The sequence below is a fragment of the Schistocerca piceifrons genome, chromosome 2 (genome assembly GCF_021461385.2).
Source record: "Schistocerca piceifrons isolate TAMUIC-IGC-003096 chromosome 2, iqSchPice1.1, whole genome shotgun sequence".
NCBI lineage: Eukaryota > Metazoa > Arthropoda > Insecta > Orthoptera > Acrididae > Schistocerca > Schistocerca piceifrons.
In genome coordinates, this window is record NC_060139.1 from 330149223 (window position 1) to 330437580 (window position 288358).

At 41.0% G+C, this 288358-nt stretch overlaps 2 protein-coding genes across 3 annotated transcripts; one reads left to right on the forward strand and one right to left on the reverse strand.

Annotated features, from left to right (window-relative positions):
• Positions 1-19886: 19886 nt before the first annotated feature.
• LOC124776733 lies at positions 19887-106561 on the reverse strand. Its single transcript, XM_047251853.1, has 7 exons — positions 106413-106561; positions 78147-78399; positions 37090-37226; positions 36719-36851; positions 36503-36540; positions 33151-33342; positions 19887-20236 (listed from the first exon to the last, which is right to left on the reverse strand). The coding sequence occupies exons 2-7, from the start codon at positions 78379-78381 to the stop codon at positions 20096-20098; spliced, it is 876 nt and encodes a 291-aa protein (XP_047107809.1). The 5' UTR covers positions 78382-78399; positions 106413-106561; the 3' UTR covers positions 19887-20095.
• A 192-nt stretch (positions 106562-106753) lies between these two features.
• On the forward strand, positions 106754-242375 carry LOC124776547 (targeting protein for Xklp2-like). Of its 2 annotated transcripts, none has more exons than XM_047251577.1 (11): positions 106754-106856; positions 107530-107623; positions 119971-120079; positions 129170-129293; positions 135291-135453; positions 135529-135652; positions 171297-171416; positions 213333-213485; positions 214300-214473; positions 214575-214793; positions 241830-242374. In XM_047251577.1, the coding sequence occupies exons 1-11, from the start codon at positions 106826-106828 to the stop codon at positions 242001-242003; spliced, it is 1485 nt and encodes a 494-aa protein (XP_047107533.1). In that variant the 5' UTR covers positions 106754-106825; the 3' UTR covers positions 242004-242374. The 2 variants fall into 2 exon arrangements, with proteins under 2 accessions (XP_047107533.1, XP_047107534.1); XM_047251578.1 differs by having other exon boundaries at positions 106788-106850; positions 241830-242375.
• The last annotated feature ends 45983 nt before the right edge of the window (positions 242376-288358 follow it).

Consider the following 288358-nt stretch of genomic DNA (forward strand, 5'->3'; position numbering starts at 1 on the left):
AAATACTCCATTTAGTATTAGATATTTTTTTTTTCTTTTGAATGATCTGTCCTACGGGACTACAGTGTAGTTTCCACGCAGACCGACTTGATTCGCATACCGCGTAATTAACATTCAAGGATGTGTACCAAGTACACAGGCTTCAATTGAAGCATTATTACATACAGCGTGTAGGTTACACGAAACGGGTTTGTCTTTGATTGAATTCTGCTCCAGTGTCGTTCTCAGATCACTATTGGCAGTAACATTGCTCCACATAATTGTTTTGTACTAAAAAGTCATTTTTTGTCCAGTAGAGACTTTCTCAGGGTTCCTTAATTCTAACACAATTACACCTATTATATTACTATACTTTGGTTTGAAATGCATCAACATATGTTTCAAAATTTCTATCTTCCATACTAGGATAAGAAGGATCTGTCACATGTGAATAATCACCTAAGTGTAGTACCCAGGGGTTCCTACATTTGATATTAATTCGGTTGCAACATGGCAAAAGTACCTCCTTCGATTTAATCAGACAACTCAACCCTCCTACCTTTATTAACTATGCTTAGTATTCCCGAGGAGAGGTCGATCACTGCGTCCCTCTCAAGGAGAAAATCTACTCCCAGAATGCTGGCCACCTTTAACCCTTTAACAATAAGGAACGAGCTCACTATGGCTTCACCCTCCTTACAAATCTCCACACGCACTTGATGATTAATTAATTGGCTCCAGACGCCCTGTAATTATTAACAGAGAAAGTCGGTGTGCTACGTCCCTTCCCCAGCGCTTTTAACAATTCTGTAGTCATTACACTCACTGAGGCACCTGTGTCGATGATTAAATTCACTGCAACATCATTGATTTTCGCTTCTATTATGGCTTGCACATTTTCGTTGCTATCTTTATTACATTCATGGGGTTCGGTCAGTAGATCTTACTCCATACTGATACCGTCGTTCTATTGTCCGTGACCTCTACTATGTATGCGTTTTGATTTGTAGGCTGCCGCTACTTGCGCAATAGGTGCGTTTTGCAGCAGTGGTCTGTTGTTATTGTACTGGTCATTACTGTTATATCCTAGCCAGTAATGCCACCCGAGCCCGCTGCCAAAAGGTTGGCAGCATCAAAGTCCGGACGCCGTCCGCATAAGCAGCGCCAGCGATACAGGAAATCGCCGCAAGTCTGCGCGCGCCACCGCTGGCTTCTGGCTTCTTAAGCGCTGGAGTCGCGAGCGCTAGGACAGTTCTGTATTCGCCGCTCAGTTGTATACTCGCCACCGAATTGTGTACTTGCTAGTCAGTTGTGTGTTCATCGCAGCAGAGTTGTTGTTTGTCGTCAGCCGACGTTGACCTAGCCGCTCCGACTCGAACTAGACAGATTTCTGTAGACACGGAGTTCACTGTGTTTCTGTATCTTCGTTAATAAAGATAAGTACCGACTTTTATTTAATCAGAGTGTTTGGGTTTTCATCTTTCTGTTCACTGTTCCAGCGGACCGGTCGGCCCGCTATTAAAGGTGTGGCGGTGACTTCGTAAGCCGTTTCTACAGCGAATTGTTTGTCGCTACGAACACCGCCACAAAACTGGCGACGAGGACTTCCGAACTCGTGTGCAGGGCTGGTTCAACTTGTTTCTTGTTATACTAGTTATAGCGATAAACTTTTGGGGGCTGGTTTAATTTGTGTTCACTATGTCTGCCGAATTACAACAGTTGATCTTGTTACAGAGTCAGCAAATACAAAGTCTGGTGGAAGCAATCGCCAAACAAGCGGCTACTCCACCAATACAAAAGGAACAAGCACAGGCAGCACCACCTTTCCGTGCTTTTGATGAATCACGAGAAGAATGACGAGAATATTTCGCGCAGTTGCAGGCGCACATGACAGTCTACAAAATCACAGGTACTGAGTGGCAGCTTTATTTAATTTCCACCGCAGGCGTGGAAGTCTATCGACTACTTTGTAAGTTGTTCCCGGAATCCCAGCCAGAAGCGTTAGACTATGACGTTGTTGTTAACAAGCTTGCTGAGTATTTCGAGTCACGAGTTCATGTGGCAGCAGCCAGATTCAAGTTCTTCAGATTAAAGAAACTGCCACATCAATCTAATAAACAGTGGTTAACAGATTTACGGGGCCTCACCCGTCAGTGCCGATTTAATTGTGTGTGTGGAGCTTCCTACAGTGATGTCATGTTACGAGACGCTATCACTCAAAACATTGCAGATTCTCGTATTCGTGCTGCTATCTTAAAGTTGCCTGACCCGTCATTAGAGACTGTGATGAACATCATTGAATCCCAAGATACTTTTGACTATGCTGAGTGTGAGTTAGATCAGCCATGTATTTCTCAAATTGCCTGTGCTAAGCAAGTTATATCGCGCCCGCGGCCCCACCGGCAGAGTGTAAACACTAGCCGGCCGCGTCATGTTAAACACATTCGTCAGCCGCGTGTGCAAAATGATAAGAGTTAAGTCTTGCCCTAAGTGTGTTCTTGCTCATCCTCGTGAACGTTGCCCGTTGAGAAACCCGGTTTGTCACTTTTGTCAAAGGAAAGGACACATCCAGACTGTTTGTTTGCGTAAACGCAAAAACAATTCTAGTGCTGCCCAGCCCATGGATATTCATGTTCTTCAAAGCCAGCCCGCCCAGAAGGTCGCGTTTAAAGACTCTTCCACGGTTCGTGTGGGTAATAAACTTGTTCGCAATAAGCCACCCACCCAGCCCTCTGCTATGCGACCCAAGCGTAATTCAAACGCTGTAAAAAGTAATGTACAGACTGCAAGTGAAGCGGGAGTTGTTGTTCCACCCGCCCAACCCACGAGTTGTCGTAAGCAGCGAACACGCGCTAAACGCGCTGATTTTGTGTCTTCCGCCTCCACTGCACCGATCCAGAGACAGTGTAATAAACTATTTGTGCAGCTACGCATCCAGGATAAGACCTTCAATTTTCAATTAGACACTGGTGCGTCTGTGACTCTCATAAATAGTGCTACGTATGCGGCTATCGGCCGCCCTAAACCTTCAGCGGCAAAACATTCTTTGGCTACTTATAGTGGAGAACAAATTCCTGTGTTAGGTGTATGTAGCGTGCCAGCCACATTCCGTGGCAATACAAAAACAGTTTCATTCACAGTGCTCCGTGCTACAGACAGTGTAAACATTTTCGGATTAGACTGTTTTGACTTGTTTGGCCTGTCTATCCAAGACAATGTGTTGCAAATTAATTCTGTTGTTGTTCCTCCAGACAGCATAACAGATTTGTGTAAACAATACAGTGACATATTTAAAGACGAACTAGGTTGTGCTGCGAACTTTGCCGCTCATATTACGTTAAAAGATAATGCTCAGCCTCGATTTTGTCGTGCTCGTCCAGTGCCTCACGCCCTCCGGGCACCTGTAGAAGATGAACTTCGTCGTTGGCAAAACAACGGTGTTATTCAACCCGTTTCAGCGAGCCAGTGGGCTTCTCCCTTAGTTATCATAAAGAAACCGTCTGGCAAGTTACGTTTGTGTGCTGATTTTAAGTCGACAGTGAATCCTCAGACTGTCATTGATTCTTTTCCTTTGCCTAGACCGGACGAGCTGATGGATAAGTTAGGGGAAGCTCGTTTCTTTTCCAAAATTGATCTCCGTGAAGCATATTTGCAATTGCCCCTCGACGAGCAATCACAACAGTATTTTGTCATAAACACGTCGTTGGGGTTGTTCCGTTTTCTGCGTTTGCCTTTTGGTTGTGCGTCAGCTCCAGCTGTTTTTCAGCGTTTTTTTGTCACAACTTCTGGCTAATGTGCCATCGTGTTGCAACTATTTAGACGATATTGATGTGTCCGGTCGGACGCCTGCTGAACATTTCCGTAATTTGGAGTGTTTGTTTACAGTGTTGTCTCAGGCAGGCCTACGTTGCAACATCGATAAATGTTCATTTTTCCTTACGGAGATGGAGTATCTGGGACATGTTATTAATGCTCAAGGCATTCATCCCTCCCAGTCACATTTAGCAGCTATTCGTGATCTGCATGAATTGCAAGCAGTTCTTGGCAAATTGACATATTATATTAGGTTTATACCTAATGCATCACAGATTGCTGCACCGTTGCATCGTCTCCGCCGTAAGAATGTTCCGTTTGTGTGGTCAGCTGATTGCCAATCAGCCTTTCAGCAGCTTAAAGAGGCTTTATTGAATGATCGTTGCCTGGTCCATTACGACCCTAACAAGCCTCTGGTGTTAGCTTGTGATGCCTCTTCTTTCGGCCTCGGTGCTGTGTTGTCTCACAGAGTCGGTAACACCGAACGTCCTATTGCGTTCGCATCTAAATTGCTTAACAAAGCTCAGTGTAATTATAGCCAATTGGACAAGGAAGCGTTGGCTATTGTGTTCGGTGTCACAAAATTCCATCACTACCTCTATGGTAGACCATTCTATTTAGTAACAGATCACAAGCCCCTGACGTCACTGTTTCATCCGTCTAAACCAGTTCCTCAGCGGACAGCTCAGAGACTACAACGTTGGGCTCTTTTGTTATCACAATACCAGTATGAGATACTGTATCGCCCTACAGCTCAGCATGCAAACGCTGACGCGCTTTCTAGATTGCCGATTGCTGCGGATGATGTCTTTGATTCCTCTGACGACTCTTGCCATCAGATTGACGCCGATGAGCATCAATCCCTCTGGGATTTTCCGATTGATTATCGTCAGGTGGCACGTGAGACAGCTACGGATCCTCATCTGAGTTTACTATTACGTTTTGTTCAACGTGGTTGGCCGTCCTAGGCAAAGGACATATCGGATCCTGTGGTTCGTCGCTATTATCCGCAACGTCATCTGTTGTCTGTTTCGCACGGAGTTTTGCTGTTACGCACCGAGAATGACCAGCTTCGTGTAGTGGTTCCCCAAGTGCTCCAATCCAAGGTCCTCGACTTGTTGCATCAAGGTCATTGGGGAGTGGTCCGCACCAAGCAGCTTGCCCGCCATCATTGTACATGGATCGGCATTGATAAGCAGATTACGCAGATGTCTACAGATTGTTCGACGTGTGCCGAACACCAAGCTGCTCCGCCTCAACGCTATTTTGAGTGGGCACGCCCTGCCGGTCCCTGGCAGCGAGTACATATTGATTTCGCTGGTCCATATTGGAATTCTCGTTGGCTCATCGTGATTGATGCATTTAGTAATTTTCCGTTTGTTGTGCCCATGCAGTCTACAACGTCTGCACAAACTATACAGGCGTTGACTTCAATTTTTTGTATTGAGGGTCTTCCAGAAGTTTTAGTGTCTGACAATGGTCCACAATTTACCTCTGCTGAATTTGAAAGTTTTTGTTCTGCCAATGGCATTCGCCATGTTCTTACTCCGTCGTTCCACCCTCAATCGAATGGTGCAGCGGAACGTTTTGTACGCACATTCAAGGATCATATGGACCGCCTTCGTGCTATGCACTCTCGTCAGCAGGCCCTCATCACGTTCCTGTCGTCGTACCGGACCACGCCACGCGACGGCCCTTCGCCTGCGGAGCTTCTCCACGGCCGTCGTCATCGCACCCTAACACGGTTGTTGCACCCCACGGATCGACCCGCCGCTTCTGAGCATCGCACGCGTTTTCAGCGCAACGACGCCGTTTTTTTTTCAGAGTTTATCACGGTCGCCGTCGTTGGGAACGTGGTACCGTGATAAGTGTCCAGGGTCGCGGTTTTTATACTGTTCAAGGTGCTACTGGGGTGCACAGGAGGCATCAGAACCAGTTGCGCCGCACTGGCCGCCCGGATTGTGCCGCTCGTTCTTTGTCCACAGATTTGGTCCGCGGCGGGTTCCAGCCGCGCCTTCCGACTTCGCTGCCGCCCCCAGGGCAGCAGCAGCAGCCGTCGCCGCTACCACGCCGACAGCCCGTCCCGTTGATGCCTCCCGCGCAGCTTCATCCGGGAGCGCCCCAGGTGGTCGCTCCGGCGCCTGCGGTCCCTCTTCAGTCGCCACCGCCTTCGGAGCTGATGGATGTCGACCCCTCAGCCGGGCCGCCTTCCCAAGCGGTGGCTGTGCAGCCCGTCCTGCAGCCGCTTTCCTTGGGCACTCCCAAGGAGTCTGACACCGCAGCGCCTTGTCCGGCGCCCACTCAGCAGCCGTTGACGCAGCGTTAGGAGACGCTGCCTCTCTTCGTGGGTCCCGACGCCCCGTCGCGTCCAGTACCAGAAGCTGCGCCCGTGGTCACAGGCGTGCACCCTGACCTCGGTTTTCAGTCGGTGTTTCCCAAGGCCCCGCGCAGCCAATGCTGGGGTGCGGACCGGGGACTGTCACCGACAACAGTCTCCGCCCCGGTCTCTTCTGCTACGCCCGCGGCCAGACCCCTCCCCCGCCGTCGACGCTCGCCACGTCATTATTCAACGACGGTGCGGCGATTTGGGGGGGAGGAGTGTTATATCCTAGCCAGTAATGCCACCCGAGCCCGCTGCCAAAGGATTGGCAGCATCAAAGTCCGGACGCCGTCCGCATAAGCAGCGCCAGCGATACAGGAAATCGTCGCAAGTCTGCGTGCGCCACCGCTGGCTTCTGGCTTCTTAAGCGCTGGAGTCGCGAGCGCTAGGACAGTTCTGTATTCGTCGCTCAGTTGTATACTCGCCACCGAATTGTGTACTTGCTAGTCAGTTGTGTGTTCATCGCAGCAGAGTTGTTGTTTGTCGTCAGCCGACGTTGACCTAGCCGCTCCGACTCGAACTAGACAGATTTCTGTAGACACGGAGTTCACTGTGTTTCTGTATCTTCGTTAATAAAGATAAGTACCGACTTTTATTTAATCAGAGTGTTTGGGTTTTCATCTTTCTGTTCACTGTTCCAGCGGACCGGTCGGCCCGCTATTAAAGGTGTGGCGGTGACTTCGTAAGCCGTTTCTACAGCGAATTGTTTGTCGCTACGAACACCGCCACAAAAATTACCTTCCCATTCTGGGCTTGGTCGCTGATTCTGATTCCAATTGGGATTGCTGTCGCTGTAATTGCTATGCCACTGACCTCGCGCATTTTTCCAGCTGTTGGTCCGGAATCGTATCGGTCATCACATCGAGGCTTTTTATTATGGGATGGCTGCCCATAGCCGTTCTGACCTCTACCATTATTACCATTTTGCGAGTGCTCTTGCGGTTTGTTATCGACCCCACCATTTCCATGGTTGTGGTTTGGTGTACTATTATTCCTGTCAGTTTTACACCCTGATCCATTGTTCCTTGAGTGATCACATGCTGCTTTTGCTTCTTCCTGGATTAAGTCTATTGAATCTAGAATAGACAGGAAATGTCCCATGTCGTTCTGTGGCACGTGTATTAGTTTCTCTTTGATATGAATGGGTAAATGTGATTTTAGGAGTCTTATTATGTCTCTTGGTGAGATAAGCTCATCCCAGTAGCGCGTCTTGTTTATATACTTTTCGAAATACCGTCTCAGATTCCCAAGATGGGCTGAGTACGGTTCGGGATTGTATACTTCTTTTCTTAGCCGCCCTTGTATACAAGGTGACCAGTAATTCGACAAAAACGCCCTTTCGAACTGTTCATACGTCATGCAGCTATCTGCTACTTCCGTAGCCCACAACGCTGCATCACCCTGAATGTGTGACATTACGTACTTAATTTTCTGTGCTTCGTTCCACACACTAGGCAAGATATTTTTAAAGCTTTTTATGAATACTACTGGATGTACGGATATCCATTCAGTAGAAAACGTTTGAAACTGCCTATTTTTGGTCAAACTTTCTTCAACCAATATTTTTGGACTATACCGGTTTGCTCCTGGGACATAGGCTGTGCTCCCAACCAAAGCTACAGGTCTTCACATTATTGCCTGAAGATTCACCATTGTTGCGTCGCGCATAAGTTTGTGCATTGCCAAAAACATTGGCTGTTGGCGACATAGTTTCATGTTCAAGACGTTTGCTGCTCTGTGCTAAACCCTTTTCCAAGTCGGATACCCATTTGGCGATATTCACTTGCCACTGTGGAATATCCTCATTGAGTATTTGCGTCGTTCTGTACTTGACTATTTAGTGTGGTACTGAACGATTCGGAATCTCTATCTGCCATGGCTGCTTGTACCTTAGAATCAATATTTTTGTCGATCTCGCTCTCCTTTGCTTCTAGCCATGAGTTGAATTCGGTTTCAATTTTGGTTGCTTGTTCGTTCAACTTCTGCTCTACGAGCTGTGCGGAATCTATTTATAGCTTTTCTAATCGGTTTGCCATCTCGTCAACAATTTTAGTGTTTGCTACTTGCAGGTTATTCCTGTACAGTCAACCTCTGCACGGCCTTAGGTATCGACTCATAATTCTGTTTCATACAGTCAGTCTCTCTTTTCACAATTTCTAACGATTGCATGAGCTGCTGGTGAAGCTCAGCTTGCTGGCGATCCCGCTCAGTGTGCTGGGCAAGAAACTTTTCCTCTAGCTGGCGATCTCGATCAGCTTGCTGTGCGATTAAGCTCTGAATTTTTTCGTCCTTTTCAACTTCTTGTTGCGCAAATTTTGACTGGTAATCCAGCAAAAATACAAACTTCAAACTGTGCACAACACTAGCGATATGAGATCACTTCACTGGAATTAAGCTTCTACGAACAGGCGAACTACACTGTAGTCTTACCTTTATCTGATTTCAGGGTTCGGCTGCTCCCAGATTATGTAGCTGCTACAGTTTTTCAGTAGTATCAGGATCTTTTCATCTGACTCGCTTGCAGTGGTGCATTTTTTCATGAAATTTGTTATTGCTCGCGTAACAACTAATATATTGATAAATGGATGAGATAAAATATGTTGCTACGAAAAGAGCCCGGAAATGCTTTTTAGGGATGCTGTACTGTGACCTTCTTTGGATCATTAATTTTCAACAAAACAAAATATATTATTATTATTCTGAATCTGGCTTTCTATAAAAGGAACACTGTTTCGTTACTGTAACTCGCTATGAAGTTCAACGTATCTTTCTTACTTTACAGTTATTGGAAAGGTTACTGAAAATTATTTCGTTATCAATACTGATGTTACAGTACACAATGTTTGTTCAACATCAAAATTTTGCAGTGGATGTTTGTTAACATTAAAACACCCATAAGTACTACGACTAACACGAGAACATGAGACTAATATCAGAAAAAAATGTTTTTACTATAATGTTTGCCAGACCAGAACTACGCACAGCAAGATTTCTTTTATGTCATGAAGGTAAATTATCTTTTTGCACTGTTAATAATATAACATCATCCACAGCCCACGTCCACCTGTAAAGCACATAATAAAATCTGCTGCTCTGCCCTGCAATCCCGAAAGCTGAAAGAAATAATTTTAGTTCACTGTTATCTGTCCGCTTCTTTGCAGTATGATTGGGTTCATTTAATGCAGTTTGAATGTGCCGCGGCAGCGGCTTGTTCGTTCGTAGTGCAGTTCTGCACCATGAATAATATTTAAATAGCTGAAAATGTCTTAGAAGGATGGGATAAAATGCCAGCCAAGCTTATTACAAATCTTAAAGCAAGTTTCCAGTAAGTAACTCTATTCAAAACATTTAGACAGATTAAATTATTACACACCTTTACAAATCAATGCCTAATGGCGTCCTTCTCTCAATCTTGACAAAATAATGCCACACAAGCATAAAATACAGCATCACAGGCTCTTTCTACTCACATAAATCCAAAAAGACGACAAAGATTAATGCTCGGCCAGTACTATTTATACTCGATTTGATATATTTACATCTTTATTTGATATTTAACAAGTATAGTCTGTGGTGGTTAAAGAACTTGCCGACACAGATATTATTTTAAAAAAATCGATACATAATTCTATACAAATATAAAACACGACACATAATGGTTTATCTTTATTACATAAAGTTCACACAGTCGTTGTCCATGCAGAAATAAAATTACAATCATCCAGTTCAATTATTTTTTTTTTACCACATATGTGTTTCGCCAGGAGCCGTTACACCGTGTACACCAAATCTGCACATATGGCTAACCATAGCGCATACAATGGAGTGTTCCACACTAACTACCTGAACAGCATTTCTTGTTTCAACAAACGTCTTTCGCTGACATAAGTGGTTACATCTACATGTATACTCCACAAACCACCGTGAGGTACATGGCAGAGGGTACATGCCATTGTACCACTGACCAGGGTTTCTTCCTATTGCATTAACATATGGAGCGCAGGAAGAATTAGTGTTTGAATGCCTCTGTGCATACAGTAATTATTATAATCTTATCTTCACAATCCCTATGTGAGTGATACTTTGGGGGTTGTAATATATCCCTAGAGTAATCATTTAAACCTGGTTCTTGAAACATTGTTAATAAAACTTCCTTGGGATAGTTCATGCGTCTTCAAAGTCTTCCAATTCAGTTCTTTCAGTATCTCTGACACAGATTAAACAAACCTGTGACCATTCATGCTGTCCTCCTCTGTGTATGTTCTATATCCCTGTTAGGCCTATCTGGTATAGGTCCCACACACTTGAGCAATATTTTCAGACTGGTCGCACAAGTGATTTGTAAGCAATCTCGTTTGTGGATCGATTGCACTTCCCCAGTATTCTACAATAAAAGGGTGTATACGTGGACAAGGAAAAAAAATTCCCGGATTTCCAGGTTAAAATTACACTTTCCCTTAAAAATCCTGTGAATGGTTATGGTTTTATACAAGGGTGTACAATTTCCCAGGACCTTTAGAAAACTAAACTCAGGGGAAAAGACACCTTTTGGAAATATCTTTGATGTGCAGCAACATGTACGCTTCGTATTACGACAGCACACATTGGAATTCCACCAAACCCCGCATGTTACTTTCCGAATCATTGAAATAGAGATTTCGATGCGCTTTTGTAAGCTGTTCGTAGCTAATGTCACGTGATCTCGCCAGCCGATGACAGCGGATATTCAGAGCATAGGACACGTGATGTAGTCAGCCAACAGCATCACTGTTAAGTAGCATGAACACACAAACAGGGTAAGTTAATAGTTTAATTCATGGTACATTCTTGCACATAGCTCAACTTACGTAAAAGGATATTTACTTGGAAACTAACGCTTTTCAAACCACCATTCGCAATATTTTCCCGCGACCTGTTAGAAATAGGTTCGTTTCAGCAGTTGCCAGAGCGCGCAGATAATAGGCGACACCGCGCTTGGGTAGCTATCATGACGTAGGAAACCCGTATGTACGAACGTGTAAAACACTGAAAGATTATACATAGTCATAAAAGAAACAAGACATCAGAGGACACTGCAAGAGCATCGGAATTTCGTGAACCATATTAAAATGTGCACATTTAAAGTGCATACTTAAAGGGCACATTCGTATGTCCAGATTCCCAATGAAATAGACCTCGACCTGATATTAAGCTTTTCAGTGTGGTTTTGGGGATGTAAATTTTCTTGGAGAGCACCAGTATTGTATTGTATCATGTTTGGGTCTTTATTATGGCATAAAGCCATACGTGCTGGAAAATTAAAACGTGCACTTGAAATGCAGCGAACGGTTGAAACTAACAAGTAGTGTGGAATTAAACATTTCGTTTCAAATGCATTGACTGCCTCTGTGGAAAAGTTTAACAAAAATAACTTCATTGTTCCGCAAGACGATTAATGCTTGACTATCAGAAAGGTGAAAATAAAATCTGAAACTAATGACATATTCCAGCCTTCCATAATTATGTGAATGTATTTTAATTCACTTGATAGCTCCTGGCTACAGATATCCGTTTTGTTTTCATTTGACGTGAGAGTAAACGAAGGGGAAACAGCAAAATCACTAAATGTAAACACGGGTCACGTGGAGACTACTCACTATAGTTCCGACTGCTCTGCGTATCAGCCCCGGATCTACAACATTTGCAAACTGGGTCAATATTTAAAAAATAGAATTCTCAAAATATGTTCATCTCGTAGCGCACATTTTTCTGAAAAGCCAGAAACATAAAACATATGTACTCGAGGAAATGTAAGACATATTATTTGGTCTTAAGTATGCCGAAGTGGAGTGCCACGCCTCTTCATAAATCATTTTTCTACCGCACGTCCAAACTATATTCAGGAGAGTGGAAATTGAAATGTCCTGTGGTGCCTCTCCTGCTCCCAGTCGGCCTGTTTGACAGCCTGCCCCTCTTTAAAAAAAATCTCACAATTAATATAGAATGGGATTATTTGTAATCGAGAGAACAAGAACTCTTCAGAAAATCTGAACTGTTTATTGCCTAATAGCTAATAATTTACTGTTTTGTGTGACATGAAATTAAATATAGGATATATAAAATCCATACTGACAAGAGATACGCAAGAAATTACACATTTCTTCAAACCTTAGCTCCTAGCATTTTTTCTCTCTAATCTTGCTACAGCTTTACATGGCGGGCTTTTCTTTCTGCGAAAGAATCTATTACCTCATCAAAGTTCGTCAAACGTTTTGCTACATGAAAAATCGAAATGTTATCTAATATTGAAAAAGCTGTTAATACAAATAATACCAAAGACTGGTGTGGTTTCTCGATCTGATTACGTCTATTTTGTCACTGTCTGCTAGATAAAACAAAATAGGCCTTTCTAATATGGCAACAATTTTGTAACACACCAAATAAATTCTTGTCATCACCAATTCTGTAGCTATTTCTGCCGATGTCAATATTTGTTCGCCGATTAACTTCACTAACCCTGTACTACTGATCGTTACTAGTGTAGTGGTCTGGCCAAAAATTTTCTGTCAAAATTTTGTTTCCTTGGATACACCGAGAAGATAATACGTAATCTTTCACACCTGTTATTCCTGTCAGTCGTTTATTTACACTCTGGCAATCCGAATCTATGGAATTCGCAAGTGATTATGGCAACGCTGATCATTCGCAAACCCATCAACCACATAATCGGACAGCGATTGGCATTCATCCATTCAGCTTTACTCCCTCAGCTCGTATAGCCCCATCCCCTTTTGTCTGCGTAAAGTTTATTTCTAGGCGACGAGGATTCCTCTGAGAGAGACATCACGTGCACTACGCATGCATTCAAAAGTCAACTTATGATTCATTCAGAAATCAACTTAAAATGTGTTCAAAAACCAACAGGGAAGCATTCCAAAATGGTATGAATAATCGATAGGCAAACGTGCGCTGGATGCTGTGTGCTTTGTGAAACTAGTTGTTTTCCAAAAGAATATGAATTTGGCGCCCCCTTTTCCCGGTAGCATCTACTCAAACGTGACAACTGCGCATGCCCAAGAGCCCGCGCGGAACTGCTAAAACAAATCGAATGTTAACAGCTGCGACTTCACGCTCATTGGAGGCAATTTGTTGTTACGAAGCACTGCATAGTCCTCCTTAAAGCCTTTGACACATTTTAAATTGGCAGAAGCTTGCATGAGCACTGTGCGTCGTTTATGTATATGGCGTATTTCCTTTGAAATTTAAGTTACTTTCGTTTTTTTCCCCTCTCGTTTATATTTCATTGTTAAGTATTATTCTGCAGTAGCGGGATTCAGTAATATTCGTTGTTAGATTATCAGTTCTTACCAGTCAAAAATTTAACCGAAAACGAAAAATTCCCGGAATTGTAAAAATATCCCGGGTTTTTTTCCGGATGAAAAATTCCCGGGTTTTTCCCGGATCGTATACGCCCCGAATAAATTGAAGTCTACCACTTTACAACCGCAAGTCATGACAGCAATGGAACATGTTATTCCATAGAACTGACAAGTTACATCATTTGAGAAAGTGGTTTCAAGTTTATGTAGATATGCCACATGCATAGCCAACTGAAGCCACTTGTTGATAGTTAGATCCCCCAGAGCCCCAAATTGCTGGACTGATATTGCTACATTCCACTTAATCTAACCTAACCCTGTTCCAAATAGCCCCAGACATTTTCTATGGGATTACGATCATTTGGTTTAGTGGGCAAGTCAAGATGTGATAGATGACTGTTTATCAAACTAGCAATATATAAGAGCAGTCCTGTGAACATAGCTAAGGCCATCTTAGAAGAGAGAAGGTTCCACAGTATGATCATTCATATATAGAACAAAGGGCACCAATTTGTCACCAAAAATGTTGAAATAAAGATCCTTGTTTATGTTCCCAGTACCCTGACTGAACAGGTCCAAGCCTTGGTACAAAAAACACACCCAAAACTCATAGGCTGTCTCCATTCTTGATGCCTCACATTTGAAAAATTGTAAAATCTCAAATCAATGTCCACTGTGAGTTGTTTGGCACACCATAGAAATGCAGCCTTACATGCCACTGTGAGCAATAGCCTCTTGCAATGTTTGCTTGGAAACTGGTTGAGGTTTACCTGTATTCACTGACAGTAGCAATTCCTGTCAAGTTTGAAATCTAAATGTCATTGACACAGCAGAAGGCCTGTCTCCCGTACCTGTCTGTTTAACATTATTTCTTATGCCATATTACACGGTGGCAAGTGGTTTGCCATTCCTTGTAGAGACAGTATACAGATTGTGTTGATAAACCAACAAACTGAGGAACTTCACTCACAGAGGGGTCATTCCACATCAAATCATCCAGAAATTTTAGGAAATGACACTCATCATCACGCAAATCCTTGAAATTTTGGGTACTGGAAGTTTACCTAGATATATTCACATTTCCAAAATGTAAATGTTGCAGGTCAATTACTTTTTCACTTAAAAAGTTTTATAGATTCAGGAATTCAGGCTTCCATAGACCAGCTCTTTTATAATTTAAAAATGCAATAGTTCCTACAGTTTTTGCAGTGGAAGTCTGAATTTTTTTTAGTTAAAGAGGAAGGTTTATATTTTTATAGCCATGCTTCTCTTAGTGAATATCCATCATCTACATGTCAGAAAAAAATTTAAATAATTTCTTTTAAACAAAATTCATGCATGGACATTACAATTTTTTAAAGTAGTGCCCCTCCTAGATACATTTGAAAAATTTACAATATTATTATAAACATTCCATTATGCCACACAAAAAGAATCAGTCAGTAGCTAAATTGCTGAAGTTGGCTGAACTGGATTTCTCTATGAGCAAATCATATCCGAGAACACTGCTTTATTGCCACTACATGTATTGCATCATCCAGTTCCTGTGTTTTGAGTCATGTGTTCACTAAGCAAGGAGTTCTGAGCTCTTGTACAGAGTTTGAACCAGAGTAATTTTTGGTTAAAAATTCAATTGTTGCAGTTTTTAACCATTCAAGCCAAAACAAAAGTAAGTCCCCTAATGTTACAATAATAATGTTAAATATTTTTGTGATGAAACAATGGGATAGAATGATTTTTCATTATTTAATTGCTTTGTTGGTTACTCCAATCATCTTTTAAATTACTTGTGACAAATATTGGTTTTATGACTGAAGCAGTATGGAAAGTACAAGTAGGCAGTGTTTTCCTGTGACAATATCTGCAAGATATATGTGATAATGCCCTGGCTTGTGTGAATGAACTGACCAGTGAAGAACAAGAACTTTTATTATGGTAAAGCAACAGTGATTTGTGTACTGAAAAGGCAAACAGCTTCAAAACCAGACGATTTAGCATAATTCCTGGGGAGAAAATGTGGCCAACCTGTATAAAACTTATTAATAAAAAACAAGCAAGTGATGATTCATCACCACACTGTATAAATGACAGTAATGTGAAGGTGCAGACACCTGAAAAATCTGTGCTCAATACTAGCTTACGAGTATCTCTTACAAATCTGCATTCAAATCTTCGGCATAGTCGGTATGCAGCAAAAGAAAATTGGAATAAGCAGCTGGGGCTCTGGAAACTAAAATTTCATATATTTAGCAAGTTGAGCTGGCTGCTGATGCAACCACTATCCTTGACAGTGATTTCACAGAACTGGAAGAAAAGGCAAAACATCATGACGAACTCATAGACAAAATCAAACAGAAAATTGAATATGCAAATAATCATGAAAAAAATTCGGTTACCCTTGTGCCGCCAACTTGGTCTCGACAAAAAGTCTGTTCCAAATTTCAGAGACGAGCAAGAGCTCTTTTGATGGGAAAGGGTTTATTGATGGCCGGGCAGAAAAGAGGAAAGACACTGCCACATACAGTACAAAAAGTAAATAGTTTTTATTTGGATGACGAAAACACAAGAATAGTGCCTGGGAAAAAGAAAGTGAGCACCAGCAAAAATACCTATAAACAAAAGAGTCTTGTTTTAAGTAATCTAGCTGCACTGTATTCTCTCTATAAAAAAAGTATCCTGAAGACAAAGTAGGATTCTCAAAATTTGTTTCTCTTCGACCAAAACAGTGTGTACTTGCAGGTTCATTAGGAACACATACTATATGTGTGTGCATTTACCACCTAAACATTAAATTGCTTCTAAATTCCATCTCTGTTAAAGAAACATACCAAGATCTAATTAAAATAATAATGTATGATATAAGTAACCGAGCCTGTATGCTTTGTCTGTGTGAAAAATTCCCCACTAGTTCATTTTTCCAAACCCACTTAAAAAAATGAACTACAGGACTATGGTCCTGATGAGATGGTTCAGTACAGTCAATGGGTATCAATTGATAGAAGGACTAAGTGTTCAAATCACTTGTCTATCAGAATTCTGTGACAAACTAATTAAGAAAACTGAGAAACTTACTCCACACATTTATTTCTCAATCACAATCTGATTATCTGAAAATGAAGGAAACATGTGATAAAGGCTCAGTGTTAGTTTCAATGGATTTCAGTGAAAAATTTCAATTTTGTTGTTCAAGATGAAGTACAGGGGTACCATTGGAACAATGGCAGCTGCACTCTTCACACTGTCCATACATATTACAAAAAGGACAAACAGTTGCATGCAAAAAGTATTTGTATTGTTTCTGATGATCTAGAATGTGATGTTGCCTTGGTGTACCAGACTGAAGACTGTACCGAATTTTTTAAAGTGTGAATTTCTAGAAATTCATCTTGCATATGTTGAATATTTCACTGATGGTTATCCTGCACAATATACAAATTGTAAGAATTTCAGAAATAGCTGTTACCATGACCACGACTCAACATTTAAGCGCTGCTGGTCCTTTTATGCTACCAGCCATGGCAAATCTCCCTGTGATGGTAGAGTTTATAAAGATCAAATACTTACAGCTTCACAGGTATTTGAATTCTGTCACAAGAACCTGCAAGGCATTTCAGTTCTTTGTTTCAAAAGATGAAATGATACTAGTCAGACATAATCTTTATCAGTGCTTCACAAGCAGTAAAAAATTATTCTGGAACACTATCTATGCATCACATTGTACCAATATCACCAACCAAGATTGGAGCAAAGAGGCTGAGCTGTGATACAAATTTTAGTGTCGTGCACGATTTCTCAGATGCACTTCCGCCACTAATGCCAGAATGCGCTGTGCAGCCCAACTGCTATGTTGCATGTGCATGTGACTCTTCTTCATATTTGGGAATTGTTGAGAAGGTGAATTGTGAAGGAGATGTTACAGTAAGGTTCATGCATCCTCATGGACCATCCCCGTCATCCTATTGGCCTGATAATGAAGTTTGTTTCTCTCATATTCTGTGTGAAGCTGATATCACCCCAGCAACAGGCCGCACTTATTCTCTGAGCAAAGAGTCCTCAAAGTTGGTGGAAGAAAAGTGGTTCTCATACAATAACATATCATCTAAGCATCAAAATGTTTCATCACATGTGTAGATTGCGCAGCACCAGCATTCTGCGCAATGCTGCCATTATTGGCTCTTGATAGAATGCTTAAATATTATAAACAAAATGCTATGTATTTTTACATTGAGTTAATTTGGTTATGGCAGAGGTAAGAATGTGTTCACATGTCATGTACAAGTTGCCCTGTATTTTATAATGTGTAATTTTGTTTCAGATATTGCAACTTTTGTTCAATTGGATGTTACGTGTACTTCTGTGATTGTCTCTTGGATAGTAATTTTATTTCTCTCCACGACACATGCACACTCTCTCTCTCTCTCTCTCTCTCTCTCTCTCTAGTGAACTTTATACAAAGAATTTTTCAGTTTCCCCGGTCCAAAACAATTTTTCTAATTTAACAATAAAATTAATTTACAACAATTTAATTGGACAATTCTAGCGTTTTCAGAAACTACATGCCTGAAAGGATATTCAGGGGAAAAACTATCAGCATACCACTTTTTGTTAAAAACTGCAGCCAGTTTTCAAATTTTGCAGTTTACTTTGAAGTAACGTACTGCATCAAACATTCAGCAATTGCTACCAACAGAATGTATATAAAGCAATAAAAATTGGCAGAATTTCATGATATTAGATACAAACGTAGTACACAAAATCTCAGTTCACAACTAGGTAATGGGTGTCGTGACTTGGATGCCTTGACACGGAATGACCCGGGGTCGTCCCGGGCTCTCTCTCTCTCTCTCTCTCTCTCTGTCTGTCACACACATGCGCGCGCGCGCGCGCCCACACACACACACACACACACACACACACACACACACACACACACACACACACAAATTCATTGCGCAGTCTTGCATTAGCGACGTGCATTTACACGACTGCCTGGCGCCAGTACTAAACCACCGAGAGCATTGCAAAGCGTCCGTGCTCTTGAGGAGGATAGCAAATAGTTTGTCCAATGGGTTTACACAAAGGTAAATCACTGTTACTCTGCCATATTTCTAATTACTGACCAGGCTCACTGCTTACCTCATGTTTTGGAAGTACCGGAAAAGATTATGTAACAAACATAGAAATTTCAAAATGATGTCCTTACTCTCAATTTGGATTTCAACTAGATCTCTCCACAGAGCATGCCATTTTTCAATTCACCAAATGGATAATTCAAAACTTAAAAGACATTACAGTGCCAGTTGGTGTTTTCCCATGACTTGCCAGAAGGATGTCATTGTGAACTTCATAGTATTCTCCTAAAGAATACCAAATAATATGGTGTACGACATCTTGCTACTAACTTTTCACCGTATCTAGCTAAATACAAATTTAGACAATATAATGTAAATAGCACGCGCGCGCACACACACACACACACACACACACACACACACACACACACAAGAGAGATTTAACTTTTACAAGCTTTCACAGCCAGTGGCTCCTTCTGGCAGAACAGCTGAAGGAAGAGGTGTGAAGGAAAAGGACTGGAGAGGTTTAGGGAAAGGGGTACGTACAGTTTAGAGAAGTCACCCAGAACCCCCTTGTCGGGGGAGACTTACTGGACAGAATGAGGGGGCGGGCGAGTGAGTGAGTCAGTAGGCAGGCAGGGGGCACTATTGGGGTCATTCTTGTGGTTGTTACATAATTTTCTTCAAGATTTGGCTTTTCTTTTCTTTTTCCTTATATATTATTGTAGACAGATGCCTTACCTGATGCAACAACTGTCGTAATCATAAAGAGGAAAGTCATATGCACCATCTGCCTGTGGGTTGTGTAATTGTGTGTTACTATGTTTAAACTGCTTTTGTGTATTATTCTCTCAGGTTGAAATTTGGCACCAGCCCATCACACATAGAAGCCACTGATGTTGGCTGATGCACCAGAGTCAAGTCAATCTGCTGCATGGTTTCAACCCTGGGTTTGCTTAACTTTGTATTTCCCAAGCTAGCATGCTGCCCATTAAGTTATGAAAGCACTCCTATCAGTCATCATATATCTGAGAGGCAGAAACAGTTCTCTTTACCGGTACCAGAAGTATTATAATCAAGTTCAACCCTTGAAGATGTAAATAGAATTTACCTGAAAATTAGTAATTGAGAAAGTTTACTGTAATTCTAAGATCGACTTGGTTCCCATCATAGTGAGAGGTCACTATTATGATCCACGGAACCTGCAACTAATTAAACTAGTAAGGTACAGTTGCCTCTTTTGAACACACAAATTAACACACTTCTAGTCAACAGAAACAAATCTTTTCCTTCCAGGAATATTTTCTAATTTATTTCGATTTAGGTTTGTTGCATTATTATTTGGGTACGAGAGTTAAATTAATGTGCAAAACACGCAGCAAAATGCACTTTATATGCAAGTTAACAAAATATGTGTATCACAAGTAATAATATTAAGCAGTATCCTTTCTGTCACACATTGTCTTATTTCTTAAAACACATTTAATGGCAAATCAAGGTTTAGGAGTTTCTGTATGTCCAATAAGATCTTTTAGATTTTCCCATATCACTTTTAGGTTTTCTTGAGTTTCAGGATCCATTTCCTGGGGCAACTGAGCAGTTCGTAGACCTCTCTGAGGAAGGATGGACATCACCTATGACAAAATTGATTAAATTCAACACTTCACTTCACTGATTTGGAAAATATTCCGTAATTATAAACTGACACAAATTGGAAACTGGTTACAATGACAAACACCAGAGAGATGAAGCCACAAGGGATGAGGCAAAAGGAGGAGGAGGAGGAGGAGGAGGAGGAGGACACCAGAGAGATGAAGCCACAAGGGATGAGGCAAAAGGAGGAGGAGGAGGAGGAGGAGGAGGAGGAAGGGGGGAGGACAATGGGAGAAAAAATATATATTGGGAGAGGGAGCACAGGGAAGATCGATTGGGGGGGGGGTGCAGGGGGGAAGGGGGAGGGAGGCCAGACAAACCGTTGCAGAGGGAGCAGGGGACAGCCAGAGATGAGGTGACACACAACTGGGGTCACAGACACATGAAACTAGCTTTCCAGCTATATTTGACAAGCGTGTGTGGAGGGGCAAGGACAGTCCCTGAAGGAACTGTGTGTTGTCACACAGCTAATTGTCCTTCAGGAAACATCCATTAAATTTTTAACACTGATTTAATCCAGCCTGTTTCTTTGAAAAGCTTTCTGGTGTGTGCTGCAAACACAGCATGTGTATCACAAGTAAATTTTAACAATGCGAGTGAGTGTCAATAGATTTACAAGGAAGTTGTATTATTTACCACACCGAATAAGACATGTTCAAAATGAAATGTAAATTGCCAATTTTGATAAATGTATTATTTGATGTGAACTACACAACTTAACAAAACAAATAGTGAATCTGAAAACAAACCACTCTATCCTTTCTTAAAGAGAAGATACTGTTTGTAAAACTCAGACACATTTGAAGTAAGGTTTAATAGTGATCTATGATACAGAAGAAGAAGAACAACAAATAAGATCATTAAGCCATTAGAAAACCAACTGATGACACTGCTGAGAAAATAAGACGTGAAGCACACTAAGCTCTAACAAGATCCTGTCCACAAAATTGCAACTTATCCTTGTCAGAGATATGTGCTTTGTAGCCCCAACAATTCCTAGTCTTCCTGTACACAAAAGTAATGCCACTGTTTTGTTGCCAAAAGATGTCTAGGTACAGAAAATGTCCAACTTACTTCACGGCACAACATATCTTAAGATTGGCAAAGACCCCACTACATGTGTTCGAAGAAAAGCTACTTTACTTCTGGACTACAGTTCACTACCCAAGGAAATCATCAACATACTAAAGTAGTGCAGCAGCCCTGTGTCTCCAAGATTGACAGCCTCACCAAAGCCCACAAAGTTATACACAATTAAAAAATTGGTTCAGAGGAAGATGGAGGTCATTAACCATGCTTGGGAGTAGAAAATAAAAGCACTGACATTTAGACCAATGGTACATGTGTGTACCTAATTACTGGCCAGCCAAATATTTAGCCTCATTGTTAAGATCTTTTGTAGGTAAATGTTAACTTCAGACCCACAATTTGGCAGGTTTATTAATAGGTAGAAACTTTGAAACCTAACTACTCTGATATACTGTTTAGCTTTGACATTTCTTATTCACTGAGTCATCTATTGTTGACTATCATTGATTAGCAGCAACATCACCTAAGCATGTGCTAACCTCCACTTACTTTTTTTGTTAGATAACCAATATTTTGAAGGGACTGTCCATAACAATATGACAGTCATCTCATCCACTATAATTTATTTATGGAGGATTTTGAAGAAAAAGCTCTCAACTCTCCATTTTGAAAATGAATGTTCTGGAGGTATGCTGATCACACATTCTCAGTTTGGCCCTACATCAAAACAACTGAGTAAGTGCTTTATCATCACAACTTCAGTCAAGAAAATACTGAATTTATAATGGAATGGGAAATGATTTGCTTTCTACAGTTCTCGGATGTATTAGTTCTACATAAGGAAGATGGGTTTTTTGGGCATTGCATTTACCCTAAGCTCATCCATATTGACTTGTGGGGGGATCTAGCTGCTGCCACCAACCTTCACAAACTATTAGTGCACTTAAAACCTGATCGACTGAGACAAGGATTTCCAGCTCGACAAATTGGGGAAACCCTTTATTTCATGTCTGAACTCTAAAAGCAAACAGTGTTTTAAGTCTTCAGTGCCTAACATTCCAAACTATGCCATTCGTACCAGTCAACCGCATACTTGACAAGTGCCGATTTGTTGACACTGAAAATGGGCTCTAAGCACTAAGGGGACTTAATATCTGGGGTCATCAGGGCTCTAGACTTACACCCACTTAAACCTAACCAACCTAAGGACACCACACACATCCATGCCTGAGGCATTGAAACCTGCGACTGTAGCAGCAGTGCGGTTCCGGACTGAAGCGCCTAGAACCACTCGGCCACAGCGGCTGGCCGTTGACACTGCAATTGCTTTGTTTTACTCTTAGATGCATAATGCTTTGTGTATGACTGATATTTGTTACTAAAAGTGTTATCTACAAGACACATTTACTTTACTGCAGTGTGTTAAGTAATTTAAAACTTCTGGAAGTGATTCATCTTGAGAATGGCAACAAAGTTGTTAACCAAAATACTGGAAGAATTAATAATATCCTGGGTGCACACTCATAAGCTGATGGAATGACACATCCAATATTTTTAGGTGAAATGCTGTTTTTGTAAACCAATAAGGGCAAACACAATGGAGAATCTTACAATGTTCCCAATGTGCCTCCAAAAGAAATAATTAATGGGGTGAGTGTTTTGTACTCTTATTGTTATAAACACTTCAACTGTGTTGCTAGTAAAATATTTTCGGGCAACTGTCAGTGAGTGTTTCAGAAATTCAGTGTACCACTTTTTGTATCTTTTCATAGACTCAAGATCTGAATCTTCTATGAAGTTTGGAAGGCAGGAGATGAGGTACTGGCAGAACTGAAGCTGTGAGGACAGGTCATTAGTCATGCTAGGGTAGATCAGTCGGTAGAGCACTTGCTCGCGAAAGGCAAAAGTCCTAAGTTCGAGTCTCAGTCCGGTATACAGTTTTAATCTGCAAGGAAGTTTTATCCGAATTTTATCATTGACGAGTCCACATCAGGTATTTATGATCCATATATGCTGGTAGCCTTGTGACTTAATTCACCATTAGACTTTGAAATGGCTTCATCAGTTCTCAGTACGATACCGTGAAATCTAGATTTTGATTTAGAATCTAGATGCAGAAGAAACTTCTTGTTTGGATATCACCTTCCCATAGTTCTTGGTGAACATGGATGTGAGAAAGAAACTACTATCATGCAGATTTTTCCAATGGTACTTCTGCTCACGCTAGGATCTAGAGCTATTCTTGATGTACAAAGATGTGGATTGAGATTTATTGCAGTAAGAATATCTGCACTTACATGGTGTTGAACATGTCTTCTGTCTTGTTTGTTATGAATGTGGATTAGTTGCACCTGATCACTATGCCAAATCAATGCCTCAAAACTCAAACATGTAACCAACAGTGAACGATCTTGGTATCTTCCCCCATGAACTCACTTTGGTTGTTGTAATTCTGGCAATATTTTCTGAGTATGATTAAATGTCTCTTCATTAGAATATGTCGTTACTGAACACTAACTTAAGGTCATTACAGAAATTCAAGTTACTTTATCTGGTGTCATACGTTCCTAATGGCTTCTGCTGACTGACATGGCACGTTGCCAGGAAGTGTTTCTGTGCGATACCACCAAAATACTGCGTAAGCGCACGCATGCGTGCACACCATCATTTTGTTTAAAATGCATTGTACCTGAGAACTGTCAGTGTAGTAGGTTAGAATTACCTTGCATGTGTTGACACATTTGAGTATGTGTAATCACAAATAACTACGCAGCAGTCTTCAGGTGACGGTAAGAATAGGCACTGATTTTTTGGGCAGAACAAGCCATTATTGTACACTCTTGTGATGGTGATGGGCTCGTACAAAACACACATCAATAATTCAACGTGTTATTCAATCTTGTTCTTATCACTATGTTACAACTTTGAAAAATTCAAGAATTACCTCACAAACAAATTCATCTCAGATCTCTGCATAGTATCATAAATCAAGTAAAATAATCAATTTTTGAAAATATACCGTATTTACCCGAAACTAACCTGCAGCCAAAAAAATTAAACTCTAAATTGAAGAAAAGAGAAAATACCCAAATCTACCTGTACCCAAAAAATTAGCATTAAAATACAAGTTTGGGAACAGTTGCAGGCTGCACTTCAAAATCAAAACAAAGCTGATATGTTCTAACGTGAGATACAAATTAGATAGAATAGATGAAGATACAGTTACAGCAGTTGGTTTCGAGTCTTAAGCTTAGGAGTCTTTCTAACATTTAAAATCACAATTTTTCTGCAAAGTATTTATAGGTGCAGAAGTTTTAAAAAAATCAATACTACAAGTCAGTTGCTGTGCTCCATTTCTGTCACTATTCAGCATAATAATAAAATGTAAACATCATGTGATACGTAAATTTTTGTCTCACTAGTTTATTATGTGAGCAAGATTTAAATGAGGTAACAGCAAACACAGAAGAATGTACAACACAATGTTTATATTCGTATTATTCTTATGGTGACAAGAGTATGTGATTCATGATTCATAGAAACCCCCTCTTGTCACTGGTAGGAAAAACATCCAAAAATGTAGTGTCAGCCATATTTATATACATCTGAGATCCACTCTGCTTTTCATATTAGATTTTTAGTGAAGACTTCAAATATATGTCTAACAACACTTGTGAAATATGAATGAAAATAACTTAGACATTAAAAGTAGAAATATAAAACAAAATTTTATTAGATCTGTAATACAAACTTTATGAAATGTTTAAAATATCTATTAGATAATTATAAATTGTCATCACTCTAGGGATTTCAGATTTTGGGAAGGTCTCATTTAAACTATGGATGGGGTAACTTACGTCCATCTACTGTGCAAGCAAACACAGATGTCTGCTGTTTTTCACCCTCTGATAGGTCCGCCCCGGTAGCTGAGTGGTCAGCGTGACGGACTGTCAATCCAAAGGGCCCGGGTTCGATTCCCGGTTGGGTCGGAAATTTTCTCCGCTCAGGGACTGGGTGTTGTGTTGTCCTAATCATCATCATTTCATCCCCATCGACGCGCAGGTCGCCGAAGTGGCGTCAAATCGAAAGACCTACCCGAACGGTCTACCCGACGGGAGGCCCTAGCCACATGACATTTCCATTTACCCTCTGATATAAGAATATTTCTATCTTTTCCTCTGGCATCAACTGTGTAATCCACCTGATTATGAAGAGCTGAATTTCCAGAAGTCTTTTTCATTATTTTTGGCAGCCCCTCTGAAGTGAAAAACCCCAGTGCTTCATAAAAAAGACCAATCAAGTTGAAGCTAGCCTTAAAAAAATTATTGATTTTTAGCTCTCGCATAATTTCACGTGCCTTAATTTTTAAAATTTCAGTGTTCACAGGCACGCATTTCTGATGCTGCTCCTTAAAATTATTTAAAATTACTTCAAGAGCATGATAATGGCCACATTCTGGCCTACTAAAGGCTTTCATGCAACTGGAACTTCCAAAAAATTTGTCTCTTTGCAATCGCCATAGTCTGATGTTAATCTCGTCAATCCCATATCGCAAACCTGCAGTATGATTAAAATATTTTTCTGCAAAAGAAAAAACCTCATTCTTTAATTCGGCACTACAAAGAAAGTGCTTCATTATGGATGACAAATACCAGCACTTTACACAATTCAACAGAATTATATGAGAAATTAGAATGAGCCATGGCTTTGCAACTAGGGCAAGAATTCTGAAGCATTATGCATTGTTGTTATTGATGTAAAGAAATTTATTTTTGTTGCTATGAATATATGAAAGGCTGCTACATTTGAAGATGAGATACAGAATTTCTATTGTCTTCGCTGGATAATGTTTTAAAATTGCCAGGAAGGGGGGTGGGGGGAGACTCTTCTTCCACCTTTTTTTTCTATGTTTGTTGGAGAAGAAGTTTTGATACAAATATCTATCTTAGTGTCCGCAAAGCATGCCTGTGTAGTTTGTGGTGGAAGTTAGTGCAATTTTTGAGAACTTCTGTTTACTTTGCACTCTATTCTTAGCAACAGGTGGTTTTCTGGATCATGAAAACCAAGGGAAGTGCAACTTACATTCCAGAATCTACTCACCATTCGACGACAGAACAACACACTTACAGAGGTTAAATAAATGTGAAAAGTTTTTGGAGCCAGTGGCTCCTGCTTTTGGCACAAGGCTTGAAGGGGAAGGAAGAGGGATGAAGGAAATTGACCGGCAACATTTAGAAAATGGGGTGGATTGGTAAAGTCGCCCAAAGCACCAGGTCGGGGAAGGCTTACTGGACAGGAACTGAAAACCTAAGAACTTAAAAGGTGGAAGATATGGTAATAAGCAAGACTTATTACTGGCAAAGAAAACATTGTGCAAAAGTTAATAAGAGTGGATTATAATATGGTAGAGAAGAGGTAAGGGGAAATAGATAAAAAAAAGATATAAAAAACTAGGAGGCAATGAAGAAAGGAACAGTTATTATGAAGAAATGCTGAGCGGAGGAAATTAAAGAAACAATTAACACAAATTAAGGCCAAGCAGGTAGAAGGACTTCTTGTACACCAGTAGCCAACTGCGAAGTTCTGAGAAACTTGTGCCTCAGTGAAGAGTCCGGATGGCCCATTTGGTGAAACAGATAGGCACCGAAGTCACGACTCATGTTTTACAGCATGTTCCATAACAGGACGTTACGTGTTGCCAGTATACACCCTCTGTCTACAGCCATTCATCCCAACTGATAACTTGGTGGTATTCACACCAATGTAGAAGGCTGTATAGTGTTTACACAATTGCTGGTACATGACATGCAGTTTCACAGGTGGCTCTCCCTTTAATAATATGCATAGGGCAAGTCTTACAGCAGGGACGCTAACAAGGGTAGGGGCCATAGAGTAGGGAAATTGATGCAGAAAGAAGACAGGGTCTGACCAGAACATTGCAGAGATTGAAGGGGGCAGAGGGTGTCCATGTAAAGCTATTTTGTGTGTGGTGGGCAAAATGTCTGAAGGAATGGACCTCATTTCAGGAAGTCAGAGCTTTCTCAAAATAGCTGATTAATACACTGAAGACTACTCTAATACTGAGTGATCAGAAATGTACTCCTAGGTAGTTTCTTTGAGGAATCTGCAATACTACAATTGGATGCAATGGCCCAGAAAATTTGATTTTGAACTAGGCTGATTGTTAATTATGTTCATTGAACGTTGGATGAGACTGGTGGTTTATTGATGTAAAATCAATTTGCAGGATAGACTGGCATCTGCATTGATATTCAATTGTGTATTTTTCAGTGCTTCCATATTTTTTCCAATCCTCATATCCTCAAGGAGTAAATCTATTTCCAGCAGAACTAGTCTCATGGGTTACCAGTACTGGTCAGAACAGTGTTCTGGGTAGTTGTGAGTGCTAACTAAATTTGATCATGGATGAGCTGTTGGTGCTCATATGGTGAGTGCTTCTGTAACCAAGGTGACAAAAGTATGCGACATCTGAAGAGGCACCATACTGAAGATTTACACCACATACAGGAAAAGTGGAAGAAACAGTGTGAGCTAAGCTGCAATACGGATGAAAGTGTGTGTTGAGTGATCATGAGGAATCCTAATTGAAGATGATTGCGATGAAAAATAAGAGGCTGACAGCTGCAAAAGTCACTGTAGTACTAAATGTTGCACTTGCGAAATGTGTCAGCACCACAACAGGAAGGGTGCTCCGTAAGCAGGGAATTGCATGGCGAGCTACAATTCCAAATACACTAATCAGTGATGCAAATGCCCAGAACAAAAAATTGAGGTGCCGAAAAAAGAACACATTGACTATGGAGCAATGGAAGAAGGTTTTTGTCCGACTGAGTCTTTCACTTCTTTTCCAACTTCTGGCGGAGTTTACATCCAAAGAGTGGAACACAGCAGGGGTTCGATAATTTGGGACCCACTGTATGATTACATGATGATGGCGTCCTCTTGGGTAAAATATTCCGGAGGTAAAATAGTCCCCCATTCGGATCTCCGGGCGGGGACTACTCAAGAGGATGTCGTTATCAGGAGAAAGAAAACTGGCGTTCTACGGATCGGAGCGTGGAATGTCAGATCCCTTAATCGGGCAGGTAGGTTAGAAAATTTAAAAAGGGAAATGGATAGGTTGAAGTTAGATATAGTGGGAATTAGTGAAGTTCGGTGACAGGAGGAACAAGACTTCTGGTCAGGTGACTGCAGGGTTATAAACACAAAATCAAATAGGGGTAATGCAGGAGTAGGTTTAATAATGAATAGGAAAATAGGAATGCGGGTAAGTTACTACAAACAGCATAGTGAACGCATTATTGTGGCCAAGATAGATACGAAGCCCACACCTACTACAGTAGTACAAGTTTATATGCCAACTAGCTCTGCAGATGACGAAGAAATTGAAGAAATGTATGATGAAATAAAAGAAATTATTCAGATTGTGAAGGGAGACGAAAATTTAATAGTCATGGGTGACTGGAATTCGAGTGTAGGAAAAGGGAGAGAAGGAAACATAGTAGGTGAATATGGATTGGGGGACAGAAATGAAAGAGGAAGCCGCCTGGTAGAATTTTGCACAGAGCACAACATAATCATAACTAACACTTGGTTTAAGAATCATGAAAGAAGGTTGTATACATGGAAGAACCCTGGAGATACTAAAAGGTATCAGATAGATTATATAATGGTAAGACAGAGATTTAGGAACCAGGTTTTAAATTGTAAGACATTTCCAGGAGCAGATGTGGACTCTGACCACAATCTATTGGTTATGACCTGTAGATTAAAACTGAAGAAACTGCAAAAAGGTGGGAATTTAAGGAAATGGGACCCGGATAAACTGAAAGAACCAGAGAATGTACAGAGATTCAGGGAGAGCATAAGGGAGCAATTGACAGGAATGGGGGAAAGAAATACAGTAGAAGAAGAATGGGTAGCTTTAAGGGATGAGGTAGTGAAGGCAGCAGAGGATCAAGTAGGTAAAAAGACAAGGGCTAGTAGAAATCCTTGGGTAACAGAAGAAATATTGAATTTAGTTGATGAAAGGAGAAAATATAAAAATGCAGTAAGTGAAACAGGCAAAAAGGAATACAAACGTCTCAAAAATGAGATCGACAGGAAGTGCAAAATGGCTAAGTAGGGATGGCTAGAGGACAAATGTAAGGATGTAGAGGCCTATCTCACTAGGGGTAAGATAGATACCGCCTACAGGAAAATTAAAGAGACCTTTGGAGATAAGAGAACGACTTGTATGAATATCAAGAGCTCAGATGGAAACCCAGTTCTAAGCAAAGAAGGGAAAGCAGAAAGGTGGAAGGAGTATAGAGAGGGTCTATACAAGGGCGATGTACTTGAGGACAATATTATGGAAATGGAAGAGGATATAGATGAAGATGAAATGGGAGATATGATACTACGTGAAGAGTTTGACAGAGCACTGAAAAACCTGAGTCGAAACAAGGCCCCCGGAGTAGACAATATTCCATTGGAACTACTGACGGCCGTGGGAGAGCCAGTCCTGACAAAACTCTACCATCTGGTGAGCAAGATGTATGAAACAGGCGAAATACCCTCAGACTTCAAGAAGAATATAATAATTCCAATCCCAAAGAAAGCAGGTGTTGACAGATGTGAAAATTACCGAACTATCAGCTTAATAAGTCACAGCTGCAAAATACTAACACGAATTCTTTACAGACGAATGGAAAAACTAGTAGAAGCCAACCTCGGGGAAGATCAGTTTGGATTCCGTAGAAACACTGGAACACGTGAGGCAATACTGACCTTACGACTTATCTTAGAAGAAAGATTAAGGAAAGGCAAACCTACGTTTCTAGCATTTGTAGACTTAGAGAAAGCTTTTGACAATGTTGACTGGAATACTCTCTTTCAAATTCTAAAGGTGGCAGGGGTAAAATACAGGGAGCGAAAGGCTATTTACAATTTGTACAGAAACCAGATGGCAGTTATAAGAGTCGAGGGACATGAAAGGGAAGCAGTGGTTGGGAAGGGAGTGAGACAGGGTTGTAGCCTCTCCCCGATGTTGTTCAATCTGTATATTGAGCAAGCAGTAAAGGAAACAAAAGAAAAATTCGGAGTAGGTATTAAAATTCAGGGAGAAGAAATAAAAACTTTGAGGTTCGCCGATGACATTGTGATTCTGTCAGAGACAGCAAGGGACTTGGAAGAGCAGTTGAATGGAATGGACAGTGTCTTGAAAGGAGGATATAAGATGAACATCAACAAAAGCAAAACAAGGATAATGGAATGTAGTCTAATTAAGTCGGGTGATGCTGAGGGAATTAGATTAGGAAATGAGGCACTTAAAGTAGTAAAGGAGTTTTGCTATTTGGGGAGCAAAATAACTGATGATGGTCGAAGTAGAGAGGATATAAAATGTAGGCTGGCAATGGCAAGGAAAGCGTTTCTGAAGAAGAGAAATTTGTTAACATCCAGTATTGATTTAAGTGTCAGGAAGTCATTTCTGAAAGTATTCGTATGGAGTGTAGCCATGTATGGAAGTGAAACATGGACGATAAATAGTTTGGACAAGAAGAGAATAGAAGCTTTCGAAATGTGGTGCTACAGAAGAATGCTGAAGATTAGATGGGTAGATCACATAACTAATGAGGAAGTATTGAATAGGATTGGGGAGAAGAGAAGTTTGTGGCACAACTTGACCAGAAGAAGGGATCGGTTGGTAGGACATGTTCTGAGGCATCAAGGGATCACCAATTTAGTATTGGAGGGCAGCGTGGAGGGTAAAAATCGTAGAGGGAGACCAAGAGATGAATACACTAAGCAGATTCAGAAGGATGTAGGTTGCAGTAGGTACTGGGAGATGAAAAAGCTTGCACAGGATAGAGTAGCATGGAGAGCTGCATCAAACCAGTCTCAGGACTGAAGACCACAACAACAACATTGTGGTATTCCAAGGGCTGCATGGGTACTCTTTAAGGTCACATTACTGTGAAGGATTACCGTATTTACTCGAATCTAAGCCGCACCTGAAAAATGAGACTCGAAATCAAGGGAAAAAATTTTTCCGAATCTAAGCCGCACCTGAAGTTTGAGACTCTAAGCAGAGAGAAAAGTTTTAGGCCACACCTCCAACTCGAAACAAAGTTGGTCCATTGTAATATGAGACACAATTTAGGTCGAATAAATGACGATACAGCTACAGTAGTTTGGTTGTCGTAAGCTTAGCAGTTAAGCTTTACCAGGTAGGCATTGCTATGCGTCAGGCGCACCATCCGTATTTATACGGGTACCCTTCATTTTTCACGTGCTTCGTCTGGTTTGAATTGATTGCTTATTTTTCTTTTATCTGATAAGTGCCGTTCTCTTTGATATAGGTGTTTACGTCACTCTAAGCTGAAAATGCATTACTGTACTGTGTCATGCATTGTTCGTCACATTCTGATAATGAGTGCTTACGGCCTGTCGCCGCTCGTGGCATGGGTTGCTTTTGTGCGCACTACCGCCGCTTACGATTTAAAAAAAAGAAGAGAGAGGAGTCTTCTAATTAGCGAAACAATGGCAAGAGACTGCTATTTGTTGTTACTTACACTGCTGCTTTCTTTGATAATGATCAGCAAGAACCAAATAATAGGCTGCGTATGATGGAAGATGTTCTGAATGAGAGTTTAGCAAAAACTTTTCTCCGTTTGAAAATCTTTGCAGATGCCTCTTTAGTAATTATATTCTGCACAGAAATTGGAGTCATCTTAAGATTTAAAAATCTAGTCAATTCCCGTGCTTCAATTCTGACTGTATCACTATTAGGCATAAGAATAATACAAATATAAACATGACATGATATGTATATTCTTCCGCGTTTGCTGTTGGCACACTCTAGTTTCGTAGTTTATTGGGCAGAAAGGATTTAAATGAGATAGCAGCAAACACGAAAGAATACATGGCAAAATGTTGATATTCGTATTATTCTCAAGGTGAAGAGAATACTGCATGTGATTTACATTGCATCAGGTTCCTATTAGCAACCATCTCTTCTCACAGGTAGGATAAAATTCAGAAAGTAGAGTTGGCCATGTTGACAAACATCCCAAACGGTCTTGCCAGTCGGATTTTCATAGTACATTGAAATGCTGCTACATTCAAAGATGAACAATACGGAATTTGTATTTACTTCGTTCGATAATGTATGAAAATGAAGTGGTCGAAACTTGGGGTGGAGAAAAATGCTCGTCTTCCACCTTTTATTTTTTATTTTTTTACTGACGCAGAGGTTTTGGCGCCAGTATTTATCTTTGTGCCTGCAAAGCGTGCCTGTGTTGCACTACATATATTCGATGGCAGAAGTTAGTTGTGGCGGCACCTACCAACATTTTTCAGAACTTTCGCTTACTTTGCACTCGATTCTAAGCCGCAGGCGGTTTTTTTGGTTACAAAAACTGGAAAAAAGTAAAAAGTGCGGCTTAGATTCGAGTAAATACACACACACACACACACACACACACAAAAGTTGTATTATGAAGATACGTCTTCTTGTTCTCCTTCTCCCTCCATTTTTTTGGAGTCCAAACAGTGTTACAGGTGGTACAACAATACGGCGAAGAACTGTATGTTCCCAAGTGCCCACCCCTGCCCTTAAGAGGTAGGAATAGAAAAATGAGGGAGGGAGGGGGGTGGGGTGGATTTACAAAACAACAATGCTTAACACAGCTCAACAGTGAAGTTAAATACTTAATATGACTCATCAATAACTGTACACCTTTTGATAATAGAAACAAGACTGAGTGGATGAAAGGAGGCAGGGAGATAATGATAAGTAAACAATTTTCGTTCTTTCAAATAAAAACATTTTAGAATTGACATTCAAATATTAATATTTACTTACTGTTCCATTGGCCATTGGTATGTTTAGAGTTGGTTTGTCTTCTCTGGCAGCATTCAACATCACTGGACTTCCCTTCATGGATACAACTATTTCACCCAGTTTTGGACGCCGCAGAATTGTTATTGGAGAATCTGGGCCTACTTTTGGCGTTATAGTCCCAATGCGTGGCGTTGGTAAACCAACAGCTGGAGTCTGAAATACAATTAATGTTCTGTAGACAAGAGGAGAAAAGTACATTTTAGACAGAAGGCTATTATATTCACAATCTATTTAACACAACCAACAAAGGCTTCTTGAAAGAATAACTGGAGAAGGGAGATGAGGGTTCATCCTCCCAGGGTTGACCAGGTCAAAGTTGGAGAATCTGAACTAATTTCCTCCCAAATGCAAGTCCAGTATCTGAACACTGTACCACCTTTGAGAGACAATGTAAACTGGGTAAAAAACAGAATGTGCCCAGTGATATTAAAAGTTGTGAAGATGGGGCTCATAGAAATAGATCGAAAGTGGGACAACAGTCATCACACGTATGAAGAAACTTAAGACTTCACACAAACTCGATGCAAGAAGCGTTCTTCGCATGCACAGCCAGAGCTGATGCAGCACGAGTCACTGCCCATGTCACAAAGTTACCATACATTAGGTCTCAATGGCACTGACAGGTCCGATCACTGCTGACAGCAGACGTAGAAAGCCAGATGGGAGTAAAGCCAATCGGGGTTAGGTTAGCAAACAGTGTAGCCCAGCATTGGGCTCCTCCCCATCCTACGTGACAAGGAGTGCTAACCTTTCCAAACATTAGTGGACCAAACCGCCATACATACTACCCCATTTTAGCTAAGCAGATTGTCACCACTTGCAGACAGCCGCCAGAGGAAGTCTGCAGCAGGCATCGTTCTGAAATGGGTCACTTAGCTGCTGCCAAAAGACACTGTCTTCTCTAAGCTGTGGGACTGCCTGCTGTGCCTAAGTAGAGATGCCACTGGGAGTTGAAGTGGTGCCTTCCAGCTGTAGGGGCCTGCAGGTCCCATACTTGGGGGAGGGGGTGGGGGTGGCAGCTGTGGTTCACATCTTAGCCTGCCTAACGGCCTTGTGAGGGAACATTCTGCTGCTGTCAGCCACTGTCGCTGCTGTATACGGTGGAGTTGACAGCATGACTCCACCCATTTTGGAGAATCCTGCACTAGCCTGTGAGCCTGTGCAAGCACCTTCCTCAGAGGCAGTCACAGGTGCATGCACCTTCCTCAGAGGCAGTCACAGGTGCATGCACCTGAGCCAGAGCCCTAATTCTGAGCTTCCTTGCTGCCACACTGTAACTGCTGCCGGGTGCAGCTCTGCTATGGCCTGCCTGTGCAATGGCATAGGCATAGCTGGATGCACCAGTGAGAAGTTAGTCCTGAATTAAGTACCCTTGATGCACACAGAACCACTTTCTGTGACAGTACAATGCAGTGGGAGAATGAATAAACTAAACACTGTTAACCCTTTCGAATTAATGTAAAACATCAACCTGGTTACTACCCACTGCCTTGTTGCAACCATGCCCAGGAATGAGAGGTTAACACCATCATGTCCTCTAGAAGAACAATGCAGCTGGGTTTGAATGGAAAGGAAATCCTATTCACAGCAGTTCGTTGTGGCCCCAGCTGTAATGAAGCATGGGAGAAATGTTTTGAGTAGAGATTCTACTGCTTATTGTGAACAACAACAACAACAACAACAACAACAACAACCACCTGACATCATACTCACCAATAAAAAGAAGAAATTAACACAACTAATGGAAATATCCATACCCAATACAACAAATATACAAAAGAAAACAGGAGAAAAAATTGAAAATTACACCCAACTGGCTGAGGAAGTCAAGGACATGTGGCATCAGGATAAAGTTGACATTATACCAATTATGCTATCAACTACAGGAGTCATACCACACAATATCCACCAGTACATCAATGCAATACAGCTACTTATATATACAACTACAGAAATCCGTAATTATTGATACATGTTCAATCACCCGAAAGTTCCTAAATGCAATATAACATATACCGTACAGTTAAAAGGAAGTCACGCTTGATCAAGGTCCGCGTCACTTTCCATTTTTGACCAGACATAACGTCTGAGAAAAGAAAGAAAGAAAGAATAATAATAATTATTTTATGAGTTATGTAATCTATAATAAGTTGGCGGTTAAAGACCACAATTTCTGTGTCATTTATATGAATTCATCTAATATGACGTTCCATTAAGGGACAGTTCAGGTGCACTTCCAATTGATACAGCTGTGTTTATCCATAAATACAATTTTATCAAAGGAAAACTCAATCAAGGAAACAAATTACGAGATAGTATTACTAACCAGTACTTGCCTTCATGAGGCAAAATGTTTAGTACTGCCAGCAGACATATTTATATGAAAGTGTTGATGAAATCCTAGCTTCGGAATTATTAGTTCCTTCCTTGGGGAGTAACATACATAAAAACAATTTGCCAATAAATGTCAAACCCACACAATAGCATTAATCAAAATTATTATTGTCACACAACATGAGGTGTGGTCTGAGCAAATAGTGAATCTAGTTAGTCTCAATTACTCAGGAAAATCTTGAGGATGAACAACTCCAACTGAAATCTACAGGAGTTTTCATTGGCTATGAAGCTGGTTACGTCCTCGCAAAATTGAGCTGCTGTTCGTTATTGCACCCACATGGAAAACTTCTTTATTGAGTAATATTTACTTATCAGTAGGTATCTTATTGTGAACATATTTCCTCAAAACAGGAAACAGCCAAATGTCTACCTCAATGGCTACTGTCCACAGGATAATTAAGATTGAGGTCTAAGAAGAGAAATTGACTATAAATCACAATTTGTTGCTTGATGGATGCTTTTGCCAACATAATGAACTTCCGCACAACCAAGGTAATTTCTGTTTTTAAAAATGCTAAAAATACATATCAAACAATGGAAACTCAAGGTAGGAATATTGACAATGTAGGAAGAGATAGATTGCTACTTACCATAAAGAAGACATGTTAAGCTGCAGGCAGGCACAATTAAAATTCAGCCACAGCCTTTATCAGCAAAAGATAAATACACGTCATCCACACACACAACCAATCACAACTCATGCATACACGACCACCACCTACAGGTGTCTCTGACCATTGTTTCTATAACTACAGCTGTATTAATAAACTGTAAATAATCCACATATCTCAATTTTTAGTTAATGATGATCAGTAGTTGCATCTCCTGGACTTTTGTGCATTCCACCGATTAAATCCTGTATTTTCCTATTGTGTATGTGGTGATTTAAAAAACTGAGAACGTTAAAGTGGCTTACCTTAAATTTACTTGTAGATGGAAACGCATTTTCAGTATCTGAAACATACGATGTTTTAAAAAATTAAACATGGAATGAAAACAATAATAAATATTTAGAGAGATACTTATTTGAACATTCTGTTATATGGCATAAAAGATTTATTACACAACATATGAGTGAAATAGATCATGGAATAGAAGCATATATTTACAATAAACATAACTTTCTGCATACCAGCTGTACACTCTTTTTTTACATCACTGATGACCGTTTTGTTCGTTTGTTCAACACTAAGTGCAGTGGAATCATTATTCCCAACCTGCTGAGACACCGACAGTAAGTCATTAGAACAACTTGGTTTTAGCCCCTAGAAAAGAATTAAAAGATTGATCATATGAAAACAAAAAGTTTTTGCAAGAAATGATCAAGTAGGACAACATATTCATGATTGTCACAATTCTTCACATTAGTTGTTATATTCAAATTGTGTTAAAGATAGATACCTGCAGTTTAAGGAACACTCATTTGAATTTCCCAAATAAATTTTCTGTTAACATTTGCCCTTGGCCCCCTGAAAATGCTATTTCAACGTAAATAATATATACCTGTTTCCTGAAAACCTCACCAACAGGAAGATTTCTGATCTCCAGTGGAATCTTCATCTTAATTACATCTATCACACTAATGGCTTTTTGCCGTTTTTGGTCAAAAAACTTCCTTTGCTTATTGAGCATACCTTCACCTGAAAGGAAACAAGGAGCTTGACAGTTTAAAAGAAAATCATCAAAATTGTATAACTTTCAGTTTACACAGAAAGACCAGGGTATTAAGATGGCAAATTGTCAAATTCCTTGGGGTACATGTGGAGGAAGATGATGATGATGAGGAGGAAATCTTCGCTTACACAATGCGAGGAATAAAAAGTAATCTTTTACTTGGGCTGACAAGTATTCTCTAGTGTAACTGACATGGATAAACCACAGCTATTCTGAGTCTGCTGTGAAGTACGAAAATATCTCCTGGGGGAAGGCAAGTAATTTAAACTTAATTTTAAAACACACATGCACACTACTAGAAATGTGTAACAAAAAAGCCTAGGGATTTGTGCTGACAACTACTACTTACAAATATGAAGATTTTAACTACTTTCTGATTTAATTAAAGTGTATATCAAAGAAAATTTGATAGTGCAGTACCAGCAGGAAAATCATAAAGGTTATGGCAGTTTGTCTGAGAATGGGGACTTGCACCAATCTAAATTAAGCAAAAGGTTTATCATGTTAGTAAATGAGTGTTACAGACAGAAAGCGTTATTTAACAAAGCTGCGGAGAAACTAAAAGACAGTCTCAAATGTAACAAGAGGACACGGTAGAATCTGCTGTATTAAACAAAACTATACATGTCTTTGTGGGGACGTAAAGATACAATAAGAAGTTTAAGTATTGGAAGACAGGAAATTGTACAAGCAGTCAAAGGTTTAAGTACTGTGTAGTTAAGAGTTGAATCAGAAATGTGTTCTTTAACTGGGAAGAGTGGGAGAGAATTTTTGCTACAAAGAGCAGGTAAGCAGTTATTAGCCTCACACTTAGACAATGAATGAACATCATTTAGTTCCAATATGAAGGATATAGAGGAATTATGAGCAAAGTTTAAAGTGGCTGTAAATCACACTCTGGAGAAGTGCATGTCAAGAATGTAGGTTAAGGATGGAAACAACCTGTAGTTTAATAGCAAAATTCTGAAAAGTGCTGCGGAAGTGAAGATTGTTGCACTTTTGGGTCAGAAAACAACCTGGCAATGACAGGCAATAGTTGATAGAAGTTTGTGCACCAGTAAAAAGATTTATGTATGAAGCATGTAACGTCCACCTTAGCAAAAGATGTTGCCAAGAACTCAAGAGAAGTCTAGCCCTATGAAAAGTCACAAAGTGGGTCAGAGGCTTCTTTCCAGGCACCAATTGACCAACCTGGTGTGGCAATAGAAGACAGGAAATGGAAAGCTGAAGTTTTGAATTCTGCATTTAAGAAATCATTCATAGAGGAACATCATACAAACATACCATGTTTGACCATTGTGCAGACTCCCATATGGAGGACATAGTAATAAGCATCCCTGGCGTAGAGAAGCAACTGAAAAGAGTTGAAAACAAATAAGTCACCAGTTCTGAATGGAATCTCTATTTGGTGCATTAGCCCCTTACTTAGCTTGCATTTCTGGTGAATTACTCGCCCAGGAAAGCCCTAAGCAACTGCGAAAAAATGCAGATGGCCCTTATAAGTAAGAAGAGTAAAAGAAGAAATCCACACAGTTACAGACTAATTTACTGCAGAATTCTTGAGCATAAAAGTTCAGATAAAGTTCCTTGAGACAAAAAAGCTTCTGTCCACATATCAGCTCATGCGAAACTCAGCTTGCCTTTTCCCCACATGATCTCCAGCGCATTATGGATAAAGGGCAACAGACACGTTCCATATTCATAGACCTCTCAAAAGCCTTCGATATGGTGTCCTGCTGCAGGCTGTTAAAAAAATTAAGAGCCTGTGGGATAGCTTCCCAGGTGTGATTAGCTTGAAGACATATTAGCAGAGGCTAGTATGTTCCCCTTGACAGCAAGTGTTCATCAGAGACAAGGTTATCTTCAGGAGTGCCAACGCGAAGTGTGGTAGGATTGCTGTTTTCTATACATACAAATGATTGAGTGGTGTACAGGAAGGTTCCATCATTAGCAAACTGTAGGAGGATAAAAGCTGACTTGTACAGAATTTCCAGTGTGGCAAATGGCAGGGTACTCCAAATGTAGAAAAATGTAAGTGAATGCAGGTGAGTAGGAAAAACAATCCTGTAATATTCGAATACAGCTTTAGTAATGTGATGCTTGGCACAGTTGTGTTGATTAAATATCTAGGTGTAATGTAAAATGATTTAAAATGGAATGAGCAAGTAAGAGTGGTAGTAGGGAAGACATCTCTTTGTGAGTCTTTTAGATAATGTGGTCCATCTTTTAAGGAGACTGCATATAGAACACTTGTGTGATACATTCTTGAGTACTGCTCAAATGTTGGGATTAAAGGAAGACATCAAAACAATTAGGAGGCAAGCCACTAGATTTTTTACCAGTAGGTTGGATCACCATAAAAGTATTGTGACAATGCTTAACACTTTCAAATGGGAATCCCTCCAAAGAAGACTTGTTCTCGCCGCATTTTAAGCAGACTGCAGAACAATTCTCCTGCTGCCGATGTACATTTTGCATAAGGATCAAAAAGATAAGAGAAATTAGGGCTTCTACGGAGGCATACAGACTGTCATATTTCCCTCTACGGTGGCTTGCAGTATGTGGATGTAGATGTAATGTTCACAAAGGGTCATAATTTTGTCTGGCTTCATGCAACTTGCAAAAGTTGTTTTAATGTGCAGGTGACTGAAGTGCAAACTATGTAATTGAGCCATTTAGTGATGTCATAGTTCCATCAGAACAGCGAAAGAATACTTACTACTGTGCCCTGCAGCTGCATGTTCCGTAACTGCATTAAATTTACACTTGGGAGAGGAGCAGAACGAAAGAAAAAGGAAATGTACTTGGATGATGCCATAGATTTTACAGCGAGACGCTAAAAACATCCAACAAAATCTGTTAGGGGAACTGCAAGTCGAGGATGTAAAATTATATGAAAATTACTTGCAAATAGACGAGAATACTTTCAATATATGCTAAAGAAAGTAGCTCCACATAATATCGAACACAATAGTCACACAAGAAACGCTATATCTGCGAAAGACAGACTTTCCTTTAACTCTGCAATGCCTTGCAACAGGAGAAAGCTATCTAGTTTAAACTACAGTACTAACACCACAGTGCAGATTGATGAAAGTGAAGCTATTTATAAAGCACTGAAGGAGGAATATCTGAAGACATAACTATTTAGTACAGTTATAGCCATTGCAAAATATTTTTACATCTACAAAAGTTGTACATTTTTTTCTTTTATATCCTTAGGGGGTACATCTTAGTCATACTTCACAACTAATGGCCTTAGTAATTTCCTTATAGTTCTCACTTCTTGTTCTATTTTTGTATTCAGGATGCTGCAAGTTATACAGCGCTTTATCTGCCTTGTACATTTCCATAAATTTCGTTATAGATGCGACACACCATTTAAATTCTGATGTCACGTTGATAAATATTAGACACTTGCAGCGTTGCTACTGCACCAAGTGGTTGCAGTTTTTAATGTAGTAGACAGAAGACAAACATTTTCTTTGATCAAATCAAAGGTGCTAGGTGTGATCAAAGAAAATATAACAAGGCCTAACTGTGACAAAATTATTTATTACACTATCAAATTTTATCTCAGAAAGAAACTTTGTCAAAGAAAACTTTATCGTGTACTACCAGCCTAATGAGTTTGATTCTACCTGACTGTATTTTTTCTGGATAATGATTCGAAAATAAGCCTGTTGCATATTACAAGCATTCGTTACAAAGCACAAAATGTTTCACGAGCCTGGAAGTACCAACTCAGTATTGAATCAAATTATGCTCAACTTCAGTCACGTCATTTCTCTTACTCTACCACTTCATTTCAGTGGGCCAAATCTAACGAGTACAACATGGCGAAGCTGCTTGTGCCCATCTTGGACCAAGCTGGTAGCAACACAAGAATAACGAATACCTATCGCATATTATTACTCTTGCTGGAGGTCAAGTCTAATGAGGAAATGTCATGGTACATACAATTCTTGCACATCTCCAAGTTGGCAGACAAGAGTGAAGGTTATGAATTTCATTATTCTGTGTGTGTTTCTCCGCCCCCACCTCCCTCCTCCCCTTTCCCCATGCATCCTTTAACACCATACAGCCACAAAGCTATCAGAGTGAGTGTTACAGTTTAAGGGTGCATCTCACATTGCAAAGAATTTTCTGAAACTTGAGTTGCAGGTCCTTGCACACAGTAAGTGTTAACACAATAATAATGATAATACGGTTTTATTAAATTAGAGAGTTAAATGTGGCTATTTAATTCAACAAATAATATCAGAGGCTAAGACCGTTCTGCGACCGTGTGGGCTGCAGATTCCTCAACTTGCGCCATTTTTTTTTTTTTTTTTTTTTTTTTTTTTTTTTTTTTTTTTTTTTTTTTTTTTTTTTTTTTAGGTTAGATGGCCTCGGGAAGTACAGAAAGGGCAACAGCCTCATAGGGTGTGGGGGCAAAGTCAGGACATGCGGGGACCAAGCAGCAATCGGTATTTTAATTGTAAACTGTCGAAGCTGCGTTGGTGAAGTACCGGAACTTCAAGCGGTGATAGAAAGCATCGAAGCCTGAAATCGTTATAGGTACGGAAAGCTGGCTGAAGCCAGAGATAAATACTGCCGAAATTTTTACAAAGGCACAGAATGGTGTTTAGAAAGGATAGATTGCATGCAACCGGTGGTGGCATGTTTGTCGCTGTTAGTTGTAGTTTATCCTGTAATGAAATAGAAGTGGATAGTTTCTGTGAATTATTATGGGTGGAGGTTATACTCAACAACTGAGCTAGGTTAATAATTGGCTCCTTTTACTGACCCCCCGACTCAGCAGCATTAGTGGCAGAGCAACTGAGAGAAAATCTGGAATACATTTCACATAAATTTCCTCAGCATGTTATAGTCTTAGGTGGTGATTTCAATTTACCAGATAGACTGGGACACTCAGATGTTTAGGACGGGTGGTAGGGACAGAGCATCGAGTGACATTATACTGAGCGCACTATCCGAAAATTACCTCAAGCAATTAAACAGAGAACTGACTCGCGGAGATAACATCTTGGACCTACTGATAACAAACAGACCCAAACTTTTCGACTCTAAGCGCAGAACAGGGAATCAGTGGCCATTGCAGCATCCCTGAATATGGAAGGAAACAGGAATATAAAAACGGAGGAAGGTTTATCTTTTCAGCAAGAGTAATAGGAGGCAGATTTCAGACTACCTAACAGATCAAAACGAAAATTTCTGTTCCGACACTGACAATGTTGAGTGTTTATGGATAAGTTCAAGGCAATTGTAAAATGCGTTTTAGACAGGTACGTGCCAAGTAAAACTGTGAGGGACGGGAAAAACCCACCGTGGTTCAACAACAAAGTTAGGAAACTACTGAGAAAGCAAAGAGAGCTTCAATGCAAGTTTAAACGCAGCCTAAACCTCTCAGACAAACAGAAGCTATACGATGTCAAAGTTAGCGTAAGAAGGGCTATGCATGAAGTGTTCAGTGAATTCGAAAGTAAAATTCTATGTACTGAATTGACAGAAAATCCTAGAAAGTTCTGGTCTTATGTTAAATCAGTAAGTGGATCGAAACAGCATATCCAGACACTGCGGGATGATGATGACATTGAAACAGAGGATGACACTTGTAAAGCTGAAACACTGAACACCTTTTTTCAAAGCTGTTTCAGAGGAAGACTGCACTGCAGTTCCTTCTCTAAATCCTCGCACGAACGAAAAAATGGATGACATCGAAATAAGTGTCCAAGGAATAGAAAAGCAACTGAAATCACTCAACAGAGGAAAGTCCACTGGACCTGACGGGATATCAATTCGATTCTACACAGAGTACGCGAAAGAACTTGCCCCCCTTCTAGCAACCATGTACCGCAAGTCTCTAGAGGAACGGAAGGTTCCAAATGATTGGAAACGGGCACAGGTAGTCCCAGTTCTCAAAAAGGGTTGTCAAGCAAATGCGCAAAACTATAGACCTATATCTCTGACATCGATCTGTTGAAGAATTTTAGAACATGTTTTTTGCCCGCGTATCATGTCATTTTTGGAAACCTAGAATCTACTCTGTAGGAATCAACATGGATTCCGGAAACAGCGATCATGAGAGCCCAACTTGCTTTATTTGTTCATGAGATCCAGAAAATATTAGATACAGGCTCCCAGGTAGGTGCCATTTTCCTTGACTTCTGGTAGGCATTCGATACAGTTCCGCACTGTCACCTGGTAAAGTAAGAGCCTACGGAATATCAGACCAGCTGTGTGGCTGGACTGAAGAGTTTTTAGCAAACAGAACACAGCATGTTGTTCTCAATGGAGAGACGTCTACAGACGTTAAAGTAACCTCTGGTGTGCCACGGGGGAGTGTTATGGGACCATTGCTTTTCACAATATATACAAATGGCCTAGTAGATAGTGCCTGAAGTTCCATGCGGCTCTTCGCAGAGGATGCTGTAGTATACAGAGAAGTTGCAGCATTAGAAAATTGCAGCGAAATGCAGGAAGATCTGCAGCGGATAGGCACTTGGTGCAGAGAGTGACAACTGGGCCTTAACATAGACAAATGTAATGTATTGTGAATATATAGAAAGAAGGATCCTCTATTGTATGATTATATGATAGCGGAACAAACACTGGTAGCAGTTACTTCTGTAAAATGTGTGGGAGTATGAGTATGGAACGATTTGCAGTGGAATGATCATATAAAATTATAATTGTTGGTAAGGCAGGTCACAGGTTGAGATTCACTGGGAGAGTCCTTAGAAAATGTAGTCCATCAACAAAGGAGGTGGCTTACAAAACACTCATTTGACCTATACTTGAGTACTCCTCATCAGTGTAGGATCCGTACCAGGTCAGGTTGACAGAAGAGAGAGAGAAGATCCAAAGAAGATCGGCGCGTTTCGTCACAGGGTTATTTGATAAGTGTGATAGCGTTACAGAGATGTTTAGCAAACTCAAGTGGCAGACTCTGCAAGAGAGGCGCTCTGCATTGCGGTGTAGCTTGCTGTCCAGGTTTTGAGAGGGTGCGTTTCTGGATGAGGTATCGAATATATTGCTTCTCCCTACTTATACCTCCCAAGGCGATCATGAATGTAAAATTAGAGAGAGTCGAGCGCGCAAGGAGGCTTTCTGGCAGGCGTTCTTTCCGCGAACCATACGCGACTGGAACATAAAAGGGAGGTAATGACAGTGGCACGTAAAGTGTCCTCCGCTACACACCATTGGGTGGCTTGCGGAGTATAAATGGAGATGTAGATAAACAGTGTAATGTCTTGGATGAAAGTAATGTATATTTATGCAATGAGTATGGAGATTCAATTTGGTTCTCTCATGTAGGTGTTTCCACAACAGAAGAAATTTACATACATACAAGTATGGGAACACTCAATTATTTATTGCACAAGAACTAAACATTGTACAGATGACATACATATTGCATTTTGAAGAGAACCTCTGAAAGAGATTTTTTTTAACAAACATTCTATATGAGATGAGTGACCTGGCAGATGTCAATACGGTAATCTAATTCTTACCATACCTGTCCCAGCATGGCATCGTCGACTGTGGGAGTCACTTCCCATACTCTCTCCTGGAGCTCTGCTACATCACACAGCGGAGGAGGTACATACACCAGAACTCTGATGTGCCAAGGACATGTTGTAGCACCCGTTCCCATGCTCTGCTAGATGACTGTGTGTTGCCAGTGTACATTACACCCTCTGCCTATGCCCTTTCATCCCAACTGATAACTTCGTTGTAGTCTTGTTGGTGTAAAAGGCTGAACAGTGTTTACTTCAAAGTTGGTATACAACACGTTCTGCACCCATCACCCTACCCCATGACTCCCATCGCTGTGACCATCCCTGCTGTAAGACTTGCCCTATGCAGCCTCCTACAAACGCATATACCAGTCCTATAGCATGCAAATATACCAGGCATTATGTAAACACTGTTAGGTCTTTTACATTGGCATGACTACAACCAAGCTATCAGTCAGGATGAATGGGCATAGGCAGAGGGTGTATACTGGCAACAAACAATATCCTTTTGCAGAATATGCTCTGCCAATCACATGGCCTTAATTTACATTAATTTCTTCGTTCTGAGCACTTCTTCACAGTATCTATTCCTTTCTTTACTCCTGTTTTAGTTTTCTACATCTTTCATTTTCTGACCCATCTATTTTATGCCACCCACCTCTGTCACGTAAAATGCATTTATACTTTTCTTAACCCTGTCTTTCTCATTTAAGTTCTACAGTTTTCACAACTCATCTGGTACAGTCCTCAACAACCAGTCTTTCTTTCCATCCTGTCCAGTGAGTCCCCCCTGATACGGTGTTCTGGGTGAGTTTTCTGAACTCTGCATCTTTTCCTAAACCCCACCAGTCCTTTTCCTTCACTCTCCCTTCTTACACCTTTAACCTTCTGCCAGAAGGGGCCACTAGCTCCAAAATCCTGTAAATTTTAATATCTTTTATATGAGTTTTCTCCTGCCGCCACTTGGTGAGCACATTTTTTATCTATCCAATTACATTATCAAAAACTGATTATTTTCTTTGACATATTAGCCTGTATGGCCATCATTCCTTCTAACGTAATCCTCTAGTAGGTCTTTGTTGTACTCTATCTTGTTCAAACGTTCGCTGTTTTGTAACTGATGTGCTAGTCAGCTTGTTAATTTACCTTTATCATCTATATTAACCAAAATCTTTCCCTTATATCTCTTCTAGTACCAATTTCTGTGCACGTAGACAGATACATTGTTATATATGAATATGCATATTACAATTTGTTTACAGTTCACTACATTGCAAGGCCTTCTCCTGGTCATCTTTCGTTGATTTATTTGCAAATCTGACAGCTATTTTCTTTCCCACCATCCACTTACCTATCTTAAACATAATTCTGTCACATTTGTGTGTCTTTTCACCCAAACTGCTCTAATCTACTTTTACCACCATCTCCTGCATCACTATTTGCCAAACACAGCATATTACATTTCCTCCAATGACGCCCTCTTTCTGTTTGCTCTGTTTTTTAAAATTTTTGTCTCCTTTCACAACTATCCCAATAGATTTTTTTCCTTTTCCAATCTTTTTTTTGTATCATATAACCCACTCGTCACCTCTTGCTAACACTTTTCTGTTCTTACACTTTTTGTAGAAACTATTCTAATTTTTCTGATCTTTTTCCTTGCTTTTCTTCAATTTTTCTATCTTTTCAACACTCTGCTTCTCTCTTTTGTGACATCCACCATCCCCAACAATCTAAACCCTCCTTTCTTGCATTGCTGAAGCCCATGTTTCCTTCCGAAAACATGGTCCCACATTCTGTTCCTTGAATGCTGCTTGTTCCTGGGAGTTACACTAAAGGCCTAACAAATCTCTGTTTGTGTATGTTATCTTACTATACACCATACTCTTTTACAGCAAATTCTTGCATTTATCAATCTAACCTGTGACCTATATGCCTTACCTGCCAATTTCCACACTTCTCCTCCTACGAAACCCTTCAGTTATATGCACTCGTGTTTCCTCTGATATCATTCACCAAGCCAACATCAAACTGCAACAACATATCAGAGTTCACCTTAAAATGCTATCCCATCTCCTAAACTACCTCAACAGTGGTGCTTCCCATTCTCTCCCTCTGCAGCTGCCTGAACAGTCACACCATCGTCCACCACTTCCCTCCCACAAACTGAGCTTGGCCAATTCCCGTAATATCCTCCCTCCCAGATAAATGATAAATCATCATAAGAACATGTCACAACAGTACAGTGTTCTCAACCTTTGCAGCTCTACGGCACGACCCCCTCCTGAATTATCCGTATTACCCAAGGGTCTAACTTGCAGCCCTAGACCCACATTTAATCATGCTGCTTTGGTAAAGGACCTACTTTCCTTCACTCACAATGTCATCTGAAAATATCACCTTGCACACACCAATTTCAAAACCACTCCAACAGCAAACCTAACATTCAGCCCTGCCTTTAACAGTTCCACTACTACCACCTCAAAATCATCCCTCACAAGTCTTCCAAGAATCTCTCATATCCAGTGTTGCTTAGCAACCCTTCAACCCTTCCTCAGGTCACTGGAACATGGTCCTACCCAGTCCTCTGCAGAACTACAGGCTCTTTGTTCCTTAAAAGCTGATGACTGTCATTCACCCAGCAGACAAGATATCTACCACTGCGGTACCTGACCAATGGAACGAAGCTCTATGCCAATTATATGACACCTCTATGTACAGCATCTGTTATCAAGATCTCAGCCTTGTGATTCAAACTCGCCTGTAGTTCCTCCTCAAAACCTCAGGCCTCTCACAAGGACTAACATCTCAACCCATACAAATTCTTACCCAACTCAAACCATGCACCCCGCATTTTACCTTCCTCCCAATATCCACAAACCCAATCATCCTGGACGTCCCACAGTTGCTGGCTTCCAAGCATTCACAAAATGTGGATCTGCCTCATTTCATCAAAACCTGCAACCTATAGTACAAAGACCTCCCTCTTATATCAAAGATACTGACCATTTCCTAGATTGCTAAATAAAATATTTTCAACAGCAGCTAAGCAGCTATCACTCCAGATGTCAACCTGGGGGTTGATTTGCACACTAAAGTGCTTTACTGGGTTTGGTACTATTGGAGGTGGTATGCCTCATCTTTCTCCAACCTTTGAAATGACTTCTACAGTCAGGCACATAGGGAATGACAGTTTAGTGTCGACTCCTAATCAAGGAGTATCTACATTTTTTTAAAAAATCAATCAAACACTCAAACTCTCTCTCTCTCTCTCTCTCTCTCTCTCTCTCTCTCTCTCTCTCTCTCTCTCACACACACACACACACACACACACACACACACACACACATATATACAGGATTTGGGATTTTCCCTGAAGACTCTGAGGTGTGAAGTTTTCTGTACCCTCACTGTCTATAAATAACCTTGTTACTAATTTTATGTTAAAAGGTACATTTTTAAAATAACGTCCATGTGCCTATTTTTGAACATATGATAAGTGGTAGTGCAAATATTTAGCCTTTGAATGGATGACGTTAATGAAGACATTTGTCAACAATTAATTTATGAAGTTTTCTGTAAAAATACCTGCAGAGAGTGTTAATGATATCCCCACACACAAAGCACTGTACATGACCATGTAGTAAATGTTCGTGGCTACACAGTCTAGCTGGAAGTTATCTGCAGAACAAAGATAAATGCAAAGTAATATCTCAAAATTTAAAACCGAACTAATATACACTGTTCAGTCCCATTAACGAGACCACCTGTCAAAAACCTCAATAACAACATTTTGCTGTGCAGATTGTTGCAACATGTGTGGGAAGTGAGTCAATGAGGTTCACGAAGGTACCGATGGGGATGTGAAGCCATGTGAACTCCAGTGCCATGGCCAGCTGTTTTTCAGCTGAAGATGCAGGGCATGAAAAGTCCAATTGAGGTGGGCCCACAGATCGTCAATTGGCTTTAAATCTCAGGACTTTGGAGGTTGGTGGAAGGGGAGTATGGTAACCTTGCACTGATGCTCTTTGAACCATGCACATACACTGCAAACTGTGGGAGACATTGCACTGTCCTGTTGGCAGATGCCATCATGCCAAGGAAAAACTACTGCATGTGGTCGCCAAGGACAAACGCAAAATTGTGTTGATCCATTGTGCCTTCCGAATGATGACATCACTCAGGGAATGCCACGAAAACATTCTCCAGATCCTTATACTATCTTCTCCGGCCTGGACCCTTCTGACAATAGCTGCAGGAAGTTTGGTGTCAAACATGTCACGCTGTACATGCCAACTGTCATCTGTCCAATAGAGCATAAAATGTGATTCAGCTGGAAAGGCCACCTGTTGTTACTGAGTAAACGTCCACCTGCTATATCGGCGTGCTTCCAGCCTTTGTCGTCGATTTACAGCTGTCAGCACGGTTGCATGAACCAGGTGCCTGCTGCAGACGTTCTCTGTACAACTGTTGAGGCGAGACTGTTGGCAGCCCCATGGTTCATATGCGCAGTCAGTTGCGTGTATTCACCCGTACACATCTCTACAGCTGTCTTTCACTCCTGTCTTCTATGGCTCATGGCACCCCAGTGGCCTTGGCAACGGATTTGGAAAGCACCATTTTGTCATTCACAGTATATTTTAACCATGGTGGCATACAAATAGTTTACAAACTTTTCTGAAAGCTCCTACCCTTGTCCCAACAGCTAGGATCATGCCGGTTTGGATGTCAGATAAATCACTCCATTTCCATGTTACTACGAGAGTGAGTCAAATGAAAACCTTAAATATTTTTAAAAAATATTATTTATTGTGTAGAAGTGGTACATATCTATCACTTTTCAACATAATCTCCCCACGCTCAATGCAAGTCCTCCAGCACTTACAAAGTGCATAATTCCTTTATAAAAAAAGTCTTTTGGTAGTTCGCGCAACCACAAATGCACCGCATGGCATACCTTTTCATCAGAATGGAACTTCTTTCCTCCCATTGAGTCTTTGAGTGGTCCAAACATATGGAAATCACTTGGGGAAGGTCTGGTGAGTATGGTGGATGAGGAAGACACTCAAAATGCAGGTCTGTGATTGTTGCAACTGTTGTACGGGCAGTGTGGGGCCTTGCATATTCATGTTGCAAAAGGACACCTGCTGACAGCAATCCACGTCGCTTTGATTTGATTGCAGGCCGCACATGATTTTTTAGGAGATCTGTGTGTGATGCACTGGTAACAGTGGTCCCTTTAGACATGTAGTTCTCCAAAATAAAGTCTTTTCGTCCCAAAAGAGTTAGCATAACCTTCCCTGTTGATGGTTCTCTTCGAAACTTCTTTGGTTTTGGTGATGAGGAATGGTGCCATACCTTGCTCGCTCTTTTTGTTTCCGGTTGGTGGAAGTGAACCCAGGTTTCATCCCCAGTAACGATTCTTGCAAGGAAGCCATCACCTTCTCATTCAAAGCGCCGAAGAAGATCTTCACAAGCACCAACATGTTGTTCTCTCATTTCAGGAGTCAGCTGCCGAGGCACCCACCTTGCACACACTTTGTGAAACTGGAGCACATCATGCACAATGTGATGTGCTGACCCATGACTAATCTGTAAACATGCTGCAATGTAATTCAGTGTCACTCGGTGGTTTTCCTTCACTACGGTTTCCACTGCTGCAATGTTCTGTGGAGTCGCAACTCGTTGTGCCTGACCTGGACAAGGAGCATCTTCCACTGAAGTCACACCATTTGCGAACTTCCTACTCCATTCATAGACTTGCTGCTGTGATAAACATGTATCACCGTACTCAACCTTCATTCGTTGATGAATTTCAATAGGATTCACACCTTCACTACTCAAAAACTGAATAACAGAATGCTGTTCTTCCCTGGTGCAAGTCGCAAGTGGGGCGGCCATCTTTATACTGATACTGCGACGGTATGTGTGCATCTGCAGTATGCTGCCACCTACAGGCCATTCTGCACACTGTTTGTAGCACGCTTACCAACTTACAGGATAACAGTGCGAAATTTTGATTTGTTATTAAAAATTTAATGTTTTCATTTGACTCACCCTCATACAAGGATGCAATGTTTTCTGTGTCCCCCCGACATGCTTTATACACACTTCACTGCTAGTGCTGCCAACTGCAGTCTGAGTGGTTACTGCACTCTGGCAACTGACATACGTAGTGGTCACATTAATGTAACTGGACCGTGTGTTTTAACAATTTTTTTGCCACCCAGAACACACTTTACAATGTGAAAGTCAACTGTACCTGCAGAGCAATATCGTGGTGGCTAATTTTATATACTGCAATTTTTGGGAACTGTACGAAAATTGTCATCTTTTTGATGGAACTAATGTGTTGGTGGATACAAACAACATATTACTCTTACAAGCCAGATTTTACACAAAACCCACCAAAAATGAAGTTTACTTTCAGAACTGTAACAAAGTATGCTAAGTACCATGTTCAGCAGCTAGCCACAGCAATAGCATGTCCGTGGTCAGACACCAGTAGTAACAAGTATATGTATGGTTGAGGTCTCCGCAGTAGAAAATACATACTGTTTTTACAAGCCTAATCAATATTACAAAATGATGTAGTGCTATCAAATGTATAATTCCCTTAGCAATTAATTTTTTCAAATTACATTTGCTCAGCTGAAAACCATTTTCCATATGCCCCCTCTGGAGGAACACCTTAAAAGAACAGGTTTTCAGCAACTTTTACAAATAAATTACATTTGCAATGTGTAACATGCAAAGTTTGCCAATGAATAATTATTCTTTAATTCTTGTCCTACTGTAACATTAAAACCCACCATTATGATATTGAGAGATTTGCTACATTCATCAGCTTCTGAAAACTTTTGTACAGCTCAAAAGTAGATGGACTCTAGTAATTTCCAGACAACTCACTGTCACAGATGAGAAAGAACCAAGCAGCAGTATGACGTAGTGTATGTAGTGCTGGCTTCTAACGTAAAAGATCACCTTACCTGTCTGTAAATTTTAATTAGAATATTCAATTCTAATATCATGAACCAGTGAGAGGAACTTGTTAAGGATGTGCATGTATACTGTGTGATGATCTGGCCACAGGCAGTTCACTCCGTGCTCTTGTATGTGTCAGTCAAGTGTTAAATACAGCTTCACTAAGTTTAAACCAGTGTTCGTTAATCACCTAGCTACCTGATTCTTATTAGCTTCATGTATTGTCTGTCCTTCCTAAAAATTATTTTAATTGTCTTGTTTGCATTAATACCTGCAATTTAATTTCCTCTCTGATGCACTCCTTTGTAATTGAACAATATTTTATTCCATTGGATATCATTTAATTTCTCTAACTCTATTAACCTACCTCCATGTTACTTTATGCAACTGTGTTTTCCCTCCTCTATCTACAGTCATATAGTTTGCAGATGTGATTCTGTAGCAACTACTTTCCTATGTACAGTTCTCTAAAGTGAATGAGACTTAGTTAATGCTAATTTTCCAACAAAATTTTATATGGACACAATTGTTGACTAGTTTTGTTTTTACTTCATTGTTGGCTTACAATTATTTTTAGTGTTGGTGGTCACATATTGTTTTCAGGGAGGGTTTGAATTTTCCGTACATTGTGTTAACGCTTCATTGTTACCATTTACACTGTGATTGTGACAGCCAGTATTTCAGGGAGTGCTTTGACGTCCGCAATGGAGCGTGTTGATGTAAAGTAAGTAATGTTTTGTAAAGAACTTCTTCATTCTGGCATGTGAAACTGTTTGCAGTATATCTAAATATGTTTATAGAGATTTTCATTTGAGAAAAGTTGTTATCCATCGATTCATTTTCTGTTTATCAAGCGATTATCTCAGCAGTGTCCATATGGACACGCTGCTGGGCAGTTGCAGGGTAAAAAATGATTTTGTTTCTTTTTCTCTTTTCACATCGTAACAGAGGTCTGGCAGAATCTTTAGAGCCTGGTTTGACTGTGCAGGATGTTTTAGACATCTTGTTTGAGGATTCAAATGCTCCTCAGGCTGATGGAATTTACATCACACCCCCTAGTCCAGCAGTCCTCATGGATGAGGATTCGGGTGATGAGGATGAAGGAGGAATAGCAGATGATCTCAATCCTAGACAACTCCGGGCTGAAACTGAAATAAGACACACACACACACACACACACACACACACACACAGAAACAGATTTCAGAAATATAGATTATAGGAACAGAAATATGCAAAAAAAAACCTGGGTTCATGGTGCACTAATTTCAAATTTGAAGTCTTTTCCTGATCCATGCTTTGACACGTATGTTGGTAAGTCTGCAGTGAAAATTTTCGAATTATCCTTTGATGACGATCTGATACAATTCCTAGTTGATGAGTCAAACAACTAAGCACTTTTCAAGAACTTTCCAAATCCTAATATAACTTGTGAAGAAATGAGGCATTTTCTAGGGATCCTCATTCTAAGTAGTTGTAATTCTCTCCCTAATAAGAGGTTATACTGGGATTCCAATTAAGACACACGAAACAATTTTGTATGCAATGCCATGAGGAGAAATCGTTTTGAACAAATTCTTAGATTTCTGCACTGTAACGACAATAACAAATTTGATGAAAAGGACTAGATGTGGAAAATTAGACTCTTTATTGAAATAGTAAGAGACAAATGTAATAAGCTGTTTGTTTCTCAGCAACATCTGTCTTACGATGAATCAATGATAACATATTTTGGGAGACAGTCTTGCATGCAATTTATAAGGGGGAAACCAATACGATTTGGATATAAGGCATGGTGTTTATTCACTACTTCTGGATATCTGGTAGATTTTTCCTTTTATCAAGGAAAATCACCCAATCCAAATACAGTATATGAAGCACAGTTTGGTAAGGCTACTGCCCCACTCGTTGAGATGATAGATGATTTTACACTGGCTGTAAAGCTACTGCCATTCCACTTTTTCTTTGACATCCTAATTACAGGTTTTTCTGTTCTGTCGTACCTGAGAGAAAAGCGCTGTTCTGTCGTACCTGAGAGGAAAGTGCTATGGAGCAACAGGCACTATCAGAGAAAACAAAAGTTCCCAAATCGTGCCCAATTTCCTCAAAGAAAGTGCTAGTTAAAAAGGAAAGGGGGTATTTTGAATCCTCACTTTGCAAGTATGATGGTGTTATAGTCACAAAAGGGTGGACAATTCTACCTGTGAAGGAGTTGAACCTGCATCATTTGTAAATAGATATTCCACAATGGAGAAGAAGACAATTCAAGTACAACGTCCTCAAATTATCACAGCTTATAATAAACACATGGGAGGAGTGGATAGGAGGGATGAAAACATTGCCTGTGCAGAATAAACATTCTAAACAAGAAGTGGTACTGGGCTTTACTTTCTTGGCTGATTGACGTATCTGTACATAATACGTGGCAGCTGAAGAAAGGAACGGGAGCTAGGACTACTCAACTTTAATTCAGAAGAGAAATTGTACAAGTTTGCCTAAAAAGATATATGAATCCCGTAAAAGGAGCAAGCAGGCCGTCTATCAGTCCTATGTGTGGATACAATTCACATGTTCCAAGTGATATCAGATATGATGGTATAAAGCACTATATCAAGAAAACTGAGACGAAGAGAAGATATTGAAGTGTACCATGAAAGTCAGTGAAACAAATGATAGTGAATTATTTTGTGTATGGTGTTATAAATTGGTTTGTAAGAATTATTTTGTTCAAATTTTGCCTTCCTTGTATTAAAAATCTGATTAATAAAACAAATCTTCAAATGTATTTCAGTATCACAGAAAATATTTCAAATATGCATCTGAGTGCCCAGTGTGTCCATATGGACAAACTAAGACAGAGAAGAGTCAAATAATAGCTTATATGCACTACTTAGATGCACAAGAAGTAAAAAAAAAAATTGAAAATAAATTTAAATATCCAATTTTGAAAAAAATCGGGCAGTTAAGGGTTAATGAAATATTTGAGGGCACTCTCCACACAACGAGACCATTGGGCCAACCTTGTGCACAGTGAGAAGATGACAGGACGTTGCTGTATTAGGAATCACCACAGGGTGGATACAGGCGGCAACAGACAGAAGACAATGGAAACAGATTGTTGATGCAGCACATTCTCGACAGGGCTTGTGATCACTGAAAATAAGAAGAATCTCACATTTGGTAATGTGTAAGAACTGTTTCCAGATGTGTTCTGCTCCACATTTACATGACAATGGGAGAGTTGGGAAGGCATACATGAATTTTGCAGATTTCCTGTGTAATAAACACACACACACACACACACACACACACACACACACAAAAACAAACAAACAAACAAACAAACAAACTTGCACACACGTGACCACTGAGGCCAGACTGTTGTCTATGGTGCCTGATGGGAGAAGTAATGTGGGAGGTGGGGGTAATGAGGAGGTTGGGGTATGTAGGGATAGCACGGTAGGGGTGAGGAAAGGTGTAGCAGTGCTTATGCGATGATGGTGGGAATGGGGGGGAGGGGGGGCTGCTAGGCGCAGTTGGGTAGCAAAGGATGAGGCCAGGGGGGGGTTGCAGAAACATAGGATATATTGCATGACATGTTACCACTTGCACAGTTCAGAAAAGCTGATGTTTGTAGGAAAGATCGAGATGGCACAGGCTGTGAAGCTGTTATTGAAAAAGAAAGATCGAGATGGCACAGGCTGTGAAGCTGTTACTGAAAAAAAGAACACTGTTGGGCTGCTATTTAATGTTATCTTTCCAAACCTACAGCCTCCTTCCTGGTCATTGTGACCAACTATATCCTCATCCACAATTACTTCACCTATGAAGGCATCATCTACAAACAGTACAGCAATGGGTACTTGCATGTCACCATCCTATGTCAACCTATTCATGGACCATCTAAAGGAAGCCTTCCTAATCACATAGAATCTCAAACCTCTCTTTTGGCAGTTTATCAGTCACTTGTGAACACCATGTATGTTAACACGACTCATATCAATAAAGCTACAGACCAATCAAATCTGTTCTCTCCTATCTGAGTATAAAAAGATGTTTATGTAGTCATATCTGGTTCACAGCTGTAGTCACTGAAAGCCTACTCGCAGCTTTCACCACCATGATATGGGTAAGCTTGTAGCACACACTGCTCTTTACGGTGTCTCTCTTTTTTAGGGTAGTTATACACATCTTTTGTCCAGTTAGAACTCTTGAATGGCTGGTAGGGATCTGTACATTTATCACTTGTTCTATTCTTAACAAATTCTTTTTTCATAGTGAACAGGCTATAACCACTGATAATAAATCATTGTGGGTAGGGGATTTTCCCACATCACAAAGGCTGGCTCACATTTATCAGACAATATGCCAAACTAAACTTTTGTCCTTTACTTGTCTTTAACCCCCCAAGCTGCAACACCTGCTGTGGTTCCATAATCCAACACTGCCACTGCCAAAGAGAGAATGTTTTTTCAGGTAAGCAAAAAACTTATCTGACGGCACAGGGAGGAAGTAACAATTAGAGCAGCAGGTCTAACTGTGACCCTCATTAACATACCACCAATGGGATTCTACTATTTCTTTAAGTATAATGTTTAGTTGATTCTATTTAGCAAATCATTCCGGAGATCAAATACAGGGAACAATACTATCCATCCTTTGCACACGAACTAGTTTTGACTATAAGAATCTAAGAATATGAACAGGATACAGTGGCGGAGACAGGTTGGTAAACTATCCATGCAGTTATTCAATCCGTAAGAGAGCTGGCAAGAAATCGAAGTTTAGGGTAAAGAAATAAAGACTTGGAGGCTAGCGAGTTTTAAAGATTATAATTTTGACAGAGATGGCAAAGGTCTTGTAAAAGAGCGCTCGAGTGAAATAGGCAGTGTCTTGAATATATGTTTTAAGTTGAACATTGACAAAAGTAAAACAAGGACAAAGGCATGTAGTTTAATCAAACATGCAGTGCAGAGTGAATTAGAACTGTTGGTTGGTTTAAAAGAGGGGAAAAGGGACCAAACCACGAGGTCATCGGTCCCTTGTTCCTAATAAAACAATGCCACAAGTGTGAGAATAAAATAGATGAGACACATAACACAAAACGGAAAGAAAGGAAAGACCACAAGAACAAAGGGAAGGCAACGAACACTAAAAGGAACAAAAGAGGACAAGAGAACAACAGCGAGATGCGAGAAACAGCTAGAAGAGAGTAAAACAAAGAAGCAGATTACAGGGTCTGGCCGATCACAAAAATAAAAAGGAAAAGTCAGCCACCCTGCAACACATTAAAACCTCCACCCTAAAAGCAAATGGGTGGAGGACACAAGAGGGACAAAGGACAGGTGCTAAAACTCAGATCGGATGATAAAAGAATTAGACTGTAAATGAGACAAAGCAGCAGAATAATTTTGCTATTAGGGCTCCTTTTTGTGTGTTGTTTTAGGGCGCAAAACATCTAAGGTCATAGCGCCCAGTAAAGAACCAGAGAATGCTGGGACCACGAGGGGAAAAAACCGTTACGAGCCCAATACAAAAGAGAAGAAAAAAACAAATCTAAAACATCACGACGTTACGGAAGAGTAACTAAAAGACGTCAACAAGAAACCGGAGACCCCAGGCAGAAATTAAATCTCTTTTGCCATATTACTGCTTTTTAAAAAACTTCAGCCCGACCCTGAGACGTAAGTGGCTAAAATAGGGGCAGAGGATCAGGAAATGTCTGACTGTTAATGGCTGGCAACAGAAAGGACAGCTGGGTGCAGGGTCGCCACTCAACAAGTGGCGGTGACTAAAACGGCAGTGCCCTATTTGCAACCGAACTAACATTACTTCCTCATGGCGAGACGGACGGGAGGAAGTCGACCAGGCTGTTGGGAGAGGTTTCACTTCTCTGAGTTTGTTCCCCTGAAGGGAGCACCAATGGTCATGCCAAAGTAACGCAATACGCTGATAGAGTAAAGTACAAATATCCTGTGAGGAAACAGAGAAAGAGGCGGGCCGACCAAGATGGACGGAGGCCTTGGCTGCAGCATCAGCAGCGCCACTGCCAGTTAAAACCAACATGGCCAGGAGCCCACATGAACATCACTTGGGCTCCCCCATCTGGGAACAAATGGAGGCAGTCCTGGATCCATCGAACGATTGGGTGGACTGGATCGGGATCATTTAGAAGACTCTGAAGGGCACTGAGGGAGTCAGAGCAGATCACACAGCGAGCGAGCTGGTGCCTACGGATGTAGTGAACAGCCTGATAGAGGGCAAAAAGTCCTGCAGTAAAAATTGTGCACTGGTCGAGAAGCCGGTATTGAAACTTATCAGCCCCGACGACAGAAGCACAGCCAACGCTGTGGGCGGACTTCGAACCATCAGTGTAGAAGAATATGCTTTCGGCAAGTTGTGAGCGAAGCTCGAGAAATTTGCAGCGATAGGTCAGCTCGGAAGTCGAATCCTTTGGCAACGAGCAGAGGTCAAAACGAACACAAACCTGTGTCTGAAGCCAAGATGGTGAAGGGCTCTCCCCCGTTCACAAAGTGGCAGGAAGCGTGAACTGCAGCTGCTCAAGCAGGTGACGAAAGCAGACACCAGGAGGCCGCAGAGTATAAACTTATGACAGTGGTAGTTCACCGGCTTCTGCGTAGAGACTCTCAATAGGACTGGTACAGAAGGCACCAGTGGCAAGAGGGATCCCCAAATGGTGTATTGTATTTAGATGGTGTAAGATAGAAGGTCGTGCAGAGGAGTAGACAATACATCCACAATCCGACTTGGAGCGGACACGAGTTCAAATAGAGGCGGAGGAGGACAGTCTGGTCAGCCCCCGAAGAGGTACCACTCAATACACGAAGGACATTGAGGGACCAGGTGCAGCATGCAGCCAGGTAGGACATGTGGGGAGACCAACTGAGTTTCCTATCTAATGTAAGCCCTAAGAACTTCATTGCATCCACAAACAGGAGAGCTTTTTGGCCCAGTTGCAAGAATGGTGGAAGAAACGCCTTGCACCGCCAGAAGTTGACTCAAACGGATTTGGTAGCAGAAAAGCGGAAACCATTTGTGACATTCCACGAATAGAGAAGGTCCAGACAACGCTGAAGACAGCATTGCAGGAGAGACGTCCGCTGCGAGGTGCAATAAATAGCGAACTCATCCACGAAGAGAGAGCCGGAAATGCCAGCTGGAAGGCAGTCCATAATGGGGTTGATGGCTATGGCGAAGAGGATAACACTCAGTACGGAGTCCTGTGAAAAGGTGTGGGATAAGGAGGAACCCACACGTACCTAGAAAACTCTGTCCATTACAAATTCCCAGATGAAAGTGGGAAGACGACTGCAGAGGCCCCATGTGTGCATAAGACGTAGAATGTCTGTCCGCCAACAGGTATCATCGGCTTTCTCCAAATCAAAGAAAACAGCCAATGTTTGTTGCTTCTGCAGAAAATTATTCATGATTAATATAGACAGGCTGATGAATGATCAACCGCGGAGCAGCACTTTCAGAACCCACACTGAACATTAGTGAGAAGATGGTGTGACTCCAGCCATCACACTAATCGATCATTGACCATGCGTTCCATCACCTTACAAACACTGCTGGTAAGGGAAATTGGACGATAGCTGGAAGGAAGAGATTTATCTTTACCAGGCTTAGGTAGGGGAACAGTAGTAGCTTCACGCCAAAGCGTGGGAAATACACTGTCAGTCCAAATACGGTTGTAGGTATCGAGGAGAAAGCGGTTTCCCACAGGAGGAAGATTCTGCAGCATGAGGACGTGGATTGTATCAGGCCCAGAAGCAGAAGACCTGGATGAGGAGAGAGCACACATGAGCTCCCGCATAGTAAAAGATTGTTGCAGCATTCTCAATTCAAAGAGAGAAAAGCGATTGCACGAGCCGCCTCCGCCTGTTTCCGAGGAAGGCAGGCAGGATGGTAGTGGGTGGAGCTTGAAACCCCTGCAAAGTACCGATCCAAGGCATTGGAAACATTGACAGGATCAATTATGATGTTTCCCGCCACAGTCAGACCAGAAATCGGGGAGTGGGTGATAGTCTCGGAAAGATGGCGCAGGCCACCCCCAAACAAGAGAGGACGGAGTAAATCTGTTGAACGAGCTGATGAAGGAAACCCAGGACGCTTTCTTGCTTTCCTTAATAGTGCGACGGCACTGCGCACATAGTTGCTTGTAGCGGATGCAGTTCATTAACGTAGGATGATGGTTAGAGACACAAAGCGCACATTGTTGGGCACGAATCGCATTGCTGCACTCCACAGTCCACCAAGAGACCGAGACCCGATGGGGAGAAGTAATAGTACGAGGGATAGAGGATTCGGCAGCCGAGAGAATAATGTCCATGAGGTGCTCGACCTGATCATCACAGCTGGGAAACGGTCGGTTGTCAAAGAACGCGGGATACACAAGAAATCTTCCCGGGAATATTCATTTTTGAACTGACAGTACGCTGGCTGCGTTGCAACCATCTTTGCTGGTGAGGGCAAAGAACGGGTAGCAGAATCTACAGCCCAGGAAGCAGGAGACGGAGTGTCAGCTTGAAGGCTGAACTGTAAGCCGCAAGTTTGGGACGGGGAGAGGCTAACACGGTGCAGTAGCTTCCAGACAAAGGGACAGTCGGTTTATGGCTCGCCAACAGTTTCTGGTCAACAGGAAAAGGTACCTTCTCCTTCACCCGTGTCTCCTGAACAGCCCACTCGTCTTGATAGACAGGACAAGAACGAGAAGAAGCAGCATGGTCTCCATGACAATTAACGGCAGCGGGGGCAAGGAAGTGGACAGGCACTTTCGTGTACATCCCTGCTACAAGTGACACATTTGGCAGCATTTTTACATGACGTGCTGGTATGATTGAACTGGTGACATTTATAACACTGCAACAGATTGGGAATATAAGGACGCATAGAGATGACTTCATAGCCTGCCTTTATCTTGGTAGGAAGTGTTAACCGATTGAAATTCAGGAACAATGTGCGAGTGGGCACCAAATCGGCAGGTTCTTTTTTCGTAACCCTATGAACAGCAGTAACGCCCTGATCCGATAGATAATTCAGGGTGTATACGTGGACAAGGAAAAAAATGCCCGGATTTCCCGGTTAAAATACACTTTTTTCGTGTTAAGTGACAGTATACTGTTCCTTGGCACTGTAAAACTCGTCTATTCTTTGAATGTTTATAGTTTAACATACCGACATAGAATTTCCCCACACTTTAGAAAACGAAACTCAGGGGGGGAAAAAAAACATGTTTTGAAAGACCTTTAATGTGCAGCAACATGTACGCTGCATATTTCCGTATTACGAAGGTATAAATTTGAATTCCACCAAACTTTACAAAGCATTGAAATCGAGATTGCCACGTGCTTTTGTAAGCCAGTCATAGGTCATTCAGGTGATCTCGCCAGCTGATGACAGCATAGGACACGTGATGTAGTCAGCCAATAGCAAGATCACTCTTAAGTAGTGCGAACACACAAATAAGAAAAGTTGATTGTTTAAATTAACATACATAGCATTCACATATAATATTGGTCTCTAAGATTAACGAGCTGGAAGAGAAGCTAAGCTTCCACGTATAATGTTGTATCTTAAAGTGTAACACTTGCAAAAAAGATCATCACACAAATGTGCCAGCAAAACTTTTAATAATGACGTAAATGTCTTACCTTCTGGGCTCGAAATTCTTCTAAATGGTCGTCCTCGAAGAGTTGATTTTTAAATGAGAGTCAAACGCCTTGTGATTTAAGTAATTCATCGTACATTCTCGCACATAGTTCATCTTGCGTGCAAGGAAATTTGGTTTGAATGTAATGCTTTTCAAACCACCATTCACAATATTTTCCTGCGACCTATTAGAAACAGGTTCGTTTCAGCAGTTGGAATAGAGTGCCAGGTAATAGGCGTCACCGTTCTTACGCAGCTACGATGATGCAGGAAGCCCATATGTTCGTACGTATAAAACGTTAAAAGATCTTACATTATGTCATAAAAGAAACTACACATCAGAGGATGCTTCAAAAGCATCGGAATTTCGTGAACCATACTAAGTTGCATAATTTGGCTTAAAATGCACATTCATATGTCCAGATTCGTATGTAAATTTTCTTGGAGTATCAATGCTGTATTGTCTCAAGTTTGGTTCTTTTATTGCGGCGTAATGCCATACGTGCACTTGAAATGCAGCGAACAGTTGAAACTAGCCAATAGTGTGAAACTAAAAACTTCCTTTCAAATAAAGCAGAAAAGATTAATGAAAGCCAAATCTCTTTAGCAAACCGTTAAAAATAACTTCATTGTTCTGCAAGGTGATTAATGCTTGACTGTCAGGAAGGTGGAAATAAAATCTAAAACTAATAACATATTTTAGCCTTCTGTAATTATGTGAACGTATTTTAATTCATTTGATAACTCCTGACTGCAAAAATTCATTTGTTATAATTTAATGTGAGAGCAACAAACGAAGAGGAAACAACAAAATCACTTAACGTAAACACAGGTCTCGTGGAGACGACCCACCTCCCCACCACAACTGACTGCTCTGGGCATCAGCACCAGATATACTATATTTCCAAACCAGGTCAATATTAAGTAGTGGCGCCCAGTCCTACTTCTGTAACCAGAAGCGAAAGAAGGTATTACTCATACCCGACTCAACTGCGCATGCGCAAGAGCCCACCCGCAACTGCGAATCTAATTTAAACAGTTGTCACGTCATGCTCATTGGAGGCAATTTGTTATTATGAAGCACTGCATAGTCTTCCTAAAGCCTTTGACACACTTTGCTGTTGGCAGACGCTTGTATGAGCATTGTGTTTTCTTGTTGTACACGGCGCATTTCCTTTGCATCTTAACTTTTATTTTCGTTTTTTTCTCCTCTCTCGTTCATGTTTTGTTGCTGCAGTATTATTCTGCAATAGCAGGATACAGTAATATCCTTTGTTAGAGTATTGGTTCTTACCAGTCAAAAATCACAAAAATTTAACTGAAAACTAAAACAATGAAAAATTCCCGGAATTCTGAACAATTCCCAGGTTTTTCCCGGTTTCCTCCCGGATGAAAAAATTCCTGGGTTTTTCCCAGGTCGTATACACCCTGTAATTAGTTATTTCGTCCTCCGTCAAACTATCCAACAGCCGGGTGTAGATAACACCGCGGGGCGAGTTAAGTGTCCTGTGAGCATTCACTTTTATAGGATATTTGTGGAGGATTTGGGCCTTGAGAGCACTACCAATTTCCATTTGGAGACGAGAGCATGACTTCACAGGGCCGGCATTGCCATCCACACCTTTCTACATAACAAAGAGGTTAACAGTAGCAAAAGTCTGGTTTCCGTCTAAACATGAGACTGCTAGAAATCGAGGCGAAACAGGAAGAGACATCGAGGCAGGAGCCTCATTCCACTTTCGTTTATAGAAAACACTAAGAAGGAAAAGGAAAGTCAGTTATCAGGAAGAAGTCCCCCCATGATTGCCAGCGTCTCCGATGGCGCGCTCCTTCCAGCAGGGGCCCTCCAAATGGGAGCCCCCCACTTTAGGTGATTTTCCTTACCTTAGGTCACACCTCCCGAACAACAGACGGAAGGACCAATCAGCAGAGAGGGAAGGTAACAGCTCAGGCAATCACCCTTCCCGGGGCCTGGCCTGTACCAGGGGGTACGTGGCACCCTACATGCCAACCGGGGGCTGGGAATTACCCGTTACCCAGTCTCCTGCTGTGCGGCAAACATGTGAGTGGCCGTCCGGCACACACAGGGAGAAGGAGAGGGAAGAAGGAAAGGAGGAAGGAAAGAATGGCCTCAAACGTCACAGAGCAGGAACGGGGAAAGGAGCAGTGCAGGGAGAGAGCGATACAGGGAAGGAGCAGTGCAGGGAGAGAGCGATACAGGGAAGGAGCAGTGCAGGGAGAGAGCGATACAGGGAAGGAGCAGTATAAGGAAAGAGCAGTACAAGAGAGAAGAATCCTACAAGTAAACCAATGTAAATGAGCTTCAAGAGCCCATGGAGGCAAGAGACATCTCCCCAAGAGAGGGGGAAAGAACAGGAGAAGAAGAGACAAGCAGCACTGAAAAAGGAGCGGTGCTGCGAGGGCTGGGGGCCTGTGGCCGCCAAGCACGTACTCACCAAACAGTGGTGAGCCCCCTGGGGGGCTATTAGGGCTCCAAAATAGCTTATGACAACAGAACATAAAAAGCTGACTAATAGCAAAAAAGGCTAAAAGCTGTTTTTTCCTTTTTTTAGGGGGGGAGAGAAGAAGAAGGCAAAGGCAAGATAAACTTTTGGGACTACATGTACATCTGGACCCTGCAATTCACATCCACATCTCCCAGTTCCAGTTGCAAACTGGTCCACAGGAAAATGGTTGACAAGTCTGTGTGAGTATTTATCTCCCTAATTTAACCTTCATATTCTTTTCATAACATATGTATGAGGAGGCATTGTAGTGGTAGACTCTTCTAAGAAAGCTCACTGAATTTTAACATTAAACCACTGAACTGTGCACTATGCCTCTTCTAATGTCTGCCCACTGCAGGTGGACAAGCATTTTTTTAATGCTTTTATGCTTATCAAGCAAACCTGTAGAACAGAACACACTTATTTTCCAGATCATCTTTATTTCCTGTCAATTCTGTCCCACACTTATGAGCAAATTCAAGGTATTGGCCAAGGTTTCGTACGCTACCTCCCTTGTGTGTGGACTACACTGACTTCTTCCAATGAATTTCAGTGTGGTATCTGTCCTTCCTCCAATTAGTTTTATGTGGTTGTACACTTCAAATCGCTCCATGTGCATACTCCTGGATATTTAATGCACGTCGCTAGTTCCAGTGATTGTACTGCAATTTTTTAAATCATACAACAAATGGTTTTCCTGTCTATTTACACATGTTACATTAAATTGATCTCTGTTGAGGTTCAACAGTCAATCCCTGAACCTCGTGTTGATGCTCTGTAGTTCTTCCAGCGATTTGCTACAATTTTCTAATGATGTTACTTCTCCCCACCGGTACATAACAACACTGTCCATGAACAGCCTCACAGAATTTCCAGAGTAATCCGCTGGTTTATTTATACACCTTGTGGAAAGTAATGGTCTTCTAGACATTCCCTTGGAGTGCACCAAAAGTTACTTTTGTGTGAGAAGATTTCTCTCCATTAAGAATGACGTACTGTGTTCCATTTGCTAGAAACTCTACAATTCAATTACAAAGCTGGTCTGAAATGGTGCACCTGTTCATTAAGTGATAGTGCCAAACTGTATGTAACACTTTCCTTAAGTGAAGGGACATGGTCTCCTGGCCACCAATACATGCTGCCTTCTACGTCTTGGGCAACAAACAGAGCAAAACAGGTGTCACATGATAGTTGTTTTCAGAACCCTCATCCAGAAATGTCATACATGCAAACATAAGACATGATCAAAAATTTTACGACACACTGATGCAAAAGACTTAGGTCCGCATTTGTGTGTGCCTATCCAACATGCCCTCTGGGTGCCAATGACTGGGAACATTTCACTGCTGATAGAAGAGAAGCAGGTACTTTTGCATACTCTAAATTTAATTGCACAGGTATCTCATCGGGTTTAATCACCTTTTCTCTGTTGAGTGATTTCAGGTGACTTTTCTGTCCTGAGGTCCACTATTTTGATATACAATGACAAGCTGCAATATTATGACCAACTCAATAGTGTGGTGCGCCACATCTGGAATGCAGTACAGTAGGTAGTCCTGCATGGTATAGATACACAAAGTCTAATTTTTCCAAAGATATGTGGCACCAGTTGCCCAATGCTTCCATGGCAGTTTTAGAGCCATTCAAAGAAAGTTTACTGTCAGAGCAGTCGAGTCATTCAATGTAAAGTCAATACAGTGATTCAGATTTTGATAAAACTTTGGCATACAGTAAGGCTATATATAAATCAAGAAAAATACTCAATTTTATTAAAAAACATTGACCCATTTAGAAAATAAGGGATGTGAAGTTCTAAAAGCTCACAAAACACATCCCACTGCCATAATTTGAAACTGCTGTAGCAACACTAATTAAGCTAAAACAATGAGAGAGGTGCAATACTGCAGAATTGCTATGACTTTCTTTTAACTGCAACATAGTATGAGTAAGATGATTTTTTTTTTAAATTTTAATAAAAATTTAGAGTTTTCATTCATCAAACAAAGTATCTTCAAAAGTTTTCGAAAAAATTATATACAGGACTTCACATTATTGTTAACTAATTCCCTACGCACGGAAGTTTTTAAAGAAAAAAATTATAGATTTAAGTGGAAATATACATAAATTTAGTCCTGTTTCAACAGTAGATTCTGTTGTATCTGAAAATATCATTACCAACATTTTTAACGTACTTGACGCTATCTGTAAAATGCATGTAATGTCTGTGCCCCTTTGATGGTAGCAGTGCCTAAACAGCTCTTCTAGAAATCTTTCAGTTTCTATGAAGTATGGATGTAATGTTTTTAATTCCCCAATTAAAAAGTATTTCTGCACACTTGCTTTGCTGCTACTCTCTTAACAGTGCCACCGACACAATCACAAAGACTTTTTCCATACGCAAAGGCAACAAATGTCATACCATTTTCAGGCCAAAATCTTTTCTTAAAACACAAGTTCACAAAATTATTTTTAATCTAGGACTAGGCTGCACTGCCATCGGAAAAGTAGCAGATCTTCCGTACATCAGTTCAGGACCCGACCCCCCCCCCCCCCCCCAACTATGAACCTTGCCATTGGTGAGGCGGCTTGTGTGCCTCAGTGACACAGACAGCCGTATCACAGGTGCAACCACAATGCAGGGGTATCTGTTGAGAGGCCAGACAAACATGTGGAACTCAAGAGGGGCAGCATCCTTTCCAGTAGTTGCAGGGGCAACAGTCTGGATGACCGACTGATCTAGCCTTTTAACATTATCCAAAATGGCCTTGCTGTGATGGTACTGCAAACGGCTGAAAGCAAGGGGAAATTACAGCCACAATTTTTCCCAGGGGCTTTACTGTATGGTTAAATGATGATGGTGTACTCTTGGGTAAAACAGCACCACCCCATTCAGATTTCCGAGTGGGGACTACTCAGGACGACGACATTATCAGGAGAAAGAAAACTGGCATTCTATGGATTGGAGCGTGGGATGTCAGATCCCTTATTCGGGCAGGTAGGTTAGCAAATTTCAAAAGGGAAATGGATAGGTTAAAGTTAGATATAGTGTGAATTAGTGAAGTTTGGCAGCAAGAGGAACAAGACTTCTGGTCAGGTGAATACAAGGTTATAAATAGAAAATCAAATAGGGTAATGCAGGAGTAGATTTAATAATAAATAAAAAATAAAATAAAAATGCAGGTAAGCTACTATGAACAACATAGTCGACACATTATAGTAGCCAAGACAGACATGAAGCCCACACCTACCACAGCGGTACAAGTTTTTATGCCAACTAGCTCTGCAGATGATGAGGTTGAAGAAATGCATGATGAGATAAAATTATTCAGACAGTGAAGGGAGACGAAAATTTAATAGTCGTGGGTGACTGGAATTCGATTGTAGGAAAAGGAAGAGAAGGAAAAGTAGTAGGTGAATATGGAATGGGGTTAAGAAAGTGCAAAATTCTAACACTTGGTTTAAGAATCATGATAGAAAGTTGTATATGTGAAAGAGGCCTGGAGATGTTCCAGGTAGAATATATAATGGTAATACAGAGATTTAGAAACCAGGTTTTAAATTTAAGACATTTCTAGGGGCAGATGTGGACTGACCACAATCTATTGGTTATGAACTGTAGATTAAATCTGAAAAAACTGCAAAAAGGTGGGAATTTAAGGAGACGGAACCTGCATAAACTGAAAGAATCAGAGGTTGTAGAGAGTTTCAGAGAGAGCATTAGGGAATGATTGACAAGAACAAGTGAAAGAAATGCAGTAGCAGAAGAATGGGTTGCTTTGAGAGATGAAATGGTGAAGGCAGCAGAGGATTAAGTAGGTAAAAGGACGAGGGCTAGTAGAAATTCTTGGGTAACAGAAGAGATATTGAATTTAATTGATGAAAGGAGAAAATATAAAAATATAGTAAATGAAGCAGGCAAAAAGGAATACAAACATCTCAAAAATTTGCTCAACAGAAAGTGCTAAATAGGTAAGTGGGGATGGCTAGAGGACAAATGTAAGGATATAGAGTAATATATCACTAGAGGGTAAGATAGATACTGCCTACAGGAAAATTGAAGAGACCTTTGGAAAAGAGAAACCACCTATATGAATATCAAGAACTCAGATGGAAAACCAGCTCTAAGCAAAGAAGGTAAACCAGAAAGGTGGAAGGAATATACAGATGATTTATACAAGGGCAATATTATGGATATGGATGAGGACGTCTATGAAGATGAAATGGGAGCTATGATTGTGCGAAGAGTGTGACAGAGCACTGAAAGACCTAAGTCGAAACAAGGCCCCAGGAGTAGACAACATTCCATTAAAACTACTGATAGCCTTGGGAGATCCAGCCACGATAGAACTCTACCACCTGGCAAGAAAGATGTACGAGACAGGCGAAATACCCTCAGACTTCAAGAAGAATATAATAATTCCAATACCAAAGATACCAAGTGTTGACAGGTCTGAAAATTACCAAACTACCAGTTTAATAAGTCATGGCTGCAAAATACTGACATGAATTCTTTACAGACAAACGGAAAAACTGGTAGCAGCTGACAACGAGGAAGATCAGTTTGGATTCCATAGAAATGTTGGAACATGAGACAATACCGATCCTACGACTTACCTTAGAAGATTGATTAAGGAAAGGGAAACCCATGTGTCTTGCATTTGTAGATGTAGAGAAGGCTTTTAACAAGGCTGGCTGGAATACTTTCTTTCAAATTCTAAAGGCGGCAGGGGTAAAATACAGGGAGCGTAAGGCTATTTACAATTTGTACAGAAACCAGAGGGCAGTAATACCAGGCAAGGGGCATGAAAGAGAAGCAGTGGTTGAGAAGTGAGTGAGACAGGGTTGTAACCTATCCCCGATGTTATTCAATCTGTATATTGAGCAAGCAGTAAAGGAAACAAAAGAAGAAAAATTCGGAGTAGGTATTAAAATCCATGGAGAAGAAATAAAAACTTTGAAGTTCACCGATGACACCGTAATTCTGTCAGAGGCAGCAAAGGACTTGGAAGAGCAGTTGAACGGAATGGATGGTGTCTTGAAGGGAGGGTATAAGATGAACATCAACAAAAACAAAATGAGGATAATGGAATGTAGTCGAATTAAGTCGGGTGATGCTGAGGGAATTAGATTAGGAAATGAGACACTTAAAGTAGTAAAGGAGTTTTGCTATTTGGGGAGCAATATAACTGATGATGGTCGAAGTAGAGAGGATATAAAATGTAGACTGGCAATGGCAAGGAAAGTGTTTCTGAAGAAGAGAAATTTGTTAACATTGAGTATAGATTTAAGTGTCAGGAAGTCATTTCTGAAAGTATTTGTATGGAGTGTAGCCCCGTGTATGGAAGTGAAACATGGACGAGAAATAGTTTGAACAAGAAGAGATTAGAAGCTTTTGAAATGTGGTGCTACAGAAGTGTGCTGAAGATTAGATGGGTAGATCACTTAAGGAGACCTGGATGTGAAATGACTGAAATTTTAGAATTTTTTTCTCACCATCTGAAAGACCATTTTATCCTGTTTAAAATATGTATTTTTTTTATCTACTTTTCAGTTGTTGATTTGATCTCAAATGCTCCTTGAACAAAAGCTGCAAACCAGCTGTGTTCATGCGACAGGCAAGTAATATCACCATAAACATTTCTTGTCTGCCAGTGTCATGGAAACAATAAAGCCAATATACAGGGACCTTGCATACAAAATTACTTAGCAAATGTCTACATGGCCATACACAAAACCCTGATGAGATTTGCAACAGCTCCATGTTGCAACGAGTACCAAAAACAGTGTTTGTTGGATGGACAGTATTCAAAACGTGTGATGAATGCTGTAATCAGCAGGACAAAAGTAATGGATAAATGAGGCATCCAGGTAGGAAATAATATGATAGCTGCTCTGCCACAGATCATCAGCGACTAGCTGAAGCTGAAAGGGCTGTGGAAGCCAAAACTAAAGAGTCCAGAGTAAGGAAAAGGCTCCTGAAGAAGTCTACAGAGGGTAAAGAAGCAGCTGGCCAACAAGATTATGCTGCTGGAATGTTCTGAAAGACGCATACGATGAGTCAGAAACAGCATGAATATTTTTTATCATTTTCTCAAAACTACATTTTCAGAAATTAGGAACATCTAACTTCACAATGGTTTTATCCATGTTCACCAAATTTCTGTCAATTGACGAACAGGATAGTATCTTCGTATTATGCCTAATACATCACAGAAATGATCTATGTCATTTTGTATATAATTTTAGCAGTATGTTTTAGACAAAATTGTAATGTGGTATAATAAGAGTTTTTATATTTCCTCTGATTTACTCCAAACTGCGAAATGAGAGGCATAATGTGTTCCTATGAATGTTAACAGCAGCCTGCTATAGTTTGAATGCTATTAGACTGGTGATGGATCAGAAAATGGTACCAGAATGGGAAAGTGCATTATAAGAACATCTATTAGGCAAACTACTGTAATTCTTCAACTATAATATTTCAATAAATTTCCTTTGACAGTTTGTGGTTTTTATCAACAATGGATGAAATTAACTCAACTTCGTCTGCATTGTACACCAAGAATAACGTGCACTGAGAGCGAGGTATAAAAATGCAGCCCGTTTATGTCAAGGTCTCCTTATCTAATGAGGTGGTACTGAATACAATTGGGGAGAAGAGAAATTTGTGGCACAACTTGACTAGAAGAAGACATAGGTTGATAGGACATGTTCTGAGGCCCCAATTTAGTATTGACGGGGAGCAGCAAGGAGGGTAAAAATCTTTAGAGGATACCAAGAGATGAATGCACTAAACAGATTCAGAAGGATGTAGGTTGCAGTAGGTACCTGGAGAGGAAGCGGCGGCGGCGGCGACGGCGACGACGACGATATGATCAATTTTTCAGAAAATAATTAAATGAACTCCAATGAGGTCTTCCACACTGTTTCTAATTTACAGACTGTCAAAAAGTGATATTTTCAACCATATTATTTTAAAGCATATTTTGAGGTTGAACTTTCTGTTGTTTTTGTTGTAGTCTTCAGTCCAGAGACTGGTTTGATGCAACTCTCCATGCTACTCTACCCCATTCAAGCCTGTTCATCTCCGAATAACTACTGCAATCTAAATCCTTCTGAATCTGCTTAGTGTATTCATCTCTTGGTCTCCCTCTACAATTCTTATCCTCCACGCTGCCCTCCAATACTTAATTGGTGATTCCTTGATGCCTCATAATGTGTCCTACCAACTGATCCCTTCTTATAGTCAAGTTGGGCCACAAATTCCTCTTCTCCCCAGTTCTATTCAGTATCTCATTAGTTATGTGATCTACCCATCTAATCTTCAGCATTCTTCTGCAGCACCACATTTCGAAAGCCTCTATTCTCTTCTTGTCTACATTGTTTAACGTCCATGTTCCACTTCCACACATGGCTACAGTCCAGACAAATGCCTTCAGAAAGAGACTTCCTAACACTATATTCTATATTCAATGTTCACAAATTTCTCTTCTTCAGAAACACTTTTCCTGCCATTTTCAGTCTACGTTTTATAGCCTCTACTTCAGGATTCATCAGTTATTTTGCTGGCCAAGCAGCAAAACCAAACTACTATTCTAAGTGCCTCGTTTCCTGATCTAATTCGCTCAGCATCACCTGTTTGAATTCTACTACGTTCCATTACTTCTGTTTTACATTTGTTGATGTTCATCTTATTCTCCTTTCAAGACACTTTCCATTCCGTTCAACTGCTCTCCCAAGTATTTTCTGTCTGACAGAATTACAATGTCATCAGCAAATTCGAAGTTTTTCTTTCTTCTCCCTGAACTTTAATTCCGATTCCAAATTTTTCTTTGGTTTCCTTTACTGTTTGTTCAATGTACATACTGAATAACGTTGGGAATAGGCCATAACACTGTCTCACTCACTCTTCAACCACTGCCTCCTTTTCATCTCCCACAGCTTTTATAACTGCCATCTAGTTTTTGTACAAGTGGTAAATAGCCTTTCACTCCCAGTATTTCATCCCTGCTGCCTTCAGAATTTCAAAGAGAGTATTCCAGTCAACATCGTTAACAGTTTTCACTACATCTACAAATGCTGTAACATACGTTTGCCTTTCCTTAACCTGTCTTCTAAGATAACTCATAGGGTCAGTATTGCCTCATGTGTTTCTACATTTCTCCAGAATCCAAAGGGATCATCCCCAAGATCAGCAACCAGTTTTTCTATTCTCATGTAAAGTATTGGTGTTAGTATTTTGCAACCATGACTTATTAAACCGACAGTTCAGTAATTTTCACACCTGTCAGCACCTGCTTTCTTTGAGAGTGGACTTACTATATTCTTCTTTAAGTCTGAGGGTATTTCACTTGCCTCGTACATCTTGCTTACCTGATGGTAGCGTTGTCATGGCTGACTCAACGCTATCAGTAGTTCTAATGGAATGTTGTCTATCCCGGAGCCTTGGTTCGAGTTAGATCTTTCAGTGCTCTGTCAAATTCTTCGTGCCATATCTTATCTCCCCACTTCATCTTCACTCACGTCTTCTTCAATTTCAATAATATTGCCCTCAAGTACATCGTCCTTGTGTAGACACTCTGTATACTCCTTCCACCTTTCTGCTTTCCCTTCTTTGCTTAGGACTGGTTTTCCATCTGAGCTCTTGATATTCATACAGTTGGTCCTCTTGTCCCTAAAGGTCTCTCCAATTTTCCTGTAGGCAGTAACTACCTTACCCATAGATATATATGCTTCTATATCCTAGCATCTGTCCTCTAGCCATCCCTGCTTAACCATTTTGCACTTTCTGTCGATCACATTTTTCAGATGTTTGTATTCCTTTTGCCTGCTTATTTGCTGTGCTTTTATATTTTCTCCTTTCCTCAGTTAAATTCAATATTTCTTCTGTTACCCAAGGATTTGTACTAGCCCTCGTCTTTTTACCTAATTGTTCCTCTGCTGCATTCGCTATTTCAGCTCTCAAAACTACCCTTCTTCTACCATATTTCTTTCCCCTCTAGTTAACTATTCCCTAACGCTCTCTGAAATGCTCTACAACCTCTGGTTCTTTCAGTTTATCCAGGTCCCTTCTCCTTAAATTCCTACCTTTTTGCAGTTTCTTCAGTTTTAATCTACCGTTCATAACCAATAGATTGTGCTCAGGGTCCACATCTGCCCTGGAAATGACAGTTTAAAATCTGCTTTGTATACCTATGTCTTACCATTATGTAACCTATCACGTCTTCCAGTGTCTCCAGGCCTCTTCCATGTATACAACCTTCTTTCATGATTCTTAAACCAAGTGTTAGAATTTTCCTTTCCCTACTATCGAATCCCAGTCCCCCAAGACTATTAAATTTTCATCTCCCTACACTATCTGAATAATTTCTTTTATCTCATCATACTTTTCTTCAATATCTTCCGTCATCTATGGAGCTAGTTGGCATATAAACTTGTACTACTGTGGTAGGTATGGGCTTTGTGTCTATCTTTGCTACAATAATGCATTAACTATTCTGTTTGTAGTAGCTTATCAGCTTTCCTATTTTGTTATTCGTTATTAGACCTACTCCTGCATTACCCCTATTAGATTTTCTATTTATAACCCTGTATTCGCCTGACCAAAAGTCTTTTTCCTCCTGCCATAGAACTTCACTAATTCCCACTTTATCTAACTTTAATAACCTATCCATTTCTCTTTTTTCAGGGTGTATAAGTGGACAAGGAAAAAAAATTTCTGGATTTTTGCCAGATCTCCCGGTTAAAAATACACTGTCTCCCGGTGAAAATACACTTTTTTCATGTGAAGTAACAGTATACTTTTCCTCATAACTGTAAAATTTATCAATCATTTGAATTGTGATGTTTTTGTACAGCGGCCTAGAGTTTCCCGGCACTTTAGAAAACGAAACTCGGGGGAAAACCCACGTTTTGGAAAGTTCTTTGAAGTGCAGCAACATATATGCTGCATATTTTTGTATTACGAAAGTATAAATTCGAATTTCACAAAAAACAGCATGCTACTTTCTGAAGCATTGAAATTGAGATTGCGATGCGCTTTTGAAAGCCAGTCATAGCTCATGTCACGTGATCTCGCCAGCTGATGTCAGCGGATACTAATAGCATAGGACACATGACGTAGTCAGCCAATAGCAAAATCACTGTTATGTAGCGCTAACACAGAAACAGGAATAGTTAATGGTCTAAATTAATGTACATAGTGTTGCTACAGGAAAAGGAAACTTTTCATATATAATATTTGTCAAAAAGATTAATAAGCTACAAGAGAAACTAAGCTTTCACATATAATGTTGATCTTTTTTTGCACCTTTTACACTTTAGGACACATCACACAAATATGCCAGTAAAATGTTTAATACCAACATAAATCTCTGATCTTCTGGGATCAAAATTCTTCTAAATGGCTTGTCATCAAAGAGTTGATTTTTAAATGAGAGTCAAATGCTCTGTGATTTAAGAAATTCACTGTACATTCTCGCACATAGTTCACCTTGCGCAAAAGGAAATTTACTTTGAAAATAATGCTTTTCAAACCACAATTTTCCCGAGACCTGTTACAAATAGATTTGTTCCAGCAGTGGCCAGAGAGTGCCACATAAGAGGCATCCCCGTGCTTGCGCAGCTAAGATGACGTAGGAAGCCCGTATGTCTGTATGCGTATAATATTAAGTAGATCTTACATTTTGTCATAAAAGAAACAAGACATCAGAGGATACTTCAAGAGAGTCAGAATTTCTTGTACCATACTGAGATGAATAATTCACATTAAAGTGCACATTCGTACGTCCAGATTCCCAACGAAGTAGCCCTCAACCTCATATTAAGCTTTTCAGAGTGGTTTTCGGGATGTAAATTTTCTAGGAGTACCAGTACTGTATTATCTCATGTTTGGTTCTTTATTATTGAATAATGCCACACATGTTAGAAGATGAAAAACGTGCACTTGAAATGCAGTGAACAGTTAGTTGAAACTAGCCAATAGTGTGGAATTAAACACTTCATTTGAAACAAACTGGCCGCCCCAACGGTAAAGATAAATAAAAGGAGAATTTCTTTAGCAAAGCAACAAAAAAACTTCATTGTTCTGCAAGGCGATTAATACTTGACTGTCAGAAAGGTGGAAGTAAAATAAAATCTGGAACTAACAACATATTGTAGCCTTCCGTAATTAGATGAATGTATTTTAATTCACTTGATAGTATCCAGGCAAAGAATTTTTTTTTATTTATTTGACGTGAAAGCAGTAAACGAAGAGGAAACAGCAAAATCACTAAATGTAAACACATTTCACATGGAGCCCCCCCCCCAAATAACTCAGACTGCTCTGCACATCAGCCCCAGATCTACGATATTTCGAACCAGGGCAATAGATTTGCAGTAGATAAGAATACTCTGGAAATAACTAAACAAACTCTTACATACACAGTACTTAAATTTATTTAGCCTAGATCATTAGTCCCTCCCAAATTTTATTAAGAATCTGAGAAGGAGGCAGTTTATTATTATTATTATTATACTGAGAGCTGGAAAGAGTTTAAAGAAAATGAAAAATAGAGGAAGGAAAAAGTTATGTAGATCAAAAGAAGCAGTAAGTTGTCTGGACTTGGGAGATAAACCCCTGATAAATTTAAATACCTCGGTGGAACATATAAACATGAAAAAAGCAAGTAAAATCACAACCCAGAGGGGGGGGGGGGCAAACTAGAAGAGCGTACATGAAAGTGTCGAATCTGTACAATAAATGAATTTTTCTACAGATGTTGTAAAACCACAAGTCCTGTATTGCTAGAAACATTACATTCATCCAGATGCATGGCAGATCTGGCAACAATAGGAAGAATCTTCAAAAAAATATTAGGTCACAATTGTGGCAACTGGGGTTTGAGACCAAATAAGGAAATATACTTATTCTGCCTTAAAATAACAGATGAGATCAGGGAAACACGTGTTATACATATACACTATGGACAGTTTGTGTGTATCTTTGTTAGGCTGTCTTCCTTCATTATCTCATTCTTCCATATCAGGAAAACAAATGAGTAAGGAAGCAAGACAACAATGGACTAAGAAGAAATGCAAATTTAATAGGAAACCTTACTTAGCATGAACAAATTCAAACTAGAATACAAGAAATTTAAAGGTTTTCAGGACGATAAAACAGAACAAAAAGTGGTGTCAGATGGTCAGATGCGAGAAAAAGAGCTCATTCTGAGAAAAATAAAGTTTTGAAGGACGATGAGGGAAAAGAGAAGAATAGTTATCCAGGCATGGTCCTTAGTTGGCCTGTAATAAAATTACAAAATCCATTTTGCATTTTTTGTAGTTTGTGTGTCCATTACACGCGTCAAAATAATCCGACACTTTTCCATTATTCAATATACATTTTCCGAATATACTAGTATCCTGAAGTTTAGGTTTTCGTGATAAAAAGTGTGTTAAATGTGGCAAAATGCATTTAAATATGTAACAATTAGGCTATGCTAAAGGTCAATCTGTTACTGCGACCTGTCTTTGGCATTAACATTTGTTGACTTCACCTACACACTAATAAATTGTCACCTTTCAATCTAACCCAGATCTAAGGCTAGGCCAAAGAGCAGTGTCACAACAATCAATATTTTAGAGGTTGTTTACTATCACACTACAGCCCCCTGCTGCAAAGCTTACCACGAGCAGATTATGTGCATGGAATATGACTGCTACCACCCCAGTGTGGTTACACTACTATAGCACAGAAGAATATTACTTTTATCAATTTCTGCGAACTATCAGCTTAATAAGTCACAGCTGCAAAAAACTAACACGAATTCTTTACAGACGAAGGAAAAACTGGTAGAAGCCAACCTTGGGGAAGATCAGTTTGGATACCGTAGAAACACTGGAACACGTGAGGCAATACTGACCTTACGACTTATCTTAGAAGAAAGATTAAGGAAAGGCAAACCTACGTTTCTAGCATTTGCAGACTTAGAGAAAGCTTTTGACAATGTTGACTGGAATACTCTCTCAAATTCTAAAGGTGGCAGGGGTAAAATACAGGGAACGAAAGGCTATTTACAATTTGTACAGAAACCAGATGGCAGTTATAAGAGTCGAGGGGCATGAAAGGGAAGCAGTGGTTGGGCAAGGAGTGAGACAGGGTTGTAGCCTCTCCCCGATGTTATTCAATCTGTATATTGAGCAAGCAGTAAAGGAAACAAAAGAAAAATTCGGAGTAGGTATTAAAATTCATGGAGAAGAAATAAAAATTTTGAGGTTCGCCGATGACATTGTAATTCTGTCAGAGACAGCAAAGGACTTGGAAGAGCAGTTGAATGGAATGGACAGTGTCTTGAAAGGAGGATATAAGATGAACATCAACAAAAGCAAAACAAGGATAATGGAATGTAGTCTAAGTCGGGTGATGCTGAGGGAATTAGATTAGGAAATGAGGCACTTAAAGTAGTAAAGGAGTTTTGCTATTTGGGGAGCAAAATAACTGATGATGGTCGAAGTAGAGAGGATATAAAATGTAGGCTGGCAATGGCAAGGAAAGCACTTCTGAAGAAGAGAAATTTGTTAACATCCAGTATTGATTTAAGTGTCAGGAAGTCATTTCTGAAAGTATTTGTATGGAGTGTAGCCACGTATGGAAGTGAAACATGGACGATAAATAGTTTGGACAAGAAGAGAATAGAAGCTTTCGAAATGTGGTGCTACAGAAGAATGCTGAAGATTAGATGGGTAGATCACATAACTAATGAGGAAGTATTGAATAGGATTGGGGAGAAGAGAAGTTTGTGGCACAACTTGACCAGAAGAAGGGATCGGTTGGTAGGACATGTTTTGAGGCATCAAGGGATCACCAATTTAGTATTGGAGGGCAGCGTGGAGGGTAAAAATCGTAGAGGGAGGCCAAGAGATGAATACACTAAGCAGATTCAGAAGGATGTAGGTTGCAGTAGGTACTGGGAGATGAAAAAGCTTGCACAGGTTAAGAGTAGCATGGAGAGCTGCATCAAACCAGTCTCAGGACTGAAGACCACAACAACAACATTAATTTCTGTTATTAAGTTCACAAAAGGAAGCTGCTTACTTCTGTTCAAATCCAATAGTATAATATTTCATCAAGAAGTGCATAACTTATTCTAAAATATGTCTTTAAAGCTAAGTGATTTTATAATCTACAATTCAAACAACATAAAAAGGCCAACACACTTACCGATCATTCTCAGTTGTGTAATTGAATACAAATTAGCAGACTGGTTAACTCTGGACACCTGGAGTGGATAGTTGTCCTCGTCTAGATTACCATCTGCTTCAGCTTCAAATTCCATACTTTCTGGAGTTGGATCCTCAGGCTCTTGTTTAATAACAATATTTGGGTCAAGTTCAGTGTTAGCCGACTCATTTGGTTTTGTCTGTCTTCCTTTCTTTGGACGCTTTGTACGTGGCATATTTTAATCTGTGTATTACTGTTGAGGAGAAGGTAAGGAAAGGTAGCAACAGTTATTCCAAAAATTATTTGGAGGAAAACAGTAATTTATGTTGGCACAAATATCAATAAACAACATATGTAACTGTATAGATAAGAAATCTACTCAGCAAATGGCAGCATGAGAACAAATACTAAAAAAAGGTCTTATTTATGAAAGCTTTTGGATCCAGTGGCTCCTCCTTCCGGCAGAAGGGTTTAAGGGGGAGTATGAGAGGTGAAGGGGAGGTTGAGGAAAAGAGGTAGAGTTCGGAGAAGTCACCAGTACCCTGGGTCAGGTAAGACTTACCAGATGTGATGAGAAGGAAAGAAAGGAGTCTGTCCTCATCCTATCCAGTAAGTCTCCCCTGACCATGGGTTCTGGGTGATATTTCCACACTACCTCACACAACCTGCAATTTTCCCGATGTGTGTGAACCCTTCACCACCTTGGCTTCATGTGGTGGCCCATGTTCACCTTGGACTTAATTAGCATCCTACGAAAACTAATGCAAATTCGATCCATCAATGTTTCTCAATCTTCGCACAGAATTTAGCAACCTTTGTGTACACTGATGATTCTTGGACAGACTGTAGTGCCAGATGTGGCTTCGTCACTGGCACTGATGATTTTCACTATCTGCTCTCGGAACAATGATTAGTATTTACAGCAGAGCTCTTTGCTGCTATCAGGCCACACAGTACATCCGGCAACATGATGATGTTGTTGTTGTTGTTGTTGTGGTCTTCAATCCTGAGACTGGTTTGATGCAGCTCTCCATGCTACTTTCAGAAATGACTTCCTGACACTTAAATCTATACTCAATGTTAACAAATTTCTCTTCTTTAGAAACGCTTTTCCTTGCCATTGCCAGTCTACATTTTATATCCTCTCTACTTCGACCGTAATCGGTTACTTTGCTCCCCAAATAGCAAAACTCCTTTACTACTTTAAGTGTCTCATTTCCTAATCTAATTCCCTCAGCATCACCTGACTTAATTCGACTGCATTCCATTATCCTTGTTTTGCTTTTGTTGATGTTCATCTGATATCCTCCTTTCAAAACACTATCCATTCCGTTCAACTGCTCTTCCAAGTCCTTTGCTGTCTCTGAAAGAATTACAATGTCATTGGCGAACCTCAAAGTTTTTATTTCTTCTCCATGGATTTTAATACCTACTACGAATTTTTCTTTTGTTTCCTTTACTGCTTGCTCAATATACAGACTGAATAACATCGGGTATAGGCCACAACCCTGTCCCACTCCCTTCTCGACCACTGCTACCCTTTCGTGGCCTTCGACTCTTATAACTGCCATCTGGTTTCTATACAAATTGTAAATAGCCTTTCGCTCCCTGTACTTACCCCTGTCATCTTTACAATTTGAAAGAAGGTATTCCATTTAAGATCATCAAAAGCTCTCTCTAACTGTACAAATGCTATAAACATGGATTTGCCTTTCTTTAACCTATCTTCTCTCCTCTGAGAAGTTGTAGGGTCAGTATTGCTTCGTGTGATCCTACATTTCTCCTGAATCCAAACTGATCTTCTCCGAGGTCGACTTCTACCAGTTTTTCCATTCGTCGGTAAAGAATTCTTGTTAGTGTTTTGCAGCTGTGACTTATTAAACTGATAGTTCGGTAATTTTCACATCTATCAACGCCTGCTTTCTTTGGAATTATTATATTCTTCTTGAAGTCTGAGGGTACTTTGCCTGTCTCATACATCTTGCTCACCAGATGGTAGAGTTTTGTCATGACTGGCTCTCCCAAGGGCGGCAGTAGTTCTAATGGGATGTTGTCTACTCCTGGGCCTTGTTTCGACTCAGGTCTTTTAGTGCTCTGTCAAACTCTTCACAGAGTATCTTATTTCCCATTCCATCTTCATCTACATCCTCTTCCCTTTCCATAATATTGTCCTCAAGTACATCGCCCTTATATACACCCTCTATATACTCCTTCCATCTTTCTGCTTTCCCTTCTTTGCTTAGAACTGGGTTTGCATCTGAGCTCTTGATATTCATAAAAGTGGTTCTCTTTTCTCCAAAGGTCTCCTTAATTTCCCTTAGGCAGTATCTATCTTACCCCTAGTGAGAAGCCCCTACATCCTTACATTTGTCCTCTAGCCATCCCTGCTTAGCAGTTTTGCACTTCCTGTCGATCTCACTTTTGAGACGTTTGTATTCCTTTTTGCCTGCTTCATTTACTGCATTTTTATATTTTCTCCTTTCATCAATTAAATTCAATATTTCTTCTGTTATCCAAGGATTTCTACCAGCCCTCATCTTTTACCTACTTGATCCTCTGCTGCCTTCGCTACTTCATCCCTCAAAGCTGCCCAGTCTTCTTCTACTGTATTTCTTTCCCCCATTCCTGTCAATTGTTCCCTTATGCTCTCCCTGAAACTCTCTACAACCTTTGGTTTAGTCAGTTTATCCAGGTCCCTCGTTCTTCCTCTTTCATTTCTTACCCCCAAACCGTATTCACCTACTATGTTTCCTTCTCTCCCTTTTCCTACTACCGAATTCCAGTCACCCATGACTATTAAATTTTCGTCTCCCTTCACTACCTGAATAATTTATTTTATCTCATCATACACTTCATCTATTTCTTCTTCATCTGCAGAGCTAGTTGGCACATAAACTTGTACTACTGTAGTGGGCGGGGTCTTCATGTCTATATTGACCACAATAATGCATTCATTATGCTGTTTGTAGTAGCTTACGCGCACTCCTATTTTTTTTATTCATCATTAAACCTACTCCTGCATTACCCCTATTTGATTTTGTATTTATAACCCTGTATTCACCTGACCAAAAGTCTTGTTCCTCCTGCCACCGAACTTCACTAATTCCCACTATATCTAACTTTAACCTATCCATTTCCCTTTTTAAATTTTCTAATCTACCTGCCCGATTAAGTGATCTGACATTCCACACTCCAATCTGTAGGACACCAGTTTTCCACCCGGAGATCCGAATGGGGGACTACGAGTATTTTACCTCCGGAATATTTTACCCAAGAGGATGCCATCATCATTTTATCATACAGTAAAGCTGCATTCCCTCGGGAAAAATTACGGCTGTAGTTCCCCTTTGCTCTCAGCCGTTCGCAGTAACAGCACAGCAAGGCTGTTTTGGTTAGTGTTACAAGGCCAGATCAGTCAATCATCCAGACTGTTGCCCCTGCAACTACTGAAAAGGCTGCTGCTCCTCTTCAGGAACCACACGTTTGTCTGGCCTCTCAACAGATACCCCTCCGTTGTGGTTGCAACTACGGTACAGCCATCTGTATCGCTGAGGCACGCAACATAAGCTTGTCGGTTGGGTCCTCTGATCTGACTCAGTGCCCTTCAGAACCTCTGCGTGCAGTACACAGTCCATCCCTTAGTGCAATGGGTCCTAGAAAGCTTCCACTTGCTTACTTTTGAGGGAGCCACTGATGATTATGTGGGTTCCTGGTCATTCGGTCTGATGGGAAACAAGGCTAATGATGCTGCCACCAAGGGTGCAATTTATCACGACTAGCTAGTTCTTTCATTCTTCCGATGATCTCCGTGTTGCCATCAATCAGCAGGTGGTGTCACTTTGGCATCACCATTGGTCTTCCCTTCATGGGAACAAGCTCTGGGGAGTTAACCACTCCAGCAGCTTGACCGACATCCTATCGGCCCTCTCACCATTTTAGCGAGGTTGCGTCTTGGGCATTGTCTTTTCAGCCATCCTTTTTGTTAAGGGTGAAATTTGGAAATTTGTGGGTAGGTCTTATGGGACCAAATTGCTGAGGTCACAGGTCCCTAAGCTTACGCATTACATAAACTAACTTTAACTTATGCTAAGGACAACACACACACACACACACACACACACACACACACACACACACACAAGGGATGGGGGCAAGCCGCGCGTCGCCTCAGACCACGTGGCTATGTTAAGGGTGATCCCATCAGTGCACATTATCGTAACCTTTGATGGGTTGCCATTTCCAGACCGAATACAGTTTCTTTTTTTTTTTAACCGCTTATGTACCAGTAGTATGTTTGCTGTCCGAGTTAGTGGCCGTTTTAGCAAATGATGCACGAGCTGTCACCTGCATTTCATTTTTTATCCGCTGTAGCAATATGGCAAAGGACATTTAATCTTTGGTTGAGAACCTCCACAGCATTTTTTGTGGACCTTTCTTCAAGAGGGAGTCCTTGTTCTTAGCTCTCTTTCCTCCCATTGATTGGGCTTCACATGTAGTAATTTTTAACGACTTTTTCATATTGGTGTTCTGGGTTCTGGCTTGAGCACATATGACCCCTAGTTGTTTTTGCGCTCTAAAACAAAATAAACTCATTTTTCTAAGCCTCTCCAGTTCCTTTCCCTTCGCTCCTCTTCCTTCCTCTTGAGCCCGAAGGAATAGCCACTGGCTCCAAAAGCTTGCGCAAGTAAAACCTTTTATTATTATTATTATTTTAAAATAAGTATGTTCTCCTGCTGCCGCTTGGTAAGTAGATTTTTTTTATGCATCCAACTACATTGTATTATCAAAAATTTATTATTTTTGTTGTTATAATACACAAAGTACATAACATGTATAAAAACATTCTTGAGATTTTTCCATTATCTAACATACATTTTCTGAATTTACACTGCAGTTTTAGTTTATATGACTGATGAAAGTGCATTTATATTCGGCACAAACAAACATTAGACTGCACTAAAAATCAATGTCATCACAACAAAAGTCAGAGAGAGAGAGAACAATATCACATTAGTCAAAAAGATATATACAGAAAGAAAAGGAATCGTGAGGAATCTCACAATGCAGCCCTACAGTACAGTTTAATGGTGGTGGTGGCATCCATTTGGATGAAGTATTCGGGAGGTAAAATAGGTTCCCATTCAGATCTCCACGTGGGGACTACACAGGAGGGCATTGTCATTAGGAGAAACAAAACTAGCATTCTAAATTTTGGAACATGGAATGGTTGGATGGATTAAAAGAGGGGGAAAGGGACCAAACTACGAGGTCATCAGTCCTTTGTTCTGAATAACACAATGCCACAAGTGTGAGAATAGAACAAACAAGGCCAACAACTCAAAATGGAATGAAAGGAAAAAGACAGAAGAATGAGGAAGGACAACAAAGATGTAAATAGACAAAAGGGGAAAAGAAAACCACAGAAACGCAAGAAGTGAGATGAAGAGATTAAAACAACAAAGCAGATTACCATGGCTGGCTGACCATAAGAATAAAAAAGGAGAAGCCAGCCACTCTGCAACACATTAAAACCGCCACCCTTGAAGCACTAGGGTGGAGGACACAGAGGCACAAAGGACATGTGCTGAAACTTAGGCCAAATGATAAAACCCACCCTCATGAATAAAACTTTAAACTAAATAAGCCGATGAGGCATTGTCATATAATATTAGTGGCAATGAGTCCGGTAACCCACGATTTCGTCGCCGGGCAGTCGAAGTGGGACAGTGCACCAGAATATGGGCCACTGTCACCCGGGCATCGCACCGACACCCAGGCCAGTCTTCACGGCACAAGAGATAACCGTGGGTCGCCACAAGCATGGCCAATGTGAAGCCTGCAGAGGACAACTGATTCCTTGTGAGGGCACCGAATTGAAGACTTCCACACGTTCGCAGTCTCCTTAATGACATGCAGTTTGTTGTGTGTACTGTTATGCCATTCCATCTCCCAAAGCCAAAAAACCCTACAGCGTTAAGTCAGAATGCAGGTCAGGTTCAGAGATGCCCGTCTCCAGAAGCGGTTTCCATGTAGCCTGTTTGGCCAGCCTGCCAGCCTGCCAGCCAGCTCATTGCCTGGGATGCCGACATATACTGGAGTCCACACAAACACCACTGAATGACTTGACCGATTCAAGGCATAGATGGACCAAAGGATGGCGAGGGTAGCATTGGTCGATAAGCTTGTAGGCTGCTCAAGGAGTCAGTACACAGAAGAAACGATTTCCCGGGGCATGAATGGATATACTGAAGTGCACAAGGAGATGGCCACCAGCTCTGCAGTGAATACACTGAAGCCATCAGGCAAGGAATGCTGTTCAAAATGGCCTCTGCGAATGTATGTGAAGCCAACGTGACCATCAGCCATCGAGCCTTCAGGGTAAACCAATTCAGAGCCCCAGAAAAAGTAAAGAATCGAGAGGCAGTGACAGTGGAGAGTGGCAGGAGTTGGTTGGTTGGGTTAAAGATTAAAGGGACCAAACTACAAAGGTCATCGGTGCCTTGTTTCATAAAAACACAGAGCAGAGTGAAACTATCCACCAGTCAGGCAAAGCACTAAAAGAAAAATTCTGGGGGAAGAAAAGCCCCATAGGCCATTGTAAGACAACACGGAAAACAGAGCACAGCAACAAAAACAACATAGAGAACAAAGGCAGAAGGAATTAAAACTGCACAGCAGAGGACTGTGGCTGGCTGATCACGAAAATAATAGGATGAGCCAGCCACTCTGCAACATGTTAAAACCCCCAGCCTAAAAGTTTAGGGCGGAGTCGAATCACAACACAAAACTAATTAAAAGAGAGAGCTCAAAAGAGGGTGATGTTAAAAAAAAAAATTTAAATGGACCTATAAAAGCCGCTTGCGCGAATAAAACTTAAAACCCGATCTGCCATAGAGACATTGTCACCTAAAAGAGATGATAAAGCATCCTGGAGATTAAAAGTTCGCCTGAGGGCGGTTAAAAGAGGACAGTCCAACAATATATGGTCCACTGTCAAAATCGCACCACAGCGACAATGAGGGGGGGGGGGGGGGTCCTCTCGATGCAGCAGATGACCATGCGTCAGCCAAGAGTGACCAATGCGGAGCCTACAGAGAACCACAGAATCCCTGCGAGAGGCCCGCATGGAGGAACCCCACACGGTCGTGGCCTCCTTTACACGCCGCAGCTTGTTGGGTACAGACGGAGTGCGCCATTCGTCTGCCCACATCCCAAAGACCCGACGGCGTAACACCGATCGGAGATCAGGTGCCGGGAGGCCGATCTCCAACGGCAGTTTGCGGGTGGCTTCTTTAGCTAACTTGTCGGCGTGTTCGTTGCCCGCTATCCCAACGTGTCCCGGGGTCCATATGAACAGCACTGAACGTCCACGTTGTTCAAGAGCATGAACGGACTCCTGGATGGCAACAACAATGGGATGGCGTGGGTAGCACTGGTCAAGAGCCTGTAGACTACTGAGAGAGTCACTGCAAATGACAAAAGACTTGCCAGTGCTGGTACGAACACGCTCAAGGGCACGAAAAATAGCTGTTAGCTCTGCGGTGTAAACACTGCAGCCGTCCGGCAAGGAGCGGTGGTCGACATAGTCCGCATGAGCGTAAGCGTACCCCACACGGCCATCAACCATCGAGCCATCGGTATAGATAACCTCCGAGTCACGGGATGCGTCGAGGAGAGCAAGAAATTGGCGGCGCAAGACTGCAGGAGGAACTGAATCCTTTTGCCATTGGGAGAGGTCCAGCTGAAGCTGCGGCCGACGGATACACCAAGGTGGTGTATGTGGGCGGACCTGAAAAGCAGATGGAAGAGGCAAAGACTCTAGTTCACTAAGGAGTGACCGAACACGGATCCCAATTGCGTGGCCTGATCGCGGTCGCCGGCGTGGAAGATGGACTGGCGCATCGGCGAAAAGGAGACGGTAGTTAGGGTGACGGGGAGAACAACGGACGTGGGCAGCATAGTTGGCTAAGAGTTGTTGACGCCGAATGTGGAGCGGAGAAACCCCAGCCTCAGCAAGTAGGCTATTAACAGGACTGGTGCGGAATGCTCCTGTCGCCTGTCGAACCCCACAGTGGTGAACGGGGTCCAGCAGTTGCAACGCTGAGGGCGACGCAGAGCCATACGCCACACTCCCATAATCCAGTCGGGACAGCACAAGGGCTTTATAGAGCTGCAGCAGCGTGTTACGGTCTGCACCCCAAGTTGTGTTGCTGAGGCAGCGGAGGGCATTCAGATGCTGCCAGCACTGACGCTTGAGCTCACGAATACGTGGAAGCCAAGTAAGCTGGGCATCGAACAGCAATCAAAGAAAACGGTAAGTGTCAACAACCCTGGGCTTAGCATCCTGAAGATAGAGCTCAGGGTGGGGATGGACAGTGCGACGCCGACAAAAGTGCATAACACAAGTCTTCGCAGGAGAAAACTGAAACCCATGCGCTAGGGCCCACGCCTGCACCTTGCCTATGGCTCCCTGCAACCGACGTTCTGCAACACCAATGGTGGAGCAGCTGAAAAAGATACAGAAATCGTCAGCATATAACGTGGGTGAGACAGACGACCCTATTGCTGCTGCAAGGCCATTAATGGCCACAAGGAAAAGGGGCACGCTCAATACAGAGCCCTGTGGAACGCCGTTCTCCTGGATATGAAGTGAACTATGGGATGTGCCAATTAAAACGCGGAATGTCCGAACAGATAAAAAATTCTGAATAAAATTGGTGGTGGTGGTTGGGATGTTTAAGGGGGACTAAACAGCTAAGGTCATCAGTCCCCCATTCCAAAAACAGGCGAGACAAAGTCACAGAGCAGATAAAACCCCAAGGGGAAGGAGACACCCCCCCCCCCCCCCCACAGGCGCTAAAGAACACAAATTAGCCAACGAACACTACAGAAAAGAAGAGTACAGACGAACACCAGACAGAAAGAAATAGAAGAAAAGAAGATGGCAGGAGACTGGTTGACTGACCACACAAAAAAAAAAAAAAAAAAAAAAAAAAAAAAAAAAAAAAAAAAAAAAAAAAAAGGAAAGAGTCAACCAGCCGACGACACACCAAAACAGAAACAAATATGGAGAGACGCGAGGACAAAAGACACAGAAAGGGAAAGGTGCAGGACCCCCCTAAATGGATCCATAAAAAGGACTAGCACGGATAAAATGTAAAACACTGTCAGCCATGGAGGCATTGTCACATAAAACCAAAGGCAAAGTGCCCGGAAGATTAAAAGACTGCCGGAGGGGGCGCAGTCGGGGACACTAACAAGATGTGGGCGACCGTCAGCCGGGACCCACACCGACACAGGGGAGGATCCTCCTGACGCAAAAGATGGCCGTGCGTCAGGTATGTATGGCCGATGCACAGCCGACACAGGAAGATTAAAAGACTGCCGGAGGGGGCGCAGTCGGGGACACTAACAAGATGTGGGCGACCGTCAGCCGGGACCCACACCGACACAGGGGAGGATCCTCCTGACGCAAAAGATGGCCGTGCGTCAGGTATGTATGGCCGATGCACAGCCGACACAGGATAACAGAGTCCCTGCCAGAAGACCGCAGGGAGGAGCGCCACACATCGGTCGTCTCCTTGACAGCCCGCAGTTTATTAGGCGCCGTCATGCCTCGCCACTCAGCAGACCACACCCCAAGCACCTTACGGCGCAACACCAGCTGCTGATCGCGAGCCGTGAGGCCGATCTCCAAAGCTGGGGCGTCGATCGCCCCTTTGGCCAGCCTGTCAACACGTTCGTTCCCTGGGATGCCAACATGACCTGGTGTCCAAACCAAGACCACCGAACGACCAGAACGGGCAATGGCGGAAACAGACTCCTGAATAGAGGACACCAGAGGAGAAGAGGGATAGCAGCGGTCGATGGCCTGAAGGCTGCTCAGGGAGTCACTGCAGATGACGATGGACCTTCCTGAGCAGAAACACACATGCTCAAGAGCGCGTAAGATGGCCACCAGCTCTGCAGTAAAAATACTGCAGCCAGCCGGCAAGGAGCGTTGCTCAACATGGGCAGCAATAAAAATGGGGAGAGAGCCCCAGAGACCCCACCCGTGCAACGTGGCGAGAATATGTTGCCGCCACGTCGTGTCCTATGCTCTGGAGAGGTCGAAAAAGACGGAGACGAGGTGTTGGCGCCTGGAAAAAGCAGTGCGGATTGCAGACTGAAGGAAGACCAAAGTATCGGCGGTGGAACGGCCCTGACGGAAGCCGCTCTGGCATGGAGCCAGAAGACCCCGAGACTCGAGCAGCCAACACAGCCGTCGACTCACCATGTGTTCCAGCAGCTTGCACAGAGTATTTGTTAAGCTGATGGGCCGATAACTATCCACAGTAAGCGGGTCCTTACCAGGCTTCAGCACCGGAATGATGGTACTTTCTCGCCACTGTGACGGAAAGACACCATCACCCCATAGGCGGTTGAAGATGGCAAGAACACATCGCTGACAGTCCGGGGACAGGGGTTTGAGCATCTGATTGTGGATGCCATCTGGCCCAGAGGCTGTATCGGGGCACTGTGCCAGGGCGCTCTGGAGTTCCTACAAACTAAATGAGGCGTTATACGCCTCAGGGTGGCGAGAAGCGAAAGAATGCAGTTTGCCTTCCTCCCGGCGTTTGAGCGCGCGAAACGCAGGCGGGTAATTCCCCGACGCAGAGGCCTGAACATAGTGCTGTGCGAAATGCTCGGCGATTGCATCGGCATCGGTGGAGACTGCCCCGTTGATGGTAAGCACTGGGACACCTGTAGAGTACTGCAATCCAAAGATGTGCCGAATCTTCAGCCACACCTGGGAGGGGGAAGTACGGGAACCAATGTTGGAAACGTACCTCTCCCAACACTCCTGTTTCCGCCGTTTGATAAGCCTCCGTACCTGGGCACGGAGACGTTTGAATAAAATGAGGTTCTCCAAAGACGGGTGCCGCTTATGTCGCTGAAGAGCCTGCCGACGTTCTTTAATGGCGTCAGCGACCTCTGGAGACCACCAAGGCACCGACTTTCGCCGGGGGCACCCTAACGAACGAGGAATGGTACGTTCCGCAGCGGAAACAATCGCTGCAGTCAGTGTCTCAACCGCCACATCGATGGTACCATGGGGGAGAGATTCAACAGTGGCAGCAGAGGAGAACGTGTCTCAGTTTGTCTTGCTAAATGCCCATCTAGGCAAGCGTGCAAGGGAGCGACGCTGTGGTAGTGAAAGGAAGATCGGAAAATGGTCACTACCACACAAGTCCTTGTGGACTCTCCAGTGGACCGATGGTACAAGCCCTGGGCTGCACAACGACAGATCTATGGCTGAGAATGTGCCATGCACCACACTGAAATGTGTGGCAGCGCCAGTGTTTAAGAGGCAGAGGTCGAGTTGGGAGATGAGATTCTCGACCTCCCTGCCTCGGCCAGTAACCTTCGTTCCACCCCACAGGGGATTGTGGGCGTTAAAGTCCCCCAGGAGAAGAAAAGGCGTGGGGAGTTGGGCGACAAGTGCAGCCAATTCGGTCAGGGAGACTGTACCACCTGGAGGGAGATAGACACTGCAGACGGTTATGTCCTGGGTAGTCCTTACACGGACAGCCACAGCTTCCAATGATGTTTGAAGGGGCACAGGAGCACTATATACAGAGGGAAGGACATACACGCAGGCTCCACCTGACACACAATTGTAAGTGCAACGGTTGCAGTAATAGCCCCTGTATCCACGAAGGACAGGGGTCCGTATTGCCGGGAACCAGGTTTCCTGGAGGGCAATGCAGAAAGCAGGCGTCAGGCTTAGAAGCTGCCGTAGCTCAGGGAGATGGCTAAAATAACCGCCACAATTCCACTGGAGGATTGTACAAAGCGTGTCCGGTAGGGGCATTCAGGTACTGAAAAGGCAAATTACTTGGCAGGGTCACATGTTGCCACCGACTGAGCGACGGACGTCACTACGGCCATCGTGTCTGAGGAGACGGCGAGATCCAGGTCATCAGGGGACGCAAAGAGCTCGACCTCGTCCTCAATGGCTGAGCTGACAGGGAGTGTTGGTGCGGGAACCACTGGGTCCTTATCCTTCTTGGAGAGCTTCCTCTTCTCTCTCTTGTCTTTGGGAGGAGGGTTGGCATTCTGGGAGGGCTTTCCTGACGCATTATCAGGAACAGAGGAAGAGCGTGAAGCCCTTCAACCAGCAGCTGGTGGCTTCTTCAGCCACTGGCTAGTGTCTTGTGAGACACTGGGGAAGTCCTTGGAAGGAACTCCCCAAGGGATCCCTTCCGAACCTTCCGAACAAGTGAGGCCGGAGGAGGCTGTTGCGTCTCCGGCTGAGCAGCCGAGAGAGCTGTCGCTTCCCCGGCTGAGGAGCCGGAGAGGGCTGTCGCCACTCCGGCTGAGAGTTGGGGACTAATGTCCCCGGTTGCTTGGGGGGCACTGCTCCCAAACTCGGTGTTTTGGGAGCAGTGGAAGAGAGAGCGGCCTGTCCCAGCGGTGGGGCAGACGTTACTTGATTTCTCTGTGGGCCAACAGAGAAGGTAGTCTGTGCAGGAGCTGGTGGCGGCAGTGGGACGGTCCAAGGTCTTAATTTCTTGTATCTTCCGCTCTCGTTGATAGACTGCACAGTCTGGTGAGCAGGGAGAATGATGCTCCCCACAGTTAACACAGGTGGGAGGCGGAGCACATGGAGCATTAGGATGTGGAGGTCGTCCACAATCACGACACGTGGGGCTGGAAGTGCACCTGGAGGACATGTGTCCGAATTTCCAGCACTGGAAGCATCGCATAGGGGGCGGGACACAGGGCTTGACATCGCACCGGTATATCATGACCTTGACTTTCTCAGGCAAGCAGTCGCCCTCAAAGGCCAGGATGAAAGCACCGGTAGCGACCCTATTATCCTTCGGCCCCCTAAAGACACGACGGACAAAGTGTACACCTCGTCGTGCCAGGTTCTCCCGTAGCTCATCATCAGACTGTAGCAGAAGATCTTTATGAAAAATAATCCCCTGGACCAAATTTAAGGACTTATGGGGAGTGACAGTAACGGGGATGTCACCGAGCTTCTCACAGGCAAGTAATGCCTGGGACTGCGCAGATGAAGCTGCTTGTATCAAAATGGCCCCGCTCCTCATTTTGGAAAGAGACGCCACTTCCCCAAACTTATCTTCGAGATTGTGCACGAAGAAAAGAGGCTTAGTCCCCAAAAACGAATCCCCATCAGTTCTGCTGCATACAAGGTATCGTGGCGAATACGGCTCCTGTCTGTCTGCAGCCCTACGTTCCTCCCATGGTGTGGCTAGGGAAGGCAACGACTTCGGGTTATATGTCACAGCGTTAAATTCCACCTTACCACGCTTAGAGACATTGACGGTCGGACGACCACCAGATTGAGATTTCACCCGCTTCATTGCGGGGCATCCGCCCCGATGCCACCCACTCCGACCAGGGGCTCTCCCCACAGGCGCCACCCAGCCACAGCAAAGGCCACCTGGCAGGATGGCCGTTGCCGGGAGTCCCGATGCCCCAGAGAGACGAGCATCTACTCCTTGGCTTACGTGGGGAGGTGTCAGCTCAGGCATCGGCAATACGATCCCTGTGTTGTCAGGGGGCTACAACCTAGAGGGTACATGACGACCCCACCACAACGGGATGGCTACCGTGCTGGATTTTGGGTGCCATGGGTAGTCCATAGTGATCGTGGGTGCTGGTGGTGACGCACTAAGGGCGGTACTTACACAATACATCAGTTGTCTATGCCCAAAATGAGGGATGGAGGGTGCAGGTACGACGCCAAGACGATCAAGAGTGCCAAGGTCGTAGGGCACAGAGGACTGATGGTGCACCACGTAAGGTGTCCTTCCCCAAAAGGCTCATACTTCTGTGGAATTTGGAAAAATGGAGGTCAAACCCTAATGGGGACCATCACATTAAGGCCAAAACGTTTGAGACTCCTTTTAGTCGCCTCTTACGACAGGCAGGAATACCGCAGGCCTATTCTTACCCCCGAACCCGCAGGGGGGAGTGGCAGGAGTAACTGAGTCCTTAGAATCATTTGAAAGGTCCAGACAAATCTGTGGCCTATGTGTATACAAATGGATCTGAATGGGAGGTGGAAAAGGAAAGAACTCCAAATCAGACATAAGGGATCGCACGTGAACCGCAATCATTAGCCTTGAAGTGGGCTGCCGATGTGGGAGATGAACTACCGCGGGTGGAAAAAGGAGTCAGCAATTCAGATGTTCAGGAGAGTTACGCATGTGTTCAACAGAACTGGCCAGCAGTTGTGCAAGTCTGATCTCCGGCCTCCACCAGGACACTGGTCACCGGATTCGTCCTAAAAGCTCCCGTCGCTAGGCAAATGCCACAGTAGTGCACTGTGTCAAGTACACGCAACACTGCGGGCACCGCTGAACCATAAACCACATTCCCGTAGTGAAGGTGGGATTGAACAAGGGCTTTGTAGAGCTGCAGCAGAGTAGAGAAATCTGCACCCCAGTCGGTATTGTTCAGGCAGCAGAGGGCACTGAAGTGCTGCCAGCACTTTCGTTTAAGCTGGCGAAGGTGAGGAAGCCAAGTCAATTGGGTATTGAAAACCAGTTCTAAGAATCGATATGTCTCCACTACAGTGAGTGGATCGTCATGAAGGTAAAGTTCTGGTTCCGGATGAAAGATACATCGCCAACAGAAGTGCATGACACACGACTTAGCAGCCGAAAACTCGAAGCCATGGGCGAGAGCCCATGACTGTGCCTTGTGGATGGCTCCATGTAGGTGCCACTCAGCAACACCAGTGTTGGTGGAGCAGTATGAAATGCAGAAGTTGTCTGCACATAGAAGGTGAGACGGACAGCCCTACAGCTCCTGCTAGACTGGTAATGGCCACTAAAAATAGTGATACACTCAATACAGAGCCCTGTGGGACTGCATTCTCCTGGATATGGGGGGAAGGGGGGACTGTGAGAGGCAACTTGGATAGGTAAAGTACGCAGCAACAGGAAATTCTGGACTAAAATATCAGGAGCAGGCCTCGGTAACCCCATCCGTATAATGTGGCAAGGATATGAGGTCACCAGGTGGTGTCATACGCTTTGCGTGGATCAAAAAATACGGCACCAAGGTATTGGCATCTGGAAAAGGCTGTTGGGATGACAGACTCTATGGACACAAGATTATTAGTGGTAGAATGGCCCTGGTGGAAGCCGCCCTGACGTGCAGCCAGTAGGCCACATGACTCCAGGACTCAACCCAACCATCAATACACCATACATCCCAGCAGCTTACAAACAACATTTGTGAGGCTGATGGGATGATAGTTATCCACATCAAGCAGGTTTTTGTCAGGCTTTAGCACTGGAATGATGGTGGTCTCCTGCCATTGCGATGGAAAGACGCCATCGCACCAGATCTGGTAGATGATGACGAGGAGATGGCGCTTGTAGTCAGACGAGAGATGTTTAATCATCGGACTGTAGATCTGATCCAGCCCAGGAGCTGTCGGGGCAATGAGCAAGGGTGCTGAGGGGCTCCACTCCGTAAATGGGGCGTTATAGGGTTCACTGTGGCATGTAGTGAACAACAGGACTTTCCTTTCCATCCGCTGCGTGTGGGTGCAAAAGTTGGGGGGGGGGGGGGGGGGGGGGTAGTTCACCAACTCAGAGACCCAAGCATAGTGCTTGGCAATTGCGTTTGCGTCGGTACATAACACGCCATTGATGGTGGCGCCAGAGGCACCTGCTGGGGTCTGGTACCCAAAAAGACGTCTGATCTTTGTCCAGATTTGGGAAGGTGACATATGGCACCCAATGGTCGACACGAACCTCTCCCAACACTCCTGTTTCCATCGTTTTATAAGCTGTCGTACACGGGCACTGAGCTGCTTACAGGCTATCAGATGCTCTAGATGCTCTAGAGAAGGGTGTCTTATGCCGCTGTAGAGCTCGCCGACGCTCTGTAACTGCCTCAGCGACTTCTGGCGACCACCAAGGAACTATCTTTCGCCAGTGGCACCCTAAAGAGCGAGGGATCGCGTTTTCTGCCGCAGAAATGATTGTGGTAGTCAACTGCTCAACCATCACATTGATGCTACCATGTGGGGCAGAGAGAACGGTGACATCAGAGCCGAAAGTTTCCCAGTCCGTCTTGTTTAAAGTCCATGTGGGCAGGCGTCCGTGGGCCTGACACTGGGACAGTGACAGGAAGATGGGGAAGTGGTCACTACCACACAGGCAGTCATATGCTTTCCAGTGGATATATGGGAGAATTCGCTGCAATTTGATAAATCAATGGCAGAGTAACTACCTCGAGCCACACTGAAATGTGCGGCGGCCCTAGTATTTAAGAGGCAGAGGCCGAACTGAGAATAAAGTTCCGACATCTCTTCCCTGGCCAGGAAGCACGTTGCCACCCCACAAGGGGTTATGGGTGTTAAAATCTCCCAAAAGTAGGAAAGGTTTAGGGAGTTGATCAATCAGTGCAGATAATACATTCAGGGGTACTGCACCATCTAGAGGAGGATATACATTGCTGACAGTTATTTCCTGCGTCATCCTGATTCTGACAGCCACAGCTACAAGAGGGGTTTGAAGGGGCACAGATTCACTAGACTGAGTTTAGGACATAAAAGCAAACTCCACCTGATACTATTATAGTCGCTACAGTTCCTGTAATATCCCTTACAGCCGCAGAGGGCAGGGGTCTGCATTGCCGGGAACCAGGTTTCTTGGAGGGCAATGCAGAAAGCAGGTGTAAAGCTTAACAGTTGCCATAGCACATCCAGGCAGTGGAAAAAACAGCCACACTTCCACTGGAGGATGACAACATTGTTAGACTGGGAAGGCATGGGACATTCAATGAGGCAGTTTATGCCCCAGGGTCACCTGCTGGCACCAACTTTTTGCCTGAGCAGTCTACATCCATTGTGCCTGAGGATCCAGTGATACCCAGGTCCTCAGCAGATGCCAGAATCTCCACCCCATCATCATACACAGAGCTCATAGGTAGCGGTGGTGTGGGTGCCACCTCAAGTTTCTTGTTCTTAGTGGTATTCTTTTTCGGTTTCTCATGCTATTCCTTGAGTCTCCCTGGCTGGGAAGACTTCACTGAATCAGTCTCCGGGGCTGACGATGAGTGAAGCCCTACAACCAGCTGCTTTTGGGCACTTCAGCCACTGGAGGATGTCATCTTTTCTACTAGCAGAAACCTGGGAAGGGAGTGACCCAAGAGACCCCTTCCTAGCGAGAGGAGCCGAAGAAGAGTTATGCTTCTCCAGCACAGAAGTGGGGACTGAAATCTCCAATTTGTGTGTGTGTGTGTGTGTGTGTGTGTGTGTGGGGGGGGGGGGGGGGGGGGAAGGGGGGGGGGAGTGTTGCTTCCGAAGTAGGTGGTGTGGGAGCAACTAGGACGGAAATGCCCCCCGCCCCCCATCAAGGGGGCAAGTGTAGTCTTCCAGTTCCAAGAGACGACAGGAATTTGAGGAACTGATGGGGGCGAGAACTGTTCTCGTAGCGGCAGTGTATGAGAAGGTCATAGCCACAGAATGCAGGCGCTTAAATTTCCTCTTAGCCTCAGTGTAGGTCAGTCAGTCCAGAAAGTTTTATTCCACTATTTTCCTCTCTTTTTATAAAATCCTGCAGTTGATGAGCAAGGTGAATGATGCTCTCCGCAGTTGACACAGATGGGAGGCGGGGCGCATGGAGTATTGGGATGCGATGGATGTCCACAATCTCAACAGGTGAGGCTGGAAGTACAGCGGGAAGACATATGCCCAACTTCCAGCACTTAAAGCACTGCATCAAGGGAGGGATATATGTCTTAACATCACAGCGGTAGACAGTCACCTTGACCTTCTCGAGGAATTCGTCACACTCGAAGGTCAAGATGAAGGCACTGGTGGCAACCTGGTTATCCCCCGGACTCCGATGGACGCACTGGACGAAATGAACACCTCGCCGTTCTAAATTGGCATGCACCTCGTCGTCAGACTGTAAAAGTAGGTCCTTGTGGAATATAATACCCTGGACCATATTTAAGCTCGTATGAGGCTTGATGGTAACAGTAACATCGGGCAGAGGATGCTGCTTTCATCAAAATTGACCCAGAGCGCATTTTGGAAAAACCCCCCACCTCCCCAAACTTCTACTCCAAATGCTCTACAAAAAACTCAGGCTTCATGGATATGAAAGATTCCCTATCAACTGTCGTACATATGAGGTACCGGGGCAAATAAGCTTCACTGCCACCCTTCGCCTGGAGTTCCTCCCATTGTGTTGCCAGGGAGGGGAACGACTTGGGGTCATATTTCTTAGCGTTAAATTTAGACTTTACTTGCTTAGAGACTGCTGGCGGCAGACCACCAGCAAGTGATGACATATTATGCTTATTATGCTTCACCGTGTGTCATCTGCCCTGATGCCACCCACTCCGATGAGGAGCCCTCCCCACGAGCATCACCCAGCCACAGCCAAGGCCACCAGGCAGGATGGCCATTGCCGGGAGTCCCGATGCCCCAGAGTGACAGGCATCTACTCCTTGGCATACGTGGGGAGTTAACGGCGCAGGCATCAGCAGAGCGATCCCTGTGTTGTCAGGGGCTACAACCAACAGGGTACATGGAGGCCCCACCAAAACGGACTGGCTACTGTACTGGATACGAGGTTCAAAGAAGTCCATGGTCATTGTTGGCACAGAAAGTGACATTGCATAATGCATTGTGGAAAACACACCCAAGAAGGTGCCCTCACGAAAGAGATGGAGAATGGGCATGACTGCAATATGACGATGAGAAAGTGGGCTCAAGATCTCAATGCACGATGGACACGGTGCACCATGTAAGGCGCCCTTCCCCAATTGGCTCGCTCTTCAGGAAAATTTTGAAAAATGGAGGTCAAACCCTACAGGGGACCATCACATAAAGGCCAAAACGTGTGAGACTCATTTTAGTCACCTCTTGCGGTAGGCAGGAATACCTAGGGCCTATTCTTACCCCGGATCCACAGGGGGAGCACGGAATGTTAAGATTCCTTGATCAGGTAAGTAAATTATGAGCACTGAAAAAGGAAAATGGATATGTTGACATCAGATACAGTGAAAATTAGTGAACTTAGGTGGGAGGAAGAAAATGACTTCTTGGCAAGTGTGTACAGAGATACAAATACAAAATCAATCAAGGGTAGTGTAAGAGTATGTCTAATAGTAAAAAGAAACTAAGAATACAGGTAAGTTACTGTGAGTAATGTACTAAACACATTATAACAGCCAATACAGATATGAAGCCAACACCCACCACAGCATACAAGTTTATATGCCAACCAGCTCCATGGATGGAGAGACTGAAGAATGAAAAATGTGATAAAAGAAATTATTCCAACAGTTAAGGAATGGGAAAATCTAATTGTGATAGGTGACTAATTCAGTTATAGGGAAAGAAGGAGGAGAAACATTAGGGGAAAACAGACTGGGTGAAATATGTGAAAGAGGGAGCTACCTGGTAGAATTTTGTAAAGAGCGTAATTTTATCATCACTAACACTTTGTTGAAGAATCATGACAGAAGATTGTGTATGTGGAATAGACCTTGTGGCACCAGAAGGTTTTCGATCGATTGTATCACAGTAAGGCAGATACTTCAAAACCATGTTTTAAACTGTAAGACATTCCCACTGGCAAGTGGAGACTGACCATAATTTATTGGCTATTATTTGCAAATTCAAACTGAAAGAATTGCCAAAACGTAGAAGTCATGGATATGGGCCCTGAATAAATTTGAAAAACCATGTATATTACCTTGGATAATAAAGGAGACACTGAATTTAACTGACAAAAGGAAAAATATAAAAATTAAGAACATAAAAAAGCAGGTGAAAGAAAATACAGCTGTCTAAAAAATGAGTACAGAAATTAAGTGGGAATGGCAAGAGGACTAACGCAAGATTTTGGAAGAACATAATTACAGGATAAATGCTAGCTACAAAAAATTATGGAGACCTTTGGAGGAAAGAGAAGCAACTGTATGAAATCAGAGTTCCGATGGCGCGATAAAGAGGAAGTGCAAGGAATGCAACTTTCTGCAGCAGTAAGGGTAACGTTTGTAAGATATTCTACCTGGTGAGCACATGGGAAATAGTCGCTCAAGTATGTGTCAGAGAGAACGGACCACTCCGGACAGTGGGCAAGCTGGGCAGTGCAGAAGGAGAGGTCCAAATGGGAATAGGTGTGTATCGAGTCTGAAAGGATTGTGGGTGCTCCCGCGTTAAAAGCAGATGAAGTTAAATTGATTGAGGTCAGCCAAGAGGGCACCTCTGTGACATGTTCTGGGAAAGCCCCAAAGGGGAATGTGCACATCAAATTAACTGAGCAGCAGAAAGGGGTGAGGGAGTTGCCCTAAAAATTCAATCACTGAAGATATTGGACTGAGATCTGGTATACACCCATCATATAGGATATTCACACTAAATTTCATTAGATTAGGAGAGGGTCGAGTGGGGACATGTTTTAATGTTGGTCCCTTTGATGTGGAATGACCAAATATAAATATATCAGACGATGCTGAGGTATTAGTAGATAAGAAAAAGTAGAAACAATATTTTTCTATTTGGGCAGCAAAATAAGTAACAATGGCCGATGTATGGAGGATTTAAAATTCTGGCTGGCAATAGCAAGAAAACCAATTCTGTGTGTGTGTGTGTGTGTGTGTGTGTGTGTGTGTGTGTGTGAAGGAGAGAATGAGAATCTGTTTATAGAAAATATAAATTTAAGTGGTTGGATGTCTTTTCTGAAGGTATTTGCATGGAGTGCAGCCTTGTACAGAAGTGAAATGTTGTTAAGCTGTTCAATCAAGGAAACAATAGTAGTTTCTGAAATGATGTGCTAGAGAAAAATCCTGAGGACCACGTGGATAAGCCTACGTAGAGCATTGAGGTACAGGATCAAAATGGGCTGGGGACAGAGGAGGGATGTAGGAAGGTGGAGGAAAAGGAAACTTACAACACAACTTGATTAAAAAGGAAGGGTTGGTGGATAGGACCCCATCTTGAGACATCAACGAATTGTCATTTTGGTAATTGGGGGGGGGGGTGGGGGTGGTTCATGGTGTGGGTTCCTGTAGTAATGTCCTAGCTCATGAACCACGGGCAACGTATGAGCGGCCAAGTGGTCCCGACAGTCGGGATAGCAGTTACTTTGGAATAAGGCTGGGCATCTCGGACATATTCTGAGTCGTGGTCACCTTTGTGCTCATACGGCAAAGACTACCAAATCCACCGGTTAGTCCTTCAGCCGTTAGGGGTAAAACCCAATGGGACTCGGGGCAAGTAAGGCTAGCCATGTGCTTCCCTGGTACTTTCAATATGATACTGGCAACAATCAGAGCAAAATGCATCGGACCTTTGGAGGTGACGAAGTCCCACCTCTAACTGACAAACCAGGGACTCCTAAGATACGACTTGGCAAACAAATGGTAATGAGATGGGGAGCTATTAATATCAATGGGGGCTACTCTGGGAAGAAGGTAGAGCTGGCAGAGGCTGCAAGTAAGATGGGGCTGGACGTTTCAGCTGTTAGTGACATTCGGGTAAGGGGTGAGAAAGAAGAGGAAGCGGGAGAATACAAGGTCTACCTGTCAGGAGTCAAAGCAGGAATAGCACAATGGGGTGTAGGGCTTTACATCAGGAAAGAAATGGAACCCAGCGTAGTTGCAATAAGGTATGTAAACGAATGACTGATGTGGATATATTTGACAGTGTCTAGCAAGAAAATTAGGATTGTGTCAGTATATTCGCATTGTGAAGGGACAGATCAAGATAAGATGGATAGTTTTTATGAGGCACTCAGTGATGTAGTTGTTAGAGTAAAGGACAAGGACAGTGTTCTGCTCATGGGTGATTTTAATGCCAGGATTGGAAATCGAACAGAAGGGTATGAAAAGGTTATGGGTAAATTTGGAGAGGATATGGAGGCCAACAGGAACAGGAAACAACTCTTGGATTTCTATGCCAGTAAGGGCTTAGTAATCACAAACTCCTTTTTTAAACATAAGAACATTCACTGGTATACTTGGGAAGACAGGGGAACCAGATCTATCATTGACTACATAATAACAGATCAGGAGTTCAGGAAGGTTGTGAGGGACATACGTGTATTCAGGGGATTCTCTGATGACACTGATCATTATTTAATCTGCAGTGAAATTGGGATTGTGAGGCCGAAAGTGCAGGAGGTCAGGTCCATATGTAGGAGGATAAGAGTGGAGAAACTTCAGGATAAGGAAATCAGGCACAAGTACATAACAGCGATTTCAGAAAGGTACCAGTTAGTTGAATGTAGTCAATTACAGTCATTGGAAAAGGAATGGACAAGGTACAGGGACACAGTACTAGAAGTGGCTAAAGAATGTCTTGGAACAGTAGTGTGTAAAAGTAGGATGAAGTAAACAGCTTGGTGGAATGATACAGTCAAGGCAGCCTGTAAAAGGAAAAAGAAGGAGTATCAAAAATGGCTACATACCAGAACCCAGGTAGACAGAGAAAGTGGAAATACAGAAGCGTCTGATCCCGCCCGTCTGCTTTAACCCATGACGTCACAAATATGGCGGAAACAAAAACACACACACACTTTCCACAAGAAGCCTAATGACACTAACGGGACAAGCGCGGGAAATGGGGTGTTTTGGGTGGGGGGCAAACTAAATATAAACAAATTTAGACGCCTTGCGTAGCTACAACGTGTAAGTGAAGACAGCCATACATGAATACCCACCCACCTCCCCAGGGGTCGTAACCCCTGCAACCCATAGAAGATAGAGATGCTTCAGTAGCTGATTAGTGTTTTTTGTGTTAAAAAAAAAAAAAAAAAAAAAAAAAAAAAAAAAAAAAAAAAAAAAAAAAAAAAATAAATATCTCACGGGATAGAACAAACAGATCAGAAAGATAAATATAATAAACTAAAACAGAAATTCGAGGAAACAGATAATTAAAATAAGTAATAAACGTTTTTAAATTAAAAAAAAAAATCTCACGAGATAGAACAAACAGTTCAGAAAAGTAAATAAAATAAGATAAAACAGAACTGGAGACAGCCACACTCAAACCAAACTCTGCGCCGTCCTGACGTCACACACGACAACACCCTTACGTCACGGGCCAAAGCCGACGCGTGAGATCGGACGCTTCTGTCGACCCGAGAAAGTTATGTTGAAGAAAGAAACAAAGCCAAACAGATAATTGCAGCATCCAAGAAGAAATCGTGGGAAGACTTTGGAAACAGGTTGGAGACTATGGGTCAAACTGCTGGAAAACCATTCTGGAGTGTAATTAGCAGTCTTCGAAAGGGAGGTAAGAAGGAAATGACAAGTATCTTGGACAGGTCAGGAAAACTGCTGGTGAATCCTGTGGATGTCTTGGGCAGATGGAGGGAATATTTTGAATAGTTGCTCAATCTAGGTGAAAATGCGATCAGTAATGTTTCAGATTTCGAGGTAGAATGGGATAGGAATGATGATGGAAATAGGATCACATTTGAGGAAGTGGAAAAAATAGTCAATAGATTGCAGTGCAATAAAGCGGCTGGGATGGATGAAATTAAGTCGGAACTCATCAAATACAGTGGAATGTCAGGTCTTAAATGGCTACACAGGATAACTGAAATGGCCTGGGAGTCGGGACAGGTTCCATCAGACTGGACAAAAACAGTAATCACACCAATCTTTAAACATGGAAACAGAAAAGATTGTAACAACTACAGAGGTATCTCTTTAATCAGCGTTGTGGGTAAAATCTCCTCAGGTATTGTTGCAAGGAAAGTGCGAGTATTAGTTGAGGACCAATTGGATGAAAATCAGTGTGGGTTTAGGCCTCTTAGAAGTTGTCAGGACCAGATCTTTAGCTTACGGCAAATAATGGAGAAGTGTTATGAGTGGCACAGGGAATTGTATCTATGCATTACAGATTGAGAAAAGGCATATGACCGGGTTCCTAGGAGGAAGTTATTGTCTGTTCTACAATATTATGGAATAGGAGGCAAACTTTTGCAAGCAATTAAAGGTCTTTACATGGATAGTCATGCAGCAGTTAGAGTTGACGGTAAATTGAGTTCATGGTTCAGAGTAGTTTCAGGGGTAAGACAAGGCTGCAACCTGTCTCCACTGTTGTTCATATTATTTATGGATCATATGTTGAAAACAATAGACTGGCTGGGTGAGATTAAGATATGTGAACACAAAATAAGCAGTCTCGCATATGCGGATGACTTAGTTGTGATGGCAGATTCGATTGAAAGTTTGCAAAGTAATATTTCAGAGCTAGATCAGAAATGTAAGGACTATGGTATGAAGATTAGCATCTCCAAAACGAAAGTAATGTCAGTGGGAAAGAAATATAAACGGATTGAGTGCCAAATAGGAGGAACAAAGTTAGAACAGGTGGACGGTTTCAAGTACTTAGGATGCATATTCTCACAGGATGGCAACATAGTGAAAGAACTGGAAGCGAGGTGTAGCAAAGCTAATGCAGTGAGTGCTCAGCTACGATCTACTCTCTTCCGCAAGAAGGAAGTCAGTACCAAGACTAAGTTATCTGTGCATCGTTCAATCTTTCGACCAACTTTGTTGTATGGGAGCGAAAGCTGGGTGGATTCAGGTTACCTTATCAACAAGGTTGAGGTTGTTGTTGTTGTTGTGGTCTTCAGTCCTGAGACTGGTTTGATGCAGCTCTCCATGCTACTCTATCCTGTGCAAGCTTTTTCATCTCCCAGTACCTACTGCAACCTACATCCTTCTGAATCTGCTTAGTGTATTCATCTCTTGGTCTCCCTCTACGATTTTTACCCTCCACGCTGCCCTCCAATACTAAATTGGTGATCCCTTGATGCCTCAGAACATGTCCTACCAACCGATCCCTTCTTCTGGTCAAGTTGTGCCACAAACTTCTCTTCTCCCCAATCCTATTCAATACTTCCTCATTAGTTATGTGATCTACCCATCTAATCTTCAGCATTCTTCTGTAGCACCACATTTCGAAAGCTTCTATTCTCTTCTTGTCCAAACTATTTATCGTCCATGTTTCACTTCCATACATGGCTACACTCCATACAAATACTTTCAGAAATGACTTCCTGACACTTAAATCAATACTGGATGTTAACAAATTTCTCTTCTTCAGAAACGCTTTCCTTGCCATTGCCAGCCTACATTTTATATCCTCTCTACTTCGACCATCATCAGTTATTTTGCTCCCCAAATAGCAAAACTCCTTTACTACTTTAAGTGCCTCATTTCCTAATCTAATTCCCTCAGCATCACCCGACTTAATTAGACTACATTCCATTATCCTTGTTTTGCTTTTGTTGATGTTCATCTTATATCCTCCTTTCAAGACACTGTCCATTCCAATCAACTGCTCTTGCAAGTCCTTTGCTGTCTCTGACAGAATTACAATGTCATCGACGAACCTCAAAGTTTTTATTTCTTCTCCATGAATTTTAATACCTACTCCGAATTTTTCTTTTGTTTCCTTTACTGCTTGCTCAATATACAGATTGAACAACAACGGGGAGAGGCTACAACCCTGTCTTACTCCCTTCCCAACCACTGCTTCCCTTTCATGTCCCTCGACTCTTATAACTGCCATCTGGTTTCTGTACAAATTGTAAATAGCCTTTCGCTCCCTGTATTTTACCCCTGCCACCTTTAAAATGTGAAAGAGAGTATTCCAGTCAACATTGTCAAAAGCTTTCTCTAAGTCTACAAATGCTAGAAACGTAGGTTTGCCTTTCCTTAATCTTTCTTCTAAGATAAGTCGTAAGGTCAGTATTGCCTCACGTGTTCCAGTGTTTCTACGGAATCCAAACTGATCTTCCCCGAGGTTGGCTTCTACTAGTTTTTCCATTCGTCTGTAAAGAATTCGTGTTAGTATTTTGCAGCTGTGACTTACTAAGCTGATAGTTCGGTAATTTTCACATCTGTCAACACCTGCTTTCTTTGGGATTGGAATTATAATATTCTTCTTGAAGTCTGAGGGTATTTCGCCTGTTTCATACATCTTGCTCACCAGATGGTAGAGTTTTGTCAGGACTGGCTCTCCCACGGCCGTCAGTAGTTCCAATGGAATATTGTCAACTCCGGGGGCCTTGTTTCGACTCAGGTCTTTCAGTGCTCTGTCAAACTCTTCACGCAGTATCATATCTCCCATTTCATCTTCATCTACATCCTCTTCCATTTCCATAATATTGTCCTCAAGTACATCGCCCTTGTATAGACCCTCTATATACTCCTTCCACCTTTCTGCTTTCCCTTCTTTGCTTAGAACTGGGTTTCCATCTGAGCTCTTGATATTCATACAAGTTGTTCTCTTATCTCCAAAGGTCTCTTTAATTTTCCTGTAGGCGGTATCTATCTTACCCCTATTGAGATAGGCCTCTACATCCTTACATTTGTCCTCTAGCCATCCCTGTTTAGCCATTTTGCACTTCCTGTCGATCTCATTTTTGAGACGTTTGTATTCCTTTTTGCCTGTTTCACTTACTGCATTTTTATATTTTCTCCTTTCATCAATTAAATTCAATATTTCTTCTGTTGAGGTTACGGATATGAAAGTAGCTAGGATGATTGCAGGTACTTGTAGATGGGAACAATGGCAGGAGGGTGTCCACAATGAGGAAATCAAAGAAAAACTGGGAATGAACTCTATAGATGTAGCAGTCAGGGCGAACAGGCTTAGATGGTGGGGTCATGTTACGTGCATGGGAGAAGCAAGGTTACCCAGGAGACTCACGGATTCAGCAGTAGAGGGTAGGAGGAGTCGGGGCAGACCGAGGAGAAGGTACCTGGATTCAGTTAAGAATGATTTTGAAGTAATAGGTTTAACATCAGAAGAGGCACCAATGTTGGCACTGAATAGGGGATCATGGAGGAACTGTATAAGGGGGGCTATGCTCCAGACTGAACGCTGAAAGGCATAATCAGTCTTAAATGATTATGATGATGTAATGGGGGGGAGGGAGGGAGAGGGCGCATGCAGGGGGAGTGTGGTAGCCTTAGAGGGATGCCAAGGCTTGGACATTAAGCGCAGATGAAAATGATGATAGAACAGTATGGAAAGCTGCACCAAATCAGTCGGGACTAGTGTAGCAGGGGATACAACCCGTCGGCTTTGGACAATGACGTCACAAGTCGCCAATCGAGAAGCGATTCTTCTTAGTGTTGTAGCTCCCTTCAGTGGCTGATAAGTGTTTTTTGGCTTTAAAAAAAAAAAAAAAATCTCACGAGATAGAATAAACAGATCCACTTTATTAAGCAATCAGTAAAAAAAAACGAACAGAAACATAACAGCAAAAGCGAAAATGGTAAACTGCTCTCTGGCGACTTGTGACGTCATTGTCCAAAGCCGACGGGTTGTATCCCCTGCTACACTAGACGCAATCAGTCTTCAGGTTGGAAACAAGATGTTCCACCTATCCTATAAAATAATTTTATTTTTGCAACCAAGTATTGAAACTAACCGTTTGGTAGAAGGGTCAGCCCACATTAGATGTACAATATTAGGAACCATCTCCCCCCTAATCATTTCCTAATTAAGTTTAATATTGCACAGATAGGCTACTCTATATAGAAAGTAACTATAACATGATGAGGAAATTTTGGCACAAGAGGAAAAAAGATCATAGTTTTAAGAAACTTTTAGTGGAAGGCTGAAAATGTAAAGCAAACTCAGTTCTGACCAAATTTAAAAACGTTTTACATTAAACTAACTATAGTATAATGTATTTATTTAAATTACATGCATTACAATTTGTGCTCACAAAAAAAGTCGACAAGTCTAAGTGAAAACTCAAAAGGGAGAGTTGGGGAACACTCAATTATAAATTATTTGTAGAAATAAACTTTCAATACTAAGCAGACGCACACATTGTTTTCCGATACACACTGATGGGCCGCATATTTTCGTTACTGCCAATTGTAAGGCACAATTAAGCAAAATTTGTTTCAGATTGAAGTCTGTCCACTTCGTTTTCTATAAACACATCAGTACTTATTCTAAGGGACATAATATGTATCTCACACACATTGCAATCCGTGTAACTCAGAGAAATTAACAATACTACCGTAACATAAAAAAACAACGCACATAGTTTCTGAATCGTAACACACTTCATGGAATGGTTTTGACAGTAGAATGCTAACGGACCAATGCATGAAATAATATGAAATCGAATGCAGAGACATTTTTCATGTCTCAGTTGCATATAATGTGTATTAAAATAATGTACTATTCTGAATATAACTTCATCGATGCAGTATATTAGTTATACTTACGCCCTCTGCAACAACAAACGGCTAGATTGCTAATCAATGAACAATCAATTATTCTTACAAATTGTCACTACTCTATCCCAAATCGGTGTACATTCAAATGTAGAACCGCCACTAAGCCCAAAGACATTTGTTCATTTTCTTTGTTTATCAGATATCTTTGCTGTAGTCTGGAGTTGCAATTGTGATGTCTATAAAAACCCGAAAAAGATTCTCAAAGGATTTATTTATGAATCTTGCTACAGAATAAAAATTTATGGGTTGTACGTAATGATACACACATTTCTTATTAAGTTAAAGTTCGCCAACTTCGCGAGGGGAGTGTATTGGTACCCCTTATCAGACCAAAGACGAATACATTTCGTAGTTGCACGATATTTGAAATTGTTATTCAGTTATCCAACTAAGCAATTATCATGAGTGACAGTGGCACGGATTGTGGTGAAGGTTTATTTATTTTCTTTTTGTTTATTTGTTTTTCCATATAACTTAGATTTACAATGACTGTTTGAAATGTATTGGTAAAATTAAAATGGGAGTACAGATTTCTGTTGTAAGACATTATAAGACTTTACTGCTGCGCATCATGTTTTCAATGTTAGAAATTGATCTGCAATTCCCATTTCAAAAAAACAGCTGACTCTGTTCGTAGTTATTCCTATAGAATATTTCTCGAATGGAGGTTTTGTTCTGTAGTTTTAAAGTAGATTAATTTTAATGTGACCGTTAATAAAATTGCCAAGAAGCTGCTACACGTAACGTGATATAATCTAAGAATGCTCGCTTTTATAAATCATTTGACTCGTAGCCCATGCACCCACCTCTCTCCTGTATTCTATGCAATATTAAAGTACCATAACTATTGATCAGTTGTCGATGGTGGTTTAAGAGCTTGACAGTTGTTTTTGCGTTCTAAGGAAACCTCCGACAGCATCACCAGCGGGGATGTGTTAAGTTCCATGCAGTAGTGGTGGAAGTTGCGTTTTCTGCGACATTTTGATTTTATGTTAACTGCATGATGTACTAGAGCCACTGCCAAACCATGGACTGCTTAAGTCAGTTTCGGTCCCTAAATATGATTCGTGAAATACGCTAATACATAATTGCGATACTATTTCAGGTGAAGAGTTGCTTTTGGATAACTCCAGTTCACCAAAAGCGCTCTGTGATGAACTGAGTGCCATCGCCATTGATGATGGACAGTCACATAATAGGTAAGAACCTTCTCCCTTATACTAAGTGCAAGCATATACTTTTTTTGCATATGAATGTCTCCATATTGTGTGTAATGGACACAGAATTGCAAAAGGTAAGAAAAGGTGCGTAACTAGAGTTTGGTTTCTTAGCGCACTCTTGCAGGTGGAACTGTGACAGCTTTCTGAAATACCGAAAGCATCACTGGGAAAACAGTACAGGTTTCCCAGAAACACTGTATGAGATAAGAAATAAATCTTAGATTGCCCATCATATATTGTCTAGTTAAATTCTGGTTTCATTACGCCATATGTAACTTGCTAACTAAAGAAAGCAATGGTGTGATTTTTAGGAAAATAGGCTTCATCTTTTACAGATGGAGGTCAAATCCCTGTGGCTCTGGTGTGAACTAAGTTTTTGGTATTATCAGTTAATTTTTTTGATCAGTACCAGCAAAACTGTTCAGTGCTCTCGTAGTGTAAGCTACTTTTCAACTTTTCGGTGGTAAAAGGAGTGTTGTAACATGATACATTTTCAGTTTCTCTCCCTTAAATAACACTGTCAAAATGTTAAAACCATTTGTTGATTATATTTATTTTGTTTGTTTATTTATTTTTGAAAGGACCCTAAGTAGTGAAAAATGGTAACTAGTGTACTTTTAAATCTTTGAAGTTACTCAACGTTAAGTCACAGATATAATCATTGAATTTCAACCTGAACACCTCTCCTCAATTTAATACTTTATTACTAGATCTGTGTCATTTACCAGCCATGACTGGACAGACTGTGTCAAGATTAATTACATATATACATTTTAAAAATATTCACAAAATTAAGACATTTTTACTTAATAGAAACAATATTTGTTTGTCCATTCACTTTGGTCCCTATTAAAGAATTCACCAATGGAGTACAATGGGCATTCTTTAAGGTCCTGTGCTACTCTCCATCTGAATGTTCCTAGCAGCAGGGATTGCACTTCTTGAGGCAGTGAGTTGAACATCTTTAGGGCAACCACTGGAAAGCTGTCTTGCATTCCTGTCAGCCGACACCTGGGTATTTCGATGCTCCTCTTGTTACGGGTATTGTGATTGTGTGTATCTTGCCTCATGCTGAAGACTCCTTGGTTTTCTTTCACGCTGATGAGACATAAAAACACATACTGGCTGAAGACTAATAATTCCTATCTGGTTGAATACAGGCCTGCAGTGCCCCTGTCTTTTACTTGATATGATTATTCTGAGAGCTTTTTTCTGTAGAATTAGCACATCCTTACAACCTGCAGAATGTCCCCATAACAGTAGGCCATAATTGATGTGGCTATGGAATAGGGCACAATATACTGTTGTGAGATATTGGTCACTCAATACACCTTTTAACCTCTTCAGAAGGCATATTACCCGGGAGAGCTTGGAGCACACGTACACTGTGTGTTCGTTCGTTGTTAGTTTCCTGTCTATCATGAAGCCCAACAGTTTGACAGCCTCCATATTATCATGGCATCTGATGTTAAGGGTGCATATAAGAAGTTGTGTTTTTTCTTCATTCATTTTATTTTTGATGAACCATTCTTTAATGTTTTGGAAGAGTTCATCTGTTTCTTGGAGTGATTCTGCAGCAGTTCTTCCTTTGGCAAAAAGGGTGGTGTCATCAGCAAACTGTGATATATTGTTGTTATAACCTATATCATTGACATAAATAAGGAACAGGAGAGGCCCTATGACGGACCCTTGGGGTACTCCATGTTCCAGCTTTTGTTCTTGTGATGTTGCTCCATGAATTGATACCACTTGTCTCCGGTTTTCCAGATAAGCTGGGGTGCCGATCGGTCTACCCTTCTACGGCTGTACCAGGTGTTAATTCAGTCCCGTCTAGATTATGGGAGCCTGGCTTAAGGCTCGGCACCACCTTCCGCATTGTAGTTGCTTGACCCCATCCTTCACAGCGAGGTGCGACTCGCCACTGGAGCTTTCCGGACAAGCCCTGTCAACATCATACTTGTGGAGGCAGGTGTCCCTCCCATTGCAGTTCCGGTGCCAATGGTTACTGGCCGCTTATGCTACACACGTTTGTAGCTTGCCCGGGCATCCCAATTATCGTCTCCTGTTCCCTCAGTCGGGCATCCATCTTCCGGAGCGGTGGCCCTGGTCAAGGTGTACGATCGCGGTTTGCGGCAGAGCTCTTGTCTTTGGGCTTGAGGTTTTCCCTCTCCTACCTCTTTTCCAGGCCCCTCAGCATATACCCCTGTGGTGTGTGCCCTGCCCATGCCTTCGGCTCGATTTGGCACAGGGCTCGAAGGACTCAGTCCCTCCCGAGGCCCTCCACTGCCACTTTCTTTCAATCCTTGCCGCCTTTGATGGCTCTGACGTAGTCTATACTGACGGTTCGATGGTTGCTGGTCGTGTCTGTTATGCTCTAACTCTAGGAATCATTATGAACATCACTCGTTGCCGGCTTGCTGTAGTGTTTTCACTGCCGAGCTGGTCGCCATCTCTTGCGCCCTTGAGTATATCTGCTCCTGCTCAGGTGAGTCCTTCATTGTCTGTAGTGACTCCCTGAGCAGTTTATGAGCTATTGACCAGTGTTTCCCTCACTCTCATTTGGTGATGGCTATCAAAGAGTCCCTCCATACCCTATCCCATTGCGGCCGCTCTGTGGTCTTTGTGTGGACCCTTGGTCATATCGGCATCCCGGGAAATGAATGTGTTGACGTGCTGGCCAAACAGGCTGTCGGCGCACCAGCCTTGGAGGTTGGCCTTTCGGAAAGTGACCTCAGGTCAGTTTTGCGGCAGAAGGTACTTCGCACCTGGGGTGAAGAATGGCGCACCCTTCCTTCACTCAACAAACTTTGGGCCATCAAGGAGGCTACCGGTGCGTGGCGGTCCTCCTTGCGGGTCTCTCATTTTTAACTCTGCTCAGGCAGATGTTTGCGCTTCCTGGTAAGTTTCCTGCACTTTTCTCGGGTGATGTTGAGATGGCAGATTTAGTTTTGAGTTGTATATGTGCAGGGGGTTTTTATTGCTTGATCTAAGTGTTTGTCCTTTTTTTTGTGTTGAGTCTGGCCTTTGGGCTACGATTTTAGACTGGGGTTTATAGTGCGTTTCTTGGTGGTTGGCTTTTCCTTTTTTGTTTCTATGGTCAGCCAACCACTGTCACATTCAGTGTGGTTTTAATTCTTTTTTTCTGGTTTCTGTCTGTGTCGTCTTTTGTCTGCTCCATTGTTTGTTCTCATTCTTTATGGGTGTTTCAAGTTCATGGAAAATGGGACCGATGGTCGTAGTAGTCTGGTCCCTTCAATCCCACAAACCAACCAACCAATCCTTCATGTCCTTGGTCAGCTCCCACCCCCCTATTTACTAGTTTGGGACTTCAGCACCCACCACCCGCATTGGGGATCTCCGCATCCTTGTCAGAGAGGCTCCCTATTGATTGAACTCTTCCACCAAGCGGATCTTGTTTGCCTCAACACTGGGAACCTGACATTTTTGTCTACCTCCATGTCAGTCTACTCTCATCTGAATCTTTCGGTCAGTACTGTTCGGCTAGCTCTTGCTGATACACATTCAAGTGACCATTTTCCTTGTGTCCTTTGATTACAGCCACAACTGCCATCTACGCGTCCAAGACGCTGGAGGTTTCCTCAAGCTGATTGGACACTTTTCTCTTCTCTAGCAACATTTGATGACCATCAATTCCCTAGCATCGATGATCAAGTCACTCGTGTTGCGGAAGTTATTTTTACAGCTGCGGAACATTCAGTACCCCGTTCCTCCCCTTTGCCCTGGTGCTCCCCAGTTCCTTGGTGGAAAGAGGCATGCCATAACACAGTACATGAGCAGAGACATGCTCCTCACGTTTTCCACAATTATCCTCGTATGTGGCCAACTGTATCCACTACAAGCAGTTACATGCGCAATGCTGTCGCATCATACGAGGTAGCAAGAAGGCAATCTGGCATTTCTTTACCAGCTCCTTTGATCCTTTCACCCTGTTAACAGTTGTTCAGAGTTGAATCCGACAGATATCCGGCACATGCAGCTTTTCCCCGATCTCTGGCTAACTGTTGCACAGGATACCTTAATGGACCCAGTTGCATTCTCTAACTCATTGGATTGGCACTTTGCTGCGGTTTCAAGCTCTTCTAATTACCGTATTTACTCGAATCTAAGCCGCACCTGAAAAATGACTCTAAATAAAGGAAAAAAATTTTCCCGAATCTAAGCCGCACCTGAAATTTGAGACTCGAAATTCAAGGGGAGAGAAAAGTTAGGCCGCACCTCCAAATCGGACCAACTTTTTTTCATTGTAATCTGAGACACAATTTAGGTCGAATGAATGACGATACAGCTACAGTAGTTTTGTTAGAGTCGTAAGCTTAGCTGTTAAGCTTTACCAGGTAGCCACTGCTATGCGTCAGGTGCTCCGCCCGTATTTATACGAGTACCCTTCCTTTTTCATGTGCTTCGTCTGGTTTGAATCGATTGCTTATTTTGCCTTGATCTGATAAGTGCCGTTTTCTTTGTTATAGGTGTTTACGTCACTTTAAGCAGAAAATGCATTACTGTACTGTGTCGTGCATTGTTTGTCGCATTCTGATAGTGGGTGTTTACGGCCTGTGGCCGCTCACGGCATGGCGTGCTTTTGTGCGCGCTACCGCCGCTCACAATTAAAAAAGAGAGAGAGGAATCGTCTCATTAGTGAAACAATGGCAAGAGACTGCTGTTTGTTGTTACTTACACTGCTGCTTCTTTGATAATGATCAATAAGAACCAAATAATAGACTGTGTATGATAGAACATGTTCTGAACGAGAGTTAGGTGAAAATGTTTCTCCGTTTGAACATCTTTGCGGCTGCTTCTTTAGTACATCAAATTCTGCACAGAAATTAGTCATCTTAGAATTAAAAATCTAGTCAGTTGCTGTGCTTCATTTCTGACTGTATCACTATTTGGCATAAGTATAATACGAATATAAACATGACACGATACATATATTCTTCCGCGATTGCTGTTGTCTCACTCTACTTTCGTAGTTTATTAGGCAAACAGGATTTAAATGAGATAGCAGCAAACACGAAAGAATACATGGCAAAATGTTGATATTCGTATTATTCTCAAGGTGAAGAGAATACTGCATGTGATTCACATTGCATCAGGTTCCTATTAGCAACCATCTCTTCTCACAGGTAGGATAAAATTCAGAAAGTAGAGTTGGCCATATTGACCAACATCCCAAACAGTCTTGCCAGTCGGATTTTCGTAGTACATTGAAATTCTGCTACATTCGAAGATGAACAATACGGAATTTGTATTTACTTCGTTGGATAATGTATAAAAATGCAGCGGTCGAAACTCGGGGCGGAGGAAAAAAGCTCGTCTTCCACCTTTTTTTTTTTTAATTTATTTACTGACGCAGAGGTTTTGGTGCCAGTATTTATTTTCTGCCTACAAAGCATGCCTGTGTCACTACATATATTCGACGGCAGAAGTTAGTTGTAGCGGCACCTACCAACATTTTCAGAACTTCCGCTTGCTTTGCACTCGATTCTAAGCCGCAAGCGGCTTTTTGGATTACAAAAACCGGAAAAAAAGTGCGGCTTAGATTTGAGTAAATACAATACCCACCAGCCTTTCTCCTGAAAAACGGGTGGCAAAAGAGTGGACCTCTTGCTTTTTCATCTCAAAATCGTGAAAGCTATAATGCTATTTTTTTCTATGTGGGAACTCAGACATGCACCCTTCTCCTCTCGCTCTTCTGCTCCGGGACCGAATGGAATCCACGTCCAAATGTTGCTGCATCTATTATACCCTAGACTGTGCTACCTCCTTTGCCTTTATAATAGACTTTGATCCGACAGTACTTTTCCCAGATGATGGTAGGAAGCTATCGGCATTCCTGTTCCGATACCTGGAAAGTACAAACATTTCCCCTCCAGCTAGTGCACAATCTCTCTCTCAGGTAGTGTTTGTAAGGTTTTGGAGCATATGCTAAATTGCCATTTAGGCTGGTGGCTGGAGTCCCATAACCTTTTAACAAGTGCCCAATGTAGTTTCTGAAAGTATCGTTCTGCAGTTGACCATCCTGTTGCTCTTTCCACTTATATGATGAACAAGTTTCTCAGGAAATGTCAAACAGTAGCTATATTTTATGATCAGGAGAAGGCATAAGATAGCTGTTGGGGGACAGGCATCCTCCGCACACTGTTTTCTTAGGGCTTTTGAGGTCGGCTACTCCTTGTCATCCATGAATTTATGACAGAATGCACATTTAAAGTGCGGGTGAACCCTACTCTATTGCATACTTTCTCCCAAGAATACGGGGTGCCCCAGGGCTCCGTGCTAAGTGTTGTACTGTTTGCCATTGCCATAAATCCAATTATGGATTGTCTCCTTTCCAATGTCTTGGACTCCTTCCTTGTTGACAATTTTGCAGTCTACTGCTGCTCTCAACGGACCAGCCTTCTTGAATGACATCTTCAAGGATGTCTCGATCGCCTCCACTCGTGGAGCATCGAAACTGGCTTCAGATTTTCTCCCAGTAAGACCTTCTGTATAAATTTTTGGCGTCATATGGAGTTTATGTGCCTTCCCTACATCTAGGCCCTGTTGACCTTCCGTTCATGGACATCCCCCCATTCTCATCTCCCACCCTGTTTATTTGCCGCTCTCTGTCAATGCATCCATCCATCTTTCCCTGCTCCTCTCCTTTTTTTCTCTACCTCCTTGCCCCACAACCTCCTGACACTGTGCCTGTTGGCTTTCTAGTTACTCCACAGGCTCACCCGCCTCATCCCCCTCCCCCTCGTCCAAGGGAACTCGCCGCCCTGGAGGTTTTGTGCTTGGCTACCACGGGGCCCCAGCCTTTGCAGCATCTTTTCCCTTCTGTGTTGCATGCCTATCCTTTTGCTGTTCTTTTCTCCTCCCTTGGGGAATATGAGTGGAATGCTTTTGGAAATGTGTTCTGCATTTTCAGTAGCCAATACAAGAACTGTCTCTCCATTGTTTTTCATTCCAGCTACATCTAGATCTACATCTACATGGGGACTCTGCAAATCACATTTAAGTGCATGGCAGAGGGTTCATCAAACCACCTTCACAATTCTGTTATTCCAATCTCGTATAGCGCGTGGAAAGAACGAACACCTATGTTTTTCCGTACGAGCTCTGACATCCCTTATTTTATTGTGGTGATCATTTCTCCCCATGTAGGTCAGTGTCAAGAAAATATTTTCGCATTTGGAGGAGAAAGTTGGTGATTGGAAATTCGTGAGAAGATTCCGTCGCAAAGAAAAATGCGTTTCTTTTAATGGCGTCCAGCCCAGATACTGTGTCATTTCAGTGACACTCTCTCCCATATTTCACGATAATACAAAACTTGCTGTCCTTCTTTGAACTTTTTTGATGTACTTCGTCAGTCCTATCTTCTAAGGATCCCACACTATGCACCAGTATTCTAAAAGAGGACGGACCAAGTGTAGTGTATGCAGTCTCCTTAGTAGATCTGTTAAGTTTTCTAAGTGTCGTGCCACTAAAATGCTGTCTTTGGTTAGCCTTACCCACATTTTCTGTGTGTTCCAATTTAAGTTGTTCATAATTGTAATACGTAGGTATCTAGTTGAATTTACGGCCTTTAGATTTGACTGATGTCATATAATCGAAGTTTAATGGATTCCTTTTAGCACTCTTGTGGATGACCTCACACTTTTCGTTATTTAGGATCAACTGCCAATTTTTGCACCATTCAGATAGCTTTTCTAAATCGTTTTGCAGTTTGTTTTGATCTTCTAATGACTTTATTTGTTGATAAACGACAGCATCATCTGCAAACAACCTAAGACGGCTGCTCGGATTGTCTCCCAAATCATTTATATAGATACGGAAAAGTAAACGGCCTATAACACTACCTTGGGGAACACCAGAAATCACTTCTGTTTTACTTGATGACTTTCCGTCAATTATTACGAACTGTGACCTTTCTGACAGGAAATCACAAATCCAGTCACATAACTGAGGAGATATTCCATAAGCACGCAATTTCACTACCAGCTGCTTGTGCGGTACAGTGTCAAAAGCCTTCGAATATCCAGAAATACAGAATCGATCTGAAATCCCTTATCAGTAGTACTCCACAAGCTTCATGTGAATAAAGAGCTATTTGTGTTTCACCAGAATGATGTTTTCTAAACCCATGTTGACTGTGTGTCAATAGAATCCCCCCCACCACCACCTCTAAGGTAATTCATAATGTTCGATCACAATGTATGTTCCATAATCCTGCTGCATATCGACGTTAATGATATGGGATTACTCCTACTACCTTTCTTGAATATTGGTGTGACCTGTGCAACTTTCCAGTCTTTGGGTACGGATCTTTCATTGAGCGAACGGTTTTATTTGATTGTTATGTATGGAGCTAATGCATCAGCATACTCTGAAAGGAACCTAATTGGTATACAGTCTGGACCAGAAGACTTGCTTTTATTAAGTGATTTAAGATGCTTCACTACTCAGAGGATGTTTACTTCTATGTTACTCATGTTGGCAGCTGTTCTCGATTCAAATTCTGGAATATTTACTTAGTCTTCTTTTGTGAAGGCATTTCGAAAGGCTGTGTTTAGTAACTCTGCTTTGGCAGCACTGCCTTCGATAGTATCTCCATTGCTGTCATGCAGAGAAGGTATTGATTGTTTCTTGCCACTAATATACTTCACATACGACCAGAATCTCTTTGTATTTTCTGCCAAGTTTAGAGACAAAGTTCCGTTGTGGAAACTGTTATAAGCATCTCACATTGAAGCCCACGCTAAATTTCGAGCTTCTGTAAAAGAGCGCCAGTCTTGGGGATTTTGCGTCTGTTTAAATTTGGCACGTTTGTTTAATTGTTTTTGCAACAATGTTCTAACCTGTTTTGTGTACCAGGGAGGATCAGCTCTGTCGTTTGTTAATTTATTTGGTATACATATCTCAATTGCTGATGGAACTATTTTTTTTTTTTTTAAATTCAAGCCACATCCGGTCTACATGACTCATACCCTTCTTTCAAGAGGCCTATTTTTTCTGAGATTATTTCTGAAATCAATGAAGGTATTTAAATCTTTACAAAAAACAGACATAATGTCTGATAGGCTAGCTGCAATCAGTGATTTTACAGTGTTACTTATTATCTGTCTTGATTGCAAAATGTTTATTCACTAGATGAACCAAAGCCGGTCATATGAATAAACATTTTGCAATCAAGACGGATTATAAGTAACATTGTATTTAAATCTGTCTTCAGACTCAAAGGAAATGCATATTTTTGTCACCAGATGTGTTTCATTTTATTGAAATAAAATATCGTCAGTGGTCTTAATGAAACACACATACCTTTTGGCTTGGTTTCTGCATCTAAAAACAGTTAATTACAAAAGATATTCATGTTAGTACTTACAATTTCTGCTCACATGGGGGAGAAATACAGAAGTACCTACTTTTTTTGTCAACTTACGTCTTTACTTACCCTTGAGATGTCAAAATTTTTCAGGGAAAAATGCTAAAACTTGTCTGGAAATCAGGGAAATACTAGAGAATTTCAGTTGAGGAAACATGTGGCAACCATGGAACCACCCTACTCTCTATGTACCGGTCCCTTGTATGTTTGAAACTAGACTATGAATGCTTTGTTTATGCATCTGCATATCCGTCCCTCTTACACTATCTCAGCAACAGGGGGGGCTTCTGTCAGGGCCGCTCAGTGCTCGACAATTTAGTTTCGCTAGAGTCGGCTATTCGTACAGCTTTTACTCGGTGAGAACATCTAGTTGCTGTTTTCTTTGATCTTCGGAAGGCGTACAGTACCACCTGGTGCCATCATATCCTTGCTACGCTGCACGAATGGGGCTTACGGGGTCCACTTCAGATTTTTCTACGGAATTTTCTCTCCAATCGCTCCTTTCGGGTTAGGGTTGGCACTTATTTTAGCTCTGCTCAGATTCAGCAGAACGGTGTCCCGCAGGGCTCGGTTCTCAGTGTTCCCCTCTTTTTGGTGGCGATTAATGGTCTTGCGGCTGCAATGGGCTCATCGATCTGTTCCTCTGTATATGCCGATGACTTTTGTCTTTATTACTGTTCCCCAAGACCAGCGTCGCTGAACGGCGGCTGCAGGGCACATTTTTGGGCATCCAACCATGGTTTTCAGTTCCCAGCCTCTAAGACCCGAGTGATGCATTTCTGTCGTCGTCGAACGGTCCACCTCCATCCAGAGCTCTACCTTGCCAATGAACTCCTTCGTATTGAGGAGATGCATCGCTTTCTTGGCATGCTGTTTGATGCTCAGCTCACTTGAACACCTCATCTTTGCGAGCTTAAACAACGGTGCTGGCGGCACCTCAACATTCTTCGCTGCCTCAGCCACCCTGTTTGGGGGGCTGCACGAGCAACCCTCCTATAGCTCTATAAGGCCTTAGTCCAGTCCCGTCTCGACTACGGGAGCGTGGTGTAAGACTCAGCAGCACCTTCAACATTGCAGATCCTCGACCCGATTCTCCATTGTGGCGTCAGAATGGCGACAGGTGCCTTCTGCACTAGTCCGGTGACTAACCTTCTTGTAGAAGCTGGAATCCCTCCCCTACGATTCCGCTGGCAACAGTTACTTGTGTCATACATTGCCCGCGTCCATGCCTCGCCCGACTACCCAAATCGCAGGCTCCTTTTTCTATCTTCTGCACTCCTCTCCCCACGACGGCGGCCTAGATCGGGTCTGCTGATTGTGGTCCGCGTTCGTTCCCTTCTCTCGTCACTCAAGTCCTTTCCACTTCCTCCATCCTTCCGGCCCTCTTCTTCTATCCCTCCTTGGTCCCTCCCTCACTTGCGGCTTTACTTGGATTTGACCTGCGACTCAGTCCTCCGTTCCACCTGACTGTGAGGAAGAGTTGCAACCAGTGCCTGGATATCTGTAGTTAAGAGTGCTGCCGCCCCCACCCCCACCCCCCAAGAAAAGGCAATGTCTCAGTTTGAGCCCTGGTTCAGCATACAGCTCTAGTGAAGTTCATTTGAAAATGTCCACACTGCATGTGGCTACAGTTGTCTGAGACTGCAATCGTGGGTGTGAGTTGTATTTGTGCGCGGGCGTGTGTGTGTCATCTATATGACGAAGGTCTTACGGGCTGAAAGCTTTATTTTTGACAGTCTTTTCATTGTGCCCATCTGCGATTCAGTGAGTGGCAACTTTCCTTTTCATAATGTTGTTAAATTCCATCCTGGATTTTCCATTGGTTGATCCTTGCATATACCTCATACTTCTTATTGCCTAACATTATATTGATTTTGTGAATTTGATTTTCACGAAATGTACTGTCAGTGGTAACATCCTCCTGTCCTTCCATTTAGTTACCTTTAATCTTTGCCTCTAAGCTATTTCTCTTCTCTGCAGCCATACCATACCCACAGATACAAAAAAAAGTGTTTGTTACTGACATAATTCCAACATATCTGTATGTAGTCTGTAGTACAGTACAGACAAAAGTTCACAGTTGGTTTACCAGTCATCCAGGTAACATATAATTTTCAAATGTTTCATTTTGAAGTTTGTTAACCCATATTTGGTCCATCAACTGGTTCCAGTGAATTTACAAAGGGACGTGCCTTCTACTATGGATGTCAGTGGTTCGCAGAGTTTGGATTTTGTTGTAGATATAGGTGGTTGAGCTTTAAAAGATTGTGAAACTAATTTCAAAAGCACTTACCTAAAACAGGATACAGCAGATCTTTCCAACATTCCCCTCAAAGGTAAAAGAGGTATCAGAATGTCCTAGAACTGTGGCATGGCAAAGATTTCAGTTTGGTAAAATACACGTAAACCTCAAGTTTGTTTAAATGCATTTTGAAATTGGCATTCTGATGGTCAATCATTTCTCATATTTGATGTGATCAGAATTATGTCATGTAGCTTCGCACCATAAAACTTAAGATTTCTCAACTGTTTTCTTAATTGGCGGCACTTAGACTTACCTATAAATCCCTTAAAAGCTAATTTGTAGTTAACTACAATGTACTTGTTGTGCTTGAGATTGTTGTCAGTGCCATAAGAAATGAATATCTCAGTTGCCTTGGTTTGTCAAAGAGAAATTAGAGCAATATCAGACCATAGGAACATTGGGTAAATGTACTCATGTCACAGGTTTGGATGAATGTGTATTTTATTCTTTTTAAAAATTGTTTTGCTGTACGTTTTTCATAGAACGGGATTAGGCTCTTTGTATCATTGTCATTTTTATATAACAGGAATGAATTGTATTATAGGCTGTTGCTGTTCCATTTAAAATAGGTTGCCAATAGGTATAAGTTAATAGTAACTACCAAGATTGCATTAACTTTCATTCTGGTTTCAGCTCTCTGTCACTCAAACCTGATTCCTCAGGAAGACAAAGGCACAATTCTTTATGTTCACCAAGCAGGAAACGTCCTGATAAACGGAGGCGGTCACGTTCGCTACATATGGTGAGTAAAAAAGTCTGTACGCTGTCCATTTTTTATGCTATACTTTGTACAATTGTGGGGAAATAAGCAGCAGTGCCTTGTGTGACAGTGAAATTTTTATTTTGAACTAGACTGAAACACATGCTTCTTAAGACTTGCTGGTTGTGAAGTGGTTTACTGGATATTAAGAATGGGCTGGAAATACATAAACCACCGTTGTAATAATACTGTAGTTGTAACTTAAATGTATTTGACGCTTCGGGCTTGTCACATGTTGCAGTATGTGAAAGATTGAAGTTTGTTTAAATCTGTATTGGTAATATCATACATCCAATTAGTGTAGATTAGGCGCACCTTGTGGTTAGAGACTCAGAGCCGGGACTGCCGCAAAAGATTTACTAACATAAATTCTTACTAATGGATTACAGAATTCAAATTATCAGGGTGTATTTTGAATGTTTCCCACATGGATTTAAATAATAAATCATTGTTTTTGGAACTTTTGTCATTGACTTGTATTTTCCAAACAAGTAGAGCTAGTCTTAAGGCTCCAACGTGAAATGCCTGTTGGCTCCATATGACAGGGGTGAGGGTGTGGCTGCAGCTGCTACAGAGTACATCACTTATTAGCCTCGTGAAGGCTCGGTTCGTTCAGCCCAAAGTGTGTCCTATGACCACCAGATGATTTTCACGTTCCACCACTTACAGTGAAAACAGAGTAGACTATTGAACGACTGTCTATATATATCTCTATTATGATTTGATGTGCTGTTACTTGACATTTAATGTTAATTTTTTATAGTGCTGAAGATAGTTTTGTTTCTGGCATTGGGAATTTTATCAGCTGTAGGAAATGTATGCAAAGATTGTAAATTTCTTGATAGAATGCTCTACAGTACAGGAATGGCACCAACTAGTGAGAGTTTCATGAAGGCTCGTTTCATTTAAAATCACCCAAAATAAAGAAATCTCGTTGCCATCATGTCACAGATATTTGTGAAAATTTAGTGTAAGAAAGTACATAAATAGAAAGTCGTAAAACAAATTTTTTCAGATATTTTTAGATCAAAACTGTAGTCGGGGGGGGGGGGGGGGGGGGGGCGGCATTTGGAAATGTCTAGCATTTTCTCGATCTGGCGTCAGCACGAAAGGTAGGTTGAAAGTTTTTAACTACTATAACTCCCTTATTTATAAATCAATTTTATTCAATTTGGTGTCATTAGAAAGATAAAAGGACCAACTATATCACTAAACTATAAAAATGCAGCAACTGTGCACATAAATATGTGCAAATCTGTAATTAAAGTCATTTTTCAGTGTTTTTTTTCATGAATTTTTTTGTCAAAATCACAGGTTCCACCATTTTATATTTTGTCTCCAAGAATTCCTATTGCCATCAATAAAAAAAAAACAAAGGATATTTGTTCTGTTTAATCATTTAAAACAGAAAGAACATAAATAATAATATACACGTTTAACTTTGTGACTCTTACCTAGTGGTCACAAATGATGATCAGTTCTCATAAAACACATTCATAAAATTCTAAAGAGCATTCATTTTTGAAACAAGTTTTCAATGGACAATATTTTGTCTGATTCAAAAGTAAATAAATGACCAGTACTTGTGCTTGCACTAGGAGCAGGCAAAGCCATTAAAATGTTTTCATAAGGTATCCAGCAAACATCAGTGTGAAGTGGCCATGAATAACTTCAGGAAGGGCCACTTGGAATCATGAACTTGACTTTTGCATTTCTGTGTTCTTCTCTTATCTCTAGATTTTTCCCAAGCCACCACTGGTTATTGTAGGTAGCTGTGACAAATTTTCTTCTTTGTGTTAGAGGCAGTGTTTTGAATTTCAAGAGGAACTTGAATGAATTTAGTAGATGATGAAACACGCTTTATCAGAAACTAGTCTTCATTCAGTGGTTTGAAAAAATGATTCACATCCCAGGAATGGTAGAACCAGTCTCATATCGTTTTTGTAAGATGTTTGTGAACTTTATTATCTCTTCTGTTGTAACATAAAAGGTTTCTATTCCTGGAACATGAGTTTTGGTAAATGTTAACATATCTTTTGGACTTAAAATGTGACTGTCATATGAACAATGTAAACTTGCTCTTGTTGCTAAACGTTTAATAGTACTACCAACTCCATCAAATGCACTTTTGCCATGACTAGTGTCAAAAAAATTCAATTCCGCAGTTACTCCATCATCTTGCTTGTGATGGCACAAATTTAAAAAGTTCTTGACGTTTTTTATATTGTGCAGAACTGCCATCATTGAAGCACATAACATGCTGGATGTGTAGTAATTGTTCCAATACATAAGTGAGAGCAGTTTTCTGGAAAACATAGAATGTGTTTGTATCATGCTGCAGTCACTTGTACAACACAATGACATTGACATAATGCAATCATCTGTTTTAAAGTACACCACAAAAGGATGAAGGGTGAATTAAATGTTCTGCCAGTGAAATCCTTGTACAGCATCCTGAAGCAAAGAGGTATAGTTCTCTTCATAATCCACTATAATGGTGCATGTAGTATCAGGGAGGGTTTCTTTGCTCGATTTAAAGTAGTAACTCTGAGATTTTGATACATAATGATGTTGTGTTAAATTTTGAAGATTTTTGCATGAAATAATCAACAAATTCATCGGTCATCTTCATTAATGTCTCCAGTGTAGGTCGATCAGCTTGCATCCGTTGTTTGAATACATTTTCACAATCTTGTAAGGACTCCAGCTCCATTAAAAAATTGTGCAGTTCATATTTGTCAGGACACTGAGAACAGTAATGCAGCATGCACTCCTCGTTTTCCAGATTACACACAAGTTTCTGTAGAAGTTCAGTGTACGGTTCTTTCACATCTACTGCATGCGTTAAGTTTTACGTTTTGGTGATATGTGCATACACATATGTTATGCATTCCACGACTGTTTACAGTAACGCATTCTTTTGGCCTAAGTTCACAAAATTTAGTAAAACCAATTTTATCTTTAGGATATTTTTCTCTGAAAGCTAAGTATACATCTTTCAGATTATGTAAAATCAGTCTTTTTGTCTTGTACACTATTTTTGCCATTTTCTGAAGAGACAGAGAGACAGTCTTTTTTTATTAGCAGAAATGCGACTTATATCATCTTCACAGTAAAAATACTGGACACGTTTTTCCACATCCTTACCTGTTCTGTTTCCCACTTTATAACTCCCTTTTGACAAAATACCATTTTCTTTTAGCAGTACCCTCAATTTCTTTACCATGTATTCAGTAGTGTTAAAAACATTTGGGTTTTTTCTTTACTCTGTGCAGTTGGTGCTAAGGTAAGTAGTTGTAGTTTTTCTTGAACAGAACTTCTGATGAATTTCTCTTTAAGTTTTTGCATTAAAATATTACAGTCTGTATATTCAGCTCTGCCAGTTTCTTCACACACATTTTTCACTGGAACATGTAGCACTTCTGATCTGTTTGCTGGAATTTTAAAGCTAAGTGACGAGACTTGGGTCGAATCTTCTGGTAACCTTAAATGGTGAAATTTCAATTAATTCACAACTATCATTAAGTTTTTGAAGAGCTCTAGATGGACCTGGTGTATATTCTTGATCTTCAATGTCACATTCATCCATCCCTGGAAGGTTATCCCCCATAGGAGATAAAATTTCCCTAAGTCCAAGGGTTTTATATTTCCTTCCCATGGTTAAAGAAGTAGATTTCTTAGCAGCCTTTTTACCATGCTTCTTAAAAGGGCCACAGCAAATTCTTTGTCTTCGAATGTCGCAAATAGAGCCTTTTGTGAGAAGAACAAACAAACTCAATATTTTCACAGGTGCTTCTTAGCTTCAATAATTCAGTATCAGCTTGATTCAGGCTTGACATATCTACTAAATCAAGCTTTTCTCTGCTACCACTTTTCTTCTGACACACAACTGCTGACGCAAAACCTAAAGAACATTGTTTTCGATTGTGATTTTTAATCAACTGTGTAAGTTGCAGAAAAGAACTGGATGGTTTGAAACTTTTTCTTGTTATCTAATTAGTCACACAGCCTGTGTTGCATGTGACTGTTGCTACTAGACTGAATATTTCATTGTTGTTTCATGTATTGTTGATTACTCTTTAAAGCAATTATTTATTCCAGCATTATTGAAAAAGTTTAAGATCTAACAATAGAGGACAAACACCTTTCTGATTTTTTTTTTTTTTTTAAATTGAAAAGTATGGCAGTAGGAATTATTTGAAACACAAATTCAGATGGTGAAACTTGTGATTCTGCTGAAAAAAAAAATTCCTGAAATTTGGCAAAAAAAAAGTCAGAAATTACATTAATTACAAAGTTTCAAACATTTGTTGCTTAGACACAGCATTTTAATAATTTTTGTATTATAGCTCTATTCTTTTACTTTCCAATGACACCAAATTCAATAAAATTGATACATAAATAAAAAAAGTTATAGTGGTTACAAACTTACAAGGCACTTTATTTCTCAACGCCATTTGGTAGAAGGGGCCCACGTTTCAAAATGGTCTCCTAATTACAATTTTGGTCAAAAAATTCCAGAAAAAATATTTTATCCCCAACTCATTATGTACATTCTTACGCCAAATTTTCAGAAAAATCTGTGACATAAGGGCAACGGCCACTGGGTGATTTCACATGAAATTACCCCGAATGATTAGAAAAAATAAGCATGCTAAACTTGTGGTGTTACCTTTAGCTGCTAAGTGTTTCACTGATGGCATTAGTGGGATAAATCACACTAATAATGATATATTGTGCCTGAGTTCTTGGGACTTTCATTTTCTGTGGAATAACTGAAGCATACTGAGAGTCTGAAAATGGTAAATTACGAATCCAGTATGCAGTTTATTAGGAAAAAAATTGGAACTTAAGCTTAGCACAATAGTGTAGGAACTTGATGCATCAAAACTCGATATAACATCAAACAGGGGAAACAAAAAAACCGTCAAAGCCAGACAAGGGTATGTATGCAATTTCAGCAACATATTTAGCCACTGTCACATTTCCCGAAACCTTAGCACAGGCATGGGCAAGCTTTGGTGATCCGCTTACGTGCCGCTTCATCATGTGATGCAGTGGAAGCACTTTTGGTGCATAAAGCCAAAACTAATCTCTGACGTTATTGTTCATGGATTAATGTACGGGGTTTATACGCCATGGGACAGCCGGGAAAAACCGGAGAGTTTTTCATTGTTTTAGTTTCCATTTAAATTTTTGTAATTTTGACTGGTAAGAACTGATATTTTGACAAATAATTTTACTGTGTCCTGCCACACTGCAGAAAAATACTGCAGCCCTAAAACATAAATGAGAGGGGAAAAAATAAAATAAAATAAAATAAAACTTAAGTTGCAAATGAAATGCACCATTTACGACAGTGAAACACAGTTCACACCCAAACATCTGTCAACAGCAAAACAGGTCAAAGACAAGCAATTCTTCATAACAACAAACTGCTTCTGATGAGCGTGACATCACAACTGTTCACATTAGGTTCGTTTCAACAGTTGCCAGCGGGCTCATGCGCATGCACAGTTGAGTCGCGTATGAGCAGTACCTTCTCCCGCTTCTGGCTACTTGAAGTGTGGCTGTTAATTGTATCAGCAGTAGCAACAAGCAGCCAGATGCTACCCAGAAAAATTTGTCTGGCACGCCCAGGCTGCCATATTCGTACATGTGCAGGGCAGTCTTGAGTTTTTACTTTAGTGATTTAGCTGTTTCCCCTTCGTTTACAACTGTCATGTCAATTGAAAACCAAATAGAATCCTGTGGCTGCGAGCTGTCAAGTGAACTAAAATGCATTCACATAATTACATATGGCTGAAATATGTTACTAGTTTCAGTTTTCTGATTTTATTTTATTTTCACGTTTTTGGCAGTCAAGCATTAATCCCCTTGCAGAATAATTGAGTTATTTCTGTTGATTTTCTAAAGAAATTTGCCTTTTGTTAGTATTTTCCACAGAGGCAGTTAATTTATTTGGAACGAAGTGTTTCATCCCTTACCATTGTCCAATTTCAACTGTTTGCTGAATTTCAAATGTACGTTTTCATCTTCTGGCATGTATGGCATTATGTCATAATAAAGAACCAAACATGAGCTAATAGAGTACTGGTACTCCAAGAAAATTTGCACTCCGAAAACCACAGTGCGAAGCTTAATATCAGATTGGGACCTACATCTCTGTGAATCTGGACATTCAAATTTGCACTTTAAACCAAATTATGTGTTTTAGTATGATTTACGGAAGTCTGATGCTGTTGGAGTATCATCTGATGTCCTGTTTCGTGTAGATGTAATGTAAGACCTGTTACTGCTATGTAAGATCTCTTAATGCTATAAACGTATAAACATATTGGCTTCCTATGTAATTGTAGTTGTGCCCATGCAGTACCGCCGGTTCCCTTGTGCTCTGACAGTTGGTGAAATGAATTCTAACAGATCGCCAGGCAGTTGGAAAATATTGCGAATGGTGATCTGAAAAGCATTACTTTAACAGTCAGTTTCATTTTGTGCGAGATGAATTATGTTTCGTGTGAGAATTTCCTTTGAATTTATTAAAACACAGACCATTTGACTCTCATTTAAAGGATAACACTTTGAAGGCCAGCCACTTAAAAGTATCTCAAGACCAGACATTTACGTCATTATGCGTGATGTATCTTAAAGTGTAATACATGCAAAAAAAAGTCCAATATTATATTTGAAAGCTTAGCTTTTCTTGTAGATACACTATACACATTAATTTAAACCATTAACTTTTCCCATTTGCACGTTCACACTTGTTAACAGTGATGTTGCTATTGGCCGACTACACCACGTGTTCTATGATTTGAAGATCTGCTATCATTGCTCGGCGATATCACGTGACGTGAACTATGACTGTCTTATAAAAACGCATCGCAATCTCGATTTCAGTGCTACAGAAACTATTAAACTGTTTGATGTAAGAGGGAAAGTTTACTGTGACTTAAACACTGAAAAAGTGTGCTTTTTCCTGGGAAAAAATGCATTGTTAACTGGGAAATCCGGGAATTTATTTTTCTCGGCTGCGTATACATCTGGAATGTAACAATATGCATGGCATCCCACTGCCATTGTCCAAATCAGTACATTTTGTGAGTAGTCGGTAAGTTTTGTGCTGTTGTTACCATTTTCCAATGTTTGCAACCTATCAATTTGGCAGCAAGCAGTATCACATGTGGGTGGGGGTTCAGCACTGGTCCAGAAGTGAAAGTGCTTCTCAAGGTAGTGAGCCATTTCCCACACTCTACAAACTGCACATGAGCAGTGGGCCATAACTTCACACTCACACTGGAAACTTGTTTCTCTTTGTTATCCAAATCTAGTGGCAGTGAAATATCATTGTGCATGTGCGGAGAAAAAAAACCTTCACTTGCCTATGTTATGAGCTCAACCTGAGGGGAGCAGAGTGTAGGTGAAAATATCCAAATGTAGACCCTGGGTAGAGTACATTGTGAGCAATTCTCTCCCCCTCTTGCAAATTTCTTCCATGGGCTGGGTTGAAACTAATCATGGGCTGCATCCGGCCCATGGGCTGTTGGTTGCCCATCTGTGCTATATGACAACAAAAACTACTAAAATTTATGCATTTTGAAATATCTCAAATGTGGTGTATTATTTAAACTGAATATCTTCATGATACACAAGTGCAAATATGAAAACCAACAATTATTGCAACCAGTGTGGAGGCTACACACTCTGTTTCTGTTAGCCAATCACAGAACACAATGTGACTTCACTAAATGTCACTTTTTACTCAAGCGAACCCGTAAATGCCATATATTGAACACACATGAAAAACATTAAATGTTGAAGTTCAGAACTGAAAACAAACAGCATTAAGAACAGTAACATACACACAGTACAGATCTGTCCAAAATGTGCTGTTTTTAGTAAAATTTGTTGTGATGGTGTTGGGAAATGTTTTTTGTAGCAGCTGAATGTACTACCTGTAGATCTTACGTTAACTTAGATTTTGGTATTGTTTAGTATTTTGTTATGAAAAGGAATGGGGATATAGTCCATGAACTAACTAGTTAGAGTGCCTTGACACCTTAGTTCCAGTTGGTGCTTGGTGCTGCCTCAGTGTGGAAATCACAAGCAGTGCTTAGTGTAGATCCTGGTGGAAACGGTATCATCAGAGTGCATTATGCTGTTAAAATGGGATCTGTACTGGCCAGTATTTACCTCAGCTCAGTACAGCCGACAGATACACAAACAGAACAGAAAATTTTTTATCCTAGCTTTCGGAACTTTGTTCCTTCGTCAGGGAGGGGAGAGGGGAAAAAGGGGGAAGAAGGAAAGTAGATTCAGTTACTCACAACCCAGGTTATGAAGCAACTGGGGAAAGATAAACAGGGAGGGTAGCAAAGATGGAGGCATGCCTTTGCCCAAGCCATGAAAGTTCAGACAAACACAGTCTGCTGGTAAAGTAATGGCATCTGTGATTTGGGTCTGAAAGGGATACTATTTTTCAGTTTCCTGCCTGCTAGTACAGTAATAAACATCGACAGGGTGAGAAAACACTTAAAAAGCTCGGAAGGTCAATTCAGAACCAGAGAAGAGGAATTTGAGCAACAGCATAAGTGCTGTCCCTTACAGTACCTTTCCACATGTCTGCCAAACCACCAGTTTTCTGCAAAACTTTGGTTGGAACATCGCCATCACCCATCATGCAATCCAGACTTGACACTGAGCTTTTACCACCTGTCTCCCAAGTGGTAGAAAGATTTGTCTTGATGGCAGTTCACCTCCAATAACGAGGTGAAGGATAATGTTAAACAGTTCCTGAAGAACATGCCAGTGGGAGAGTATGATGTGGATACTGCTGTAGTGTCTATAAAAATGCTTCAACCAAAATATGGATTATGTAAAAGTGAAGCATTCTTCAATCTAGCAAATGATGTAATTATCGTAGAACATAAACTGTTGTTTAAGTATCTCCCAAGTATATACTTTTGGGATTGCATTTGTATTAAGTTGATGAGGAACACATCTCTCATGTACTGGTGAGTGGTTGTCTTTGCTCACTTTTGTTTACTATAATCTAAATGTTTTTGGTTTCAGAACAAATCAAATGAGTCGCTATATGAAAAGAAGCCTCCACAGAAGAAATTTGTGAGTATGGCAGAAGCTATGTACAAATTTGAGAGAAGTACACCAGAGAGGTTCCATACAAGGCCTGTTATAGGTAATTAACAGCTATGTGTTTTTGACCAGTTAAAATCATCTTGTGCAGTTTGGAATTGGCTTCATCAAATTGGTTTGTATTTAGACTATTGGCTGAGTACCAGATGTTCCTAAGTTTTTTAGACTGTCATGTTACATGTAATTGGAATGGTTACAAACTAAATGATCTCATGTGTGCCAAGAATCCTTTAACTCCAATATTCCAACAAAGTGTCACAATCAGAATTTGGAAGTTTATAGGTCATTTAGGTAGTACTCTTCGATCTCAAGCACACCTCACTTAGCATTAGCAAATCCTAACATAAATACTAATACTACACATTTTTCAGTAACTGGGTAGATATTAAGTTTAGTCACACATAAAACCACCACCTGATGTTTTGATTTAAAATTAACATCCAAAATGATGTAAAAATTGCTTATATTCGAAAAGTGTTTCGTTCAGCTTATCACAAAATTCCATAAATGACGTCATTTATTTTCCTGCTGGCACAGTGTGCTGGTTAGAGTTGTTGCTGAAGGAGGTTATTGGCCAGAACCATTTCATCTACACTGAATGAGAGAAACTAGTTTCTAACAGCTGTATCCTCCTCATCGCCCACTGCCAAACTTTCATCTAGCTCTGCTTGGTTCGATACAAAAGCATCACACAGTTCCCTGCGTTAACCTGACATGCAGAAGTTATCATCTCAACAAAATTTTGAAATAGCACGCTTACTGCAATATCCGTGAGAGCATTCTGAGAAATCGCCATCTTCTAAACAATCTGATGTTGATTGACATTGATGAGAGTTCAATAGTGTCTGAAGTTTCTAACATCTCTTCTTATTTCAGTGATTTATTAAAATGAAATGATCAGCAGACATTCAGTGGCATGCGTTGGTGTATACAGCATATGACAAAATACAAAGGCAAGGTGAATTAGTATAATGTTGCGAAAAAACACTATCTAAATAGGAATAAGTTAATTAGCTTGCTTCTTCTATGTAGTTTTCTTTAAATTCCATTTAGTTGTTAGCTCAGTATCCATTTTGAGTGGATCCTGGTTCTACAAGGAGAAATTCAGGATTTCCAGTTCATGTACTAAATCTGAAATGAAACGATGCAGAGCTTTTGTTTACATAATTTTATTATTTTTGTAAAAACAACACGACACAACCCATCACATAATAACGATCATAAACGTTTCCAAATAAATATCTGCCTTCCCACATGGTGGCAACTAACAACTACAGGCATAGAACAGAATTGGGAATATAAGACGCAACATCAGAAATATCACCAGCAATGTACGTCTTTCAGTGCAAAGATGTTAAGATATTAAATTACACACCCAGAGACAATCACGTGATTAGTATAGTGATATCTATATTACCTGGATTTAGATGTCTCGTCTAGGAGTATGGAACTTTGACATGCCTGCAGATTCTTGTCATCTGCATAGTCTGCCATGTTGTAGTAAGGCAAAAAGATTTCCATCAGTCTGTATGTTATAAAGAATTAGTTATTTATTTCTAGCTTTGAATTTTGTTCCAACAAGCCATGTAATAGGCCGATCTGGAAGTGGAATCGAAAAGTATTTTCATTTTGCATTCTCATGGCATTTTGTGGCAGTCGTGATGTAATTAGGCAAGAAATGTAATATGAGCATCTTTGGTCGACATGATTAGACATTTGGAGTTAGACTTCCAGTTGATACAGAAATTAATTCGATTCAAAATTTACTTTACAAATGGTATCAAGTTATCATCCAAAAAATTGTTTGCAAGCTTTCAGAACCAGTGGCTCCTTCTGGTAGAAGGGTTGAAGGGAAAGCAGCAATGTTGAAGGAAAAGGACTGGTGAGGTTGAGTAAAATGGGTAGGGTGTGGAAGAGTCACCCAGAACCACTGGTCAGGGGAGACTTAAAAGATGGCATGAGAAGGTCTTTCCTTCTTGTCCAATCTGGTAGGTCTCCCCTGACCTGGGATTCTGAACAACTTTTCTGAACTTTACTCCTTTTTGTTAACCTCACCATTTGTTTTCCTTCAGTCCTCTTCCTTCCCTTTCAGCCACTGACTCCAAAAGCTTGAAAACTGTAATACCTTTTTATATGTATGTTCTCGTACTAGTGCTTGGTGAGTAGATTTTTTTACCTATTCAATTACTTATATCTTCAAAAATTGGTTATTTTCGTTAAAAAATTGCTGCTGCTATTTGAAACATCTTTCCAGAATTTGAAAAAAAATCTATTTGTCACCACTTATTTTTGTTTTCAGTTTGAAATAATTTCTCATTACTTAATTTTGTAATTTAATGTAAATGTAATGTAATGTAAATGAAACAATACTTGACTGTTTGTTTACTCATAAATAATAAGCCAAAACTTTGTGAACTATAAAGGAAAAGTGTCACTGATCAGTTCCTTTGCAGTTTCCACCACCACTGAAAATATTTCTGGGCAGTTATCCATTTTCAACTGTGATAAAATATTCATCTTTCAGGGTTTACTTTGTTCAGTTTTGGTAAGAGGTTATGGTGGTATCTTGCACAAAAAAAGGTGCAAACCATTCAGTGTGCCGAAATATTCAGTCCCAAAATTCGGTGCTATTTCTCGGACGTTTCATCGTAATAAATTTCCATCTATGGATCAGAATGCTTACACTACTCATTTCATGAGCCCCTTTTGTTAGAGGGTAATTTCAAATTTCTGGGGCCTACACAGCTTTAGTTAAGTGTGCAGCTTCTCACCTGTGACGTCTGAGTAATAAACTGTAAAATGGCCTGAGGTAACAATGTATTTCAGGCAAGCTATTTGCCTATGCAATACCATTCTTTATCAATGATAAACTATGCAGTTCCTTCAGGTAAATTTGGAGCAGCCTGTCTGTCACCTGAACCTCAAACTGTTATCATAACTACATGGGAGGGGATGCAGCTTTGGATTTTATGTGAAGACTTCCGGAATCTTCTTGAACTTCGGGATACAGAATGTATTACATGCTATAATATAAAAACAGATTTTTATGGGACCTAATGTGACTCGTGGTGGTACAGTCAAGAAAATAAAGGACTTTAGATCTGCTTTTCAGAAACAATTAAACATTTTTGATGTAAAGCTTGAGAGTATTTATCCCTTAACAGTATGTTAGACCTTATTATATTTTCTAACAACAAAAACGGGCAATTTTGATATTATTATGTAAATTGATAGATAAAGATATAGCTAAAAACAAAGATGATGACTTACCAAACGAAAGCGCTGGCAGGTCGATAGACACACAAACATACACACAAAATTCAAGCTTTCGCAACCAATGGTTGCTTCATCAGGAAAGAGGGAAGGAGAGGGAAAGACGAAAGGATGTGGGTTTTAAGGGAGAGGGTAAGGAGTCATTCCAATCCCGGGAACGGAAAGACTTACCTTAGGGGGGGGAAAAAAAGGACAGGTATACCCTCGCATGCTTTCGTCTTTCCCTCTCCTTCCCTCTTTCCTGATGAAGCAACCGTTGGTTGCGAAAGCTTGAATTTTGTGTGTATGTGTATCGACCTCCCAGCACTTTCGTTTGGTAAGTCACATCATCTTTGTTTTTAGATATATTTTTCCCATGTCGAATGTTTCCCTCTATTATATGGATAGATAAAGAAATATACTTAACAAGCGGTGGCAGGGAATACACATGCAAAAGGCTTTAATTTTTACAAGCTTTTGGAGCCAGTGGCTCCTTGTGGGAGATGAGTTGAAGGGGAAGGAAGAGGGGTGACGGAAAAGGACTGGAGAGGTTCAGGGCAAGGGGTACAGCTCAGAAAAGTCACCCAGAACCCGGGTCAGGGGAGACTTATGGGACAGGATGAGAAGGAAAGACAACCTCATGAATCCATGGAGCCTGCATGTCAACAGGGGACTGTTCAAATTGGTGGAGGCTCTGTAATGGTGCAGATGGAATGATATGGGAAACCCTGATACATCTAGATATGACTCTTGACAGGTGACACGTACATAAGCATCCTGTCTGATCACCTGCATCCATTCATGTCCATTGTGCATTCCGATGGACTCGAGCAATTCCAGCAAGACAATGCGACACCCCACACATCCGATTAAACACTTCCACTGGCCATCAACCCCCCCCCCCCTACCCCAGACGTGAACATTATTGAGCATATCTGGTACGCCTTGTAACATGCTGTTCAGAAGAGATCCCCACCCCCTTGTACTTTCACGAATTTATGGACAGCCCTGCAGTATTCGTGGTGCCAATTCCGTCCAGCACTACTTCAGATGTTTGTCAGGTCCACGCCACATCGTGTTGTGGCACTTGTGTGTGCTCGTGGGGGCCCTTCATTATATTAGGCAGGTGTATCAGTTTCTTTGGCTCTTCAGTGTAGTTTACTTTATAAAATGTTGTATTGCCTCAGCCAGCTTGGACGCTGATATTGTAATGGAACACTAAGTGGTGGGATATTATGTATCAGTTTTACCACTAAGGTACATTACTCAGTTTCACTCCTTCATTGTAATGTATATTTCTTCATTTTGTCATACATTTTATTCTAATGCCACAGATTTGATGTCATGAGACATTAAAAATAAAGAAAAAAATTGGTAACAAAGACAAGTGTGCAGTCGTTAATTAAAGAAACAATGCAGTTGTAACTAAACAAACAGAAGATCTTTTATTTTTTTCCTGCTCACCTTTGTCTAGTTATAATATTCAACACTGCACAGAATACCAAAATTGAGTGGACTCGGGGGGATTACAGATTGTAGTCCATATGCCATCAGTTCAGATATCTGTACAAATATTGACTGGAATGGATAACTGCATAGTTAATCTGAAAGTGTGTGAGCATGAATGTTCACCCGTTTGCTGCAGAAGGTCCATGAGTGTTGGCATTCAGGAAAGGCCATAACTACACAGAACTTTCACAGTGTAGAATTAAAAACTTCACCAAATAACACGATGTGATAAGTGTGTGGACCAAAATTTGAACCTGGGATCTTTGCCTTTGATGAGCAAGTGCTTTACTGACTGACCTATCGAAGCAAGGTTTGAGATTTGCCCTCATAGCTTTACTTATTCTAATACCTCGTCTCCTACCTTCCAAACTTCACAGAAGTCCTTCAAGGTACTTCTGTAAAGTTTGGCAGGACATAATACATTAGCTTTCTTTTGACATTTTACATTGTAAAAACAGATCAGCGGTGCAGCTTCAGTACTGACAGTCTGACGCATAATAGTATTCATACTAGATTCTTTGGTGTGTGGCATTTCAGTTGTCTAGACCCCTTTTAAAACAGTCTGTCTGAATGTAGTATTTAACCTAAAAAAAAGGCTTCACTTTCACATGTATGTGATAGTGCAACTCTCTCTCTCTCTCTCTCTCTCTCTCTCTCTCTCTCTCTCTCTCTCTCTCTCTCTCTCTCTCTCTCTCTCTGTCCCCCCCCCTCCCTCCCTCCCTCTCCTCCACCTCTGCCTCTGCCCCTGCCCCTGCCCCTGCCCTGCCCTGCCCCGCCCCTCCCCTCTCCCCCACACACACCCCTTACATGTTCAGTTATTAGTTGAGTTAATATATCTAGGATGTAAGCCATGTATTCTCCCCACCTTTCATAACACCAACTGACACGTCATCAATGTGAGGTCCATCCGAACTTAGCAACAACTTGATCAGTTCCTGGTTAACTTGCCTGATCACTTCGTTCATCCAGGGTTGATCATGCCACTGCAAAACTTCTGCAAACCCCCAATGTATTTGATGATGATGCTGCATCTATCTTCACGAAGGCTCTTTGATGTGTTTCCTATATTCTTGGCCAAACTGTTGCCTGCTCCAACTATCATTATAACACATTGCTTTTGGTGTCCTGCTATTTCATTATTTGATAAAATTATTCTTGGTGTTAAGATTTCCAAAACCAGTAATATTTTAATTCTTTCATTGTAATTTTTTTCTGTGCTCTTTGTGTATCTTCCTGTACAGTGTTGCGAGTTTGATAAATTCATTATTGTCTTTTACAGATGGTTCACAGAGATGGCAAGGTAGCCAGATAAATCCATCTTACAAGAAATTGCGCTGTACTGTGCCACAGTCACCTAACTTCACTTCCCATTTACGTGTCAGACCAGTAACTTACCCATCAAAAGAGGAACGGGAGGAAGCTGAATTGCAGCAAATGCAAAAGTAAGTTACTGAAATAACAATCTTTTAATACTGCATTAAGACAGCGTGTTGTTAACATTAATTTTAATGCTTCAGGTACATCTTCAAGGCAGCACCATTGAAAGCAGACATCTTAAAGGAACCACAATTACTTAAGAAAGTTGAGCCGAAACCAGTGACAAAGCCTAGTCCATTTAACTTGACTGAAGTAAAGAAGTTGGTAAGTTCTGTTATCGAAAAGTTGAAACTAATTTCTAAAATGGAAATTCAGCATTGTCAGAAAGTTAATGCAGAGCTGTATCTCAATATTGATTTAGGCTTCATCTTGCCAATGAATTTTTTTTCCATACCACTGCATAGTAACAATTTAATTCTTTTTCCAGTATTAATGACTGAATATCAGAAATAGCAGATCTTTACAGAATAAATCTGTCCATCACTATCAAAACCTTGCAATAATACAATGATGTTGACCCCCTGCTCAGAGAATGCGTATGAATAAGATTCTTTATGGCTAAATATGTATCACTTTTATTTACTGAACTTATTTAATTAATGTATGTCTGCCTGTATGTTTATAAATTCTTCTTCTTTTTGATCTGAGTTGAATATGAGCTAGTAGTTACTCAGATATCTGGATGTAAAGTGTCATCCCTACTTATGTTAAGTGTACAGTCACATTAGCCTTAAACTTCTGTTGTTCTTACTGTTGTCTTAAAACCTCAAGGATGAGTACATCAGTACCTCTCTCCACTTCAAACTTACCAATCACCAGCAATTCCTCCCCTTTGAAGCTGCCACCATTCTTATCAATAAGTTCCTTCCAGCCACCTGTGGCCATCACACCTGCAGTGATGACCAAGCCCTCTCTGAATATACCAAGGGTCTCACAGAGGCCATCATAGACCAGAATTACCTTCCCAACATTGTAAAGAAACAGATCAGCTGTGCCTTGTCCCTCCAGTCACTAATACCTCCCACGTACCCATCATCCAGCTACAAAATAGCATTTCCCTCATGATTCAGTACCACTCAGGACTGGAGCAACTGAATCTCATTCTCTGCCAGGATTTAGACTACCTGTCCTTTTCCCCTGTAATGAGGAATATTCTCCTGACCCCTTCCACAGTAGTATTCTGCCAGCCATTGAACCTACTCAGTATCCTCATCCATCCCTGCTCCATATCATTGTAATAGACATAGATGCAAGAACTGTCACATACATACTCCCACCACCACATACTCCAGTCAGGTTACAAGCATCACCTACCCCATCAAAGGCAGGACTACTTGTGAAAGCAGTCATGCAGTCTACAAAGAAAGCTGTAACCACTGTGTTACTTTCTACATGGCGATGATGACTAACAAACTGTCTGTCTGCATGAAAGGCCTCCAACAAACTGTGGCCGAGAGACAGGTGGACGACAGAGTTGCTGAACATGCTACCCAACAGGACGTGCTTCGTTCAGTGACTGCTTCACAGTCTGTGCCATCAAGGTGGTCCTTACCAACACCAGCTTTCCTGATTTGCACAGATGAGAACTCTCCTTGCAATGTATCTTACGTTCCTGTAACCCTCCTTGGCTTCAGCTGTTGCTCATCCCTGTCCTTCACCTACCTATTCACTTCCCTGCTCCCACTCCAGCATGACACTGCCTTCTGTCCCACCGACACCCACTAGCCTCCTCCTCCTCCTCCTCCTCCTCCTCCTCCTCCTCACTTCTCTCCATTTCTGCTTCCCTTCAAACCACACTCCCCCACAGTGTCTAGCAGTCCTATCCTGTCCCCAACATGTCACTGCATGCTCCCACCCATCTGTACCCCGCTATCCCTCACTCTCCCTGTCCCAGACACCTCCTTACCCAAACACCCGTTGATTGCTTCTCGTGTCAGGTGCATTTACTGTATGCAGTCCAGCCTCAGTGCCCAGAGTGAATGGTCATGTGTTTGTGAGCTGTTCTTGTATGAATGTGTGTATGTGCTTTCTATCTTAGAAGGAGGTCTTGTGGCTAAAAGATCAAATGGACAGCGCTCTTTTTGGTGTGCTTGTGTACGACTTAACATCTCCTCTATTTCGTGAGTAGCAGTCTGTCCTTTCCAACTAGAGTGGGAGACACTAGAGCACCTGCTCTATAGTCCTGGTATCATCTCATGTGATTATCATGCCTTTGGACCCTTAAAAGCTTTGAAGGAATGAAGTTTCTTGTTGAAAGAGGATGTGTAGCAGGCAGTTACTGACTTTTTCAAGCTGCAGGACACAGTGTTTTACCAACCTTCAACTTGATACACCAATGGAATGATTGCCTTAATGGTCAGTGATTTTGTCTCATTGGCATACCGAATCTGGATTATACTTCCTTCAAACGGAAACTTTTTTTATTGTTCCTTATAGTATTATTTTTCCCTAAGCTATAATTTTACGTAACACTTAGTTCTTTTTTTATGCCATAAAGTTCCATTACCTTGTAGGCAAGGACCTGTCTAATGGTCCCAGGTTGCAATGATGTGCTGTGTTCTTAGTGGCATAAGACAGAACTATGTGCTGGATAACTGTGTATGTAGTTGAAGAATGGAAAGTCCAGGATGGAATAAAGGCAGTATTATGAAAATGATAATTGGTACTCATTATATAGCAGATATGCTGAGTCGCAGAGAGGGACAACAAAAAGACTGTCAAAGAAGTAGGCTTTCGGCCAAAAAGGCCTTCATCAGAATTACAGGCACACACATATCTGGCCTTGGCAGCCAGGGACAGGTCGTGCATGCTTTCATTGTCTAGTTCCGATGAAGGCCTTTTTGGCTGAAAGCTTACTTGTGTGATAGTTGTTTTGCTATGCCTATCTGTGACTCAGCACCTCTGCTATATGATGAGTAGCAACTATTCTTTTCATAATATTGTGTATATAGTTGTAAGGCACCAGACGATCAAGTAGGTAATAAGACTAAGGCTAGTAGAAATCCTTGGGTAACAGAAGAAATATTGAATTTAATTGATGAAAGGAGAAAACATAAAAATGCAGTAAATGAAGCAGGCAAAAAGGAATACAAGCATCTCAAAAATGAGATAGACAGGAAGTGCAAAATGGCTAAGCAGGGATGGCTAGAGGACAAATGTAAGGATGTAGAGGCTTATCTCACTAGGGGTGAGATAGATACTGCTTACAGGAAAATTAAAGAGACCTTTGGAGAAAAGAGAACCACTTGTATGAATATCAAGGGCTCAGATGGAAACCCAGTTCTAAGCAAAGAAGGGAAAGCAGGAAGGTGGAAGGAGTATATAGAGGGACTATACAAGAGCGATGTTCTTGAGGACAATATTATGGAAATGGAAGAGGATTTAGATGAAGATGAAATGGGAGATACGATACTGCGTGAAAAGTTTGACAGAGCGCTGAAAAACTTGTGTCAAAACAAGGCCCCGGGAGTAGACAACATTCCATTAGAATTACTGACGGCCTTGGGAGAGCCAGTCCTGACAAAACTCTACCATCTGGTGAGCAAGATGTATGAGACAGGCAAAATACCATCAGACTTCAAGAAGAATATAATTATTCCAATCTCAAAGAAAGCAGGTGTTGACAGATGTGAAAATTATTGAACTATCAGCCATGGCTGCAAAATACTGACACGAATTCTTTACAGGTGAATGGAAAAACTGGTAGAAGCCGTCCTCGGGGAAGATTAGTTTGGCTTCCGTAGAAATGCTGGAACATGTGAGGCAATATTGACCTTAAAACTTATCTTAGAAGATAGATTAAGGAAAGGCAAACCTACGTTTCTAGCATTTGTAGATTTAGAGATAGCTTTTGACAATGTTGACTGGAATACTCTTTCAAATTCTGTAGGTGGCAGGGGTAAAATACAGGGAGCGAAAGGCTATTTACAATTTGTACAGAAACCAGATGGCAGTTATAAGACTCGAGGGACATGAAAGGAAGCAGTGGTTGGGAAGAGAGTGAGGCAGGGTTGTAGCCTCTCCCCGATGTTATTCAATCTGTGTATTGAGCAAGCAGTGAAGAAAACAAAAGAAAAATTCGGAGTAGGTATTAAAATCCATGGAGAAGAAATAAAAACTTTGAGGTTGACCAATGACATAGTCATTCTGTCAGAGACAGCACAGGACTTGGAAGAGTAGCTGTGTCTTGAAAGGAGGATATAAGATGAACATCAACAAAATCAAAAAGAGGATAATGGAATGTAGTCGAATTAAGTCGGGTGGTGCTGAGGGAATTAGATTAGGAAATGAGACACTTAAAGTAGTAAAGGAGTTTTGCTATTTGGGGAGCAAAGTAACTGATTGCGGTCGAAGTAGAGAGGATATAAAATGTAGACTGGCATTGGCAAGGAAAGCGTTTCTGAAGAAGAAAAATTTTTTAACAACGAGTATAGATTTAAATGTCAGGAAGTCGTTTCTGAAAGTATTTATATGGAGTGTAGCCATGTATGGAAGTGAAACATGGACAATAAATAGTTTGGACAAGAAGAGAATACAAGCCTTTGAAATGTGGTGCTACAGAAGAATGCTGAAGATTAGATGGGTAGATCACATCAGTAATGAGGAGCTATTGAATAGAAGAGTTTCTGGCGCAGCTTGACAAGAAGAAGGGACCGGTTGGTAGGACATGTTCTGAGGCATTAAAGGATCACAAATTTAGCATTGGAGGGCAGTGTGGAGGGTAAAAATCGTAGAGGAAGACCAAGAGATGAAAATAGTAAGCAGATTCAGGAGGATGTAGGTTGCAGTAAGTACTGGGAGATGATGAAGCTTGCACAGGATAGAGTAGCATGGAGAGCTGCATCAAACCAATCTCAGGACTGAAGACCACAAAACAGCAGCAGCAGTTGTTTTAATTTTGAGATGCTGATGCATGTCTTCTAGTCTTGTTATACACATGCCAGTTCGTGAGAAAGAGTATGCTTATTGCATATTTTGAAAAAATGCAGTGATCTCTCTTTTGAGATCTGAAGATGGTAACATTGGTTGCCGAAACAGGTTATTGAGAATAAAGGTTATTATTAGCGATCTTGGCAAAGAAACTTACTTTCTCAGTTCTGTTGAACGAATGGAATGCAGTGATGCAGAAATTGTCTGACACCATGTCTTATGAGAAATGTACCAAAATAGGTCTATTCTGACAAGTAAGCTTGCAATATTGTGAAACGTCTTGACAGATGAAAATTGTGTGCCAGACCAAGACCCCAATATTGGGACCTTTGCCTTTCGTGGGAGAATGCTCTATAGACAGAGCTACCCAAGATGACTCGCCACCCTTCCTCACAGCTTCAATTCTGCCAGTGCCTCGTCTCCAACCTTCCAAACTTCATTATTGCTTCCAGGAGTGTTAGTTCTGCAAGGTTCGCAGGAGAGCTTCTGTGAAGATTCCAATGTTGGAGATGAGGTACTGTTGGAGTTGAAGTTGTGGGGATGGGCTGTGAGTCAACTTTGGTAGCTCAGACGGTAGAGCATTTGCCCACAAAAGGCAAATGTCCCAAGTTTGTCTCGATCTGGAACACAGTTTTAATCTGCCAGGAAGTTTCATGTCAGTACACACTCTGCTGCAGAGTGAAAATTTCATTCTGAAAGAATATTGTGTTCTGTGGACAAAGAAATTAGACTTGAATGGTTTTGAATTCACTGGGCACCACAGGAAACTTAAACTGATTTGGGCCTTTGTTAAGAACAAGGTACCGTCAGTTGGTGTAACTTTGTACTGCTTTTATCCATTTCTTGAAAATTCTAGACATGAAAGAAGTAACACACCACAACAAATATTGTAACATTTAACATCTATAGTTACCGATTGATTTGGAAAGTGAAAATGTACTCCAGCTATGCCCTATCAGATTAAAATTTCTATTTTAAAACTGGTACGAAGTTACAGTCATTTACTGTATTTTTACACCAGTCTTGACAAACGTAATATTTTTCCTATATGTAATGCTTTGGGTAAATTTAGATCATGCCAGGAGGAAATCGGCTGTTAATAAGAAGTCAAAACGAACAGTATTAATTCCGTTCAGCATTTTTACTGTGAAATATCAAGGTACTTTTATAGACTTTGCATTGTTCAACTGTCACCTGAAGATCTCTTCACAGCCACTGCAATTAAAGGATAATCACAAGCCTGAGAGCTTGTAAGGATGCGGAAAAATAACTAAAATACTAATTAGAAACCACAGAAGTGATAAAATGGTTACATTTAGTAGAAAAGAATGCAATCAGATGGAGCAGCAGACATTTGAAACAAAAGTGCAAAGATATCTTGACTGGTAAAAAGTTAGCCCAAGTCTCTGTAGTGAAGAAGAATAGGATTTGAAAAATAAATCATACTTCACAGCTGTGTTTCTTCACTATGAGTCATTAGTACAGAAAGCTCTGGGTTTTGATATATAGACACAGTGCTAATGTAAGTAGAGAAATAAAATTATTTTAAAAGTATAAGCTAAGTTTAATTTTCATCATCGTTCTCCGGCAAAATTTATTCAGGTTAATCATTGCACAGAGAGAAGTTGGATTTTTCATTTGGTATTAAAAATGATCAATACATTTCATTGTTAATTTGTTTGAAAGCTGCTTGTGCTGTGTATTAATCCACACTTGCCTACCGTATTTACTCGAATCTAAGCCGCACTCGAATCTAAGCCACACCTGAAAAATGAGACTCGAAATCAAGGAAAAAAAAATTTCCTGCATCTAAGCCGCACCTGAAATTTGAGACTCGAAATTCAAGGGGGGAGAAAAGTTTTAGGCCGCCAAATCGAAACAAAGTTGGTCCATTGTAATATGTGACACAATTAAGGTCGAATGAGTGATGATACAGGTAGAGTAGTTTGGTTCGAGTCGTAAGCTTAGCAGTTGAGCTTTCCAGGTAGCCATTGCTATGCGTCGGGCACTCCTTTCGTATTTATACGGGTACCCTTCCTTTTTCACGTGCTTCGTCTGGTTTGAATTGATTGCTTATTTTTCTTTGATCTGATAAGCGCCGTTTTCTTTGTTACAGGTGTTTACGTCACTCTAAGCTGAAAATTCATTCCTGTACTGTGTCACGCATTGTTTGTTGCATTCTGATAGTGTGTGTTTACGGCCTGTCGCCGCTCGTGGCATGGCTTGCTTTTGTGCGCGCTACCGCTGCTTACAATTAAGAGAGAGAGAGAGAGAGAGAGAGAGAGAGAGAGAGAGGAATCGTCTCATTAACGAAACAGTGGCAAGCGACTGATATTTGTTGTTACTTAAACTGCTGCTTTCTTTGATAGTGATCAACAAGAACCAAATAATAGACTGCGAATGATAGATGATGTTCTGAACGAGAGTTTCGCGAAAATTTTTCTCCGTTTGAAAATCTTTGCAAGGTCCCTCTTTAGTACGTTAGATTCTGCACAGAAATTAGTCATCTTAGATTTAAAAATTTAGTCAATTGCCATGCTTCATTTCTGACTGTATCACTATTAGGCATAAGAATAATACGAATATAAACATGACATGATATGTATATTCTTCCGCGTTTGCTTTTGTCTCACTCTAGTTTCGTAGTTTATTAGGCAGACAGGATTTAAATGAGATAGCAGAAAACACGAAACAATACGTGGCAAAATTTTTATATTCGTATTATTCTTATGGTGAAGAGAATACTGCATGTGATTCAGAATTCATAAAAGTTCCTATTAGCAACCATCTCTTCTCACAGGTAGGAAAAAATTCAGAATGTAGAGTTGGCCATATTGACAAACATCCCAAACAGTCTTGTCAGTCGGATTTTCGTAGTACATTGAAATGCTCCTACATTCGAAGATGAACAATACGGAATTTGTATTTACTTAGTTGGATAATGTATGAAAATGCAGTGGTCGAAACTCAAGGCGGAGAAAAAGCTCGTCTTTTACCTTTTTTTAAATTTATTTACTGACGCAGAGGTTTTGGTGCCAGTATTTATTTTCTGCCTACAAAGCATGCCTGTGTAGCACAACATACACTCCTGGAAATTGAAATAAGAACACCGTGAATTCATTGTCCCAGGAAGGGGAAACTTTATTGACACATTCCTGGGGTCAGATACATCACATGATCACACTGACAGAACCACAGGCACATAGACACAGGCAACAGAGCATGCACAATGTCGGCACTAGTACAGTGTATATCCACCTTTCGCAGCAATGCAGGCTGCTATTCTCCCATGGAGACGATCGTAGAGATGCTGGATGTAGTCCTGTGGAACGGCTTGCCATGCCATTTCCACCTGGCGCCTCAGTTGGACCAGCGTTCGTGCTGGACGTGCAGACCGCGTGAGACGACGCTTCATCCAGTCCCAAACATGCTCAATGGGGGGCAGATCCGGAGATCTTGCTGGCCAGGGTAGTTGACTTACACCTTCTAGAGCACGTTGGGTGGCACGGGATACATGCGGACGTGCATTGTCCTGGTGGAACAGCAAGTTCCCTTGCCGGTCTAGGAATGGTAGAACGATGGGTTCGATGACGGTTTGGATGTACCGTGCACTATTCAGTGTCCCCTCGACGATCACCAGTGGTGTACGGCCAGTGTAGGAGATCGCTCCCCACACCATGATGCCGGGTGTTGGCCCTGTGTGCCTCGGTCGTATGCAGTCCTGATTGTGGCGCTCACCTGCACGGTGCCAAACACGCATACGACCATCATTGGCACCAAGGCAGAAGCGACTCTCATCGCTGAAGACGACACGTCTCCATTCGTCCCTCCATTCACGCCTGTCGCGACACCACTGGAGGCGGGCTGCACGATGTTGGGGCGTGAGCGGAAGACGGCCTAACGGTGTGCGGGACCGTAGCCCAGCTTCATGGAGACGGTTGCGAATGGTCCTCGCCGATACCCCAGGAGCAACAGTGTCCCTAATTTGCTGGGAAGTGGCGGTGCGGTCCCCTACGGCTCTGCGTAGGATCCTACGGTCTTGGCGTGCATCCGTGCGTCGCTGCGGTCCGGTCCCAGGTCGACGGGCACGTGCACCTTCCGCCGACCACTGGCGACAACATCGATGTACTGTGGAGACCTCACGCCCCACGTGTTAAGCAATTCGGCGGTACGTCCACCCGGCCTCCCGCATGTCCACTATACGCCCTCGCTCAAAGTCCGTCAACTGCACATACGGTTCACGTCCACGCTGTCGCGGCATGCTACCAGTGTTAAAGACTGCGATGGAGCTCCGTATGCCGCGGCAAACTGGCTGACACTGACGGCGGCGGTGCACAAATGCTGCGCATCTAGCGCCATTCGACGGCCAACACCGCGGTTCCTGGTGTGTCCGCTGTGCCGTGCGTGTGATCATTGCTTGTACAGCCCTCTCGCAGTGTCCGGAGCAAGTATGGTGGGTCTGACACACCGGTGTCAATGTGTTCTTTTTTCCATTTCCAGGAGTGTATATTTGATGGCAGATGTTAGTTGTGGCGGCACCCATCAACATTTTTAAGAACTTCCGCTTGCTTTGCACTCGATTCTAAGCCGCAGGCGGTTTTTTGGATTGCAAAAACTGGAAAAAAAAAGTGCGGCTTAGATTCGAGTAAATACGGTATTTTATTGCTCTCATCTTGCGGCACCACCACACCTTCATAGATATCAGTTACTAATTAGTAATGAAATGTGATGTAACTAACAAAATTCAACCTTTACAGCAGTGATTATCTCTGCCACAGTGGCTCAGACAGCTAAGTTGTTGCTTCATCTGTTGCCATTATGTAATAAAATGAGTGAGCAGAAAACACTAAAATCTGCCTGTAAGTAGAGAATTGTTTTTTTAGTAAATTGTTCACGTAATTATGTTCAGATTGCTGTGACTCCTCAAGCTTGACATTTGCCAAATGTACTTAAAAAAGCTTTATGATAAACTTATCCGCCTATATTCAAACAATACACAATATTCACATAAGGAAGAAAAATAGAATTTTCACAATTGTGGCAAGGAACAAATAGACCTTGGTTGTGTAACATAGCCAAATTACAAATAATATAAATTGGTGTCAATCACATAGATAATGTTGAGGGGGAAAGCAAACCAAAGACTGCGATCTAGTAGTGGAACACTCAGAAAATGTAACAGGTCTATTAAAACGACTGCTTACGTTAAGCTTGTCTTTCCTCTTCTGGAATGCTGCTGTGCAGTGTGAATTCCACAGAGGACATGGAAAATGTTAAAAGAAGAGCAACTTGTTTTGTATTGTTGCAAAATAAGGGATAGGGTGCCATGGATTAGCATCACTAGCTACAGCAGGGAGAAGATGTGCTTGGTTGGTGCTGCACATTTTAGCAATTTTGACCAAGATAAACTCACGTTGTAGTGTTCGTCTTTGAAACACCAATGTAGAAGTGTGCACAGACATAACTAAGTGAAAAATTGGTGCAACATGCACGTTTATTTATATATAAAAGCCGACTTCAGAATTTTCCTTCTTGTGAGACAGCGTGTAAAAGATTTGTGTGCCGATTTGGAGTTAAAGATGTACGGTCTCGTCACTTCTGCATAATTTTCCATTGATTCTATCAGTATCTGTTTGTATTGTGATACTTTGTAAAATTTTGAACATTCCTGAGTGCCACAATTAAAATTTTTGAGACCAATAGGCCTACCCACGTTCAAAACAGTAACTCTGTAATTTCATTGTATAATTATCTGAGGAATAGGTTACTTTTGAAAATTTTCAGGCACTTACAAAAATACAATTTCCTAAGTTAACGGCATGAGTGTTCTAAACATGTAACCTATTTTTTTAGCAAATCAGTGTTTGTGGTTCACAGTTAATGCCAAATAATACATCAATCTTTAATTTAATTGTATATCAACACAAATAAATGTGTGTTTTTGAGAATTTTTGGTAACAGCCATTGTCCTTCGATAATCTACGGGTAATTTATAATAAATTTGAGTTTGTGATTTATTTAGTGTGACAGATATTCTAAAAAACATTGTTTACATCTCGTTTTCGTTAAAGAGGTGCAGCCTTCTGTATTATAGCATCTGCATTTATTGTAAATTGATTGTTTTTGATTTTGCTAACAATTGTAATTAACTTCAAAATGTTCTAGGAAACTGACAATTCTTCCCACAGGTTTTTGTGTTACATTAATAGATGTCTCGTTTTGTGTACTTGTTTCAAATCTTGTAGGAAATTAGCAACATTTTATCTCAACATATTAAAAGATAATCTGTGGGCTAAATTTAGTTATTTTATCACTGCCATGTAATACATTGCACCAGCCAAAATGCAACCCCACTGTGAATGCTGTTCTTGAACACAGGATGAGTTGGTTGGCTTTCATAAGCAGCTGGGAGTTGCCCTGTCTACTGTCAAACAATTGGGAGCTGCTGTGAATCAGTGTGTTGGAAAGCTCCCGAGAGTTGTGTGCCTGTGATACTGATACCAGAGGTACCTCAAGTACTATCCGCTCAAGTGGATCCTATCTTATGCAGAAAATACAGGATCTGTCGTTACCCACTCACTTTACTGTGAATGATGTGTCAGTGGTAGATTTAGGCATGCTGTACATAATGGACAGGAACCAGGAAGGACTCGTGGTGTTGTGCCGACCCCACCTAATCAACAAGTTTGAGGTGCTGTCTTGCACTGAAACTGCATTTTAGCCAGTGGGACTCACTTCCTCTGTTTTGTAGATACCTGTTTTGTCCAGCATCAAGAGGAGGCAAATGCAAAAGGATCATTGGCAGTTCAGACATACGGTGAGTGATGGTACCCCTGAGGGAAATCTAGCAAGGGACAAGGAAGGAAGGACTGAACCAGTGGCTTTGAAGATTGTAATAATATTGTGAAAAGGGAAGTTGTCACTCACCATATGGCAGAGATGTTGAGTCACAGATAGGCACAGTAAAAAGACTGTCACTAACATAGCTTTCAGCCAGTGAGACCTTCAAAATTAGACGACAAACACACACATACAAAAACAACTCACAAACATGACTGCAGTCTCAGGCAACTGACGCCATACTTCGGCAACTGTCCTTTTCTAACAATGGATTTTCCATTGTTAGACTTGAAAGATTCTATGACAAGCTAGACTGCTTGGTTGAGAGTATCGGTAAAAGATTGAAAGGAATGCCTCCTGCAGGTGAGAGTAATAAAAATCCTAATGTTAAACCGCCAAAGCTTCATAACATGCCAACATTTGAATTTCTTCTGAAAATCAGTGAAGCTCACATAATACCAAGTATAGATAGCTGGTGGTAACCTGAAGTTGATACTACTGAGATTTTTGGGGAACATGTGTTTTATATCAAAAGGATAGGCAAATGGGATTCAGAGGTGGTGTATTTGTTGCAGTAGACAAGAAATTCAAATCCTCCATGATTTAAATTGAAGCTGCATGTGAGACTGTTTGGGCAAGACTCAGTATAAGTGGATCCTTCTATTGCCCACCAGATACATCTTCTGATGTAACCCAAAACTTAAGAAAACCTCAGTTCACTTACTGTTATAATGTCAAGTTGAACACATACATTTCAAAACAACACAACACATGTAAGTCACAGAGCAAGTTGACAAAGCAAGACATGTGAACACGGTAACATTCAAATCAGTACAGAGTCCAAGTCTAGCGGCCTCTGGCTGGCTGGCCGCTTAGGTGGCGTGGCTGTTGCATGGCTGGCAGGCAGTGCCGCATGTAGAGGATGTGCGTAATTGCACGGTGACACTTTGAATGATCGGCAAGTCACAACACTTTTCCCCCCTTTTGAAATTTTTGCACTGGACTTGATGGAGGTGGCCTGTAGATTCCTAATGTCCATAGGCTTTGTTTGACTGGCTGTAAAGTCTCGAGGAGGAGGAGGAGGAGGAGGAGGCTTCTCGTACGGACGGGAGTGTCCCCGATCATACCGGGTCGAGATGACAGGAGACGTAGGGGTCGAATCTGCTGGGGCCACGTGCACCAATCTGCCCGTTGCGGCAAGTCCGGTTGTTATAACAGGAGACATGGGCAATGTGTCGGTGTCCGTAGGAGGAGGAGGCGAGTCAAGTTGCTCCGACAGATAATGGTCATCCGGTTCCTGAATCGGCACGTCTCCTGTTGGTGTCAGTTCTTGTGCTGGCACCGAGATGATGGTGAGAGGGCTGCGTTGTGAGTAATGGGAGATGCCAAGATCCCGAGCGCCAGGGAGAGCTGACGGTGGTGTAGCGGCATCCGGAACAGGTGCTGCCGGCACATGAGGCCGAAGCTGTTCCAAATGACGCACCGCAACACCCGTGTCCGTCTGGATTTCATACAGGCGTTGGCCACGGTGTCGTAAGATGCGGCCAGGACTCCATTTTGGCCGCCTGCCATATCCCCGGCGGTGAACAGGCCTAGCGAAGGCACCCACGGCCGTGAGGCGGAAGGCCGAAGAAGATGAAGTAGTGTGCGGGGCTGTCGGCCATGTAAAAGCTCAGCCAGGCTGTGGTCGCCCATGGGGGTGAAACGGTAAAAAGCCAGAAATTGGAGAAGTGCATCATCAGCAGCAGAAGAAGTCAGGAGTTTCCTCATCTGATCCTTAAATGTGCAGACAAGTCGTTCAGCCTCACCGTTTGATTGGGGATGGAACGGAGGGGCCGTGACATGCATGACACCGTGACGAGCACAAAAATCGCAAAATTGGAAGAGGCAAATTGCGGACCATTATCAGTAACAAGAGTAGAGGGAAGGCCTTCCAAAGAGAAAATGTGGGCGAGAGCACTTGTGGTTGCCGCGGTGGTAGGCGACGTGCGACGGACAATGAAAGGAAAGTTAGAGTAGGCGTCAATTAGTACCTAAAAAAGGTCCTGCGAAGTCGCCATGAACGTGCTCCCAGGCCTTCTCAGGCGAAGGCCACGGTGACGAAGATGACTTCGGGCCTGTGATGCACAAGGGCCGCAGGCAGCGACCATGTGTGCAATTTCAGAGTCGATGCTGGGCCAGTACACATGACGGCGTGCCAGAGATTTTATGCGAGAGACACCCCAGTGCCCTTGGTGAAGGAGGCGCAAGACCGAAGCACGCAAAGATGCAGGTACCACAACACGCGGCGAAGCATTTTCGGTGGAAAGGAGGATAACACCATCCCTAGCCGCGAGGCGGTAACGCAAAGCGTAGTAGTTCCGCAACGGATCAGAAGTCTTAGCGGATGGACAATCTGGCCAACCCTTCTGAATACTGAGTAAAACCCGGGAGAGGGTAGGGTCAGAACCCGTAGCAGCCACCAGCCGGTCACCGGTGATGGGGAACCTGTCCACAACCCGCTGCTCGGCAACATCTAGGTGGGAACACAAAAGTTCGTCCCTATCGAATGTCAGATCAGGACCCATGGAAGGCGAGACAGTGCATCAGCATTCACATGTTGAGCCGTCAGCCAGAAATGAATCTCATAATTGAAACGAGACAAGTAAAGAGCCCAACACTGGAGGCGATGTGCAGCCTTGTTGGGAAGCAGAGTTGAGTGATGAAACAAGGAAACAAGTGGTTTGTGGTCCATAACAAGATGAAATTTGGATCCATAGAGGAAAAACACCAAACTTATGAAGAGCATAAATAATGGCCAAAGCTTCTTTTTCAATTTGAGAATATTTTCGTTGGGCATCCGTGAGTGTTTTGGAGGCATAAGCAATGGGTTGTTCAGAACCGTCAGAAAAACGGTGCGCAAGGACTGCACCAACCCCGTATTGAGAGGCATCCGTGGCAAGAACGAGATGCTGGCCAGGTCGATAAGTAGCCAGGCACGGGGCCTGTTTCAGCATAGTCTTCAATTTCTGGAAAGCCGCATCGCATGACGCAGACCAGTGAAAAGGCATGTTTTTATGCAACAGGCGATGCAACGGCTGAGCCACCGAAGCAGCAGACGGTAAAAACCTGTGATAGTATGCTACTTTCCCCAAGAAGGCCTGCAGTTCCTTAACAGATGTAGGGTGAGGGAGGGCATCGATCACAGCGACAGTTTGCTGAAGTGGATGAATACCATCTCGAGAGAGTTGGAAACCCAAGTACGTGATGGATGCCTGAAAAAATTTTGATTTCTGAAGAGTATACTTAAGACCGGCAGTCTGTAAGACACGAAAAAGTGTGCGGAGATTCTGAAGATGTTCTTCAGTTGTGGAACCAGTGACAACAATGTCGTCCGTGTGATTGATACATCCAGGGATAGGGAGCAATAATTGTTCCAAGAATCACTGAAAGAGAGCAGGGGCACTGGCAACCCCGAATGGCAATCGTTGGTATTGATAGAGGCCGAAAGGTGTGTTAAGGACCAGAAACTGCTGGGAAGCAGTGTCAAGAGGAAGTTGATGATAAGCTTCTGACAGGTCAATTTTAAGAAAATACTGGCTTCTTGCAAGTTTAGTGAACAATTCTTCAGGTCGGGGCATAAGGTAAGTGTTGATGAGGCATTGAGCATTTACAGTGGCTTTAAAATTGCCACAGAGACAAATATCACCATTGGGCTTAGCAGCAACAATGACAGGAGAGGACCACTCACTGGAAGTGACAGGAAGCAATACCCCTGAAATAGTGAGATGATCCAGCTCCTGTTTTACCCGATCACGAAGGGCCACAGGAATGGGCCGAGCCCGAAAAAACTTAGGCCGAGCAGTGGGTTTGAGCGTGATATGAGCTTCAAAGTCGTTTGCACGGCCTAACCCAGGAGAAAAAAAGGGACGAAAATGTTGTCGACAAGGAATCCAATTGAGCATAAGGAATAGCATCAGAGACGATATTGATAGTCATCTATGGAGAACCCAAAAACGCGAAATGCATCGAAACCAAAAAGATTTTCTGCATTATTCTGGTCGACCACAAATATGGGAACAGTGCGAACGACGGATTTGTAAGATACCTCAGCATTAAATTGTCCCAAGAGAGAAATCTTCTGCTTATTGTACGTCCGTAATTGCCGAGTGACAGGTGATAGCAGTGGAGAACCCAACTGAAGATACGTCTGAGAATTAATTATAGTGGCAGCAGAACCAGTATCCACCTGCATGCGAACATCTCGACCAAGTATTTGGACTGTGAGGAATAACTTGCCTGAAAGGGAAGAAGTGCAATTGACAGACAACACAGAAGCAGAATCAGCGTCGTGGTCATGAACATCATGTATGCGGTCGGATTTGCAAATGGAAGACACATGACCCTTCTTTTTGCAATTGTGACACACGGCCCAACGTTGGGGACAATCCTCGCATGAATGTTTCGTAAAACACCGCGGACATGAAGGAAGTAGCCAGGGTTTTTGCTGCAGTTTCTGAGAGGTTTGTTTACCGTTAGGCCGAGGCTGCGTGTGGGAGCGTACTGTGGCCACGTCGGCCGGCGGGGACACACCGCACGCGTCGTCAACAGCGCACAGAGGTTGTATGTCCCCGAGGTCACCCCATGCCTCTATTTGTGCTCCAGCGGCACGAGAAATTTCAAAAGACTGCGCGGTGGATAGGACTTCATCTAGAGTCGGATTTGCCAACTGAAGGGCACGTTGCCTAACTTCCTTGTCGGGCGCCGATCGGATAATAGCATCGTGTACCATGGAATCGGCATAGGATTCTTTGTGAACGTCAGTAACAAATTGACACTTTCGACTGAGTCCATGGCGCTCAGCACCCCAAGTGCGATAGGATTGTTTCGGTTGTTTTTGACAACGATAACAGGCAACACGAGAGGCTACCACATGAGTTTGCTTATGAAAATATAGGGACAGAAGTAAGCACATTTCAGCAAAGGACAAAGACGCAGGATCTTTCAAAGGAGGCAATTGTGACAATAATCGATACATTTGAGGTGAAATCCATGAAAGGAACAGAGACTTAAATGTTTGTTCGTCCGTCACATGAAATGCCAAGAAGTGCTGTCAAAGACGTTTTTCGTAATCAGACCAGTCTTCCGCCGTCTCGTCGTAAGGAGGAAAAGGGAGTATAGACAACGACGACAAATGGCCTGTATTCAATGCCGTGACGAAATCGCGAATCGCCGATGTGAGAAGCGTTTGCTGTTCAATGAGACCTTGCAATAGTTGCTCTAAAGTAGCCATGGAAACCTGGGGGTCAACGATGAAAAGGAAAAATCCACTACCTCATCGCCAATTGTTATAACGTCAAGTTGAACACACATATTCCAAAAGACACAACACATGTAAGTCACAGAGCAAGTTGACAAAGCATGACATTTGAACATGGTAACATTCAAATCAGCACCGAGTCCAAGTCTAGCTGCCACTGGCTGGCTGGCCGCTTAGGTGGCGCGGCTGTTGCATGGCTGGCAGACAGCGCCGCATGTAGAGAACACGCGTAATTGCACGGCGGCACTTTGAATGATCGACGAGTCACAACACTTACATGTAAGTTCCCGAATCATACTGTGATCATCAGTGGAGAGTTTAATTATCCAACGATTAATTGGGGAAATTGCAGTTTTGTTACTGGTGGGCGTAATAAGACTTCCTATGAAATATTATTAAACGGCTTCTCTGAAAACTACCAAGCACATGTAGTAAGGAACCCTACTCATGATGAAAGTACATTGGATCTAATGGCAACAAATAGACCTGACCTCTTATAGGATGTCCACATAGAAACTGGTATCAGTGTCCATGTTGTTGTGGCAACAGTAATCACCAAAGTATAAACAAACAACTAAAACCAGCAGAAAGATATGTGGTCTATAATTTAGATAAATAGTCAGTAGTGTCATACCTCAATGAGGAACTTGAAACTTTCAGCATAAGGTTGGAGCATGTACAGGAACTATGGCACAAGTTTAAAAGAATAGTAGATCTTGCACTGGATAGATATGTTCCCAGGAGGACAGTTCATAATTGTAGATAACATCTTGGTATACAGTCACTACAAAGAAATTTCTAAAGAAACAGAGATTACTGAATAACAGGTTTAAAACAAAGCGTAGGGCTGTAGAGAGAGAGAGAGAGAGAGAGAGAGATGGTGCATCAAACTTTCTCAGTTGTCAAAAGAGCAATGCGTGATGCGGTCAATGACTATCATGGCAGGACATTGTCAAATGATATTTCACAAAACCCAAAGAAATTCTGGTTGTGGGTAAAGGCTGTTAGTGGCACTAAAATTAGTGTCTAGTTCGTAGGGAATGAGACAGGAACGGAAATTTAGGATATCAAAGGAAAAGCTGAAATGCTTAACTGTGTTTTCAAATGTTCCTTTACGCTTCAGTGCCCCATGGATTCCATATGAGACTATATTAAATTTGTGGTTTAGTTAGCCCTTCTTCTAACTGTAATCTATCATCGATCCCTTGAACAAAAAACCATACCTAGTTCTTGGAAAAAGTTCAGGTCACATCTGTCTACAAGAAGGGTAGTAGAAGTGATCCACAAAACTACCATCCAAGATCCTTGACACAGATCTGTTGTGGAATCTTGGAACGTATTCTGAGCCCAAACGTAATAAGGTGTCTTGAACAGGACTTCCTCAATGCCAACCAGCATGGATTTCAAAAACGATCATGTGAAGTACAACTAGCACTTTTCTCTCAAGACTTATTGAAAGCCTTGTAACAAGACAATCAGTTAGATACAGTATTTCTCAGTTTCTGAAAAGCATCTGAATCAGAACCACACCTATACATACTGTCAAAAATGTGATCATATGAGCTTGCTGCACAAAATATCCGTACCCAAATATTGGAAACTTGCACAGAGAATGCCAATATTCTAAAAAGGTAGTAGGAGTATTCTACTAAATTACAGGCCCATATCAGTAACATTGCTATGCAGCAGGATTTTGGAACGTGTATTGTTTCAAACATTATGAATTACCTCGAAGAAAATGCTCTATTGACTCAGTCAACACTGATGTAAGAAACATCATTCTTGCAAAACACAACTAGCTCTTGAGACCCACATGAAGTGTTGAGTTAATGCTAGTGACAAGGGATTTCAAATGGGTTACATATTTCTAAATTTGCAAAAAGCTTTCTACACTATACTACACAAGTGGCTTTTAGTGAAATTGTGCAGTTATGGAATATCGTCTCAGTGGCATGATTCATGATTTCCTGTCAGAGAGGTCACAGTTTGTAGCAATTGACGGAAAGTCTTAGAGTAAAACAAAAGTGATTTCTGCCATTCCCCAAGGTAGTGTTATAGGCCCTCTGCTATTCTTTATCTATATAAACGATTTAGGAAACAATCTGAGCAGCCAATGATGCTGTTGTTTATTTTCTAGTAACCTTGTCAGAATATCACAGCAAATTGCAAAAGAGATTGAGAAAAGATATCTGTATGGTGCAAAAATCGGCAGTAGATGCTAAATAATGAATTATGTGGTCATCCACAGGAGTGCTAAAGGGAATCCACTAAACTAGGGTTACATGAAAAATCAGTCAAATGTAAAGGTTGTAAATTCAACTAAATACCTAGGAATTACAGTTACAAGCAACTTCAATGGGAAGGAACACACAGAGGTTTTTGAGAGTGGAGTAATAGAGAATTATTGTGAATGTGGTTAGATGAACACACTGCCAGGCACTTAAGTATGATTTACAGAGTACCCATGTAGATGTAGAAGCGAAATTTGTGACTGGATTGAGGACTTTTGGTTGGGAGGACAGAGCATGTTGTCTTTCATGAAGGCATTGTCAGATGTAGAAGTAATTTGGGGTGTGCCCAAGGGATGTATGTTGAGACCCTTGCTGTTCACGTTCTATATTAATGACTTGCAGGCAGTATTAATAGTATCCACAGATTGTTTGCAGATCGTGCGGTTATCTATGATAAAATACTGTCTGGAAGAAACTGCACAAGTATTAAATCAGATCTTGATAAGATTTCAAACTGATGCAGAGATTTGCAATTTGCTTTAATGTTCATAAATTTAAGATTGTGCATTTAACAAAATGAATAATGTTTCCTGTCACTAAAGTATCAATGAGTCACAGTTGGAATCTGAAAACTTGCACAGATATGTGTGTGTGTGTGTAACACTTTGTAGGGAAAGGAAATGGAATGATCACATAGTATATCATGGGTAAACCAGGTGCTAGACGTTGGTTTATTGGTAGAATAATAGGGAAGTGCAGACAATCTACAAAAGAGATTGCTTACAAATCACTTGAGTGATCAGTTCTAGAATATTGCTCCAATGTGTGGGACTCATACCAGGTAGGACTAACGGGGGATATTGAACGTATACAGAAAAGGGCAGCATGAATGATCACAGGTTTGTTTAATTCATTGAAGAGTGCCAAAGAGGGACTGAGGAAACTGAACTGCAGACTTGAAGATAGATGTAAACTATCCTGAGAAAGTCTACCAACAAAATTTCAAGTAGCAGGTTTTAATAACAACTCTAGGAGTAAACTACAGCCCCTCTATGTATGCACAGAGGCATTCAAACCATCATTCTTCCCATGCTGCATACGTACCCCTTGGGGGCTCGCTTGGCTACCACAGCCCCCAGCCTTTGCAGCATCTTTTCCGCTCCATGCTGTATGCCTATCCTCTTGCTGTTCTTTGTCCCCTCCCTTGGGGAACATGTCTGGAAAGTTTTTAGAAATGTGTTCTGCATTTTCAGTAGCTATTACAAGAACTGCCTCACCACTGTGCATTCGCCCAGTATCACATTAGCATCCCCATCTCCTTCTCCTATAGTTACCAAATATTTGTCCCCGGTGATAAAATCACCTGCTACACATCTGGCAGACAGGAAAGAACAAAAGGAATGCTCCCGAAAAGGATTTTTAACACACAACATTCTAAATACTTTTTCCCAGTCTCTCTCTATATATAAGGCTTCATACTCAGCATTCCATCTCTCTCTCTGTCTCTCTCCCCCCAACTGTTCATCTTTTTCTCCTATTGGTAGCCAGTATATCCCACTGGCACGGTCTCCTTTCACACTACAGTGTCTCTTTTCGTCATTTTTCGCACTGCCACTGTCTGCACTGTACCTTGGCAAATCAACAGCTCAAAATTTCTGGTTTGGCTGGAGGGCAACATTTTCCCTCTATATCGATGTGTTTAAAATTTCAGTCTAAAATGCACCCTCACATAGACCTGTGTGTTAAAGTTCGCTGGTCTGAAAGGATCCAGACCCCACTGTTCCAAGCCCACGTATGGTCTCCGTTTATCTGTAAATTATTTTTTTAGGTCCACTGTCTGCTCTCTCTCTCTCTCTCTCTCTCTCTCTCTCTCTCTCTCTCTCTCTCTCTCTCTCTCGTGCTCCCATTGTTATCGTCTTCATCCACCTGTCTTTCTCTTTCACAGCCACATTCTCTCCCCACTGGCACTGTCGCCTCTTTCTTTAACCATCACTGTCTCTTTGCTACTCTGTCAGCACAAGAAGTGCGAATATGCTTGCATGTCACAGTTTTTGGTGAGATGAGGATTGAGGCAGCTACTGCCCCATTTTTCTGTCAATCTTTTAAAGAGGAGCAAATTCACCTCTCTTGTGCTCCAACAGAAGGATTTTTCAGGTTTTTTCCCTGTTACAACAGGGTGTGCTGATTATATAAAACGAATTCTGTAGGTCAGTCAAGTTTTGACAGTTTACTTACATACTTTGACACACATTATGAGGACAAGTAAGAATGCATAATACACTGAAGAGCCATAGAAACTGGTATACCTCCCTCATATTGTGTAGGGCCCCCGCGAGCACGCGGAAGTGCCACAATACGATGTGGCATGGACTCAACTAACATCTGAAGTAGTGCTGCACGGAATTGGCACTATGAATCCTGCAGGGCTGTCCGTAAATCCGTAAGAGTACGAGAGAGTGGAGATTTCTTCTGAACGGTATGTTGCAAGGCATATCAGATAACGGCATGTTGCAAGGCATATCAGATAGGCTCAATAATGTGAATATCTGGGGAGTTTGGTGGTCAGTGGAAGTGTTTAAACTCGGAAATGTGTTCCTGGAGCCACTCTGTAGCAGTTCTGGACGTGTGGGGTGTCACATTGTCCTGTTGGAATTGCCCAGGTCTGTCGGAATGCACAGTACACATGAGTGGCTGCAGGTGATCAGAAAGGATGCTTACGTATGTGTCATCTGTCAGAGTATATCTAGATGTGTCAGGGGTCCCACATCACTCAAACTTCTCAAACCCCACACCATTACAGAACCTCCACAAGCTTGAACAGTCCCCTGCTGACATGCAGGTCCATTGATTAATTAGGTTTCTCCATACCTGTACATGTCCATTTGCTCAATACAATTTGAAACGAGACTTGTCTGCCCAGGCAACACGTTTCCAGTCTTCAGTAGTCCGATGTCAGTTTTGATGGGTCCAGGTGAGGCGTAAAGCTTTGTGCCGTGCAGTCATCAAGGATACATGAATGGACCTTCAGCTCTGAAAGCCCATATTGTTGAATGGTTCGCATGCTGACACTTGGTGATGGCACAGCGTTGAAATCTGCAACAGTATACGGAAGGGTTGCACTTCTGTCACATTGAACGATTCTCTTCAGTCATTGTTGTCCTGTTCTTGCAGGATTTCTTTCCAGCGGCAGTGATATCAGAGATTTGATGTTTACTGTATTCCTGATATTCATGGAACACTCATGAAATGGTTGTACGGGAAAATCCTCACTTCATCACTACCTCGGAGGTGCTGTGTGCCATCGCTTGTGCACGGACTATATCACTATGTTCAGACTCACTTAAATCTTGATAACCTGCCGTGGTAGCAGCAGTAACTGATGTAACAAGTGCACTGACCGCAAGGATGTATTCTGCCTGTTTACATATATCTGTATTTGAATACGAGTGTCTGCTCCAGTTTCTGTGGAATTTCAGTGTATAATCAAACATTGGAAACCCCAGGTAGGAATATCAGCAACATAGGAAAAGACAGATGGCTACTTACTGCAAAAAAGACAAGTCAGGTTGCAGACAGGCACCATTAAGACACTTGCATAAATCTTTCACCCACAGCCTTCAGCAATAAAACACACACACACACACACACACACACACACACACACAAGCAAGCACACGTGAGGTGTGCTTGCTTTGTGAGAGTGAAATCTGTCTTTCCCTACATTGTTGATATGCATAATATAAAGTTAACAAAGTATCGTCTCCCAACACATTCACTTTACATTACTTAACATAAAATTGCACAATATTTTTGGGCTTCACTTATGCTATACAAAAAATGCATTGTTTGATTTTAAAATACTAAGAGTTTCGTAGACAGAATAATTTTTAATAATTTCCTTATGCCACCAGGTGCCACTGTCGAATAATTTTCAGGTGAAGACTGCCTGCCCAAGTATGAAGTGCCCATTATATGGGGATAGTAAAACATAGTTTTATTGGAGGAAGAATGCTAACTAAAAACTTAGTTTGATGACATCAGAACAGTTGCGATGACTTTAGAACCCCTGTCATGTGTTCACCAAGTTAGTTGAAACTTCATGGTCATTCTGAAAAGTATTGCTTCTGAATTTTTTATTCTGTTCTCAATGTTGGTTGAGGAATTGAATGTCGTACATATTACTCAGTTGACATTCCCGTTTCATGGGGGCGAGTTGCAGCCCTCTCACATCAGAGGGTTCCGAATGGCATACTGTAATAGTTTCTAACCACAGGAAACATGCCTCCAATTGAAATACATAGAACAACTAAATCTGTGGACAGTGACAATTGTATCAACATAAGTAACGTTTGACAGTGGGTTGTTGTTGCTGGTAATGAAGGAAATGCTGGTGCTAACACCTACATATGTGACGGAGCTTGGAGTGTTTTCAAAACTTAAAGAACACCTTACAGGACTTCACTTTGATAACGATGAAGTTCAAGCAGAGGTGAGGTTGTGGCTCAATCAACAAATTCGCGCATTCTGCACTGGTAACTATGAACTGGTCTCTCATGGGAGAAATGTTTATGGTCCCCTGAAGAATCACATTTGTGCACGTGGATTTTTTTAACATATTGATACTGTACACTGTCGGGCACAGACTGGTACTTTCCCTTTGAGCTACTTTTCTTCCTTTTATGATACTTTAAGATCAACGCACAGCAAGGGTATGAGGGGGGGTGTAGGTTCTTCACGTGATGTTGAAACTTCGAAAGTAGGCCTTCGTGGGATAATTGCTATATCTTTAATATTAAGATGACAAATGTGCAAAGCCATCAGACTCTACGAACTTGTTGGGCCTAAAAAGTACCTTCTCACAACTTTTGTGTCCTATGGCATACAGGTCTTTCCAGACAGTTCAGTCTCACCTTATCACTGTTGCTTTCTTGACATCACATACTTAACAACACACTGAAAAATATGCTTTCAAATCTATTCTGACTGTTACATAATAATATTATTTAAATGATGATTTTACCAGAAGGATCTGCTCTGGCTCCCCACCTTTTCATCCTGAAAATACACAACATACTAGAAAAATCTACAAGAAAATTGATTTACGCTGATAGCATTTTGTTGGTTATGAATAGCTCCAACTTTCCTCTTGCTGAAACCATTGTATCATCTGATGCAGAAGTGTTTGATGCATATTTGAGGAAATGGTGCCTCTATCTAAATTGTCAAGAAACAATTACATATGCATTCCACCATGCAACAGACAACCAGATTAAAAATGAGGAGTCAGATTCAGAGGCTGTGTGTTGCCATACTGCAGTACACGAAAATACATAGGAATAACACAAGACAGAACTTTCAAGCAGCATATCTGAAATGTAGCAGCTAAAATAAACATGGGAAATGTTCTTTAAAAGCTTGCTTGTACCTCATTGGTACGTAATACTTGTGTGCTAAGATGAACAGGTTAACCCTATCATACATTGTTGCTAATCGCTGCTGTTTGAGCAAGGTAAATAGTGCTTACTCGAGGAAGGTAGACATACAGCTGTCAGGCAATACGGATATTTATGTGATGTAGCTGCAGTACAAACACCCTCTGGCTTTCTGTTTCCATCAGTATCCCACCTTCAGACCTAAAAAAAAAAAAATAAGCTCCCCTGAACGTGTAGCTCAGCATACAGAAAAATCCGTAGCTACTTGTTAATAAAGATATGGCACAAGCAGAACACAAATGCTTAAAATCAAGGAAACTGTTTTGGCATGCAACAGTCTTATCTTGTTGGTCTTTCAGTGTCAGCCATTCATGGAAAATCCAATTGGAACTGACAGCAATAGTAAAACACACCTTATTGAGAAACCTTGACGCAAGACAAAAGGATGTGATCTCCCCAGATGCCAATGGAGGATCATGAACTGGATTCAAACTGGGCAAGGCAGATATGGTTATCTGCTACACGAATGGAAATGGGCTAGTTCTTCAAATTCTGATCTAAGTGGCTCTTACACTCAGTCCTCCATGGTGTTGCTGAATGTCCTCTTACAAAAGTGTGTATCAAAGAACTGTAACGGCCATTCACTGCACATCAGATGAAATGATCAAATTGATCAGAGAACTAGACCTGGAGCTGCAAGATTGTACGAGGTTGTACAGTATTGAACAGTATTCTAAAATGGGTTACAAAAGTGATTTCAAAACAATCACCTTTGTAGAATGTTCGCATTTTACTGGTACATTGCCAGTGAATGGAAATTTAGTGGTACTGGCCTTTTTTTTTTTTTTTTTTTTTTTTTTTTTTTTTTTTTTTTTTTTTTTTTTTTTTTTTTTTTTTTTTTTTTTTTTTTTTTTTTAGACCTCTGGTCACCTCAAAGCTGAAAGCCTAAACAAGTGGAGAATGGTGTTTGCTCGAGGAAGTAAGAGGCCATGATTTGAATTGCACTAATACATTTCTTCTTCACGAAGTTCAGTTGTTAGGAACACTAGGGGAGAAAACTCAGTTGTGTACAGAACCAGGTCAACACCTACAATTACCTATCAACAATCCAGTGGCGAAGTTATTTAATTTATTGTGGCACTAAACAAAGTTCACATATACATGAAAATGTCACGGTTCACACTTAGCACAATCCTGCAGCAATTTATTTGAGAAAAAATACAATGTGGTAATCGAATTAAGTCAATCCATAATGAGCATTACCATGTCCAACAATCGCTCTTTTCAATGAAAGTGACATTTCACACCTCTTGCTAATCACAACACAGTTCTGTTACGTTCATTGATTTTGATTAAGGAAGTCAGTCGAAAGCTTTGGGTATTGATATTGTCGAGTTTCATGGATGTCAGTATGCATATTTTCTTTTTGCGTACTAAATGAGCATAATAGTGCCAGTAGTCACCACTGACAAAACACTTGACACGGTTACCTCATGAGATTTCAAACCGTGAACTGCCAGTTTTGGGTGACGTCAGACTACTTACAGGCAGGTGTAAGAATAAAATGCTATTTCATAAATTAAATTATACTTTGAAAGTTGGGTAGGCTCGATTCTTCTTTCATTTGCAAGAACTATTATGATTTTGGCTTATAGAAAATGTTGCTGCTTAGAAATTTAGAGAAATACGTGCATAGCATTAATATCAATTTATTATTACACAATGTGGATATTCTTGTTTACATGCGTGAGTGCCATATTGCAAATTAGATCAAATTACATGAAATTATTGATTAGTGAGTTAAATAACCAGTGCCGTGTCATATTGCTCAGGAAAATTAAAGTAGCAAAAGTATTTGGTCAAAGTTCAGAATCCAACAATGGTTACGAAAAAATTTGTGATGGAAAATATGGTTGCTTATCAACTAGAATGCTAATTATCTCTTCAATTAATTTCTTGAGTTAGTTAAGTGTTACTGGAAAGTCGAATAGGCGGACTTTCTTTTGGTACCTTTTTACATTTTTCAAATGTACTCATTAGTGCATAGGCTTTTGCATGTTGTGAACTGTAGTATTAACATCAGTTAATTGTACTTTGTAATTATGAGTGCCCATCAATTACACCAGTGTAAACAGAGCTACTAAAATGATAATCTGAACAATAAATTCAAATGAAATCAGGTGTAAGGAAGGTCTCAAGAGGTTACGTTTTACATGCAAGTACATGCAAGTATATAAATGTATGGAAAGTAAGATGATAACTAGCTAAAAAAAATTATTTCTAGGAGCAGAAAAAACATAACAGATGGGAAGAATCCACTTGCTACGTCACAGTCTGTCACCTACCTTACCTTCGACTAATCCTATGAGATCATTCCTTTTTGTAACCCGACAAATTAATATGATTGATTTCCATTTGTGACTGATGTATTTCGAAGTCCTAGGATACTAAAATTCTTCATTTTGTAAAGTGCACACTTTACATTTCTGACATTTAAAGCAAGTTGCAATTTCTGCATCACTTTGAAACCTTATCAATATTTACCTGTATTTTTGCACGGCTTTTTTCAGATAGCACTCATAGATAACTGCACTTTGTGCAAAACGTGTGAGGTTACCATGGTGAGGGACTGGGTTGTCACATGTATAAGATTTTGCTTTATTTATTTATTCATTCATTCAGTCATCAAATGAGTAGATTTTGCAAGTGTCGGGTGTACCAGAAATACAATAATCATGCTCAAAATGTTACATAAAACAGTTAATGCACATTAAAGTTATGTAGTTATCACATTACAGTTCCTGTGCTGGTGATGGAAACAGATTCTTAACTTGAGCCATATAATATTACAAATAACAATTCCCTGTTAAAATTCTTTGATCTAATAAAACCGTTTTCTGTTAAAAATGTTTTAATTTTGTGTTGAAGTAATCCACTTGGGTGTCCTCCTTGAATCTGGCAGCCTGTTAATCCAAATCAAACCATTGATAAGTGGACTTAGATATTTCATTCTACACTTTGGTCCTTTGTCGAATGTAGCTCCATTTTGTGCTGGTGTTGTGATCATTGTAGGTGTGATAAGTAGTATCTATTGCATTTGCTTCACTTCTTAAGGGACAAAACAACAGAAGATTTAAAAGGGTATAAAATGTATTAAGTATAAGAGTTTGTGGCCTCTTACTGTAACAGCAATATTTTGTGTTTCTGCTGAACAGCTCCATATTTCAGTCTCACAGTTACGAAAAGTCTAAATTGTTATATTTTCGTGTTTGGCTAGACTAGTGTCAATAGCTTGCTAAGGTGATTCAGGCTACTGCAAATTTTTCCACTTCTAAAATTAATGTAGTTTACCCACTTACCATATTTATAGATGTTCACACCCAGAAACTGTCACCAGTTTGTTGTAAAGATTCAGAATAAATTATTTACATTGTAGTGGTGAGAACTATCTGTTTAAACATTCGGTTGCTGCAGATGTGTTTGGCACATGCCAAGCTGAGTGCAGCCCCATTATTCTGTAATGTCTAACTGAACTAATTAACCTGCATTTGGGCATATTCCTGTGCTGGGCCAACTGAAGTAGCTTGTCTCACTCTGTGCTAGTTATTTCAGGAGTGCTTCCAGTTATGTTGTTTTTGTCGCTGTAAGATGTCACCATCAAGATTAACATTGTTGTAGGTGTCCAAATTAGTTCCTGATTTTGAAGCTATTCAGTGAATTTTTCAGGTGCTAGGCATCTACAGAGATGTAAAGGTAACTTTTTCTTCAAAAGTTTCTGATAGAATTTTGGCAGTCCTTTCAGAAAGCTTCTATAACTTTGATTCTTTGGATTCTATTTCTCTTCTGGAAACATAAGACTGAAGTTCTACATCTGCTGATGTAGACATAGTAGGTCTGTTGCCTTCAGAATTTGTAGAGGAGCTATCGCATACATCAACATAGAATAATTTATCCTCATTGTTGCTATGAATCTCTTTGATTTCATCCTTGGAGCAGCCATGATGTCTTGTGATTTTCTTTAACACTGATGACAACCCTGATGAACAGTAAGACATAAAGCGAAGTTAAATGCCATAAAGTGAGCTTGCAACAAACTACCCGAGCACAACTAAGTGACCAGAGATGCAGAGAGCTACTGAGACACAGGGCAGGAAATCCACTGTAAACTTAAATTTAACAGCAGCTGGGGGAGCAGCGAAGTGTGAAGAGTTAACTTTTGAACAACAGTCAAAAGCTTAGATCCCTACAACAGTTGGGCTGAAATTAATCTGCAAGCCCTTGTTACTGAAATATTTAGCTATTTCTGTTACATAATTAGTCATTAGGTTCCGAGTAATGTATGGTTTAATGAGTCAAAAGTTTTTATCGAGCCTAAAAGTACCCTTGTAGTCTACGCATACTGATCGAGAAGACAATATACTTCTGAAAACTTGTAACATTACTCAAATTCTTCACTTCATTTTCATTGAAATGTCAATTACATGAACTGCTAGGTCCAGAAACTGCTTTAAGCAGACTCCATCGAAGTTGCTTTTAAAGTAAAGCACATTTGTCACAGCAGTTTTATGACAATGAGCTCGAAGATAATAAATTCCACAATTATCAGAAAATGGGTCAGCAGTCTACAAAGACCTGGAACTGAAGTTATATCATTTTAACTATTAATTGTATTTCCTTGGCACTGATATTAAGTGTGTTTTCCGTAGTGGATTTTTAAACACACTCTATTCCCCCCAGTGTTCTAGCAAAGCCCATAAAGATTTTTCTAGAAACTCAGATTTTACATCTGAAAATTTTATTAATGTATTTTCGTAGTAAAAGAATAAATTTTTAATTGAGAAAAATTAGGGGTACAAGACAGTAACTCCAGATTTTTGGAAAGTTTGCTTTTTAAAATCGGAATGGTCATTCAAATTTTGTGTGTGTGTGTGTGTGTGTGTGTGTGTGTGTGTGTGTGTGTGTGTGTTTGTTTCTCGAATACAATTACTTAGAAAAAAGACATGCATAAAGAGGCCTTTTGTATAAGATAGCTCAATCCTAAAACAAGCCATTGTTAGTGAGGTTGGATTTTTAATGTCACATAGTTTCATAATTCACATGCTATGAATATGTCCTTAAAGTAAAAGTTTCAACAAATAATGTTTATACTCTTACTAATAGCTACATGTAAATTATATTCATAAAAATGAAGTGTCTCAAATCAAGATTTAATGAATAATTTTTATATTGTCACATTGTAACCACAGTAGACCATATCCAAAAGCAAGGTCTTCAATAGAGTAAAACATTAGCACTAAAAGCGTGTTTATTATGGACACCAATGCACAGGTAGAAGAGAGCTGAACTGATCAGAGATTGCTCTGTTTGTACAGACATGAAATATTCCAGAATATATTACCATAAGAAATTTTGAAAAACTTCCAGAAATGATAACTACTGAATAAATTTCTGTTTGGGTTTGAACTGATAAGCCTCAGCATACCAACGCCAGTGCCACTGTTACATAATACGTGCAGCACAGCTTGTGCATTGCGTCCTCCTTAGAAGTTCATTGGACGTGATTACAGCACCCTGAATGTATATTTTATCAACAGTCCTCTGTATGGTGGCACTTGCAGATCCTCGTATTCTGGCCCTTTTGTCACATCCACGTTATTGTGATTAGCATTGAAGATAGCCTCTCCCATCAAAGCTTTGTGGTTTTTGAATGAGTCTTTTGTTTCCATGAGTGAGAAGCCCCAATTGTCGTTTTGTGCCTCAGGACTGTAGTAGAACTTCATACAGAGGAATAGAGAACAATGTGGGTAACATACCTGTAAATTTGTTTTCTTGGTGAAAGGTCATTATCCTAGACTTTGTGACGTCCGGCAATCAACAAATAAGATATGGGTAAAGGTAGTGCTTTAAAAGCTTTTCTATTAGTCCCACATTCTGGATAGGTGTAAATATTGATACTAGGTCTGCTGAACAGTATCTCACTAGTTGATGCTTCGTGTTATAGCATTCTTGTTCTGGGCACAAGGAACTTTGTACGAGCCCGCTATATTCTTCCATTCTGGTGATGTTTCACTGAGTCATTCTGAGTATCATCTGGTTGAAATGGGAACAGTATATTCATTATTGTTTTGGTGTCATGACCATGGAGTGGAAAGAATAGTGTGAAGTGTCTTTGGTTCACTGTGTTGGATGCAAATGTCACAACAGGCAGTATTGTATACCAGCCTCTCTGCAGTTGGCAGATCTGCTCTTCATGTAAGCTGATATTGAGTGGCGAGATGTGCCTACAAATGTACCTTTAGGGACGAGTTTTGGCCGCTCATTACAGTGATCCGAAGTTCTCCTTACCCACCTATAATAGTTAAGATTGTCACTGATACATGTGTTTCTGTTGTGAGTGTGATTAAATTTTTGATGTTGACAAAAGCTTCACAGGTTGAGCTTCTAGATTGACAACAGGAGCCCATCTTCTTGGTGGCTGTGGAATGGCACCATCTTCAACAGCAAACTGGTTCCCAGAAAAATCTGTATGCTTGTTAAAATGGCTTTATCAGTCTGGTGCTCTGACCTTTCGCAGTGTGACTGTTCGTGACACCTGTTAAAAGTCCTGTTTGAGAATAATGTTGACTATGTTTTGATCAGCTAATGTACATGATGGAGGAGTTGGTTGTACTTCATTTGTCAAATGGTGCGTTGTTTGATTTGACTCTGACACATCCTTCCTGGTGTGTGCAGCTGGTGGCAGAGATTGGTGTTAGAGATTGAAATATTTGTAGACCTTCTCTGTAACCTCTTGCTGTGTGTGAGGCTGACATTCATAGCAGCTAACTCTCTCTTGCTTACTTAGTCAGACAGTTCTGCCTGCCATAAAACACTCTTTTTCTTACAACTTGAAATCATGAAGGTCTTCCACAACCACCATAGGGGTCACATTCGGGAATCAGTCATACTTCTTTCACCCATCCCTTTTCTGTTGCATTTCTTCAATGTACTGGCACTGTTTGATGAATTCTTCAGTTGTTGTGAAATTCTTTACCAGAAGAGTTCTTCTGGAACTTAATTTTTGAATCCTTTGTTTTCTGAATATACAGTCCTTGGGAATGATGTACTGCTTGTATTCCGGTACTTGGCTGTGAAGGCAACAGATTTTATGCTGGCAAATTGGAATCGCGATGGCGTAGGTGTTTCAAAGGACAAGGGTTCTCCACCAAATTTTGTGAAGTCATAACCACAAAGCCCAATCATCAATGAAGAACATTTAGCACTTAAAACACATTTGTTATGAACAGCAGTGTACAGATAGAGGATCACTGAACTCGTGGGCTGAGTTTGCTGCTACCTATACAAACATGCCACTTAGGAGTGGCATCGGAGCAAGTGTAGTTATTCCATCTTGCTACATTTCAAACTGTATTGCTGCTGTGGTTATGCTTATCTCCTTTTTACAAACGTTTAATTGTGTAAACTGTTTACTTCATGAATATGGCACAAAGTTGAGACATTGCATTAGTTAGCAGAAAACAGCTTTTATCTTCTTATTATGCTTTCTTTGAATCTCACTTACAGTACGGAATAAAAATATGGGGCAACTCAACTGGTTCTCAGACAGTGTTCATGTGGCAGAAGAAAGCAATTAGAGCAATTACGGGTATTAAAAGCCAAGAATCATGTCGAAAGCACTTTAAGGAACTTAACATCTTAACATTACCTTCTCTGTATATAAAGTGTCTTCTTTCCATAAAAAAACAAATACATACCTTACCTTCCAGAACGGATGTTCATTCCCATGATACCAGATATAAAAACAATCTTGATGTAGACTTTACGGGGTTGTCTAAGGTCCAAAGTAGCTTTAAGCAAACAGGATTAAAATTATATAACAAGTTACCACAATCACTGAAAGACCTACAAGGTGATGCCTTCAAGAAGCAGCTGCACAAATTGTTAGCTGATAAGTGTATCTATGGTGTAAAGGAATTGGAATGTAGTAGAGAGTACCGTATTTACTCGAATCTAAGCCACACTCGAATCTAAGCTGCACCTGAAAAATGAGACTCGAAATCAAGGAAAAAAAAATTTCCCGAATCTAAGCCGCACCTGAAATTTGAGACTCGAAATTCAAGGGGAGAGAAAAGTTATAGGCCGCACCTCCAAATCTAAACAAAGTTGGTCTATTGTAATATGAGACACAATTTAGGTAGAATAAATGACGATACAGCTACGGTAGTTTGGTTTGAGTCGTAAGCTTAGCAGTTAAGCTTTACCAGGTAGCCATTGCTATGCGTCAGGCGTGCTTCGTCTGGTTTGAATGGGTTGCTTATTTTTCTTTGATCTGATAAGTGCCATTCTCTTTGTTATAGGTGTTTACGTCACTCTAGGCTGAAAATCCATTATTGTACTGTGTCATGTATTGTTTGTCGCATTCTGATAGTAAGTGTTTATGACCTGTCGCCGCTCGCGGCATGGCTTGCTTACGTGCGCGCTACCGCCGCTTACAATAAAAAAAAAAAAAGAAAGGAATTGTCTCATTAGCGAAACAATGTCAAGAGACTGCTATTTGTTGTTAATTATACTGCTGCTTTCTTTGATAATGATCAACAAGAACCAAATAATAGACTGCGTATGATAGATGTTCTGAACGAAAGTTTAGCTAAAATTTTTCTCCGTTTGAAAATCTTTGCAGACGCCTCTTTTGTACATTACATTCTGCACAGAAATTAGTCATCTTAGATTTAAAAATCTAGTCAATTGCCGTGCTTCATTTCTGATTGTATCACTATTAGGCATCAGAATAATACGAATATAAACATGACATGATATGTATATTCTTCCGCATTTGCTGCTGTCTCACACTAGTTTCGTAGGTTATTAGGTAGACAGGATTTAAATGAGATAGCAGCAAACACGAAAGAATACATGGCAAAATGTTTATATCTGTATTATTCTTATGTTGAAGAAAATACTGCATGTGATTCGCAATTCATAAAAGTTCCTATTAGCAACCATCTCTTCTCACAGGTAGGAAAAAATTCAGAACGTAGAGTTAGCCATATTGACAAACATCCCAAATAGTCTTGCCACTCGGATTTTCGTAGTACATTGAAATGCTGCTACATTTGAAGATGAGCAACACGGAATTTGTATTTACTTGGTTGGATAATGTATGAAAATGCAGTGGTCGAAACTCGGGGTGGAGAAAAAGCTCGTCTTACACCTTTTTTTAAAAGAAAATTTATTTACTGACGCAGAGGTTTTGGCGCCAGTATTTATCTTTGTGCCTGCGAAGTATGCCTGTGTAGCGCTACATATATTCGACGGCAGAAGTTAGTTCTGGCGGCACCTACCAACATTTTTCAGAACTTCCATTTACTTTGCACTCAATTCTAAGCCCCAGACAGTTTTTTGGATTACAAAAACCGGAAAAAAAGTGCGGCTTAGATTCGAGTAAATACGGTAACTATGATGTTAAGGAATTATAATGTAGAGAATAACTCTTTATCCTCATGTAATGTAATCTGAATGTACATAGTTTCGCAATTTTAGATTCACTATCAAATGTAATGTCAAAACTGTCTATTTCAACAAATGTTGGCTAATGACAAGTAATTAATTAATAAATAAATAGTTTCATGTATGTTACTGGAAGTGTGGATATTCTTCATCTAGAACAAAAAGCTCACCATCATTTCCTGCCTTTCCAACATGGTTCCCTCTCCACTCTCTTGGGCTGCTTCCCTCTTCACCACACATTCCTTCACTCTGATTGATCTATATCTGTCTTACCCTATGTTGCTTTTCCTCCTATTGCCATTCGTGAGTCTGTCTTGGTGTACTGCCAAATTCCATTCTTTTAACAACCTCGTACCATCTTAGCTCACCTATCGTATGGTCTCTTGCGTGGGGTTCTGTTTCGCTATTTCTCACACTATCTCATTCCTTACTATATTCATTCTAGTGAGTCCTATTCTTTGCTATATAGTGAGTAGCAACTTCCTTTTCGTAATATTATTAAATTTACTTCCCACAAACGTATATCTTGCTAACCTGTATTTTCTCCGTTACCCATGTTTTTTTTGCATATATGAATATTGTAGCATAATATGCTCGTTATAATATTCGCTCTCTTTTTGTCAGTACATTCTTGCTCCAAACCAGGCTTCTCACATACTGCAGAAAATCATGGGCTTGCCTTCCCCTTTCTTGTACCTCGTCATTCCTCCCACTGTCTCCTACTATACTTCACACTACTTGGCATTAAATTTCTATTCATATTGTCCCAGCATCACCTCCCATATATTTAGTCTTTCTTGTACCACCATTTTCCCCACCTTTAAATCATCTGCAAACACCATTGCCTTCATATTTTTATTTTCCATTTGCTCTGCCAGCTCTGTGGATTAATGATACTGATCTAAAATTACACACACATTCCTAACTACCATTTGCATGGTATGGCTTGAACACACACATTTTTAGTCCACTCTAATATATTTTTTCTCAAGTACTGCACAAATAAGGAGAGCAAGACTTTTTGACATGTTTTTAACCCCAGTGAATGTTTATTCTTTAACTTTTGTATTACACTGCTTACTTAATGTTGATTCACTTCCACAAATTCTAAATTAGCACATTGTGACATGTGCATTTGTAAAATGGATTGGTTGGTCAACAGGAGAAATAAAATACAGTGCATAAAATCAGGGAAATGCAGCCACACAGCCAGATGTGTGGAGCCCACATACTTAACATGAAACTGCATTCACACTAGCTTTTGAACTCTTGCTCGTTTCCTATCAGAAAGTACACACAAGCGCACACACTCAAACGCACACTCTCACGGCCATGGAAGTGTGCGTTCAGGTTTCACTAGAAAAAGACCAAGAGCTCAAAAGTTAGTGCTGTTAAGTGTGTATGCTCCACACTTCGGGCCACTGTGGGTGAGTTGTTGCCTTTCTGTTACTTTATGTATTGCTCCATCGGAGAAGTAAAATACATAATATATTACAAATAGTGTTCAGTGTTTCAAACCATTTCTGTGGCTAATAAAGTGGAATGGATTGTGAATATGTGAAATAGAAGTGAAATAACTGACGAACTGCAGTAAAGTAAGAGATATTTAGAAAAGTCATTGTAAATTTGTTGTGCATTCCTAGTCATTATTTTTATTATTTTTCAATCAGACAGGCGGTGCAAAACTGGCTGACACATCTCAAATGCTGCATACTAAAATGAATACACTTCCAGACGAAAAACAGCCTGTAGAACCTGATGAACATAATACTGTTCATCCTGTGTGGGAGGTAAAACTAGTATTACTTACTTTGCTTCATTTTTTTAATGAAATATATAGCATTACATGCATTGTATGGTCATATTCAGTGTCTCATAATGTATTGGTAAATGTCCTGCCTGTTTGCAGTAAGATGTACTGTATCACAGTTAATCATAGTCTATTCAACTCAACAGGATTTAGTGTATATATGTATATTTAGAGAACAAAGAAACCATATTTAGTGTATCTGATAACTTGAATTGTAATGTATACAAAACTGTGTGTTAATATTAAATTTGCCAGCTATTTGACAGAAGAATAGGCGTGAGGAAAATTTATTGGAACTATTAGAATAATACTGTTAGAGCCTATACCATGCCGGATTCACTAACTGCAAAACAAGTTTTCACCTCTTATGACTTTTCGATTAGTGGTGAAAAAACTATTTGTTGTTTGCCTTTCTTATAGCTGCTTAAAATTTCTGAAATTTTAAACAAATAAATACTGTTCGTGCCTTTTCAATGTAATGAGCAAGACTCAAGAGATCAGTCTTGCAACCTATTACACACAGTTAGTTCCATGCAGTGATGGTTTTATTCGGGGATTTGCAACTAGACTGCACTATTGTATCCATTCCGTGTGGCAGGTGACTTGTTGATAGCTCCATGTGGTAAGTGTTAATTGTTAACAGGAGCAGACTGCTGTCTGTCCTGTCATTCCACAGGCCAAGCTATGTCAACAACCCAATGTGGAAGTAGGTGCATACTCACAGCTCAAAGTGTATTGTGTGTTACTGACTAGGGTCCTGTTCTTGGGTATTATGCAAATGTGATACATTATGGGGAAGTGAAGTGTAGAAATTGTACATTAATTTTTGTATAGCTGCATGTGATTGCCAACATTGAATAAGTCTAGGTATTCATGAGGATATATTTTTTTTTGTAAAGTGAAAGTAAACAGCTACATATGTATCCACAAGCCACCATATGATGCATAGCATAGGGTACCCTTACCAGTACTAGCTCTTTCTGCGAGTGGAACAGCAAAGAAATTGTTGAGGGAAAAATTATGGTCTATATGCCTCCGTAAAAGCATTAATTTTTGTAATGTAATAATATTATGAGAAGCAAAGTTGCTATTCACCATGCTGAGTTGTAGATAGGCACAACAAAAGACTGCTACAATATAAGCTTTTGGCTAAACAGTAGCAGCTTTTCTTTTTGTAATATTGGTATTCCATCCTGGATTTTCCATTGTCTATTTGCTCTTATCTTATTTTCATGGGTTTTACGCAGAATGTACTCTGTCAGCAGTAGAATCATTCTGGTCAGCTTCAAATGTCATTTCTCTAAATTTTCTCAACAGTGTTCCTCAAAAAGAATGTAACCTCCCCTCCAGGGATTGCCATTTTAAGTTCCCAAAGCAGCTCCATAATACTTGTGTGTTGATTGAACCTACCAAAAACAAATGTATCAGTCTGCATCTGAATTGCTTTGATGTTTTCCTTTTATCGGACCTGGTTGGGATCCCAGACTTGAGCAGTGCTTAAGAATGGGTCGCACTGGCATTCTGTACATGGTCTCCTTTACATATGACCCACAGTTTCCTAAAACCCTCCCAATAAACGGAAGTCTACAAATTGCCTTTCCTACTTCAGTCCTTACATGCTCATTCCATTTTAAATTGCCTGTATCGTTGCACACAGATATTTAAACAACATGACTGTCGAGCAGCACACTACTAATGCTGTATTTGAACATAATGGGTTTGTTTCTCCTATTCATTTGCATTAACTTACATTTTTACATTTTTATACATTTAGAGCTAGCTGCCATTAATCACACCAATTAGATATTTTGCTGAAGTCATCCTGTATCCTCCCACAGTCACCTGATGATAACACTTCCATACATTACAGCATCATCAGCAAACAGTGTCTGCAGCCTGTGGTCTAGTGGCTAGCGTTGCTGCCCTGGACCATGGGGCCCAGGTTCGAGTCCCGGCTGGAGGGGATTTTCTCTTTCCAGGAACTGGGTGTTTGTGTTGTCCTCCTCATCTCGTACTCAGTCAGGAAGTGCCGAGACTGCAAATGGAAAGATATGGAACTTGTACGTGCGCTAATGACCACAGTGTTGAGTGCCCCACAAACCATAATCATCATCAGCAGCAGCAGCAGCAGCAGCAGGAGGAGCAAACAGTCACAGATCACTGTCCACCCTGTCTGTCAGCACATTTATGTATATAGAAAATAATAGTAGTGGTATCACACTTCCTGGGACACTCCTGATGATACCTTCCTTTCTGATCCCTCACCTTTGAGGTCAGCACACTATGTTCTATTACTTAAGAAGTTTTTGAGCAACTTACATGTCTGGAAACCTATTCTAGGGTTTTCAGAAATCTAGAAATATGGAATCTGCCCATTGCCCTTCATCCATAGTTCACAGTATGTCATAGGAGAAAAGGAAAAGCTGGGTTTCACACCAGTGATGTTTTCTAAAACCATGTTGATTTGTAAACTGAAGCATTTCCATCTCAAGGAAATTTATTATATTCAACATGAGAACATTTTCAAGGATTCTGCAGCAAACAGATGTTAAGAATATTGATCTATAAGTTTGTGAGTTTATTCTTGTGATATACAGTTCACTCGGGCTTTTTTCCCAGTACTCGGGACTTCGCCCTGGGTGAGAGAGATGCAATAAATGCAAACCCAGTAAGAGGTCAGTGCTGTCTAGTACTCTTCATAAAACCGAATTGGATTTCTATCCGGACCTGGCAACTTGTTTTCAACTCTTTCAGTTTTTTTCTCTACGCCATGGATGCCTATTACTATGCCATCCATACAGAAATCTGCAGGATGGACGAACAACAGTATGTTTGTATGGTTCTCCTGCATGGACGATTCCTTAAACGCAAAATATATAGAACATATTGCGCAGTGCGATATTTGTGAACGGGCATTGTTTAGAAATGACAGTAATCTGAGAAAACATCTGAAGTGTATATATCTAACAACAAATCTCTGCATTAACCATAGTCACATTTGCTAAGCAAGAAATGCGTAAGTAAGGTACTGTTTTTGAAATGTGATTTAATTGTTGAAGGAAGGATTAAGATGTCATCTCACTTTTAAATGGTAACAAAAACCAAATTATTTCCTTGGCCTTATAAAACTTTTAAGAAAACATTGCTGTAGTAATTCAAACTATATCGTTTAAAGTAATATAAATATAGATAAAAATCAGCCCACTAAGTGGCTGAAGCAGAAAACACGTGTAAAAAATTGTATGTTTACATGCTTTTGGAGCCAGTGACTCCTTATGGCAGAAGGGTTGAAGGAAAAGGTAGATAGGGGAAAGGAAAAGGACTGGTGGGGCTTACGAACTGCGGAGAGTTAACAGAAAAGTCATTCAAAAACTGGGATGAGGAGAGACTTACTGGATAGGATGAGACAGAAAGACTGTTGTTGCCTGCACCAGGTGAGAAATGGAAAAACTGTGAACTTAAAGGTGGAAGATGGGGTAATAAGTGGGACAGAGAGTACTGAAAAAACATCATACAAAAGTCAATTAGAGCAGAAAGCTAAGAGCATTGTACATGGTACACAGGTTAGGAGGGCAGGGGAAAAAATACATAGATCGGAAAATAAAGGGGGGGGGGGGGGGGGGAATCCAGAGGGCACATGTGCTGAAACAGACTGGCACTAAAATCACGACTATCTTGTTTTAGAGCATGCTCTGTAACAGGGTGTCGTGGGTCACCAGCATACACCCCCTGTCTATGTTCATTCATCCTAAATAACTGGTGGTAGTCATACCAGTGAATAAGACGGAACAGTGTTTACATAACAGCTGGTACTCGACACGTCATTTCGCAGACGGCTTCCCCTTTGATAGTACGTGTTTTGCCAGTCATAGGGCTGGTGTAGGAGGGTGCACAGGTCACTCTTAAAACAGTAATGGTCACAGGTCATAAGATAGGGAAATGGGTGCAGTGGATATTGGGTGTGACTAAAAGCTACTCTAGCTGTGATGCACAAAATGTCAGATAAAATAGACCTCATTTCAGGACATGCTTTTAGGAAGTAATAGCATTGTCAAAGCAGCTGTTTAATACACTCAACAACAGGATAGTACTGAGTGATGAGAGGTGTACTCCTACGTTGTTCATTGGAGGGATCACCAGTGCCAAGAGTGGATGTGATGGCCCAGGAAATTTGCTGTTTAACTAGGCTGGTGGGATAGTTATGCACAGTGAAAGTTGATGTGACAATAGTGGTGTATTGCTGTAAAGAGTCTGTGTCTGAACAGGTAAGTTTGCTATGGGTAACAAACCTGTTTCGGAGGGAATGTTTGACTTGAAAATGTCAACATCCAATGTGAGTACTGTTGTTCGTTTTTAGGTTTAATGTAAGCGGAAGTGTGTCTCTGATGCTGAGCGAGGATGAGGTCAACATCAAGGAGAGTGGTACAAGATTCATAATGGGACCATGTAAAATTTAATAGGGAGAAAGTATTTAGAGATTCATAAAATTTTGACAGTTCATCCTCACCATGAATCCATATTACTTAGATGTCATCAATGTATATAAACCAATCAGGGGCTGAAGGCATATGGGTCCCAGGAAAGTCACTCCAAATGACATGAGGAAAGATTGGAATAGCAGGGAGCCCAATTTCCCTGGCCATCTCGAAGTAGCTGGTTCCCAAGCACACACTGAACATGTCTTTTTCTCGGTTGAGCAACACCTGCAAACTTTAGTACAAAGACTACCCTACCATATTAAAGACACCAATCATTTTCTAGGTCATCTGAAATCTGTCTGTCCCATGCTCACCACACACATTCCTTGTCACCTCTCTCTATACCAACATTTCCCACATCATGGGTGTCTGCGGATGAACATAACATTAACCAGCATTGTCCTGGTTCCAAACCAATGACGTCCTTCCTGCTCATCTTGATAAATTTTATATTTATAAACAACAACATTTACAATATAATGGAAGGAAACATTCCACGTGGGAAAAATTATATATTAAAACAAAGATGAGGTGACTTACCGAACAAAAGCGCTGGCAGGTCGATAGACACACAAACAAACACAAACATACACACAAAATTCAAGCTTTCGCAACAAACTGTTGCCTCATCAGGAAAGAGGGAAGGAGAGGGGAAGACGAAAGGAAGTGGGTTTTAAGGGAGAGGGTAAGGAGTCATTCCAATCCCGGGAGCGGAAAGACTTACCTTAGGGGGAAAAAAGGACAGGTATACACTCGCACACACGCACATATCCATCCACACATACAGACACAAGCAGACATATTTAAAGACCAAATATGTCTGCTTGTGTCTGTATGTGTGGATGGATATGTGCGTGTGTGCGAGTGTGTACCTGTCCTTTTTTCCCCCTAAGGTAAGTCTTTCCGCTCCCGGGATTGGAATGACTCCTTACCCTCTCCCTTAAAACCCACTTCCTTTCGTCTTCCCCTCTCCTTCCCTCTTTCCTGATGAGGCAACAGTTTGTTGCGAAAGCTTGAATTTTGTGTGTATGTTTGTGTTTGTTTGTGTGTCTATCGACCTGCCAGCGCTTTTGTTCGGTAAGTCACCTCATCTTTGTTTTTATATACAACAACATTTACATATATACATACAAACAAACAGATCAGGGTTGCGGCATGGGTACCATAGTGGCTTCTTTCTAAGAAAAGTTTTTCATGTGGGTCCATAAGCCTTCATCCCCTGGTTTGATTTACATACATTAATAATGTGTTTGCCTATAGACTTGCGGTGAGGCTGACCTGTTAAAATTCGTGGAATATCTAAACACATTCTCCCAATTAAATTTCACAATTTCCTATTCCAAAGCCCATGGCTCCTTCGTTGCTGTTGATATTATCCTCACCAAAGGTCTGCTACACACTTAAGTTCACATTAAAACTACTAACAAACAATAATACATACATTTTGACAGTTTCCATCCTTCCCACGTCAAACATTCCCTCCCATACAGCCTTGGCATTTGAGGCAAACACATGTGTTCGGATGCAGACACTTAACAGTGATACATGACCATTCTCACCTTAGTCTTCGTGGGATGTAAGTACCCAACCGGTCTAGTTCAAAAGCAGATTTCCCGGACGGTCACATCCAGTTCTGGTAATAATGTCCTGAAATTGGGTCCATTGTGTCTGACATTTTGTGCGTAGCAGCTAGAGTAGGTTTTTGTCACACCCCAATCTCTGCAATATCCTGGGCAGCCCCTAAGCTCCTTCTGCACCCATTTCGCTGTCCTATGGCTCTTTCCCCTGTGACGATCACTGTTGTAAGACTTTGTCCTGTGAAAGCCCCCCCCCCCCCCCCCCCCCCAACTCACCTATACTAGCCCTATAACTGGCAAAACATGCAGGGTATTTAATTGTTAATGCAATTGCTTTTGTGGCATGTGGCCAGCCAGTTTGGGTGGCAGGGGGTCTGCAGTAAACATAGCATGGTTTGTCACATCAGTTATTTCTTACATACATAGTATAAAAACTTAGAACGAAAAGTACATTACTCATTTATATTAAGAAAGTAGATGCTTTTACTGCTTTCCTTTGTTGTTCAAGCATTTCTGACACCTGCTTAGGAAATTGCTCATTACACTCTGCAGCTCCCTCTGAGAAATAACAGCAATTTAATAATTTACGTTAATTTTAAGTTCATGTAAAGTGTGTGTATTTGATTTTTTTAGGGGGGGGGGGGGGTGAGGAGGCCAAATGTTGTTAGTAATAACATTATATGGAAACACATCATGAGTTTCCTCTTATGAGAAGTTAGCTATATGTTCTATTGTAGAGTGCTGCTGAAGGGTCATGAAACCATGTTCTCTCCCAGTTAATTGCTCAAAAAAGGCTACAAAATGTTTCCCACATATCTCTCTGTTAATTGATATCTGGAAAAAAGAGGGCCTATTATTCTCTCAGCACTATTAGCACATCATTCTATTTTTTTTATCATGCGGAAGTGACTCACATATTATGTTAGGATTTTCAGAACTCCAATAATGGTTGCTTTGTGAATTAATGTACCTGCTTAGGTGGAAACATGATTCATCCAAAAATAATGTTTGGTGAGGGCCAGTTGCTCAGTCGTGTACCCTATTAAAAATCTATTCCCAAAACTGCAACTATTTTGCAGGATCACCTGGTTTAAGTTCTTGCACTGCTGTTATTTTATAGGGCTGGAATTTCGGTAACTTTGTAGCTCTTTGAGCAAAGCCATGGGAAATTTCTATTTCTTGAGAAATGCTTACTATCGATTTTCTGGGAAACTTTTCCTGAGCATACTCAGTGTTATCCATAATTTCTTCTGTAAATTTTGTTCATGGTTGCCTGTTTCCTGTCAGGAACAATTATAATTTCGCAAAATTTATTTATCAATTGATGAATCATTCTCTGGTTAGGAACTTGAAAATCAGCAAATTCCTCTTGGAATAATCTCATTATTGCCTGAGCTGATTCTGTACCCACATATAAATTGTAGATGAATACTCTTTGGCGAATAGAATTTTTGTATTTCACCATTCCACTAGAAACACTTTCACTCGGTACACTGTATTGTGTTGCCTAACAAACTCCTTTTACTTGTGCAAACATAGGCCTTGCAGCGGAGGGGAAGTAAATTTCCCACCAGTGCCACTGCTGGCTGGCTGCCTGTTGTGCACAAAATCCCTGCCAGGCGGTTATGTTAAGGACTCATCATCCTGTACCGTCAGAAGGAGAGCCACCTGTGGAGTTACACATGTTATCAGGGTGGTGATTCTTGTGCAAAACTTGTAGTTCTCAGGGAATCACATTTACCTGGAAAAAATGGGGAAATCTCAGGGAATTTCAGGAATTTCATATAATCTCAGGGAATTCTGCATCTTTACCCTAGCACTGAAATTGAATTTTATTGAGTTTTATAAATCACAAATTTTAAAATACAAGGGGCACTCCAGGAAGGAATTAACAATATTATGAAAAGGAAGTTTGCCAGTCACCATATAGCGGAGATACTGAATCGCAGACAGGCACAACAAAAGGACTGTCACAAATAAAGCTTTTAGCCCATAACGCCTTCGTTACACACACACACTACGGTCTCTGGCCACTGTGTGTGTGTGTGTGTGTGTGTGTGTGTGTGTGTGTGTGTGTGTGTGTCATATATTTTTAACGAAGGCCTTACTGGCTGAAAGCTTTATTTGTGACAGTCTTTTTGTTGTGCCTGTCTGCGACTCAGCATCTCTGCTATATAGTGAGTAGCAACTTCCTTTTCGTAATATTATTAAATTTTACAATACTTAACATCTTAAAATATGTTAATTTTATGAATATTATTCCATACAGTTATTGATCTTTCAAAAGTACAGTTAAACCACTGCTTATGGCTGCTGTATAGCTCAGCCAAGAGGTTAGGAAAGTCGTCATTGTGGTATGCCGGCCCCCACTCCCCACGTTTAAATGACCACCCTGTGGTTGTATTCCAGCAGTTACATAAATGCTGTTCATCGTTCTACATTGGCATGATTGCTACCAAGTTATCATTTAGAAATGGGCGTAGACAGAGGAGAATGCTGGTAACAGGTTCTGTTGCAGAGCACACCTCATAACATGAGTCATCATCTCGGTGTCTGTTTCACCACATGTGCTATCTAAATTCTTCCCCCTGACACCAGTTTCTCAGACCTTCACAGCTGGGAACTGGCGTTACAATATGACCGTAGTTGTCACCATCCACTTTGCCTCAGTTTGTGTTAATTTCTGCAGTTTCAGCAGGTTTCTTTGTAATTATTTCTTTCTTCACTCTGTTTTAGTTGTCTGTATCTTTCATTTTCTGACCTGTATATTTTTTTCCCCTGCCCTCCTAACATGTCTATCATTTATAATGCACATAGCTTCCCGCTCTCACTGACTTTTGCACATTGTTGTTTCAGTAATCTATGTCTTGCTTGTTATCCCATCTCCCACCTTTAAGTTCTCAGGTTTTCAAGTCATTAATTTTTTTGTTGATAAACTATTTCATTTGAGTGTATGAGAACAGGTTACAACATTTTAAGAGTGAAGTGAAGGGTTGGCTAGCAATAAGATATATACAGGGTGATCAGAAAGTCTGAATAGCTTGTAAGAGTATTGCAGGGTAGATTGTGCTGAGAAATAATTAAGAACAAATTTTATATGGTGCACTATTTCCATTTTCATCACCATTGATGTTAGCCAATCAGGTTATTGTGCGCACAGATTCAAGCACTTGCACACAGTAAAATGCTGTAATGCAGAAACGTCTGAGTCGATGAGCTTTCAAATGCTCATTATTGGTTAAAATGTGCTGTTTCTGGATGTGATAAATTTGACACTTACAGCGCGGCCGCCCTGATGCCATACGGGCGCGGCCGCCCTGACGCTGGTGACAGTGGCCGTATACCACATGGGCGAGCCTTTATTTGGCTCCGTAAGTGCGTTTAGCGCGTCGCCGAAGCAGTTTCGTCAACTAATGTGGAGGTATTTCATTCTTCTTCCACAAGAGGCAAGCACTTACTGGCTATATCATCCTGGGAGCGGCTGTGAGCACTACAAAGACGAAGTTACCTGCAGTTCATTCACAGGTGTTTACGATTGTGAAAATATCGCGCAGCGAGTTGATGGAGGCAGAGATCTTAGATATTCTTCATGATGATGCAGGATCTGAAATTGACGATTCTGACAAAGAGGATTTGTACTCTCCAGACGAAAGTACAAGTGATGATTCAGGTACCGGTATGTATATGTCTCAGTTGTTCATAAAGTGAAGAGTTCATTACGGCATTTTGTATTGTGAGTAATGTTCATTACTTAACTTGCATTTAGTACCTTTTAGCACCAATCTTAGCATTATTTTTTTTCTATGCAGACAATGGTACAGACCCTCAGTCACCATCTGTGGTACCTGGTCGTGTGTGCCTCACTGAGCACAAAGAGCAAGATTGGTTGGAAGTAGACGATCAGCCAGCACTGCCAGATTTCCAGGAAGTAGTCAGTGTAGCATTGCATTTTTCAGATGCCACTGAGGAGCTTCAATATTTTAGTTATTTCTTTGATAACGACCTTATTCGGTTCATCAAAAGTGAAACGCATCGGTACGCTGGTAACGTTATTACGGCAATGAAACGCAAAGATAGCATGAAAATAAACTCTGTTTGGCATAAGTGGTCTGCAGTAAAATTGCAAGAGATTTACTGGTCTCTCAGTATTATTTTGCATATGTGCGTCATCAAATTGCCGAAAATCAGTGATTATTGGTCAACAGACCCATAAATTGTTGAGTCGCGATAGATTTTGCACTACATTGTTAATGTTACACTTGAATGACATTGCTGCGTTCATTAGCACAGGCGAAGAAAAGCAAGACCAACTTCACAAAGTGAGGCTTTTGTTTGATTTCTTTGTGAATAAAAGCAAAATGAGTTTTCGTCCAGGCATGAATCTGACAATAGATGAGGCAGTGTGCCCCTTTCGTGGTAGAACAAGCTTCAGAGTATACATGAAAAACAAACCCAATAAATACGGAATAAAATTGTATGCTCTCTGCGATTCATCAACTGGTAATGTGCTAAACTGTGATGTATATACGGGTTCTGCAGGCAGTGTTGACAATAGTATCCAGGCCTTGTAGAAAGGTTGTGTTCACAGTGTTTGGCAAAGGACATTGCATTTATATGGATAGGTACTACACCAGTCCATCTCTTTTGGATATGTTGTGGGAAAATAAAGCTCTTGGAGCGGGAACTGTAATGAAAAACAGGAAAGGTTTGCGACGAATATTCAGAACACTAAAACTAAAAAAAAAATAGTTTCTCAAAGGAAACACCATCTCTTGGCGGGGAAGTGGAAGTCGAAACGAGATGTTTTTTGTCTTTCCACAAAGCATAAGTCTACCATCACTAGTATTCAAGTGAGGGCCAAAGGTGGAATAGCAGAAATTGTAAAGCCAGACGTTGTTATTGATTACGATAAGAATAAAGCTGGAGTTGACAGAGCAGATCAGTTTTACAGCTATTATCCGTTTGCCCGAGAAACTTTGAAGTGGTGGTAAAAGCTGGTTTTCCATTTCTTTATCGGTTCAACTGACAACAGTTTTATTTTATATAAAGAGAACACTAGGAAGAATGTATCTCTAGTAGACTTTATTCACAGAGTGGGGAAGAAATTGGCTCAGAAAGGCGGAAATATTTTTCAGCAACAAGCCGCTTCATCCTCACAAATTGAGAGGACATTTTCAAGACACTTTCCAGAGAACGTCCCACCCACTGCAAACTAGGTGAATACTACTAGGTATTGCAAACTATGTTCAGACAGGGTGAAGAAAGAGACAGGTAAGCGCATCAGGAAGGAAAGTAGATGGTGGTTCAAATGGCTCTGAGCACTGTGGGACTTAACATCTGAGGTCATCAGTCCCCTAGAACTTAGAACTACTTAAACCTATCTAACCTAAGGACATCACACACATCCATGCCTGAGGCAGGATTCAAACCTGCGACCGTAGCGGTCGCTCGGTTCCAGACTGAAGCGCCTAGAACCGCTCGGTCTCTCTGGCCGGCTAGATGTGGTGCAAGGACTGTGGCGTTGGCCTACGCGTCCCACAGTGTTTACAGGATTTTCACACAAAGGCTAACTATATCTGAACTATTAAAATACTCTAGTTTAGAGGTACCTGCAGTTAGACAGTCCAGTGATATTTTGTTTTAAATTTGGATACAGTAATAATGGCATTACTCAAGAGAGAGATCATGTAAAACTTTTTTATCCACGATATTTTTGTGTTTTATTTTTAAGCTCACATTCATGTAAAGCTCTTAAATTTTCCTTTTAAATGATGCAAGAACCATATTCCTATCATTTTTCTGTTCTTTGCGATTTAATTTCAAACATCCATTAAATATGCCAGTTCACAGCCAAGTGCCGGGTGTAAAGAGGGCAGTGTTGAAAGTGTTAAGCTAGGTGAGCAGAAGCTCCATTTGTTCACCTTGAGAAAACCAAACGAAGAATATGCTTGGTGATACTGTCTTTGGCAGGCTGCTTGAATTTGTGCAAGCAATGACCTGATGGATAACTTCAGTGCTAATTAAATCAGGACAGCGCAGTGGAATTCCCCTCTTCCCCAGCACAACATACCCTGTCACTCTTATAAGCTTTTCACACTGTTTCTGACCATTCTGTGTAGAAAGAAATACTAATTTCAAATTCAATTTATTACATAGAAAATTTGTCAGTATTTAAAAGTTGCTATCTAAAAAATTATCTAGGTCCACAAAAAAAGTGAGCTGTAGATAACTAACTGAATTAAAATTATGTTTAAGAGGAGGAGAGAAATTTATATGAAGGTCAGAGTAAACCAAGATCCAATGTTACTTGCAACTACAAAAAATAATGTAGTATTTTAAGGAAAGTCATTATAATGTCTAGAACTATGCTTGTCCTGATAGAAATAAATAATGCAGGTAGCAGATAATGAGATTAAAACTACATGAGATATTGTCCAATTGGAGACAGTATAGCCTGTCAGGTGACAAGATACCATAACAATTCAATTAAATGGCAATATCGTAAATGTTTCACAAGGTACAAGTACTTCCAAATCACTTTCTAAATGTAGCAGAAAAATAGGAGTAAATGGTTCAGATAAGGAAGCATGAGGACGTATTAAAATATCTTTCCACAAAACTGTAAGCACCTATAATAAGCACCAACATCCTTTATTGAAATTAATAGAATCATAAAATATCTAATAAAAACAAAAGCTACTGTGGTGTTGATAGAATTTATATTGTTGTTGTTGTCGTCGTCGTCGTCGTCGTCGTCGTTGTTGTTGTTGTTGTTGTTGTTGTCTTCAGTCCTGAGACTGGTTTGATGCAGCTCTCCATGCTACTCTATCCTGTGCAAGCTTCATCATCTCCCAGTACCTACTGCAACATACATCCTTCTGTATCTGTTTAGTGTATTCATCTCTTGGTCTCCCTCTACGATTTTTACCCTCCACGCTGCCCTCCAGCACTAAATTGGTGATCCCTCGATGCCTCAGAACTTGTCCTACCAACCGATCACTTCTTCTGGTCAAGTTGTGCCACAAACTCCTCTTCTCCCCAATTCTATTCAATACCTCCTCATTATTTATGTGATCTACCCATCTAACCTTCAGCATTCTTCTGAAACACCACATTTCGAAAGCTTCTGTTCTCTTCTTGTCCAAACTATTTATCGTCCACGTTTCACTTCCATACATGGCTACTCTCCATACAAATACTTTCAGAAACGACTTACTGACACTTAAATCTATACTCGATGTTAACAAATTTCTCTTCTTCAGAAACGCTTTCCTTGCCATTGCCAGTCTACATTTTATATCTTCTCTACTTCGAGCATCATCAGTTATTATGCTCCCAAAATAGCAAAACCCCTTTACTACTTTAAGTGTCTCATTTCCTAATCTAATTCCCTCAGCATCACCCGACTTAATTCGACTACATTCCATTATCCTCGTTTTGCTTTTGTTTATGTTCATCTTTATCCTCCTTTCAAGACGCTGTCCTTCTGTTCAGCTGCTCTTCAAAGTCCGTTGCTGTCTCTGACAGAATTACAGTGTCATCGGCGAACCTCAAAGTTTTTATTTCTTCTCCATGAATTTTAATACCTACTCCGAATTTTTCTTTTGTTTCCTTTACTGCTTGCTCAATATACAGATAGAATAACATCGGGGAGAGGCTACAACCCTGTCTTACTCTCTTCCCAACCACTGCTTCCCTTTCATGCCCCTCGACTCTTATAACTGCCATCTGGTTTCTGTACAAATTGTAAATAGCCTTTCGTTCCCTGTATTTTACCCCTGCCGCCTTTAGAATTTGAAAGAGTATTCCAGTCAACATTGTCAAAAGCTTTCTCTAAGTCTACAAATGCTAGAAACATAGGTTTGCCTTTCCTTAATCTTTCTTCTAAGATAAGTCGTAAGGTCAGTATTGCCTCATGTGTTCCAACATTTCTACGGAATCGAAACTGATCTTCCCCGAGCTCAGCTTCTACCAGTTTTTCCATTAGTCTGTAAAGAAATCATGTTAGTATTTTGCAGCCATGCCTTATTAAACTAATAGTTTGGTAATTTTCACATCTATCAACATCTGCTTTCTTTGGGATCTGGATTATTATATTCTTCTTGAAGTCTGAGGGAATTTTGCTTGTCTCATACATCTTGCTCACCAGATGGTAGAGTTTTGTCAGGACTGGCTCTCCCAAGGCAGTCAGTAGTTCCAATGGAATGTTGTCTACTCCCGGGGTCTTGTTTCGACTCAGGTCTTTCAGTGTTTTGTCAAAATCTCCACACAGTATCGTATCTCCCATTTCATCTTCATCTACATCCTCTACCATTTCCATAATATTCTCCTCAAGTACATCGCCCTGGTATACACCCTCTATATACTCCTTCAACCATTCTGCTATCCCTTCTTCGTTTAGAACTGGGTTTCCAGCTGAGCTCTTGATATTCATACAAGTGGCTCTCTTTTCTCCAAAGGTCTCTTTAATTTTCCTGTAGGCAGTATCTATCTTACCCCTAGTGAGATAAGCCTCTACATCCTTACATTTGTCCTCTAGCCATCCCTGCTTAGCCATTTTGCACTTTCTGTCGATCTCATTTTTGAGACGCTTGTATTCCTTTTTGCCTGCTTCATTTACTGCATTTTTACACTCCTGGAAATGGAAAAAAGAACACATTGACACCGGTGTGTCAGACCCACCATACTTACTCCGGACACTGTGAGGGGGCTGTACAAGCAATGATCACACGCACGGCACAGCGGACACACCAGGAACCGCGGTGTTGGCCGTCGAATGGCGCTAGATGCGCAGCATTTGTGCACCGCCGCCGTCAGTGTCAGCCAGTTTGCCGTGGCATACGGAGCTCCATCGCAGTCTTTAACACTGGTAGCATGCCGCGACAGCGTGGACGTGAACCGTATGTGCAGTTGACGGACTTTGAGCGAGGGCGTATAGTGGGCATGCAGGAGGCCGGGTGGACGTACCGCCAAATTGCTCAACACGTGGGGCGTGAGGTCTCCAAAGTACATCGATGTTGTCGCCAGTGGTCGGCGGAAGGTGCACGTGCCCGTCGACCTGGGACCGGACCGCAGCGACGCACGGATGCACGCCAAGACCGTAGGATCCTACGCAGTGCCGCAGGGGACCGCACCGCCACTTCCCAGCAAATTAGGGACGCTGTTGCTCCTGGGGTATCGGCGAGGACCATTCGCAACCGTCTCCATGAAGCTGGGCTACGGTCCCGCACACCGTTAGGCCGTCTTCCGCTCACGCCCCAACATCGTGCAGCCCGCCTCCAGTGGTGTCGCGACAGGCGTGAATGGAGGGACGAATGGAGACGTGTCGTCTTCAGCGATGAGAGTCGCTTCTGCCTTGGTGCCAATGATGGTCGTATGCGTGTTTGGCACCGTGCAGGTGAGCGCCACAATCAGGACTGCATACGACTGAGTCATACAGGGCCAACACCCGGCTTCATGGTGTGGGGAGCGGTCTCCTACACTGGCCGTACACCACTGGTGATCGTCGAGGGGACACTGAATAGTGCACGGTACATCCAAACCGTCATCGAACCCATCGTTCTACCATTCCTAGACCGGCAAGGGAACTTGCTGTTCCAACAGGACAATGCACGTCCGCATGTATCCCGTGCCACCCAACGTGCTCTAGAAGGTGTAAGTGAACTACCCTGGCCAGCAAGATCTCCGGATCTGTCCCCCATTGAGCATGTTTGGGACTGGATGAAGCGTCGTCTCACGCGGTCTGCACGTCCAGCACGAACGCTGGTCCAACTGAGGCGCCAGGTGGAAATGGCATGGCAAGCCGTTCCACAGGACTACATCCAGCATCTCTACGATCGTCTCCATGGGAGAATAGCAGCCTGCATTGCTGCGAAAGGTGGATATACACTGTACTAGTGCCGACATTGTGCATGCTCTGTTGCCTGTGTCTATGTGCCTGTGGTTCTGTCAGTGTGATCATGTGATATATCTGACCCCAGGAATGTGCCAATAAAGTTTCCCCTTCCTGGGACAATGAATTCACGGTGTTCTTATTTCAATTTCCAGGAGTGTATATTTTCTCCTTTCATCAATTAAATTCAATATTTCTTCTGTTACCCAAGGATTTCTACTAGCCCTCGTCTTTTTACCTACTTGATCGTCTGCTGCCTTCACTACTTCATCCCTCAGAGCTACCCAATCTTCCTCTACTGTATTTCTATCCCCCATTCCTGTCAATTGTTCCCTTATGTTCTCCCCAAAACTCTGTACAACCTCTGGTTCTTTCAGTTTATCCAGGTCCCAACTCCTTAAATTCCCACCTTTTTGCAGTTTCTTCAGTTCTAATATCCAGTTCATAACCAATAGATTGTGGTCAGAGTCCGCATCTGCCCCTGGAAATGTCTTACAGTTTAAAACCTGGTTCCTAAATCTCTTGTCTTACCATTATATAATCTATCTGATACCTTCTAGTATCTCCAGGATTCTTCCATGTATACAACCTTCTTTTATGATTCTTGAACCAAGTGTTAGCTGTGATTAAGTTATGCTCTGTGCAAAATTCTACCACTCGGCTTCCTCTTTCATTTCTTAGCCCCAATCCATATTCACCTACTATGTTTCCTTCTCTCCCTTTTCCCACTGTCGAATTCCAGTCACCCATGACTATTAAATTTTCGTCTCCCTTCACTATCTGAATAATTTCTTTTGTTTCATCATACATTTCTTCATTTTCTTCGTCATCTGCAGAGCTAGTTGGCATATAAACTTGTACAACTGTAGTAGGCATGGGCTTCGTGTCTATCTTGGCCACAATAATGCGTTCACTATGCTGTTTTTAGTTGTTTACCCGCACTCCTATTTTTTTATTCATTATTGAACCTACTCCTGCATTACCCCTATTTGATTTTGTATTTATAATCCCGTACTCGCCTGACCAAAAGTCTTGTTCCTCCTGCCACCGAACTTCACTAGTTCCCATTATATCTAACTTTAACCTATCCATTTCCCTTTTTAAATTTTCTAATTTCCTGCCCAATTAAAGGATCTGACATTCCACGCTCCGATCCGTAGAACGCCAGTTTTTCTTTCTCCTGATAACAATGTCCTCTTGAATAGTCCCTACCTGGAGATCTGAGTGGGGGACTATTTTACCTCCGGAATATTTTACCCAAGAGGATGCCATCATTATTTAACCATAGAGCAAAGCTGCATGCCCTCGGGAAACATTATGGCTGTAGTTTCCCCTAGCTTTGAGCTGTTTGCAGTACCAGCTCAGCAAGGCTGTTTTGGTTAGTGTTAAAAGGCCAGATCAGTCAATCATCCAGACAGTTGCCCCTGCAACTACTGAAAAGGCTGCTGCCCCTCTTCAAGAACCACACGTTTATCTGGCCTCTCAACAGATACTCCTCCGTTGTGGTTGCACCTACGGTACGGCTATCTGTATCGCTGAGGCACGCAAGCCTCCCCACCAACCGCAAGGTCCATGGTTCGTGGGGGCATTCAAATAATAAAATGAAATAATAGTGGGTGTAGCTCTCAACTATGTACCCTCCGTCTCAGAGTTGAAATATTAAAAGTTTTGACTTGTTTCATTGTCTAGGGGCTGGGATACGTAGGTAGCACCCTTCAGTTCATACAAGTACATATAAAACAAATTTCAAAGGCCAGAATTAAATGATTAACGCCAGGCCAATAGTGTAGTCAATAGATCTTTGTAGTGGTGTGGGAGCAGCATGAATTTCAAAATAACTTAAACTAACACAAATTATGAACAAAATAGCATATTAATTAAATGCCTGCATGCAAAAATTTTTGACAAGATATAAAATGTTTTTCACTCAGTGCTGAGGCGCCTTCTTGCACTAATTTTTTTTCATCGCACTACACATGCTCACACGGTTCTCAGCACCAAGTATTGATCAACTCACATCAGTGTTTTGACCAAGTGCCTCGCAGAAATCATGTCTGCCTCTGAATTCCAAGCTCCACCGTTTATTGTAACAAATCTGTCGACAACGAAAACCAAAAGTAGAAACCCCTCAACAAACAATTTCCCAAACAACCAGGATGCTCACTAAAGATCCCCTCCATTGGAAACGGTACTTAGGAACATAGTCACATGGCAAACAACTGAATCACAGTGGGCTAAAATCCCTATAAGTTCTATTTAATTGACTTTAATTAATCCTTCCTACCTCCATGCTCCAAATACTGCGTGCACATAGAATTACAATTTTAATACCCTTAAAATTGACCACTAATTTCTTTGCCACACTCTTATGGAAGCATAAATCAGTACATATTTTACTTAAATCCACGAGGTCGCTGACCTCCACGCACCCTCAGTGCCTAAACTTCCCATTGTCGCTGTGGTGCGAATATGACGGTGGCCCATATATTGTTGGACTGTCCTCTTTTAACCGCCCTCAGGCGAACTTTTAATCTCCAGGGTGCTTTATCCTCTCTTTTAGGTGACAATGTCTCTATGGCAGATCGGGTTTTAAGTTTTATTCGCGCAAGCAGCTTTTATAGGTCCATTTAAATTTTTTTTTAACATCACCCTCTTTTGAGCTGTCTCTTCTAATTAGTTTTGTGTTGTGATTCGACTCCTCCCTAAACTTTTAGGCTGGAGGTTTTAACGTGTTGCAGAGTGGCTGACTCATCCTATTATTTTCGTGATCAGCCAGCCACAGTCCTCTGCTGTGCGGCTTTGATTCCTTCTGCCTTTGTTCTCTATGTTGTTTTTGTTGCGTTGCTCTGTTTTCCGTGTTGTCTTACAATGGACTATGGGGCTTTTCTTCCCCCAGAATTTTCTTTTAGTGCTTCGCCTGACTGGTGGATAGTCTCACTGTGCTCTGTGTTTTTATGAAACAAGGGACCGATGACCTTTGTAGTTTGGTCCCTTTAATCTTTAACCCAACCAACCAACCAACCTAAACTTGCCCCTTTTTCACATGTACATGGCCACAGTAAACTAACAAATTACTAATGAATCCCCAAGTGAAACATAAAATTATTCCTTCAAAATCACTACCACTAATTACAAATTAGAACAGCTTCTCACATCTGCCCTTTCTCTATATACCCTTAGCAATTTTAAACTTCTCTTGTTTCCACATATGCAGCAGAAATGACCGTAACGTTCTGCCATACCAACGCCAATCAGTCTCACTGGAATCCCACTCCTCCTTCGTATACCAATCCGTACGAACTTCATTACACAAACTATCCCCATCCACACTATTTGCATCATCCCTGTCTATTTTCTGTTAATTCTTCCACACATTTCGCCAATTCACTACCCACAGCATGTACAACTTTGCCTCCCCCGCTCCTCCTCCTCCAAAGTATCGACACTTGCAGCTTCAACAAAATTACACTTCGATTCACTGTTAAACACTTTATCTTCCTGAGGTATTGGGACTTCCAGACTTGCTACATCCCGCTGTGATTGGTCAAAAATCAGCACACGCTGCCATTCCTACACGCTTTTCATTCAAATTAACCCCCGATCCTATTTTACATACATTCTCACTTTCACACTCTGACAAACGTTTTAGATTCACACATTCATCAATAAGTTTCGTTTCACCTTCATTTGTGATTAGAAACGTGTAAATTCCTTCCTCTGAAGTATGAATACCAGTAGCTTTTGCATCATTACATAAATTACCATTACTCTGTTCCTTTAAACAGAAATCATCTACCACCTCCGATACGTTTTTAACTTCAGCTGCTGGCGAGACCAATGCTAAGCCTCCCCTTAGTAACATTGACACTTTTTGCCGAAACACAATCGTCCACACTTGCAGCTGGTGAGACACAATTTTCTTCCACAAAATTCATCTTCTCTTTAACTTCTATTTGAACCATTGAATATCTCCAATTATCACCATTCATACACTCATTCATTAAACATGCAGAACTTAAATCTTTCCCCGCAAAATCATTCCCATTACTTTTACTTAAATCTCTCACAAATCTATGCTACCGCCATTCGCACCTGCTTTTATTGAAAGAGCCACCTATATAGCCTTTGTCTTTAACTTACTCTATAATACATATTTGTTGCCTTTCTCCAAACCTATTAACAATTTTACCATTACCATTATCTCCAGTCCTTTTCATTGCCTGTTTAGATTGCCATCCCCGGACCTGAGAAGTGGCGAACATCAGTTTCCCGATCGGTTGTTACGTGATTGCACTTCACACGAATTTACCCCGTCAAATCTGCGTTCTTTACTCGGATCCCGTTCGTTGAAGTTATGATTCCTGTTTGTTCTCTGACCATTCTGCTCATTCCAGCTACTATCTCCCTGAGAATTCCTTTGATTTCTCTCACTATTATTATTTTGGTGGTGATTATTTGGATTCCAGTTTTGGTAACTACCAACTGGTTTGCTCTGAGGTTTGAACTTCAAAGCCCTCTCTAATTTTTCTAGAAATTCGTCCACGGAATCACATGGACTAGGGAAAAGATCCCACTGCAAATCTTCGGGTAATCGCCTTTTTAATGTGGTGATTTCTGTTAAAACCCCCAACGGATTTTTCACATGCATACATTCGCGAAGTTCGCACTTGCAAAAATCTCTCATCATCCCATTATCATACCTGTAACAGCCCGTTTAAGAATTCATTTTGAATCCGCGTCTATTTTGCCTCGCTCCAAAATTTGTTCAAAAACACTTTCCGAACTCTTCATACGATTCGCACGACCTACATTTAGCATTTGCCCAAGACTCTGGGTCTCCCTCCAAATGCCTTTTAACGTATTTTATTTTCGCTTTGCCTGACATGCCATGAACAAAAGTGTCCCTACACGCAGCCAAGAAATTTGCTGGGTGATATATTCCGTCTTCTGTGTAACGTTTCACAAAACCTGGTATTTGCCCAAGGGATATTTTTAACCGCAGTGGCCTGTTGGGAGGCTAACAAATTTAAATCACTTTTTATCTGTGGCGTTTGTTTCTTAAATTCATTTTCTCTAGTGATACTGGACGCTCTTTTATCTCTAATTTTGCCCACTTCTTTCTCCCCCTCACCTACACAATTGGAAATGTTACTAATTGCTAAATTTACATCACTTTTATGAGCATGTTGTGCTTTTATACACTCGCTTACCTTGTCCCAAAGTTCCATCTATATATTATCCATTTTTTTCCCCAAGATCTTTTTCCACTGATTCGACTTTAGATTTTACTACTGCAGCTTCGTCTGTAATTTTCCCCATATTCACTCGGACACATTTTATCATCAATTGCTTTTTCAAGGTTACCCGTAAGTTTTTAAACTTCCTCTGTCACATTGGAATCTATTTCAGTTCGTATTGTACCCATATCAGACTGAAATGTATCCGTCACTGTTTGAATTGTACTGATATTATTTGCCATTATATTCATATTATTTCCCAATCCCTGGATCATTTGCATCAGCTGAGACATCATATCTCCCCCACATTCATTTCCCTTGCCTGAATTCCTACTAGTTACACTTTCGCACTCTGATTTCAGACTAACTGGCTCACTTCCATTTTCAGAATTACACATACTAGGTGACTGTTTTATATCCATGGAGATTGAACTTCAGAAACAAACACTATGTCTCTATTTGCACAGGCACTTATCGGATCTGAGGTAGTTCCCTCAGCCATGGTGATGCCGTTGGTTGAAGGAGAAGTCGACATGAAGACTGTCCCGGAATACTCGAAGAAGCTGCCGGCGTACTGCTGTTGATCTACGTCCGCCACTGGATAAAGTCCCCTGATGTAGTTGTAGCTGCTGCCGGTTACCGTGTGTTCCAACTGTCTCTGATACTGCTGTCCATTAAACGTGCCAACCGCTACTGTTCGCTGCACTCAACTTATTTAGACTCTGAGCCCCCACGTAATTTGCCTTTGACGTGATAGATTAGGATCTCTATTGAAAGCATGTGTTAGTTGTGAAAATTACACAGTAATTTCACTATTTACAGAAACCTACTTGCGAAGGAAAAAAAACTATCTCACACTGTATTTTGTGAGAGGTTCCTCTACAGAAATCTCTACTGGTTTTGCCAAGGTTTATACACTCTGCATAGTATGCTGAATAACAGAGAGCAAAGTAATTACCAGTTTGCAGGTCACAAATCCCGGACAAGCCCCCAATTGCAGCCTCTCAAACAATATGAAATGGATGAAACGATGGTGAGGTGTTGCCCTCAACTATGTACCCTCGGACTCAGAGTAGCAATATTAAAAGTTTTGGCTGGCTTCGTTGTCTAGGGGCTGGGATTCGTAGTTGCCGCATTACTGGCCAAACACTGCTGAGTCTACAGTATACCATAAGAATACACACATGAATCGAATGGTTGAAGGTTTCTATTGCTCGGCAATTGCGAATTATGAAAGTAACATATAAATTAAAGATTGCAATTAAATAAAATCTGCATGTACTATCGTAACGACTTTAAATGATGAGTACAATAGTAGAAGTCCTTTTGAGAATGCGGTATATTTCTGCAAAACACTTATTGATGTCGATGGTCCAGCAATTAAATAAAATATAAGCTGAATAAAAGGGAAACAATAGATTCCTACTGCACGTAATTAGTTATGAACAACAACATAGCTCGCGAGATATAACTTCTAAACGCACACTACATCTTCACTGTAGAAGCCAAGGAAATCTCACAAGTGCACGAGTCAGTACTCAAAAGTTTTTCTATCTGCCGCGACAATGCGCAAACTGCTCCACACTCTGTCTCTACCGTGACCAAGTGTTCGTAGCGCCATCACATCCAGCACTCCTCGTGTCCTGCGCCGTACTCCCCTGTCCTCTTTCCCGAACTTGCTTCCATCCAGTCTCCCCATTTATGAGCGCTGTGATTGGCTGGAGCGCTCACGCCATGTCTTCAATCCAACGCACCCACACAAACATAATGAAACACATTTGAAATACTGGATTTACATTTAAATAACTTGAAATTATATAAATATTCCTATGGCTGGACCATAAACACACACTAACACACATTATTAGATACATAAACAAATTAAACAAACATACATCAAAGGAATAGAACAAAAGGTAGGCCAGTAGCCTAATGTCTCTGTGCTTTCTACAACACAGCAAATATTTAACAAATTTCTTCATGAATAGTATATACCGGATATAAACAAAGGCATAGATGGATAAATATATTTATAAGCATGCTGCTACTGTTTTTTCATGTGACTGTGGAGTACTTAAGGCCTGACGCCATTGATAGTAATTGGCCACTTTGACATCCAATAACGCATGTACTATTAAAGTTACTTGCCTGTAATTCATACCAATTTAGGTTTACACTGATAGCTTTCTAAAGACACGTGGATCGACAAAATCAGATGAAGCGTTCAAATTTTGGAAATTCATTGCTGGGTGTTACTTATATAATTTACCGTCAGATACTAAACTTTAAACTAATAAAGGTATTGAAAATCTGATTACACCATCAGAATCATCATGCAAATAATAGTAATGTACATGTTTCTTTTTCAGGTATCATTATTCATTTGGCTACTATTAATTTCTATACAAACTGTGAAATGTCTGCCATTAAGGTTTCACAATGTCTGCCATCTTTGGCTCTCCTGGTGCACAGTGTCACCAAGGAATTCCCAGCCACGTGCTCGATGGACCACACGCTGGGGCTACCCCTCTCGTCCAGCTAACATTCGGCACCACGTGTTTGCTGCTGGGCCCCGGCTGGTCGAGCGGCCCGTGTGGCCGCTGCTTCCTCCGAACTTAGAATATTTTTAGGGGGCCACGACTCGCCCATTACCTCACAAATTCTGCAAAGTTATTTGGATTTCAGAAAGGTTGTTTAGCTAAGAATGCTTCACTCATCAAATAGCACAAGCCTTAAATAATAAAGTATCAACAATGTCCCCCCGTCCCCCCGTCCAACCTGAGTTGGAAGGGTGTCAGTGTGCAAGGGTAAAAGGGAGGGGAGGGTTAGATGATCCTGCACAATGGAAACTAGGTTGGGAGTTCATCCCCAAATGGCTCACACTGAATGGAAAATGTTGGAAATGGAGGTCAAATCCCAAGGGGACCAAAAACGACGAAAAGGAGATGGAAACAGGAAACTAAACAATAGCACATACTAAAACAAAGCCTGGAGGAGAGCCAGGGCGATATAAAGAAGTCCACCAAGAGGGAAAGGAGGGGGCAGGGAGAAAGGAGCAAGGACAGGGAAGGAGAGGAACAGGGACGTTGATGCAGTCTGGAAAAAGGAAGGAGACTGCAATAGCTCAGGGACCCGTACGCACCACACACATACACAGAAAAGGGACTGTGGGGGCAATGGCCATGCTCCACCATGGAACTGGCCGGCAGCAAACGGGGCCCATCAAGAGGGAATGGCAATGCTGGCAGTGTGAATTATCTTATGTAACTATGACCTGGGAGTTATATACAGGCCAGTCAGCACAACGGAAAGCCCAGTGGGGTAACCTGGCCATCAGGAAATGGGAACGAGAAGTGCTAACTATTAGAGAAGTCATTGTGTGGTGACCGGTGTAAGGAAGGAAGAAGGGGAGGGAAAGTGAATGAAAAATCACTGGCAGAGAAAGCCCCATATGTGGCACAAAAATGAGTTGAAGTCCACTATTAAGAAGGCACAGGTCATCGTCTGCAAGAAAGTAATCAATGAGGAGACCCCGACTAGACAAAAAAACACTGTACAACTGAAAAATAGCCAAAGGAGCAAATTTCATATCATTTTACTTCATGAATAGTTTTGGGCCATGATTCATTCTCAAATCATCCAGATAGTCAAAATAGTATTTCGAAAAATACAAGAACTGTGTCATAAAATATATGTAATATTAAGTGCAAATGAACATTACTTTTCATAAAACCTTAAATATTTCTCTATTTCAGCAACACAAAATTTTCATTGAATTTAAAAAATTGACAGAAGGTAGTTCTTTTATCACTATCATGTACAGTTGTCCAGTTACAAAACACACCACTTTCATTTTTTACATTTTGATGCGCACTCTGCCATGCATAGGCAAATGTTTAATGCAGCATCCTACAGCTGCATCAGGCAGTGGAAGACGCGCTACGATAAATTTCTGCACTTACGCAAATGTAGCAAGTGACGACATCTCAGGGCACATGCCTAAGTTATAATAATAATCATTATACATGCATATTTATTTAATTTTGAACATACTTTTCTTTTCATCATTTAAAACTGATTAATATATTGTATAAAATGTATGTTTGGCCATCAGCTGCTTCTTTTATTTAAAACCCAAATCCCAATTGGTTTCAGTCACAAACCATCTTCACGGATTAGGGTTAAAACAGTTTAAGCCACATCATCACATCTGTCTTTACTTAAATAATGGCCATGTCTCTTCTGTGCTGTGATCAAAGCCAGTCAATGTTTGGGTTTTAAATAAACAAGCAGCTGATGGTCAGACATGCATTTTATACATTACGTGACGGATGTTAATAGCCACCTTCCAAAAATGATTAATATATTATTGTTTGTTAAGTTTTCTAGTTGCGATTAACACTTAACCAACAAAACTGATGTATTGTTGGGGGTACAAAGTTTACTTTGAAAACTTCCTTAGGGGTACATGTAGCAGAAAGGAACACTGCAAAATTTTAGAGTTGTTTGCATTACATTTTACTGGAAAAGAAATTAAAAATGATTTGAATCTATCCCCTAAGCACTCCTTCAGCCATTTATTCGTTGGCAGGAAATATATTATGCACACACAATTACATTACCTGCTACATATGCACAAAACAAACTCCTGCACAAAGCTGTTTACATTTTACAGTCTTTGAAAAAAACAAGTATAGTATTTCACTAGCATATATTGATACTTCAATTCAGAGTTAAGCCTGTCTCTTGCAATAACTGTAATCAGTCAGACTCCATGTCGTTCGCATCCTTCAGGACCACTGTGAGCATGTGTCACCTGCACCCCAGCCCACTGCAGCAGAACCAGTGGAGAAGTGGTGCATTTCATCTGTTGGCTATAGTCGTCTGTTGTAGCAGCAGGCACATGGTACCTCCTGTGTTCACTTGTTCTACAAGTCAAACAGTGAGCTCTGTTTCGCGCAGTAGGCACCCAAAATGCCTGAGATGGAGGTGGTTTAATACTAGTATTAACCTTCAGATCATATGAAGAGGCTCTCACCATCTGTTGGCTTTCACAAGAATGGTCTGCTGAGAGTTCCTTGATGTGATGTTTTAAGCAAACTAATGTTTTTAGAAATATATTTTTTATTCCTCACTTTGAAATTTGATATGTTATTTGTCTCCAAAAAGTCTGCGGCCCTCGTTATCTTTCGTGTGTAACCAAAAAGATTGAAGAATATAGAAGTGAAATCACTCACACCACTCCCAAATACTAAAACACAAACACACACACACACACACACACACACACACACACACACACACACACACACACACACTCGCTATTGTTTCTGTCACATGTCACAGTGAGTGTCGACAACATTGCTGCACAAAACATGAAGTAGGCTACTGGCCCCAGTCGAGACTTTTAACATCTCCTACAGAAATGCATGCTGTTGTTCAGTATTTGGCCAATTTTGAAGTCAGTTAGATTCCAAGTACAAATGGATCCAGGAAAACTCCAGTTTAAATATGATGGATGCTCGTAAAAAGCCGAAGTGCACAATATAGGTACATGTGGCAGACAGCAAGACTGAATTTGCTGCCTCTCCCCCCCACCCCCCCCCCCCCCCACCCCCTCCCCCCCACCCACACACACACACACACACACACACACATAATTGTAGTGCTGTGCTTGTGAAACATGGAAAGCTGTATCCTAGAGGGGGCAGGTCATATGTACTACCAGCAACTAAAACAGGAATAAAAGATCAGTCATAATTTAGTCTTCCCACTCATCCTGCGATCTAGTGCTTTCTGTTGGTATTATTTCCACAATTTATTGTTGCAATAACAATTGTAGTCGGTTTAATGTGATTTGTTTTGTTTTGTTTGCTAGACTTTGAATTTTGGATTAATTTTCTTTTTTGTTTCACTGAATGTCATCATCTTGTTTTAAAGCTGGTAACATTTTCCCCCACATTCTGATACATGAACAGCTACCGAATTTTCATTTGCAATGCAATTCATAAATCATTAGTTTCTCATAACCAAATAAAATACTGACTTGATTTCAAAACCATGTAATGATTTTTAAAGAACAGAATCTTCACCTTTAAATATTATCTTTACTTAAAAAGCAGCACAAATGTATTTGTACAGTTTGCATAAATGTATGAGAACTTCTGTCACAAACCTATTCAAATACAACAGAACTTTGTGAGTTGATAGAATTTAATGCGATTTCCTGCTGTGTTCTCACTTTTTTAAGCAGAGCATTAGATTGTTGTAGTGACTAGTTCATAGTTTCTCACATATCTGGATGCTGTTGCATTAACGCTGTGAGCGAAATGTCACATGGTGGATTGAACAGGTTCTATACTGTATCGCTTCAGTGTATTTGGAAATCTAGGCTCTTATTCAAATGGAAGTATTGTGTGCTGAGCTCTACTCACCAGAATTCTTCAAAATAAATTTGTATGAAACCTCAACAGCCAAAGCTTCATCTGTAAATGTAATCCGACCTTTATATTAATCTATTTATCAGGGTAGACATGTGTACATCTGCAGCAATAGTTTCACCTGCAAACATAAAATGATCCCGTATTTTTTGAATGACAAATATGGGGGTAAAACTTTGTCTTATAATAGGGTTAATACAGTAGTAGGGCCCATGTATGCCACAGTGTATAGTTACTTAGTTACCATATTTATCCAATTATACGACAAAGTTGTTTTTCGAATTGGTCATCCAAAAAAAACACGGGGTCGTCTTTTATTCGCAGATTAAGCAACTACTGCTGCTGACATCAGCCTTAACATTGTTCAAAAGATTAATATAGGGGTCGTCTTCGAGGGGGATACCCTCCCAGATAATGTCAAGGTGATGGTGTATGAATGTGATGTAAAACCTTACATTCCACCACTGATGAGATGCTTTAAATGCTTACAGTTTGGACACCTCTTACCACTGCACCAATGATCCCCTATGCAATGACGGTGGGCACCCTCTCCGTGAGGGGAGTGCCCGTGCTCCCCCGCTAGTGTGCATAAATTGTAATGCGCAACATCCTCCACACTCGCCAGCATGCCCGGTGTATGTGAAAGAACGATGGATTCAGGAGTACAAGTCTATTTAAGACTTACCTACACTGAGGCTTGTCGAAAGTATGACCAGCTCTATCCCGTGCCTATAACTTCTACTTTTGCTTCAGTTACATCCATACCCCCTCCTCTTCCCATCCCCGCCCCATTCGCCCCACACCTGCCTCACACACTCACACTCACACTCACTCTCCCACTTCCCTCCCCCTCCCCATCCCCATCAGTACCCATAACCACCTCTCAGGTGCTGCTCCTCCGCCGGAGAAGCGCTCCCCTTCTTCGGCAGCTGCCGGTACTGGAGCTCCCTCCTGGGACTCCTCTTCCCGTCAGCCCCCTGAAAAGTGATCTGCAGCTCCACATCGGCCGCGCGATCCGCGGCTGGTGGGCGCCAAGATTGCCAGGTGTAATTCCGTGCCCGACCTCGCTGCAGTCTGCCCTTCTCTTCCTTCACAAGAGAAGAAGCAGAAATGTAAGAGCAAGGGCAAGGCCCCTCTGGTACCCCCTGAGGTGCCGCCTTCCCCTCCTCCAGCCAATGAACCAACAGTGTCTGACCCCACCCATATGGACATTACCCTTCGGTGACGGATGGCGACTCGGCGGCAGACCGGGTCCAGTCCGTTCACTTCCCATTTGGACTCCAGCTTGAGAATCCTCCAGTGGAATTGTAATGGATATTTGCGTCACCTCCCGGAGTTGCAGCCCCTCCTTTCCTCGTACTCTGCTGCTTGCATTGCTCTCCAGGAAACCCATCTTGTCAGTTATTACTCACCCACCCTTCGTGGGTTTCATGTTTTCTGTCTGAATCAAATTGGCCGCTTGCGGGCTTTTGGTGGTGTTTGCACCTTGGTCCGCAAGGACATTGTTAGTGAATGGGTTCCCCTCCATACCCCTCTGGAAGCAATTGCTGTCAGGCTCCATGTGGCCACTCCAATCCCAATCTGTAGTCTCTACCTCCCGCCTGACAGGCTGCCCATATCCCGTGGCCTAACCACACTTCAGCTACTCCCTGCTTGCTTCCTGCTTCCAGGGGACTTTAATGCCCACAACCCTCTTTGTGGTAGTCACACGACTACTGGCCTGGGCAGGTCAGTTTTTAAAGCTATTCTGGCAGGGCTTGACCTCTGACTACTATAACACTGGCGCTCCCACACACTTAAGCGTGGCATACGGCGCTTTCTCTGCCATTTACCTCTCCATCTGCAGTTCCGGCCTCCCTCCCTCCATTCAGTGGGGTGTCCACGATGACTTATGTGACAGCGATCATTACCCGATTGTTTTGACCGTCCTTCATTGTAACTCACTCTGTCACCCACCCAGGTGGGCCTTCTCTAAAGCTGATTGGGGGACCTTCTCTTCTGCTACCATAGCCCCTATACGGGCCCACAGCAGTAGTGATGAGTCTACACAGACTTTGACTGCTGCCATTGTGTCCACAGCTGTTTCAGTCATCCCTTCTTCGGGTTCCCCCCGTCAGAAGATGGTCCCTTGGCGGACTCTGGAAATTGCTGCGGCCATAACAGACTGCCGCTGTGCTCTTCAACACTTAGAGTGGCACCCTTCTACTGCTCTCCTTCTGGTCTTTAAACGTCCGTGCCCAAGCCCTTACCTAATCAGATTTCAGAAATGGATTTGCTGGGAACGATATGTGGCTGCCATAGGACCGCACACCCCTTCTTCACAAGTCTGGGAAAAACTCGGGTGAATTTTTGGCCATCGTCCTCCCACCGGCGTTTCAGGAATTTCACTGCATGGTGTTATGGTGTTGTCCTTACCCATCTGGACTTTGTCGCAGAGCATTTCGCTCAACACTTTGCCCAAGCCTCTGCATCAATTCGGTATCTGCCCACGTACCTCCTCCTGAAAGAGCACTCAGAAGGACTGCCTTTGTCTTTTGTTTCTCACTGCTTGAAACCTTATAATGCCCCATTTAGTGAGCAGGAATTTGCCAGTGCCAGTGCCCTTGCCCTTTGTCCCGACACAACTCCTGGACCGAATCGGATACATAACCAAATACTCCAACACTTCTCGGTCGCTAGCCACACTCGTATACTGACCTTTTTCAACCGTCTGTGGAGTGTGGGAGTATTTACTACCCAGTGGCAGGAAAGCATTGTTATTCTGTTGTTGAAGCCTGGTAAGCCATCTCTTCAGCTGGATAACTACCATCCAATTAGCTTTACCAACACCCTCTGCAAGCTCCTTGTGAATGCCTGGTGAGTCGGCAGCTGTTTTGGATTCTTCAGTCCCGCAATCTTTTGTTATCGACTCAAGGTGGTTTTTGCTGTGACCGCTCTATGATGGATAACTTAGTCCACCTGGAGTCTGCTATCCGGTCAGCTTTTGCCCATCGGCAACACTTCATTACAGTCTTCTTTGACCTGCATAAAGCCTACGACACCACGTGGCACCACCACATCCTCACCACCCTTCATGAATGGGGCCTTTGTGGCACTCTGCCCATTTTTATCCGTAACTTTCTTTCTTGCCGCTCTTTCCGAGTCAAAGTTGATTCCTCCTACAGCACTTCTCATTGGCAAGAAAATGGGGTTCCACAGGGTTCTGTGCTCAGTGTCCATCTCTTTCTCGTAGCTATTGATTGACTGGTGGTGGCTGCTGGGCTGCTGGCCCAACAGTGCCGCCGCCACCCCCCCCCCCCCACCCCCCCCCCCCCACCCCCCCACCCCCCAAACCTTGTATGCTGGCGATTTTTCTCTGTACTTCACTTCCTCCATCATGGGCACTGCAGAACGCCCTCTACAGGGGGCAATCAACCGGGCGCAATCTTGGGCTCTCTCCCATGGGTTTCAGTTTTCGATGACAGTCATGTGTCACACATTTCTGCTGTCGCCGTAAGGTCCATCCCCATCTGGACCTGTTCCTCAATGGCCAATCCCTTGAGATGGTAGACACCCAATCGCTTCTTGGGCCTGGCCTTCGATGCTCGGTTGACATGGCTCCCTCATCTTTGCCAGCTCGTCTCGTTTAGACGATGGGAGTCCTATCTATGATTCTGCGTCACCTTCGAAATTGCAGATACTAGATCCCATCCACCATTGTGGGATACGACTTGCGACTGGTGCCTTCCGAACTAGCCCCATGATTAGCCTTCTTGCAGAGGTGGAGATTCCACCGCGCTGCGAGTTTTGCACTAACAGCAGCTGATATCTTACGTGCTACGCATTTGCTGCACTGCAAAGCACCCTAATTATGATCTCCTTTATCCAGACACGGAGATCCACATCCCGTGGCGGCAGCTACAATGCAGGCTTACCATGGCGGCCCACATTCACTCGCTCTTTTCTGAGCTCCAGCACTTCCCTTTACCGCCTCTTTTCTCCGCTCACGCACATACCCCTTTGTGGTGCGTCTCTCGGCCACAACACTGTCTTGATCTCTCCATCAATTCAAAGGATTTTTCCCTCCAGAGGCCTTTCACCACCAATTCTACTGTCTCCTCAGTTCATTCCAGGGTTCAGAAGTGATTTATACTGATGGCTTCGTGGTTGCTGGTCACATTGGGTATGCTTACATCTATGCGAGAGACACAGATCTTCGTTCCTTGCCAGATGGCTGTAGTGTTTTTACTGCAGAATTGGTAGCCATCTTGTGCACACTGGACCATGTCCTCTTCTGCTCAGGACTGTCCTTCACTATCTGTAGTGACTCCTTGAGCAGTTTGCAAGCTATTGCCCAGTGTTTCCCTCCACCCATTGGCCATAGCTATCCAGGACTTCCTTTCTCTCCTTGATCAACGTGGATGCTCAGTGGTTTTCATTTGGACCCCAGGCCATGTTGGAAACCCCAGCAATGAACTTGCCGATCAATTGGCTACTCGCAGGACATCTCTTGCTATTGGCATTCCGTAAATAGACCTTCGTTTGGCATTACGTCATCAGGTTTTGGGACTCTGGAATGCAGAATGACATACTCTTTCTTTGCCGAACAAGCTCAGGGCGATAAAGGATTCTACAACTATGTGGCAGTCCTCCTTACAGGCCTCTGTCTTTCTTTTTCCGGCCCCGCATCGGCCATACTTGGCTGACTCACGATTATCTCCTCCATGGTGAGAATCCCCCCCTCTGTCATTGTGGATCAATGTTGACTGTGGTTCACCTCTTACTGGACTGTCTCAACTTACCCGCCCTTTGATGGACATTTAGCTTTCCTGACTCGCTTCCCCAAGTATTAGCTGACAGTGCCTCAGCAGCAGATCTAGTTTTATGATTTCTTCGTGATTGGGGTTTTTATCGCTTTATTTAAGGGTGGAACTTTCAACCTTATCTGTGGGTAGAGGGAATGACTGGCCGTCTTGCTCCCCCTTTCGGCCTGATTGGACTGGCTTCGACTGGGGTTGGTGGTTCATCTCTGCCTTCCCACTCCTTTTCTTATGGGGTCTGTTTTATCTTGTGTGTCTCTCTTGTCTACCTGTGCCTCTTCCTTCATGCCCCAGTCATTAGTCACTTTCTTTCCCTCCTCTCTTCTTCCATCTTCTTCCTTTCTTCTCTGTCAGTAGTTTGTAACTTTATTTCCATAGTAGTTCCCTCTTAATAGTGCGAGGTTTTATCGGTTTCAGTTATTCCAAGGTTTGAGGGACTGATTACCGCACAGTTTGGTCCCTTTCTCCAATCCAACCAACCATGGCCATTGCCAGTGTCATCCATGGTTGTCGTCACGCCTTTCAACACTTTATGTGGCACTTGTCCTATGCCTATCTTACTGCCTTTAAAAGCCTTCATGCCAAAGCTGTTATTTAACAAAACAGTTGTGTTGGGAATGATTTGTCTCCTCCTTAGGTTCTTCTGTCCTTTCTTCATGAGTCTGGACTACACTCCAAAATTGTCAGTGGTAGTCTTCTATTCTGGGACTTGCAGTTCCATGTGAACTTTGTATGGACCCATCTGTTTTTGCGGAACACATTGTGACCCATTTTGCAACAACGTTGATATCAGCCCTCTATCCAACTGCCTTCTCCTCGTCCAGAAACAGTGGACTGAAGCTTTCCCTTTGTCAGGCGGCACCCTACGATGAACATTTTACTGAATGGGAACTACTTGTGGCCCTCTCTTCTTCCCGTTGATTCCATGCGTAACCAATTGCTTCATCACCTCAGTCTTCCACAAGTATGGTATCTCCTCCATGTGCTTTATCATATTTGGCATTTTCCCATCTCAATGGAGACACAGTATTGTGGTTCCTGTCCTATGATAGTTACCAGCCCATCAGTCTCACTGTCCCCTGCAAGTTACTGGAACAGAGTGGAGCTCGTGTGAAACTTCCTGACAGATTAAAACTGTGTGCCCTACCGAGACTCGAACTCAAACTCGAATTCAGAGTTAGAGTATTGGTACAACACACAATTTTAATGTGCGAGGAAGTTTCATATCAGCACACACTTCGCTGCAGAGTGAAAATTTCATTCTGTATTGAGGGCTGGTCGGCTCAGTTGCATTCGCAAGTCTGACCCTTTTATCGCCTAATCAGTGCGTCTTTTGGGAGGGACAGTCTCCGATCAGTCATGTGATTTGATTGGAAACCACAGTTCAGCTGGCCTTTTCTTAGTGCCGCTAAGTTGTCGCAATTTTCTTCGATCTTCGTAAGGCCTACAACACAGCTTGACACCATCACATCTTTCTTACGCTCCACGAGCATGCTCTTCGCCACCTCCGATTTTTATTCCCAAATTCCTGCCCCACCGGGTGTTCAGAGTTCGGGTTGAAACTGTTTTAATCTTTCTGCAAACCCAGGAGAACGGTGTTCCATAGGGCTTTTTTTCTGATCACTATTAATGGACATAGGGCCTTCACCAGACTGTTGGTTATCGCTGCTCTGTATGTGGATAATTTCTATATTTGGGCTAGCTCCCATTCGGTGGCCTCTGCGAGACAGTAGCTCTAAGCTGCTGTATGGCGCGCTTCCATGTAAATACTCTCACAAGGTTTTCAGCTCTCTCCCCCTTAAGTTGAGGATGGTGCATTTCTGTTGCTGTAGTATGGCCTATTCTAATGTGGAGCTCTACCTCAATGCCCATCACCTGACCACAGTCCTCCTTTTCAGTTTCTTAGGTCTTTGTTTGACAACAAGCTTACATTGTTGTCCCATGTCCTTTGAAAGGAAACCAAGGAGCAATTAGGAAAGGGAATCAATTCAGGAAGAAGAAATGTAAGCTTAGAGATTTTCCAATAATGTCAAAGATGACAGAGAATTTGGGAGAGCAATTAAATTTAATAGGCTGTGTCTTGAAAAGATGTAATAAGATGGACTTGAACAAAAGTAAAGAGAGGTTACAGAATTTAGTCGAATCAAATCAGGTGATGCTAAGAGAATTTTTTATGAAAGGTGCCTAAAAATGGATCAGTTCTGTTATTATGACAGCAAAGTAGCTGATGGCTGAGATAGATAGCAATAAAATACTGACTGGCAGCAGCTAGAAAAGCAAATCTGCAAAACTTCATCTAATGAAAGAAAGAAATAATAAAAATTTGGTATGAACTCTGTTTCTGTAGATATTTGTGTGGAATGTAGTTCTTTTACAGAACTGAAACATATACAATAACCAGTTCAGATGAGAACAGAATCGAAGTTTTTGTAATCTGGTGCTGCAGAAAAGTGCTGATGATCAGATGGATATGATCTCGAAATGGCACAAAGGTTGACAACTTGCTTTAAATGTTCAGAAATGTAAAATTATGCACTTTACTAAAAGAAAAAAAATAGTATCCTATGACCATAATATCAATGAGTCACAGTTGGAATCAGCCAACTCTTACAAATACTTGGGTGTAATACTTCGTAGGGATATGAAATGGAATGATCATGCAAGCTCAGTTGTGGATGAAGCTGGTGGTAGACTTCGGTTTATTGGTAGAATACTGGGAAGTGTAATCAGTCTGCAAAGCAGATTGCTAGCAAATCACTCGTGCAACCCATCCTAGAATGTTCAGGTATGTGGGACTAGTACCAAATAGTACTACAGGGGATGAGCTGGTCAGCATGAATGGTCGCAGGTTTGTTTGGCCCATAGGAAAGTGTTAGAGATGCTGAAGAAACTGAACTGGATACTCTTGAATATTGAAGTAAACTAATCCGAGAAAGTTTACTAATAAAGTTTAAAATAGCATCTTTAAATGATAATTCTACAAATATACAACTACCCACTATGTATTCCTCACATAGGGTTCATGAGGACAAGACTATAATAATTGTAACATGCATAGAGGCATTCAGTCAATCACACTTCCCATGCTCCCAATGGAAAGGGGAAGAAACTCTAATATTTAGTACAATGGGATGTACCTTCTGCCAAGCAAATCACAGTGGTTTTGCAGAGTACAGTTGTAGATGTTGATGGGTAGATAGTGTAACTGATAATGTACTAAAACAAATCGAAGGGGCAGAGACTGACAGCACAACTTGACGAAAAGAAGGTATTGGTTGATAAGGTACATCCTGAGGCATCGATGAGTAATTAAACATAGTGACTGCTGGATCAAAATGGTGTCAGTTCTTTTGGACATGGCTGGAAGAATCTGTAGTATCCTCTTTGCCACGGTAGAGTCCTTTAAGAGAGGCTGTGTGCTGTGGTACAAGCTTTTCTGCAGTATTCCTCTCGCAGACAATATCGGTATTCTAGCTACTGCAAGCTTTAGTATCGCTATCGGTAAAGTAAAGGTTCTGCTATGTACTGTCATAGCTTAAGCCTGGGCTGCTATGAGTGACAGACATCAAACTAGAATGATTCAGTGGGAGTGACTGAGCTAATGTCTGAAACTGAGCCCTCCGGTCAGTGGCAGGGATTTAAATCCTTGCAGTTGAGAGGGCATTGTTTGCGTGTTGCTTGTGAGTCTCCTTTGGGCCTCTCTCGTGAAGACCCACTTGATCCAGTGCCTACTATCTGTCTTCTTGCTAAATCTTTTCCAGCCAGTGTGCTGGTGACAGCTTACGCCAGCACAGTTCAAGTAACATTGAAAAATGCCGGGTGTGGAAGCGAAGCGCTCATGAAGGTCAAACACAAATACTTGAAGGGCCCTAAGTGTGTATTTACCACAAACACTTACTGTGATTCTTGTAATGGAATTTGCAAGTAGGTGTCACGGAAATCTTTGTTAGAAAAGTAATGTCCTGCACCAAGCCTGTTCGCAAATTCCTCAGGGTGAGGTAATGGATAAGTGTAAACTACTGTCTGTGGGTCAACACGAATGCAAATGTGACCAGAAGGTTTAGGCAACAAAATGAGAGGACTTGCCCATTGACTAGCTTGAATGGGAGCAATTACACCATTATCTTGCAATTCTTTCAATTCACTTGCTACTTTCTCTCTTAAAACAATTGGAACGGGGCAGACCTGGAGAAATTTAGGCTGTGCGTTGTCTTTCCATGTTACATGCACTAAAAAGTTATTAGCTTTTCCCATTCCTTCTGAAAATAGTTCAGGAAATTCTTTAAGCAAACTAGCTACATTGTCTTTTGGTGCAAAATCAGATAGGTAAAGTACATTGTCTTGGATGCCAAGTCCAAACAAAACAAAGGCATCCAAAATGTTCTCACAGTCCCTTCATTTGGACGCAGCAAAATTCACTGTCCCAGTGTGAGATTTGTGAGTAGCAGGCAAACAACACTATCCAAGCACTGGAATTTCCTTTCCATTGTAAGGAGTGAGGTACTTGCTAGATTTAGAAAGGCTTAGTGAGCCTAACTGTTTGTACGTGACACAATTAAGCGAAGTTACTGAGGCACCTGTATCTAACTGAAAATTCACACAATGGTCAGCAATTTGTAATGAGACAAATAGTTTGTTAGAACACCATTGCACAGCACTAGGGTGAGGAGGCAGCACAACCTTAATCCTACTTTTGTCAGGACCTGTTGTAGGTTTTGAATACACATCATTTACTGCATGAACACAAGCCTGTTTTTTTTTCTGAGAGCGGGCAAAATTGAAATTTTGGTGGCATTGCAAACAAAGTGCTTAGACTTTGCCTTCCCCCACCCCCACATGTGTAACATGTTGTGTTATGTAACGGGCAATCCTGTCTTTTATGGCGAGCAAAACATCTAGGGCATGACTTCAAGAAATTCATAGGCCTGTTTACATTTCTACGTAGCTATCTGTGAGGCTGCGTATGCACTCGTTGTTGTGGGCGGGTGCAAGCAAGGGGCGACCTGACCCGACAAATTGGCGCGTGGTCAGACGTATCAGCTGCTATAGTACCTGAATCATATTGCTCTAGTATTTTCAATACTTGAGGAACTGATGGATCATATTACTTTAGGATCTGTTCCCATATTCTGTTATCTGAGACATTGAATATTATTCTGTCCCGAATCATTAAATTGCTGGAAAATTTACCCCAACTACTCTTAAATTTACACTTCCTAGTCATGCCCATTAATTCTGTGTACCACTGGGAGTACATCTGTTCGACTTTCTCTGCAGGCAAAAGAACTGATATGTAGCTGCAGCTACTTGGACTTGCTGGTCATAGTACTTGGTTAATGCAGCGATTACTCGGTCATACTGAGTGAGGTGGCGCAGTGGTTAGCACACTGGATTTGCATTTGGGAGGACAACTATTCAATCCCGCATCCTGATTTATGTTTTCCATGATTTCCCTAAATCACTTCAGGCAAATGCCAGGATGGTTCCTTTGAAAGGGCATGGCCGACTTCCTTCCCCATACTTCCCTAAGCAGATGAGATCGATGACCTCACTGTTTGGTCTTCTCCCCCAAATCAACCCCAACCCCAACTTAGTCATAGTTGAGTTCGTCGGGAGATACAGTTGGGAATAATTTTTGTATTAACCCATAAAGTGGTTACTGCATCGATGATTTCAGTTGTAAATCGAAATATTAAAAAAGGTAGGAAGATTTTTCTGTTTAGCAAAAGTGGCAAAAAGCAGATTTCAGAGTACCTGACGGCTCAATACAAAAGTTTTGTCTCAAGTACAGATAGTGTTGAGGATCAGTGGACAAAGTTAAAAACTATCATACAATATCCATTAGATGAGTATGTGCCAAGCAAGATCGTAAGAGATGGAAAAGAGCCACCGTGGTACAACAACCAAATTAGAAAACTGCTGCGGAAGCAAAGGGATCTTCACAGCAAACATAAACATAGCCAAAGCCTTGCAGACAAACAAAAATTACGCGAAGCGAAATGTAGTGTGAGGAGGGCTATGCGAGAGGCGTTCAATGAATTCGAAAGTAGACTTTCATATACTGACTTGGCAGAAAATCCTAAGAAATTTTGGTCTTATGTCAAAGCGGTAGATGGATCAAAACAAAATGTCCAGACACTCTGTGACCAAAATGGTACTGAAACAGAGGATGACAGACTAAAGGCCGAAATACTAAATGTCTTTTTCCAAAGCTTTCACAGAGGAAGACTGCACTGTAGTTCCCTCTCTAGATTGTCGCACAGATGACAAAATGGTAGATATCGAAATAGATGACAGAGGGATAGAAAACAATTAAAATCACTCAAAAGATGAAAGGCCGCTGGACCTGATGGGATACCAGTTCGATTTTACACAGAGTACGCAAGGAATTTGCCTCCCTTCGTGCAGTGGTATACCGTAGGTCTCTAGAAGAGCGTAGCGTTCCAAAGGATTGGAAAAGGGCACAGGTCATCCCCATTTTCAAGAAGGGACATCGAACAAATGTGCAGAACTATAGACCTATATCTCTAATGTCGATCAGTTGTAGAATTTTGGAACACACATTATGTTAGAGAATAATGATTTTTCTGGAGACTAGAAATCTACTCTGTAGGAATCAGCATGGGTTTCGAAAAAGATCACCGTGTGAAACTTAGCTCGCGCTATTCGTCCCGAGACTCAAAGGGCCATAGACACTGGTTCCCAGGTAGATGTCATGTTTCTTGACTTCCGCAAGACGTTTGATACAGTTACCTACAGTTGTTTAATGAACAAAGTAAGAGCGTATGGACTATCAGACTAATTGTGTGATTGGATTGAAGAGTTCCTAGATAACACAACGCAGCATGTCATTCTCAATGGAGAGAAGTCGTCCGAAGTAACAGTGATTTCAGGTGTGCCGCAGGGGAGTGTCGTAGGATCGTTACTATTCACAATATACATAAATGACCTTTTGAATGACATCGGAAGTTCACTGAAGCTTTTTGCGGATGATGCTGTAGTATATCGAGAAGTTGTAGCAATGGAAAATTGTACTGAAATGCAGGAGGATCTGCAACAAATTGACGCATGGTGCAGGGAATGGCAATTGAATCTCAATGTAGACAAGTGTAATGTGCTGCAAATACATAGAAAGAAAGATCCTTTATCATTTAGCTACAATATAGCAGATCAGCAACTGGAAGCAGTTAATTCCATAAACTATCTTGGAGTAGGCATTAGGAGTGATTTAAAATGGAATGATAATATAAAGTTGATTGTCAGTAAAGCAGATGCCAGACTGAGATACATTGGAAGAATCCTAAGGAAATGCAATCCGAAAACAAAGGAAGTAGGTTACAGTACACTTGTTCGCTCACTGCTTGAATATTGCTCAAGAGTGTGGGATCTGTACCAGATAGTTGATAGAAGAGATAGAGAAGGTCCAACGGAGAGCAGCGTGCTTCTTTACAGGATCATTTAGTAATCGCAAAAGTGTTACGGAAATCATAGATAAACTGCAGTGGAAGACTCTGCAGGAGAGACGCTCGGTACGGGCTTTTGTTGAAGTTTCGAGAACATAACTTCACTGCGGAGTCAAACATTATATTGCTCCCTCCTACGTATATCTCGCGAAGAGACCATGAGGATAAAATCAGTGATTAGAGCCCACACAGAGGCATACGGACAGTCTTTCTTTCCGCGAAAAATACGAGACTGGAACAGAAGGGAGAACCAATAGAGGTACTCAAATTACCCTCTGCCACACACCGTCAGGTTGCTTGCGGAGTATGGATGTAGATGTAGATGTGAAACACTGAGAACCGCACAAACGAAAGGAAATGTTATAACTTTACAGTACCTTGAACATGATGAACTTGACAGTGTGCTTGGAACTGAGTCAGGTATTCGTGCCATTTCTATTCTGTGTCGTTAAACTGCTGGAATGTTGGTATGCTGGTCGGGGTACTTGTTGGGCTGCCGACACAGTTTGTGCAGCCAGTAGTTGTTGTACTGTCGTCAGTAAGGTAGCAATTTGTTGGTTCTGAAACTGAAAAACTTGTCAGATCCATCACATTGGCTGTCAGTGGCTGAGGCAGGGTTTGGATGGGGTGGGGAAGTCATGGTTTACACAGATATGTTATAGTAAAAAGCAAGCAAAGCCTTTGAAAAGAGAAAATTGATTAGCTTGGCAGAACTCCTCTTGGAATATATGCGAGAACACAACAAAAAATTAGCGATTACAAGCACTTTAACACTATAACTCCTACAAGTTAAAACACAAGAGAAGCAAGCAAAATCTTCAGCCAAATGGATTACCTTTGATCGGCACTGAATTATTCTCGTCCCCTCTGTAGCATCCTTGTCACACTGTAGTGCCTTAGTCGCCACTGTAGTATCCTCATCACCACTGTAGAGCTCTTAAGAGAGTCAGTGTGTTATGCTACAAGATCTTCCATAATAGTTTTCTCGCAGACAATATTGGTATTTTAACTACTACAAACCTTAGTATCACTATTGGTAAAACAAAAATCCCGCTGTGTACTGTTTTAGCTTAAGCCCACTCTGCTATGAATGACAGCTGCCAAACCAGAATGAATCAGTGAGAGTGACTGAGTGAGTGACTGTTAGTAACTGAGTGAGTCCAGTCAGCAGCAGTGGCCTAAATACTTGCTGTCAAGAGGGCATTGGTAGAATGTTGCTTGGTGAGTCTCTCTGGCCTCTCTCATGATAGGCGCACTTGCTCTGGCTTCTATGTCAGGAAGCTTCAGGGTGGGGGAAGGTAAACTCTGGAGAGGGAGACAAAATTTGTGTAGGTTGCAGTAGTTTTTCTCAGGTGGAAGAGGCCAGCACAGGATAGAATAGTGGGGAGACCAATACTTCAGTTACACCCTACAGAGTGTGTATATAACTGACGCAATGTAACTGGCCACATATTTCCCCCCGGACAATGAAATTATCAACTTTGTTGAGATGTTAGTGCTGAGCAGGATCTAGCTTGCTAATCTATTACCATTAACAATATATTTCTTATTGGTTATGCATGAGCCAAATATTAGCTTACAGCCAAACAGTCAAAGGATGATAATACTAACCAGAACCAAAAGTGTTCAACCATATACGCGTAATATCAACATTATAGAATAATGCAAATATAAAGTGGCAATTGTGTAATGAAGTTCAAAATAGAAGTTAAGACCGTGTAAAATTTTAGTATTATCAAGTTATGAAGTGTAAAGGTGCATGCACACCTCCCCTGTCAGTACTGTGTATTTTATGCTTTATTGTTAACAAAAATCTTTAAATATTTTCTGTATTTTAATAGTTTTCAAACATCCTTTTAACATGATATATTCTTGTATTCACGGCATGTGTAAAACTGGTGATGTCTTTGAATCTGGCACACCTTGAAGAAAAAAAAAGGAGGGGAGGGCAGCATACGGTGTTTCATGATGTCATTTCTATACTCATAAAGCTTGTCTTTTTCTTACTAGAAAAAAGTGGCAGAAGTAATAATTAACAATGATATAGAACAGAAAGGGGTAAAGAAAGCAACACCTACAAAGCGTGTAACAGTAATTGCACCGTTCACATTTGAGGAGAGGGACAAGATAAGACAGCAACAGAAAGAAGAAAAAATAAGGCAGGTATGTAAAAAGTATTCTTACAGTTTATCTTCAGAGAGGCAGGAGTAATGATGCAAGGATTTAGCTTGGTAGGAACTGTACAGTGTCACATAAGAAATGTTCATTGTTCAGGAACAATACTAGAGCTGATATTGGATAAAAGCCTGATACATTACTGTTGGATAAAAAGTAATAATTTGTATAATGTGTTTAAGGAAAAACATAAACTTACAGGTAAAGATGTGACTAAGATTGTCTGAATGTTAAATGATGATATGTTAGTAATAAAATACCTAACTTGTTGGTGTAGCATTGACATGTCACGTAATACTCAATTTTAACAGCATGCTATGGCATACTTCTTGCACATGTACATAGAGATCAAATATTCCAGAAATCTTTTATCATGATTTTCATCTGTGTTGCCAAAAGCATGTTTTCTTCCTTATTTCATTTCTTTACCTTTTGTCCAGCTGTGATACAACAGTGGGTTAGATATATTCTTGATTTGTTCAGTTCATTATGCATTCTTGTGACAATGTGACTGCTCACATGTTGCCACACCTCTCCTGTTGCTGGAGAAAGAACTTTTCTGTTCAGGAAGCTAAACATTCTGTACTGTCTTGTCAGTGTTTAGAAGGGCTCCTTGTCCCCATATTAAGTAATTATTGTAATTTGAAGACCAACAGTTGCTTTCAGTTCCTGAGTTAGACATCTTCCAGTACGCTGCCAATAACAATGCTGAAATGACTTTTGCTCCAACATTTCCCATCATGGCACTTGCTTCGTGTAGTTTTCTCTGTTTACAGCTAGTACATCAGAATTACTGTTTCAGTTTTTAGAAGAGGAGAAAAGAGCTCGGGAATTCCATGCAAAGCCAATACCCAAATCAGTAAAATGCTCAGTCTCACAATTGGAAGTAAAATCCCACTCCCCTACACAGCCTGAACCTTTCCATTTGTATACAGAGGAAAGAAGACGACTGCATGAAGAAGCGCAGAAGGCTAAAGTAAGTTTCTCCACCACCACATTCTTTGTTAAAAAGCTTTGCTTAAAGTACTACAAATACTGGTGTTCGGTGTGCACACAGATTCTAATTCTTCGTTGTAGCTTGAAGAAGAACGTCGAGCAGCAGCAGAAGCAGCACGGTTTAAAGCCAGGCCTCCTGTTGTCCTCTTGAAAAAGCCATTTGAACCAGTGAAGCCGCACCGTGTACTGAAGGAAATAACGGACGTATGCTTAAATACTGAAATTCGTTCAAAAGAACGTGAGAGGTTTGAAATGAAAATGAAAGAGAAGGAAGTACTTATGGAGGAACGCAGGAGACAAGTAAGTTTACTATGTAGAAACACTTTGCACTTCTAAATTTGAAATGTGTTCTGCTTGCATTTAAATTGAAGTTGTGAATACATTTTTGTTTTACAGAGCAGAGAGTATGAAATGTATGTGATATGTGAGGTTTTCGTCTAGTATTACAGCACAGAAATGAAATTATTGTCCCATCACTATTAGACTGTGACTGGAGCTTTGGTGTGGCTGTCCTTATCTTGTTTGTGTGGCATACTAAGTAATTTTGGGAACTATTACAAAACAAGAGCTGAAATTGTAAAAATATCTATTACGGTCTCAAACTGTAGACTTGGTGGAAATAGGTGTAGTCTTACTTCAGGTAGTAACAGCAACAAAAAGATAATTGTATTTTTCCCAGGCTTCTTGGGAATCATTGCATTCTGGCCTCAGACTGAAGGAGTGTATATCAGTGTGAAGTACACAACACACAAACCCTCTCTCCCTCTTTATACTGTTAAAATTTCTTCTGTGCTGATTTCTTAGGAGTAATTTTCAAAGTTATTTTCAGCTCTGTCCTTCGGTGCTCCTAATTGGAGCTTCTGTATCAGTGAGTATAAAATTGCTATTGGTGTAATTTTACATATATTTAAAGCAAATGCATAATTGAATATAAGTCTTTCTCTACTATTCTGTACCGGCTTTCATGAATTGATTATCATCAAGAATTTTACAGTTCTGGTACAGAAAACTGTTTTGAGCAACAAACATTATTTTTCCACCTAACAGTACTGAATCACACATTAACATTGTTGTCCTATCATTGTTGTCTGTACAAGATTGCGTAACACACCAGACATCTACAAAATGAATAAAATATTAACACATTTATTTATGATACGTTCAAGCTGAAACTTGAGCAATGCTTAACATTGGTAATGTTATGAGTAGTACTGTTAATATCAGGAATCTGATATACTGATATTTAAAAAAATATCATTATCAGCCCTCAAGATATCAAAAAAAGTATCAAAATGTTGATGGGATAAATATCGACATATCGGCCTAGCTGTATATTTAAGTGCTGATTTATTAGTAGATATTCTATACAGCAATGAGCTAGCAGCCTGCTGGTCCCCCATAGAGCAAGAGTTGAAAGGAAAACAATGCACGTTCACCCGTGGAAATAGCCACTTTGCAAAGATTTCACTAAGAAAAAACCGTGGTTATAGCAGGTGGGCCCAGTAATAGTATTGACAGAGATCTTGGATACAGTATTAGTGTGACCTGGCAAAGATTGCATCAGCATCGAAGCATACTAGTGTTGAATTTGTTCTTTTCTTGGGCGCCATTACCAACCTCATTTGAACTCTTCTGTCAAGAGTTAATTTGGAGTTGGAACGGCTGCTTATGTCAGGTGCAGGATCACACATTGGTGTGGTTCCTGTTGATTCTCTCAATAGGTGGGATTATACTAGGCATGGCCTTCACCTCAGCAGGAAAGGGAAGGGTAAACTGGTTGGGAAAATAGCAGGAAAGTTAAAGGGGGGAGGCATTGTCTGTAGCGATTTGAGAATTTCTGTGTAAATTGTAGAACCACTCAGCCTTCTACTGTCTCAAACACACGATATTCTGGATATGAGTGTGGGATGGTAGTATCCTGCCTACTGTGCATCACATGCTTGTGTGTGCAGGTTTAAAATCAGTCGCGGGAAGAAAGTAGACGCGGCAGTCGGACGGCACCGACAAGTACCTGTCGGGCAATCCATAGATGTTTTAGTGGGTGTGTAAGGAAGAACCATGGAGTTTATATGCAGCTCTGTGCTTATTGTGTTATTGACTATTTTCATTAAAACAAGAACAGTTGAAAAAAGTACTCTTGTAGACTCTTGACGCAACCTTGTTAGAGGCAAGACTCATATTATGATTCATGTTAAGGAAGGTCGTGGTATCCAAGCCAACTTGCTTTTAACTGTAAACCAATTTGTTTGTAACGTCGTACTGTAAAAGAGACTTGCAGGAAGGCACACATTCATGTGGAAAGTGAGACTTTTATTGTGTATGAAGGTCAAATACATCGATAGTTGGCAGAAAGTAAAGTTTGTATGTCTAATTATTTCATAAGTAGAAAGAGAAGTCAAGAGGGTTTCCAGCAGCCGGCTATTCAGCAAAGAAGAGTGGCTGCAAATTCCAAGTAAGTCACCTCGTAAAGAAGTGGAGGGTGGTTTGGGAGAATTAGCCGATACAACTCACACTTCGTCATCAGAATGTTAGAACATGGCGACCTGTGTGAAAGGACTAAGAAAACAGGAATTTTAAGTAAAAAACAAGAGAAGAAGCTGTCACGTGTTGCCATAGCAACCAAACATAATAAGACAAGGGAAATACTCCGAGACATTGGAATACGTTTAAGTATCCATGGAGTGAGATTTAAATGGAAAAACATTGAAGAAATGAAAAATTCACAACGATAAAAATAGTAAAGAAGATTTTGGCATACTTATCTAAGAAGTAGTACGCATAGAATGCTTCATCAAAGAAGATCCAGTGCGGGGAGTATAGAGCTCTCGCACACATCGCGGGCATGCAGACGCGGAAACGAACATACATCTGACACTGCCGGCCCTAGCTGCTGTTCACCGGTGCTGACCTGCTCCCACATCCACTCACCTACGCGATGAGAATTCTATGCTGGGTGAGCGTGAAACAAAACTTGATTACTTTAGTACAAAGTAACACAAGGTACTGTTGAGTGAACTGTTATTGTGTAATTACCATATTTAAAGTTAGTTTTAAATTCTTACAAGAGCTAAGGTATATAAAAGTATAGAAAATATACAACAGGTTGGGGAAACTCAAGACGCAGCTATGGCCATGAAGATTAGCAAAGAAGTGCCTGACTGGGCTGAGTTGATAAATTTAATCGAAGCTCAGAGTCTTAAGTTAAAACTCATTAAATTCTCAATTAAATGCTCAGAGTGCGACTCTAAGAAAAGAACTAGACTTGGTAAATTCTCAGTTAAATGCTCAAATGACAAATTTTAGGTTTGTTGAACGCCAAAGTCGACTCTCAAAGCAAGGAATTTTAGTAATCTATGCGAAGGCAAAGGTGCTTTAAAGACTGAATTCGATGCCATAAGTAATAAAGTAGAGAATTTACAAGTAGATTTAAATAACGAGTTGACAAATTCTTTGACCACTCATATAAATCATATGTTTATTGACCTTAGTCAGAAACAGAATGACACTTTTCAAGATTTATTGAAAATGTTAAACTTGACATTGAGAACAAATGTAATAATTTAGAATCAGAACTTATTGAAAGATTAGAATCTTTTGAAAACATGTACAATATTAAATATAATGATGGAAGACAGGGAATGAATACTTTGAGAGTGTGCATAAGCATAATGATTTAATGCCAATTATTCAATTGCAAATCAAAGGTGTCAATACATGGGTAGATAATGTAGAAAGGAATTTCAGAGAGAAAATAGCTAACTCTGATATTATAACAATACCAGAGAAGGAAAGTTGCTACTTATGTAGCGGAGATGCTGAGTCGAGAGAGGCACAACAAAAAGATTCGTACAATTAAAGCTTTCAGCCTTTAAAGCCCTTTTCAGCAGCAGCAGTTGTAGTAGTAGTAGTAGTAGTAGTAGTGGTGGTGGTGGTGGTGGTGGTGTGTGTGTGCTGCTGACAAAGGCCGAAAGCTTTAATTGTGTGAATCTTTTTGTTGTGCCTATCTCGACTCAGCATCTCCGCTATATGGTAAGTAGCAACTTCCTTCTCTGGTATTGTTAAAATATCAGAGCACGTGTGCATTATAGATCGAAAGGTTACCAAGAGAATAACATCCGGGAATGTTATTGCCTATTCTTTCTTCCGAACTTAATGATACCAGGAAGGGTGTGGACGACCTGTTGAGAGAAATTAAGCTTATCCAAAACAAAGTAGAAGAAAGGGTAACTTCACCTAATGTTGTGTTAACTAGTGAAGCAGTGACTGATTTGCAATGGGAAGGTAATTCAGGGTTATCTAGACAATTCCCTGAATTTAAGCCGGATGGAGATGTAATTCAGGGTTATCTAGACAATTCCCTGAATTTAAGCTGGATGGAGATGTACATCCAACCCATCTTTAAAAAGATTGGGAAGATTCTAAGAATATCGAATTTGCTGTGGGGTACCTTCTAGGGGAAGCCTCAGAATGAGGAACTGTAAATATTGAGAATTTTTCCTCTTGGGAAGACTTTCAAAAGAAATTTATAAAGAGATGTACTGGTCTGCCAGTGCTCAAGAAAAGTTAATATCAGATCTGTGGGACCCAAAATATTATAATACTACTTGGGGTACTGTGTGGAAATATTCCCATTGGCATTTAACACAAGCAAAAAATTTAGATAAGCCAGTGGTAGAAGAAGGATTAGTACATATTTTAGTTAGACGATTGCCAATCTATGCAAGAAAAGACATATTATGTAATAGTTGGAAAATGATAGAAGAGTTGTTGTTTTTTGTTGACACACTTGATGTGATAAAGACCGCAACGAAACTTTACACCAAGGTGAAAGTTCAAACTGTAAAAGAAATAGTGGAAATAATTTTAAAAAGCACGAGGCAAACTTAGCAAAAGTACACCAGTACAATAAGAAAAGTTGTAACAATGATTATCAAAAGAAGAATTCACATTCAAATTTAGATCCAGTAGCTTCTCAAAAATTTGTACTGAGTAACCATAAAACACAGAATGGGAATGTATTATCTCATTTCGGTAACCAGCCCATAATTAGTAGTAATCAGGAAAACATTGTTCGACCTGGATCAAGGGCCGGGGTCCAGGTTGTGGAGATACATTAGGAGGCCTTATTCCGTATAGCTATATTAACTTTACACACAAGATACCCACGAAGGAATACTTGCTGCTTGAAGAACCAAGCTTAGCCACTAATAACCCACAACCTATAATAGCAGGAACAGTGGAAAATTCAGAGATTTGCGTATTTACAGATTCAGAAAGTGAGGTATCACTCATCTCAAATGCATTTTTTTTTTTCTCACTACAAAATAAACAGCACTTGCCATTATTGCCAGTGACTGGAGTGTACATAATTGGGATAATGGGAACAAAAAGTAAACTTGTAAAATACAAAACTCAAAGTTAACTGCAGTATTGGAAATATGTTATTTCATCAAACGCTACTAATAGTAGACAATATTAATGGAGATGTACTGTTTGGTGTAGATTGGTTGTTAGAGTTTAAAGTCCTCTTAAACTTTGATGAACATCATCTTTGTTTTGGTAGAGGGGACAGTAGATGCTGGACACCATTTGTGACAAATGGTCACATTTAGGGACAAACAGCTGAGTGCCGGTGTCTGCGAGTAACATCTAGAACTCGGTTATCACCAAAAATCAATAATGTGGATCAAGAAACACATCGAACTGATATACAAGACAAAGTTAATGAATCCCTAATATTAACCGATCAAAAAGGCGAAATTTATGTAAACATTTTAATGGAGTATGAAGTGGTGTTTTCCGATTGTCCAGGTAACATTAGCAACTATATCTGTAAGTTCAAAATCAAAGGTGACACTCCATTCTTTTGCAAACCGTATCCAATACCAGTGAGTTTGAAGGAAGCAGTTCGGGATGAGATTAACAAAATGATTGATGATAATATTATAGAACAAAGTTCCAGTGTAATGAATAATCCTCTGGTCGTGGTGAAGAAAGCTAGAGGCAGGGTACGATTAGTCTTAGGCACTCGTACATTGAATCGAAATCGACAAACTGTTATCCAAATTTGAAAAGGCAAGATTCTTCAGCACAATGGACTTAACTGCAGGATATTGGCAGATAAAACTACATCCATAATCCAAAAAATATACAGCCTTTTTATTTGATGGAAAATCATATCATATATCATTTCAATGTTTTCCATTCGTACTTAATATCTCTGTGTCTGTATTTATACGTGCGTTAGATGGATCACTAGGGAGAGACTTATTGAAGGATTTGATAATATACATAGACGATATCCTAATAATATCAGCTACTTGGCAGGAACATTGCCTCACTTTGTGCAAGACTCTGAAAAGATTCAAAGAGAAAGGTATTACGGTGAAGCTGTCAAAATCGTTTTTTTCACGCCAAGAACTTAACTACTTGGATCGTATTATAAGGGTAAAGGGAATTAGACCGGACACTGAACACACAAAAGCTATCAAAGGATGTCTGCACTCCAGAAATGTAAGACAGTTAAAAGGATTTATAGATATGGCCTGATACTATCGACAGTACGTATGAGGGCAAGAGTTAAATGACCTGAGAATTTAAGTTTATTAAGAAAGGGAGTACTGTGGACTTGGGACCAAGGTGAAAATGATGCGTTTCAAAATGTTAAGAGAGCGCTTGTTGAGTCACCCATATTACATCATCCAGTTATGGGCGAACCGTTTAAACTTTAGACAGATGCATCTGATTATGGTCTTACTGCTGAACTTTTCGGGGGAGAATGGGATCCAAGTGATGTAGGGCACAGAACCATAGCTTTTGCTAGCCGTAGCCTAAATAAGCACAAACTAAATTACACAGCTACCGAAAAGGAACTATTGGCGATTGTGTGGAGTATTCACAAGTTTCAGACACTAGTCTGAGGATCAGGAATCCATATTTATACAGATCATCAAGCTTTATCTTTTCTGATGAGTAGTCAATTACTACACAGTAGGTTGATGCGATGGATGCTTTTCCTACAGGAATAAGACATAAAGATACAATATGCAAAATATTGTACCTGATATGTTATCAAGACTACTCATAGGAATGGAAGACTTAAAACGCCTGGAAGGACCCGAAATTATTTTTGCCATTAATTTTATGTCAGCAGAATATCCTAACATCCTTGTAAAGGAAATGTGTCAAAGAATAACAAGGATTATCCATGATGAACCGTATTTCACAGAAATATTTTCTATGTGTATCCAGAACTCGTTACATCCTAATCAATTAGGAAAATGGAAAATTATAGATCATAACTTGTTTTGGAGAGATGGCATAACATCACAGCGATGGTGCTTATGTATTCCGAAGGTAATGGATGACAAACTTGTATGGTACGTTCACACCGGATATGGACACTTCGGAATCAGAAAATATATATCCCGTATGAATAAGTTTTATTATTTCAAGAAACTAGGGCATAAAATAGCATCTTTGATTAGAACCTGTGAAACTTGCCAGAAAGTAAGAGAAAAATACATGAAATACAAAATATATTCTATTATTCCTAAGTCATTACATGATCTCACAGTGGCAGATTTTTCTTGGTCCAGTTCCACAAGGAAAGGGAGGAGTATCATATATTTTGGTTATCATAGAATGTTGGTCAAAATGTGTCAAACTATATCCCATTAAAAAAGCAAATACACAGATGGTTATACACCGTTTTCAACAATACCTTCTAGAAGTAGGTAAACCAAAACTGTTTCTTACGGATAACGGACCATAATTTGTGAATAACAAATTTAGAGAATTCCTAGCATGGGAAGGTATTCGACAAGTGTTAATATCAAATTATAACCCATCATCAAATCTGTTTGAGTGAGTAATAAAGGAAATTGGAAAATTATGTCGTACTTACTGCCATGACAAACATACTTCATGGGCAACGAAAATTAAGGACTTTGAACTTACCCTAAATGAATTCCCCCATTTATTGACTGTGTTGGTACCTTTAGAAGTTATAGGCAAACCTTTTGTAGGAGAACCTCTAATTAAGAGTTTTAATTGGCCTGAACAATGTAGTGTCAATTACGAAGTAAATCGGGAAATAGTTTCTAAAAATTTAATTTAAAAGGCACAACAAAGAGTAAGTAAGTGTAACGAAAAGGCTGTGGAACCTCAGTACCAAGTCGATGACCTGGTTCTTATAAAATATAATCTTCCCAGCACTTAAAAAAAAAAAAATCGTCTTCCCAGCTCGACTCTGAAGAAAGAGACTCATAAGTCCAAAAATATACTGGTTACAAACAGTGGTGCATCCTAAGACATAATTTTTAGTAGATCCCACAACTGGATTAGAGAAGGGTAAATGCAATGTAAAGGATGTAAAATTGTATTTCCCCTAGGGACGTTAACATTCTAAGTTAATGGGCGGAGTAACGACTGTCAGATCCCAAGTTGTTTTCGGTGCTTTTTCCAAATAGTTTCCTGCATCAAAATCCTTTAAAATATAGAATTATTCTGTAATCTTATTGCTTAGAAAACCAGTTATGACTATGAAATAGAAAACAACGTAAGATAATCACAGGAAAAAGTGATGTCGAGACGAAATGAACTAAATAGAGTATTACCGGTATATTCATGGAAAATATAATAAGATGTGACTAGCTGAACAACTGTTATACGATAATGTATAGATTTCCTATTCTGTATAGAGTGTTTTAGACCTTTTATGAGATGTGATATAGATGAGAGGGTTTGTAAAAATTTTGAAAGTAGTGGATATTGTAGCTAAAAGCATGACTTACAAGAACAGATAAATCATGTCCAACACAAAACACACATCACACGTTTCAAACAACCTTCGCAAACAAGTGTGCCTGATTTTTCATCATTTGCCATTTCCATACGGTTGCTAGGATTTCCTTCGGGGACCTCAAAGGGTGAAGGTGGGACAAGTCCATTCTGTAGGAGACGATTTAACACCAAACCACCTCCGACATTGGACTCCAGTACCTGAGAGGTAGGGATCCTAGGGAAAGGGGGTGGGAAGGGTTTCCTGTCTTTAGTGCTATCTTCTTTCTCTTCTTTGATCCAAGTATCCATACCCTTTTTTTTTTTTTTTTTTTTTTTTTTTTTTTTTTTTTTTTTTTTTTTTTTTTTTTTTTTTTGAGGACCTGTCTCTTTTTTCCCCCCTCTTTCCATTTCACAAACTTCTTCGCTGAAGTCCTTCTGTATTTCTGTCATTATTAAAAACCTAAATCTTATCTTTAGATAAGAAGGCCAAAGAATCAGACTACACCAACAGACATCCACCTATACACAAATATACACTTCTACACAAACATTAAATCACATAAGAGGAAGCCTGTCACGATATGAGAATCGTCAGGTGTTGGGAAAATGTGTGTAATTATGGAAATATGTGCACATATATAGGAAGCTATGACTGTTCTACATCGAATATACATAAGAAGAGTGCACATAAATAATGAACTATAAAGTAGTAATGAGTAAAGGATAAATAAGAGAGAAGCGTAAGCAAAGAAAGAAAACGAAAGTAGGAGTAGAATTAGTCATGTTTATCATTAAGAAACGTCAGTGTAATGAATACTCTGATGAACTGAAGGATAGTGGGACGTAAATAGTATATGTAGACATAGTATCTATTGAAAATATAGAAGTTGATAAGTAGAGGAGGACTCTAGGGAGTAAATGATGTATTAAAGAATGACTGTGAAGTTTAAGATAAACCAGAAGATAGTTAATAATGGTATACATAGAAATGTATACTAGGGTAATAACGGTGAGGCCTATTCGGAAAGGATAAGGGGGGCGTACCCGGCATTCACTAAATATAAAGGGCGGGCGTACGTACAGGGAGATAGGATGATCTGTGGCCTAAAAAATAGAGATGTTTTGTGTGGGACATACAGACCAGAATGGAAAGAGGCAGTGCTCTCATAAGGTCAACCGAAAAGCAAGGAGTTGGTGCTGATCTTAGGAGAAGGGAACAGTATCATGACAAAAGTCACAAATTTTCTAGGGAAAATTCTGGAAAGTGTGAGTTCTATGAACGACTAGCATTATGATGTTTCGTGGAACTGAATGAGAGTCAAAAGAACACTTTCGTTTCGTCCAGAGTTCCTCCAAGCTTCAAGCAATGAAAATAGTACACACTAGGAAAAAGGTAGTACAAATGATAAGAGTAGTAAATAGTTTACTCATGTGTCAGAAACACCTGAAGTTTACAATAAGTGTGTCCTCACAATTCCTAAATATTAGTAAAGCTGACAAAGTAAATGCTCATGTCTTAGTAACAAAGTAAAATAAGAAAGAGTAGAGAAACAGTAAGCGAAAGATTTTTCAAGAGAGGACAGAGAATTGTTATGGAAAGGAAAGATACGTATATAAACACGTGTAAGAAATGTATACTTTTAAGATGATGATGTTGTGGTCTCCAGTCCCGAGACTGGTTTGATGCAGCTCTCCATGCTACTCTATCCTGTGCAAGCTTCTTCATCTCCCAGTACCTACTGCAACCTACATCCTTCCGAATCTGCTTAGTGTATTCATCTCTTGGTCTCCCCCTACGATTTTTACCCTCCACGCTGCCCTCCAATACTAAATTGGTGATCCCTTGATGCCTCAGAACATGTCCTACCAACCGATCCCTTCTTCTGGTCAAGTTGTGCCACAAACTTCTCCCCAATCCTATTCAATACTTCCTCATTAGTTATGTGATCTACCCATCTAATCTTCAGCATTCTTCTGTAGCACCACATTTCGAAAGCTTCTATTCTCTTCTTGTCCAAACTATTAACCGTCCATGTTTCACTTCCATACATGGCTACACTCCATACAAATACTTTCAGAAATGACTTCCTGACACTTAAATCTATACTCGATGTTAACAAATTTCTCTTCTTCAGAAATGCTTTCCTTGCCATTGCCAGTCTACATTTTATATCCTCTCTACTTCGACCATCATCAGTTATTTTGCTCCCCAAATAGCAAAACTCCTTTACTGCTTTAAGTGTCTCATTTCCTAACCTAATACCCTCAACATCACCCGACTTAATTTGACTACATTCCATTATCCTCGTTTTGCTTTTGTTGATGTTCATCTTATATCCTCCTTTCAAGACACTGTCCATTCTGTTCAACTGCTCTTCCAAGTCCTTTGCTGTCTCTGACAGAATTACAATGTCATCGGTGAACCTGAAAGTTTTTATTTCTTCTCCATGGATTTTAATACCTACTCCTAATTTTTCTTTTGTTACCTTTACTGCTTGCTCAATATACAGATTGAATAACATCGGGGAGAGGCTACAACCCTGTCTTACTCCCTTCCCAACCACTGCTTCCCTTTCATGCCCCTCGACTCTTATAACTGCCATCTGGTTTCTGTACAAATTGTAAATAGCCTTTCGCTCCCTGTATTTTACCCCTGCCACCTTTAGAATTTGAAAGAGAGTATTCCAGTCAACATTGTCAAAAGCTTTCTCTAAGATATGAAATGTTGTTATGAGTGATATTATTAGCATAATGATTATGTATAAAATATTGCGTATTCGATCTTAGGTGAAGGGAAATGTGATTCGAGAATTTCTGTGTAAATTCTAGAATCACTCAGCCTTCTACCGTCTCGAACACACGAAATTCTGGATAAGGGTGTGGGATGGGAATCCATAGATGTTTTAGTGGGTATATAAGGAAGAACCATAGAGTTTATATGCAGCTCTTGCTTATTGTGTTATTGACTATTTTTATTAAAACAATAACAGTTAAAAAAAAGTACTCTTGTTGACTCTTGACGCAACTTTGTTAGAGGTAAGACTGATTTTATGAGTCATGTTCAGAAAGGTCGGGGGGAGGGGGGGGGGGGGGCTGAGGTGGGAAAGGGGAAGGATAACAGGGTAGGGTTGGAGGATGGTAAAACGCTGCTGCAGAGAGCATGCAGGGATGTGGTGGAACCGGTAGTGCAGCTAGGTGTAGTCGGGGAGTACAATGTCCTTTAGCGTCAACCTGGTAATGTGGGGTCGGGCTTATACAGCACTTCAGGTTCCATTAACTTTGCCTTATACACCTAGGTTGAACTTTATCCAGTGGAACATTTCTTTGTACCCAGAGGCAAATATCCGCTTTCATCTATCGTATTGTTATAGCTCCAACAAGAGTTGCCGAATGCAGATGCATCTATTGTGTAACACCACATGGTAATGTTTATCCACAGTGTGGCAACAGTGGCACTTTATCAATCAAAGCACTGGCGTCATGGTAGGGAAAGCCTGCATGCCATCGGTGTTATCTGGACAACGGCATCACGTCCCCTCCGCTGAGCCAAACTTCAAAAGTTGCAACTAGTTTTAAATGCACTATGAAAAACTGTATCTGTAGTTGTGCAGCATAAGTAGGTGGTCAGACATTATTTTGATAGCATTGACAGAAGAAAGAAATACCTTCATATAGGAATACTTGATGATCAGCTCTTGAGCTTAAGAATATGGTTTTGTGGAATGAGGGGTTGGGGGTATTAGTATCCTGGCTGTGTGGGTATACTGAGGCCACAGATGGAATTCTTGGAGGGGACTGGGAGATTGTTACAACAATATTATGAAGCGATTACCACCTGTTCTGTATCACACGTTTTATTGTTTACTACATTTATAAGCGAGTTCTGAAGAAAGGGGGAGCCTGTCAAAAGTCCCAAGGTTTCCGACATGCTCGGTCGGTGTAGTAGCAGTTCACTCCCCGCCAAAGGACTGGTTCTGAGTTCACATGTTATAAGGTAACTGTGCCTACTCATCATAACTGACTTGGTACAGATTCATGGTATATGCAGGGCTTGTCCAGAAATGAAAGTTACGGAAATGGGAGCTCCAGTTGGCCAAGGATGTGGTGTGGGGGGTGGAATAAAAATAGCATTATTGGTACTGTACGTGACACATCAGCCATTCATGTTAATATACGTCCCAGGCAGCCATTGGTGCTGCAGAAAGTGTACAGAACGGTAAACGGACGTGCAGTAGTCCGCCTATATGAAAACTTTTTTATACTGCAGATAAATCAAAATAATGCTACATATACTGTAATTATTTATCTTTCAATAAAATGCAGAAAAAGGAATATTTTGGATTGTAAATAAACTTCCATGAAGGGATTGCAAAGTGTCCACTATAACTTTGAGCATAAAATTACGATATTTATTGTTTCACAGTTCATGATTTACAAGTGCTGAGGTGATATCCATAGTAAAAAAGAGTAATTATAGTCAGATTAAAATTACTTTATAGTTGAAATTTCATGTGTTGTAGCTGGTTTGCTCCAATCGGAGTACTCAGTGTCCTGCCTGAACCATTCGCCATTGCCGGATTATTACAACAATTAATCAGTTCACTTTTAGTTCCTTGTCTGGCTTTCTTTCTTGGTGTGTCTAGATTCCAGATCCTGAATCTGTCCCTTTCATTTCGTATTTCAGAACACATGACATCGTTGTCTTCACTCCAGAAACTAGTTTGATTGATATCTCCATGCTACTTCATCCTGTGCAAGCCTCTTCATCTCTGAGTAACTACTGCAACCTACATCCTTCTGAATCTGTGTAGTGTATTCATCTCCTGGTCTCTTTCTCCGATTTTTACCCTCCACTATTAAATTGGTGACACCTTGATGCATCAGAACGTGTCCTACCAATCGATCCCTTCTTCTATTCAAGTTGTGCCACAAATTTCTCTTCTCCCCAATTCTATTCAGTACCTCATCAGTTACATGATCTACCCATCTTATCTTCAGAATTCTTCTGTAGCACCACATTTCGAAAGTGTCTATTCTCATCTTGTCTACACTGTTCATCGTCCATGTTCCACTTCCATACATGGCTACATTCCAGACAAATGCCATCAGAAAAAGACTTCCTAATACTATATTTAATGTTCACAAATTTCTCTTCTTCAGAAACGCTTTCCTTGCCATTGCCTGTCTACATTTCATATCCTCTCTACTTCGACCATCATCAGTTATTTTGCTCCCCAAATAGCAAAAGTCCTTTACTGCTTTAAGTGTCTCATTTCCTAATCCAATTCCCGCAGCATCACCCGACTTAATTCGACTACATTCCATTATCCTCGTTTTGCTTTTGTTGATGTTCATCTTATACCCTCCTTTCAAGACACTGTCCATTCCGTTCAACTGCCCTTCCAAGTCCTTTGCTGTCTCCTGACAGAATTACAATGTAATTGGCAAACCTCATAGTTTTTATTTCTACTCTATGGATATTTATTCCTACTCCAAATTTGTTCTTTTGTTTCCTTTATTTCTTGCTCAATACCCAGACTGAATAACATTAGGGATAGGCTACAAACCTGTCTCACTCCCTTCTCAACCACTGCTTCCCATTCATGCCCCTCGACTCTTATAACTGTCATCAGATGTCTGTATAAGTTGTAAATAGCCTTTTTGCTCCCTGTATTTTACCACTGCAACCTTCAGAATTCGAAAGAGAGTATTCCAGTCAACGTTGTCAAAAGCATTCTCTAAGTCTACAATTGCTAGAAATGTGGGTTTGAAGTCATAGGGTCAGTATTGCCTCGCTTGTTCCAACATTCCTACCTAATCCAAATGGATCTTCCTCAAGATCACTTCTACCAGTTTTTCTAGTCATGTTAGTATTTTGCGTCCATGACTTATTAACCTGATTGCTCAGTAATTTTCAAACCTGTCAACAGGTGCTTTCTTTGGGATTGGAATTATTATACTCTTCTTGAAGTCTGAGTATATTTCGCCTGTCTCATACATCTTGCTTACCAGATGGAAGAGTTCTGTATGGGCTGCCTCTCCAAGGCTATCACTAGTTCTAATGGAATGCTGTCTGCTCCCGGGGCCTTGATTCAACTTACATCTTTCAGTACTCTGTCAAATTCTTAACGCATTATCGTATCTCCCATTTCATCTTCGTCTACATCCTCTTCCATTTCCATAAAATTGCCGTAAAGTAAATCACCCTTGGACAGACCCTCTGTGTACTCCTTCCCTTGTTCTGCTTTCCCTTTTTTGCGTAGGACTGGTTTTCCATCTGAGCTCTTGACATTGATACAAGTGGTTCTCTTTAATTTTCCTGTAGGCAGTATCTATCTTACCCTAGTGATACATGCCTCTACGTTCTTACATTTGTCCCCTAGCCATCCCTGCTTAGCCACTTTGTACTTCCTGTCAATCTCATTTTTGAGACGTTTGTATTCCTTTTTGACTGCTTCATTTACTGCATTTTTATATTTCCTCCTTTCATCAATTAAAATTAGTCTCTCTTCTTTTACCCATGGATATCTACTAGCTCCCGTCTTTTTTACCTACTTGATCGTCTGCTGCCTGCACTATTCCATCCCTCAAACCTACCCATTCTTCTTCTACTGCATTTCTTCCCCCCGTTCTCTCTGAAACTCTCCACAACATGTGGTTCTTTCATTTTATTCTGGTCCCATCTCCTTAAATTCCCACCTTCTTACAGTTTCTTCAGTTTTACTCACAGTTCATAACCAATAAATTGTGGCCAGAGTCAAGATCTGCCCCTGGAAATTTGTTACAACCTGGTACCTAAATCCCTGTCTTACCATTATGCAATCTATCTGAAATCTTCCAGTGTCTCTAGGTCTCTTCCATGTATACAACCTTCTTTCATGATTCTTAAACCAAGTGTTGGCTGGGATTAGGTTAAGCTCTGTACAAAAATTCTACCAGACGGTTTCCTCTTTCATTTCTTACCCCAATCCATATTCACCTACTAATTTTCCTTCTCTTCCTTTTCCTACTGTAGAATTCCAGTCCCCCTTGACTGTTGAATATTTTGTTTCCGTTAACCATCTGAATAATTTCTTTAATCTCTTCATCTGTGGAGCTAGTTGGCATATTAACTTGTACTAATGTGGTAGGGGTTGCCTTTGTGTCTGTCTTGGCAACAGTAATGTGTCCACTATGCTGATCGGAGAAGCTTACCTGTGCCCGTATTATTTAATTCATTATTAAACCTACTCCTGCATTACCCGTATTTGATTTTGTGTTTATAACCATATATTCATCTGACTAGAAGTCTTGTTCCTCCTACCACCGAACTTCACTAACTCCCACTACATCTAGCTTCAACCTATCCATTTCCTTTTTTAAATTTTGTAACATACCTGCCCAATTAAGCGATCTGTGGAACGCCAGTTTTCTTACTTGTGATAACGACGTCCTCCTGAGTAGTCCCTGCCCGGAGATCTGAATGGGGGACTATTTTATCTTCGGAATATTTTACTCAAGAGGACGCCATCATTATTTAACCATACAGTAAATATGCATGCCCTTGGGAAAAATTACAGCTGTAGTTTCCCCCTTGCTTTCAGTTGTTCGCAGTACCAGCACAGCAAGGTCGTTCTAGTTAATGTTACAAGGCCAGATCAGGCAATCATCCATACTGTTGCCCCTGCAACTACTGAAAAGGCTGCTGCCCATTTTCAAGCACCGCATGTTTGTTTGACCTCTCAACAGCTACCCCTCCATTGTGGTTACACATATGGTATGGCTATTCTGTATCACTGAGGCACGCAAGCCTCTCCACCAGTTTCAAAGTTTGTGGTTCATGGGATAACCACACCACAAACACATGCACAAGGGTGCTGACGAAGTAAACATGTTTCATACGTGGTGTTGTAACACACTACTGCATCCTTCCACACAAGATACAAATCAGCGTCATGTATCCAGTTACTATAATTACAGCAAGCAGCATACATTAGATAAGGTTCGCATGACATTGCGTGAAGACACATTTTTTAAGACTGCAATTAATTGTAGTGACTGGAAGATCATTATATTGTACTTCTGACTCTGATGACCCACAGTGTATTGGTGTGGTGCAGTGGTTAGTGTATGAACTTGCCGTGTAGGTCATAATAAGTTTGAATATTGTCAAATGCACTGAAATTAAAAACGTTTCTAAATATAATCAAAACTCATACCTTTTTATTTTTTCAGTTAATTGATTTAATTGTAATTTTTTTAAATCTCAGATACTTAATTGCATCATTTTCAAAATTTTATTGTCTTTATTTGCTTTACTTTTCTTCATATCATTGTTTTGCCTTTGGAATCTTTTTGTGTCACCTGTAATCTACACTCAACCACCAACTAGGACTGATCATTGGTTGGTAACGCACCAGCTCATGGAACCAGCTTGAAGATAGTTCCAGCTAACCAGTGTCAACAAGAAATTACAGTGTGCCCTTAGGGCTGAAACTGAAAATTTTGTGTCGTGACTTTGCTTGTAGAGGTTAGCATTAATCGCCTTGAACAAAACAATTACAATTTTAGGTCTGCTGCAGATTGTTGATAGCTGTTTTCTCAGATAAGTTGCACATCACGAGGTTGTGGTTAGGTTAGTGAAAGAGTTTAAATTTAGGGCTACAAAACGCACAGTTCAGTTGAGTCAATAGTAGTGCCAAGTGACAAATGTCAGCTATCAAGTAGTTTTAATGGGGCTATAGTAATTGTCTCGGCATATTGGACACTTGATAAACATCGCATTTTTACAATTACACAGTTGTTTTACAGTTTCTACAGAAAAGTAAGTTGGTTTACATTCAGCACAGGTTTTGGCAGCAAACCATGCGTAATGCATCACAACGAAATATGAAGTCCTGTACGCTTTAGTTACAGTTATTTGTGGAGTCCTCATGGATGCTCCGAGTACAATAATTTTTTCTTGGAAATTTATTTGCAATCCCACATTTTCCTTTACCTTCGTTCTTCATGACTTTTACAAAAATACTGTTAATTAAAATGTATAGAGAACTATTTTGGGTTACTTGCAGGATAAAGAATGTGAAAACCTAAAATAAAAGAACATTCCACACAGTGAATTGATCCCATTGCTGTAGTATTGTCATTCCGTGTACTCCCCCTGCGGGTCTGGGGGTTAGAATAGGTCTGAGTTATTCCTGCCTGTCATAAGAGGTGACTAAAAGGAGTGTCTCACATTTTGGCCTTTATGTGATGGTCCCCTGTAGGGTTTGATCTATATTTTTCAAAATTTTCCCAAAGAGCAAGCCAATTGGGGAAGGGCGCCTTACATGGTGCATTGTGTCCATCATGCGCTAGACCTATCACATCCTTCGTTGACATGAAACTGCACTTCGGCTCACGCTCCAACTTTTTGGTGAGGTCACCCTCCTGCGTATGTATTCTTCCATCAACTGTGCAGTTTTGTTTTCTTTGCTGATGATGACAGTGGACTTGTTTGCTTGGTTGCACCTGATATCCAGCACAGTAGCCAGTCCGTTGTGGTGGGGCTGTCATGTACCCTGTTGGTTGTAGCCCCATGACCACACAGGGATTGTTCTGCTGATGCCTGCGCCGTTAACTCTCCATGTATGCTGAGGAGTAGATGCCTGTCACTCTGGGGCATCGGGACTCCTAGCAATGGCCATCCTGCCAGGTGGCCTTTGCTGCGGCTGGGTGGTGCCCACTGGGATGGTCCCTGGTCAGGGTGGGTGGCATCAGAGCGGATGACACACGATGAAGCATAGTACATCATCTCTTGCTGGTGGTCAAACACCAGCAGTCTCCTAAGCATTCATGGGCTCAATTCAACGCGCAGAAGTAAGACCCCAAATCATTCCCCTCCCTGGCCATACCATGGGAGGAATGTCAGGCTAATGATGGCAGTGGCTCTCATCTGCCCCGACACCCTGTATGTTTGAGAGCTGATGGGGAATCTTTCATGACAACGATGCATGCTTTTGTTGAGCGTTTAGAGGACAATTTCGGGGAGGTGGAGGGCTTGTCCAAAATGAGATCTGGGTCAGTCTTGACCAAAACAGCATCCTCTGCCTAGTCGCGGTCTTTACTTGCTTGTGACAAGCTGGGAGATGTAACCATCATACCCCATAAAAGCTTAAATATTCCACAGGGACCTTCTTTTGCAATCTGACGATGAACTGCGCACTAATTTAGAGAGGCGAGGTGTTCATTTCATTCGGCTTGTCCACCGGGGTCTGAGGGATAATTAGGTTCCCACCGGTGCCTTCATCTTGGCCTTATTGGGTGATGCATTACCCGAGAAGGTCAAGTTGATGGTCTACCACTGTGATGTAAAGCCCTATATCCCTCCCCCAATGCGGTGCTTTCAGTTCTGGAAGTTCACCATATGTCTTCCCACTGTACTTCCAGCATCACACATCGAGTTTGCAGGCACCCATCACATCCCAGTACTCCATGTGCCCCATTTTCCATCTATGTCAACTGCAGAAAGCACCATTCGCCTCACTCACCAGACGTCAAGATTCTCCAGAAAGAAGGGAAAATCATGGAGTAAAAGACCCTGGACCGACTGACCTACACTGTGGCTAAGAGGAAATTTGAACGCCTACATCGTGGACGTATGACATCATCTTACTCCGCCGCTACAACAGTTCGGGGCCAATCAGCTCTGCCAACCCCACTCGCCTCTCAGAGCCAGATGACTACACCTGCCCCCTGTGGGGGACACTTCCCTCCGTGTTGCTCCTGCACCACCTGCTTCAGGAGCAACACCCCCCCCCCCCCCCCCCCCCCCCCCCCCCTCTGCCCCCAACTATCGGCGACATCAGTCCCCACTTATGCGCCAGAGAAGCATCAGTCGTCTTCGGTTCCTCTCTCTAGGAAGGGATCCCTTGGGTCACTCCCTTCCCAGGTTTCTGCTAGTGGGAAAGATGACAGCCACCAGTGACTGAAGAGCCCAAAAGTTGCTGGTCGTAGGGCTTCACACTCATCCTTCGTCCTGGAGACTGAATCAGTGAAGTTCTCCCAGCCATGGAAACAGATCCTGAGGCATAAACTGCTTCATTGAATGTTCCATGCCTTCCCAGTCTCACAATGACGTCATCCTGCAGTGGAATTGCGGCGATTTTTTTCCACCACCTGGCTGAGCTACGGCAACTATCAAGCTTCACACCTGCTTTCTGCATTGCCCTGCAGGAAACCTGGTTCCCAGCAATGCGGACCGCTGCCCTCCGCAGCCATAAGGGAAACTACACAAACAGTAGCAACTATAATCAAGTGTCAGGTGGAGTTTGTGTTATGTCCTAATCTCAGCCTCTAGTGAAACTGCCCGTTCAAACCCCTCCTGAAGCTGTGGCTGTCAGAATGTCGACGACGCAGGAAATAACTGTCTGCTATGCATATTTTCCTCCAGATGGTGCAGTACCCCTGAATGTATTAGCTGCACTGATTGATCAACTCCTTAACCTTTCCTACTTTTGGGAGATTTTAACACTCATAACCCCTTGTGGGGTGGCACCGTGCTTACTGCCCAAGGCAGAGATGTGGAAACTTTCCTGTCTCAGTTGGACCTCTGCCTCTTCAATACTGGGGCCACCACACATTTCAGTGTTGCTCATGGTAGTTACTCGGCCATTGATTTATCAGTTTGCATCCCAGGACGTATGCCAACTATCCACTGGAGAGCATATGACGACCAGTGTGGTAGTGACCACTTTCCCATCTTCCCATTTTCCTGTCATGCCCCAGCGTCTGGCACCTATGCTTTCCCAGATGGGCTTTAAACTAAACAAGGTGTACTGGGAAACTTTCACCTCTGCTGTCACAGTTGAATCTCCCCCATACGGGAACATCGATGTGATGGTTGAGCAGGTGAATACAACAATCCTTTCTGCGGCAGAAAACACATTCCATCACTCTTTAGGGTGCCCCCGGCAAAAGGCAGTCCCTTGGTGGTCGCTGGAAGTCGCTGAAGCAATTAAGGAGTGTCGGCGAGCTCTACAGTGGCATAATTGGCACCCTTACCTGGAGCACCTCCTAGCCTTTAAACAGCTCCGTGCCCTCGTTCACCAACTTATCAAATGACGGAAGCAGGAGTGTTGGGAGAGATACGTCTTGACCATTGGGTGCCATTCATCACCTTCCCAAGTCTGTGCAAGGATCAAACGTGTTTTCGGGTACCAGGCTCACAACAGGTGTTAACATAAATAGTGTGTTATCTACTGATGCAATCGCGGTTGCCAAGCACTGTGCTGAGCATTTTGCTCTAGCCTCTGCGTCATAGAACTACCCCCCAGCATTTCGCACTCCCAAACGGTGGCTGGAAGAGAAAGTCTTCTCGTTCACTACACACCACAGTGAATCCTATAATGCTCCATTTACAGAGTGGGAGCTCCTCAGTGCCCTTGCACATTGCCCCGACACCACTCCCGGGCCACAGTGGATCCACAATCAAATGATTAAACATCTATCATCTGACTACAAGCGATATCTCCTTGTCATCTTCAACCAGATCCATTGCAATGGCGGTAGAGCACCATTATTCCGGTGCTCACACCTGGTAAAAACCCGCTTGATATGGATACCTATCGGCCCAACAGCCTCACTAGCCCTTCCTTGTAAGCTGCTGGAATGTATCGTGTGTCAGCAGTTGGGTTGGGTCACATGGCATACTAGCTCCATGTCAGGGCAGCTTCCACTAGGGTCACTCTACCACTGATAATCTTGTGTCCCTAGAGTCTGCCATCCGAACAGCCATTTCCAGATGCTAACACCTTGTTGCCCCCTTTTTTTTCATTCACAAAAAGCGTATGACACCACCTGGTGATATCATATCCTTGCCACATTATACGAGTGGGGTCTCAGAGGCCCGCTCCTGATTTTTATCGAAAATTTCCTGTCTCATCGTACTTTCCATGTCCAAGTTGGTGCCTCCCATAGTTCCTCCCATATCCAGAATGGGGCCCCGCAGGGCTCTGCATTGAGTGTCTCACTATTTTTAGTGCACATTAATGATCTAGCAGCAGCTGTAGGGCCGTCCGTCTCACCTTATCTGTATGCAGACGACTTCTGCATTTCATATTGCTCCACCAGTACTGGTGTTGCTGAGCGGCACCTACGGGGAGCCATCCATAAGGCGCAGTCATGCGCTCTAGCCCACGGTTTCCTGTTTTCGGCTGCAAAGGTGTGTGTTATGCTCTTCTGTCGGTGTCGTACCGGGAACCAAACCTTTACCGTAATGACGATCAACTTACTGTAGTGGAGACATATCGATTCTTAGGACTGGTTTTTGACGCCCGATTGACTTGGCTTCCTCACCTTAGTCACCTTAAATGCAAGTGCTGGCAGCACCTTGATGCCCTCCGCTGGCTGAGGAACACCAACTGGGGTGCAGATCGCTCCACGCTGCTGCAGCTCTATACAGCCCATGTTCAATCCTGCCTTGACTATGGGAGTCTGGTTTATGGTACGGCGGCACCCTCATCATTGTGTTTACTCGACCCATTGCACCACTGTGGCGTTTGCCTAGCAACAGGAGCTTTGCGACGAGTCCAGTGACCAGCGTCCTGGTGGAAGCCGGAGTCCCTCCATTGCAAGTTAGGCGTGCACAACTGCTGGCCAGTTACATTGCACACGATCGTAGTTCTCCTGCGCATCCAAATTACCATCTCTTTTTCCCACCCACAGTGGTTAATCTCCCTCATCAGTGGCCGAGGTCAAGGTTCCAATTGCCGTTCATGTCCGATCCCTTCTTTCCGAACTGGAGTCCTTGCCTTCACCACCTATACTTGTTGTCCAGTCACGTACACCTCCATAGTGTACACCTAGGCCGCGGCTTCGCCTGGGCCTTTCACGTGGCCTTAAGGACTCTGTTAACCCTGCGGCTCTCCACTGCCACTTCCTCTCGATTCTTGACATGTACCGAGGCCGTGAAGTGGTTAACACCAACGTGTTGATGGCTGATGATCACGTCGGCTTCGTGTATGTCCATGGAGGACATATTAAACAACATTCCTTGCCCGATGGCTGCAGTGTTTTCACTGCTGAGCTGGTGGCCATATCTCATGCTCTTGAGCACATCCGTTCGTGCCCTGGGGAGTCGTTCCTTCTGTGTACTGACTCCTTGAGCAGCCAACAAGCTATCAACCAGTGCTACCCTCGTCATCCTTTAGTAGAAATCATCCAGGAGTTCATCTATGCCCTGGAATGGTCCATTTGTTCAGGGGTGTTTGTTTGTTTGTCTGGATCCCAGGTCATGTCGGAATCCCAGTCAGCGAACTTGCCAACAGGCTGGCCAAACCGGCTACGTGGAAACTGCTTCTCTGCAACTGACCTGCATTCAGTACTACAATGCAAGGTTTTGTGGCTTTGGGAGATAGAGTGGCGTAACCTCAGTACACACAACAAACTGCGTGCCATTAAGGAGACTATGAATGTGTAGAAGATCGCCACACAGACCTCTCGCAAGGACTCTGTGGTTCTCTGTCAGCTCCGCATTGGCCACGATTGGGTGACACCTGGCTGACCGTGGCTCATATTTTGGTGAGCTGTCATTCTTTGGCTGCCCTGCACCAGACTTTTCAGTTACCGGACTCGTTGCCATCGCCTCATTGGCTAATTTAGTTTTCCGTTGTATATGTGATGGTAGGTTTTATCGTTCCATTTCAGTTTTTGCGCATGTCCTTTGTCCCTTTGTGTTTTCCACTTCTTGTAGGGTGGATGTTTTAATATGTTGCAGACTGGCTGGCGTTTCATTTCTATTCTCGTGGTCGGTCAGCCACAGTCCAATTCTGTACTCTTACTTGAAAGTCAACCATTGCCTGGAAACTGCGTTGACATAAGTGGCACTAGCCTCCCCTGATGTGTGTCAAAAATGCTCTATTTTAGAAAATGCTGTATTTCTTTATTCTACTCACTTGTCCAAAAAGCCCTGAATATTTTCTGCCTTACTTTTTACACACACTAAAAAAAGTTTTTCGTCACCCTGGCTCCCAGAACTCCTGAAGATAGACGTTGATTGTTGTAGATATTGTATCACATACACAGTCCCTTTGACTGTTCAGAGATGTCACTAAACTTGCACAAAGATGTAAACAACCATGCATGAGCAGCGCCTAATAGACGGAGGTGGTCCATCAGACGATCAGTTCCCATCGTTCCACGAGGAAGGGGGTACACGGCTCGTGTTGTCTGTAGTTCAACCATGCCTAGACAGTCAATATTGCAGTTCAATAGCATCCGCATTGTTACTTCGTGTCACAAAGGGCTCTCAACAAGTGAAGTATCCAGGCATCTTGGAATGAACTAAAGCAGTGTTTTTCGGATATGGAGGAGATACAGGAACTGTTGATGACATGGCTTGCTCAGGCGGCCCAATGGCTACTACTGCAGTGGATGACAGTTACTTACGGATTATGGCTCTGAGGAACCCTGACAGCAATGCCACCATGTTGAATAATGCTTTTTGTGCAGCCACTGGACATCGTGTCAAGGCACAAACTGTGCGCAATAAGCTGCATGATGCGCAACTTCATTCCCAACATTCATGGCAAGGTCCATCTTTGCTACAACAACACCATGCAGTGTAGTACAGATGGGCCCAACAACATGCCGAATGGACTACTCAGGATTGGCATCACATTCTCTTCACCAATGAGTGTCGCATTTGCCTTCAACCAGACAATTGTCGGAGATGTGTTTGCATGCAATCCGGTCAGGCCAAACGGCTTAGACACATTGTCCAGCGAGTGCAGCTAGGTGGAGGCTCCCTGCTGTTTTGGGGTGGCATTATGTGGGGCCAACGTACGCTCCTGGTGATCATGGAGGGTGCCATAATGGCTGTACAATACATGAATGAATGTAATCCTCCGACCGATAGTGCAACCACATTGGCAGCATATTGATAAGGCTTTTGTCTTCCATGAACGACAATTCACAGCCCCATTTTGTACATCTTGTGAATGACTTCCTCCAGGATAATGACATTGCTCAACTAGAGTGGCCAGCATGTTCTCCAGACATGAACTCTATCAAACATGCCTGGGATATATTGAAAAGGACTGTGGGATCTATGCCAAATTGCCATTGAGGAGTGGGCAATCTGGACCAACAGTGCCTTGATGAACTTGTGGATAGTATCCCACGACGACGAATAGAAGCATGCATCAGTGCAAGAGGATGTGCTACTGGGTATTAGAGGTATCTACAATCTGGACTACCACCTCTGAAGGTCTCTCTATATGGTGGTACAACATGCAATTTATATGGTGGTACAACATGCAACGTGTGATTATCATGAGCAGAAAAAGGGCAGAAATGATGTTTATGTTGATCTCTATTCCTATTTTCTGTACAGGTTCCGGATCTCTCTGACCTGAGGTGATGCAAAACTTTTTTTGGTGTGTATATAATATTAACTCTTTAATCAGTGCTGAATGCTTCTCACAATGCACAAATTACAGTATGATTGTCCATATTAGAAAGAAAAAGAAAAGAACAAGTAGCAGTCCACAGTGGCATACATTCATAATTCATTTACAGTGAAAAATGAAGAGGAACAAAAAATTTTATGTAATACTTATTTTCTTACAACTTAAATAATGAATGAAACGCTGTTTTAAACTTGTTTGTCTAACTTTATAATTATTTTCTTTGCTGAGTATACCTAAAAAACTACACAGAATAATAAAAATTATTTTATGTTTGTTTAACTCAAAGCTAACACATTGCTAATCACCTCGCTACACTTACAAAGTATTAATGCCTGAGCACTGTCTAAAAAATTGATTGTGGAGGTTTGACATGAGATTGGGAAAATCCATGCATTTACAAAATTCCCCAAGTCATTGTCATTGTTGTTGTTTATAGGGGGCTGGTATTTGTGAGAACTTCATCTCTCAAGAAATGGCTTTAATTGAGCTGAACACTTCAAATTTGCTGTGGTGGAAACCATATAGTCCATAAATCAAACCTCCATTTGTGTAGGAGCCTCGCCTGAACCAAATGTGGAAGAAACAGAAGAAAGAGGAGAGGAAAAAACTACATGCCAATAACATGATTTCATTGGGTACAGAATCTTTGTGGATTACGGAGACTGTTTTCAAAAGTGTGTCCAATTTACTTATGTCTTCAAGAGACTCCACTCTGACACTGATGCGCATATACAGCTTGTTCTAGCTTCCACAGAAAGTGAGGAGGTGGTTACTGCAGTTCCATTATATAAGTCATTGACTTAGATCCCTTGCATATACCCTGATTCAACAATTTGTTCCATGTATGGGAAAAGTCATGTCCTTTTCCCTTACCACTGCACAGCACAGATAGCTGAGGCTCTCCACAGCTGTGATCTCCACATCCCATTAATCCATTCCTCCTCTGTGGGGATTTGTTATGAGTTATAGGTGTTAATTATTGCAAACAGCAACCTCAGTCTGCCCATGGACCTGCCAAAAGCAGGTGACATTTTTAACTCCAGATATGACAAACAGAAACGCACAAGTATGTTGGAAGCTGATAACACAATGACCATTATAAATGACAACAGTGATGTCACAGAAACAAAATGTAAAGAAATACTTTGAACCAGAACAGCTGTAGCCAAGAAGGAGAAAACGAGGAGGAGGACGCCAATACCATGATAACTCGAGCTCACAGGAATCTGCAAAGAGAAAGCTATGAAAACACAAACTTCACGTGTAAATGCAATTAAGCAAGGAAACAACACTTTGTATCAGTTTTATATATCTGTGTATCTTTCAACGAAAGGCATGCCAAAAGTCTACCTTGTGTTGAAAAGTATTTCAGATTGTATCCAAAACAGAATGGGAATCTGCATTTTCACATCTCTGTCTACTGTGGAATGTTATTGTACTGATATACATTTGGGCAAACTGCGCCACATTCACGATAATCTCTCAGATGTACATAGTTCCTTGAATTTACAGATGACATTTGTTTCTTGTAATTATAATAAATATTGAAAAAAATAAATATGATTTTCATCACATTCCTTAAACACTACTAATTTTTCTTTAGAGAATATGGGGTCTCACAAGTCCTCTATCACTGTGTGAATCTCTTTGGAAAGTTGGAAATATTCCCTGAATAGTTTATCAGGAAGTTCTGTAGACAACACACATTCACCACATTTTGTTCTCTTGCTTGTACTTACTGCTTTTACATGCAGTATATGCATTAAAAAATAATTTAAAAAACTGAGTACAGAATCACTCTGGATCTTAATTTAATTATATCGAAAAGTTTGCAGTGGGCATGTAGAATATGCTATGCTGCAAGAGCCCTACACATTGAGCTGCAGAGGCTCTGCTGTGTATCTGCTCTGTCTCTGCTGGTGCAGTGTGTGGCAGGACTAAAGATAGTGCAGTTGCCTGAGCTGTTACATCTATGTGCCATCTATCAGTTAACTGTTTGGTTTCTTTTAACTAGATATAGAGCTGATTATATTAAATCATGTTTTTCCAAATGAAAGAAATGTCAGAGTTTCTGCTTTGTGGTAATAATTTTCATTGTTGGTTACTGATGGTTTTGTCTTTTCAGTTAAAAGAGGAGCAGGAAAGAGAGGAAGAGGAAGAAAGAGCAAGGCTACGCAGGGAGGCCATACATAAGGCCCAACCCATTCCCAAATATGCCCCCATTCTAGTTACAAAATCTACAAAAGAACTGACTATACCAGAATCGCCATTTTCGAGAACTAAGACAAATAAACAATGACTAAGGTTTTTCGACTTGACAGTGCTGCTGTACATTTGTATTTATTATTTTTTGACATGGTTTAGAACTATTTATTAATAATTTTAAAGATACATTTACTGAAGTTTGTTTTATAGTGAAATGTCACTGGTTATCTGTGGTATCTGTATGATTAGAATCTCTCTTTCACATTTGTTAGGGAAAGTAAAGATATCAAATCATGGAAGACTTTATAATCATTGTTATAGCTTCATGACAAAAAATCCCATGTGGTATGTACTTTATAGTCATTCTAGATGACCACATGTGCATTCAACATGAGTTTTTTTAAGAGCTAAGACAAGGAAACAGACTAAGATTTTGACTTCACAGCGTAATGTTATATTTGTATTATTTTTATTTTTGACATGTTTCAATACATTTCTTAAATATTTGTAAAACCACATGTAATAAAGTTTATTTTATATTGAAGTGTCAGTGGTTATCCTATATGGGTGTTCATAATGTATATATTTCTAATTTTTTAGGGAAACCTGTGTAAAAGTATCCACCACAAATGATTACTGCATTGTTATGGTTGTAGCTTCATGACTAAAAAGCTCATGTTGTATGTTGAGGCTAATCATATGGAAGTTACCATTTTTAGCCAAACATTACTTACAAGGGAATCTCCCCATCGCACCCCCCTCAGATTTAGTTATAAATTGACACAGTGGGTAGGCCTTGAAAAACTGAACACAGATCAACCGAGAAAACAGGAAGAAGTTGTGTGGAACTATGAAAAAATAAGCAAAATATACAAACTGAGTACTCCATGTGTAACATAGGCAACATAAAGGAGAAAGATAGCAGATCAGCGCCTAGGTCTCGTGGTTAGAGTGAGCAACTGTGGAACGAAAGGTCCTTGGTTCGAGTCCTCCCTTGAGCGAAAACTTTACTGTCTTTGTTTTCGCAAAGTTACGATCTGTCCGTTCATTCATTGACGTCTCTGTTCTCTGTAATAAGTTTAGTGTCTGTGTTTTGCGACCGCACCGCAAAACCGTGCGATTAGTAGACGAAAGGACGTGCCTCTCCAATAGGAACCGAAAACATTTGATCGCAAGGTCATAGGTCAACCGATTCCTCCACAGGAAAGCACATCTGATATATTCTATACGACACTGGTGTCGGCATGTGCGTCACATGACAGGAATATGTTGTCGACCCACCTAACTTGTACACTTGGCGAATGGGTAAAAAGATTCTTCTACCTTGCCCGATTTAGGTTTTCTTGTGGATGTGATAATCACTCCAAAAAAATTTGAGGAAAACATAAAGAGTTTGTCACATAAACTGCATCAAATGAATGCAACAGTTTCAGAGTCGCACAGTTTTCCCTGTGCTCTGTCAAAACATGTGTTTTTTTACGTTTTCAAATGTTTCCGTGCGTAGACCATCAAATTCTGTATATGTCCAAGCAAATCTGAACATGTCCTGGAATTTTGGAGAGCGAAGTTGATTATGTGTGAGTGGCTGAACTTTGATAATTATCTGAAAATAAAAAATTAAAATTTTCACCCAAGGGAAGATTTGAACCAAGGACCTGTCGTTCCACAGCTGCTCACGCTAACCACGGGACCACGGCGCTCGTGAGCTAACATTCTCCTCGATGTTGCCTACCTTGCGCATGGACTACTCAGTTTGTATATTTTACTTATTTTTTTTCATAGTTCCACACAACTTCTTCCTGTTTTCTCGATTGATCTGTGTTCAGTTTTTCAAGGCCTATCCCTGTGCCAACTTATAACTAAATCTGAGGGGGGTGCGATGGGGAGGTTCCCTTGTTAGCATTTTGTATGAGCTTCAGTAAGTTGAATTTCTTAAACAAAAAACCACACACACACACACACACACACACACACACACACACACACACACACACACACACACACGGAGGGATGGACGCAATGGTTTCATTTGATATTTAATAATTTTTTAATGACACTGTTATTTCAAGTATTCCACAGTTTCAGTAGTGAGAGTTTGTGTTTTGAGGTGTGGAAGGCTTGACTGCCTGTTCAACTGAATAGATTCTTAGCTACTGGAAATGCATCTGTATTCTCACAAGTACAGATCTCTCTGTGGTACAGATGGGCTTTTAGATAACACCAACATACAATTTAGAGGGTTCAACAGTGTAAAATTACATCTTGCCAAGTGATGACACTAATGATTGATTACCTGATTTTAACCAAAAAATTGCCACAGCTGAACCGATGTTGCATTTATACTGGCATCCACTTTGCAAGAAGTGAAGACTGTTTCATGCAGTTTGAATTGTAAAATTGTTCCCAGGACAGTCTTTGACACTGTGTTTCAGCGTTATGATCCCATTAACTGCCTGGGACAAGAAGCCGTTTCCTTTAGACCACTGAAATGTTGTTAAAGCAGAAAACCCTTTCGATGCTTGCATTGCAGCTTGGCCTGAAAAACTAGAATTGGCAAATTTTCAAAAGTTCTGACAGTTTCAGCACATGTAGTTGATGTAATTTCTCCCCCTCTCCCCTGTCTCCATCCCCCCAACCCTGCAGTTAAAATCAGTACTAACACTCTTGGATTGCACATATTTTATTCACAGAAAGACATTGTCAAAATCTTTCTATTATTATTGTGCTCATTTTTGTGAAAAATGTTAAATTCCTTTTGAAATCTGGGTTCTGTACGTTAGTTCGATGACTGTTTCAATGATAGGATGTGAATATAATTATTTTCGTGTACACTGCTGAGATATTGAAGTGGAATACAAACATTGTGGGGTGAAGGAACCAAAGCTGCAGTTCAGAGAAATTGTTTCCAAAGAATGACCTTACCAGCACTGTTACAGATTTAGATGGTTGGGAGAGAAAATAAGGCTTTATTGAAGGCAACATTTTTGTAACCGGGACGGGACATAAGTTCAGCTATGTAGTTTTCAGAGACCTCAAAAGCTGCTGGTGTGTAATAAAAACAAGTCCACATAAATACTTCAGATGACTTGACAGAAAGTTGTTTCCTTCCTGCTCATGCTGCAGGGTGATCCCCCCTGACTGTCCAGTGATCTGGGCCTTTGTGAATAATGTATCACTTGGAATCATTTTTCACTCTTAAAGGAGTCCTTGCTATAACATGACACGTGTTTCAAACGAATTTGTTTTAAATTACACTGGTCCACTGTGGTTTCTTTTTCCCTGCAGAAACCAAAGTAAACAGCTCAGAGTTAAAAGTAAGTTGGGATTTAAAAAAGGGTGTTGTCGCAAAACACCTGTGGAGTAAGTAGTCAGTCTTCATCTGACTTGGAATTAATTACGTGTGATGTTCCATATTGGGTCCATTGCTTTTTCTTGTGTACATTAATGACCTCTCATCTGTTACATTGCCAGATGCTAAGTTTGTTTTGTTAGCAGATGATACAAACATTGCAATAAGTAGCAAGTCAATCACAGATTTAGAAATAGCTGATAATCTAATTTTCAATTGTTTAAAGCTAATTCACAGTCATTAAACTTTGAGAAGACCCACTATTTGCAGTTCAGAACTTGGAAGAGATTTCCTTCCAGCATGTGTATAACATATGAAGACATGCAGATTGAAGAAATTGACAGTGTTAAATTTCTGGGATCACAACTTGATAATAAATTCAGTTGGAAAGGGCACACCACAAAATTGCTGAAGTGCCTAATCAAGTCTGTATTTACAGTGAGAATAATTCAGATGTAGGAGATACAAATATAAAAAAACTTGCATATTTTGCTTACTTTCATGTTGTTGTTGTTGTTGTTGTGGTCTTCAGTCCTGTGCCTGGTTTGATGCAGCTCTCCATGCTACTCTATCCTGTGCAAGCTTCTTTATCTCCCAGTACTTACTGCAACCTACATCCTTCTGAATCAGCTTAGTGTATTCATCTCTTGGTCTCCCTCTACGATTTTTACCCTCCACGCTGCCCTCCAATGCTAAATTTGTGATCCCTTGATGCCTCAAAACATGTCCTACCAACCGATCCCTTCTTCTAGTCAAGTTGTGCCACAAACTTCTCCCCAATCCTATTCAATACCTCCTCATTAGTTACGTGATCTAACCACCTTATCTTCAGCATTCTTCTGTAGCACCACATTTCGAAAGCTTCTATTCTCTTCGTGTCCAAACTAGTTATCGTCCATGTTTCACTTCCATACATGGCTACACTCCATACAAATACTTTCAGAAATGACTTCCTGACACTTAAATCTATACTCGATCTTAACAAATTTCTCTTCTTCAGAAACGCTTTCCTTGCCATTGCCAGTCTACATTTTATATCCTCTCTACTTCGACCATCATCAGTTATTTTGCTCCCCAAATAGGAAAACTCCTTTCCTACTTTAAGTGTCTCATTTCCTAATCTAATTCCCTCAGCATCACCCGACTTAATTCGACTACATTCCATTATCCTCGTTTTGCTTTTGTTGATGTTCATCTTATATCCTCCTTTCAAGACACTGTCCATTCCATTCAACTGCTCTTCCAAGTCCTTTGCTGTCTCTGACAGAATTACAACGTCATCGGCGAACCTCAAAGTTTTTACTTCTTCTCCATGAATTTTAATACCTACTCCGAACTTTTCTTTTGTTTCCCTTACTGCTTGCTCAATATACAGATTGAATAACATCGGGGACAGGCTACAACCCTGTCTCACTCCTTTCTCAACCACTGCTTCCCTTTCATGCCCCTCGACTCTTATAACTGCCATCTGGTTTCTGTACAAATTGTAAATAGCCTTTCGCTCCCTGTATTTTACCTCTGCCACCTTTTCAGAATTTTAAAGAGAGTATTCCAGTTAACATTGTCAAAAACTTTCTCTAAGTCTACAAATGCTAGAAACGTAGGTTTGCCTTTTCTTAATCTTTCTTCTAAGATAAGTCGTAAGGTTAGTATTGCCTCATGTGTTCCAACATTTCTACGGAATCCAAACTGATCTTCCCCGAGGTCCGCTTCTACCAGTTTTTCCATTCGTCTGTAAAGAATTCGCGTTAGTATTTTGCAGCTGTGACTTATTAAACTGATAGTTCGGTAATTTTCACATCTGCCAACACCTGCTTTCTTTGGGATTGGAATTATTATATTCTTCTTGAAGTCTGAGGGTATTTCGCCTGTCTCATACCTCTTGCTCACCAGATGGTAGAGTTTTGTCATCACTGGCTCTCCCAAGCCCGTCAGTAGTTCTAATGGAATGTTGTCTACTCCCGGGGCCTTGTTTTGACTCAGGTCTTTCAGTGCTCTGTCAAACTCTTCACGCAGTATCTTATCTCCCATTTCATCTTCATCTACATCCTCTACCATTTCCATAATATTGTTCTCAAGTACATCGCCCTTGTATAAACCCTCTATATACTCCTTCCACCTCTCTGCCTTCCCTTCTTTGCTTAGAACTGGATTGCCATCTGAGCTCTTGATATTCATACAAGTGGTTCTCTTCTCTCCAAAGGTCTCTTTAATTTTCCTGTAGGCAGTATCTATCTTACCCCTAGTGAGACAAGCCTCTACATCCTTACATTTGTCCTCTAGCCATCCCTGCTTAGCCATTTTGCACTTCCTGTCGATCTCATTTTTGAGACGTTTGTATTCCTTTTTGCCTGCTTCATTTACTGCATTTTTATATTTTCTCCTTTCATCAATTAAATTCAGTATTTCTTCTGTTACCCAAGGATTTCTATTAGCCCTCGTCTTTTTACCTACTTGATCGTCTGCTGCCTTCACTACTTCATCCCTCAGAGCTACCCATTCTTCTTCTACTGTATTTCTTTCCCCCATTCCTGTCAATTGTTCCCTTATGCTCTCCCTCAAACTCTCTACAACCTCTGGTTCTTTCAGTTTATCCAGGTCCCATCTCCTTAAATTCCCACCTTTTTGCAGTTTCTTCAGTTTCAATCTGCAGTTCATAACCAATAGATTGTGGTCAGAATCCACATCTGCCTCTGGAAATGTCTTACAATTTAAAATCTGGTTCCTAAATCTCTGTCTTACCATTATATAGTCTATTCGATACCTTTTAGTATCTCCAGGATTCTTCCAGGTATACAACCTTCTTTTATGATTCTTGAAACAAGTTTTAGCTATGATTAAGTTGTGCTCTGTGCAAAATTCTACAAGGCGTCTTCCTCTTTCATTTCTTCCCCCTCAATCCATATTCACCTACTATGTTTCCTTCTTTCCCTTTTCCTACTGACGAATTCCAGTCACCCATGACTATTAAATTTTCGTCTCCCTTCACTACCTGAATAATTTCTTTTATTTCGTCATACATTTCATCAATTTCATCATCATCTGCTGAGCTAGTTGGCATATAAACTTGTACTACTGTAGTAGGCATGGGCTTTGTGTCTATCTTGGCCACAATGCGTTCACTATGCTGTTTGTAGTAGCTTACCCGCACTCCTATTTTTTTTATTCATTATTAAACCTGCTCCTGCATTACTCCTATTTGATTTTGTATTTATAACCCTGTAATCACCTGACCAAAAGTCTTGTTCCTCCTGCCACCGAACTTCACTAATTCCCACTATATCGAACTTTAACCTATCCATTTCCCTTTTTAAATTTTCTAACCTACCTGCCCGATTAAGGGATCTGACATTCCACGCTCTGATCCGTAGAACGCCAGTTTTCTTTCTCCTGATAACGACGTCCTCTTGAGTAGTCCCCGCCCGGAGATCCGAATGGGGGACTATTTTACCTCCGGAATATTTTACCCAAGAGGACGCCATCATCATTTAATCATACAGTAAAGCTGCATGTCCTCGGGAAAAATTACGGCTGTAGTTTCCCCCTGCTTTCAGCCGTTCGCAGTACCAGCACAGCAAGGCCGTTTTGGTTAATGTTACACGGCCAGATCAGTCAATCATCCAGACTGTTGCCCCTGCAACTACTGAAAAGGCTGCTGCCCCTCTTCAGGAACCACACGTTTGTCTGGCCTCTCAACAGATACCCCTCCGCTGTGGTTGCACCTACGGTACGGCCATCTGTATCGCTGAGGCACGCAAGCCTCCCCACCAATGGCAAGGTCCATGGTTCATGGGGGTTTACTTTCATTCTGTTATGTAATATGGGATCATATTCTGGGGCAACTCATCGAACCAAGCAAAAGTTTTTAGGATGCAAAAGTGTGTGATAAGAATCATTTGTGGTGTAAATTCAAGATCATCAAGTAGAAACTTGTTCAAGGAACTTTGTATTCTAACCTCTGCTTCTCGGTATATTTATTTCTTAATTAAATTTGTTGCAAGTAATACATCTCGTTCCAACCAATAGCTCAATACATCTTTTTCGAACCAATAGCTCAATACATATTATCAATACTAGGAATAAGAACAAACTACATAAAGACTTAAAATCACTTACCTTTGCCCAAAAAGGGCGCCAATATTCAGGAACACACATTTTCAATAAATTGCCAGCAACCATTAAAAACTTGGTTTCAGATAAATCATGGTTTAAGCACAGTTTGAAAGACTTTTTGATAGGCAACTCTTTCTACTCTATAGATGAGTATCTTAACAGAGACTGTTAAGTCAGCTTAAGTAAAAATGTCTGTTAGATTTCAGTTTTTACAGCACTTGATCATAACAATCAAGATTAGGTATTTTGTGTATGATAAATTTAGTAATAGTGCGTAACAATGTTTCATTCTGACAGTGTGTTAATTCTGTAAATATTAGCTGTTTCAGTTTACCACATTGTATTCACCTTTTTCAACAATTTCCAGACAAATGATCAGGGTAGGAAGTATTATATTCAAATGTTTTATGTTGTACTCTCTGACATGCTCCAAACCCATGAGAATCAACTCATTTATGGGTCTATGGAACGAAAACTGAATCTAATCTAAACTAGCGTAATCGATATGATGTCTACATTAACTGAACTTACTTGGTGATTTGTTCACAAGGTCCCTGTAATTTTCTTTTCTCCTATTTCCCAAGAACAGTGTTCTCATATTACAAAAAAATTCAAAGTGTGCAGCTGCTCAGGGGTTAGGACTCAGTGTGTATCCCCAATAGTTGGTGTGTGTGTGTGTGTGTGTGTGTGTGTGTGTGTGTGTGTGTGTGTGTAAAATACTGCTTTATTTCTGTGCATAGCTTTGACAAATGCTGTTATGAGTTCCAAATTAATGTGCATTGCTGGGAGAATAGTTTTATTCAGATTCACGAGAAGTTCTTCGGCAATATTTTTTGACCTAGGCACCACAGCTGTTCACAGAACCCATTCCCCTCTGTGTAGTGTTTTTCCCTTGCATGACAGTCCCACTCACACAGGCAGCAGCAGTACTTAGTGTAAGCCACTTGAAAACCAGCAGAATCAAAATGACTTTGAAGTCTACACATACTAGCCATTCATACGTATCGTAATTAACATAGTTTACAATCAATTTTAACATAACTTTCTTTAGCTAAGGCAGTGTTTGCAACAGAAATAGATGAGTTTTGTTACTATTTTGTAACAGTACTGCCTTCAGGCTTGTTTCTTGAGGCTTATATGAGGAGTCTCCATTCGTTTGGTTTGTCTGTAATGTCAGCGAGAAGATTTCACTGCTGCAAAGATGAGGCCAAGAATTCAGCTTTCCCTAATCAGATCACTGAGGCCATGCGGTGTGATTTTTGTGTGGTTCCCCAAATGACAGTGTTGGTGTAAACATAGGGTCAGTGTCACTGGCATATGATTGCACTTTTTCGGCTGTTGTGTCAATTTAGCATCACTGCGTAATGGCAATACATGTGAGGGAACAGGAACTGGCAATCTTTCGCCATCAGCCGCAGGGAGAACAACCGATGGAGTGTCAGGGTATTGAATATTTCTCAGGGATTGACTACTTTCCTCAAGGGAGGTACCATACGAAAATAGCAATCAGACACACGATTTGTGGGTTCACACCAAATAGCAGGCACATCAACTTTATGGAGACATTTTCACTATGCAATCAAGCATTAAATGTAAACGAACATGAGGTGCTACTCGTGTGTGAAGACCACGATTTATCTTGGTCTCCAACTCGACACCCGAAATACAAGATGTATGTTTCTTTTACTGCTTTAGTCAGTGGTCACCACCTTGAAACACAAATAACATGGGCACAAATTTAACAAAAGGTATCACGTTGTCTCTCTCTCTCTCTCTCTCTCTCTCTCTCTCTCTCTCTCTCTCTCTCTTTCTTCTTCCTTCCTTTTTTTTTAAAAAAAAGCTTACATGCACATTAATAACATAATTCTTCAATTTCTACACTTCACCTAACTTAAGATTCACTGCAGCCTCTGCAACACTAGTCCAGTAATGAGTGAACTAAAGTGCGCGTCATATATCTTGGCGGCCGAGTTTAGGTTCGTTCTGCGCATCTGACGTCACAAAACACAGTCAGCCAATGAACAGAGAACGACGTTGCCAGATCTCGCTGCAGTGCAGAGCACGGACGAGTGTCTTCAGTTTTAGAAACGTTCAGTCATAAATAAAGTAATAGAACAAAAGCCATGTCTTGATAGCAGACTTTCTTTTATAGAAAGTTTGGAAAAAGTGTTCTTTATACCAATTGCTTCATATTATATTAATTAATTAAACCAAACAAGCAATAAGACTCCTAATTCAGGCGATAACAAGGGAAGGTGTTTGTATCACTCTCACGAACCGCTTTTTTGCAATAAAGAACAGCGGTAATTGTTTATTTCCTATTGAACTTCGACGAAGCATGAGTAATTCATAGTCATACCAATAGTGTTTGTCAGTATTTTGCTTGACATATTAGAATCTTTATGGAGTACTGCTGCCACATGAGCTGCGTTAGCGTAACGGTTAAAGTGCTGAGCTACGAAGTGAATAGTTATGAGTTCAAACCTTGTGTGGTGCATAAATTTTTTTTTATTTAAAAACAATATCGAAATGTCTTACTTCAAGAATTTTATTCGTTTGAATGGAGTTTTTTGAAATTTCTAGTGCTTTGTCTCTTCATTAACCCTTTGGCTGCTGCAGACACGTGTTCCCCGCATTCCGCGCTGTGTGCGATTTTGTCATCACTGCACTGCTTGCCTGTGCAGACACATGGTGTTCCGACTGCTTTGACACACTTTATCATTCGATTTCACAAAAACTATTTGGCCCAAAAATTTGATTTTTTACACATCATCTTGACTGATGCCTTCCCCCCACAAATGACTAAATTTTGTTTCGATGTTCAACGCAGTTATTGTGCAGCATTAAATGTAGTAAACCATTGCACGGAATTTTGAAGAGTTTGCAGAGGTAAAAGTCCATAGCGTATACTTTCCGTATGGTCGATTTTAGTTGCCACAATGTTGAGAATGAAATGTGGACAAGATACCTAAATTTCATATAAAATTTACTGCATAACAATATCTCATTTAATTTAAGTACCACATAGGTATCGTATGTAATATTGCGAAATATTCCATCTTTCGCGACTGTAATAAAAGTTTTATTTACACCATGCGCTTTTGGCTTTATTTTAAAGCACTTCAATCGATGAAAGGTATGGTACATACACAATGGTACTCATGTTCTCTTTCTTGTTTTTGTTCCACAGTCGCAGTTTTACCTATGGTATTGAAATATATTCCTCTTCTGCAACTGTAATAAGCGACTTATTTAGACCAGACGCGTTTCTTTCTTTTGAAGCATCTTCAGTGGACAGTATTTTGTCTCCTCCATTGCCAAGTCACCTTTCGTAGTATTGTGCTGCGGTAACACAATATTCAACGTTTGTGTCGGCTGATCAGTGTTTTAGCAAATAAATGCTGTTTGTGTGTGCCACACACAAAATTATATTTGACATAGCTCTGAGCACTTCACTGACAGACGGTATATTCAAGTCCTAATGTTTTTGTAAGTCCGCAGTTTTGTTTAATGTATTTTGTCTACTTCCTTTCGATTGATTGAAGTGCTTTAAAATAAAGCCAAACGTGCCCAGTGTAAGTAAAACTTTTGTTACAGTCGCGAAAGGTGGAATATTTCTCAATATTACATACGACACTTATGTGGTACTTAAATTAAATGAAATATATAGGTATCTTGTCCACATTTCATTCTCAACATTGTGGCAACTAAAATCGACCATACGGAAAGTATACTCTATGGACTTTACCTCTGCAAATTCTTCAAAATTTCGTGCAATGGTTTACTGTATTTAATGCTGCATAATAACTGCGTTGAACATCGAAACAAGAAGATAGGTAAAAATCTAATTTTTGAGCCAAATAGTTTTTGTGGAATCGAATGATAAAGAGTGTCAAAGCAGTCGGAACACCGTGTGTCTGCACAGGCGAGCAGTGCAGTGACAAAATCGCCCACAATGCGGAATCCGAGGAGCACGTCTCTGTAGCAGCGAAAGGGTTAATGCGGCCGTGTTGGCTTTACTTCATGAACTGCGCGCTCCCCCCTAAACGTAAGCTTGCGAACTATGCTATACTATGGCGCTGCTTCTATTGGCGCGTGCGTCGTGTGCAACTGGCAACGCAGCAATCTCCCGCGTGTGGGCGGGCATGCGCGAGCCTCCAAGATAAAAGAATTGAACTATAGTGCAGCACAAGACCACGCAGCTGTGACAAATGACAATGAAAATAACATCGGATTTTACATTCAACAGTGTTCATGGACTGGATGGCCACACCCGAGTCTGGTGTAAAGCGCTGTTGCCAAATTGTCCACTTCACTCGAGGAAGAAGAACCTATGTCACAATCCCTTTGCATATAGATATCATAATGTTCCGTATATGGGATAGTGAAACAGAAACACCGTACTTACTGGTAACACTCAGCTGGGTGACAGTTTTAATCTTGATATTCTCTTTCAGTGCATTAAATCTATTAAGTGCATCTATTTCTTTTTCTGTAAAAAATAAAAAAATCATAGGTAAAAGTTTTACAGACTTTCTGCCACATCAGATGTAAATGTAATCTCAGGCTTTCAACAACTTCCTTTATCACTGTCAATAGGTTTTTAGGTCATGTGGTACATCATTTAGTTGTGAACTATAATGTGGAAACATCACAGAACTTCTATATCCAACCACATATTTTTGAAGTCTATGATGGATTGATGTCTGTAGTGGTGCTGATGGTGAAGAATTCAACATTTTCTGTGTAATCTTTCAGCATCAAGTGCCCATTTCCATGCACGGTTATGATATAGCCCCTGTCCTGGTTAAGGTAGTTGTCCATTTTGATCTTAATGGCTTGTTTGGTGATGGACTACCACTAGTAGATACATGGAATGTCGACAAATACAATTGCATTTTTTGTTTAGGATACTATGTTTGGCATCAGCAGATTTCTCAGAATCACGATACGTCATATGTGATGTATTCTAGAATAGTATCTCACTTGGGCAACAATAATATCCCCAGCAAATCACAGTTTGGATTTCAGAATAGTCACTATACTGGGAAGACCATTTACATGTTCGGACACACAATTTTACAAGCATTAAATAATAAAATAGCACCAGCTGGCATATTCTCCACCCTATCTAAGGCATCTGGCTCTGTGAATCACAGTATTCTTCTAAATAAATCAAAGTTTTATGGTACTGATGGTACAGCCAACCAATGGATGTCATATCTAACCAAAAGAATATAGAATGCTGTACTTAGTAATTCAGTTAATGTAGTCCTGGGACATTATTCTTACTGGGAAGAAATTGTGTATGGGTTTTCTCAAGGCTCAATTTTATGTCTACTATTGTTCCTTGTCTGTAAATGATCTTCTGTTTGATATACAACAAGCAGAATTTGTTCGTTTTGCAGATGACACTAGTATTGTAATCAAGCCTAGCATATATACTGACAGAAAAAATAGTAAACAATGTTCTTAAAACTATCACTGACTGGCTTACATTAAATGGTCTCACTCTCAATTTTAAAAAGACACAGCATATTCTGTTCTGCACTTCTAGGGGTACTATACTGATGATAAGTGTGACACATGGTGAGGAAATAGTAAACAGGGCGGAAACTTCAAAATTCTTAGGTGTCCATATTGATAATTTTGTGGCGGTGTTCGTAGCGACAAACACTTGGCTGTAGAAATGGCTTACGAAGTCACCGCCACACTTTTAATAGCGGGCCGACCGGTCCGCTGGAACAGTAAACAGAAAGATGAAACCCCAAACACTCTGATTAAATAAAAGTCGGTACTTATCTTTATTGATGAAGATACAGAAACACAGTAGTGAACTCGGTGTCTACAGAAATCTGTCTAGTTCGAGTCGGAGCGGCTAGGTCAGCGTCGGCTGACGACAAACAACAACTCTGCTGCGATGAACACACAACTGACTAACAAGTACACAATTCGGTGGCGAGTATACAACTGAGCGGCGAATACAGAACTGTCCTAGCGCTCGCGACTCCAGCGCTTAAGAAGCCAGAAGCCAGCGGTGGCGCGCGCAGACTTGCGGCGATTTCCTCTCTCGCTGGCGCTGCTTATGCGGATGGCGTCCGAACTTTGATGCTGCCAACCTTTTGGCAGCGGGCTCGGGTGGCATTACTGGCTAGGATACAACAGATAAGAATGTAAACTGAAAAAAAGCACATTTTGGAACTACTAAAACAACTTAGTGGAATTATGTCTGCATTTAGAATCACTGCAAATCTGGGAGAGAGAGAACTCAGAAAGTTGGCATATTTTCATTCAGTAAAGTCATATCGAATAATGTTCTTGGGTAACTTATCTGTAAGAAAGAAAGTCTTCATTGCTCAAAAAGGTCCTGTAAGACCATTATGTGATGCTTACCCACAATCATCTTGTAGACATCTGTTTAAGGAGCTGGGCATTCTGACTACTATTTCAGAGAATATTTTTTCCCTCGTGGAGTTCATTGTAAATAATCCACTGTAGGTCAGAAGGAACAACAAATGTACACAATTGCAATACCAGAAGGAAAAATGACATTTATTGTTCTACATTAAAGTTGTCTTAACACAGAAAGGGGCCACAATGCTGCAACTAAAATTTTTGATCACTTATTCATTGCTACAAAATGTCTGACAGATAGCAAAGCAAAATTTGAAAACAAACTGGAAAAGCTTCTCCTTGACATGTTCTACACCCTAGAAGAATTTCTATTATTGTAATGTGTAAAATGTGCTGATTCACATCTTTATTTTTAATAATAATAATAATGCTTATAAACATTAAGCATGTAAACACATTTACAGATTTGCGACATGAATGTAAAATGACTCATTCCACATCATTGTGATTTATCGTGCAAAATGATCCATGGAACATGAAACTAACTGGCTTGGTGCTCTGTGCAGCATTCTGAAAACATGAATATTGCCAGACCAACATAACTGCTGCCACATTCACAAAGAATTTTATCTACTCCAATTTGTTTATTTTGCCCTTGTGTCATCCCAAATGTACTTGGTTGCTAGGTTTTGTGGGTCAGCGACACCTTCGGCTTTGAAATTATTGTATTCAGCTACGTCATCATGGGAGAATACTTGTCACTGGCATCTTCCAGACTAACCTCATAGACAGTCCATTTGTTGAAGCAGGGCTCTTATCTTTTCAGGCAGTACCAACTCATGTTCACTTATGCAATCTTCATACGACATTTTCCTAATCATCCATCTTTCCTTTGAACTCGTATTTCATTCAGATACTCATTCTCATGTGTATCTCTTTGTTGGAATGATCCTTGAGCTCCTTTGTTGGGACCTCCACATGCCCCACACGTTAGATGATCCCGCATATGTGCTCACAATGTTGCCCCCTCCCCCCCCCCCCCCCCCCCCCCCAACACTTCTTGTTGGTAAGTACCCAGACCACAAATGACATTTTGGTGTCCATTCCTCTCAGTTCTGGTAGAGTAGCAGGATGCTGCTAATATTTACGCTGGTGGCTCTGGAACCATGAATAGGACAGGGTATGGATTTACACCTCTGAACAGTCAGAAAATCATTTGTTGCCACCAACAAGTAGCATTTTCACAGGGAAGCTGATGGCCATTAGCAAAGCCCTGTGTTTCATTAAACAGATCTCTAGTGACATGATGAGCAGTCACCAGGATTGTGATTGATTATTGCATTTCCAGGCTATTGCCTGATGTTACACATCTACATATGCATACATAATCTGCAAGCCACCACACACTGTGTGGCGGAGGGTACGCTGCACCATACTAGTCATTTCCTTTCCTGTTTCACTTGCAGGTGGAGCGATGGAGGAACGACTGCTTATATGCCTCTGAATGTGCCCTAATTTCTCGTATCTTATCTTTGTGGTCCCTATGCAAAATGTAAATTAATGGCAGTAGGATCATTCTGGAGGCAGCTTCAAATGCCAGTTCTCTAAACTTTCTCAGTAGTTTTCTTCGAAATGAATGTTTTCTTCTCTCCAGGGATACCCACTTGAGTTCCTGAAGAATATCCGTAACACTTGCATGCTGATCAAACCACAAATGTAGCAGCTCACCTCTGAACTGCTTCGATGTCTTCTTTCAATCTAACCTGGTGTGGATCATGCGCACTCAAGCAGCACTCAAGAATAGGTCGCACTAACACCCTGTATGCGATCTCCGTTATAGATGAACTGCACTTTCCTAAAATTCTCCCAATAAACCAAAGTCGACCTTTCACCCTCCCTACCAAAATCCTCAGATGCTTGTTCCACTTCATATTGTTTTGCATTGTTATGGCCAGATGTTTGAACGATGTAACTGTGTCCTGCAGGACACTACTAATGCCGTATCCGAATATTACGGGTCTATTTTTCCTACTCGTGCACATTAACTTACATTCTTCTAATTTAGGGCCAGCTGCCATCCATTGCACCAACTGGCAATTTTTTCAAGGTCATCTTGTATTAACCTACAGTCACTGATCTTTGATACCTTCCTGCGTACTACATCATCATCAGCGAACAACGGCAGATTGCTGTCCGCCAGACCATACATTTACATGGGGATGTTGGGAAACAAGTTTCCCCTTTCGACTGTGGTCAAGAGTTGTGTGTGAAAGGAAAAAAAAAAAGAGTATGAGACATTAAAGATAAGACAGATCTTTATTTTTCTACATAACTTCCAAGTACATTGAGACATTTATCATACTTCTTTATAAGCTTCAAAAACGCTTTCCAGGAAAAAATCAGGGCATTGCATATGGAAGAAGCATTGAACGGCTTGTTTGACATCAGCATTGCTGCCAAAACACCTTCCGCTGAGAGATGGAAGTCACTTGGTGCGAGATCAGACTGTAAGGTGGATGGTGTAGGCACTCCCAACCAAGAGTTGCATTATGGTTTTGCGTTGCCGTCATCGTGTGTAGTCTCGCATTGTCATCCAACAGCAGAATGCCAGGTCTGAGAGAGCCAGGCCGCTTTTACCGAATCACCTCTTTCAATTTCGACAGAGTGGCACAGTACCGTGCAGCATTGACGGTTGCATCCCCCAGAAAGTCCAGCAGCAAAACTCATTTGGCTTCCTAGAAAACGGTGAGTCGCACTTTACATGCAGATGGAGTGCTTTTGAACTTCTTTCGGACAGGTGATGACGGATGTTTTCCCTCCATGGATGCGGCCTTTGATTTTTTTTTTTGGGGGGGGGGAGGGGGGGGGGAGGTGTAATGGTGGACCCGAATTTAATCCCCATCACAATCAGAAACAGAAGGTCATTGCCAGGTTCATAGTTACGCACAAGCTGTTCCAGGCTGAATGCCATGCATTATTCCCTGTGTGTCGGGGTCAGTTGACGGGGCACCCATTGTGCTGACACCTTCTTGTATTGAAGAATGTCGTGGATGATCTCGTGAGCTCACTCATGTCCGATTCCACGTTCTGCCGCTGCTCCATCAATGGTGATATGCTGGTTCACTTTAATCATGTCATCCACCTTCTTGACATTTGCATGTGTAGTGGCCGCGCTCATCCGTCCTGGTCTCGGTATGTCCTGCACTTGCTGACATCCATCACTAATTTGCTGGCACCATTTCCGCACCATTTGCCTTGACATCACACCTGACCCATACACCTCAACAAAGCGGTTGTGAATTTCTGTGCCTGATACTCCATGTGCCCATTCATAGCGGATAACAGCTCTCACTTCCGCCTTTGACCATGACTCCAAAACACACCTCTCCATAGCTCTGGGAAAAGACTGAGCGGCTGGCCTCTGTTTTGCGCAGGCACTGCAACAGCGCCATCTGCTTGATCGCAATTGACCTCTACCCAATGATGTATCAGTGTCTTGCACATGCACGTTCACCTGTCGTGTCGTTTTTCACCCATATCACACAACTCTGCCCACAGTCAGCTGGGGAAACTTATTTTTCAACTCCGCCTCGTATAGAGAAAATAGCAACGGTCCTGTCACACTTCCCTGAGACATCCCTGATATTACCCCTGTCTTGAATGAACACTCACCGTCGAGGACAATATAGGTACTGGGTTCTATTACTTAAGAAGTCTTCCAGCCAGTAACATATCTGGGAATCTATTCCATATGATCGTCCCTTCATTAACAGTTTGGAGTGGGGTACTGTGGCAAATGCTTTTTGGAAATGTAGAAGTATGGAACCTGCCAGTTGCCCTTAATCTGTAGTTTGCAGTATATCATGTGAGAAAAGGGCAAGCTGGGTTTCACATGAGCAATAATTATGAAAGAACAGTTGAACAAGTTTTTGTTCTTCCTCCATGAGAGAGTGTATTGGTGGTGAGACAGTTGTGAGAGGGACTACTCCTACCCCTTGCTCTTCCCTGCCACACAAGAAACTGTGCCCATCTGTCTATTGCTCTTGTTCATCTTATTTTAGTGCGGTTGGTCCTACTGGAGTTCATCACACTTGTAACCTTTTCATTTTTGGTATTATGGATCTTATCTATTTGGGCAGAAAGAATTATCTGGTTATTGCCTTAACCCTGCTTTGGGTTTGTGGAGTTTCATACGTGGGAGAGGTGCCTTTACCTGCAGGTAAACCCCTGGGCCTCTTGCCTGTTCTCTGGCCTAGAGATAGTCCCAACTGTAATCGAATTGGCATAAGATCACGGAGAGCTCACAGTGTTGTTGCCAGCTTTCAACTGTGAAACGCTAATGGCTGAACACGAAAACAATAGCCATCTACAGAGCTGTGACAGCCCTGAGGCACTGGCATAGAGATGTTAACAAAATCGCATTACATCATTGGTTGAGGTAGGTTTACAAAGCTGTTGCACCCAGCCTGCTGCAATTGTCAAGGATCAACTTAGAATGATTCAACTGCAGGGATGCCCCTTTTCAAGAAACCTTGGACCAGGAAAAGTTCCAGTCATTAGGAATGAGGAAATTGCTAATAGTTTACTACAAATATCATAAGCAATATGTACCTGTGATTACTAAACATATTAAAATTTTAACACAAAGAAGATCTCCTCCTTTTCATTCTTATTTTAATGTATGGATTTGCCATTCAAACAGGAAATGCCCAGCAATGATATGATAACTGTTTTGCGTTTTTTGAATGCATATTTTGTGTTATCATTCACTGCTTTCAGCACACCTTCACTGCCCCTCTCCTTCTCTCTTTCAGAAAATTCAAGTATTCACCAAAACTTTCAGAAAAGTTTTTTTGCGTGGTGTATCCCTGAAATGTCATGAAGGGTAGAGATGGAAACATGGAGGACTTAGTCAGCTCTTAGGATTGCAACACTTGTAGAGGATGTGGATATGGCCACAAAGCCGAGTGTGGACCACCACGTGTGTGTTTCTGAAGTCAGGTGTTATAGATGTGATCAGGAGGGGCATGTAAGGAAGCAGTGTAAGCAACCAGAGTGCTATGTGAATGGCACAGTGGGTCTCCGGGCATTTGATTGTAGATGTAGGAAGGGTGGAAAGCACTGGCGTTAAATGCAAACAGGGTTGCTTCAACCGTCAGAAGGCAGTCCCAATAGATCGGAACACAATACACCAACAGAATGCAGTTTAGTGGGCGTAGCAGGAGGCAGGAAACTGATTTTTGGTGGACACAAATACGAATTTGTCCTTTATCTGTGTGGATCTCATGCGGGAAAAAGGAGACTGGGGTCACCACAGTGCTGGTTATGTGGTATTGGGAATAATAGAGTGAAATCATTGGATATGGCAGTACTGGAGTTTTTGGTCGGGAATATGAAGTTCAGCAAATGCCTGCAAATGTTGCCATGCGTAGGTGAGGGTTATTCAGTGATTCTTGGGCTAGAGTTCCTCAACATCACACTAAGATTGATCTTTTGCAATACACAGTAGAGCTTATTTGGATTTTTTTTTCAACTGGGGGAAACAGTTGCAACGGAGACAGTGGAACAAGGTTCACCTACATGGGGGTTTGACCAACTATACTGCGTACATTTTCAGTAAAGATCAATCAGCAGGATAGAATACCAGTAGGTATGGGAAAGATAGTGTGGGTTTCAGTGGACACCGTTTTGCTGAGGGGAAACAAATGTGGTTGAACTGCTCTTAAGGAATAAAAACTTGGATAGTTTGCATTGTTTTATCTGCAGGAGTTTGGTGCGTGCTAGTGACAGTAATGGGAAATAGATGATTGTGGTTAGTATGGATAACTTTGGCAGAGGGGAGATGACTCTGTCAAAGGGTGCAATAAGAGCCGCTCTGGAAGTCTTGGAAGATAAAAACTTCAATAGGTCGAGCCTACAGGAAAGCCACAAACAAATCATCGATACAGAAATGTTAAGAGGGAAAATAAGTCATTTGGAGGGCAATGATCAAATGATTATGAAGAACTTGTTGTTAGGTTTAGTGATTTATTTTGTGTGAATGGAAGGTTACTGGCAACCCAGCTGATGCAACATCACATACCGACAGGAGATAGCGCACCATACCGTATAGAGATGGGCAGTCTGCTACGTAATTGATTGAAAGAGCCAGATCTTTCTTAAGAGTGGGTGACTGATTTTCAGAGAAAATGAATAATAGCTCATCTGATTTCAAAATGCATCTCGGGTGGCTTAATGAGCAGGATGAAAATTCTGCGCTAGGGTGCTGCAGCGGCACCCCACCCCACATCCACAAGATAACGTTTCCAAGCTACAAAAAATGTGTTATAGACCATGTGCACATGTGAATCTGCATACCTTATTAGTACATGAAGCTTTCCTCATCCATGAAAACAGAAAATAAAGCAAGCCATGTTCTTTTTTAAATTTTTTTTATTTTTTTATTTATTGGCTGTCAGGTAGTACCCATTCAGCTATCTCAATAGTAATACTATTTAGGCCAATATGAAAGTAAGCAAAAGACAACACTCAGTCTCAGAGTAGAAGAAAAGTCTTCGACACAATTGGGAATCGAACCTGGACTGTGTTGACAGTGCAGCTACCGAGACAGGAGTACTTCAGTATGATACATTAACATAGGAAAGACTTCCAGCATCATGTTTCCACTCTTGATTTCAAAAGAGTATCTCAAATATCTGAAGTTTGATAAATGCTAAAATACATTTGAGTGAGTTGTTACTTCTTATCCTTTGACTTAGCATCGGACTCGGATTGTGTTCTCAGCGATTATAAAAACTGCTGTCTTCAGCCATCGTGCTGTCGGAGCATATCACAAAGCGATCCAGGCATCACTCCCTCACAACAGCTCAGGCTCCCCAGCATTCCCTGATCGAACTGTATCTCACTAGCTCTCTGCTCCCCACCACTCTCTGGAATCAGACCACAAGGTAGCTCACTACTTCCCACCATTTTTATGGACAGCATTGCGAGCTAGCTCACTGTTCCCTGCCGCTCTCGCAGACGAGATCACATGGAGCATACCACACGGTAACTTGAGGCGTCACTCTGTTTTCTGCACTTGTGGCACAGTGTTACAGCTTGCTACTCACTTTCTTTACTGAGCACTTCTCCATCCGAGTTCAGGTCTTCATTCTTTGTATCCTTATTTGATTATTTCTAGTCGTCTTGTTTTATTGCTCTTCTGTTTTCTTCTGTGAGTGTTCTTGTTAGGTGTACTATTATGTCTTCTTCTATGATCGTTGCATTTATAGTTGCTTTTGTTGGTGTGTTGGTAGCCTTTACAAGGTTTTAATTACTTTGTGTGAATAGGATACTAAATGTAATGGTATGTATAACAAAATTACTTTAACATACCTGATAGTCCATGTATAAATGTTGTCTGAGGAGAAATGGTTAATATTCAGAGATACAACAGGAACGATCATTTGAAGCAAAATACTAAATATGGACATATGCCCTATTCCAAATGGTTTCTGAGATGGAACATAATTAAAGATACTTTTGTACATTTTTCTTGAATAACACAAAATCCGCAGTCCATAGCGGTAAACTATCGCAGTATAAAATTAAACTACATTAAATTTCCTTTAAAAAGGTCTTATTCATTTTTTTCTCAAGGACCTGTAGAATACATGAAGAGAGCAAGAGAATACGGAAAATCTTGCACAACATGGAGGTAAACCAGTTTGCAGCAGTTTCCCAAGTTGATATACCATGTGTCCTGTATCAGATTATTCCTCTCGACTCTGTCTACACTACTATGGTATGTTGTAAACAATGACAAAGTACTGAGCAATAAAGAAAATAAGTAACTATGGACGTATAATATGTTCTACCTCAGAAACCATTCAGAATAGTGCGTGTGTTCAAATGAAGAGTTTTGCTTCAGATTGCTCATTCTCATCCTGTACCTGAATATTGACCATTCATCTTGGAATAATCTGTTTATTATGTTAAATTTTTTGTTTATTCATTTAAATCAGACTAGCGTATTGTATGTTTACAAAACCCATTAAAATAAAAGTTTCTTAAAAAATCATAATATTTTTAATAAGACATCTCTTCCTCTTCTCTCTGCATGTATTAGGCATTTGCCTGTTATGCCCTCTTGGTTGAAATTGATGATTTTCCTCTGTCTTCCTAAATATCTTCTGCACACTGGGTAATAATTATCATCAATTTTTGTAATCTTCGTCTTCCATTCTTGCGATGTAATCCCTCCATTTAGTCCCGTGGTTCGGACAATGGGATCAGCTGCAGCTTCTACTTTGCCTACTCTCCCTTAGATTACACAAGCTTTTCCATAGAGCATCTGGTCTTTGTTTTAGATTAATGTATTGGCACATCTTAGTTATTGTTTCTCTCAGACTGATTGACTCTGTTTGCTTTCTGCTTGTAATCAAATTGTATTTTCAAAGGTAGGAGGTCGTTTGTAATTCCAATGTGCAGTGTCTCTAAGATTCATGAACCGTTTTAGCTCTGTTAGCCAAGGTGCAGGTTTTTCCTTCAGATTTCCAGTCTTTGGGGGGAGTAAGTTTATTCTGTAATAGAGTTAGTTTGGTAGTAAATCCATGGAGTTGGTCTTTCACGTCCATGGATGGTATGGAAGTCATTCATCTCCCAGATTATTCCTTGTGCCTCCACTGCAAGTTCAGGTACACTGATACACTTAGTCTTTGAATTTTGGCACAGTTTATTCTTTGAATATTGAAGAGAGTAAGTCATGAATAAGATGTGAGCTGATATTCCATTCATTGCTCATGGATTTGGTGGCAAATATTTGTATGGGGGCCGGAGTATAGGCTGCATTATGGGTAGGTGCAAGCTGAAATACTGTTACATTTGAAGGAGAAACTACACACTTGAATTTCACAATGAAGGAGCAGAATATTTATGCTAGTGTCCCTAGCATAATCTGTATGCTCCTAAGTCGAATCGAATTTTGAAAGGTCAGTTTTGAAACAGGCTGTTCCACATGCTTTTGGAAGTCTGAAGAGGACGCACATTAGGCAGATTTTCTTAAGGGATTTGATATTTATGAACATATATTTAACTTGTTTGTCTTCATTGCTAATGGAAATGAGTAGCATGGTCAGTAATAAGTCAAAGCATTTGTTTGCCACAACTACACCTGCTCATCTGTTACTTCTGTAATGTCTTCAGACAGAGGCACTTATATTTAGAGAACTGTAGAGCATGCTTCATTAGAAGAAAGACTGGATGTCGATATTCTGAAATATGTGGCGGAGTTCATCGAAATTAGTTGAAGGCGATGGCCAACTATGTTCTACAGCAACAGTAGCCCCATGATACAAACTTCATGTTTGTGGGTCTAGGTTTCACAGATCAAAACGTTCTACATCCTACTCTGTAACTTCTGATTATAGAATGTGCTGCATGTATGTTTGTTCTCACTTTAAGCTTTTACCATTTAAAATGGCTATGTTAATTTAAGTAATTTTATCAGATTACTTTTCAGTGCTGCACAGCATGATGTCATCTACATTGCCTTCGCTTAGAAGAATTATGAGTGATGTTTGGTACCATTTCACCAAAATGGAAGAAAAAGGAAAATCCCACTACTGTCAGCACTTAATTGCTGTGGCATCTGGCTCATCATCAAACCTGCAGACATGTAAAATCAGAGCTTCCTACAGTCCCTCTGGAACGATGTGGGTCAGGAAGCTGACCAAAATCACCATCAATCAATGCAGAAATTCGAGAAATCATTTCTCGTTAACCATCCTCACAGGTATATGCTTCCAACTCGGGTGAAGGTATCCTCACAGAAAGGCAACTTGAGTCTCAAACTGTATCCAGCCCATCAGTGTTGTCAGGTTGTGGACCAAGTCCTGATTTATTTCCTTTTGTGGTGCCCTCACCCTCACCTGCTTTTCATGTACAGCAACCAACAAGAGATTTTTTTGTTATTATAAAGCTGCTCACATTGAATAAAAGTATGGCATTGGATGTACAGCTTTTAAAAATGGTTTGTGGAGAATACTATTCTTTTGCTGTAGTTGAAGAGACAGAATTTAATATGTGCTTTGCCCAAATTATAATTAACCTAGTCGAAAAATGTTGCCAAACTCTTTAACGCTCAGTTTGCATCATGTGTTATTTGATAAAATTAAAAATGATTTGACCACTGCAAGGGCAGTCTGCCTTTCGTCTGATGTGTGGATGAGTTTGAATAACAATAGTTTCTAGGCACTCACTGCACATTTCACAGACAAGTGTGAACTAAAGTCATACCTTTTAGAGTGCTTACGACGAAGACAGACACAGTGTGGAAAACATCCCAAACTGGTTAAAGTCTATTAACTCAAATACAAAATCAATTTTAAAATCACTTACATAATAACAGAAAATGCATCAAATATGAAATTATCTGCCATGCTTCCGAAACTTTCATATATCCCACACTTTGCACATTCTTTAAACCTCACTGTGCAACTCGCAGTACAGAAGTCCATACAGAAAACTGTTGACGAGACCAAGTGACTTGCTGTGCTTCTTAAGGAGAGACCTTTTGCTTTAAGCAAACTTCTTGAAGGGTTATCAGAGTGGTTTACGGTTATCTCAAGTAATGAAGTGATTAGTCAGGTAACGTTGCTGGACCCCTGATTCAAAGGCAAGGATTTTCAGATGACAAAACATTTCAGGACTGCTACACGAAGGCTGTTGCAGAAATAGAAGCAATGGTTGTTCAACAACAAAAAACAGAGCTCATTTCTCAACCAGTTGCCACCGTGACACATGAGAAGTTCTCAATCTGGGAGGAGTTCAATGAAACTGTTAGTCAGCTTCAAGAAAGTCATGACCCAGAAAGTGTGACAGTTGTCGAACTGGACAAATATTTATATATTTGCAATAAAACTATGAAAATATAACAACAATCAGTCTTCATTCTCAAAATTTGTTTTTACTGCAAACGAAATTTAAAACTTTTTTACCTGAAAATTACTAGGGACATGACACATAATAATTATTCCTCTTTAAAAATAGGATCAAATGAGATAAAAATACAGGTTTAGTGACCTGAATTAAAAATACAAAGTACCTTCCTTTTACTGTACTTATTTTCTGAGTGAATGGTTAGTACTGAGTCATGAAAAAGAGCTAGATCATTTGACTGAGTGTCCAATTCTAAGCCGGTCTCTGCAAAGAGCAGTTTTGCCCATCTCTGATACCGTACAGCAGAGCAGCTGCAACCATGGGTAGAAGAATTTATTGAACAAGTGCTACAGGATGGGATCACAGAACTGAGTGGTGGTCCCTGGAACACAAATATTGTCATCTTGCTGTAGAAATTGGTGGATGGGACACAGAAATACAGATTTGCTGTGACTACAGGTATCTAAATTCACGAACTGTATTGGATTCTTATCCAATTCCAAACATCATGGAAACTTCGGATAAGCTGGGTCAGTATTAGTTCTTGGCAATATGGACCTCAGGAGCGGTGGAGCAGTATGTTAAGGGCTGTGTGCTGTGTGCAAAGCTGGCTGACATCACGCATCAGAATGTCCTGTTGCAAAGGTTAGCAGATGCGTCCAGTACATTTTCTGTGTTGTGGTTGGATGTTCTCAGGCCATTTAATAATGTTCTCATGATCATTAATCATTTTCTCGATTTTTGGCAAAGATACAGAGCTCAGACCAGTGGGCTAGTACTGCAGCACAGGTGTTAGTAAACAACTGGATATTCAAGTTTGGGGTACCTGAGACCATAATTATGGACCAGGGTGCAAACATTGTCTCAGATTTAATGAAAAACAGCTATGCCGCAAGTTACAGACAAGTCCGTTTCATCTGCAGATCAAGGGGAGAACCCAAACGCCTGCACAAGCCAACTGCAGATGTGTTGAGTTATTATGTAAGTTTCAGGCATGATGATTAGTACACCTGTGTATATTATGTACAGTGTGCCTATAATTCTTAGGTTCATACTGCAATGGGCCTATCTTTATTTGACGTGGTGTATGGCAGGAACATGTAACATTTTAATTCCTAAATTACAACCGGATGGTGAGCCGGGGAGGAAGTTTGCCAGACGAATTAGGGAAGTATGGAGGAATGTATCAAAGGCAGACACAAAGACACCAGAGCACCAGGAACAATTGAACAGACGCATGGGCAAATTGCCACAGTACTGTGTGGGGCAGTTGGTAGTTCCTATATGTCAAAGGGAAAAAATGAAGAAATTTTTAACAAAATACCAGGGACCATACCAGGTTGTGGAAATGACCTCATCAGTTGACATGAAGATACAGGTCCCCACAAAAAGTCAGTTATACACGTCAGTCATATAAAACTGTTTAAAATAATGGTAAAGAGGATACCACAGTTACTGGCAACCAACCAGGAGATTAAAGTTACAAAGGGCTGTATGGGTTAAGGTCGCAGGTTGCATAATTGTAATTTGTTGGGAGCTTTTAGTTTTTCATGTTGTTATTACTTATATATATATATATATATATATATATATATATATATGTCTGCTTGTGTCTGTATATGTGTGGATGGATATGAGTGTGTGTGTATGCGCGAGTGTATACCCGTCCTTTTTTCCCCCTAAGGTAAGTCTTTCCCTCTCCTTCCCTCTTTCCTGACAAGGCAACCGTTGGTTGCGAAAGCTAGAATTTTGTGTGTATGTTCGTGTTTGTTTGTGTGTCTATCGACGTGCCAGCGCTTTTGTTTGGTAAGTCACTTCATCTTTGTTTTATATATAGACACACACACACACACACACACACACACACACACACACACAGGGTGAGTCACCTAACGTTACCGTTGGATATATTTCGTAAACCACATCAAATACTGCCGAATCGATTCCACAGACCGAACGTGAGGAGTCTAATTGGTTGCTACAAACTATAAAAAAATGCACGGAAGTATGTTTTTTAATGCAAACCTACGTTTTTTTAAATGGAACCCCGTTAGTTTTGTTAGCACATCTGAACATATAAACAAATATGTAATCAGTGCCGTTTGTTGCATCGTAAAATGTTAATTACATCCAGAGATATTGTAACCTAAAGTTGACGCTTCAGTACCACTCCTCCGCTGTTTGATCGTGTGTCTCGGAGAGCACTGCAACATACATTGCGTTTCTACAGAATGATCTGCCAACGTTGCTCGAAAATGTCCCACTGGAAACGCGTCGACGTATGTGGTATCAGCATGATGGTGCACCTGCACATTCCGCAATCAGCACTAGGCTGACCCTTGACAGGATGTTCGACGGGCGTTTCATAGGACGTGGAGGACGCATAAATTGGCCAGCCCGTTCTCCTGATCTTACACCTCTGGACTTCTGTCTGTGGGGTACGTTAAAGGAGAATGTGTACCGTGATGTGCCTACAACCCCAGAGGATATGAAACAATGTATTGTGGCAGCCTGCGGCGACATTACACCAGATGTACTGCGGCGTGTACGACATTCATTACGCGAGAGATTGCAACTGTGTGCAGCAAATGATGGCCACCACATTGAACATCTATTGGCCTGACATGTCGGGACACACTCTATTCCACTCCGTAATTGAAAACGGAAACCACGTGTGTACGTGTACCTCACCCCTCATGGTAATGTACATGTACGTCAGTGAAAAAGACCACATGTGGACGTAACGTGCTGTTCCAGTCTCTTCTGTACCTAAGGGCCATCACCGTTCCCTTTGGATCCCTACGTAATTCGGTGCTCTCCGATACACACAATCGAACAGCGGAGGAGTGGTACTCAAGCGTCAACTTTAGGTTACAATATCTCCGGATGTAATTAACATTTTACAATGCAACAAACAGCACTGATTACGTATTTGTTTATATGTTCAGATGTGCTAACAAAACTAACGGGGTTCCATTTAAAAAAACGTAGGTTTGTGTTAAAAAGCATACTTCCATGCATTTTTGTATGGTTTGTATTAAACAATTACACTAGCCTTTTTTGGGGGGGGGGGGGGGGAGATTGTGAGTTCTTGGAAGGACGGATGGGTGATGAAGCAATGTTGTTCTACAGGTGGCAAATACATAAGGACATCTTGGGGAACAAGGATGGTCCTGCTGTTGCTGAACGTCTGCAAGAGCAAGGCAGGGGTGTGGTATTCTCGAGACAACCAGATGTGTGGCTTATTAGTCATAAAAGGATGCTTGGGAGAGTTCCAGGAGTTGCAGTTCACTTACAGAAAATTAAGGGCACACTTGTCGCAGTTGATATATGTGGTTTCTCAAGCTAGGAGTCAGTGGGAAAGGGGCTGAATAAATGCTGGACAAAAATTGTTAAAGACAATATTCAGGACAGCAGATGAAGAGGAAATGCAGGAATTAAATAGCACATTTCTTCAGGTTCAGCAGATGGCAAGTTCTATGAAGGATGCCATGGAGTGGCACACACCGCAGTTATCAAACTTAGCACAAGGGGTGTTGAATAACACAAGACTAGTACAGAAATTAGAAGCTGAGCTAACCTGGTGTGTTAGTAAAATGAGGGAGTTGCTGAATAGCAATTTGGAGGAAATGCTAAAGTAATTGAGTGCATTGGACAATGAATCGAATGTAGTGAGGTTGCTGTGCGGGCTAGTGGACCAACTTGAGGATGCTAGGAATGAAGTGGTGATTTTACAGGAGGCAATTTCCAACAGAGTAGCATGTTGCCAAAGTTTCATAGCATAATTTGGCACTGTTCTTCCATACTGCTAGGATGGAGGTGGAGAGAGATGGAACCAGGGTGCATATAGTGATCTGTGTATATAGTGATCTTCACCGTATAATATTTGCATTATAAAAATTGATTACATTCAAAATCAGTTAATTGCATCATAAACTGTCTCCTTTATATTTATAACATTGATACAAAACATAGAAAACTGAATGTGCTTCATATGTGAAGCGAATTGTATAGGTACCACAGTTTGCAGTAGAGCAGGCATCAGTATGAATTTAATGTACTAAGTGCTCCTTTCAATCCTCCTACATTTCAAACAAAAGCACCTCAAAAAATTTATATTCCAGCATCAGACTTGGCAACAATTGTCTTCAGAGTGCAGTATGATCACATGAAGTGGAATTGGTGAATTGTGGTTTATATGTCTCATAACGTGCATAATCTAAATCATTTTATTCAGGTACAGATGACACATCAAATTGTGGTAAAATGTCACCATAACAGACACAATCATAATAATAACACAAAATGCAAAGGAGATGCATTATTTGATATGGCCTTCATTGTGAATAAGGAGATCCTTGGCTCTGCTATAGAAGTAAATCAAATCAGTAAATGACTAATGACCATGCAATTTAAGCACACCAACAAGACATACATAATTATTAATGTTCACACACCTACTGTCATTGACAACAAAAAGGAACATGAGAAGACAGAAAAATTTTGGAAAAACTTGAAACTGAAAAGTCCCAAATTCCGAAGGAGGATGTAAAACTTCTCCTCGGCGATTTCAACGCACAAATTGGCCAAGAGAAGAAATATAAAAAAAGCAGTTGTCAATTAGCCTGCACACAAATTCATGAACAATAATGGCATTAGGCTCATGGAGTTGTACCAACAAAACAATCTAAAAATCATGTCGACATCACTTCGAAAGAATCCTAAGAAGCAAAACACATGGCGATCCCCGATCTTTCAGCTATGTGAATTTCAAATAGACCATGTTGCAATCTCCTATGATTTACATAAAGGAATACTCAGTGTTGAAGTCCACAAGGGGCAAATATACAGGGTGGTCCATTGATAGTGACCGGGTCAAATATCTCACAAAATAAGCATCAAATGAAAAACTGCAAAGAACGAAACTTGTCTAGCTTGATTGGGGGAAACCAGATGGCACTATGGTTGGCCCACTAGATGGCACTGCCATAGGTCAAAAGGATATCAACTGCGTTTTTTTAAAAATAGGAACGTCCAGTTTCTATTACCTATTTGTGTAGTACGTAAAGAAAAATGAATGTTTTAGTAGGACCACTTTTTTCGCTTTGTGATAGATTGCGCTGTAATAGTCACAAACGTATAAGTACGTGGTATCACGTAACATTCCTCCAGTGTGGACAGTATTTGCTTTGTGATACATTACCCATGTGAAAATGGACCATTTACCAATTGCGGAAAAGGTCGATATCGTGTTGATGTGTGGCTATTGTGATCAAAATGCCCAACGGGCGTGTGCTATTTATGCTGCTCGGTATCCTGGACGACATCATCCAAGTGTCCAGACTGTTCGGCGGATAGTTAGATTATTTAAGGAAACAGGAAGTGTTCAGCCACATGCGAAATGTCAACCACGACCTGCAACAAATGATGATGCCTAAGTAGGTGTTTTAGCTGCTGTCGCGGCTAATCCGCACATCAGTAGCAGACAAATTGCATGAGAATCGGGAATCTCAAAAATTTTGGTGTTGAGAATGCTACATCAACGTCAATTAAACACATACCATATTTCTATGCAACAGGAATTGCAGGATGACGACTTTGAACGTCGTGTACAGTTCTGCCACTGGGCACAAGAGAAATTATGGGACGATGACAGATTTTTTGCAAGCGTTCTATTTAGCGATGAAGTGTCATTCACCAACAGTGGTAGCATAAACCAGCATAATATGCACTATTCGGCAATGGAAAATCCACGATGGCTGTGACAAGTGGAACATCAGTGACCTTGGCGGGTTAATGTATGGTGCGGCATTATGGGAGGAAGGATAATTGGCCCCCATTTTATCGATGGCAATCTAAATGATGCAATGTATGCTGATTTCCTTCGTAATGTTCTACCGATGTTACTACAAGATGTTTCACTGTATGACAAAATGGCGATGTACTTCCAACATGATGGATGTCCGGCACATAGATTGCGTGCTGTTGAAGCGGTATTGAATAGCATATTTCATGACAAGTGGATTGGTCGTCGAAGCACCATATCATGGCCCGCATGTTCACTGGTTCTGACGTCCCCGGATTTCTTTCTGTGGGGAAAGTTGAAGGATATTTGCTATTGTGATCCACCGACAACGCCTGACAACGTGCGGCAGCGCATTATCAATGCATGAGCGAACATTACGGAAGGCAAACTAGTCGCTGTTGAGACGAATGTCATTACACGTATTGCCAAATGCATTGAGGTTGATGGACATCATTTTGAGCATTTATTGCATTAATGTGGTATTTACAGGTAATCACGCTGCAACAGCGTTGTCAGAAATGATAAGTTCACGAAGGTACATGTATCACATTGGAACAGCTGAAAATATTCAAGTGTACCTACATTCTGTATTTTAATTTAAAAAACCTACCTGTTACCAACTGTTCGTCTAAAATTGTGAGCCATCTATCACAAAGCGAAAAAAGTAGTCCAGCTAAAACATTCATATTTCTTTACATACTACACAAATATGTAATAAAAAATGGGAGTTCCTATTTTCAAAAAATGCAGTTGATATTCGTTTCACCTATGGCAGCACCATCTAGCGGGCCAACCGTAGTGCCATCTGGTTTCCACCTTCAAGCTAGACAAGTTTTATTCTTTATAGTTTTTATGTTTGACACTTATTTCGTGAGATATTTGACCCGGTCACGGTCAATGGACCACCCTGTATATTCTGACCACTACCTTACCAGTGTCAAAATTAAATTCACACCAAAAAGGAAATGATGAAAAAAAAGACCACTAATTCCCAAATTTGATATAAAAAAAAGAGTCCAAGAATCGAAAATTACAGAAGCATGGGAAAACAAACCTACAAACAACTGGAAGGATTTCCAAACAAAAATTATACAGGAGGCAAGAGAACTGATTGCATTAGTGAAAAACTCCAAAATATCCAAAATAGATCCAAAATATCCAAGATGGCCGCCGTGTGAGATCACAGGTATTATCTTTGTCCGTTAAAAGAATTTATTTAAGAGGAAATAGTGTCAAATTTAAATTTTATTTGTTTTGTATTCTTGCTGTAGTGTCTGTTCTTGTCACACAACTGAATATTAGCGTCCCAGCAGAGCTTGTTCTTGAAAAAACTTGTTATTTATCTGAAGTCCCAATAATCGCGACATAACCCGAAATTTTGCCTAGCATACACACAAAACATTATATTCAAGTTTTCTTGATAGTGCAAAATTCGTTTAAAAAAGACAGTTACTAGTTACATCAGTTTCTATTGTTGCAATAAAACTGTAAATAAACGTTTCTAAATCATATTTAACTAACACATTTCGTATCGTTTACTGGTTAGATAGACGTGACATAGGCCTAAATTTTCTGAATTATAAACGCTTTAAAACCTGACCAAACACGCCTGATAACGTAAATTCTCTAAAAGCAAGGTAATTACCAATTTTATCTTCTGTCATTATATCTCCAAATAAGTACAAAAACAACAACCATCGCACATAAGACCTTTGTGTCGTTTTTTGTTTACACAGAACCAATCTCACATCCTTGACAAATTTAAAACATTCTTCAAACTTAATTATTCTTTCGAAACCGACCATGAGTGATAAATGTGGGAGCTCTTGTACGGTAGTGAGTAGAGGGATTTGTTGCCAATCTTGTAGGAAATATTTTCATTGCGGGGGAATTCAATGGGCAGAATGTTGGGAGAACAGAAGAGGCTCTCTCCTAGAACTACATAGTATGCAGTAGGAACATTTTGATTGGGGAACAGGAAAGGAAAATCTGTGCCCTTCAGGCACAGTTGGAGGAAGCAAGGAAGGAACTCATAAGGATCAGGGGAGATAGGGGGAGGAGGGTGGTTGGGAACTGGCAGCTGGTAGGAGGATAGGAAGAAAGAGAATGCGATATGACAGTTTTATCGTCAACACCAAAAACAGGTATCTACCACTGCCAGAGTTAAGTGGAGAAGAGCTTGAGGTAGAATGAGCAGCAGGAAATGTGCAGCACACTTCAACCGAGCCCAAGAAACCAAGGAATGTACAAAGTGTTAGGAAGAAGAAAGTGCTGCTGCTAGGTAGTAGCTGTGGGCATGGTGTAGGCTCTCAGTTACAGGAATGTTTAGGGGCAGCATACCAGGTCACCAGTATCTCAAAGACAAATGCAGGGCTAAGTCATGTGATAGAGGACCTAGGGTGTTTATGTAAGGACTTTACAAAAGAGGACCATGTAGTTTTAGTGGGTGGGGTGGGAAAGAGTTTGGGCAGGGATTGGGCATATGACATAGGTGGTGACCTGGACAAAATAACTTACACTTTGTTGAGCTGTTCCGGCGTCATGATCGACCATACCTTGATGTAGCTGTGAGGTGAATCAGTGTGGGGTTAGGGATGGCTTTGAGGACAGCCATGTTTCCCTGGTGCCTGCGGGACTATCAACAGATGAGGTTTCACTAAGCATGGCCTACACCTAAACAGGACTCGGAAGGGGAGATTGGTATAGCTGATTCATGAAAGTACAGGGGGTGGAACTCGGACGACACATGGTTAAATACATATTGTCATAGGTAGGAAAAGTAGGTATTTTTTAGGATAAATCCAGACAACAGGTTCCCCTGCCTAAACACTATCTCCAGCAGTTTAAAAAATACTGAAACAATCACTCACAAGACAGATTTTAACACTTCAAATATCACACATACCAGATGTCACAAAGAAAAACAACCTGTTGGAAAGAGTAACATGCTGCATTTCACAGACTTAAAAATCCTCCATCAAAACATGCAATCAATAAAAAATAAAATACAACTATTAGAAGCTGAGCTCCAATCTTTGAACTGCACAGTAGTTTGTATTACCGAGCACTGGTGCAAAGACACAGAAATCCAACATGTAGTATTATCAATGTATGAAAGAGCAAACTTTTACTGCAGAACTACTTCAAGGGGTGGAGGATCATGTATTTTTGTCAGAAAAGGAAAACAGTTCGAATCAAGACATGACCTCAGTGTGGTAAGTGAAGACAAACACTTTAAAATATTGGCAGTTGAATTACCAGGCCTGATATTACTAAGAAATTAGTCATTTTGTTTGTGTATAGACTCCTAGTGGTAGTGAGGACACTTCTTTCAATAATTAACAGAAGTCCAAGATAAAGTCTCAAGTACAAAGTTCAACATAATTCAGTGTGGGGACATTAACATCAACACTAATATGATAAATGAATCCACCAGCACCTTCATAAACATCCTTCAAAGTATGGCATGTCCCTATTGGTCAATAGTGCAACAAGGGTTACTACAATGACTGCATCAGTAATGGACCATGTGGCCACAAATATGAACAGGGAAAAATGTGATGTAGCTGTAAAAGATTTCGGACTATCAGACCATCTCTGTCAAATGAAAACAGTAAAATCAGGCATTGAATCATTCCCTAAACTACAAGCCTACAAACAACGTCTATCAGAAATCAAAATAATGGATTTTTCAAAAGAAATAGAAAAACAAAGTTGGGATAAAGTGTATAAGGAAACCAGTGTGAATATGAAGTTCTTCACATTGTTTAAACTTGACTTTGCAAAGGCATTTCCAAAAGTAAACATGTCTGTATCAACATCTCACATAAACAGATGGATAACAGCAGGTATTTAAGAAGTCTTCCCAAACACTTAAACACCTCAGTTCCATGAAAAAGATCCGCAATTATCCAGAATTCTTAAATTTCTATCAATAGACAAAAAAAGATGCTGATTGCTGCAAAAAGAGTCACTTAATGGCGAAATAATATATAATGCAGAGAATAAAATCAAAGCAGTCTGGGATGTTATACAAAAGGAAATGGGTAGAGACAAACAAATGCAGAATAACATACTGCTATAGGAGGGAGATAAGGTAATAAATGATCCATATTACTTAGAAAACTATGTAACCGAGCATTTTTCAAATATTGCAAAGACATTACAGCAAAAATTCCCCAAAACAAATATAACACCTGTAAATAATGTTGCACTAAATACAATGATATTAGTCCCAAGCACAGAGAATGAAGTCAATAAAACTGTTCAAAAATTAAAAAATAAACAGTCAAAAGACTTAGATGTAGTACCAATGTGTGTACTGAAACAATGCATAGTGATTATATGAGGGTGAGTCATATGAAAACCTTAAATTTGTAATAACAAATCAAAATTTCGTGCCATTATCCTATAAGTTGGTAAGCGTGCTACAAACAGTGTGCAGAATGGCCTGTAGGTGGCCTCATAGAGCAGATGCACACATACCATCACAGTATCCGTATAAAGATGGCCGCGCACTTGCGACTTGCACCAGGGAAGAACAGCATTCTGTTATTTGATCTTTGCGTACTGAAGGTGTGAAAGCTATTGAAATTCAGTACAGTGATACATGTTTGTCACAGCAGCAAGTCTACGAATGGAGTAGGAAGTTCGCATATGCTGTGACTTAAGTGGAAGATGCTCCTCGTCCAGGTCAGGCTCAATGAGTTGTGACTCCACAGAACATTGCAACAGTTGAAGCCATAGTGAAGGGAAACCGCCCAGTGACACAATGACATTGCAGCATATTTACAGACTAGTCATGGGTCAGCACTCCACATTGTGCATGATATGCTCCAGTTTCACAAAGTGTCTGCAAAATGGGTGCCTTGGCAGCTGACTCCTGAAATGAGAGAACAATGTGTTTATGCTTGTGAAGAACTTCTTCGGCACTGTGAACGAGAAGATGATGGCCTCCTTGCAAGAATCATTACTGGGGACGAAACCTGGGTTCACTTCCACCAACCAGAAACAAAGAGAGCGAGCAAGGAATGCCACCATTCCTCATCACCAAAACCAAAGAAGTTTTGAACAGAACCATCAGCAGGGAAGGTTATGCTGGCTCTCTTTTGGGACAAAAAAGGTGTCATTTTGGAGCACTACATGCCTCGAGGGACCACTGTCACCAGTGCATCATACACAGATCTCCTAAATAATCCTCTGAGGCCTGAAATTAAATAAAAGCGATGTGGATTGCTGTCAGCAGGTGTCCTTTTGCAACATGACAATGCAAGGTCCCACACTGCCCGTACAACAGTTGCAACAATCACAGACCTGCATTTTGAGTGTCTTCCTCATCCACGATACTCACCAGACCTTGCCCCAAGTGATTTCCATTTGTTTGGACCACTCAAAGAAGCAATGGAGGAAAGAAGTTCCGTTCTGATGAAGATGTACACCACGTGGTGCATGAGTGGTTGCGTGGACTACCAAAATTTTTTTCTAAAGGAATTTATGCACTTTGTAAGCGCTGGAGGACTTGCATTGAGCGTGGGGGAGATTATGTTAAAAAGTGATACAGCTTTGTACCACTTCTGCACAATAAATAACATTTTTAAAAATATTTAAAGTTTTCATTTGACTCACCCTTTTACAAGGCCCCTTAACAAATATAATAAATGAATCCTTCACATCAGGGACATTTCCAGAGCAGTTTAAAAAGGCAAGAGGTATACCTTTGCTTACGAAAGGTAATGCAGAAGACGTAGAAAATTACCGGCCCATTTCCCTGCTGTCAGCATTCTCCAAAATAATAGAAACAATTATGAAAGACAGATTAATGAATTATCTGAATAAACACAATCTTTTAAGCGAATCACAGTTTGGTTTCCGAAGTGGCAAAAATACAGAGTCAGCCATAGTAGAATTCACAAAAGTTGTACTTTATGCTCTTGATAAAATGAGTGTGTCACAGCCATATTTTTGGCTCTTTCTAAGGCTTTTGATACAGTTGACCACAAGATTCTATTAAATCAATTAGAATCATTAGGAATAAGAGGGGTGGCTAATGACTGTTTCAATCATACCTAGCAGGTAGGATACAATGAGTAGAGATAGTCAAATACATCTAAACATTTAGTAAAACACTTATTAGAACCAAAGTACATTAATACAGGGGTTCCGCAAAGTAGCATGTTAGGACCAATACTATTCCTGATATACATCAATGGATTTCCCACCAGTGTTACTCATGGTGAAAAAATTCTCTTCACTGATGACAGCAATATTATAGTCACTGAGAAAACAAGAGAACTCCTTGCCGAAAAAAACAAATTAAACTCTCAAGGAAGTTCATGATTGGTCAATAAGTAATAAAGTGACATTGGACATAAAGAAAACTAATGCCATGAATTTCAGTTTGAAGAGGAGAAATGACAATGTTAAATTAAATTTAGATGGCACCTCTATAGACTGTGTAACAAATGAAAAATTTCTAGGAATGAATATTGATTCTCAGTTGAAGTGGTGTGAACATACAAAGGTAGTTGTAAACAGAATGTCATCAGTATGTTATGCCCTTAGAATCCTATTATCAGTGTGTAACATGCTACACTCAGTTCTTAGCTATGGCATTCTTTTTTGGGCAACAAATGCACAAAATGTGAACACAATTTTCAAACTCCAGAAAAGAGCCATAAGAATAATAACCAAAAATACTAGTTGAGCTCATTGTAAAGATCTGTTCAAAACACTGGGGATTTTAACTGCTCCATGCTGAATTAGCCAAATATTTCTCACAACTGCTATATTGCTATTGAAGAATCGTGGTGCAAATTCCTTAAAAAGAAATCAGTCAAATCATCCAAGAAATTTGGCAGACAGAAAAAATTCCAGAGGATTGGAAATGTGCACTAATTCATCCATTGCACATGAAGGGAGATAGATCGGATGTGAACAACTACAGAGGCTATTTTTGCCAGTCACTTAGAAATTTTATCCGTGCTTCTTCTAAAAAGAGCGCAAGAACAGCTAGAACATACAATTTCAGATTACCAAGCAGGCTTTCAAGCTAATAGATTGTGCCCAGAACAGATCTTTAACATTAAAACTATTGTAAAAATTTAAGCATTCAGGTTGAATCCAATAGTCTGCACATTTGTTGATTTAAAAAAAGTATATGATTCTATAGATAGACAATCCGTATTCAATATTCCAGAAGAATGTGGACTAGACACCAAAACTTGAAAACTGAGTGAACAAACACTGTCAAAAACCAAATCAAAAATTAAATTCATAGATGAAATTTTGGAACCATTCTTAGTTAAAACTGTAGTAAGACAAAGAGATAGGATCTCACCACTATTATTCAACATAGTTTTAGACAAAGTAATGAAAGAATGTGAAATTGAACTAAGAAAACAAAACTTTTGGAAGACAATTGAACTAGGAAGAAATCATGGAAAACTGAACATTCCATACTTATCGTTTGCAGAAGACTTGGCAATTCTGACACTAAAGAAACACTAGTGAAATGAATTGAGGCCCTCAAAAAATGTGCAGAGAAAGTTGGCTTGCAAATCTCCTTTGAGAAGACTGAATTCATATGTTCCAAGTTAGATATTCCAAAACTTAAAACAAATTATGGTGAAATCAAAAGAGTCAAACACTTTAAGTACCTTGGTGAAATTATTGAACCAACAGGACTGGAAAAAATAGCGCAAAAAATCAGATTGCAGAAAATCAAGAAAGCTTCCAGACTAGCTTCAAATTTGTATAACAAAAAATGCCTTTCAAAAGACACTAAATGCAGACACTACAACACAGTAATCAAACTGACAGTCACATATGCAAGTGAAACACACTCACTGAATTGAAAACTAGATTTACAAGAAATTAAGAAAGTAGAGAGAAAGTTATTAGAAAAATTCTAGGACCATGATACACACAAGATGGATACAGACTGCAAACTATCGAGCAAAAGTACCAAACATCAAAATTGATATCAGAAAGAGACGAATGAAGTTCTATGGACACCCAGACAGATTACTTGGAAACAGCCTAGCTAAATGTCTGTTGGACTATGTGACCTCTCTTAAAGCATCAATACCTCAGGTAACTGAAGTTTGGAGTATTTGACAAAAGCAAAAATTGATGTAACAAACACACCAGACAGGGGTACATTCAGAAGCAAAATTGATAAGTGGAAGTTTATTCCAGAGATGGAACCAAAACCATACCATCCAAAGAGGTCTGAAGAAAGACAGTAGGCATTCGGGGAGAAAATGAAGAAATATTGAGAAAATAAAAAGAACCCTAAGGAAGATTGAAAATTACCTGCTTAATGTTCTCCAGTGGGAACTTTCACTAATAATATATTTTTTTTATACATACATACAAAAAAATCTAACACTTCATTACTCCTTGCCCAAATGATCATTTCATCCTCTATTAATTCTTATATTGAATAGTAGCATTTCTCCCACAGAATCTGCTGCAGCCTCTCTTTTAAAAGTTCTGGCTTGATATTAAATATGTTTTTGCCCATTAACGTATTGCATATTGTCATCCCCATATACTATGGAGCCTGTGCGTATAATTTCAACTGGTGTGTGGGTAGCATAAAATTATTTTTATTTCTTGTATTACTGTATGGTTAAAATGATTCACCGAAAACAATTATTGTCTGCTGTGTAGGAAGATTATAATTTCACAAATATATATGGAGGAAACAATTAGGATTTACAGTCTCTGAAATAATGGGCGACAAGACTCTGTTTGCTGTGCAGTACACAGGTATAGGATAATTTGCTTTTGCACTTTCAGTATTCAAGATACACTACTTGAACTTCCTGAGAAAATTATCCCATATCTACTGACAGATTCAAAATAACTATGACAAGCAACTTTTTGTGTACTCGATTCAGCGGAATTTGCTAGTATTTGCATTGCAAATGCAAAACTGATTAGTTTATTTAATAGGAAATCAATATTTGTATTCCACGTTAAGTTCTTGTCCACATTTAGTCCCAGAAATTTGACCATGTCAGCTTTTTTCATAGGTTGATTGTCATGTTGTATTTTAAGTTCCACACATTTGAATGTTTGGTTTTGAAATGTGCCGTATGGTTTTTTGCAATGTTCAGTTTCGGAACCAGTTTTCTAAGGTATCCAGTGTGCTTACGACGGAGGTGAGATTTTTTTTCCTGCGTCATCATCTTCAATTAAAACAGAAGTATCATCTGCAAACAGAGCTGATGGGGAATTTATATTTATGGGTAAGTCATTTAAGTAGATTAGGAACAGGATTGGCACCAGAATGGAGCCTTGAGACGTACCTTGTGATACTGTACTCCATTTAGAATAATAATTCACTGCATCTGAGGTGATTGTTACCCTTTATTTTCTGTTGTGTAAGTATGATGTTAGCCAATTTAGAGCATTGTCCTTAATCCTGTATTTGTCTAATAATGAAAATCAGAGAATTTATAATGTGTCAGGGAATTTTGGGAGGAAAAAAAAAAACACTGGAAAAATATCATTTTTGTCTCAACAGGCGAAATAGCTCATATGCTGAGATATCATGGGTCATCATGATTGGGTGCAGCTGAGTACACGTGCCACTTCCCTACTCTCTCATTCTTACTGATTCTCCCCTTCCTACCATTCCCCTCAGCTTGCAGTCAGTGCTGCCACGATTTCTTCCCACTAGCCCAGCAACTGAGGGCAGGGGAGTCATGAGGAGTGGTTTGTTTGGAGCTGACTGTCTCACCACAATTACATTGCACAGTGCAGCTTTTTATAGACATTTTATTTATTCTAGTACATTTTGGCACTTTGAAAATAATTTATATATTACAAAGTATGGATGATAAGAAGAAGAAAATTGTGGCAGTTGCTGGCGGTTTGTACGCTATGTGCTCATATATTTCTCGAAAGAAAAATCACACAATCCCTGTAAAATAATTGATGTAACACAGTGACTAATAACTGACAATAACAAACATAGTTAAAAAACACTTTATTGGTGCTGGTTTACAAAACTCCCTGCATTATACACTTCTTTCAAGAGGCCTACTTTTTTCTGAGGTTATTCCTGAAATTACTGAAGGTATTTTAAATCTGTCTTGTCACTCCAAGGTAATGCATGTTTTTGTGACCAAATGTGTTTCGTTTTATTGAAATAAAATAACAGTCCTGGTCGTAACGAAATGCATGTACCATTTGGCTTGCTTTCTCCATTTGAAAACAGTTCATTACCTAAGATGTTGATGTTAGTACTTAACATTTTTGCTCTCACGGGGGAGAAATATGGAAGCCCTTACATTTTTTTATCGAGTTATGCCTTTACTTACCCTTGAGATCACAAAACTTGTCAGAGAAAAATGCTAAAACTTGTCTGGATTTCATGGAAATATAAGGGAATTTCACTTGGGAAAACTTGTGGCAATCCTGTTAATGCACTCTGAGCAACATTGCATCATGTAGTAAACCAGTGTCTTCATTTTTATGCTTACAAAATGCAAAGTCTGCAACATCTGATGCTGAATGATAAACCAAGCTGACAATAACTCGCTACGGATATACAGTGGTGTATTGACATGAATGCCATCTTCTTAGAAAGATGTTTGTTCTCATATGAGAGAACCTGTTACGTATTAGAAATGGTTAATCAGCATAATATTTGGAATTTGGGGCTCACAGCATCTGCATGCTATAATTGAACATGTTCATACTAGCCTAAACTGGGTGCGGACAATGCATGACAGAATTGTTGGACCCTTTTTGTTTGCAGGAAACACATTGAATGGGTCAGTGTATCTGGACATGTCGGAACAGTTTATGTGCCCTCAGATATAAAACTTACCATGCAGCATTATCTTTCACCAAGATGGGGCTCTGCTGCAGAGGTCAATGGATGCTCACAAGTTCTTGAATGTAAAATTTCCCTATCGGTGGATTGATTACTGACGACCCATTGCCTGCCACCACATTCCTCCAGCAGTACCTCACTGGATTCTTCTTGTGTGGATTTGTGAAGGAACACTTGGATGCAACCACAGTGGACTATATTCCTATGTCAAGAGATTGAATCACTGATGTGATTGTAAAAGTGAGAAAGATCATGTTACAAGGCCAAGGTATGCATGCATCAGGATGGGAAATTTGTTACTCAACATAATTATAGTGTGCATATCTGTGAGATAAATTCCATTAATCATATTGTATAGACATTGGTGTAAAATATAACAGTGTGTCTTTTCATTACAAAGTCATCATTAGACTGCAATAACTCATTAACAACGTCTTATCCTCAAGTGTGTGAAGCTTGACGATTTAGTGTCCCATCTCTCATTATTTTTGCTAAAGTGTTTACATCTCAACTCATCCGGTACTCTCTGAAATACCATACTGTGTTAATTACCAATAGTTCATTCAGCATAATTACTGAAAAACATAAACAACATCAAATGATTTATATATACAGCTAGGCTTTACGGTTCTTAATATATTATACCTAGAAAAGTCCAACTTTATCAGATTAAAGAAACAATTATCACAGGCAATAAAAACATCAAAATGGATAAGTGTGTATCTGAATTGTGTCAGTTTCAAATATCATAATTTATTCACAAATACAGGTTCGTAGTAACTCCCTTTCCTAGCCATAATGATATATTAAAGATATACTTTGTCACAGCAGTGGGGATGGACGTGGTAGTTACAAGCCAAGGCTGAGGTGTGACGGTCGTTTCAGGGGAAAAGGTAGGTCACACATATTTCCTAAATAAGGAAATGTACCACGAAGTTTAGTCAGTGTTGTATTTTAGAATTAAGATAAGAACAGCTCATTACGTAGGATATGGTATGCTGTTATGTGCAGATGTTGCAGTTTTGTGGGTGCAGCATATTGACTGGGAAGAATGATGAACAGTACAGCACCACTCTTTATTAATCCATGTAACAATTTACATTGTGTGGATTTCGTCAGCAAAATCATATACAATACAATATACCTACAATTATACACATAAAATTTGTATTTACACACATTTTTGAGGTATCTTAAATTAGTTTTATATCCTTGTGTAATTTGTAATTTTCTTATAGTACTGTACAATTTTTGATTTCATATTATAATTATTTCCTCATGTATTACAATGCAGGCTACTTTAATTACACTACATGTTTTAATTCAGATAGTCCATTACTGCGTAATAACTTTTATTTAATAAAAAAAATTTTAGTTTTGTTTTGAACTGTCCGATTGTGTCAATATCTTTTATTTTTTGGGGTAATTTATTATATAATTTAACAGCATTGTACAACAAGCTCTGCTGAGTTTTAACTTTATTTTTCCTCTCTAGATGCAGATTGTATTGGTTTTTAGTTTCATAGCTGTGTACTAAAGAATTTTTCATATAGCAGTCAATATTTTTTTTACGTACATAACACTTTGAAAAATGTATTCACAGGGGACAGTTAGGATTTCCAGCTTTTGGAAATGTTCAAGGCAGTGAGCCCTACTGCCACTCTTGGTTATTATACGAATTGCTCTTTTCTGTAATTTGAAAACTATTTGAATATTTTTACTGTTGACTCCCCAAAATATTATTCCGTAGGTAATAACAGAGTGGATATAAGAAAAATATACAGATCTGACACATGTAGTATCACAAACTGCAGTTAGAATTCTCAGAGCATAGCATGCTGTAGCGATTCTGTTACTAAGTATTTTAATATGTTCTTCCCACTTTAACTGACTGTCAACATGCATACCAAGAAATTTTGTGTAGTCTACACATTCTATAGTTTCATTGTTTAACTTAAAGTTGTTATAGTATGGTTTTTTGCAGACATAGAAGTTAACAGCATTTGTTTTTTTTTTAAGATTTAGTGTTAGTTTATTATTGGATGCCCACTCACGTACACTGTTTAGTGTTTGTTTGGCTTTTTCTTTTAGTGCATCTGGTGATTTGTCGCTGATTAGAACATTTGAGTCATCTGCAAACAATATTGTTTGTCCATGCTTGATGCTCTGTGGGAAGTCGTTTATGTAAATGAGGAATAGTACTGGGCCAAGGACACTACCCTGTGGGACACCTATATTTACATAATTTGGGTCTGAAGTATACTTTACAATATAGTTTGAGCAACTTGAAATATGTGAGATTTCATTTATCTGTCTTCTATTTTTTAGATATGACTGGAACCATTTGTTCACAAGTCCCCTTATTCCAAGTTCATCTAACTTATTTAACAATATGTTGCGGTCTACTGTATCAAACGCTTTAGTTAGATCAAGAAATATACCTGTTGTGTAGTTCCCTTTATCTAATGCTTCTAGAATGTGTTTTGTGAGGTGTGCTGTTGCTGATTCTGTGCTTTTCCCTGATCGAAATCCAAACTGGTCAACAGACAGTAAGTTGTATTTATTTAAATAATTCATTAGCCTATCTTTCATAATAGTTTCTAATATTTTTGCAAAGCATGATGATAGAGAAATTGGCCTATAATTTTCAATTATTCCTGCATCACCTTTTTTGAAGAGAGGTAGTAATTTCACATATTTTAAATATCTGGAAAGTAGCCCTGCTTGAAAGATTGATTTATAATATCAACTAAAGGTGGAAGTAGGCTCTTGATACAGTCCTTAATTATAAAAATGGGGACTTCATCCAGACCAGCTGAGTTTTTGTTTCTCAGTTTGCTGACTGCTTTATAGACTTCTTCCTGTGTTGTAGGGAATAACACCATTGAGTGTGATACACCATTTTTTGGCTTTTTGACCTGAGGGGCTGTTAGAAAATTTTCCTGTAATTTTATTCCTATGCTACTAAAATAATCATTTATATAGTTTGCCAAATACATTGGGTCTTTTATTAGAGTCCCTTCCTCTTTGATTTTCAAGTTTGACAGATTCATTTTCCTGGTACCAGTTTCCTGGTTCACAATCTTCCATACTGCCTTATTTTTGTTTTCAGCAGAGTGCACTATTTTGGAGTTATGAGCTCTCTTTGCTGCAAGCAATATTTTGCTATATGTTTTATAATATGTTTTATAATCTTTTTTAAAAGAGTGAGAAAGCAGGATTAGTTTGGCTGTGTTTAATGGAGCTCAGGTACTTTAGTGTTTCAGATGATTTTTGATTCCTTTTGTGACCCACTTGCTTTTTCCTGCTGTTGATAATGGACATAATACTTTAGGAAATGTTTCTTCAAAATTTAATTTAAACAATGTCATGAAATTTTTGAATTTTTCATTTGAATCTACCTCCGAGTATACTGAGTCCCATGTTTGTCCTGCTATCTGTTTGGCAAACTCATGTCTATTTTTTTTTAGAAAAAATTCGTCTGTAAATATGCATTTTCTTTGTTTCTTCTGGAGCCACTTTTATATTAATGATTTGAGCTGAGTGATCAGATAATCCTAGCTCTGCTACCTCCACTTCACAGTTATCTTTGCCTAAATCTGTTAATACCTGATCAATAGCTGTCTTTGAGTATTTTGTTATTCTGGTTGCACTGTTAACCATTGGAACTAAATTGAAACTTTGAGCAAGACTTTGTAATGAGTCCCATGTAGAATCAGGATTCAGTTTATCCACATTTAGGTTTCCACATATGAGAATGTGGTTCTTTGGGGTGGATATCTTGTTAAGAACATGATGAAGTTTGGAGAAAAAGATATTGAAGTCTCCACTAGGAGATCTGTATATACATAAGATAATCAAATTCCTACACCTGTATTGGTCCCTGATTTCAACTGCTGCCAGTTAAAAATGTTGCTCTTCCCTGATTACACATAAATCGCTTCTGGTCTTATACTGATAATTTTGTTTTACATAAATACAACACCCTCCACACTTCATAGAAGTCCTACAGTATGCACACGCTAAATTATAAGACTGCACGACTGATTAATTTCAGCCTCATTGCACCAATGCTCAGTGAGACAAACAACTGAGCACTCTGTAGACTCCAGCTCCACTTCTAGCTGTTGGGTCTTATTTGCTAGGGAACATATATTTTGGTGGACAACTGTCAAGTAATTTTTTCCAGCATTATTTGCATTCCCACTTTTTTTCGTTTTAATGTCGTTCTGTTTTGGTTCAACTGCTTCCTTATTATGATTACACTCTCGCTTTTTGTTTGCGTATGGTATTCTTGGATAGTCACCCCCTGCAGACCGTATTAGTTTTCCTTATTTTTTATAATTTTACATAAATCCATGAGCACTTTACTGAAAGTTATTGCGCCTAGTCTGTTTAGGTGCAGGCCATACCTACCCAGACATTCCTAGATGTGCTATGGCCATGGAATGCTAGCCATGAAGTTAAACAAAAGCAGTGTGCTATCAGTAGAAATGATGGAAGAGCTGCAAATAGAAGATGAGATCTTGTCTTGTGAGATAAAAAATACCCATGTAAGGAGAAGAGGAAATGTATGTACAGTTAATTGAAGGAAGGCTTTCATCATTTAGTAGGTTACAGAGGATGACAGCCATTTTCTTGTAGTTTTAGAGTGTAACTAAACTGTCAGGAGAAGAAGTAAAAAATAGAGGTGACTGATTTCTATTTAGTTCCATCACAGAATATAGGCAAGAAGACTATGAATATGGACTTACTCAACACCAGAACCAAGATAGGAACAGCTCATCCTGGCGATCAAGACAGGACCAGGATGAGGTTGTGCCAAAAAGAAAGTGAAATTATATTAAGAAGATTTTTATGAAAATTTTATAAAGATACACGAGAGATACACATTGTTGTCCTTCAACACCCAAAATAACAGCATGAATAAGGTGCAGCATAAGCACAATTAAATTACTCTGCAGTTTCTGAAGTCAGGCAATATTGATAGTCAATCACTTAATAATTTTCTTTGACTGCCATTTCAAATTATGACTTTTGATAACTTAACAATCTAAGAGT

Coding starts and splice junctions, on each gene's coding strand:
- LOC124776733 (XM_047251853.1), bottom strand. CDS start 78,381: ATGCCACGTACAAAGCGTCCAAAGAAAGGAAGACAGACAAAACCAAAT. Junction 37,227..78,146: donor TACACAACTGAGAATGATCG/GTAAGTGTGTTG, acceptor GTTTCCTTTCAG/GTGAAGGTATGCTCAATAAG. Junction 36,852..37,089: donor GTGAGGTTTTCAGGAAACAG/GTATATATTATT, acceptor ATTCTTTTCTAG/GGGCTAAAACCAAGTTGTTC.
- LOC124776547 (XM_047251577.1), top strand. CDS start 106,826: ATGAGTGACAGTGGCACGGATTGTGGTGAAG. Junction 213,486..214,299: donor AAGAAGAAAAAATAAGGCAG/GTATGTAAAAAG, acceptor TTACTGTTTCAG/TTTTTAGAAGAGGAGAAAAG. Junction 214,794..241,829: donor TGGAGGAACGCAGGAGACAA/GTAAGTTTACTA, acceptor TTGTCTTTTCAG/TTAAAAGAGGAGCAGGAAAG.